Source organism: Hemicordylus capensis, chromosome 4 (assembly GCF_027244095.1).
Source record: "Hemicordylus capensis ecotype Gifberg chromosome 4, rHemCap1.1.pri, whole genome shotgun sequence".
Lineage (NCBI taxonomy): Eukaryota > Metazoa > Chordata > Lepidosauria > Squamata > Cordylidae > Hemicordylus > Hemicordylus capensis.
Window position 1 is genome coordinate 192159264 of NC_069660.1, and position 288358 is coordinate 192447621.

The window sequence follows — 288358 nt, forward strand, 5'->3', positions numbered from 1 at the left end:
GTTGGCAATCCGCCCCACACACAATTAGAGAAGCCCCAGCCATGTCTCCCTGAGCCACAACTCCTCTAGGGAAATGATTAGCTCCTCATCTTGCCAAATGTGTGCCTTAGGGTGTTCACCAATAAACTGACCTAGGTATCCACAGAACCACACTGCACCTGCTAATTGTGACTGGAGACCTAACTAAGAGAAGAAGTGTCAGGTAGGCAAAGAAAGACCTGCAACACAGCCAATTCATTGAGAGCCAAGAAATTCCTACCTTGCACCGAATAGGATGACCAGCAAAGCCCACTTTGTGCTTCAGTGAGGGGGAAGGACACTGTTTACAAAACAAAAAGTGATCTGGGCAGACACAAGCAACAAGCTCACCTCACCCACCCTAGGACCCATAAGAACAGCCCTGCTGGATCAGGCCCCAGGCCCATCTAGTCCAGCATCTTGTTTCACACAGTGACCCATCAGATGCCCACAACCATCAAAACTCCCCTCCCCAGCCTTTCTTCAACAAGCTAAGTGGGACAAACATGCTGTGGGATAAACATGCTCCACATGGATCTGTGGTGATATTTTGTATAGCACTTTGAATATCTCTTCTTCATATTTGCCACCAAATTTTGTTTAACGTGATGTAATTTTGAGGCAAATGTGAAAGCTCCACCTGGATGAAACATCTGAGGAATGTTGAGGGAAGATAAGCATCAATAACCCTCGCCACAGTTCTGCAGAGGGAATTGTACACTTGTAAGTGGAACCTATGAAACAACCTTATCCTGTGTCAGACCATTGGTTCATCTAGCTTGGTATTGCATATTCTGAGTCTCCAAGGTCTCAGGCAAGGGACTTTCCTAGCCCTGTTTTATGAGATAACTTTTCAGGAAAAGATGGATTCTAAAAGCCTAGCCATGCTCATCTGTCTCAAAAGGAACAAAGAGCCCTATGTCACTTTAAATGGCTAAGATTTATTGTGGCACATACTGGAGTGCAAGGATGTGTTGGCTGGCTTCTTTCAAAGAAGAGGCACCCAATGAAATCTTTTTTGAATTCATCCTTTACACATGCTCTTCACAAAAGCCAGACACATAGAGAATATATATACTAGAGGTATGCACAGAACAGAACAGGTTTTGAGTGTTCTAGCCATAGGGAACAATGGGGAACTCAAACACCCCATTTCCCCCCTTGGGTGGCTCCTAGGGACACCGAAGTGGGTTGTGTGGTAGGGCATGATGGGTGCTGCCTACCACCCAATGCAGAAAGGAAGTGGGCAAGTGGGCAATTTTTTTTAACTCCCCGCCGAACCCTCTCCACCAGGGCTCCCATATAACTCACCTCCCCCCGTAGAAATAAGATTGCTACTGCTTCTTTTGGTAAGTTCCCCATGCCTCCTAGAATTTCTGCAGGCGGGATTCCTACTGATATTCATACTGATAATTTCTGCTGCTAACAAAAATAGTGGTGGAAATGGACGAAGCAGATTTTGATGACTATGTAGGGATTCTAGCAAAATCTACACAAAAGTGTTTATATCCCAGTGTTTTCAGTAGGACAGTTAAGCTAAATCTCTCCCAGGGATAGCAATAAGGCTTTATGGGTGTTGGCTTAATCAAGCCCTTAGATTGTAAACTACTTGAGGTGTGGACCTGGTTTTGACTTGGATTACTCTGCAGAAGGCTGATGGAACTACAGTATGTAGATGATAGAAATTATAACTACTGCTATAATACTGTTGCTGCTGCTGCTGCTGCTGCTGCTACTACTACTACTACTACTAAAGCAACAAGAAGCTCCCATAAACACAAGGCATTGATAAATCAGAGCATGGGGTTAACATTTCCACCTATGCATGGGTACTTTTGCAGTATCAAGGCATGATGTAAATTTGCTTTGGAACATTCATAGAATAGAATAAGCCACATTTTGCCCTATTTTAACCAAAGACCAATCCATCAGATGTCACAGTTATGTGTCTTCCTACTGCCTATGGGGCATGGCATATTCTATGAACTGCTGTCTCATTGAGACTCAAAATGGAAATTCACTGGACCCTTACAAAAGCTGGACTCCTGTAGTTGTTTCTTCTCCTTCCCAAATGGATGGACTACTGAGAAAAGTGTCTTTTAACTGTTCTGTTTTTCTGTCAGAGAAGGATTTGCTCTAATTGCTGCTCCCTTCTTATATTCCCTTCCTCCTCTACTTTCTCTCTTACACATACTTAGGAACATAGGAACACAGGAAGCTGACATATACTGAGTCAGACCATTGGTCTATCTAGCTCAGTATTGTCTTCACAGACTGGCAGCGGCTTCTCTAAGGTTGCAGGCAGAAATCTCTCTCAGCCCTATTTTGGAGAAGCCAGGGAGGGAAATTGGAACCTAGATGCTATTCCCAGAATGGCTCCAACCCCTAGGGGAATATCTTACAGTGCTCACACATGTAGTCTCCCATTCATATGCAACCAGGGTGGACCCTGCTTAGCTAAGGGGACAAGTCATGCTTGCTACCACAAGACCACCTCTCCTCTCGTAAGAAACTTCACGAAAGCCAAGAAAAAAACAGGGTTCCAACTTGTCAAAGGGAGGAAAGGAATTGCCCATTGGGAGCAAAAGAATGCTCCCTCTGCAAGCAGTGTTGCAGGTACAGAGAGCTTGACAGTATAGCTACATGGCAAAGTTATAACAAGTTTATATCATGTGCATGGTAACTCTTCTCTTAAAATACTGTTAGTAATTTGGCAAGGATGCTACTGCTAAAAAACAAATGTTAAAGGTCCCTTCATATGTGTACCTTTAATATTTAAGGGTCAGTTTTCATTTTAGAGAATCAGATGGATGGAACCTACTTCCAAACTCATGAATTAAAAAGCAGAAGAGATTAGAGCTAGTCACATGACTGGGAGGGCAGGCAGAAGGACGTGCGTGGCGGGGGAGTCAGGGATGAACCTACCTTCCTCCAGACAACTGTAGTTCCATTCTTTAGTGCATCACTGCACACCTACATGATCAGTGCTGATCCTGGCAGCATGGATCTCCAGAGGCTGGAACAATGCATCCGGGCCTCCAGATATCCCACAATGCACCGTGTGATAATACCCCCGAGTTGGGCACTCTAGGCAGCCTGAGCACACACAGGACTCCGGTGCCAGGGTTAAGGGAGTGTTCACCTTCTTAAATCACGGCTAAAGGCCAGAGTAAAAAGTAGGGTTAGGCAGCAGGGCAGCTGCATATGAGAGAATATTCCCACAGATGTGAGAAGAGGCTTATTGTTTTCATGTTGAAGAAATGCTACAGAATGCTATTACTAACAAAAAGATATCCTTCCTACACATAAGAGCTATTTGCTATTGTGTTCTTCTTTAAGAACTTTCTTTTTTCACATCTGATTATTCAGGTGCTTTCCTGCAAAAAAAAAAAAAAAAAATCATGCTACAGGGGCATGGACCAAGATTAATAGCATTCTGTAATTTTAATGAATTTGCAGGACATAGCTGAAAAGCTATGGAAGATTTCCGCACAATGGACCCTGACTAAAAAAAAACACTGGACTTCTATAGCAGTCAAACACCTCAGAGTACTTTTCAGAGAGCCAACTTTTCTTTAAACTCCAATGAATGCACAAAAACTTCATTTAATCACATGTCTTGCCCACAACTCTTTCTAATAATGGTCTTTTACATGGTCTTTAACTGATCACCTTCTGAACTATGCACCTACCTAGTGGATACGTGTGTGTGTATGTCTGTCTGTCTGGTAGGTACTAGGGATGTGCAGAACATTCCGAGTTGGACCTGACTGATGCCTACCTACCCTCCTTGAAGCTGTTTTGATCACCATCAAACCACTTTAGTGTGCACTTCTCATTTTCAATACTCCATCCATGGTCTTGTGGCTAGGAGAACAGAGGCTTGGACAACAGAGGCTTTCCTTGTGTCCCTTAGTTCCAGGTTCCACAAATAACATTTGCCCGCATTATTTTCTGTTGGATGACAGATATGCATGGCGATATAGCGCACTCTTCACCAACAGATACTGCTTGTTTCATCCATGTACCTTATGGCCCCAGGAAGGCATTTTGCGGGGCTTGCACCCCTAAATGCCCCAGCAGCTGCTCATAAGACTGGCACTTTTGGAAATGCCAGAACTAGTTTAACAACTCCAGATGGTCAAACCTTTTCTACCTTATTATGCAAGTTTTTTGACACAGGATTCAGAACTACAAGGAAGGCCCAGATGGAAGCAATGAGAAAGCCAGGGATCCAAGAATACAAGTGAAAGAATACAAGAAAGATCCTGTAGGAGTGCCAGCTCCTTTTATTCCAACACTTTTTGAACTCCAGTCTTTCTTCCTCAAAGGAGGCATTGCTTCACCAATCTAAAAGCAGTGCATAAAATCTGCCTTTTAGATTTGTGAAGCTATGTGTCCATTGAGAAAGCAAGAATTATGTTCGAAATGCTTAGGGAGTTAAAGATGCTTGGTGTACAATCTGCTATTGCTGCTGTTTTTAGCAGACTAGATAGAACCCTGTGGAATCTTGCCAGAAAAGATCCTTAGGCAGCCATAATTCATCTTTGCTCAAAAGCAGATATCCACAGCCTGCAGCCTGTCATTCCTGCTTGCTCCCTGATTTCTAGATGATGGCATTGGATCACTGGAAGCACATTTCTCTGCCTTTAACAACCAGAGCAGTCTTTGCACTTAATTTCAGGCTAAAATGGACAAGTACACCCCACTGGGTTTTGTTTGTCTCTGTGGTAATACAGTCCCTGCAGCCCTAATGGGATTTCTCTCATGGGTTTTGTTAGACACAATATGTTTTGAAAAGCCACCCTAATCTGCATGTTTACTTATAACCAATCTGCTATCAACAAGGGAGAACGTTCATCATCCTTTCGGAAATATCCTTGCATGTTACTTCAGCAGCAGAATCCTTGATGTGTGACTTGATGTGTGAGCACTGCAAGATATTCCCCTCAGGGGATGAAGCTGCTCTGGGAAGAACAGAAGGTTTCAAGTTCCCTCCCTGGCTTCTCCAAGATAGGGCTGAGAGAGATTCCTGCCTGCAACCTTGGAGAAGCTGCTGCCAGTCTGTGAAGACAATACTGAGCTAGACAGACCAATGGTCTGACTCAGTATATGGCAGCTTCCTATGTTCCTAGCATCCAGCATTATTTTTGTGAGCCACAAAGTCTTGCTAAGTAATATGTTTGGTGTTTGTAAAGGGATAAAGTGCCATATTTGAATGGAGAAACCATTGGTCAGGTAGAGGGATGATTGTTTTAAGGGGTTTACAGCACGTCTATTAAATAGTCCACTTCAAGCATCACTTTATAATCTTTTAAACCATCGGTTGTGGCTAGCAACTTTCCCCTAGAGGCCTTGATAAATAGGTTTCTATAGTGCTCTCATTCAGGCAAGATATATAATCCCTAGCTTTAGATTTACAGAGGTACATTTTATTAACAATCAGAGATCACCAGGGAACACTGTGATGAGTCAGTCTCTCTCTCTCTCTCTCTCTCTCTCTCTCTCTCTCTCTCTCTCTCTCTCTCACACACACACACAGAGCTGATGAAGTTATCTTTCATAAAGCTCAAACTCCCTGCCAATAAAGCTAATAAAGAATACAGAAACATGTGCAGCTGCTAACTTGACAATGTACTGATAACCAACATACTGCCATGTCCGTTCCTTCTCTATCTCCCACCACACTCCATTTTAATTGATTAACGGATGCTGCTCTGCTTGCAGATCTGTAATGCAGAAACATGTACCCCATTTGCAAATTGTATACTGTAGATGACTACCCACTGCAGTGCCAGGGCCCGAAGTGGCAAGTTTTAACTATGGCTGTATGCATGGTTCTTCCTGGTGCACAATATTGCTGCATTGGATCAGAACCACAGAAAACAAGTGAAGCAGCTGGGTTTTGATTGAAATTCTTTGAAGCATCCTTCCCTCAGGGACATCTTTTCATGAGGCAGAGTGGGCTTCAGAGGGAAGGGCAGATGGAGAAAAACCACCCCTCACCCACAGTGCCAGTGCTGTCTGGATGTCAGCATTTGTTTTCATTTTAGGGAAGTAATTTGTAGGCCACCCTGAATCCTGTATCATACCTTAGAGAGCGCCATCTTCGGTATGATCCCCATCGCTTGTTGAGGTCATCTGGAGAGGTCCGTCTCCAGTTGCCACCGGTATGTCTGGTAGCGACTCGGAACCAGGCCTTTTCTGCAGCTGCTCCTGGTCTATGGAATGCACCCCTGGCAGATATCCGCAGCTTAGGCTCGCTGTCGGCCTTTAAGAGAGCCCTAAAAACCTATTTATTTGACCTGGTCTTCCAAGGCTTATAAAGTGTTGTTCTTTAAAGTATTTTAATTGGTTTTAAATATTTTTAATCATTTTTGAATTGTTTTTATATTGTTTTAGCATTGTTTTAATTGTGGGGTTTTTAAAAAGTTATTGTACACCGCCCAGAGCCTCTGGATGGGGCGGTATATAAATGTAATAAATGAATGAATGAATGAATGAATGTAACAGGGACAGGGGTTAATAAAGCAGGGCGGGGGCTGCTCAATTTGCCAACGGCTATTTAAAGTGTGAGCTGCTAAAGATGAGGAGGCAGGTAGGGAGAGCTCAGGACTCAGCAGAAACACCAAAGCCAGCCACCTTGATCCCTCATAGCCTGGAGGACTCAGACTCGGGTGATATCTAACTCCCTCCCCTCTGAACTCTGAGACCTTGCAGCAAAGACCTGCCTTGCAACAAAAGCTGGACGGGACTCCGTCGTGACAATGACATTGAACACTAGAAAAATTTAAGCTCCATTTTAGAGGCCATAAAAGTGTGCCTTGGTGACTTTAGCTGGGAACCTGCTAGCTACCTACTGTCACTTTCTCTACCGAGCCATCACAGGGTGTTTCTCAGAGTAAGATACGATGCACTACCATCAGCAGTTCTGTCTGGAAGGTTTCTGAAAATTCCTTTGGCCAGTCAGATATGCCCTTTTGGCTCAGGTGAGGTCGAATCAGTCCACCATGTGCTGTTGTTTTGCTCTTTTTATAATGATAGCCCGTGTAATCTTATATCTCCCCTGCTATCACACTTTCCCAGCCGAACTGCTGGATTTTATGCTACACTCCTTCTTGCAGATAATTAACCTTCTATCACCTACACTGTTGCCAAATTTTGTGCAGCTGCTGTTAAGATCCACCAATAGCTAACTTCCAGCTTTACTTCCTTGATGCCGCTATGCTTCTATGTTGGTGTCCTCTGTATACTGAATTCTTATCTGAATGTAGTATTATTTGTTTGTATGTGCATCTGATCAATGATCATAAAAAAACAAATCATTCATTCACATTACACTGTGTAAATTCATGTGATTCCTTCTTCCCTGCTCTAGCCAGCATTCTAAATATATCATATTTCAGCACATAGGAGGAGGAAGGGCCATAGGTCATAACCAGAGAGTAGAATGTAGGTCAGTTCCTGTTTATCAAGGGATAGTTAGCTCATTATGTTATTGGTAAAGTTCAACTCTCCATAACATTGAGTTGCCCTCAGTTATGTGGTACCAAGAGATACCCGCATTCCTAAGCTACTAAATCTAAAACAAATAGCTTTCATAATAGCTTTCTACTGCACAGCTTCCCCACTTACTTTTCCCCCAAGAAATGAGCATGCAATGTTTTAACATTTCTATGGGTGGATTTACATGGTCAATGTAATAACGACTCCATGGGAATCTAGAGATTCATACAGCATGCATGCTCCTATAGAGCAATTGTGCAAACCCAGACGTTTTCTACAATCACCGGTTGGGAACATAAAGCCAACATTGTCAACCTGAGTTCAAATCTAAGATTTTAGATCTTGGCTTTATGTTGGGTTGGCATATTGCCTGCTGAAGACTGAGGAACATTTCTGTGTTTACATGGTCGCTCTACAGAAGTTCCACACACACTGTAGGCACCTCTAGTTTCCTGTGGAGCCAACATTAGATCAATTGCATGAACTCACCCTATATAGTGCTTTTCCTGAGTGCTGCACTTATATTTATCTCCCTAATCTTTACAACAATCTTTTAAGAGATGCTATTATTATCCCTTTTATTATTACCCTAACCCTAACCCTCGAGCTGGGCCCAGTTCAGTTCAAATTAGAACCAGTTTGGGTCCAGTTTGAGGATGATGGCAAACATTAAAATTTAGATTAAAAATAATTGACTTACTTCACAAACAAATGGCCACCACATGCACAAACAGGGCCAAAATGGCCCTGAAATGGACCAACTCGGGGAGACAACAGGAGACTGGCAAGGGGAGGAGAGACACTGGAGACAACCCACCGCCCCCCCCCAGCCACTGCAGCACCTCCAAGGCTGCCATAGCCTAAGTCAATCATTTTAAAATTAAATTATAACATACCCCTCCACCCTTGAACTGGGCCCCACCCTCAAACCTCGAGCCCCAAAACTGAAACAGTTTGAGTATGAACCGGCTGAATTTTGAGCTGGTTCACACATCCCTATTTAATACGTGAAATTATATTCTGGAGGGTTGAGTGACCCTCAGGTACGTATCTGCAGGTTTTAAAGAGCATTTTCAAGGGAAAGAGAGATCAGCTAACATTGTACCCCAGTGCCACCCCTGCATTGGGACTCTAGATTATTAATGCTGTGGAGGAACTTTGTATGCAGCACTCCAGCACACTTAGTGAGGATTTCAGCCAGTGAGTTCATGGCTGAGGTAAGGTTCAAACCAGGAATATCACCCCTTGTTATTTCAACGACAATGCTGCCTTGTGTTATATGAATACAATCTGGGTTTAACTGGGTCTAGTTTTAACTTTTATTCACTTTATAATTTTTTAAAAAAAATTGTTGTGAGGGACCCAAACAGTATTGCTCTGGAGGAGTGAATATACTCCTCTATATTTTAAATGAATAAAAAATAACAATAGAATTATGAATGATCACCGTCATTGCCACAGTTTGGTCCATTCAGGGATGGATGTCTTGTAGCCACACCATGAGCCGGGTCTCATGATCTGTGAGATCCGGTTTCTTCAGGTGAGTGGGGAGGGAGCCGTGGGCGACCGGATTGGCAACCCACATGATTACTGGCGGGGGCTGGGGAGCTTGGGGGCTGCGTGGCCCCCAGAAGCCCCAGTATACCCTGCGAGAGCACGCAGGGCATACTGGGGAGACCCCCGGAGCTGGGAGGTGGCTTTTCACCTCCCCTCCGGGGGTCTACTCATGAGTAGGCACAGTGAGAAGCCGCGCCATGGCTACTCATGATCCAGAAAACCAGGTTTGCGGACCACTCGCTCCGCAAACCTGGTTTTGGGGCAGGGGTTCTTGAGCGGGTTACTCGAGCCCAGTGGTTCTGACGATTGGGGAAAATCAGGCTAGGCTTTCCTAGCCTGATTTTCCCTGATCGTCAGAATAGATTTCCCCCGATCATCAGAATAGATCATCAGAATAGATCGTCAGAATACCCGATCGTTAGAATAGCCCCCCATGTTTGTAGTTTGGAACCTGTGATGTTATTACCCTCTAGTTTCCTGTTTTCCTCCTTTAAACACTGGCCATTGGATCCCTGAGAAAGAGTGACTTGCTTGTGATCAGGTGTATGGGGATTTGAACCCATGTCCTCCTGGTCCTAGGCCAGCACTCTAACTGGACACTACACTAGAGGCTGGTTCACACAACTATCATACTTTGTGTAGGAGGCAGGCTACCCTGATTTGCATGATTGTCAGAACTCACACGTTTCCTTCCAGACCAAGTTGCTTCTGGGAGGGCTACACAGCTTTTGTACCCAGATTTTAATCGAGGAGAGGAGAGCTCTCCTACCCTAATCCTGTAATCATCAGAATTCTTGCATCTCTTTGACCAAGCCACTAGCACCCAGCACATCCTCACCCACACAGAAACCATAGAGAGCTGTGGCTACATTGTCAATGGATGTGGTAGCTTGGAAAACATAGACAATGCTCCTAAGGTGGGAACAGCTTTGGCAGGGCTGCATCTGCCTCCTGCTCCTACATAATCAATGGTAAGGCAGCCCACTGATGTCACCGATCATGTGAATGAGCCTTGGTTCTCTTTAAGACATATGTCTCAATATATGTTCAGGATCTCTGTTGAAATATTATGTTGAAGCTACAGAGTTCATTTCCTACTTCTTGCTTTGAAGAATACATTTTAGAAACTCCCAACTTTCCTCTTTCATAGCTAATTAAAAGACTGTCAGAAATCTCCTGTTGTTTCCAGTAAGCCTGGAATTAAGTGTAATTCCAAGGTGCAATTAAAAGCATGATTGCTTGGGGGTTTCATTTTTTCATTTTTTTTTATTTTCGCAGATTTTCAGTTCTCAGTTAGTAACACGGCACAAATCGGCTTGGTTTCAGGAAGCTGTCACGATCTGTGGACAAAACACTCTTTCCTGCAGATATTGCTTTGTTCCTTGTAGACGAGTACATTTCTACTTTGAAACGTTCAATTTCGTAAGCAGAAATTTAGCTTGTGACTACTTAATAATTAAGACCTGAAATACAGCTGTATTCATTAAAAAGTCATTTATAGGAATAACAAGACTATCCACTGTGATAATAGAGCGGATTAAATAAAACTAAGAGTATTGGATGAGATATGACAAATTCACAATGGAGAAGACATCTGAGTCTAAGCTGAAATTAACACTAAGCAGAAGGTTTCTCTGAGGGCACATTGTTGCATAACTATCTGCAGTATAGTTCTTGTAACCTTTCCTCTGACAGTCATTACTGTTAGGGCCTCCTAGCTACACATCACAGGAGACATGTGGCTGCCACTGATTTCTTCCTCCCGATGTCTCCCCAGCAATGCTTAATAAGAGAAACACGTGATGTGATGTTATGTTGTCATATTCAGTATTTCATCACCTCTGCCCCATCTATTGGCTGCCATTTGCAAACAGATGACATTGCACCTCATATCTTTTCAGGTGCTGATTCAGGGACAATGAATGGCGATTGTAGGCCTCACAGCAGCAGACTCTGAACCAAACCTATGTGTATTCGGTAGACCATCTGAAAAGAAAGCCCAGTGTGTAGAGGGCTTGCTCCACATGGTCAGGTACCATGCTTTTTTTCAACATTGGGTGCTTGGGTTCAGCATGGCCAGCATGCGTGCACCATGTAAGAAATGGACTGTGGGTAATCCCAGCTCATTGCTGTTGGTCTCCAAATAATAGACCAGGTGTTAAAGGCATCACTGTGGATGACCCAGTCCATGCCAGAAGCTGTTGCACAATTTAATTTTAATTTTAATTTATTTTACATTTGTATCTTGCTCTTCCTCCAAGGAGCCCAGAGTGGTGTACTACCTACTTAGGTTTCTCCTCACAACAACCCTGTGAAGTAGGTTAGGCTGAAAGAGAAGTGACTGGCCCAGAGTCACCCAGCTAGTATCATGGCTGAATGGGGATTTGAACTTGGGTCTCCCCAGTCCTAGTCCAGCACTCTAACCACTACACCACACAAGCTCCCACTTCTGCATTTAGAGCAATAGCATTAAGTCAAGCTTTGGGGAAATTGCTGTCTGAATGTACCTCCTCTGCCAGCAAATAAGTGGTGAGCTAAAGGAAGAACTAGCTATGGATCTATTAATCTACCCAGGGTGTAATTTGTGGCAACTCCCACCAGAGTGCATCACTAACACAGCTGTTGTTGTCATTGTCAAAGGTCAACCCTGGAGCTGATGAAGTCAGATCAGATGAAAGCATCTCTGAGCAGGTGTAGAATGCATTTCCCACACCACTGTGTAACAGTGGAGAGTCCCCGCATATCTGGAGTGGGCAGAAATCAGAAAGTGTTACAAGAAAGTTTCCAAATCAGAAAGTGTTATCTCCAGACAGCCATGAGGCCAGAATCTCTTTCTCTACAAAAGAAATGAAACTCTGAAATTAAAATTGCTAGTACAGCTTCTCAGACAGCAGGCCAGCACAACTTATGATCCATTAAGCCAAATGCAGCAGGCGCGTAACAATGATCGGGCAAGGGGAGACAGTTGTCTGGGGGCCCCACTGCCTGGAGGAGCCCCCCAGAGGCACCTCACATGACTCCCCATTGCCCCCTGCCCAGCCCCAAGGCCCCTCAGCCACTTGCCCTGTTCGCCGTCTCTCCTGCTTGTTCTCCTGGCCGGCAATGGAAGCAGCAGACAAGCTGCAAAGAGCTCCTTTTCTCCCGCCTCTCAGCTGATCGGCGGGTGGGCGGGGCTTCCACGGAGGTCTGGTGTAGGCCTCTGTGAAGCCTGAACTCGAGTAGGGCCCAAGCCAGCCAGGAAGGAGGAGGCAGCCAGAGTGGCCACCACTGTTCTCTGCAGCAGAAGATCCCTTGCTGCCAGGTAGAGTGTGAACTCCTTTTTGTGGTTACCTTCCCCACCCCCACCCCCACCCGGATATATAGGGATCTGCTTGCCATAGGGCTTTGATATGGGGGGGGAGGGACTGAGAAGTCTCTGAATATTTATTTTTAAACAGCTTGGAAAATTTGCTGGCTTAAAAAAAAACTATCTAAAAAGGCCTATAAGTGGCTTGTTTCATGGCAGAAAATTACAAAAACTTCTGGAAGAAACAGTGTTATATTTATTTTATTCATTCATTCATTTATAAATGCACTTATGTTCAAGTTGTTTTGCAACCCAGAAGGTCTGAGTGAGAACTGTGAAGCATGGCTTGTGCTTTTATTTTATTTTATTTTATTTTTCTTGTGTGTGAACTGCTCCCCAATAACTTGCAGGGACTTCAGGGTAAATCTGGCCAACATGTGAATGCAGCACCTCCATTCCAGTGGAGAGGTGTGTTAAAGGGCTTTAAAAGCCTCCTGTGAAAAACCTCCTGGAATCGAACTTGACTGAATTTGTTCAGAATTCTGAGAAAACAAACATAGGCTCACCCTGCATGGTTGAAAGTCTCCTTTGCTAATCTGCAGCGAGGGATCCATTTTAATCATTCATCTTTCTAGTGTGTTCAAGGCATTAAAAGTAAAACAAATGTATAGTACTCAATGTATATCACTATATATTGTGACGTGTGCGTGTGTGTATTCAGTGAAATGTATTTGCAGGCAGCATACTTATTTTGGAATATCAGACTTAAATCCTTGGGGGCCTGGGGTGTGCGGAGGCCCTGGACTTTGAGTGGGGGGGGGCCATTTTAAAATCTTGTCTCTGGGCCCATTCCAACCTTGCTACGCCCCTGAAATGCAGCCCACCCCTCACCACCTGAAATATGGTGGGGAGCAGGTTCTTCCTCTTGACTATTTTTTTGAGTTCTGTGCTGATATCTTGTTTCAGTTTGTTGACTGTCATTTTAATTTGGTAATTTGTCCCATATGTTATTTTATTATTGGATTGGCTCACATTATCCGCCCTGTGCAGCCTGTTGGCCCTTAAGGGGATATCAATATTTTAAAGACATTTAAAAATAATAATAAAGCACGCACGGCAGTTACAATTAAACTCAGACTGCAAGGACAGGTGGACAGCAAGCACCTGGCAGGTGGCTCTGTATGGCTGGCATGGGTTGCATTTGGTTTGATGATGAGTAGACCTACATTAGAACCAGCCTTCAGAGTTCCTGGGCTGGAGGAGAATGAATAATTAGAAGACTGAATTAAATGTTCTCCCAGTACTATTGTGCAGATGTAGCTATATTTGTTTATTTGAAAGATTGATACCCCTCCTTTCCATATAAAAGATGCCAAGGCAGCTTACAATAACTTACACAATATAATAAAAGCAATACTGATGGAATAGGTAAGAGCGATGTTCTAAATCAGGGGTTACCTTCAGGCACTGTAGCTTGAGGTGATGAAAGTTGTAATCCAAAAACAAGATTGGGAGCCCCTGCCATCCCCTTTGCTAAACAGGATCCACCCTGGTTTACATTTGAATGGGAGACTACATGTGAGTGCTGTCAGATCTTCCCCTTAGGGGATGGGGCCTCTCTGGGAAGAGCACCTGCATGCTTGCATGCAGAAGGTTCCAAGTTCACTTCCGGGCATCTCCGGATAAGGCTGGGAGAGACTGCTGCCTGCAACCTTGGAGAAACCACTGCCGGTCTGTGTAGACAATACTGAGGTAGATGGACCAATGGTCTGACTCAGCATATGCCAGCTTCCTATGTCTGTAGCAAGCAGAGAAAGAAGCCCCACTCCAGGATCTGGGCGGGGAGTGCTCCTCTATTTAAACACAAAAGAATTTTTAAATTGTTTTGTATTGTATTTTGTATTTTCTCCCCCCACACACACACACACCTTGGTCAGTTATGATTTAATGTGTTATGTGTTTTTATTGTAGGTTTTAATGCTGTGTTGTGAGCCTCCAGGAGAACATTTTTAATGGGGTGGCTAACAAATTTATATATATATAATTATTATTTCTTGTTTACACAGTCAGACAGGTGTTATTGACTGGTTTGTTTTATCCAGACATCGAGTCCTTCCCAAGGACCTGGGATGGCTGAATTTTATCATCAAGATTGTTGCTGTTATTATAGATATTGTTGCAGAATATAGGCTGTTCCGAGTAAAGTTGCTTTTTATTTGTAATTGGCTGATGGTGATTTCTGTGGCCCCTATGGTGTTGAGGTGCTCTTCAAGGTATTTTGGAACTACACCTAGGGTGACATTTACCACTAGGATTACTTTGGTCTTTTTCTGCCACAGCCTTTCAATTTCAATTTCAATTTGTAGATCTTTGTATTGTGTGATTTTTTCTATTTCTTTTTCTTCTATTCTGCTATCCACTGGTACTGCTATGTTGATTATTTTGACTTGTTTTTCTTTCTTCTCGACTACAGTTATATCTGGTGTATTGTGTGGCAGATGTTTGTCTGTTTGTAGTCGGAAGTCCCATAATATTTTTAAATCTTCATTTTCTACCACTTTTTCAGTTTAATTTCCCACCCATTTTTGGCTACAGGTAGCTTGTCTTTTTTGCAGATGTTCCAGGGATGATTCACTGGAACATCTGCAAAAAAGACAAGATCAGTCTGTGCGATCTTTTTACAACAGCTGATTAGGTGGTCAGGTGTTTCATCTGCTTCTTTACAAAGGCGGTACTTGCTGTTTGTTGTGGATTTTTCCACTTTTGCTCTTATTGCCTTTGTTCTTAGTACCTGTTCTTGTGCAGCCACTATTAACCCTCTGTTTCTTTCTTCAAGTTGCCATTCTTAAGCCATTGCCAGGTCTTGGTTATGTCTGATTTTCCATTTATATTGTGCAAATATTGACCATGCAGTGGCTTATTTTTCCATTGTTCTGCTCGGTTCTTGACTTGTTCTTTCTTGTAGGCCTGCTTTCTTTCATTGGTGTTGAATAGTTTCTCGTTATTGACCATTTTAAGTGCATCTTCTTCACTGTCCCTTATATATTCTTCAAGGCCTCTTTTCTCCTCCTCTACTGTTTGATGGACTTGCAGCATTCCTCTTCCACCTGAGTCGTGAGGGAGGTATAGCCTATCTACATCACTGTGGGGGTGCAGAGCATGATTGATGGTCATTATTTTCCTGGTCTTACGACCCAGCGTCTCTAGCTCTGCCTGGGTCCAGTCTATTATTCCTGCAGTGTATCTGACAACAGGTATAGCCCAGGTGCTTATGGTGTGTATGGTATTCCCGCCATTGAGTTTGGACTTGAGGATTTTTCTAACTCTCCTGATGTATTCACTTCCCATTTTTCTTTTTAACTTCAGTGTGTGCAATGTTATCAGCCTGGAGAATGCCCAAGTATTTGTAATGTACTCTCTTCCAGGTTCTTGATGTTGCTTCCACTGGGCAATTCTATTCCTTCTGTTTTTGTTGTTTTTTTCTCTGTTCATTATTAATGCAGGACACTTGTCTAGTCCAAACTCCATTGCTATATCGCTACCGAATATACGGACAGTGTTTAGCAGTGATTCGATTTCTGACTGGGACTTTCCATACAACTTCAGATCGTCCATGTACAGCAGATGGTTGATTTGACTTGATGTTTTAGATTTTTTGTATCCGAGGCCTGTTTTGTTTAGTATTTGTGAAAGTGGGGTCATGGCAATTACAAACAACAGAAGGGATAGTGAGTCCCATTGGAAAATGCCTCTTCTAATGCTAACCTGTCCAAGTGCCTCGCCATTGATTGTTAACGGTGTACTCCACATGCTCATTGCTTTTTAAATAAATATCTGAATGTTTTTGCTGACACCAGTTGTTTCTAAACATTTTAGTATCCATGTGTGAGGCAATGAGTAAAAGGCTTTCTTGTAGTCAATCCATGCAATACTTAGATTTGTTTTTCTTCTCTTGCAATTTTCTAAAATCATTTTGTCAATCAGCAGCTGGTCTTTTGTGCCTCTGGTGTTCAAGCAAATTTCTTTCTGTTCAACTGGAAGCTGTTTGTTAGTTAATAAGTGTTGCATTACTTCATCTGCTATTATCCTAGTTAATAATTTCTTCATGGTTGGCAGGCAGATTATCGGTCTATAATTACACGGAACTGCACCTTTTGCTGGGTCTTTCATTATGAGATGAGTTTTCCCAGTTGTTAGCCATTGTTCAATATCACCTCCTTGCAAAATGTGATTGAAATCTTTTGATAGTTGTTTATGAAGGCTTGTTAGGTGTTTAAGCCAAAAGCCATGCAGTTCATCGTAGCCTGGGACAGTCCAATTTTTAATTTTCTTTGCTCTTTCACTGATTAATTCTGGTGTTATTATTAGATCTTGCATTTGTTGGTTACATTTTTCAACCTCTTTCACCCAGCCTGCTTTTTTATTATAATCTATTGGATTGTCCCATAATTTCCCCCAGAATTGCACTGTTTCTTCTTTATTTGGTGTTTCTACGTTTCTTGCAGTTTCTCCTTCTATGCTTTGGTAGAGACGTCTCTGATTCGACTGGAATTGGAGATTCTGCCTGTGTTGTTATTTGCTGCTTTATTATTTCCAGGACTTCTCTAATTTTCCTTGAATCTAGATAGTATTTTTGGATCAGATACTGTTTGTTGTTTTCATTCTTCAGCTTCTTGTCTTTCATATCTTTCAGTTTACTAGCATCTGATCTAAGCCTGGAGATTTTATTTTCTAATCTAATCTTCCATTTATGTGATGTATTACTTTCTTTTTTTACAGGTCCACTGATCTTATATCCGAGCTCTTGTGTTGTTATTGTTGCTGCACTGTACATTAGTTGGTTTGTTTCCTGCAAATTATTGGTTTTTATTTCTGCAAGTGCAGCATTTATATCTTTTAATGCCTGAGCGAGTTGTTTTTTGGCAACTGTTTTTAGAGCTGGAAGTCAAACCCTGGTGGTTGTTTGGTTCATGTGCTCAGTTATTTTTTGCTTTAGTTCTTGTTGCTTTTCTGTTAAAGGGCATTTGGGGGAGTTTGCCTGGTTTTGATTTTGAAACAGTTCAGCAACGGTGGCACCCTCTGTTTCCCTTACCTCCTCCTGCACCTGAGCAACTGCTTCAGTTGTTGGTAATTCTTCTTCCATATCTTGAGCCTGTGTTGCTCTTTGCAGTTCTTCCAGCTCAATGTCTCTGAATACTTTATTTCTTATTATGAATCTTCTCTGGTCTGATAGCCTTTGTTCTGTTATTTCTTTATCTTGAGGCTTCTCTTTCCAAATTTGGTACATTCTTTTTAAATAACCTCTTCTAGTTGGACTAGAGCTGTAATAGCAGATCATTATTTCCTTGTTGGTGTTTTTCATATATTTTTTCCGGTTAAGCAACATTTCTCCCAGTAACCTTGCAGTCTCCAGCCCTGGTTGCTCAACTGAAGATCCTGAGTCCTGTAGCCCACTTGCCACCAGATGTCCAGGGACTCCAGTACCTGGCATGGTCCTTGTTGCCCTGGGCCATGACTGATCCGGTATAGATTCATTAAAGTTATGTCTCACCATATTGTTGATGGGAGAGGCACTCTTTGTCTGGCTCCTCTGGTGAGACCTGTCCAGTATGGTTGGACCTCTGGCATAGCTCTCACCTTCCTCAGAGCATGCAAGGCCCACAACCGTGCCAAGGTAGTGCCTCACTGGGGGGGGGGTATTATTATTATTATTATTATTATTATTATTATTATTATTATTATCATCCATGTTGACTAACATTGCCAGCCCTCCAGATTTGGGATGGGGTTTCTAGGAATCAGCATCAACCTCCAGGTAACTATTGAAAGCAATCCTTTATGTTTTAATGGCTTGGTACTGTGAAAAATATTGGAAAAAGAAATGCTGGGGAATAAAATATTATTATTATTATTACATTTATATCCCGCTCTTCCTCCAAGGAGCCGAGAGCGGTGTACTACATACTTGAGTTTCTCCCAGCTAGTATCATGGCTGAATGGGGATTTGAACTTGGGTCTCCCCGGTCCTAGTCCAGCACTCTAACCACTACACCACGCTGGCTCCAGGATATCAGGGGATAGCTGAAGTCAGAATTGGTAGCCCTCGTGTTGTCTCTCCTCCTCCACTTTGTGTGTTGTTTTTCCTTAATATATACCTGTTGAATATGACATTAAAATGGGAATGATTATAAATGAGTCAATCATAACATTTCTCTCTAGATTAAAAAAATTCATTTAGAAGTCTTGGTTAAAAAAACCACAAAAACATCCCTGAATACATTTCCATACTGATACAACACTTTACTTATATCAATGGGGGAGATGTTGAAGGTATCCTTAATGAATGACTTTCAAATTAATTTATGTCACGAACCTCTCTGCTCCCAGTCGCAGAGGAGTAACCGCAGGAGAGAGGGCATGCCCTCGACTCCTGCCTGTAGGCTTCCAGACGCATCTGGTGGGCCACTGTGTGAAACAGGATGCTGGAATAGATCAGCCTTGGGTCTGATCCAGCAGGGCTGTTCTTATGTTCCCCTCCACCCCATGAAAATTAAATCTAAAACCTTTGTGGCCTAAAATATCAATGGGAAGATTAGACGATCTTATACAGTAGATATATGATATATGATATGCGAAATATATGATATGAGAAATATATAATAGTAACCTTAACCAATACTTGGCAAAAATTAATGCAAAAGCCACAGTTCCATTCATACTTACAGTAGCTAATGAGCAACTTAGTTCATTGAAAACAATGATCAAGTTTAATTTCTAACAAAAACGCCCCCCCGCCCCAAGCATTCTAATTCAATGGCCATATGCTGCACAATGCTATGCTGGCGTTTCTGACCCACTGAAGATGCTGCACATGTGAAAGTGGTGCTGCACAAGAGCACAGTTGCACAACTATTTAAAATAGGATGTGGGTACTTGTGCAGTGCTACTTCTGTTGTTTCAAATGGAACACATGGGCACATGTGCAAGTGCCCGCATGTTGTCCCAATGGTTAACTACTGTTTGTAGAAGGAGCATTATAAAAGTGGCCTATGCGCTTTCTCAAGGGGAGGAGGCAGCTTATGTGTACCCACTTTCAAAGGCATATATTTCAAAGGCCCTTCTTAGTGTCCCAGGCCCTGGTGTAGTGCGTGGTGCCTGGGAGCACCGTAGGAGGGCCTTCTCTGTGACTGCCCCTCTTCTATGGAACACTCTTTCCCACCAGATTTGTTCAGCCTGCTCTCTGGCTGCTTTTAAAGCCCTTATTAAGACCCACGTGTTTTGCCAGGCGTTTGCCATTATTATTATTGTTGCTGCTGTTGTTTACACTATCAGACAGGTGTTATTAACTGGTTTGTTTTATCCAGACAACGAGTCCTTCCCAAGGACCTGGGGTGGCTGAATTTTATTGTCAATATTGTTGTTATTATTATAAATATTGTCACAAAATATAGGTTGTTCCCAGTAAAGTTGCTTCTTCCTTCTGCCTTTCACTCCCTTGACCTTTCCCATCCCTAGGCAAGATGGATGAGAAGAGGGACAGGGAAGGGTCCAACATAATGTGAGAGAAATGTTGAAATCAAACATGGAATTGAATGATTTCGATTCGATTTTGAAATGTTGAATTCATTCTGATCAGACTGTGACACTTTGCAGGGTGGGGAGAGATGTTAGCCCTCCCGGGAAATTCTCTATTGGGTTAAATTAGAATCAACTCAACCTTTTTCATAGTGCACATGCCTAGTGGATGGATTGTGTGAATGGGAGGTTATTTATTTATTTAATCAAATTTGTATACCACCCCAAACTTTCATCTACGGGCAATAGCATAAAACCAATTAAAAACATATACAAAAAGTTAAAACAATTTAAAAACTTTAAAATATGCCAGAGATTTAAACCCCAAAATATTAGGAAGCTGAGAAAGCTTGGGCGAAAAATGAGTTTTCAGGTGTTTTTTTGAAAATTGCCAGAGATGGGGAGGATCGTATCTCAGCAGGGAGCGCATTCCACAATCTCAGGGCAGCGACCGAGAAGGCCCGTCTCTGTGTAGCTATCAAACGAGTTGGTGGTAATGGGAGACAGACCTCCTCAGATGATCTCAATGGGCAGTGGGGCTCGTAGTGAAGAAGACGCTCTCTTAGATACCCAAGGCCTAAGCCGTTTAGGGCTTTATAAGTTATAACTAGCACTTTGTATTTTGTCCAGAAACCTATTGGAAGCCAGTGTAGCTCCATCAGTAAAGGAGTAACATGATTTCTCCAAGATGACTGAGAGACCAACCTGGCTGCCGCGTTCTGAACCAACTGAAGTTTCCAGACTATGTACAAAGGCAGCCCCACATAGAGCGCATTACAGAAGTCAAGTCTGGAGGTTACAACAAATGTACCACTGTTTTGAGGTCATTGATCTCGATAAACGGGCGCAGCTGGCATATCAGCCAGAGCTGATAGAAAGCACCTCTGGCCACCGCCTCAACCTGAGAAACCAGGGAGAGGTGTGAATCCAGAAGTACTCCCAAACTGCGAACCTGTTCCTTTGCGGGAAGTGTGACCCCATCTAGAACAGGTAGATAAAAATCGTCTCTAGAGTTCTGACCCTGCACAATAAGTACCGCCGTCTTATCTGGATTCAGTTTCAGTTTATTCTCCCTCATCCAGCCCATTACTGCTTCTGGGCAGGCATTTAGGGAGGATATGCCAGCTCCTGAAGAAGTTGACAAGGAGAAGTTCATCTGGGTGTCATCAGCATACTGGTAACATCCAGCTCCAAATTCCCAGTGGTTTCATGTAGATGTTAAAAAGCACTGGAGAAAGTACAGCGCCTTGAGGGACACCATACTTAAGCTCAGATTTTGAAGAGCAACAATCGACACCATCTGGAATCTATCTGAGAGGTAGGAGCGGAACCACTGTAAAACAGTGCCTCCCACCCCCAACACCCTCAGATATTTCAGAAGGATACTATGTTCGATAGTATCGAAAGCCATTGAGAGATCCAAAAGGACCAAAAGAGTCACACTTCCTCTGTCGATTCCTAATTGGAGATCATCCATCAGGCTGACCAAGGCAGTCTCCACCCTGCAGCCCGCCCGAAAACCAGTTTGAAATGGGTCAAGATAATCAGTTTCCTCCAAGACTGCCTGGAGCTGAGAGGCCACCACCCTCTCAATTACCTTGTCCAGCCATCCAGCCATGGGAGATTGGAAACTGGCCAATAATTGCTCAACTCCAAGGGATCTAATGCAGGCTTCTTTAGAAGGGGTCTAATGATTGCCTCCTTAAGACAAGGAGGCATCCTGCCCTCCCTCAGAGAAGCATTTATGATTTCTACCAGGCCTCAACAACCTCCCTGATAAATCGAACAAGCCATGTTGGACAAGGATCAAGAGAACAAATGGTAGGTCTCACCGCTCCAAGCAGCTTGTCCACATCCTCAGGAGTCACAAACTGAAACCGATCCAGTAGATGCATGTAGGGCTGTATTCACATATGTTCAATCACACATCATGATCTACACATGAGGAGTATATTTGCAGAGCTGTCCTTAGAGAGTTTTGGCAGGGTGTGAGGCCTGTGGCAAATCAGCCAGTGCAGGGCCCCCTTCCAGTTAATTCTAATGGGTGTTAAAAGAGCGGGGCCTGGGGCAGTCGCCCTGCTTGCCATGTCCTAAGGACAGCCCTGTGTATGCATGAACTTCAGGCTGCTTTCATTCTCCACAGGAAAATACTGCATCCTGGGATCAGAGGTTTTAAGGAGCCTCCAAGTGAGTGAAGAGGACATAACATCTATTTTTATCAACAATATAACAAATTTGCCATCAGTTCATTCATATCAAACATCAATCTGCTATTTGAATGCATCCTTCAAGTTCCCCTAAAATGGAAACCAAATCGGTTCTTTACTGTTTTCCATTGAATTCTGCTCAGGATTTTAAAGTGGTCTCTTGGCCTTGTTGCTTTTGTGTTCCCAGAGGATTGATTGATTTACTTGGCTGGTTTTCTTTTTATTAAAGTAATGTCCTTCCATTCTTGGAGGATTATTTGCTTTCTTTTATTACTGTGTACAGAAGAGATCTTCCCTCTAGCATCTTTTCAAATAAGTGCATTGTGGTTTACTGTGAGAGTGAAATGGACTTCATGATGCCTAGAGGCTCCATCTTCCAAACCATTATTCATACAAATAGCCCTACTGGTTTCTACCAGATGCAGGCTACGGAGTGATATCACTCAGCAACTGGCAAGCAAACTTGTATTGAACATTTCCACGTCTGCAAAAGACTAAAAGAATTGATCAACATTACCTAACTCAGCACATATCTCACATTTCATTGGACTTCTTTGTTTTGTTTTGTTTTTTTAATCTCCTATAATAATGTTCAGGATGTGAGCACACAGTCTGTCTATCTACTTTTCTCCCCTGGAACGGCTTCACCAGCACAGGCAGAAGGGATAGCATCGGGAAGCTGAGATAAACTGGAAACAACCTACTGTTTGGGGAAATAGTGACCTTTCAGGCTGGTTCTCACAATCTTTTAAATGTAAGGAGGAGTGGAATCTCGGGCTTCCAAAGCCACATGCTCTCCCATTTTGTGGCCTGAGAACTCAGAAAAGATTGCTGCTTGGTCGGCAATGTAACAGCCCAAGCTCCTTCTCTGACATCAGATCTAAGATTACTGATGGGAAGTGTTTGTGGAGCAATAAGAGGTATTGCCTCACCCAAGCACTGTGGCTGCCTGTTGCATTCCTTGGTGCCTTGAAAGTGGAACATTTTGGTGGTAAATAGGAGAGTTGAGATGCAGAGGATAGGAGCTGAGGATCAAAGGAGATGTGTGACCATCCTCTGCAATCTCCTTTGCGATGCTAGTGCAGTAGAAATTCATGCTGCATCAAAAACTCAAGCTGTTTTCTATTCTGTTTCTTTTACTACTTTTAGTAATGTTTCATTCTTCATCCCCCTCCAACCTACAGGAAATGTTGCAGGACCAAGAATCAAAGGGATCTGATTGTCCTGTTATGTCTGCAATGCACAGCACTTGACAAAAAGCTTGCTAGTATTGTCTCCTATTAGTCTGCTGAGGAAGTCTATCAATAAAGCAAGCATATTAAAAATAAATTGAATCTATAGCTAGTTAGTGCATCTGTGTATGCAGAGAAGGGCCATCTTTCCCTAGCAATGAACGCTTTTGCAGCTGAAGAATTGTGGTAATTTATGATGCTGGTTACACATCAGGAGAAGGATAATGATGCAGTTGTCAAGGCTGATCTCAGTAGTTTAAAAGGAAGCATCTGCTCTTAATGCAATGTTGTCTAGCACTCTTTATGTTTTTGGCAGACACTGAGGTTATTGACACAAGCAAAAACTGAATCCTATCCAGGCTTGTGTGTACTTCCAATTTTTGGTTCTGTGGGTGCAAACAACTAGGTTGGAGGAGGAAGAGGTGATAATATGGAGGCAAAGTAGGAGGAAAAGCGACCCAGCTTTTCCTCCTACCTTGTTCCACACAATCACATTTATCCAGGTTTTCCCCTTACCTTGCTTCTACACAACTGAAAATTGGGAGTGCAGACAACTCCCAAACCTGGGTAGAACACAGTTTTTGATTGTGTGAATGACCTCAGTGAATCAGTCACAGAGGGGACAGCAGACTTGTAAACTTTAGCAAAGTGTCCCTTTTCGAGTGAATGACTTCACTATATACACATAAGCATATTGGGTTTTGATGGTTATTGGGTTTGCTACATAGCTTGCAGGTCATTTCTGTGCCAAATTGTCACATATTTCAAGAGCCATCACTTCAGTCCCTTCCTTTCAGAGTCTTTTTTAAAAAAAAGCTTTATCCACTCTTGACCCTTGTTTGATTGCTTCCTTTAAAGGGGTTCTGTCTCTCTGCACACAGCCCTTATTGACACCATTTACACTAAGAATAATTGTAATGACAGTCCACAAGTAATTTTAGATCTCTATAGACAGTAAGAATTGCTCCTTTTAAATGACACAGAATACCTTTTCAGGTTTCAGTGGTATTGCAGATGAAGTCATTATGAGATCAACACAATAATTTCCAACCAAAATACTTGTATAATTGGGACACTCCAAAACAGATGAAAACAATTTGTGCATACCTCCAGCAATTATCCTGTGTGTCAGGATTGTTCGGATTTGCTATAGACATGCATGGAGAACATTTGCTGGTCACGCAAATGGCCTCTGTGTGCCACTGCTGGTAAGAGTTTTCAAGTGTGGCAGTATGGGACGTAAGCACCTACTAATTAAGACTGAAAGGGTCCTCCACCGCCCCACCCCCTGGCAGTGTCTGCACCAGCCGCCACTGATTTGAATGTGTCTGAGGCTTGGGGGATAGCATCATCAGATGGCAACTTTTAGCCCAGATTCCCAACTATTTTGAACACCCTCCAACTATTTATGTGTTGGAAGGGATGTCCAAGAGTCCATGGCCAACTGCATTGCATGGCCAGCACAGCAGCCATTTCTATTTTCCCAGTCATGGATGGTGACTCACGGCAGCAGCAACAGTTGGCCGCACCGGCTGCCAGCCAATCAGAGGCTCTCATATGCATGCAGGGAGCCCTGTTCCTCCCCCAGTGCCAGCAGTTCAGTGGTACGCTTGCTGAGTGTGTCATGCACACCACACATGCTGAGAGCTGCAGCCAACCAGCGAGCGCCAGCCAGTATGTGGCAGCCTGCCCTGGCCACAACCAGAAGTGCTCCCGCCACCCGGTGGATGGTGGTGCTGCAAGTCTGTCGATCGTGGACGATGGTAGAAGGAAGCAAGCAGCACCACCGAGGGAAGCTTCTGAGCCAGGAGGAAGAGTGGCAATTTGGCAGCCGGCCAGCCAGTTTCTCAGCCTGAGCCTGCAGAGCTGAGATCTGGAATCAAATGTGTACACCCTCCCCGCAAAATAAGATTGTCAACACAGAAGCAGCAAACATAGCAGACCAGTATTACCCCATCCTAAAATCGATTCAAGGTTGGTGAACAATACTCCCCCCCCCCCCGCCCTGCAAGTCATATGCAACATTCTCTAAGATTGGGCTGCTGCCTACTGGACTGTGTTTTCCTTGTCACAGCATCATTTTGTGAAGCATTAAAGCGAGCGCCATGCTGTGTGGAGAAAAGGTATAATAAAAATATGATTATCAGAGAACAGTTTGTTATTGGGCAGCTAACAAATAAAGATGATGATGATGATGATGATGATGATAATTAATGATCTGAAAAAACTGAACTATGGGCATTTTGTAAATGAAATCATGTCGTTTCAAACCATAATGGGCATATTTTTGCCAATTAGCATATGCAAATTTTATGCATTTTTTTAATGCAACCTGGAGACTTTTTAGAGACTTTTAGTGAATAACACCAATTATTTCCACTTTTTTTGGTTAAGGATTTTGATTGGTTTCACCATCTGGACCTGGCAACCCTACTTGGGGAGGGGGGAGTGGAGCCACTGTGTTTGTCTGTCTCCTCCTCACTTGCTGACTTAAATTCAAACTGATTGTTTCGTTCTCTCTCTGCATGAGACTCAGGGGCGTAACTATCATAGGGCAAGGGGAGCCAGTTGTCTGGGGGCCCACTGCCTTGGGGGGCCCTCCAGAGGCAAGTCACATGACTGACTCCCGCAGCCGCTCACCCGCCCGGGCTTCCTTCAGTTGTATTCATCCTCCAAAACTGATGGGAGTATTAAGACCTGGAGAAACCAGAACAGCATGTCTTTCTCTAGTACCATTAGATGACTTGCATTGTCCACAATTTACAAAACCTTTTAAAACATAATTTAGGATGAAATTCTATTGTGGCACATATCTGTGTTATATTACTATGCTTTTTGTTACCACTATTCAGCCTCATTTAAGATTTCTTTACTTCAGGAGCTAAGCTTCAGTTGGGGGGGGGCATTTTAAAATCTTGTCTCTGGGCCCAGTTCAACCTTGCTGCGCCCCTGATGAGACTGTTAGCCTGTTTATTGCTTTCTTAGCCTATGTTTAGTTAGTAATAAATATCAAACTCTTATTTCTCAGTTAAAGTTGGCTTCTTGTTCAATTACATATAGAGGATAAGTAATTACTCTGCAACAAAGACAGATACGGTGAAGGCAGGTTTCAATTTATAACAGAAGTTAAAGTTATCAATTTAATCTTTGTCTATCTTTTTGGCCTCACATAGCTGTTGTGTCAGTTTCTCAAGCTGTTGTGATCTCTCCCAATTGTCCCTAAGAGCATAAGAACAGCCCAGCTGGCTCACACCCAAGGCCTATATAGAAGAGCATCCTTTCCCCAAAAATGGCCCACCAGGTGCCTCTGAGAAAGCCACAGGGAAGAGGTGAGGGCATGCCCTCTCTCCTGCTGTTGTTCCCCTGCAACTGGTATTTAGAGGCATCATGCCTTGGAGGCTGGAGGTAGCCTATAACCACCAATTAGTAGCCATTTCTATGGCTGATGCCTCTTGTCTGATGCCACTGAGACATTCATTTATTTTCATAAAGACACAATCATGGCGTCATCACATGTTATGTTTGGTCAGCTATCCCTCACAGCCTGTATTGGACACCCTCCATAAACTAAATCTGGACATGCTTACCCCTGTGGCCAGGATCAGAGCCTATTGCAAATGAGGTCACAAAGTTCATGTCTTAAACAAGAAAGTCTGCTTTTGCCTGGTGCGGTTGATATGATCTTAGCTGGAGATGCTGAGGATATTCACGATGTCCAGATTTTTATTTTTTTATTATTTTAAACAATGTATATCCTGCTTTCCCCTTCCAATCTGGAGGAGTTCAAAGCCCCTAACATAGTACAAGGATCAAAACAGAATAACAACACAATTTAAAAAACAGATTGTGATGTGAATGACATATATCTGATTTTGCAATAAGCTGTCTCAGAATATTATACTGCAGATGTGCAGGTGCTCTTGTGTTCATTGATGTAACAGTGCAAGAAAGCCATCTTTATATGTCTGCACATCCATTTGTATCAGGATTCTGTTTCTGTGTTGTCTTATCAATGTGCAGAAGCGCATTTGCATATCAATAAAACACCACACAAGAAAGAGTTTATGTCTGATTATACCAATATTGCTTTTTTGCACTGTTTTATTATTGCAGACACATACTTTGGTAATGCAGGAAAGCAATAGAAATGAACAGAAGGAACTGAAAGTTATAGTGAACTGCATATGCTCCAGTTCTGAAATTAATCTGAGAAATTCTCCTAAATATAAGAGAATTCGGGAAAAGGAATGCAGGGCAGAATATGCAAGAGGAACAAGCGTGGAGTGGGGTGGGGGGAGGCCTCTCATCAGTACAAATAGTACCTGCTGCTTTCAGTTCTTACAGGAGGTTTATTAAGGCAGCACACCCCTCTGGCTTTCAAAACCTCCCACTAAGAATTCCCCCAAACTCCTCCTTTTGGGTTTTGTGTCCCCAGTCTCTGAGATTCTAGTTCCCTGCTGGCAACTGAAACTCCTGCCACAAGAGAGAATTTCTGTGACACTTTTAATTGCCAGAAGTACTCCTGCTTCTTGCTGTGTGAGGTTTTCATGTGGAAGGGTTAAGCTTTTCATGTTTTCTTTAACCAATATTAAAGGCAAACTCTCTCTCTCTCTCTCCTTAAACTTCTTTTTTAATGCCTATGTGTTGCTCAGTACCAGAGATGTCAAAAGAGCCATGCCATCACTACAAAAATTAGGATTTCATTGTATAAAAGGGAGGGGACAATCTCTTGTATTCAGTCCTTTTCATTTTATCCCACTCCTAATGTTGCTGAAAGCATCACTTCACTAGGGAGGGAAATGAAAATAACCCAGCATTTTTTATCCTTAATCACACCATTTCCAGATAGCCATATGCAAGAGAAAAATGTCTTGTCAGATAAGCCTAAAACTTATTTAAAAGATTACAATCTTTAGCGGTGTAGTGTATGTTAAATGCCAAGCATGTTTGAATAGTTGTTATGAGCAAAAAGTAATATGAAGCTAATGTGATAAGATAAAATAAACCAAAACATTTTTTCACTTTGCATTCAAAGAAATGTGATGTTGCATTTATATGTAGGTGTCAGTAGCATCACAAGGATGAGGGAAAGAGGGTACCTGCCCAAGATGCAAACTGCATAGGAGCACAAATTGTTCAGCAATGTTCACAATGTAGCAACATTTTATCTCTACTAGCTGGGTAAAGAAGCACAAGCTGACATACTTCACAAAAGTATGCCAGCCCACTAACACTGCATGCACTGTGCAAACTGTGCAGATGCATAAAATTGGTTGGTTCATTGGTTGTTCTTTAAAGCATTTGTATGCTTGCATTAGTACTTCCAAGCACTGCATAGGTTCTGTGCATAAGAGTATGCACACCATGTTTTGAGGGGTGTGGGGATGTTTTCTTGTGGTGCCCCAGCTTTAGCTCTGGATTTTCCCTCAGACTTTTATTTTTTAAAAATAAAAATAATAATAATATAATTTTTAATATAAATTTTATAGAGTATTTGCACAAATATACCTTTGTACAAGCTAGCAAATCTACTTCAGTTGCTCAACATTCCACCATCTACAGCCCTTCCTCCAGACACACCCCTCACACCCCAGGACATGCTTCTGCAGTCTTTTTTCCTGTGCCACACCATCTACTTCCAGCCTACTTCCTAGCTAGCTTGATAGGTGGAAAGGCTGGCTTAAAATGTGTGCCAGATGAAAGTGGGAAATGGTGTAAAATGCCTGCCATGTGAAGGTCAGACATGGTGGGCATATGATTGCTGCTGCATTGCCCTCCTAATGCTGTAGAGCAGGGGTTCCCAACCTATGGTACTCCAGATGTTGCTGAACTACAACTCCCATCATCCCCAGCCACAATAAATTATAGCTGATGTGTTGGGAAACCCTGCTGCAGAGAAAACAGTAACCATGCAGATACCAAAACAGCACATAGAGCAGCACAGCCCCAACAACATGCAGCCCCCTTCCAATGTCCTGAATCACACCCAAAGCTAAAAATCTACCAAAGAAACTCTCACCTACACCCCAAGAAAATAGCCCAGCGATGTTACAGTTATAGATGGTGAAATACTGAGCACTGAAGTGAGTTTGCGGGCTTATTCAAAGGTGTACTGGTGCAAATATTCGATTAAAATATATTTTAAAAGAGGGGAACAAACTATACCAACCCCACCCCCCTAGTCCAGCCCCCCAATCAAAAATCCACCTCAAACCCCACCCCCACCCCAATCCACCCTACCCCAATCCAGCCACAGATGTTATGGCTGGTGGGTCTGCAAAAATGTTGATAAAAACTGCACTCTTATTTTAAAAAATTCGATTTCTTTGCATACCTACAGCAATGCTTCAAACCACTGGATAGCATCTGCTGCAATCTGCTGTAGCTAGACATTCAGGCAGCCCAAATCAGCAAAGCAAAAAAAAAAAAACCCCAAAACAAAACATAACAAAAAAGAAAAAAGGCAAAGCAGAATCAACTCCCCCAAACCAAGCATCTACAGTTATAGCGTGCTTTCCCAGACAAATAAAAGTATGCATGATGTGTACCAATACTCCACTAAATTTTTTTTTTTTAAAAAAACAAACAAACACAGGCAAGAGTGGAGCAGAAACCCAGCAAAGTACCTAGGTTACAGGAAGTGAGGTGTGTGCCATGGGAAGAGGAGTCCAGAGATGTGCCCAGGTGAGGAAGCTTCCTACTTCAGCCCCCAAACCACAGCTTGTGGTTAATCTTTCCACACATACTCCTGCAATATTCCACACTGCTGTTTTCAGGACACTTCAAAAGTACTAGTGCTTTTTAAAAGTACTAGTTTTAAAGACCTTCATGCATTGAAGGGCTAATTCTCATGAAAACAGCTGAGAAAGCTGTTAGCCATCTGAACATCTCCCAACTGTGACCATAGTCAAGCTGCTATAAATCACTGTCTGGAAAACTCCTCTGAAGAAAGTGTAATGCCCCAATTTGCTATGTTGTGCAAACATAACTTCTGGCATGCTTCTCCTAAGTATATGTTTATCTTGAATCAAGCTTGGCTATGTTTAGATGCATGTGATTTCCATTTAAATCTATGGGAAGTGTGTTTTTGTGACTTTGCTCAGGACTGCTGCCAATTATAGCTTTCTTAGCTGGCTCATGTTCCCATTCACCTTTCTTTCCTGCAGATGAGTGATATGTATCCGGTGCCTGATGATCCTCATCCCCCATCCCTTCTCAAGACAGAAACATGATTAAGAACACATCAGGTAGATGGAATCCTCTTCATTGCCTAGTCTCTTCTAATCTGGAGGAGTTGATTTATAGAAGAAGAGCTGCCCCTTGGGTTGGAAAGGTTATTCACAATTAATTACCGTCCAATTCAATGAGGGAAAACAGAACCAACAACTTATTGTGAAGTGACTTGACTGCAAGAAGTAACCAGATCATTCCTTGTACCTGTCACAAGGAATAGATGTCATGATGTTCCACATGTTGTACTGTTTTAGGATAGAATTATCCCTTGCTTCCCACTTATCAGGACTAGCTCTAGAATAGAGACTTTTCTTTTTTCATTTTTCCTTTACATTTTTATTGATTTTAACAATATCTTAAACATCTCATTACACACAAAAATTGACTTCCAGCTCACCAATCAGCGCGAATCACTAACTATAGAATTAATCCTTGCTATAATAATTCAAAACATATATGCTATATCTTAACAAACTCAATTTTAGTCTACTCAACAGAATAGAGACTTTTCAACTGTTTCAGCAGAGACAACCAGACCCACCTGGAGACATGTTACTAATCTTATCCAAAGACTTTTGAAATCCCTAGACATTTTCCCTACAGATGTTTCAGAACAACCTCACACAGTACATTTTCTGGTGCATATTTTATTGGACCCCCAGCACCAATGAAGACAGGACATGCTTCATTGGAGTAAAATAGGGCCACTGTATTAATGTACAGTGGAATAAGACTTGCAACAAGGTACCTAACTAACCAGAGTGTGGGTACTCCTCCCATGTGGGACCATCTCCTAGGGAGGGCCGTCCCACACCAGGTCAAAGGGCCAGGTACTGATTCAGTCAGGCGCCAGGTCTTGACTTCCTTTCACAATGAGGCTTTCCCCCACTGAGCGGGGGGGGGGCAACCCGGCCCATCCCCAACTCAAGCTGCCAAACTCTGAGTTGGTGAGTCGAGCCACCCCCTGAGTGGGGGCCATTCCCAGCCCCTTGGGCCACAAAAACCCTGAAGGGTTGTTCCTTGGCCCCCCTCACCCCAAATGGCCCTCCAGCCGAATACCATTAATCAATCTACCTACCCAACACCCGCACTCTCCTGCCAAGTGACTTGTTACCTTCAGTGCCTACCTATGACCCAAACCCCAAGGACTCAGTGAGAAGTTGGAGGGAAAAGGCCGCACCTAGTGCCAATCCAGTGCAACCCAAAAAATTCTTACTTGGCCCCACAGGCAGCCGGATATCTCCCACTGAGTACATGGTGGGTGGATGGGTGCCAAGCTGCAGAGCAACTGAACAGAATGGAAGCGGCCGGGACCCAATCGGCCTGCCTCCTTCCCTCATTGGCTGACACAAACCATGTGGAGGGGGAGGCAAGATGGTGGCCTGTGCCTGCCTCATATGTTGGAGGCACAACCCTGCCCTCCCCCATCGTGCTGGCGTGGCGGTGGGGACCGGCATTTTATTTAAAAGATTGTATATGCTGTCATATTCTGCACATGATGAATTCATGATGTCTTACAACATAATTTTAATTCCTGAGATGTTTTACATGTACACCTACAAATGGAAACTGTGAATGTGACAGGTTTGCAAACATACACATCATATAGGTGTGATCATTAGGGAGACGTGTGTTACTGCAGGTTCCCACTGAGGGTACAAATGTACTTTTTGTAATATGTGAAATGGCCCCCAAATTAGTAAAATACAAGTAGTATGAGCAAGTGAGCTATAGTACACACTGTCATCACTAGCCAATATCCTAGTCCCAAATATGTCAACTGTTCATATTTCAGTTCAGGCAACCCTTTCCCTTCTTTAGGAACTCTTCTATTCCGACTGTCCCCATAGACTCAGCCAGATGCAGGAAGTAGCACCTGACTGGCATGTGCACAAATATAGGTGCTGCTTCTCATCAGCAGCAGTGTATGAGTGTGATATTCCACTTTTCAGACACTTCATTCCTGTGGATCTCCTATGGGAAGTGGCATCTGTTTGGGGTTTGGTTTGTTTGTTTGTTTGTTTGTTTGTTTGTTTGTTTGTTTGGAATATCAGTTCAGATGTGTTCCATGGGGAGGAGTGTCAAATGTGTACCAGAAAGGTGGGAAAGAAATGTTATACAGGCTCAGGTCGTGTTTTTGTTGCCAGCGGGTATCACTTCAGACAACAGGGATTAGGGATGTTCACGATTTGTGATTCAGTTAGTGATTTGAGGCCCAGTCTTGGCACCTTTAAAAGGAAGGAGAACAAGTCTGTAGCTGCTCCTCCACCACTTGCTGCGGCTTCCTACTGCTGCAATGCACCCTCCAGCTGCCCTCACAGGCCAGTGGTGCTCCTCCCAGCTGCCTTCGCATGGTATGCACATGGCCTCCGTGCATGTGTGGTGGACAGACCTGCTCTCCTCCTGTTTAAAGATGCCCAGGCTGTGCTTCAAATTAGTGATCGAATCACAATTTGTGCACATGGAATACATGAAGGTGGTATGAAATGACTGGTCGTCACATAGCCCTCTCTTAATTGTCAATCTTAATTGTCAATGCCCTTTTCATTGGCCTGCTTTGATGTTATTATTACTCTGAATATAAATTGACTTGTATCAACCCACAAATGTAATAACTTCTATTCATACAAGAAGGGAGAGGGAATTTTCTGTCGCCCCTGTTCCCCTTGTTGGGAGATTTTCTGGAACAGGATACACAGAACAGTGTGTGATTGCCAAAAATCCACCCCCAAAACACACACACACACACATACACACACACATGCACACACAGAGACCATCATCCTTACTTTATAACCCCCTCCCACAGGCAGCAGAGAGCCTGCCATCACCACCTACTTGCTCCTCTAGGATGCACTTCTCCCTTTCCTTTTCTTTCCCCATAGTCAGTGTACCTCTATTTATTTTCCCCGTCACTGAATGGGTTTTGTTCTTTTGTACATCCCGTCGTTTAGTCCCCTGGTGGTCAGAGGATTGTAAATTGGCTGTCCAAGCACGGAATCGTGCATTTAGGAAAGCTAAATGTACTATGTCTGGGGCTGATCTGCTTGTCTACAAGCGCTTGAGGGCAAAGGTGAAGTTGGTTGTTTGGTCGGCGAAGAGGAAGAGCTGGAGGTCCTATTGTGACAGGTTGTCAGTAGATGTTCCTGTTGGGAACGTCTTTAGGCAGATTCGGAAGATGAATGGGGTTTATCCAAAGATGAGAGGTGTCCCTGCTTTGGTGTTGGCAGATGGTTCTGTTTCTGTTTCGGATGTGGAAAAGGCTGAAACGCTTGCTGATTTGTTTCAACAAGGTGGTAGCTCGGTAAATAGGCCGGCTTCCTTTGAGCGACGTCAGGCTGCCTTCTTGGAAAGCAAAAGGACAGTTTTCGGCGTGTCTGCTCCTTATTTGGAATGTGAGCTTGATGCGTTCTTTTCTCATTGGGAGCTTCGTAGGGCTATATGTCTAGGGAGGCGGTCCGCTCCCGGTGAGGATGGCATCAGTTATGAAATCCTTCGACACTTGCCTGAGGACTCAGTTCAGCTTTTGTTACAGTTATATAACCTGATTTGGGAGGCGGGTGTTGTTCCACTATCCTGGAAAGATGCCATCGTGGTTCCTGTGAGCAAACCGGGCAAGAATTTGTCGGAACCAACGTCCTATCGCCCCATAGCTTTGCTTTCTTGTTTTTGTAAACTCATGGAATGGATGATTAATGATCGCCTGATGTCGTATCTTGAGAAGAATAAGTTGCTTACAGACTTTCAGAGCGGCTTTCGGAGGGGTCGTGGCACTTTAGACCAGGTGATCCGATTGGAAACTGATGTACATAAGACCTTTCATTTGAAGGGGTTTTTGGTTGTGGCATTTCTGGACCTTGAGAAAGCATACTATATGGTTTGGAGGGAGGGCTTGCTGTACAAGATGCATTGTTGTGGTGTAAAAGGAAGGCTCTTTCGGTGGCTATTGTCCTTTTTTGAGGGCAGACGTATTAAAGTCCAAGTCCGGGACTCGGTTTCTGAGCCCCGTGAAATTCAAAATGGGATCCCCCAAGGCAGCGTTTTGAGCCCTACTCTGTTTAATGTGATGGTGAATGACCTGCCTTTGGTTTTGCCACAAGGCGTGGCCTGCAGTATATATGCAGATGATTGTGCGATCTGGTATAGGAGTAAAAATTTGGGTAGCGCTGTGGAAAAAATAAATAAGGCTCTCCTTGCTTTGGAGGCTTGGGGGAACAAGTGGGGCTTCATGTTTTCACCTTCGAAGTCGAAGGGGATGATTTTTACACGTCGTTCAGTATCGGTGGCTCCCAGCTTGTTTTTGTACGGCTCTCGTATTGAACTTGTTGCTGAATTTCGGTTTTGGGGAGTAGTTTTTGACTCCAAGCTGACGTGAATCCCCCGTGTTCGTTCCCTTGAAGATCATTGTAGGCCGCGTCTCAATTTACTGCAAAGTATTTCTGGTAACTCTTGGGGTGCGGACCGGGGGTCTCTTCTGTTGGTGTATCGTGCCATGGTTCACTCGGTGATGGACTATGGATGTCAGGCCTTCTCATCTGCTTCCAAATCTACTTTGCACAGGTTGGATGTAATTCAGTCTACGGCCCTCCGGACTGTTTGTGGGGCTTTCCCTACTACTCCTTGTAGTGTTCTCCGGGGGGTGATTGGCGAGATGCCTAGGGCATTGCGTCGGGAATACCTGGATATTCTGCTATGGCACCGGCTCTGGGATTTTTCATTTGGGAATTGGGGCTCCATGTATGAACAATGCTGGGAGTTTAGCGATCCTGGAAAGTTTGATGGAGGTCGCTGCCCTCATGCAGTAAGATTGTTCAGATGGTTTAAGTTGGATCTCACTGAGGGGCTACGGCAGGTGCGGAATGTGCCTTTGATCTATCCAATTTGGCTGTATAGTCCCCCTGAGGTTCTGCTGGATGGTTCGGGGGGAGGCCCTTTTAGGGAGTCCGACGCTGTGTTAAAATCTCTGGCTTTGGAACAGTTATCAGCGGATTCTGGTTTTTGCAGGATCTATACAGACGGTTCCAGGACCGTCCAGGGAGATAGGGTGTCTGCGGCGTTTGTTGTTCCCAGTTCGGGCGTGAGAAGGGGATATAGGTTGACTGGGGGTGTCATTGCAGAATCCCATTTAATGGTATGGAGGTTAGATCTTGGGTATGGTCGGAATTGCGGAAGGTTTGGCAGGCGGATTGGGATGTGGACTCCACGGGTCGAAGGGTTTATGCTTTCTGCCCGAAGTTGGGTGATTTCAGCTTGTTCGGTGTTTTGGGTAGGTCCCAGCAAGTCTCTTTGTACAGGGTGCTGTCGGGTCACTGCTCGACTAGGGATAGGTTGCTCCTTCTTAGAAAATCGGGGGATGATTTGTGCCAGTTCTGTGGAGTTTCTGAAACTGTGGACCATCTTTTGTGGGATTGTATCCGTTTCAGTGACGATTGTGTTGGTTTTCTTCTCTCTCTTCAATCCACTGGTTTTAGCGGTAGGTCTATTCGGAAGTTGTTTCTGGATCAACGAGGTTGGAAACTGGCAATCTCGCTTTTATGGAGTTTCCTCAAGTCGTCTCATTTATTTGAACGTTTGTAGATCTATATTAGTTTAAACGCTTGAGCTCTTTATCAGTCTTCCAGTAGGTGGCATTAGTGGGACCACACGGTCCTGGTACGCCATTACCATCCACAGGAAGAAGAAGAAGAAGAAGGAGGAGGAGGAGGAGGAGGAGGAGGAGGAGGAGGAGGAGGAGGAGGAGGAGGAGGAGGAGGAGGTTTTGTTCTGGGTGGCAGGATCAAGGCAGTATGTGCACATATGCATTCAGAATGGGCCTTCCTGATTCAACCTGAGCAGGATCGAAATTAACTGAGCGGACATCAAAAAACTTGTCTATGCGCACACATGCACATACCGTAGAGGGAGCACTGCCCACAGCCCACACCACTGATGCTGCTGCAACCAACCCACTCCCCAATTGTTTCTTCCAGAAGAAGAAGGAGGAGATCATGTGGAAGCCAGTTGGTTGCATCAGCTGTAGTGGTGGTGTGTGAGGCATGAAGAAAGAAAGGGGGAAGGAAAGGTGCATTGTCTTGTCATGGTCAGATGTGATTGCTGCAACAAGTGACCATGTTTGGCCCTGCATGACAGAGAGAGATAGAAATCTTTGCAATGTGCCAGATGTTTTGTTCTTTGGGGCTTTGATTCAAGAGTTCTGAAAATGCTTCATAGGAACATAGGAAGCTGTCATATACTGAGTCAGACCATAAGTCCGTCTTAGTCAGTATTGTCTACACAGACTGGCAGTGGCTTCTCCAAGGTTGCAGGCAGGAATCTCTCTCAGCCCTATCTTGGAGATGCCAAGGAGGAAACTTGGAACCTCGATGCTCTTCCCAGAGCGGCTCCATCCCCTAAGGGGAATATCTTACAGTCCTCACACATCAAGTCTCCCATTCATATGCAACCAGGGTGGACTCTGATTAGCGAAGAGGACAAGTCATGCTTGCTACCACCAGACCAGCTCTCCTCTCTTTTCTGCATCTCCAGTGCACCTCCACACCTCCATTTATATTTTTCCTCAACCCCTTCACCCTGCCCACTGAAATGAGCATTGGTGAAAAAAGAACCATGTCCAGTGAAGCAGAGGAGAGATGGGAGGAAAGGTGGCTTTGGGGAAAGCAGATTGTTTTGGAACGGCCAACAAAGCAGGAGAGAGTGAAGGGCCACGGCAGCTTCCTTCCTTCTGTCTCCAGGTGAATGCTTCCTTTCAGGTTGCAGTGAAGTGTCTGAGGCAGCAGCAGTGGATGCTCCCAGTTTGTCCTGCACAGTTGGATGTTTTTGATCAGATGAACGAAGTGGGCTGCATAATTCCTCCCTCCCTCCCCCTAATTAGGGTTGTCAACTGTCACTGAAGCTGTTCTTAGAGGTTCCCCACTCCCAATATTTTCCTCACTATGTTTCACAATTGATTGATTGATTATGTGCTGTCAAGTCAGTGTCAACTCTTTTTATTTATTTATTTATTTATTTATTTATTTAACATATTTTTATACCACTCAAAACTTACATCTCTGGGCTGTAAGTTACGTCTCTTAGCAACCACATAGATAGTTTCTCTTATGTCTCTTAGCGACCATATAGATAGATTCTCTCCAGGATGATCATTTAAGTTCTCTCAGTGGTGCATTCATTGCTGTCATAATCGAGTCCCCACACCTTGCTGCTGATCATCCTCTTCTTCTCTTTCCTTCAACTTTCCCCAGCATTATAGATTTCTCAAGGAGCTGGGTCTTCGCATAATGTGTCCGAAGTATGATAGTTTGAACCTGGTCATTTGTGCCTCAAGTGAAAATTCTGGATTGAATTGTTCTATGATCCTTTTTTTTATTTTTATTTTTTTGGCTATCTATGGTATCCTCAAAAGTCTTCTCCAGCACCAACATTCAAAAGCATCAATTTCACAATTTCACATTAACATCTCCAGAAGTCCTTTTCAATCGTTCTTGGAGACTGATGCCAATTCCTGCATGTTTAACTGGGAGGAGGAGAAATAAACACCGGGTGGCCAGGCAGCACAGAAGAACTGTAAATTGGAAAAAATAGCAAAGGACTCTTTCCAAGCAGCAGTGCTTGCCAGTAGCTTTGGGCGGGGGCCCAATCCACACACAATGTAATAGGCCCAGAAAATCCTTTGGCACTGCTGATACAACCCTTAAAATCCATTCATGCCCAAAATAAACATGTCTGGGCAAAGGATAGTCTAGAACTGCACTTAGAATTGCTAGCTTTCTATGTGCAAGTATCCTCTTATCCTTTATACATGCACTCCCCACATCTGCAGTCCACTTACAGATGTTAAGTACTAATTGCAGCACTCATAGTTTCCTGTTAGCAATGAAAGGAAAATTTATCTACTGGATTCCCTGAAGAGAAAAATGCCTTAATTTTATCTTCAAAACTTTGGAACAAAAAAGATTTGGGCTACATATAGAGATGTCTCCTGTATAATTAAATAGTAGTCACTGCTGGATTGAAGTGTACCATCTATAGCTGTAGCGGGTTAAAAATACCACACTTTAGGCTTACCCGCTCATAAGGAATTATTATGCCTTTGAATATACATACCTGCAACTATAAATTACTTGACATAATGATACACCTACAGACTATGTTAATAAATAGATATCCACTAAGAAAATGGCACAAGTTCATTGCTTACATGATTGCGTGGCTTATGAGTCAAACTGGCAGGAGCAAAAAATAATTTACAATAAGTTTCTGTCAACTTTTCTGTACACTTTTGGAACTCTGCGTTGGTGATATGGTTGTCAAATTGCTGGTATTTTACTACTCTGACCAACAATACTGTTTTATAGAAGTGACCCAGCACTGGGATCTGAAAAGCTCTATGTCAGCTCCCGACCTAGTTTTTAAGGATTGGATCCCCAAAATTGGGGTATGTGGGGGGGAAACAGCAACCCTTCAGGAAGCTCCCAATGGGCCATTAGGTGCTTTCTGGGTGGTTTCTTTTGCCCCCACCACTCAATTTCAGGGGGTGAGTCCATAAATACCAGCCCTGAGCCAGCTTGGAGAAAAAGTGTCTCCAAGCAATGGGGCTGATTTCCCTCTCCCAATTTTACTATCAGAAGTGGAAGGATTTATGATAGAATAGCAGGGATTTTTGTTGGAATTCTGACTATTGGGGCTCTCTGCTGTCCTATAATAAATATTTCCAAAAATGCACAATAGTGGTCATATCTATCTGATTTCCCTGTCAGACCAATATGATTGCACAACCCTATCAGATGGCTCTCAAGCCTTGAAGTTTGCCTTGAAAAGTAAGCAAAACCGAGACTGTGAACCTCCCAAAGAAATTTTGCTACGCTTATACAAATTCAATGTCAGATTCAATTTTTCTAAGAACAATTCTCCAACTTTGTCTTGAAATTTCACTTTAGATAAGATTTGACCCTTTACATCTCATATTTTATCATACTTGCTCAGTATATGGAGTGTTTCTGCACCAGCCTAGACCTTTCAACTGGGCATCCTATGTTGGCGAGAGGTAAATGACACCATGATGGAGCCTAGCAATCTGTATTAATGTTTTCTGTGGGTCTCAAGTAGGGGTTTGTAGATAGCTCCTCAGAATTGTTGCCAGTCTCATTGAAACCCTTTAAAAATGTTCTTGACATTCTTTTGATATTGTACCTGAACAAGAACCTCCAAATTCACCTCCAAATTTTGTAATCAAAATACTCAAACAATTTCTTAAAATATTTATGTATTTATTTAAGAGCATTAGCATGACCTTGTTCCAGAAACTTGTTATGAACAGGATTTAAACTCTATTTTCCAGCATTAGGTTTCTTGACTGTGTTATTTGAGGAGACTATGTGGGCTTCCTCCTTTAGCAGTGTCAAGCTATACTACCTGTTTTGTGGGATTTTTAAAAAACCCCACAAGAATTCAAGCCTTAACCTGCTCCTTATCTTCTTATGAAATTATCTCAGTAAGATAAATCCATTGCACTAAGGCGGGTATGACATTTCTGTGTAAGCATGTGAACACTTTTCATTTTCTCCTTTGTCTCTGTCTTATGTAGGGCAAAGGTCATGCTTATGAGTCCAGGAAAGTGCTCATTTTTAGTTCTGTAGTTAGAAACTAGGGTACGAGCTGGCCAAGAACCTTTGTGGTTTTCACCCAGTCACATTGTGTTTAAGCTTCATTTTAATCAAATAGTCTCCCTCTCATTATTATAGAATAAATAAATAAATACATAAATAATTCATACACCCATTATAGAGATAGGCCGCAAGCCAACCTTTCAGCCTGCCATAGACACAGTGGCCACATTTGCACGTAACTTGGAGCTGGAGTTTTAGGGGGCAGATGTTATCTCACCATGTTGTCTGAATGCATGTAACTCTGGTTCTGCAAAGTGACCCACCTAAAGTTTGGGTTTTCAAACTGCAGTTTGAACCCTTTGGTTGTTGTGAGTTAGCTTGCCCCAAGCCAAGGTTCCAGGCAGCCGTCATGTCATCCGAATTTGGAAATGCAGGCCGTGTTCAGTGTGACCAGAGTTGAGCAAGGAAGCTCCTCCCTCTCTCCAGCCATGATTGGTTGTGCAGCTGGCCTTCATGTCAGAAGGAAACCCTCACAGCCAGTTCTTCCTCCTCTCTGCAGTCTCACTGACTGACTGCTCTCTGTGGTATCTGAATTTGGACAGGAGAGCAGGAGGAGTAAGGAGGGGTTCTGCATTATTTGCAAATGCAGCCAGTAGCTTATATTAATATGACCATACTTAACCAAGGTTTAATGATGTAGGACCCTGAAAGGGCCAGGGAGATGGAAAGTAATAGGTTCATTCCATTTTTTCTGCCTCTCAGAAGCACCTTCAAATAATTAGACTATTTTTAGGAATGCTTTCGATTTGCCAGTGGCCTTGCTTTATAGGACACTTGCACACCTTGTGACCCACAAAGTTTAACACAATTCACCAACCATATCTGCTACTCCTGACGTTGCCTGCCAGGAGATTGACGACCCTTCTTTTTACATTCTCAGGCAGGCAGCAAAAAGTTGAAAAGGGTTGAAATGAATACTTCTAGAAGACTGCCAGAAGTGGCTGATGGGCAATATTTAGCTGAGTGTGCAGATTCAGTCCAAGCCCTACTGGCACCTAAGGTGGCGTGGTGAGCTATCATCCTAACCCACACCTGAGCATGTAAAATATACCTTACACCATTTTCTTCCACTCCCAATCTCTTCACTCCACAACAACCCCTGCCCAAATCTCTTCATCTCCACCTGTGGCTCACTCATTTCTTGCTGATAATCCTGCTAGGTCCCCATCCCTGCAACAATCCTTACTGACAGTTTCTCCCCTGGTCATCTCCCACCCACGCACAACTTGACACACCCCAAATTGCAGTAGACTAACAGGTAAGAGAAAGTCCACATGAAATTTCTCAGGTGAGTTTCACTCAACTCCAGATAGAGCACATACACATAAAATTACAAGAAAACACACACTCACAAAGTACCACACTAACAATTCTGTCTTTGGTGCCTCAAAGCAAAAGACACAATCAATTTCCTTTGGGAAAATAGAACAAAACAAACATATTTTAGAGTCGCCTAATAACTGGCAATTGCAGACAAGGTGTGCCTGTTGCTGAGTCTAGGGATGGTAAATTAAATTTCCTCCCTTGCATTCTGTGATAGGTATTTTTAACAGCAATTCTGCACAGCAAAGACAATGACTTGATCAATAATTATTATGTCACTTTCTCATAAGAAACAAAACCCTCAATGTAATTTAGGCACCATGTAATTACCACTTGAAAGAATGAAGCTGCTGCAGCAACAAGCATATGCCAATAATTGAGTCTTTACCAGAGTATTATTAGAAGTTACTCGATGCTTGGGTGGTAGATGTAGGTGTCCTTAAAGACACCTTTGGAAAACAAAATACTGGAATAAGGATGTTCATAGATGCTGCTTACACTTCTCTACCTCAGGGGTTCTCAAACTTTGCTCAGCAGATGTTGTTGGACTACAACTCTCATCATCCCCAGCCACAATAACCAGTAGCCAGGGATGATGGGAGTTGTAAGCCAACAACATCTGCAGACCCAAGTTGTAGAACCCCTGTTTCATCTCATGGCTCTATATAAAGATGCTGAGCAACCTATTGTTGATTGTAGACTCCAGCTTGTGAAGTGAAATATGAGTTTGCAGCCAACTTGCAAGTCAAAAGTGCTAAACTGACCAGCTTGCAGCTAGTGCTGCCAAGTCAGGGTGAGGAAGATGGGAGAGGAGAAAGAGTCACACCCAACCTCCTCTGTCATATACAGTATTCATGATTAAATTTTGTTGGGATTAGATTTTTCTACCTTATATAAGTGCTTCTGAATAATTATCACATGTGGACTGAAATATACACATGTTCCCTGCCTTCCCTGAATAGTTCTCCTGCATGCAGGCCTAATCTGCTGCATTCAGTGACATGTGTTCCTCTGTAAATTTGCACAAGACTGTGTTTTATAGCTGCTTCCCTCATAAATACAAAGGTTGCATTTGCACGTAACAAGGAACCAGAGTTAAAAGGGCAAGAGGTTGTCCTGCTGTTACATCTGAATGCGTGCAACTTTGGTTCTGCAATGCTAGCTACCTGAGGTTTCCTCCCTGAAATTCCAAGTTGAACCTTCAGGTTGTAGTGAATGTTGTCACCCCGACCCGAGGTTCAACACAGCTTGTGTTGCATCCAAATTTGGAACCATGGGCTGTGTCCCCTTCAACCAGAGTTGAGGGAGGAAGCTCCTCCCTGTCTCTGGCTATGATTGGCTGTGCAGGCTGTCCTTCATCCAAGAAGGAAGCCCGCACAGCCAGTTTCCTCGCCTCTCTGAAGTCTTGCTGACTGCAGAAAGAGTGCTCTCTCTTATGTCTGAATTCGGACAGGAGAGCGGGCTGTGGATGGAGAGTGAAACCATGGGTCCATTGGACCCGCAGTTCCGCATTATGTGTGAATGCAGACAAAGTAATATTATGTAGATTTAACTAAAGGTTTATTTGTATTTATCCTTCTCCTTTCCCTTCTTTTCTCCTTCCAACTCCATGCCCCCCCCACCACAGGATCCCCACTGGGACAAATATCTCAACAATAAATCATAAAAGATTACTAGACAGAATCAAAAAGAAAAGATATGTTGCTGTTATCTTTGATATAAATTATTCAGATTTACTACATTGAGAATTATTACTATATTGAGCAACTAAGCCAAAGTACAAAGGGACAAATGTTCCTGGACCATGAGGGTGGATCTGGGGGCCACAAGAACATCCCTTGACACCCATGGCACCCTCTTGTATCTGTACCCCAACACCCAGCTGGTGAACAAAGTGCTTGCCAGCTGTGAGAGGGAGCCAGTAGGTGCTTCTGGGCCCAATGCCAGCCATGCCCCCATATCTGTCTGATGCATGTCAGTGCAAGAGGCGTTTCTGGCATTGGGTCCAGATACACCACCAGTCAGTGTCTTCTAGCCAGCAAGTTGAGCACTTTGTTTGCCAGTTGGGTACTCTTTTCTCTCCCTTGCTAAGAGGCCCAACATCAATGGTGCAGGGGATGTGGCCAGCGCAGGGGCCACACAAAGCCTGGTGATGTGAGGGTCCTCTGCTAGCCTTCCTATGCCCCTGGTGTCAAGTGCACATACATTACTTCATATTGCAGGGAGGATGCAGAGACTTGCCTAATGCCATTTCAAAGGTTCGTAACTGAGATGAAATTTGAACCACGAACATCACAGCTCACACTCTTAGCTGCTATACAATACCTGGTTTCAAACAAATAAACACATTTTGCCATGGGCTATGGATTCTCTTTAGAATTCTGAGAACATTTATTTTTCTTTTCATAAACAGATTTATGGCCTAGTAATATTAGTAGAAAAAAATGCAAGGGATATACATTAGAAATGTTCACTCATTGGAAGAGAAAAAAGAATGCCAAATTCATTGTGTTTACAAATCACATTATTCTAAGGAAACGTCTCACAATGTTAATGTTTATGGGGTACCAGGGTTATTTGTTAAGCTAACTAAGCTAAAAAACCTCAGCTGATTATAAAGTTAAGAAGCAACATGCAGATTATGGTGATTTACCATCTGCTGCTGGTAATTTCCAACATCTGGTAGCAGTCAGATGTTACACTGCCTACTAAAATCAAGCCTGTGTCTTTGGCTTTCATGACGGTTGGCCTCACCATAAGCTAAAATGATTTTTAAAAATTGTCTAGGAAAGGACTTGCTGGTCAACATCCTACATCCACAGCACAACATTTTAGAGGAGCAAGCAGCAGAAGCAGCCGCATGCACAGAAGTCTCTCTGTAACTATAGTGCCACAGTGGACCGGAAAGGGCTTGGAGGACGGGCAGGTAGGATCTGCCTGCCTCCTCTTAAGAGAACCCCGTGCCCCATGCTGAAACATTTTGGCGTCAGGGAGCCAAAGTGTTTCGGTGCCTCTCCAAAGAGGCACCAGAATGCTTTGGGCTCATCCCTAATAACCAGCACTTTGTATTTTGCCCAGAAACATATTGGCAGCCCGTGCAACTTTTCAAAACAGGCATAATATGGTCTCTCTGGATTGCCCCAAAGACCAACTTGGTTGCTGCATTTTGAACTAAACGAACTTTCCGAACTACGTACAAAGGCAGCCCCACGTAGACCACATTGCAATAGTCAAGCCTGGAGGTTACCAGCTGATGCACCACTGTTTTGAGGTTGTCCTCTTCAATAGTAGTACTGTGATCAGACAATGAGGGCCAACGAACAGCGGAGGAAAGGACTGAATGTTAACACATTGATTTGGCTACAGGCGCCTAGTCATTCTGTAGCACAATGCAAGCAATTATTTTGCTTGATCCATCAAATTGCCTTGCAGTTGTTCACAAAGCAGGTTTCCTAATGGTCACATAGAAGGTATGCCTTTTACCACATTCATTCACAGCATCTCTCTCATGGTGTGATAAGGCACATAGTGAAACCAGCAGGACATTCAAAAACCAAAATGTGATATTGTCCAGTTTTGGAGGGTTGTTTTTTTAAAAAAACTGAATCTCTGATTGCTATGTCAGTTCTGCAGGCATTTGTGCTCATTTTTTTTGAGCTGCCATTAAAGCCTGGGTTAAGGCTGTAATAAGCCATCTGCACCTTCTGGTCCTCCTGGAAATAATCTAATGGTAATGTGCTTTATTTTACACTGCTAGTGGAACTATATTTGATATCAAAGCAACCATCATAGAAATAGAATTTTCAATTGTAGGGCAATGCTTCAAAGTGTTGTAAATTATGGAAGGTGACAAAGAGTGATAAATACATCTTAGGGTGTATCCAGACAATAATTTATCATATTTTAGTTCCGTTCAGTTTTTTCCTTACTCTCCTACAATACATCTTCATATATATCCTGAGCACAGGTATGTCCTCGTCCCTGAATTGTGGATTCAGTCATCTTAATTCTTTTAAAATGATGTTCTTAAAATGTGGTGATCAGGGGCGTAGCAAGGTTGGAGTGGGCCCAGAGACAAGATTTTAAAATGCCCCCCCCCCAAAGTCCAGGGCCTCCGCACACCCCAGGCCCCCAAGGATTTAAGTCTGATATTCCAAAATAAGTATGCTGCCTGCAAATACATTTCACTGAACACACACACACACGTCACAATATATAGTGATATACATTGAGTACTATACATTTGTATTACTTTTAATGCCTAGAACACACTAGAAAGATGAATGATTAAAATGGGCCCCTCGCTGCAGATTAGCAAAGGAGACTTTCAACCATGCAGGGTGAACCTATGTTTGTTTTCTCAGAATTCTGAACAAATTCAGTCAAGTTTGATTGCAGGAGGTTTTTCACAGGAGGCTTTTAAAGCCCTTTAAGACACATCTCCTCTGGAATGGAGGTGCTGCATTCACATGTTGGCCAGATTTACCCTGAAGTCCCTGCAAGTTATTGGGGAGCAGTTCACACACAAGAAAAATAAAATAAAAGCACCACACATGCTTCACAGTTCTCACTCAGACCTTCTGGGTTGCAAAACAACTTGAACATAAGTGCATTTATAAATGAATGAATGAATAAATAAAATTAATAAAATACTGTTCCAGAAGTTTTTGCAATTTTCTGCCATGAAACAAGCCACTTATAGGACTTTTTAGATAGTTTTTTTTAAGTCAGCAAATTTCCCAAGCTGTTTCAAAATAAATATTCAGAGACTTCTCGGTCCCTCCCCCCCCCCCATATCCAAGCCCTATGGCAAGCAGATCCCTATATAATGGGGCGGGGGGCGGGAAAGGTAACCACAAAAAGGAGTTCACACTCTACCTGGCAAATGCTGGTCTGGGTTAAGCAGGGCAGCAAGGGGTCTTCTGCTGCAGAGAACACTCTGGCTGCCTCCTCCTTCCTGGCTTGCTTGGGCCCTAATCGAGTTCAGGCTTCACTGCGGCCTACACGGAAGCCTCCGTGGAAGCCCCGCCCACCCGCCGATCAGCTGAGAGGCGGGAGAAAAGGAGCTCTTTGCAGCTTGTCTGCTGCTTCCATTGCGGGCCAGCAGAACAAGCAGGAGATACGGCGAAGAGGGCAAGTGGCTGAGAGGCTATGGGGCTGGGCAGGGGACAATGGGGAGTCACATGAGGTGCCTCTGGGGTGCCCCTCCAGGCAGTGGGGCCCCCAGACAACTGTCTCCCCTTGCCCTATCATTGTTACGCACCTGGTGGTGATGGCACCACTCTTCTAGATTGCTGTCCACCAGATCCAATCCCTTCCTCCAATTCTTTATGTTGTGAGGATAACAGCAGATACTGAAGTCCAAGGCAAACTGTGTAGTTCACAAGACCCTTTAATACATGGTGAAGTCAACACAGATTTAGCTTTCATTGGAGTTTATTTTGTGATTTTAAAATATTCAGGATCAATCCAGTGTTCTGCATCTATTGAGGCACAGAGTCAGTTTGGATTATACTTTGTCTGACCATCCGATCCCACATGATAAACACATGGGTATAATATGAGAGAAGACACTCCCCACCTCGAGTGCACTGTTCCTTAATCTCATGGAGTTGTACATGTGGTCTAAATACTCCTTTAAAGTATTTAGACCTCTACACAAGGGCCTCCCATGCAAATAACAAATGGTGCGCTGTGGGAGGGAATATGTGCAAACTCATGATACACCCACAGGGAAGGCCAGTTGAACAAAACATTTTCCAAACAGGCTCTCTGTGTAAATATGGATACTCTGGTCTATGATCGTAATAAAGATTGGATTGGATTGTAAATATGGAAGTGGCTAGATATGCAGATATTTTATATTTAATTTAAAATATCTCTAACCCAACTTTCCTTTTGTGAAAATCAATATACAACATAATTTTTTTTAAAAAAAATCTCAATAAAAATACAATTGAAATGTGTACTATAATTACAAAAGCAGCCAAAGAAGAATGAGTAGCATTGCCAACTAACTCCTGCTCATCAGGGAATCCTTTCAGATTTTCTTGGTTGGGGAGAGTAACTCATAGCAATGTCCAAAGCTTAGAATGATGTCTATGGGATTCCTCAGTCCGCCGCCCCCCATTCAGGAACTGGATGTTATAGATTCCATGTAGCTTTCCTATTATTATTATTATTATTATTATTATTATTATTATTATTATTATTTCTTGTTTACACAGTCAGACAGGTGTTATTGACTGGTTTGTTTTATCCAGACATCGAGTCCTTCCCAAGGACCTGGGATGGCTGAATTTTATTGTCAGTTGTTATAGATATCGTCGCAGAATATAGGCTGTTCACAGTAAAGCTGCTTTTTGTAATTTGCTGATGGTGATTTCTGTGGCCCCTATGGTGTTGAGGTGCTCTTCAAGGTCTTTTGGAACTGCACCCAGGGCGCCAATTACCACTGGGATTATTTTGGTCTTTTTCTGCCACAGCCTTTCAATTTCAATTTGTAGAACTTTGTATTTGGTGGTTTTTTCTATTTCTTTTTCTTCTATTCTGCTATCCCCTGGTATTGCTATGTCGATTATTTTGACTTGTTTTTCTTTCTTCTCCACTACAGTTATATCTGGTGTATTGTGTGGCAGATGTTTGTCTGTTTGTAGTTGGAAGTCCCATAATATTTTTACATCTTCATTTTCTTCAACTTTTTCAATTTTATGGTCCCACCAATTTTTGGCTACAGGTAGCTTGTATTTTTTGCAGATGTTCCAGTGTATCATCCCTGCTACCTTGTCATGCCTTTGTTTGTAGTCAGTCTGTGCGATCTTCTTACAACAGCTGATCAGGTGGTCCACTGTTTCATCTGCTTCTTTACAAAGGCGGCACTTGCTGTTTGTTGTGGATTTTTCGACTTTTGCTCTTATTGCATTTGTTCTTAGTGCCTGTTCTTGTGCAGCCAGTATTAAACCCCCTGTTTCTTTCTTCAAGTTGCCATTCTTAAGCCATTGCCAGGTCTTGGTGATGTCTGATTTTCCACTTATATTGTGCAAATATTGACCATGAGGGGGCTTATTTCTCCATTTTTCTGCTCGGTTCTTGACTTGTTTTTTCTTGTAGGCCTGCTTTGTTTCATTGGTGTTGAATAGTTTCTCATTCTTGACCATTTGAAGTGCATCTTCTTCACTGTCCTTGATATATTCTTCAAGGCCTTTTTTCTCCTCCTCTACTGTTTGATGGACTTGCAGCATTCCTCTTCCACCTGAGCTGCGAGGGAGGTATAGCCTATCGACATCACTGTGGGGGTGCAGAGCATGATTGATGGTCATGATTTTCCTGGTCTTACGATCTAGCATCTCTAGCTCTGCCTGGGTTCAGTCTATTATTCCTGCAGTGTATCTGATAACAGGTATAGCCCAGGTGTTTATGGCTTGTATGGTGTTCCCTCCATTGAGTTTGGACTTGAGGATTTTTCTAACTCTCCTGATTTATTCACTTCCAATTTTTCTTTTAACTTCAGTGTGTGCAATGTTATCAGCCTGGAGAATGCCCAAGTATTTGTAACGTTCTTTCTCTTCCAGGTTCTTGATGTTGCTTCCATTGGGCAGTTCTGTTTTTGCTGACACCAGTTGTTTCTAAACATTTTTGTATCCATGTGTGAGGCAATGAATCGAAGGCTTTCTACCAGGGGTAGTCCTCCCCCCCACCCACAGCTGCACTCTCACTCACAGACCAATGCAGGGCCTGTGTAGAGACACTTTCCCCAGTGTCTCAACGAACCCCTCCCTGTGCATCTGAGCATGCTCATAAGCATTGCAGCATGCTCAGTATGGTCAAATGAAACTCCACAGGGCAAAAGTCTCTTCAAGGTATGGGCAAATAGTGGCTACAAACAGAGCGACTGAGCATAAGCAAATGACACAGAGGTTTATCAGGAAAGAAAGACGAAGTAGTGAAATCTGATGTGGTAGGTAGGGGAGAATAAAGCTAGTGTGAGTGTCGCTACACTGGGGCCAAACAACAGGCTCTGCATCACTATGGGAGTGAGAGTGCCACTTCGGGGGGGGGGGTGGAGAGGAGAAGGACTACTCCTGGCTCACTCTCCCAGCAGCGACCCCTCAGCCACGCGGCGGCAGAAATTTAAAGAAAACGCATGAGGATGGGATGGGGTGACTCCTCTCAAAGCCTGCAGCCTCTCTCTCTCTCTCTCTCTCCCCAAGTCTCCTGCCCCATTCTTTCCTTGCTCTCAATTCTCTCTCTCTTTCTCAAGCCAAGCCTCCTGCCCCATTTGCTCCCCCCTCTTTCTTGCCAAGCCTCTTGGCCCATCCATTCCCTCTTTCTTTCCCCCACTCCCTTCTTATCCAAAATTATGACAAAAGCTTCTCTAATTTTTCCCCTTACAAGTGCTCCATGTTAGTAGGGATGTGCACAAAACTGGTTTGCCCAGTTCGCTTCGAATTTGAACCGGGTTTGAACCGGGAGGGGGAGGTTCAGTTTTGGTTTTACTTGAAAGCCCAGGTTCGGTTCAAATTTGAATCGAATTGAACCAGTTCAAACTAGTTTGAACTTGTTTGGACCTCCAAAAGTGGGTGGGGTGGTAGCTGGCACCCATGGGTACCTACCACCCAATCCCCAAAGCAATCGGACACTCGTATGATTTTTTTAAAATGAATTTTGGGGAAAATTTTTTTTTTCTCAAAGGGTATTATGGGACTCAAACCAGCCCATTATCCCCTATTGTGGAGCACCTAGGGGCACAAAAGTGGGGTGGGTGGTAGACACCTATGTTGGGGGGAAAGGGGTGGCCTAGAGTGGAGTTTGGTGGGTGGTAGTTCCCAAGGGTGGCAAGTAAGCTACCAGAATTATTTGAAAGGAATTGGACAAAGGGCTGATTTTTAAGTGATTTTTTTTAAGGTTTACGCATCTTTAAGGGTTTTCTCCATAGAAAAGAATGGAGGTTTCAGCAAATGTATCGCTTCACGTCTGGGGGAAAGGGGTGGCCTAGAGTGGAGTGTGGTGGGTGGTATTGCCCAAGGGGGGCAAGGAAGGTGGCAACCACCCCCAGGGTTGCTAACCCACGGGGTACTGGGTTTTGTTGTTTCTGAGGTGTTCTGAGTGTAGATTCTCTGGTAGCAAATAAGAGTGGATTCATGGTTTGTCATAGAAAATCTCATATGCTACCAGAAAATCTATTTATTTTGTTTTATTTATTACACTTGTATACCGCCCCAAACTCGCGTCTCTGGGTGGTTCACAATGATAAAACAGTTAAAAACATATATAAAAACATATAATAACAATTAGAAACTAACAATTTAAAAATCAATCACAGAATTAACAACCTATACATTATCAAGAAGTGGAAAAAGCCTGAGTAAAAAGATGGGTTTTTAAAATATTTTTTAAGAGTTGTCGGAGATGGGGAGGACTGTATCTCAATAGAGAGAGCATTCCATAGTCCCAGGGTAGCAACCGAGAAGGCCCGTCTCTGTGTGACCAACAGATGAACTGGCAGAAACTGGGGACGGACCTCCACAGACGACCGCAATGGATGGTGGGGTTCATAATGAAGAAGACGTTATCTCAGCTACCCAGGGCCTAAGCCATTTAGGGCTTTATAAGTTATAACTAGGACTTTGTATTTTGCCCGGAAACCTATAGGCAGCCAGTGTAACTCCATCAGCAAAGATGCAATGTGGTCTCTTTGAGATGTTCCAGAGACCAGCCTGGCTGCCACATTCTGAACCAACTGAAGTTTCCTGACTATGTACAAAGGTAGCCCCACGTAAAGTGCATTACAGAAGTCAAGTCTGGAGGTTACCAAAAATGTACCACTGTTTTGAGGTCATTGATCTCAAGAAATGGGTGCAACTGGCATATCAGCCAAAGCTGATAGAAAGCACCCGGTCACTGCATCAACCTGAGAAACCAGGGAGAAGTGTGAATCCAGAAGTACTCCCAGACTGCGAACCTGTTCCTTTTGGGGAAGTATGACCCCATCTAGAACAGGTAGATCAAAGTTGTCTCCGGAGTTCTGACCCCGCACAATAATTACCTCCATCTCATCTGGATTAAGTTTCAGTTTATTTTCCCTCATCCAGCCCATTACTGCTTACAGGCAGGCATTTAGTGAGAATAACACATGTACCTTACATAACATAAGGATTAACCATTTGTTTCCTAATATTACAAGCAGTGGTGCAAAATGTGGCCACACAGTAGATAATCTTGGCATCGGAGACAGAAAGGAGGAGATTTACATAAAAGTCATCTAGCCTGCCTGGAATGGACTAGTCAAATTTCGCAAGAAATTTCAAAAATACATTGCTACCATTTAGGGGGGAAAGTTGAATTTATCCATTTGCCCAAAATTAATTAAACACTAGGGATGTGTGAAATGTTTCGGGTACAGAATGATCTGTACCCGAAACATCCAATTTTGGGTGATTCAGATCCAAACTGAATCACCCTTCCAGCCATCCGAAATTTTTCGGAGCCAAACCGAATCACCCCCGTTTTGTATCCGAAATATCTGTTGTTTCGGCCCTCCATTTTGTGGCCAATAAATGCCTTCTTCTTCCCCCTCCATTTTGAGCAATGACGTCTATTTGAATTTCCTGCCTTTTTGCCTCCCATTGACTTCAATGCAAAAAGGTCTGGATTTTTAGAATTAGAGAGGATCTCATTTGCTATCATAGAATCTACACTCAGAATACCTCAGAAACAACAGAACCCTGTACCCCATGGGTTAGAAACCCATGGGGGTGGTTGGCACCCTATGTGAACTACACCATCACTCGCTCTGGGCCACCCCAGCACCCCCCAAGTGCACTTATGGGGCTGCTGAAAGCTCCATTATACCTTATGAGGAAAAACCTTAAGGACGCGTAAACTTCAACAATTCACCAAAAATCATCCCTCTGCCCAAATCCTTTGAAAAAATTCAGGTAGCTTCCTTGCCCCTACCTGGCACTACCACCAACCCCACACTGCTCTAGTCCACCCCTTTCCCCCCGAAGAGATACACCCTCCATTATACCTAATAGGGGAAAATCTTAAAGACGCGTAAACTTCAGAAATTCACCAAAACTCAGCCCTCTGCCCAATCCTTCTGCAATTGGGGTGGTACCCTCCACCCATTAGGCACTACCATCCCACCCCACTATTTTGGCCCAGATCCCACGTTATGCCCCCAATCTGCCCCAAAGACACTAAAATTTCAAAAATTCACCAAAAATCAGCCCTTTGCCCAATCCCTCTGCAATTGGGGTGGTAGCTTCCACCTATTAGGTAATACCACCCCACCCCACTCTTTTGGCCCCAGGACCCATTTTTAATCCAAATCGATTCAGATTCGGATTTGGATTAATTCGGATCCGAATCGAATCGGGGTGATTGGGATGGGCCATATTCGGATACAAAACAGAATGGGGGTGTTTCGGTTCGGATCTGAATCGAAACACTGAAAATCCAAATTTCACACCCTTATTAAACACTTTCAGTGCCGAAGTCAGGTTTGAATTATACATTTTTAAATGAGCTCCAGTACAGAATCTGTGCAGAATCCTTTGAAGTGCTCTGCTAGTGAAGAACTACTCGAGAGCAGACTATAAGCCTCTTAAGCTTGCAAAGCCTTCAGCATGAGGCTTCTAATTTGCTAGACCAGGTGTTCAGTGTTTTCCCTGTCACTATGGATAGTTTATTTCTCAAAGAATTGTACCATTGAGACATCTTGCTATATCAATAGAGATTGAGTCTTCTCATTAATCGGACACCAATAAGTTTTTTACTACCATATTTCCTGTTTTTAAAAAAATCTGTATATTAGTTCAGATCAGAAGTGCCTTTGGCAAATGCTAGCTTAATGAGCTAAGAGACCGCAAACAAACAAACAAACAAACAAACACAAAACAATTAATGAGCTAAACCTTAATTTCCTCCTATGGCTGTGCAGTTTATTAAAACAACACAGTGAAATAAAACAAAGATATTGATATTGTCTGAACATAAGTGTATGCTGGCATTCAGTCCTGTTGGACAGAGAAGGTGGAGTTCAATAGTTGGGAATGAGTCATTCACCAGTGTCGGTGATGTTTTTCTTCTCACTTCACAGCAGCTGTTTGTGATGAAGGGAAAACTCACACCATGATGATGTCATATCACATTTTCATAGATATGAGTTGGGTGAGGGGAGAAAGAAATAAGAGGGAAAGACATGCAGCTGCTACTGTTGGTGTCAGACATGCAGCAATTGTAATATCTAGTGTTGTACCTAAAAGGGGGACGAAACAGGCACATTCATGTCCATGATCACAGGAACAATTGGACCCAAACTGACCCATGAGTTTCTCAGACAGAGGGAAAGGTGTGCAATTGTGGAACCAACCATACCCCAATAAAGCATGCAAACTGGACTTCTGTCTTATACCAGAGTGTGTGTTTGGCAAGAAATCAGCAAAATTTATAATTGACTAAGATTTTTCCCCCATTGGTACGTAGGAACATTGGCTTTATACCAAGACAGACCATCTAGCTTATTGGCTATACTGACTGGCAGTCATTCTGCAAGATTTCAGGCAGGAATCTTTCTCAGCCCTACCTGGAGATGCCAGGGATTAAACCTGGGACCTTCTTCATGCAAAGCAGATGTTCTACTACTTAACTGTGGCCCCATCTATATTGTATAATGCTTTAAAGAGAATTGTATATGTGGATTGTGTAATGCTTTATGCATGCTTGAACATCCTTTGATACTGCAAGTGTGCCCAACATAATCACCATAATCTGCAAGGATGACCCAAGTACGGTTTGCTTTTCAACACATACATCCCTTTTAACAAAAGGGTACTGCAGGATGCATGTGTGTGTATGTGTGCATGGGTGTGATGCTTTTGTGCTGTGCATTTTCGTAGAGCACCACTGGATGGCCACAATCCCATGTGGCAAGCATGGATAAAGCGCTTTAAATCTGTTTCGAAGCTATACATATTATGAAATGTAGAGCATGAATTTCAATATGAAAAGTTTGTTTAAAGAAGTCTGGCTGTCCTTTCTGTTTTGGCATTCCAAATGAGCATCCCGTTGAGTTTATAAATAGTTCTCCTTTTATTTATGTGTGCCATGTAGACTTATAACTGATGGCAATAAATTTAAATTTGATGAGCTGCTGGAATATCCATACTTGCAGAAGACCAGTCCTTCATCAGGGGTGAATTAACTGAGCATCCACTCTCCGTACATCCAGGCCAGCAACACTTAATGCTCTTTCATGTGTATTGCTCTGATTTAAATAGGTTGTATATTTGCAAGTATATTTGTGATTAATTAATTTGCTGGTTGATTTCATTGATTAATTGGTTACCACTTTCAGCCTGGATGGAAATAAATAGTACTGACAGAGAACCTAAATGAGTTTCCAAAATTTACAAAGTAGTCCTCAACTGCCACCGCTCAGCTTGTGAGGAGGAGCAAGTTGCTGAGGGTAGAGAGAAGGGGTTCTTAATTGTGCTTCATGGCAATGAGGCTTTGGGCCTCTCTCATTCAAAATCTCACAAGTCCTAAGGTTTGGCCAAAAGGCTCACGAGAGTTGGGGTGAGAGGTAGAAACTAAGGCTGGGCTGAAAACCCACCCCAACCCCCACCAATCATTGGGATGATTTTTCAGACAGGATGCCAAATTTTCTAGGGTAAGGGGATGAAATGCATTGGTGTTCCTCCCAGTCAGCAACCATCATTTTTTCCATATTGCCCCAAAAGCATCATTTTAGGGGGAAATGGTCCCCCTCCCTGAGATGTGCAATTTCTTGTGACCATTTGCAAATTGTTCACTAGAATACCATGCAGAAGCACTATAAGGATGTTTATGGGTGCAAGTTGCTTCATACAAATACGAAGAATATTTATATACCACTTTTCAATGAACAACAAATATTTATATACTGCTTTTCAACAAAAGTTTCCAAAGTGGTTTACATAGAGAAACAAACAAATAGATAAACAAACAAACAAACAAATAAGATGGATCCCTGTCCCCAAAGGGCTCACAATCTAAAAGGAAACATAAGATAGATACCAGCAACAGTCACTGGAGGTAATGTGCCAGGGGTGGATAGGGCCAGTTACTCTCTCCCTGCTAAATAAAGAGAATCTCAGCATCTCAGGCCCTGCTCATGGCCCTGCCACTAACAGAGATCCAGCAGTTGGGGGCTAGAGACAGGGCCTTTTCGGTTGTGGCCCCCTTAGCCTTGGATTGCCCTCCCAGAAGAGCTTTGCCATGTTCCCTCCCTCAGTGTTTTTAAGAAAAAATTGAAGACAAATCCTTTTAGAGAGGCTTTTAAATACTTTCTCTCTTGTTATACCTGCTAGGTTTCTTAGTTTTTAGCATTTGATTTAGTACTTTGAATTTGGAACTTTAAAAAAATCATAACTTTAAATGTGGTTTCAGTTTGGTCTTTTAACTTTTTGATTTTGCTTAATGTATTGTTTTATATTGTATCTATTTTATTAATGTTGTAAGCTGCTTCAAGCAGTGGTGTGCTGGTGGGGTGGGGTATAAATATTTTAAATACATAATAAATAAATATAGCATTCTGGGGCAATGGTGGTCACTATTTTCTTTAACTGAAATGTTATTCCTTTTAGTCCTGTTCATGGAAAAAGGTAGGACATACATATATCAGGGCTCACCCTCTGGCTCTCCTGTGCCCACCGTAGCTGTTCAGGGGTGACCACTGCCTTAGATGGCTTCAATAGCAATTAGTTATGAGAGCTAAATGAAATCTCCATGTTCAGAGCAGTACACCTATGATTATGTGGAGAAATGGGGTATGGCTGTTACCTTCATCCCCTGCTTCTGAGTTTCCCATTGGAATCTGGCTGGTCATTGTTACAAAAAGATGTTAGACCAGGTTGTCTAATCCAACAGAGGAGTTTTTATGGTATTCTGTCTCCTCCCACTTTCAAAATGCAGATTATAACCTGGAGCAGCAGGCAGGCAGGCAGGGGTTTCCTTTTTTTTTTGGCCTATGTTATTTTTGAAGTCCCATATACACTGATGGCACATGGGGTGTGCACAAAACCACCTGGCCCAGTTAGGTACGAGTTTGAACCAACTTCTTTTTCTTTTTCTTTAACTTAAACCCTCTGGGGGGCTTCTCCAAGGTGGTGGTGGGTCTGTGGAGGTTCCCCCTCCCCCCACCAGCCTTCCTGTATGCAAAAATTACCTGGTTTGGGCAATCTTCGGCACTTTCTGGGCCTGTTTTGGAGGCTGCCACACATTCGCAGTGGGATCCTGCATGGCTGGGTCAGGCCATGCAGTGTCCCAGTGTGCATGCGCAGTGGCCTCCAAAATGGCTGCTTTGCCAGGGAATAGGCATGGAAAGGGCTGAAGACCACCTGAATTGGATGATTTTTGCATAAAGGAAGGCTGGCAGGGGGAAAGAGAACCTCTGTGGACCCCCCCCATCACATCGCAGAAGCCCCCCAGAGCGGGTAAGTTAAAAATAATGTTTTTTTTAAAAATGGCTCAAGCAACCCCCAAACAGGGTGTTGCCGGAGGTGACATTTGGTTCAGTCCAGGGTCGAGATGAACTGGGGGTGGTTTAGCTCAACCCCGAACCTTCAAACCAAACCAGTTTGATATCAAACCGGTTCCGATACAAACCCTCGATGGCACTCAAATAAGCATTGTATGTTCTTGCTTAATGTTTATATATTAGTAATGGCTGTTTGTATCCCAGATGAACTAAGGGATAGGGGTGTGCATTTTGGAATTTTCTTGTTTTGATTTGTATCCAAATCGAAACATCCCCATTTTGTTTTGTACCCAAATTTTCTGAATCCGAATAAGCCCTGTTTTGTTTTGTAGCCAATTTTTCTGAATCCGAATCAATTTGGATTTTTAAAAAGGGTTCCAGGGCAAAAAGAGTGGGTGGTGGTAGTAGTGTCCAATGGGTGGAAGCTAGCAGCCAAATTTCAAAGGAATTAGGCAAAGGGCTGATATTTTTTGTGAATTTTTTTAAAGTTTACACATCTTTAAGAATTTTCCCATAGGGAATAATGGGGATTCCAGCAAATGTATTGCTTCAAATCAAGGGGAAAGGGATGACCCAGAGCAGAGTGTGGTGGGTGGTAGTGCCCAATGGGGGCAAGGAAACTTCCAGAATTATTTCAAAGGAATTGGGCAAAGGGCTGATCTTTTGTGATTTGTTGAAGTTTACGTGTCTTTAAGATTTTTCCCATGGGGAATAATGGAGGTTTCAGCAGCCCCATAATTCCACTTGGGGGGCACTGGGGTTGCCCAGAGTGAAGGGTTGTATAGTGCACATAGGGTGCCAACCACCCCCACACCCACAAGCCTGTGGGGTACTGAGTTTTGTTGTTTCTGAGGTGTTCATTGCAGAGTCTCTGGTAGCATATGAGATTTTCAGTGAAAAACAAGAATCCACTCTCAAAGCTACCAGAGAATCTACACTCAGAACACCACAGAAACAGCAGAACCCAGCACCCCATAGGTTAGCAACCCTTCCCCTGGCCAATGTGGGGTCAGTAAAGAGTGGGAAGAAGCAAAAGAGCCAATGGGGAACAAGGAGGGAATTGTCAGCAGGTCAGCCCATGATTTAGGTCACTGATCAGAAGGCTGGAAGGGTGGGAAATTCAAAGAGATGCCAAACACAAAATGGACACTGACTTAGAGATCACCACAAAATGGAGGTCCGAAACAAAAAAACATTTTGTAGCCAAAACAGGGACGTTTTGTTTTGTATACAGAACTTTTGGATCTGGAAAATGGGTGTTTTGTCTACAAAACACCCGAAACAGGCTGTTTGGGGTACAAAACGTTTCACACATCCCTACTAAGGGAGGGCTCACTTCCTGCACAATAGCAGAAAGCTGATGGGTCTTTGGGGACGTTTTCTGAATGTAGGGTCTTAGTGGGGTTTGGACTTGAGGCCAAGGGAATTGACACTGCTGTACAAATAGTATCTGTTTATTCAGTAGTCTGGGCAGTTTTTGGTTCTATCATTTCATCCTTCCTGTCATGTCAAAATGATCTCTGAAGATTTATGCCTTCCTTCTGATTCAGCTCTCAGTGAAGGGACTGTGAATCAATGATTTAGAGATCTGTAATGCAAATGCATCTAAATAGCAATTACATTAGCCTACACCACTCGCCTGGCCAACTAATTACTGCGTTATGAAGAGAAATGGAACCTGTGTTCCTTAGCTTAATTGAGAAAACTTAGACACTACAGCTGAAATGCACCACCACATAAATCTGTTGTTTGCTTTGCTATCAGCTGAGGAAAGCACAATCCATTTTTTGTTTTGTTTTCAAATTTACCTCCCTAATACTAATCAGCAACTTTACTCTTTAGAGAGATGGATTTGCTTGTTAGATGCCACCAGTGGAGATTAAGCACTTTGGCTGCCAATGCCTCCAAATGCCCCTAAAATTTAATTGCACAGAGCAATCAATGCTAATGGATGGTGGCAGCAATGAAAATAGCACAACATCTAGATGTTGTTGAGAAAATAAACCAGTGGACCATTTGTGAATGCAGATCTTGAAGTGGGAGTAACAGTCAGGTTTAGGCACAGCAGTGCCAATAGGATGGGAAACTATCAGTGTAGTTTTTCTTTTCCTTTTTCATTAAGACTGCCAAGGCAGCCAATTGTTTTAGATATATAATTAACACTTAAAAATTACCCAGTCTTTAAATTGGCTCTGTTGTAGGAGAGTCACAATTGTGATGTAGCTGATGTTCACACACAGCCATGAGATGATGTAGGTTATACGTGTAGTGGGGCACATAATGAGTTCTGGGTGCCCTGCATCACAGTATGTAGAACTTAAATGTGACCTGAGGCCTACATGCATCAGCTCATACATGAGTAGGCTCCATTTGCACAAGCAATCTGCCTCCCCCCCCCAAAAAAAGTGGTTGAGATCCAGCGAATGGGGTCCCATAAACATTTATGCATGCAGGCCTAACTTTACACTGAGCCCTTTCTCATGATCAGTGAGAAAGGGCTTGAGGGTGCACGGGGAGGAAGGCTTGAAAAGCTTACTAGGGATGCACGAAACATTTCAAATCTGCGTGTTTTGGGTGATTTGTGCACAAAACAAATCGCCCAACTGCAAGTCCCAAAAGATTTGGCTCCAAAACAAATTACCTGAATTTCTGAGCCTAAGGTTTTGTTATTTCAGGCCTCCATTTTGTGGCAATCTCCATGTAGTTTCCATTTTGTGTTTGACGTCTATTTGAATTTCCCGCCCTTCCAAGCTTCAGATCAGTGAACAAAAGAATGGGCTGATCTGTTGACGATTCCCTCCTGCGTCCAGATTGGCTCTTTTGGCTTTTGCCACTCCTGACTGACTCCACATTGGCCAGGGGAAGGGTTGAAGAAGAGGCAAGGGGGGGAGTTCAAGGAGGGATTTTCAATTAGATTTAAAGAGGCAACAGCCACCATTCTGCCTTTCTGCCTCATGGGAGAAGAGAGAGAAAGAGAGAGCTTTGCTTTGCTTTGCTTTGCCTTGCCATGCCATGCCTATTGCCTTCTATCTTGCAAGCCTGAGCACAGCCTGCCTGCCCCTGCTGCTGCATGCCAGCCTGGGAATGGGTTATATCTGCTGCATTGCTTGTTTTTTGTTCCTGAGAAGAAGATAATTCTTGTTTCACCCCCTTCTTGCTGGTGGGACAATCACTCCCTGCTTGTGCCAGCTGTGTCTGTGCCAGCCACCAGCCCCAGCTCCTGTGGCCACTAGCCACCAAACAAGCCACCCCCTTTCCCCCCAGATTTTCCAGGATTTTGCCCCAGCCCCCCAGCCCCAAATCTGAAGACTGAAGAAGGAGAAGGAGACAGAAGAAGAAAGAGTAGACTCAGAGACCAGACCACAAAAGTGGACAACTGGACACAATGTGGGTGAAGCCCTAGACTGAGTGAGCGCCCATTTTCTCACACACACACACACACACACACACACACACACACACACACACCCCTCTGGAATTGTGTATTCCTGGGGTGTTTTTTTTTTCCTGTTTGGAGAGAGGTTTCGGGTTGTAATTGTATCTAAGAAGTTGTGTGTTGTATAGTTTAGAAGAAGTTTAACCAGGGGTTATGTGTGGGAAGGATCCCCATTACCTACTACTAGTAGGTGGTTGGAAGGTTAGCGTAGCCTCGTGGTTTTAAAAAACAATTCTGTCTTTTTCCCCATTCCATAGATTTTGTATTTTTGCATTTTTAAAGAACAGAAGCCTGTCCTCCAGCCCTCTGTGCCCATAATATATCAGTATTAATATTCTCTGCCCAGCAGTCTACAAGCTCTGAGTAGGCAGGAAGGCGCAGACTCTAGCCTCCTCCCTGTATCCATTTATCCCCAGCCCTCACCCTCAACTTCAGCATTCTGAGGCCATGGCAAAAATTAAACCTAAACCCACTAACTCTTTCGCAGAGTACCACGCACAGGTATACTATGCTTCTCCCCCTACATAATCTCAAGTCTAGCAGTATATATGTACACAAACACACACTGCACAGGACAGGTTCTCTCTCTGTGTCTCTCTCTCTCTCTCTCTCTGGACTTCTTTGCAAAGAAGATTGGGTCATATTGTGATTTCCAGCATCATAATCATTTTTATTCACACTAAATTGCTTGCATCTACAATAGGTTGTGCTGGTGCCACAGGTTCCAATCTGTTGCAGAAATGTCAAAAAAATGTGCCAAAAAATTGTGTGCCATTGTTGTCATCATCACTCTTTTACTTGGGGGGGGGGGGGAACCCACTGGAAGAATGTTGTTTTTGCACTCTTCCTTACTTAACCAGCTTTTATGGACGGGTGCCACAGATGTAGCAGTGTCTGTAGCTTGTGGATGAAAAATGCTTGGGGGAGGGAGGACAGGGCACATTTCATGCTGTTCTTGGCCCTAGTCTGCTGCCCTAGTCTGCTGCATCTGTGATATCACACTTGCTTGCTTGTTGCTGGCTACTGCTGTTACCCTTCATTGGGAGGGGGCACATGGGGCAGTGCATTTCATTGTTGTTGTTTCACACTGTTGTGTGTAGATCAATTGCATTTCTGTTGGGGGGGATGGTGAGACACAGTGGATGTGGTGAGTGACACTGTGGATGTGAATGATATTGGGAAACCTTGTTCTTTGCAAAGCTCTGCGGCTGCGGCTGCTGCGGCTGCTGCTGCTGTTGTGTGCTGCATCTACCCTATGGGACAATGGGGACCATTTCTGCCTGTGGGTGCCTCCTAGGAGTGCCACAGTGGGTTGGGTGGTAGTGCCCCAATGGGTGCCTGCTACTACCCAGATTCCAAAGGCTGGTTTTTAAAGTATTTCTGAAGGTTGTGCATCTTTGGGGCAGAAAAGGGGCTTCGGGGGCAGAAGAGTGGGTTGGGTGGTAGTGCCCCAATGGGTGACTCCTACCACACAGATTCCAAAGGAATTGGGCAAAGGGCTGATTTTTAAAGAATTTGTGAAGTTTGTGCGTCTTTAAGCTTTCCCCCCATAGGGAATAATGGGGGTTTCAGCAGCCCCATAACTGCACTTGGGGGGCACCGGGGGGGCCCAGAGGGAGTGGTGGTGTAATGCACATAGGGTGCCAACCACCCCCATAACCACAAGCCCATGGGGTACTGAGTTTTGTTGTTTCTGAGGTGTTCTGAGTATAGATTATCTGGTAGCAAATGAGAGTGGATTCATTGTTTGTCATTGAAAGCAACGCCGCCGCCCCCCCAAGTGGAGTCATCCCAGCCCCTGGAACACCCACATTTCACTGTACAAATGCATGGTGCTTTAAGGGGATTCCCCCAGCAATGGGTGGCCACCCGTCCATGTTGCAGCCAAGGCTAAAAGAAGCCAGTGCTGCAAACGACTGAAAAAACAGGGCTAGGGAAACACTTGCTCCCCTAATTTCATTTAGGAAGAGGACCTATTTGGCAAGTTTGCTGCCAAGGCACTGCTGGGATTGGGCCAAATCCTGGCAGTTCTTATGAGCTGGCAAGACCAGGCTTAATGTCCTTAGCCGAGTTCTGACTGCACATGAGAACAACCTCATTATTTATTTATAATTTTTTTGGCATTTATATGCCACTTTTTAAGCAAGCTTCCCAAAGTAGTTTACATGGAAGCATCAGTAAAGGACCATACAAAAAGCAACATATATATATATATGTTGCTTTTTGTATGGTCCTTTACTGATGCTTCCATGTAAACTACTTTGGTATGATATATAATCTAATTTCCTTTTTTCTTTTAGTGAATGGAAAAGATTGTTGTGGAGAGTCTATATTCTACATTACACTATTTTCATGATGCAGGGAGATCGCTTCTCCATCACTACAAGGGAGTAGGGATGTGCACAAAATGTATATTGCATTCCGTTTCGAGCTTGGAACAGAACACAAAATGTGTAAAATTCTGTCAGAACAACCCCATTCCATCAGAACAGACCAACCCAAGCACCATTTTGGATTCCAAAATGGTGCTTGGAACAGGGTCAGAACATTCTACTTTGGAGTAGGCCGTTCCATTCGAAGCTTGAAACAGGCCACCTTTTAATGGCAGAGCTCAGACCCCTCGAAATGGCCCATTTTGAGGCAGAACATTCTGACCTTGGAACATTCTGCACACCCTAAAAGAGAGTGTCAGGCAACCATCTATCTCATGAAAATGAGCATTCCATGGTAATTTCTTCTGAGCATATTTTTGTGACCTTGTAAGTGATCTTCCTAATCTAAGGATAATCTTATTTGGTGAATAAAATACCTCAGGGTGAATTGTACTTCATGTGAACATATTTGGAAACTGAGAATAATTTCTAATTAACTTTCTACATAACTTTGTGGATAAAAATGATGTTGGTTGATTTATTATGCACACTATATATTTTCCTATTTATACCCTGACAGATGTAATTTATATTAGTTTAGTTATTACTCCTTTCCCCACCCCTCAAAGCTTCTTTTTTTCTTGTATTGTGTCTATGTATATTCAGCACATGGATTTCATAAATAAGACTACGATTCATTATGTCTGTCTCTCACAGAGGGAAAGAGAGATGTGAGCGAAGGAGAGTGTATGTAACAGCGATTCAGCACTCTGCATGTGTCATTCAATTATAATGGCTTTAAAAAGGTAAACAAAATTACACAGAAAACAGAATAAACAATCCAGCTTTTCTACTTATTAAAGGAAGCCTAACCAAGTACTATCCATCGCTTCCACAATTCGTTTCAGTAGTTTGTCTGCTTCAATTTAAAATGAGAATTAATTCTGTTCAGCAATTGATCCTTGGATATGAATCTTTCTGCATGTGTGATGTGTGTCTGTTTGAAGAATGAGACCATGCTCACTGGGCCTCCTGACCGCCACATATTCTTCAAAAATTGTTAAAGGAGCCCCTATGCATGCATGGATTCTCTGCACATTCTCTGCTCAGATCACAGCTTTGGATGAACGCAGAAAGGCCATGGGTGGGGCCAGCAGCTATGACTCCACACTCTTCTTTCATACCTTTGTATCCATAGACATATTGCATAAATTGTGATTCTTTTTAAACATTGCTCTGAGACTAATCCTCTGCTTTTGCTTTTGCTTTTGCTTTTGCCACCAGCTTCCACTAGCATGGATGACCTAGCCAAATGGTGTTTCCATGATTATGATTATGTAGGCCAGTACAATATCTCAGCCTAAACATCAGATCTCATGCCCTTATGGCATTAACATCAAGGGCCATTGAATTTACTCACTTTTTGGAGACCAGCTGGAGCTGCCACATGCACAACTATCCCTATAAACCAAATGTGTTTGCCTTTAATTGAATTTGTTGAATGCAGCAGCTCCTCCACTGCAAAGTGGCCAGCTGGATCTGGGGACCTTTGAGGAAAAAATATTGGCTGGTGAGAGAAAGAGGAGGACTTGGTTGCCAAAGGACACCCCTCCAAGAGCTGGAGGGGAATGAGGAGGAGTTGCCATTACCATGTGCCCAGTGAGGGTAGCTGCATGCCCTAGGGGATCTCAGTAGGATCCTGGTGAAATATTACAGAATTTGGTCCTGAAGATCTGAAGGAAGATTCCAAGAACCATTTTCAGACTCTGGAAACCTATAATTCTCTAGGCTTTGTTAGGAGCACGGAACAATAACTTTTAAAAGCCCATATCTGCTCACTAGGTCTCATCCTGAGCTAGCAATGGAGAGCCCAATCCAGAAATAATCTTGACATAATAGATCATTGACATCCTTGGATATTCTAGCAAAATAATTCAGTTGGCTTGAACTATTTCTGGCTGGGAACTGAACTGATGAGATTTGTCCATGTCTACCTATGCTCCAAACCTCTGTGGGACTTCAACTCTACATGAAGATTCTCTGGGGTCTGGGAAAGTTCTGTGATGATATGTACACTGACATTCCCCTTACATTGAAGTGAATGGGTAAGTCTTTGCTTATGTAGTATTGCCTGTATGCAGTTTGTATGAGTTACGTCTCAGTAATTAGGACTGTGTACTTTTCCACATTGGAAAAGCTCAGGAAGAACTTTATCTCCCAGGCATCCCTGCAGTTCCCAGCCACCCTGGCAAAAGTGACAAAAAGGAAGTGAGAGAAGCGAGAGAGAGAGGAAGCTTCTTTTTTGTCACTCCCACCCCAGACGCTCCCAAGGAATGCTGCAGCTGCCCAGCTTTCCCTGTGCCAGTGTAGAGTGGTTTTTGAAGAACCACCACCACCTTTCTACCTGGGACATTTGCCCCGTGAGCGGCTGCCTCCTTGAGATGGGGGCTGGGAATTCCAAAATGGAATTCCAAATTTTACTGAAGTGCACAGTTCTACTAGTAATATTATATCAGATCCTCTCTCAGGATTCTGGAATATATATATTTTGCTTTTATCTCAAGATGGACTGGTAGCATTCTGTTCAGCCTTTTTTGAAGAAAGTATTTTCCTAGTATGGCTTAACCTTCACAGATAATGAAGTGCTACTGAACCTACCATTTAAGTAAATATGTTAACTACAATGGTTTTGCAATTTCAGGTGCATTTTCTGCTCATGTTTGTTTCTTTGCCTTTAGACAAGCCTGTTTTTAGCAGCAAAATGTAAGCCCCAGGGAGGCATTCTAGATTTGTCTTCCATAGTGTAAATCAATAAACTGATACTAGAACAGCAGATTCAGACTTAATCCTATCACACAAGGGAGTCCAGCTAATTTGACTCTGGTATAAAGCAGGGCCTTTTGCTAAATCAAGAAGAAACATTGCCAAAGGGTATGGGTAGTCTGATTAACACTTTTAGAGACATGAGCTGGAAGTTGTCTTTTAAAATAACGTACTTTGTTTCACCCAACATCAATAAATGCTATGAATACATTTACTCCTATATACTCATATATAGAGAAGACCTGACAACTTAGGAATTAAAAAACCCTACCTAATTGTGACCTGTATTTCTGAGTTGTATACAGGTGAACCTCACCATTCGTAGATCCAATATCCACTGTTTCATTTATCTGCAGGAATAGGCACCTGACCTCAACATATGCCGGGGGGGGAGGTGGATAAAGGGTTAATTTTGCATATCTGTGGTTTGGGGGTGTCTGGAAATGACCTCCAAGATCATTTACAGCCACCATTTTGAAGAGAGGAGCCATTTTGTGGCTCATGGTTTTTTTTAAAAAAAAACAAACCTGTGATTTTTTAGTGTGAAAACACCAAATTTGGGACATTTGGGGGTCACTGCTGGACACCTGGAGATCTGAGGAGCACAGTGAACCATTTGTAGGGCTATTTCCCTCTCTTTTCAGAACCTCCATGAACCTAACCCCCTGAGTCCCATTGATTCGATGACTTGGTATCCGTGGTTCCGTTATCTGCAGTAGTAGTGGAGAATGGAACACCCACATCTCTATTTCTCAGTATTCAAATATACTAGCTGGCCCTGAGCAGAACATCTGTACCCTAGTTCTCCATCTCTCACACCTCCCTGGACAGTCCAGCTCCCTGCCCTGCCTCCCACCTCTGCTTAAGCTGCCCCCTGCCATCTGCCCCCTGCCATGTGGCAAAACCTTCCCCACTCTCACCCCACAACTCTCTCTTTCTCTCCCCCCCAACTCTCTCTTGCTGCCCCCACAACTCTCTCTTGCTTGCTTCACCCACAACTCTCTCTCTCTCCCTCTCCCTCCACAACTTGCTCTCGCTTTCCAAAACTTGCACTTGCTCTCCCTCAGCTCTCTCTCACTCTCAGTCTCCGCCACAGCTTGCACTCGCTCTCGCTCGCTCGCCACAACTCACGCTCACTCTCACTCTGCCCCCATAACATTAGAAGCCCAGCACAGAGGGAAAGGGAGAGTCCATCCATCTCCCACCCAGTGCTGCCTGGAGTGAGAGACCAGGTGGGTGCTGGGGATCCTTCTGCTGTTGCTTTCCTGCTTTTGCTTCCCCTGTGGGGCTGCAGCCTCAGGTTAACATCTGTGGGAAGTGGGGGCAGGATTGGGACCATCCCCTGAGTGACTCAGCTGTTTCTGGGGTCACCTGCTCAGTTTTGGGCTTTAAAGGAAGGCTCCTTGTGGTGGCGGGCTCACCACCGAAGGGGTGACACCAAAGGGGGTCGCTCCTTTAGGGGAGCCACTTCGGGGGAGAACGAGGGTGAGGGCTAGAGGGTTTCTGTTTAATTAGTTTTAAGCTGTTTTAGACTTGGGTTGAAGTTGCTGTAATGTGTTTGGGTTCGTCTGAAGATGGGGGGACAGGGGGCACCTTCATTGACTATAGGGTAGCTATCCCGGTGGTGGTGGGGAATAGAAGAAGAAATGTTGGCAGGTCAGTGGGCCATTCCAAGGGAAGGGTAGTCGGAAATTTAATAGCCGTCTCCCCTTCCGGCTGTCCTGCCAGCTCTTTGACCTCGGGGAGCACTGCCAACAACCCACATAGCTTTCCCCTGCTCCTCTGTAATGACAGGTCGGTCCAAAATAAATCAGAACTCATCCATGATTTGATCATGGATGAATGGGCCGACCTGGTATGTATTACCGAGACTTGGTTGGGAGAGGCTAGTGGTCCAGTTTGGTCCCAGCTTCTCCCTCGAGGATATTCTGTAGAGGAGCAGCTGAGGGGATGTGGGTGGGGAGGTGGGGTGGCTGTGTTCTATAACATCTCCCTCACCAGGGTCCCTGTCAGGGTATCGGACCATACTGAATGTGTGTACTTGAGTTTGGGGACCAGGGATAGATTGGGACTTCTGTTGGTGTACCGATTGCCCCGCTGCCCAGCGGAATCCCTTACTGAGCTCACGGACTTGGTCGCGGAACTTGCGTTGGAGTCTCCCAGACTCTTGGTGCTGTGGGACTTCAATGTTCATTTCAGGACCAATCTATCCGGGGTAGCTCAGGAGTTCATAGCAGCCATGACAACTATGGGCCTATCCCAAGTGGTCTCTGGACCGACGCATATTGCAGGTCACATCCTTGATTTGGTATTCTATTCTGATCAGGGTGGTGTTCCATGGGTGGGGACGCCTGTGATTTCCCCATTGTCATGGATGGACCACCATCTGGTTAAGGTTGGACTTACGACCACTTCCCACCTCCACAGGGGCGAGGGGCCCATTAGAATGGTCTGCCTGAAGAGGTTATTAGATCTGGTAGGATTCCAAGAAGCCTTGGAGGATTTAATGTTGGCTTTGCCGGTGATCCTGTTGATGCCCTGGTTGAGAATTGGAACAACTTGCTCACCAGGGTAGTAGACACGATTGCCCCCAAGTGTCCTCTCCAACCCGCTTCAAATTTGGCCCCTTGGTATATGGAAGATCTACGGGGGCTGAAGCAGCAAGGTAGGCAACTGGAATGCAAGTGGAGGAAGACTCGACTTGAATCTGACAGATTGCGACATAGAGCACATTTAAAGATCTATGCTCAGGCAATGCGTGCAGCAAAGAGGCAGTTCTTTTCTGTCTGTATTGCCTATGCGAATTCACCTCCAGCGGAGTTGTTCAGGTTTGTGAGGCGATTAGTATCTGCCCCCCCTCCCTTGAACCAGAATTTGGAGTCATCAGTTACTCGCTGCAATGTGTTTAAAGAATTTTTCGCAGATAAAATCTCTTGGATTCAGGCTGACCTAGATGGAGACTCCACAATTAATTTGATGTCTGAGCTGGAGGTGCCCAACGACTCCTCTTATGTGATTCGACTGGATCGGTTTCAGTTTGTGACTCTTGAGGATGTGGACAAGCTGCTTGGAGCAGTGAGGCCTACCACTTGTCCAACATGGCTTATTCAATCTAGCAGGGAGGTTGTTGTAAACAGCCTGGTGGAAATCATAAATGCTTCTCTGAAGGAGGGCAGGATGCCTCCTTGTCATTAGACCTCTTCTAAAGAAGCCTGCATTAGATCCCTCAGACCTGAGCAACTATAGGCCTGTTTCCAACCAACCATGGCTGGGCAAGGTAATTGAGAGAATGGTGGCCTCGCAGCTCCAGGCAGTATTGGAGGAAATTGATTATCTAGACCCATTTCAAACTGGTTTTCGGGCAGGCTATGGGGTGGAAACTGCCTTGGTCAGCCGGATGGATGATCTCCAATTGGGAACTGACAGAGGAAGTGTGACTCTGTTGGTCCTTTTGGATCTCTTGGCGGCTTTCAATACTATTGACCATAGTATCCTTCCGGAACGTCTGAGGGGGCTGGGGATGGGAGGAACTGTTTTACAGTGGTTCCGCTCCTACCTCTCAGATAGATTCCAGATGGTGTCAATTGGAGACTGTTGCTCTTCAAAATCGGGCCTTCTCAGTTGCTACCCAGAGATTGTGGAATGCGCTCTCTGCTGAGATACGATCCTCCCCATCTTTGGCAATTTTCAAAAAACACCTGAAAACCCATCTTTTCACCCAAGCTTTCTCAGCTTCCTACATTTGGGGGTTTTTAATATCTGGTTTATTTTAAAATTAAAAACCCGATTTTGGGATTTTAATCACTCTAATTGTTTAATTGTTGTTTTAAAATGTTTTTTAATTGTGAATTGTTATATTATTTTTAATTTGTTTTAGCTCTTTACTGTTTTAGTGGTTTGTTTTAATTGTAAACCGCCCTGAGCCATTTTGGAAGGGCGGTATACAAATCAAATCAAATCAAATCAAATCAATCCATCCATCAATTGATCAATCAATCAATCAATAACTTGCTCTCTCACCTCTCCCCAACTCTCTCTCTCTTTTGCTCTCCCCCTGCAACTCTCTCTCGCTCTCCCCCACAACTCTCTCTCGCTCTCCCCCACAACTCTACCTCCCAAAACTCTCACTCTCCCCCATCCCTCAGCCACCCCTATCCCTCCCCTTCCTAGGGAGAGTGGCATCACATCGGCCAAGGTCGGCTTCTACCACTGGCCTCTGTCGCATTGCCCTGCCAAATCTCCTTACAAGGAGGATGGCCAATTTGGGTAGGAGAGCACATCAAGGGCCAGCCTCGATCCTGCCAAGTCACCTCGTGAGGAGAATAGCTGAGCAAGGGCTTCCCTTCTGGCCTGCATGGATATCCCTCGGTGTGCTCTTCTGCCCCGGATGTCCTCGAGAGGAGTCTGAGCGGGGCGACAGAGGCCGCTGCTCAATATCTCTTCTTCTTTCTTCCTTGTTGCCACAGTGCCACCTCCTCCTTGGCCCTCCTCCCTCCTCCTCCTCCTCAGCAGCTGCCCTTTCATCCGCCACTCAGCCCTACTCCATGCCTTCTCTCTCCTTTGGACAACTCACGCGAGATGTGTCACGTACCACAGGATGTGTGACATACGTCCTAAGGTTTTTTAATATATAGAAGTGATCAGTTCAAGTCTTCCAAACTCTCCTTTCCTTCTATTCACTCACAAAGTACACATACAAAGTGTACTTTCCCTCATAAAGTACAACAAAGCTTGGAAATCCATAATGATTATGAACTAGGAGGAAGTTAGTTTCATTGATAACATTTTAAAAGATTTTCAAGATAAGAGCATATGATACTTGGCTCATTTAGATCAGTAGTACTAAGTTTAACAAATTAAATTGCAACACAGTTTAATTTTCAGATTAAACTGTTTGGCGCTACCCATTTCAACATTCAAGAAAATATTCTGTCAGTATTTCTCTTGTTCTTTCCATCCTTCGTTTAAATATGAAAGATACTGCTTTGGGGTAACTTTCTTTCTATAGAAACATTTCCCTACTTACAGTAAATATTTCAACAAGCTAAATCATATGAAATCAGAAGGCATTTTACCAATGGGACTTATGACCAGATTCAACCAGCCATGAGGTATTAAGTTCACAGTTAGTGCTGGTCCATTGGTTTTGCCGAGAAAAGTTTTTTAAGTGGAATAACATGGAGTTTGTCAGAACATTTGTTCAGCATTTTTCTGTCTAGTCCAGTCAGCCTGGGTTACAGCTTTGCACCAACTAAAAACATGAAGCAGTGCCTTTATCACGAAGGACAGTGAAGGTTCTTTGTGGTTCCATAAGAGATTTTGAGATGTGAAATGAACACACAGGCCTGGTCCATGGTGAAACCAATCATACCTTTGTGGATACTTAAAAATCCCTTGTATTGGAAGTGGAGAAAGCTCAAGACAACTCAGTGACTGATACAGAACATTCAAACAGCATCACAGACACATGGAGCCTAATGCCTGCACAGTCATCGTTTAATTGAATGGAAGCTGTGCAAGAGCTCTGTCAAAATAATTTTGGGGCTTTGTAAAGTCAAGCAGTCTTTCACACGTCTCCAACATTCATTTCTAAGCTTGGCTTGGGAGAATGTTACTGCCATCCTGCCTTGCATGAAGCTGAGTTACCCAGTACGTAGCCACAGAATCTTTTTCAAAATCTGGTTCAAGGTTCATGAAGTGTGAACCTTATATTGAAGGCGAGTTGCCTTGGGCATGTAAGGAGTATTGTCACAATGAGTAGCTCATAACCTGGCTTGGGAACAGGTCACATCCACACTCCTCCTATTCGAAGCACTCCTGTCAATAAATGCAACCAAATGCCTTCACTCTTCATCCTACACATATTAATGTTGGCCAGGCTTCTGCTACTCAAAAGCTCTGCTTATCTAAATATACTGGGTGCCTAGTCCCTCTTCCCACTTCTACATTTCAGATAATCCAACAGTTTTCGATACCTGACAATCCCAGGCCTCTTGAAGAACAGAGATAAAAATGTACTCCTCTTTGGGTTTAATGACTGTTTTAAGTATTGCTTAATTCTTGTAGGGTTGCCACCTTATTTCCTGGCCTAGCTCCTATTAGGAGTGTGCAATCCAGCTTGACTTGAAAGGTTCGGGTCATGCTGAACCTGGCCTGGTTTGGCCAGAGTTCAGACTGAACCGGGCCTGGTTCGAACTGAGCCAGCTTGGATTCCCCTTTGCCATTCAAGTGTGCGCAGAGGTCTTCCGTAAAAGTAGAGTGGATGGGAGGGGAGTAAAAAGGTACCTTAGAAGTGCTGCCACTGGCAGCTGCAGCAGTGGTGGCCTGAGGGGGTGGCAGACCCCCCCCCACAGCCTCCCCATATGTAGTCCGGGTTGGTTCAGACCTGTTCATACCAGGCTTGGGCCTCTGCACAGGCATGGAGGTCACTAAAATGGCCTCCACACATGCGCAGAGGCTATTTGCATGACCATGCAACTGGCACAGTTGGGTTCTGTGCACACTCAAACCAGACTCAGTTCGAGTTCGAACTGAGCCAGTTCAAAAGGATTGGAGGTCTACTGGTCAAGGGGAATGTGGTAAGGATAAGTGATGAGTAAATCTTCACCTGTTGAATGTCTGCATCTTAAAGTAAATGTAAAGTTGTGCCGTTGCGTTGGTGTCGACTCCTGGCAACCACAGAGTCCTGTGGTTCTCTTTGGGAGAATACAGGAAGTGTGGTTTACCATTGCCATCTCCCATGCAGTATGAGATTATGCCTTTCAGCACCTTCCTATATCTCTGCTGCCCGATATAGGTGTTTCCCATAGACTGGGAAACATACCAGCAGGGATTCGAACCAGCAACCTCTTGCTCCCTAGGCAAATTGCTTCCCCACTGCACCATTAGGTGGCTTATGTCAGCATCTTAGGCTGCTCTTAAAGTCAGGGCCCGTTAAACAGTTGACAACCCTGCCTGCTTGTGTCTCGTGCCCACCATTGGGTCCTGAGACTACTCCCATACATGTATGGATTTAAAAAATGGCAGTTTCTGTTCTGTGTCTCAAGGTTGGATGTGTTTACATGGTAACCATGCCAACTCATCTGAGGCAGGCTGGAGATTCTGATTCTGCTCTTTGAGTTTCTGGCCTCAGCCATTGACAGAAGTGCATTTTGGCCTCTCCTCCTTCTAGTCTTTCCAGCTTCTTTGCATTTTTATTTATGTATTTATTTATTTTGGCCATGACTAAGCTTACTATCATGGCAGCAAAAGAGAAGTTCAGAGTAAATATTAATCACCCTTTCCCAATCAAGTTTCTGGGGAAAATAGACCACTGAGGATTGGATTTTAGTAAGAGAATTCTAGTCTTTGGGATGACACTGATGGGCACTAACCCATCCAATCTACCTCTCCCTCTTGTATGGATTTCTACCCTCCTTTACTGTATGTAGAATAGATATGTCCATTACTCTGCTGTTCAGGCAGCCATAAAGATGGTATTCCTGATGTTCCTATGTGATGTGATAGGATTATTAGTATTGGTTATTAGATGACACTGTCAAGAATAATGGCACTTTAAAGGGTTTCAGAAAAGACAGGTTCCCGCCAACAAGGATCTACCAGTTTACCAGTTAAATTCAGAATGTGATGACAAAAAGGGGGAAAGTAAACAAAAGGCAAAGCAGTAGGATAGGAAGGGATCAATGTGCACAAATGCAGTTACTCTGACCTCAGATTGGCTAAGGAGTTACTAAACCGGCATTGTTCTTTGTATGCATTTCTGTTCTTATTGTATCTTCTTTCTCTGTTCAATGTCTCGAAGTGACAGAGGTGGCTTCTGAAGAAGCTACTGAAAGCAGCTACTGAAGAAGAGTCTTCCTCTGCAGAGATAAAGAATGAACATTCAGTCTTTTACATGGTAGGAGTGTGGTGTGTGTGTGTGTGTGTGTGTGCCGTGTTTCCCAATAATAGTCCGAATGTTGCACTGATCCAGTTTTAGATACTGCAGGATAGGAGGAATTTTGGTTGGTGGGATGGATTGAAATTCAGGGCTCAGCTACAAATTACGCTTGCACCTGGAGAAGCTCCTCATGAAAGGTGGGCAGGGATGGGTGATTTTAATGATTTTAATCCATTAAATCAGTAAATTATTATTTTAATTGATTAAAATTTCTGTGTGACCTGAGTCCCTGATGAAAAATCCTGGTTTCCCCATTGTTGTATGAGTTTGTAATATATTTATATGACTGTTGGTCTCTTAAGTGTACTCATATTGTAGATTCCCCTAATAGTCTCTGTCCACTAGATTCTTGGAGCAGGAGCAACCAGGACACCAGCTGGCAGCAAAGGGCTTCATTACTGAACACAAAGCACAGGATAATTCTGTGGACACTCACAAGACCAAGATAGACCCTGTTCAGATGTAACAGGGAACCGTGGGTCCAATGGATCCTCAGTTCCGCATGCCCCTCCCCTGCTCTCCCATCCTCATTCAGATGTTCGGGTGAGCTGGCTCTCTGTAGTCAGCAAGTCTGCAGAGCAGCAAAGGAACTGGCTGTGTGGGTTTCCTTCTTTCCTGAAAGACAGCCCAAACAGCCAATTGGGCCAGAGTGAGGGAGGAGCTTCCTCCCTCACCTCCGGTTTCGTGGGCCCCAAACTGCGGTGAAAGCATTCAGATGTAATGCTTGCACTGCAGAAATTGAGTCTGTGGTGGCAAAACTCTACTCTGACCAGAGTGGACTTTAGCAAGGGAAACTGGGGGTTATTTCCCCCTGCGAACTCCATTTCTATGAATTCAGATGTTCTATGAATTCAGGATAGGAAATCTAAGGTGACGGCACCTCCAGTTTCCTGTTACATCTGAACCTGGCCAATGAAGAGAAACCTGGGCAAACTCCACCCACAGAGTTCTGGAGGGAAACCAGCAGGGTCACATACATTCTTAAAGGGGCAGTACCCATATGCCACACAGTCTAGTGTGCTAGGGCAGAACAAGGGGGAGGGGACCTGAAGAAAGAAGTCTAGCAAAGTCTTCTTAGTCTAGTTCCTTAGTACACTGAGAGCCTAATTTGTGAACAGAGAACAATTTGTTTGGGGGCAGCTAACAAATAACATTATTTTCATTTGTTTGTTACTTTTCCTTTTGGGCTCCTCTTCTCAGGAAAGGTTTCATGTAAAGATTTCAACCAGCTGCTGAGCCTGCCAGCAATTTTCAGCCAGTCACATGAATCCTGTGAGCCTTGTGTGGGCCAGCGCCCTCCACTGGATATCTTCACTTCCCCCTTATTGACTGACTTGCCCTATCAGGGCTGGATCATATGCATAGGAACCAATTTCCATATTGGGAAGACTTTCCACATGCCTCTTGCTGTTTCCAGTCACAACGCAAGAGGCCTAGTTGGTGTAATTCAAGGTTAGCTCGGCAGGGTAGGCCTTTATGTTCAAATTTACAGCTAGGTTTCATCTCTGCCTTCAAGGTGCTGTGAGTGGTGGCAGACATTTTCCCCTCCCCTCTTTTATCCAGTAGTGGCTTTCCCTAACAAGCCAGAGGGGGCCAAACGAGGCATAGCTGCCTTTTGTTCCTGGCAGCTTCTGTTGTGCCTCTCTCCCCTATCTTGCTACACCCCACCCTGCATTAATGCTGAGAGAGAGGCGTAACAGAAGCTGTTAGGAACGAGAGGCAGATACATCTTGTGTTGTGCCTTTCTGGCTTGTTAGGGCAAGCCGCTACTGTTATCCTCACACTAACCTTGTGGTCAAGCTGTGATATACTTAGGCTTGCACAGTCCTAGCCATGTAGGACTGCTAATGTGGAGGGCTGGGATCAGTCCCAACCCCCGCACTCTGCATCCAGTCTAATAATGAGGTAGAAGGGCACGAATGAACCCTTCCAAGAGCCCAAGCATTCACAAAGCTAGGCAGCAAGAGCACCTGGCAGTGGGGGAATCCCACAAAACACCATGTTCCTAGGGCGGTGCATTGTGGGATGCTGGAGGACCTCCTCCTCTGGCTCCTGGCTCTGCCATTTACCGCAACACTGCTTGTGTGCCACACAAGCAGCAGAGCTGTAAGGAGAAGGGAGATCATATGTAGGGAGGCAGGTAGAAGCCGGACTCCACGCCAACCCTCCACAGGAGGGTCAGGTGAATGACTTTACTGACTGGCCCAAGATCACCCCATGAGCTCATGTTTGGATAGTAATTTGAATCTGACTCTCCTCCAGTGTCATCCAAGGCACCTAGTGCCCATCCCTGCCTTCAGGGAGCTCCGAATGTCCGACATTTTCCTCTCCCCCCTTTTATCCAGTAGTGGCTTGCCCTAACAAGCCAAGGGGTGCCAAATGAAGCACAGATGCCTCTTGTTCCTGGCAGCTCCTGTTTAGGCAGGTTAAACTGAGAGATAGCGACAGCCCCAGGTCACCCAGGCAACTAGCTACAGGGTTTTTTATTTATTTATTGTTAAATGTATATACCGCCTTTCATTAAAACAATCCCAAGGCGCTTTACAGCAAAATTTAAAAACAAGATTGTAAAAAAGACACAATTAAAATAGTAACCTAAAAATATAAAACAAATCTGATTAAAAATCTGAGATCTGAAGGGTTTAATATTAAAACAATTCTTGATTAAATTTTTTAAAAGCATCAATATTCTTAAGCTGAGGATAAGTACCAGATCTAGTGTGATGAGGCAAGAAGTGACTGTATTGTTTGTAATTTGCTAGAGGAGTGGCAGATCAAGGCTTTTGAAAAATTACATTCCAGGGAGAAGTGCCAGTGAAGGCCTTTTGTTTGGCAGCATACAATGGTTATCCAGAAATGTGTGTGCATGTGCATGCATGTGCACGCGCGCGCGCACACACACACACACACAAAAACAATCTACTTGCGTGTTGTAGTGGTGTACAAAGTAAATTAAAATGGACCCAACGATTCCAAACCTCACCAGCCACATGGACACATGTAAAAGTCTCACTGAGAAGCAGTCGGAAGGATTTGCAGCTGATAAGTGCTTTCATGATCCACTTTCCTTTTCCAAATATGCTGCTCTGTGGAGTCCCAGATCTATATTTTTCCCATCAGACATACATCTGGAACCCCACAACCTGAGATTTAGATATAGTGTTCTTTACACAAAAACAGCCAATTGTGGAATAGGAATTCCATACCTACCTGTCTATTATGAGGCTTTTCACTTCCAAAACATCTTACGGATGCTGAGCGATGTTCAAATTTATTCCTGGATTAAGATGGAAGTTTTTGATCGATACTCTTATAGAGTTAAAAGTTTGCCTTTAAAGCCAGATTGGATTATTAAATTTAAAGCCGCAGACAATCCTTTTTCTGAGTGCCACTTTTAAGAGTTGAAAGAAAATAAAAATATAAGGGGAGAGTGGTGCTGATGAAAATGCAAAGAAAAGAGTTACCACCCAATAGAACAAATGTACAAATGATAGAAACTTCTTGAAACACTTCATTAATGTAAATCACCTGTTATGCACAAATCACTTAAATCACTTATTGTAGTAAACGCTGAATATATATAAATCACTTTACATAAATCACTCAACAAGGTTTTGCGATAAGTCCTTGTTTCTCAAACAAACTTCCTCAAAAGTGAAATTGTATTAGTTCCAAACGTGATAAACTTCCTGATGTGTAGAATCTTCAAAGCGTCCTTCAAAAATATTTCTTCACTCCTCCAAAAGGAGTGTAGATTATATCAACATTCAAAGGTCTCTCCCATAGAGTTAGACAAAATTCTTCTAAATACAAAACACAAACCATATATAAAAGAAAACACTTGCAGACAATTGTTTAGTGCCCCCATATTCCCCTTTCATTCCAATTTTTTGCCACCCTAAATTTGATGGTTTGTTTACATCTCCTCAACTGATGGAAGCTGCTGATCTGGAAATTGCCAGATAAAGTAACTTTTACCAGTGGGACATCCTATTGAGCTAGAGGCTATAGGGGAAATTTTGGGTCCTTTGCACTGTACATGGATACATCTCTTACAGAGCAGATCCTTTATATCCACCCCAGAAATAACAGCACAAGCTAACCGACAACTAATAAAATTTGAAGTACTGGTCTTGGAAGCCCCAGACACTCTCAAAGGTGTGGTTTCAAAATTATATGTTTTGATTATAAAACACACATTTAACCCACTGCCTAACCTTAAAGCATCTTGGTAAAATGACTTCAAACAGTAAATCAAAGATTAGGAGTGGATGAACATATAGAAATGGAAGCCAGTTACTTCCTCTTCAGCCCAAAATAAGGAGAACTTTCTCAAAGTTTTCCATAGATGGTACCTGACCCCAGTAAAATAGTATAAATCCAAAAAGATTCCTCTCTGCTTTGCTGAAGTGGTTGCGTGATGAAGGGAACGTATTTTCATCTTTGGTGGACCTGTACTAGGGTCTTATCTTTTTGGACAGAGGTATTCATAGAGATGTGTAGGATTACAAACCAGAAAATAGGATTATGCCCCCAGCTGCTGTTAGTAAATGTATTTTCTGGGGTCAATACAGATGTCACATCCAAAAAATTAATTGTGTTTATGGTAACTGCTGCCAGGTTAGCTAAAGCCAAACATTGGAAAAATCAAACCTTGTCGATGGACATCTGGTACAAGAACCTATGGCATATCGCAATCTCAGAAAAGCTAACCCATTTGGTCCCATGCAAACCAGACTACAAATAATTCTTTTTATGTAATTAGGTCAGATTTTATTCATTACACTAATCGGGAAAATTGTGGTTGTTTTCCTACCACAGACAATATTAGAGTGTGGTTGGATTGATAAATTGTGGTTTGTTGTATTATGTTTTGTTGTTTGTGTTTGGATCAATATTGTTTAACATTGTAAATTTGTTTTAATAAAGAATGTAACAACTATTCACCATGAGCTCTGGAACCCCCAAACCTCTGAAAACTACCTGATGCTGGTAGCCTTAGATCATTTATAAATAAATTAAAATACACTGATCAGAAGGTCCAAGGCTGCAAAGACAAACCCCCTCAGCTGGATCAGGGATGTGCAGGCAGGTTGAGATGGTTGTTGTCCATTATCATCTCTTTTCTCTCATGGAGGAGCAGTTCCCTCCTGGGAGCAGTCAGACAGAGTGGATCACACCACTGCTTTTACCTTCATCTTATTTTTGGTATATCCATAACTTCCGCCTGACCCACTTGGTTGTGTTTGACATCTCTTGCAAGCCTCAGCTGAGGCTCACCATTCTGTGTCTTAGCTTTCCTGACACCTTTCTTACAGGCTTGGGCCATTCTTTTGTTCTCTTTCTTGCTTTATCTTGCCTCATCAATAATTTTGCAGTTTTTTGAGAGTGTCAATAGGCATATGGATAAAGGCGATCCAGTTGACAAAGTATACTTGGACTTTCAAAAAGCTTTCAACAAAATTCCTCATCAAAGACTCTTGAGAAAACTTAGTACTCATGGGATAAGGGGACAGGTTCATGTGTGGATTGGTCAGTGATCGAAGGACAGGAAACAGAGGGTAGGTATAAATGGACAGTTCTCTAAATGGAGGAAAGTAAGAAATGGGGTCCCCCAGGGATCCCTGATCCAGCTGAGGAAGTTTGTCTTTGTAGCCTCAGACCTTCTGAAGACAAGCCTGCTTGCAGGTTGATTGCTCTCCTGTTCCACCTGTATCTTCTACCTGAGTGCCTGACTGATTCCACCTGTTCCTGAGGACCAGAGCTCTCTTGTAAGAGGGAAGATTTCTGGAGCCCTTGGGAGCATAAATTAGAAGAAGGCACACCATAGGCACAGCTGATGGTGTAGTTGGCAGACCACCTGCAAGCAGCCACCAAAGCCAACCACCAAAGACAGCAAGCCCTTGGTGTCAGGCCCTCAGTGTGGGACTCGAGTCTGGAGAAAGTTATATTAAGGTGGGGTTGGAGGTCTGGGTTGAAAGTTCTCCTTTTATTGGGTTGTGCCAGGCCTTTTGTTATAATGTGTTTGGATTATCTTAGGCAGGGTGAGGCAGGGGATGTGTCTGGCAGCTATTACTGTTGTGGTGGGGAATAGAAGAACTGGTGTTGGCAGAGCAACTGGCTGTTACATGGGAAGGGAAACTATAATTTAGTAACTGTTTCCACTTCTGGCTGCCCTGTAGGCTCTCTGGCCTTGGGGAGCAGTTCCAACTACCCACAGAACATAGCCTTGCTCCTCTGCAATGTCAGGTCGGTTCAGAATAAGACTGAAATCATCCATGACTTGATCATGGAAGAGGGAGCTGCCTTGGCTTGTATAACTGAGACCTGGATGGGTTTGGGCCCAGCTTTTCCTACCAGGCTACTCTGTTATGGAGCAGGCTAGGGGATGTGGGTGGGGGGTGGAGTGGCTGTGCTCTGTAAGGATAACATTTTCCCTTACCAGGGCCCCTGTGCGACAGTTGACTTATACTGAGTGTGTCTTTCTGAGGCTGGGAACTAGGGATAGATTAGGGAGTCTGTTAGTGTACCGTCCACCCCACTGCCCAACTGACTCCCTAGCTGAGCTGATGGAGTTGGTCTCAGTTTGTGTTAGAGTCACCCAGACCTTTAGTGCTGGGGGACTTCAATATCCATTTTGAGGCTGACTTGTATGGTGTGGCTCAGGCGGTCAGGACAGCCATGACAACTATGAGCTTATCCCAGTTAGTTTCAGGATGCACACTTGGTCTTTTGTTTGGATCGGGGGCGGTGTTCCATGGGTGGGGGATCCTGTGGTTTCCCCATTGTCATAAATGGACCACTACCTTGTTAAGGTTGGTTTCACAGCCACAACCCAGCCCTGCAGGGGTGGAGGACCTATTAAGATGGTTTGCCCGAGATGGCTGCTGGACCCTGTAGGATTCCAAAAAGCTTTAGAGGGTTTTAATATTGTTCCTGCCAGTGATTCTGTTGATGCCCTGGTGGGAACCTGGAATAGGCAACTCACTAGGGCAGTAGACATGATCACTACTAACCATCCCTTCCAACCTGCTAAAGTGGCCCCTTGTTATACAGAGGAGTTGTGGGGTCTGAAGCAGCAAGTTAGGTGACTAGAGCACAAGTGGAGGAAAACTCTGCTTGAAATTAACAGGACACAGCATAAAGCCCATGTGAAGGTTTATGAAGAAGTGGTGTGTGCGGCAAAAAAGCAATTCTGGTTTGTCCGCATTGCTTCTGTAGGTTCACGTTCAACAGAGCTGCCCTGGGTTGTGAGGAGTTTGATTCAGTTTGGAAGGCTCTTTCCATTTCAAAGCAGTCCCTGGAGTCTTTGTTCTGCTGCAATGCTTTTAATGGGTTCTTTGTGGACAAAACTTCTTGCATTCGGGCCAACTCGGACTCCACGGTTTTTGCAGAGTCTATTACAGTAGTGTCCAGCAGTCCCTCTTGCAGTATTAGATTGGATCAGTTTTAATCTGTGATGCCCAAGGATGTGGACAAGCTGCCGAGGATGGTGAGGCCTATTTCTTGTTCTATGGATCCTTGTCTGGCTTGTCTGCTTCTATCTATTAGGGAGATTGTTGGAGATGGCCTAGTTAATATCATTAACCCACTGTTGAGGGAGGGTAGGATGCCTCCTTGTTTGAAGGAGGCAATGATTAGACAACTTCTTAAGAAGCCTTCCCTAGATCCCTCAGTGATGGATAGTAATAGGCCAGTCTCCAATCTCCCATGGTTGAGCAAGGTGATTGAGAGAATGGTGGCTAACCAGCTCCAGGAAGTTTTGGTGGAAACTGATTATCTAGACCCATTTCAAACTGGCTTTAGAGCAGGCTGTGGGATTGACATGGCCTTGGTCGGCCTGATTCCCTTTACCAGGGAATCAACAGAGGGAGTTTGACTTATGTTGGTTCTTTTGGATCTCTCGGCGGTGTTCAATACCATCAACCATGTTATCCTTCTGGATCACCTGGGGGAGTTGGGGATAGGGGGCACTGCTTTGCAGTTATTGCACTTCTATCTTTCAGGCTGATTCCAAATGGTGGAGCTTGGTGATGGTTGCTCTCCTTATCATCATCATCATCATCATCATCATCATCATCAGGAAATGGCATTCATCCCTAAATGCCTGTGTATGGGCAGTAAAGTGCTGGATGAGGGATAACAAATTGAAGCTGAATCCAAGCAAGAAAGAGCTGCTCATTGTGGGGTATCAGAATTTGAGGGATGAGTTAGATCTTCCTGTGCTGGATGGGGTTACACTTCCCCAGAATGAACAGGTAAGCAGCTTGGGAGTGTTCTTGGAGCCATTGTGTGCAGGGCTGTCCTTAGGGCATGGCAAGCAGGGTGACCGCCCCGGGCCCTGCTCTTTTAACCCCCATTAGAATTAACCTCAAGGGGGCTCCGCACTGGCTGATTTGCCCTGGGCCCCACACCCTGCCAAGACCTTCTAAGGGCAGCCCTGACTGTATGAAACAGGATGCTGGACTAGATGGGCCTTGTGCCTAATCCAGCAGGGCTGTTCTTATGTTCTTAAGCTGGGGTGGTCTTCATGGAACAGCCTCTTGGAACTTTGAGGCCTATCAGATATCTAGGAATTGATTCCCTTTTGGGGATTTGCTTATCTTGCCCACTCAGAGCTATGAGGCTTGAAGGAGGGGGATGCAGGCAGTCAATGGAGTACTGAGTGGCTCGAAGAGCTGGCGGCAGACAGATGACAGCTGCTGTTCTTTGGCTTGGTTTGCTCACAATTTGTAGGCAGTTTCTGCCTCAGCCATAGAATTGTACCCACATTCTAGGTTAATTGATGTTGCAGATATAAATTAAAGTTTGATTAATAAAACTGTGTTCCTAGTCTCAGTCCACACAATGGCTCCTTGTCTCTTTGGGGAGATCTGAGTGCAACATGTTAAGAAATAAATGCTAACTCGAATGTGTCCCCCCCGCCCCTGTGTTTTATGTAACCTCCACACATCCAGTTCTTTAAGGGCTGGAAACCTAAGATGTTTTAAGCATGTCACTAGGGGGCCCAAAAGGAAAGTAGGAGTTAAAGTTGTGTCAACCAATAATGATATAATAAGAACCAACCTTTAATTTCTTTACCACTGACTTTAACAAAACTCTTGGAAAATAAGCACAAAATTGTGTACCATGTAGACACATCTTAATGTTCCCCCCCGCTATCACATCTAAACTCTAGTCAATGAAATATATCGGGGGACTAATTGCAACACTTTTTTTTTTTTAAAGAAGTCTTTCTTGCCATAAGTATTTCCTTATCATAGCTCTCAATTATCTATATAATTTGAATAAAAGTAGAAGGAAGGCAACAATGAATCCCTGGTATGTAACTATTATCATATTTTCCTACTGAATAGGACAAATTATGCAAAAAATGGAGTTCCCTAAGAGTCTATGAGAGGTGGAAGGAAAATACTGTGATTGGAGGGGGGATTTTCAATGGCACATTCAACCTGCTAACCTTCCCAAAGCTTGTTCTTTTTAAACAATATTTTCAATATGAATTGTAGGATTCTTACTGTTTAAATTAAAGATATTCTATAATTCTCCTGAAAGATGCATTATCTTCTGAATCTGATGAAAGAGCCTCTTGCCTGTGAAATGAGATCTAGTTGTTGGTGTCAGATTTTGAATACCTGGAGCACTTTCTTTTCTGAACTAAGGCATTACAAGGCCACTAAAAATACTGAAAGAATAGAATGACATGGTGCTCAGTTTTGCAGTCAAATGAACATTGACATCTCTGAGAATGGCAAGACATGTCTTGCACCAATCCAGGGAGGTACGGGCTTACCAAGTATAGTATACTGTTTTGATGTATGCAAACTTCAGATGTTGATGCAACGGGTGGATGGAGTATCTCTATAGAAGGAAATGGTACAGCAATATTTTTCCATTCCTGTTAAATATATGCTATGGACCTCATTCTCAACTAGTTCAAGAAATAGAACTAGGATTTTATCTCTATATTAACAGCTTGGGAAAATGTAAAAACCTACTGAGCTCTGAGTGCTTCTGTATTCAACTTATATGCTGAACATATACTGAGAGAAGCTGGACTGGAAGAAGATGAGTGGGGTTTTAAAGCTGCAGGAAGAAACATCAATAACTTGCACTACGCTGATGAAACCACTCTGATAGCAGAGAATGCAGATGATCTCCAAGCTCTAGTAATGAACGTCAAGGAGCACAGTGAAAAACATGGGACTACGACTAAATGTAAAGAAGACCAAACTAATGACAACGGGTACAGCAACCAGCCTCAGAATTGATAATGAAGACAATGAAGTAGTGGATAGCTTCTGCCTTTTAGGATCAAGCATCAACAGTAAAGAATCCAGCATTCAAGAAGTATGCCACAGACTAGCACTTGGTAGGGTTGCAATGAAGTCTTTGGAAAGGATATTTAGATGTTGTGACGTATCTATACCTACAAAGATTAGAATCGTTTGGACAAAGGTTTTTCCTGTGACCTCTATAGATGCGAAAGCTGGACTTTGAAGAAGCAAGATAGAAAAAGTATTGACGCCTTTTAATTTTGGTGCTGGAGGAGACTTTTGAGGATACATGGACAGCCAGGAAAAGAAACAAATGGATCATACAAGAAATCAATCCAACATTTTCACGAGGCACAAATGACCAGGCTCATACTATCATACTTCAGACCCATTATGCGAAAACCCAGCTCCCTTGAGAAGTCCATAATGCTGGGGAAGGTTGAAGGAAAGAGAAGAAGAAGACCACCAGCAGCAAGGTGGATGGACTCGATTATGACAGCAATGACTGCACCACTGAGATAACTTAAAGGCCAAGTTGAAGACAGGAAAGAATCTATCTATGTGGTCTCTAAGAGTCGACACCGACTTGACGGCACTTTATCAATCAATGAAATGGGGAGTTTTGAGAAAAGGAAGAAACTCTAAATAGTGATCTAAGGATGTTCTTATTAAAGACCATTTTGTATAATGATTTACTACTTGGAGATGAGGCCATATCTCACTGGTAGACCATCTGTTTTGCATGCAGAAAGTCCCATTTTCAATCCCTGCATCTCCAGGAGAGCTGTTGTCAGTCAGTGTTGGCAATACTGAGCTACAGTAGATGGATCAAGGATCTGACTCAGTGTAACACAGCTTCTTTACCTTCTTCCTATGCTGGCTAGACTGGTAATAAAAGTATAGTGTGCCATCGAGTCGATGTTGATTCCTGGAGACCACAGAGTCCTGTGGTTGTCTTTGGTAGAATACAGGAGGGGTTTGTCATTGCCATCTCTTGTGCAGTATGAGATGATGCCTTTCAGCATCTTCCTATATTGCTTTTGCCCGATATAGGTATTTCCCTTGGTCTGGGAAACATGCCAGTGGGGATTCGAACCAGCAACCTCTGGCTTGCTAGTCAAGTCATTTCCCCACTGCACCACTAGGTGGCTTATAGACTGTAATAGACTTGATCTTTTTAGTTCTTTCTGTAGGGTTGTTTCTAAATTTCTCTCTTGACAAAATTTGCAAGGGATACATGTTATCTCTCTCACTTCCCAGCAAGGGATACATGATCCCTCTCCCATTTCCCAGCAGAACAGATGTTATGAGACAAATAGGCATTTAAAAGTGTACTTCAGTGTATTATTGCACTAGAGGTTTGTGTAGGGTATATTTTAAAATACATGAAGAAATAGGGATTTAGGTAAGGATCTTTTTTAGTGAGGGGCTAAAAAGATCCCAGGGATTGTTAGCAGAACAGAAATAAAAGGAAATTATTTGAGGAAATGTAAACAAAAAAAATCTGTCCATCCTTGTTTTCAGCTAACAGTATATTACACATACATGTCAAAAGTGTGTACTCCTTTGAGAAATAGATTTTTTGAAATCAAGAATTATAAAGGAAAGGACATGATATTGTTAGATATGAAGTGAAAGCGACCTATTATGTTAGACAATGGGAGAATATCCGTTGATGAACAATGGCACTTGATTTGCATACAGGTGCGTTTGCATTACCTCAACCCATTTCAGATCTGCCACTGCCGTCGCCAAAGCACTCACTCCTACAGCTCTGAAAGTGGGTAGGAAGTCCCGCCCCAAAGCTGTCACTCACCCCCCCCCCTCCAGTTTCTCATGGTTAAAGTGGTTGTCATCTGCAGAAGGACCCACTGTGACTGAGAGAGAAGGCACTTCCGTGATTGGCAGTCCAGGGAGATCACTGTTATAGCTCTGCTGGCTGCTGCTGTAGCTGCCATTGGCCGGAGAGAGGGGGTGACTGATAGCTCCAGTGTGGGACTTGCTACCCACTTTCGGGTCAGTAAGCATGAGTGCTTGGGGGGAGGGAAAATGTCCGAATGGGGCTCTTGTGAGAAGCATATTTGTGTATTTCAGGACGGAACAATACTCTTTTAATTACTGGATTAGGACAGGGCTTTTGTTTGAAAGCATGCAGACTCTTAGGGTGTGCATATTGATTGATTGATCGATCGATCAATTTTTACACCATCTTTCATAATGAATTTCAGGGCGGTGTACAAAAGTCAACTTACAATAAAATTCCAGAAAGGTTACTTCTAAAGCCTTAAAATCAGTGAAACAGTAAAAATAATAAAATATCAAAAACAAAAACACCATTAAAAAGACAAACAGGAAAGCTGAGAGACCCAGCAGCCCCTAAGGGGTAAAAGCCTGAACAAATAAAAGAGAAGGTGTCACTGCAGGAAATGCCACTGTTCCTGCTTTCCATGTAAAGGATTGAGGATGGGGAGTGGGGTGTTTGAAGGGTATGGCTGGCAGGGAAGTATAGCCAAAGGATAAGTTAGGACTAGGGAGAATACGCAAACCTAGAACTGACTGAGAAAGTGTTTGATTTTTGCCCTGATTTGGGCGGTGGTGGTAGTGGTGGAATTCAGATGCTTTGCAAGTTGCTCACGGGCAAGTGGATGACAGTTCAACCACATCTAGCATCTTGTATTTTCTGGACATTGCTTACACATTATTATTATTATTATTAATAAAGGGCCCAATTTCACTATTAATATATACTGTTTTCTCATGCAGTCCCCCCAAATACTGGGAAGCAGCCACTTTGCAACCTTGGGATAGTCCAATTAATATTGCTAGTTGTTATCCTGCCCTCCCTTTTGTGCAGTCAATGCTTAGGGATAGGCAGTGCTGCACCTAAGGCCTTTGGACCCCCTTCCCCTGCAAGTTAAGCATCACCCCGCCCCCCCCCCACAAGTATATTTATGCCAATATGCATCAGCAGAAAACATTTCAACATGCAACTTAACATATTCCCACCCCCACATACTTCTTTCCTCACTCCCCCCTCTGTCTCTAAAGCAGGCCTGCTCAACTTAGGCCCCCCAGCTGTTTTTGGACTACAACTCCCATAATCCCCAGCCAGTCACCAATAGCCCAACCAGAGTGGTCAGTAGTCAGGGATTATGGGAGTTGTAGGCCAACATCTGCAGGAGGGCTGACACTGAGCAGCCCTGCTCTAAAGGATCCAATATTTAAGCAACTGAATTTGCAAGAATATAAAAAAATCATGGTGATTTTGTGTGGGGGGGGAGGCCTTGGGATTTTTGTTTGTTTGTTTGTTTGTTTTTTAATGTAACTTGGGGGTTGGGTGGGAAAGAGGACCCACCATTCAGAAAAGCGGGCAAAAGGTTGGAACTGCTTTGCTTTTCTCTTGCAGTGTTGCAATTATTTATTTATCCAATTTTTATACCACCCTTCCAAAATGGCTCAGGGTGGTTTACAGTTAAAACAAAACCATTGAAATCAATTAACAGTTAAAACAGAGATTATAAAACACCATAAAACAACAATTAAACAATCAGAACTGTTTAAAAACCCTGAAAAACCAGGTTACAACATTAAACCATTTACAACAATTTAAAAACCCTGGAAGGCCAGGCCAAACAGGGCTTTGAGGGCTCTCCTGAAAGCCAATAAAGAATTCAAATTATGGATTTCTGCAGGGAATGCATTCCACAGCCCAGGAGCGGCTCCAGAGAAGGATTCTTTGAGTCGCCACCACACATACTGGTGATAGCTGGAGATGGACCTCCTCAGATTACCTTAGCATGCAGTGAGGATCATGCAGAAGAAGGAGCTCTCTAAAGTAACCTGGACCTAAGCTTTTCAGGGCTTTAAAGGTAATGACCAGCACTTTGTATTTTGCCTTGAAATATATCGGCAGCCGGTACAGCTGTTTCAAAACAGGCATAATATGGTCTCTCAAGGTTGCCCCAGCAACCAATCTGGTTGCCACATTTTGAACTAACTGAAGTTTCTGAAGTACGTACAAAGGCAGCCCCACATAGAGCGCATTGCAGTAGTCAAGCCTGGAGATGACTGAACAAAAGATAGTTTTTAAAGAGAAAGTTATGAAGAAAATACAAATATAAATATTTGTTGTTGTTGTTGTACCTGTACTTCCCACACACCTGCACATACCATATTTTGCATTGAGAGTCCTGGCACATAAACTAGCTGAATGCACTTGTAGCAGATTAAAGCCTTTGTTTCAGAGCAAGCTTATGTGAGGGAAATAAATGCTGAATCATCTCTGCTGAGCTGCTTGGCTAGGCTTCTCATAAAATATCCTGTATTATTGATAGGTTCAAAAGGCTGCCATCACCACCCATTTTATCAACAGAGATTGAACCTCCTTTGGCTTGGGTTGGAATCCCAAGGAAAACTCTCTTTACTAGCCAACCCCTCACAGAGCATCTGTGCGGCACTTTGGGGCCGGCTGTTTTCCCCTCCCTCTTCCTCCTGCCCCATCTCTCCTCTCTTTCCCCTTCCCTCTGGCCCCGTGCTCTCCAGCCCTCCTCCCCTCCCGTTCCTCACCCCACACAGAGCCATGGTGGGCGGCCAAGAAAGGCCCCGCCGCTGCCTTTCTCTCCTCCCCACCCGCTGCCCACCGCCGCCTTTGTCTCCCCCCCCCCCGCCCACAGCCTGCCGCCGCCTTTATGTCCCCCCTCCACCGCCAGCCAGCCGGCCAGCCACCACCAGCACTTTCTTCCCCCTCTCCTCCTCAGTCCTCACTTCGGAACTCTTGCAGCATGTCACGAGAGTTCCGCCGCCAAATCCTGGGAACGCATGTCCCAAGAGAATTAAATATATAGATTTTGCTATTGGATAAGTACAAAAACCTTCCACGTGCAAGCCTACATGTGGTGAGTAAACTGATAACTTCTGACCATTTGAGGACGTCATTGCACCAGAAAAGTCCCCCTTTGCCCCACCTTTCCTTGAGTTAAGAACCAACTCGGAGAGGCTTGTTTTTTGTTTTTTTAAAGACCTAAATACAATTTTATTCAAGTACTGCAGACTGCTTCTGTCTGAGGCTTTCTAGCTTTTTTAGATACAGTTAAGAACACTTAGTAGATAAAAAAAATAGGTTGTCTTAGGCATGTTTAAATATTTATAGAGTCTTTTGCAATGCCCTAGGTAGGATGGGAGTAGGCTAGTGTTTCTTGTTTCAATTATGTTGCAGGTACTTTTTATAATAAAACAGTATCAAGCATATGCAAAACATGCACACACCAAAGAAATCTAAATTCTAATGCAAAGTCTGACTAAACAAAATTTTCCCTAGACTAAACTTCCCTTTTCCCTTGAACTCACCAAACTCCATTTGAGAATTGAAATGTCCTGCCCTCCTGTCTTTCAAGGATCTGCAGAGTCATTCTTTTGCAGCCATCCTCCATGGCCACATGTCCTTATCTCCCTATCAAAGAACTGCCCTTCTTGTTCCCAGAATTCCCTGCAACTGCTCTCTTGGTCCCACTCACCTGGTGCACTGATTGGCTGCCCTGGAGTTCACCAGCGTGTCAATCAAGAAAAGGGTTCACTCCCTGTTAACTCTTTAGGGGGAGCGATGGCTGATCACTACTCCTACCTCTGATAAGGTGAACATCTTAAAAGTGCTCACATGTAGTCTCCCATCCAAATGAAAACCAAGGTGGAGCAAAGGGGACAATTCATGCTTGCTATGACTAACTCTCCTCCCTGGGATGAACAAAAAATTACTGACCAGAATTTACTGAAACCAAAAGCACACACAAATCACTCCTCTATTTCTACTATTCTTTGTAATGAACAGAAACACTTATTCTGTTCAGCTAGCTTGCCTAACAAGAGGTAGTAATGATTCCATATAGGGGTGTATCAACACCAAAATGTTAATTAAAAAGTTTAGCATTAAAAAGGAGGAGGAGAGTTGGGGAGAAAAGAAAGAGGGAGCCACAGTCTCTGCTCAGCTGCAAACACATACTGTACAGACACACACATTAAAAACAATGATAATCACCTTGCAAACTTGGTTGATGGGAAACTTGAACAGGTTTGCACAAATGTGCAATAACAGCAAAGTCTAGCCTTGGAGAAGACAGAAACAGCATCAACCTCCTCCTGCCCTGCCTCCAAACAAACAAAAACAAAAAACAAAAGCTGAGTGGGGGGTGCAGGAAGGAAACTTAAATTACAGTTTTGCAAGAGGATTGGAGAATGAAAAGGCTTAAAAACTTCCTCTCTCTCTCTCTATCTTTCTCCTCGTCCCCAATTTGCTTTGTCTTTTCTCTCTTTCACTGTTGCTTCTTCACAATTATGTATTTTCTCTCCTTTGTTTCGGTGTAACTTTGCTCTCTCTCTCTCTCTCTCTCTCTCAGTGCGTTCGTTTCTCCATTTTCACCCATCTTGGTTTTACTCACATGGGCATTCCCTTTTTTCCCCTCTTTGATTTTTAAACTTGGCTTTCTGGTGAGCAGCTGTGAAATGTCCAAAGTAGAAAGGTAGGAGTGGAGCACATGATACAACAAATGCTGGGTAGCCAATGGGCTTAGAGTGCTGGACTAGGACTGGGGAGACCCGAGTTCAAATCCCCATTCAGCGATGAAACTAGCTGGGTGACTCTGGGCCAGTCACTTCTCTCTCAGCCTAACCTACTTCACAGGGTTGTTGTGAAAGAGAAACTCAAGTATGTAGTACACCGCTCTGGGCTCCTTGGAGGAAGAGCGGGATATAAATGTAACAACAACAATAACAATAATAATAATAATAATAATAATAATTATTATTATTATTTATTACAAGAAAGAACAAGTCAAGAACCGAGCAGAAAAATAAGCCCCTGAATGGTCAATATTTGCACAATATAAGTGGAAAATCAGACATCACCAAGACCTGGCAATGGCTTAAGAATGGCAACTTGAAGAAAGAAACAGAGGATTTAATACTGGCTGTGCAAGAACAGGCACTAAGAACAAATGCAATAAGAGCCAAAGTCGAAAAGTCAACACCAAACAGCAAGTGCTGCCTTTGTAAAGAAGCAGATGAAACAGTGGACCACCTAATCAGTTGTTGTAAAAAGATTGCACAGACTGACTACAAACAAAGGCATGACAAGGTAGCAGGGATGATACACTGGAACATCTGCAAAAAAGACAAGCTACCTCTAGCCAAAAATTGGTGGGACCATCAAATTGAAAAAGTGGAAGAAAATGAAGATGTAAAAATATTATGGGACTTCCGACTACAAACAGACGAACATCTGCCACACAATACACCAGATATAACTGTAGTCGAGAAGAAAGAAAAACAAGTCAAAATAATCGAAATAGCAGTACCAAGGGATAGCAGAATAGAAGAAAAAGAAATAGAAAAAATCACCAAATACAAAGATCTACCAATTGAAATTGAAAGGCTGTGGCAGAAAAAGACCAAAATAATCCCAGTGGTAATTGGCGCCCTGGGTGCAGTTCCAAAAGACCTTGAAGAGCACCTCAACACCATAGGGGCCACAGAAATCACCATCAGCCAATTACAAAAAGCAGCTTTACTGGGAACAGCCTATATTCTGCGACGATATCTATAACAGACAATAAAATTCAGCCATCCCAGGTCCTTGGGAAGGACTCATTGAAAGGTTTGTTTTATCCAGACATCAACACCTGTCTGACTGTGTAAACAAGAAATAATAATAAAAAATTAGAAGGCAGCTCCTGAAGCAGGAAAGCTAAGCCTTGATTAGTTGAGATGCTCTCCATTTCCTCACATTTGCAACACTCAGGCAGCAGGCGTGGTGGTGGCAGCCAGGAAGAGAGATGGAGTGGGTGATTTGTAGGGATGTGCACAAAACCGGTTCGCCCGGTTCGGTTCAGATCCGAACCGGGTCCGAACCAGGAGGGGGTGGTTCGGTTTTGGTTTTGTCCGAACCACCCCCTGGTTCGGTTCGCATCCGAACCGGTTCAGATCCGAACCGAACTGGTTCGGATCTTGAAAAGTAGCTAGGATGGTAGCTGGCACCCAGGGGTACCTGTCAGCCAAACCCCAAAGCAATCGGACACTCGCACAATTTTTTATGAATTTTTGGAAATTATTTTTATTTTTTTCTCATAGGATATAATGGGATTCGAATGAGACCATTATTCCTTATTGTGTAGCACCCATGGGTGCCAACAACCATGCAAACCCTGAAGCAACCAGACACCAGTATGATATTTTATGAATATTTGAAATATTTTTAATTATTTTTCTCATAGAGTATAATGGGACCTGAACCAGTCCATATCCCCTATTGTGGAGCACCTAGGGGCACAAAAGTGGGGTTGGTGGTAGACAGATATGGGTGCCTACCACCCAAAAAATCCCAAGGCAATTGGACACTCCTCTGATTATTGGTGAATTGTTAAAGTATTTTTGAATTCATCATAGAGAATAATGAGGATTGCAGCAAATGTATAGCTTCACGTCGGGGGGAAAGGGGTGTCATAGAGTGCAGTGTGGTGGCTGGTAGTTCCTAGGGTGGGCAAGGAAGCTACCTGAATTATTTGAAAGGAATTGGGCAAAGGGGTAATTTTTAAGTGATTTTTGAAGTTTACGTGTCTTTAAGGTTTTCCCCATTAGATATAATGAAGGGTGTATCGCTTCACGTCGGGGGGGGGGGGGAGGAGTGGCCTAGAGTGCTGTGGGGTTGGTGGTAGTGCCGGTTAGGGGCAGGGAAGCTACCTGAATTTTTTCAAAGGATTTGGGCAGAGAGCTGATTTTTGGTTAATTGTTGAAGTTTATGCGTCTTTAAGGTTTTTCCTCATAAGAAGTTATAATGGAGCTTTCAGCAGCCCCATAAGTGCACTTGGGGGGTGCTGGGGTGGCCCAGAGCGAGTGGTGGTGTAGTGCACATAGGGTGCCAACCACCCCCATGGGTTTCTAACCCACGGAGTACAGGGTTCTCTTGTTTCTGAGGTATTGAGTGTGGATTCTATGATAGCATATTAGTGTGGATTCATGGTGTCATTGAAAATCTCATTTGCTATCATAGAATCCACACTCAATACCTCAGAAACAAGAGAACCCTGTACCCCATGGGTTAGAAACCCATGGGGGTGGTTGGCACCCTATGTGCACTACACCACCACTCGCTCTGGGCCACCCCAGCACCCCCCAAGTGCAGTTATGGGGCTGCTGAAAGCTCCATGTATGCCCTATGAGGAAAAACCTTAAAGACCCATAAACTTTAACAACTGCTTTGGGGTTTGGGTGACAGGTACCCCTGGGTGCCAGCTACCATCCTACCAATTTTCAGGGTCCTAACCGGTTTGAAACAAACCACCCCCGGTTCAGTTCGGATCCGAACTGAACCGGGGGTGGTTTGGTTTGGATCCGAACTGCTGAACCGGAACCAGTTCAGATCCGAACCAGTTTGCACATTCCTAGTGATTTGGAGCCTTCCCCACAACTACACACACACCCCACAAGACAGCGGGAGCTGTGAGGCAACAGACTTGATCCTCAATGTCCAGGGGAAAGAAAAATGCCCCTGCCATATAGGATTGTGGTTTCTGAGCAATGATTATACTTCCTCCACCCTGCCAGCATGAGCAGGATCAGAGAATCTCAGTATGTTTTTGTGCTCTTCCTTTGGATGCTGCTGCTGTTTACAGAATGGCTGAGAAGAGAGTGGTTATATTGTTATAAGCTCTGGCAGTTTATGGCAATGAATAGATGCGGCGGGCTGACTAGATTATGTCTGATATCTTTTTCAGTTCCTTTACTAGAATGTGTTATTTTTTCACATTTTCCCCTACAAATCTTTTTTTCAGGAATGAGAAGATAGCAATAGAATTCTGTTTCTCAAAGTGGTGCTCTGTGAGGGAGAGAAGAATGAAGGTTAAGGAGGAAGTTTTTAAAACACTAAACTAAGTCAGACAATCAAATGAAGTATAGCTGGATTTTCTGATAGAGCTTTTTGTTGAGATTAAAATTGAGCAAGCTGCCACTCTGGGCCCCAATATAAAATAATCTACTATCTGCATGCAACCATACTGTTGGAAATATTAAAAAGCTTAAGTGATTCGTTTCAGCAATATTGGAATACAGATGGCTAAGACAACGGCCAAAATCACATATGCATTTTCAAGTGCTGTAATCGTCACTCTGGAATTTTCACGGCTTCCGTTTATTTACATTACCACCATTAAGTTATGTTTTGTCTGCTGCAGATGGCACCACACCCCCTTCAGCAAATGCTAGAGAAGACTTTGCCTCCTGCCTGTCCCCAAGGCACAGGTGCACCTAGGTAACTCTGGAGCCTGGACGTAAAGGCCTGTGGAGCCCACCGACCCCCGACTGCAAGTTAAGCAGCATCCCCCTACATACACACATACACTGTGACACACACAGTATTTTTTAACATATGGGTTCTTGAGGGAACAAACAGCAACCGAACTCACAATAATGTAAGAATATAAAACAGGTGTATTTATGCAAATATACGTTAGCAGAAACATTTCAACATGCAACATAACATATTCCCATCCCACATATTTCTGTCCCCTCTTCCCCCGCCCCGCCCGGCATAGGTCACGGTCACACTCAGCTGTGTGGTGCGGTGGTACGGTGCGGCAGCCACACCAACCAGGACAGGATTTGGGGAGGCAGTGGGTGGGGAGGCTGTGGAATTTGGCCCAGAAGTCCAGTGGTAAGAGTGCCTTTGCCCCAAGACCAGCCCACACGCCCTAGAATCAGGCAAATGAACCACTGAAAACTGGGTTCAGATAGTTCCTGATTCATCAGTATTTTAAAACTCTCTAGTTCAGCTCCAGTTCAGGTACTGTCTTACATTATGCACAATCATAATTGAGACCCAGCGTGGTGTAGTGGTTAGAGTGGTTAGAGTGCTGGACTGGGACCAGGGAGACCCGAGTTCAAATCCCCATTCAGCCATGATACTAGCTGGGTGACTCTGTCTGGGCAGTCACTTCTCTCTCAGCCTAACCTACTTCACAGGATTGTTGTGAGGAGAGACTCAAGTATGTAGTACACCGCTCTGTGCTCCTTGGAGGAAAAGCGAGATATAAATGTAAAACTAATAACATCACATCTCCATAATGCTCTGCCCCAGGGCTGCCATGGACTCATATGGAGTCCCCAACACTGTTCAGAGCCAGCCATTGTGCAAGGCAAGCAGCACTACCACAGTGTTCCCCATTGCAACAAATGGGGGAAACTGCAATAGTGCCCCTTGCCCAACCACGTGTTCTGAACAGCATCAGGGCTACTTACAAGCCAGCTGCAGCCCCGAGGTGGAGTGTTGGGGAGACGTAATGCTGTGCATCATGTAAGCCACCAGCTTTGAAAAATAGTTTGGTAACTAGTTTAGAGACACTTTGAGCTGGCTCTGAACCTCTAAGGCAGGGAGAGTAGCTCTGGGCCACACTGCCCAATGCAGTGTGGGCTCATCTCCCTTCCAAACGGGGCTGCGCGGCCCTGTTTGGGAGGGAGACCACGCCCCTGCATCTGATGTCAGAGGCGGGGACATGGCTAGCCAGACCCCTGCATCTGACGTCAGATGCAGGGGCCGGGGCCATGTGGCCGCAGCAGTGGCACATGGGCCACCGCCAGCCTCCCTACGCTCCTGTATCATTATAAAAAGAGCAAAACAACAGCAGATTGTCAAGGTCTGGCCAGCCGCTAAGGAAGTTCACAAAGCAAGCAGAGCTGCTGAACTCGGATACGGCTTGGCTGAACGCTGTCGGCAAGGATGATTTACGAACATTGATTCTCAGCAATGAGTAGGAGGCTGGAGATGTTATTTATAGAGCACACCGAGAGCTCCCAGCTGGTAGGAATTCATGGCTTATCAGCCTTCAGCAAAAGGCGTTTGCTCCTCTTAACAGCCTCTAATTGCGTTCTGCGTCTCATGATTCTGCGCTGTTGGAGAGTCATTGGTGTTTCACTAGATAGCTCTCCTTCGCATTGGTCCCCCACGCCTTCTGCTGACTCAGGTTGCAGTGCCTGCTCTAAATCATTAGTTGGATCTACCACAGCCGTCTCATGAACACTGACAGCCAGGCTCTACCCCTCAGACATTCCTGAATCGGCTGGGAAGTTGACAGCTTCCCCTTCCTCCTCGTTGTTGGAGCTCGAGGGCATGACACAGATGGTGGACAGATTCAACCTCACCTGAGCCACAAGGGCAAATCCGACTGGCCAAAGGAGTTTTCAAAAACCTTCCAGATAGAACTGCTGATGATATGGCATCGTATCTTGCTCTGAGAAACACCCTGTGAAGGTTCGGTAGAGAAAGTGACATTAGGTAGCTAGCAGGTCCCTGGCTAAAGTCACCTAGGTGCCCTCTTATGGTCTCCGAAATGGAGCTTAAATCATTCTGGTGTTCAGTGTCCAAGATCCTCTGTATGAGGATCTCCTTGGCTGGATTGTAATCTAATAATGACAAATATTCAGTAGAAAAGCCAAATGATGGCAATTTGCCCTATAGTACTTGTGTCCAGGTGGACTGAAATCTATCAGCCTGCACAAGGGGGATGAATTGCTAACATATTGAACTATATTAAATTCAGACAAAGTAAATAACCATTGCATCATGAAAATGCAAACCTAATAGATAAAATGTAGTGATCTTATTCTGGGAAGACAGGCTCTTCAGCTAGAAGCCAGAGGGGAAAGCCTTAAGCCCAGCCACCCAGGGAGGTGTTCAGCAAAGTAGCAAAGGGATTATGTTATGCATCAAAGTTTAAACTGCAAATGCCCCTTGCACATGCATGCGTGTATGCACACACACGCACACACTTTCAAACTGAGCTTCCTTTCCTCTCCTACTCAATCTCAAAGCCTTCCTTCCTTTTTTTAAATATCGTCTCCCTTACTCCAACTCCTCGGGGTTCTATATTTTATTTCAAGTAGCTGGATTTTTTGGCAAAGAAAAAGAAAAGAAAAAGAAAAGTACTTGCCCTGTAGCTGAATGGCAGCAAGGAAAGAGTGAAGTGCCAAAGGAACACACAAAGCTTCCAGCCTCAGTTTAACTCTCATCTGGAGTCATGATTCTTGACACATGAGTAGGACTTCCTGCTCCTGAGTTACATTGGAAGCCTCTCAACTTTTTCAGGCCACTAAACCAACAATCACTGAATATTTCACTCCAGGGGAGTGCAGCGGTAACCGCCACATCCCAAGCCTAGTGCCCTGTGCCATGCACGTTACTGAGAATGTAAGCTGTTAGCAAAGAAAAATGAACATTTCAAACAGCACACTAATGAGAATCCATACTTCAGCATCTCAGTTCTCAGCATTTCATCTGAAAGGACACACTGTGACTGACCTAAAGGCCATCTGGAAGCTTGTCAAGTGCATTCTACTGGTTGGTCATCCACAATCATAACATCTTTTGCTTGGTTTCTTGTCAGCTGTCCCGGGCACAAACTTCCTGGGTACAAACAATACCAATGTTTTCTGTCCATCCAAACCAAACACAGATGACAGTGCTTCCCTTTGTGAATGTGGTTGCATATCTGGGGGTATGTCTGGCTTGTTGTGTCTCATAGTGCCTACACAGGACAGTCCTTTGCTCAGGAGAGCCTCTGTCAAACTGGAAAAAATGTTTTCCCTCACCAAAAATCTCTGAGGGCAGTTCCAGATGAACATTGTCCTGTGCACGCGAGAACATCAGGTCTGTGGCATGAACACACCCACCCTGATGTCACTGGTGGATGTACCAATGCACTCTTGGTACATCATTTAATTGTGGGTGAGGGATGTTTCAACAAGGTTTTGGAGTGCATGAGGAGGGGCAGTTCACTGGAAGCATTGTTCCAAGTATTGTTCCATGACTGCACACATTGCTGCACAAGTGGCAGGGGCCTACCTGTCTGTGTTGCAGTCCTCCAACTTGCTTTCCAAGGTAAATGTTCCCTGTCAGTGAGTAGGATGTTTTTGCATCACAGCACCACCATATTTTCAAACCATACTTCTTTGGCTTGCTTGGCATGTTTTGCCAGAAGGTACAGCACTTTGGAAACCTAACAGCTGCTCATCAACTGCTGGTCAGATCCAGCAATGTAGCTGTGCTGTAGCTTCTGCACAAACAAGGTTCAAATTATCTAATGGTTGCCAGCTTGTCAATCACTCCTCTCTCCTGTCATGTGGCTTCGTCATTGAATCTTAAATTACTTGAGATGTTCTCAAATCATCTCTGCTGCACTGTAGCACAAAAATAAGAAGGCCACAAATATACTGCCCACAGACTCAACTGTGCTTCATGATTGGTATGCCAGGACTAGCAGGCCAAGATATGCTTTCAGTTCTGTTAGGTCAAGGTGCATCCATTGGAACACAGGAAGAGGCTGGCTACTGAGTCAGACCATTGGTCCATCTAGAGCTACATTGCCTACTTTGGCTGGCAGTGGCTTTCCAGGTGTTCAGGCAGTATTTTGATTCCTCCCTCAGGGTTCATGATTGTAGGGGAGGACGTTGCTTCAATCACTGCCTCCTCCTGCTGCACTCTTGGTCTGGCCTCTCACCAGAGGATCCAGACCCCACCTCAGCACTGTGCAGTGGGCAAGTGATAGACTGGTTGTAGACCACCTTTTGCCATTTTTGCTTGTTGTATAACCCATATCTAGCATTGCCTTAGACTGGCTTGGGGACACTATCATCAGGCGAAACAAAATTGAAGTTTCAAAAAAGAAACAGGGTGTTTTCCCCCATTCTAAATGGCTTAACATGGGAATGGGATAGAAACCACTCCACCATAGAAAGCCTATTCATTTCTGGAGTGTTTTTTCTCCCAATTGACTCATAATGGGAATGGGATAGAAACCACCCCACCATAGAAAGCCCGTTCAATTGGGGGTAATTTTCTACCCGGTATCATATTTTATTAATAACATAAATATCATAAATGGTGAAGAGCCGTATTTGTGGATATATTGTGTACTAGAGGGCAGGTGAATGTTTGTCAACAAGGGCCTAGCAGGGAGTGCAGTGGTTTACTTGTTTATGCAGCTGTGGGTGGAAAACTACCCCCAAATCTGGATGAGGGTTAAGAACCCAGCAAGACTTTGTTGCTGAACAGCAGCCTGTGAGTATGAGTGAACAGCCTCTTACTGAGCACCAGGAGAAGAGGCTACCAGATCTAGACCCTGCTTAACTATTTATTTTGCTCCATCTCCCCTTCCTTTCAAATGACTTGCTGGGGAAGGCTGTTTCTCCATAAACAATGAGTAGAAGAAAGCCCTCAGGACCCCTCAAAAGAATCTCCTGAATGCTTGCTTGCTTGCTTGCTTGATCATTGAACTAGCTACTACTTTTTGTTTTTAGCAGTTTAGTTCGGGTTTGTATTTAAGGCAACCAAGATATTTGGCTTCATTGAAAAATCTCTCTCTGAATCTGTGTTTGGATCTGGGTGGAGTTCATCTGCCTGCCTGGAGCTAGTCTAGGATGCAAACTCATGAGAATATAGTAGGTGAGAGTCTTCAAACATCAGCCCCAATACCTGTGGACTAGTATGTTACCTTAACTACATTTAAAATATCCTAAGAATGTCCATGAACCAGTATTATATGGAACATAGGAACATAGGAAGCCACTATATACTGGTCCATCTAGCTCAATATTGTCTACCCAGACTGGCCAGTATTGTCTAACCAGACTGGCAGTAGTTTTTCCAAGGTTGCAGGAAGGAATCTCTCTCAGTCCTATTTTCTGCTCTTCCTAGAGTGGCTCCATCCCCCAAGGGAAATATTGTACATTGCTCACATATCAAGTCTCTCATTCATATGCAACCAGGGTGGACCCTGCTTAGCAAAGGGGACAAGCTCTCCTCTGTGTTGTCATCTCCTATGTGTTGACATCTACTAGGGTACTAGGATGTACCCTATGATGTACCCTAGTGGTAACCTTGTATGCAGGTCCCATGTTCCCAATTCTTAATGTACTCATACTGACAAAACACAAAGTAACTGAATGCATAAGAGGCTGACAGTATGTGATGTGCAAACATAGCCATGGAACCTTCTTCTTTTAAAGGAAAGTGTCTTGGGTGTCACGGAAGCATGAGGGGCAATGGGACATAATTAAGGTCGTTCTTAGGACCAGGTGGGCAAGGCAGTGGGTGGGGCAGGGAGAAGGCTTACTTTACTCACCTTCCCTCCAGACAACCAAGTTCTGCTGTTGGGAGCGCAAACCGCACTCCCAAATGAGCAGCACATCATTCCTGCCAAGATGAGCTTTGGAGGCTGGGACGATGTGTCCTGGCTAGGGGTGTGCACAAAACTGGGTTGTCCAGTTAGGTTCAAGTCTGGACCAGACTCAAACCGGACTGGGCATGTTTGGTTTCATGCACCCCAACCCACACCCCCCATTTGGTTCAGGTCTGGAGGTTTCGCAATTTTAAAAACTTTTTTAAAAAGAAAAAGAACTGACTGCCACTGCTCCGGGGGCTTCTCCCAGGCTGCAGGGAGGTCCCCCCCCCAGCCTCTGTTTATAGCCAAATTGCCCAGTTTAGATGGTCTTTGGCCCGTTCTGGGCCTGCCTTCCATCATGGTAGCCTCTTTGGAGGCTGCCACCCATGCCCAGTGGGCCTCTGTGTGTCCCGGCTATTCAGAGGCCCATTTGGCATGCATGGTGGCCTCCAAAATAGCCACCCCCATGGAGGACAGGCCTGGAATGGGCCGAAGGCCAGCCAAACTGGGTGATTTGGCTATTAACAGAGGGCAATGGGGGGAGGGGGAACCTCCGGAGACCCCCCTGCAATGGGGGTCACCCATCAGTGCTTCAGTGCTGGCTGCAAGCAGCCGGCTCTGACACACGATAGAGTAAATGAAGCTAAGAACACTCACTCCTTTACATTTTAGAGGCGGGCTGGCTCCCTCAGTGGTTTTTCTGCCAAGGCACTGCCGGGCGCCGGTCAGCAACCAGGGGTTCCTACAAGCAACGTAGCCTGGGCTTTGCTGCCCTAACCTGGCCTTGGCTGCTCATGAGAACAGCCTCATACAGTTTTAATCCATTAAGGTGTGAGCAGCTGGGGAGTGACTTGAAGTAGAAAAACTGTGGGTGGTCCCTTCCCTCCTGCTGCCTCTCCACGTCAAACTCCACCTTCCTCAAGCTACTTTTCTATAAGAAGAAAGCTGTCAGAGCTATTTGTGCATTATGCACACCACATTTGTACATCATGTGCCATTAGTCCCTAAAGATACAAGGAAATCCTCAGACATCGTAGTGTTGTAATGAATGTCTATATTAAAGCCAGTTAAATCCTCTGAATTCTTTACCTATCCCTGCACTATTTTAAAGAATAACTGTTCTTTTGATAGCCACATTAACATATGGCTCTGTTGTTGTTTTTTAAAGTGGGTTTTTTTAAAAAAAATACAGCAGCTTAGTATTGGAGATTGATCTTTAAAGGGAATAAAAGTGAAGATCTGAAATGTAGGGAGGTCCCGTCCCTCCCACCCACTCCTGCCGCTGCTGCCCACCCGCATCTTTACTTGTAATCCGGTGTTAATCCATTTTGTATTTACTGTAGTTTTGAATTTGAATTTGAAACTCACAAAACGGTGGAGGAGAGAGAAATATTTGATAAGCAAATGAAAAATCCCCTGTATTTAAAGCCCCAGAGCTGTCTCTTGAAAGAATTTTGCAATCTGCAAAAGAAAGGATCAGCTCCAGGAGCTAATCTCTTCCTGCCTGGATTCTGTCATGACCTTGATTCTCTCCCACATCTTCCCCTTCTCTATTTTGAACTTGCTGCTTTTCTGCATCCCACTCCCATCTCAAGGCAAGCCTCTTCAACATCAACCTGCGCTTTTGATAAATCCCACGCTGAGATCACTCAGGCAAAGAAGGGGTTTTACTTGGCTATCAGCAAGATGCACCAAGATGACAACTCAATTGATTTGTGTGTGTGTGCGTGTTCTTGCACACATTATGAAACCATAATGATTTTAGTCATCACATACTGTTACTATACATGTAATGTGGGGCATTATTTAAGCTGATAACAGATCAGAAGCGGGTACTGACCTGGCTGGTTTGCAATAGCAGCTAACATTCAAGGTTTTACCGGGGGGTGGGGGGAGAGATCACTCAAAATAATATTTTGCCTCATAGCACCTTTGACAAAGGCTGTTTAGATAGAGTTCAGTTAGAGGCAAAAAATCTATTTTTTACTTTGGCAGTACAAATTTTGGTTGGTGAAATGTGTTTTTAAAAAAACAATGCTAAAAGAGGCACTAGATGTGGTCAGATCCCTTCCAACCAGCATGTTAAACTGGAACAGTTATGCTCGACCAAGGGTACCTCAGCTAACTATCAGATAGCCTGTTATGCCTTTGAACGTTGGCTGAACATTTTCTTCCCAGCTGAAATGTCAGCATTTGCCTTTTATAACTCTGTGAAACCATTAGATATCATAGCACCTTCAAACCGATTTAATCCTCACAACAATCCTGAGAGATAGGTGAGGCTGGTGACTGGCCCAAGGTTACCACCTGAGCAAGGCCCATGTCTGGCTGAAAGTTGAAACTGGGAGGTCATTCACACTATCAAAAACTGTGTTCTGCACAGCTGTGCTCTAAAAGCTGTGTGTGCTCCCAATGACTGGTTGTCTGGAAGCAAGGCAGGAGGAAAACCTGGGTAGAAGTGATCGTGTGGAAGCAAGGTAGGAGGACCCCTTACCTTGCTTCCACACAATCACTTATACCCAGGTTTTCCTCTTAACTTGCTTCCACACAACCAAACATTGGGCGCACACAGCTCCCAAACCCAGGTAGAACACAGTTTTTGATTGTGTGAATGACCACCAAGTGTATCAAGTCTGCAATCAACAAAACTCTATAAACAAGAACTAGGAATGGCTGGATGCAGTTCAGAAAATTATAGAGAATAACCTGCCTGGTCATGGTGGGCCAAACATATTTGGCACTTTTGCCAAATTATCAGCCGTTCTGGGGTGTTCGATGGCATCAGAAACCCCATTACTTTTGTGGAAGGACCAACAAAAGTTTTACAAATTTTGGGGTGGGCGGGTATGTTGGAAGTTCAGGACTTTGCGCTGTCTCTTGTCTCAAAGACAGTGGAGGACAGACTAGTGAGTCAGAGGGCTAGAGGGTCAAGACATTGGTCATCTCTTCTCTACTGCTCTGATACGATCCCTTTGGAATGTAGATTGCTACTCTTAGGGACTAACTTCCTTCCTCCCTTCTCTTCCTGTCCCTTCTACCTTGCAACATGCAAGCAAGCTCCTCTCCCTGCACCATGTGTGCAGAGAAGATGCAGAATCCATCTGCATCCAGCTAACTAGCTAGATTAGAGATCCTAACTCCTATCTAGAATGGAGTTCTCTAATAAATGCCTTATATATTGATTTGAAACTGTGAACTGGCTCCAAGTTACTTTACTCTCAGCACACATGCATGCCTAACTAAATTCCGCTGTGTTGTGCCTCTGTGCACTCTGCTATAATGAAAAAGGGTTTCTCTTACCACAGAGAATTCCCAACAGGGTAGGGGTTACTGAAACTGGCAGCGGCAATTCCATAGGCAGCACTTTTCTTCCTTAAGAATGAAAAGGCTGCCAGCTTTAAGGGCAGCACTAGAAGAGCCACTGGGTTTCCCTACAGCTCACTCTATTTCCCTTTATGAAATGCAGCAGGAAATGTTGCAGCAGCAGAAGCAGCAGCATAATTCCCCATTGCATATCTGTGGGGAATACTGTCATCCCTGTGTATTTGCACGGGTGGCTGCCATTATTTCCCCCCAAGAATGTATCAGGGAATTACACAGCATTATGACATGGCATCATTGCTCAGGTATTCCATACTTGTATTCCATAAAAGCAAAAGTCCCCACTCCCCCTCCTCAAAGGCTAGAATGCATCAAGGCATCACGTGATTGTTAGGCAGAAGTCTGTAGCAATCCTAACTTCTACTTGGTATAATGTTAAAGCATTACAAACCAATTCTCAGCTATATAGACTAGTATTTTTATTCTAATATATGGAAGCAAAAAGACCTTTTAAAACATGTGATATGCCACCAAAGTAAATTAAAAACATAGAACATAATATACCCTATTCAGTGACAGCAGATAGGGAGGCTATTCCCATGAGCAGCAAAAATCGGGCTAGGAGAGCCTAGCCCGATTTTTGCTGCTAGTGTAAACCACCAAGCTCACAGGCGAGCCCAGTAGCTTACAAGTGGCTAGCCCACTTAGGTAGCCCGCCCCTTAAACTGGGTTTGCGGAGTGAGCGCTCCGCAAACCCGGTTTTGAAAATCGTGAGTAGCGGCGGCGCAGCTCTGTGCTGTGGCTACTCACGAGTAGACGCCCGACTGGGAGGCTGAAAAGCAGCCTCCCAGTTCGGGGGTCTCTCCAGCATGACCTGCGCGCTTGCGCAGGACATGCTGGAGCTTCCGGGGGCCACGTGGCCCCCGAACTCCCCAGCCCTGGCCAGCTCAGTGATGGAGCCGGCAGTCGTGTAGGTGGCCACTACGGCTGCCCAGAGCAGACTGTCTGCTTGTCTGTGGGGAGAGTGGGCTAAGCCCGCTCTCCCCACAAACCCCCTAGTGAAGAGCCTATATATATATATATATATATATATATATATATATATATATATACACACACACACACACACACACACACACACACACACACACACACATTATTACAGCACAACAACTCAATTTGATATATCACGTGACTGTATTTTTCACCTTCCCTGGCCTCCTTGAAACCATAAAATTGAGTTCTCTATAGGAATACCACATATCTTTCTGATATCTCAGTTTTCAAGGAAACCACTAACATACAGATCATGCCAAACAGGTGAGCTAAACCAAGTTAAGCCACCCAACCAATAAACATGTTTTATGTGTTTGTACATAAATTACAAAAGCAATAATATATTTTCACATATATACCCCATGGGTTATACAGGTTTTTTTGTTTTTTTGTTTCCCTGGGTATGGGAGTGCAGAGATCTAAGTAGGTAAGGGCTATTCATTTCCCCCCACAGCCTTGTTTGCTCAGTCCTTCATCCAGTCTCTAATCCTAACCCTGCACCTTCCTCCACCTCCTGAGTGAGCCATGGTGCTTTGGAAAGTTGTTCCATTCCACTCAGTTCTGGGTTTTACACAGATGCTGTCCAGTGTGATTTAAACACAGGGTTAAATCAAGAGAGTGTATCTTCCTAGAGAGGCATCCAGGAGGACTGTATTATGGAAGGCAATCCCTTTGTTCACACTCACACCTTTGAGGGACACTTGCCTTTGATCAGCAGCTCTCTCTGGGATCTAGGGAGTCCCATCCAAAATGGGAAGACAAGTCTACACTGGAGGGTTGGTGGAAAAAGCAAAGCATTGAAGGGCTAAGTGGGTGGAAAGAAGCCCCCAGATAGAGAGAGGTCCAGTGTGCAGAATACACAGGTGTGGGAGATATATATATATCTCCATTTTGTGTGGGTAATACTAGCTTGCAGATTATATCCATATCTGGGGTATCTACGTGAAAATGTGGTAATACAAATCCAACAACTGCCCAATATATCCCTGCTACCTGAGCAAAGACTAGAGGCACTTTTTCAAGTGGTGACTCTTTTATGTTTAGCAGGGGGAGAGCAACTGCCCCACTGTGATGCAGCAAAGCATATCTCTAGTGCCTGTTTGCTGGTGCCGCTCTTGTGTTTCCTTTTAAATTGTAAGCTCTGTTGAGGCAGGAAGGCAGCCATCTTTTCATTTCATTGAATCAGTTAAGGGAGCCATTTTTTTTTCATTTTATTTCATTTCATTTGCTGTGTAAACTGCTTTGAGAACATTTTGTTGAAAAGCATTATTATTTTAATAATTAATTTCTTATTTGATATCAACTGGATTTGCACAAGGAAAGCCTACTAGTAATTAAAAATAAACAGTATTTATTTATTGGTTTCAGAAGTAGTGATGATTTCCAAATTCTGGAAGAAAAAAGTCAAACTCATCTCATTTCGGAGTTCATATACTTTCCCCCAGCTAAACACTATAGGCTGTATGTTTCTAAATGTGGTCCATTTAGAGTGATGTCCTTTCCACTGTTGTTGGAGTTCTTGAATATCGCTGCGGAAAGCCACACATCCAAGTAAAGGTGGCTTGCCTTTGTATGGCTTCTGTTCTTCATTTCTTCTCTCAACATTTTTATTAAAACAATGACTTCACATAAAGGAGAGACAAATAGGCATTTGAACAGATGGGTTTAATAACGATTCTCTAATATATCTGCCACAAACAGTTATGCATTGGCAGTAAAATGGCACCAGGATATGACTTAGAATAAAGAACTTCCAAATGGTTTGTGCTCTTGGTGAAGAAGTGCTAGATTAAAAGATAACTGTTATAATGCTGATCTGTATGTGCAACATAGATCAATAGAATTCAAACAGCAGAGCTTCCCTAGTACATATCAGAAAAAGCCTACTTTCCTTCTAGACTGAAATGCAGATAGTGCCGTTTATTTATATTTTAAAAGCAAAATACACATAGTGCAGAGTTTTTGATATAATTATACTCCCAGTTGTGGCAGAATATATCTTGCTCTATCTTCCACAACACACTTTTAAAGATATGATCTTTGTCAAAGCTTGCCAAAAGAGTGATTGATGTATTTCATTTTCATAGGTGATTAAACATGTTAGGGAGGATGGTAGCTACAAATAGGGGCATTGTTAAAGGTAAAGTGTGCCATCGAGTTGGTGTCGACTCCTGGCGCCCACAGAGCCCTGTGGTTGTCTTTGGAGGAATATAGGAGGGGTTTACCATTGCCATCTCCAGCGCAGTATGAGATGATGCCTTTCAGCATCTTCCTATATCGCTGCTGCCTGATATAGGTGTTTCCCATAGTTTGGGAAACATATGAGTGGGGATTCAAACCGGAAACCTCTGGCTTGCTAGTCAAGTTATTTCCCCACTGCACCATTAGGGGCATTGTTAGGTACTTATCAAATCAGGGCCCAGGTCCACAGGGCCTGGTTCAGGTCCACAGTCCCCCCGCCCACCCGCATTTTGATGATTTAGCTCCATCATGGTCCCCTGAGTAATAATTAGGGTTTTTTTTAAAGTAAGTTCATTAACCATTTTAATAAACAATATTAACCAAAAATCACCTGATATCCATCCTTTTATGGATAAAAGATCATGTTTATTATATTCTATGGCCACCTTAGCACATAACAGCACACCACAGTTTGATGAACCTGAGGTCAAATCCTGGCTTGTATAACAGAGACCTGGCTGGGGGAGGCTAGTGGTCCTATGTGGGTCCAACCTCTTCCCTCAGGGTACTCTGTTGCTGAGCAGGTTAGAGGAAGTGGGCAGGGAGGGGTGAAGTGGCTGTGGTCCATAAGAGATGTGGTCCATCTCCCTTACCAAGATCCCTGTGAGAGAATTGACTTATATTGAGTGTCCTTAGGTTGGGGACTCAGGATAGATTGGGGATTCTGTTAATGTACCGTCCATTCGGCTGCCTTACAGAATCCCTAATTGAGCTGATGGAGCTGGTCTCTGAGTTGGTATTGGAGTCATCCAGGCTTTTGTTGCTGGGTGATTTCAATGTTCACTTTGGGGCTGGCTTGTCTGATGCTGCTCAGTAGTTCATAGCAGCCATGACAACTATGGCCTATCCCAATTAGTTCTAGGACTTATGCATGTTGCTGGATTTGGTCTTTTTTTCAGATCAGGGAGTGTTCCGTGGGTGAGATCTCCTGTAGTCGCTCCATTGTCATGGATGGACCACTTCATAGTTAAGGTTATTTTCAAAGTCATGTATTACCCCTGCAGGAGTGGAGAACCTATTAGAATGGTCCACCCAAGAAGGCTGTTGGATCCAGCAGGATTCCAAAGGGCCTTGATTCTGTCGGTGAGTCTGTCGATGCCCTGGTAGATACATGGAACAAGGAATATACCAGGGCAGTAGACACGATCTCTCCTAAGAGTCCTTTCTGACCCACTTCAAAATTAACTCCATGATATACGGAAGGGCTACAGGAGTTGAAGCAGAAAGGTAGGTGACTGGAGTGCAATTGGAGGAAGATTCATCTTGGATTTGATAAGACACATCATAGAACCTATTTGAAGGCCTATGCTGCAGCAATACATGCAGCAAGGAAGCAATTTTATTTTGTACGTATTGCGCCTGCAAGTTCTGGTTCAGCAGACTGACTTTAGGGCGGGCTATGGGGCTGAAACAGTTTTGGTCAGCCTGATAGATGACCTTTGCCAGGGATTGACAGAGGGAGTGTGACTCTGCTGGTTCTTTTGGCTCTTGCAGTGGCTTTCAGTACCATCGACCATGGTATCCTTCTGGATTGCCTGAGGGATTTGGGGAGAGGAGCCACTGTTTTACAGTGGTTCTGCTCCTATATCCCAGTTAGATTTCAGATGATGGCACTTGGTGACAGTTTCTCTTCTAAATGGGAGCTACTGTATGAAGTCCTCAGGGCTCCATTCTGTCACCAATGTTTTTTAACATCTACATGAAACAACAGGGTGAAGTCATCAGGGGATATGATGCTGGGTGTTATCAATATGCTGATGACACTCAAATCTATTTCTCTTTGTCATCAATCTTGTGTTTTTTTAAGAATGTGAGCCCTTTGGGGACAGGGAGCCATCTTATTTATTTATTATTTCTCTGTGTAAACCACCCTGAGCCTTTTTTGGAAGGGCAGTATCAAAATTGAATTAATAATAATAATAATAATAATAATAATAATAATAATAATAAACATAAGGAAATGGAGTTAGCCCCTTAAATGCCTGCCTACAGGCAGTAATAGGCAGGATGAGGGATAGTAATTGGAAGCTGAATCCAAGCAAGATGGAGGTACTCATTGTTGGGGGCTGTAATCTGCAAGACGGGATAGTGTTCTGGACAAGGCTACACTCCCCTAGAAAGAACAGATTCATAGCTTGCTAGTGCTCTTGGACCCAGGTCTCCCCATGGTGCCTCAGGCTGAGGCTGTGACCAGGAGTGCTTTTTACCAGTTGTGATTGATTCAACAACTCTGCCCATTCTTTGAGGAGAATTATCAGTGGTACACCAGTTGGTAGCCTCCAGGTTGGACTACTGCAATGTGCTGTACAGGTATGTAGGGCTGCCTTCGTACATAGTTCAGATATTTCAATTAGTTCAAAATGTGGCAGCCAGATTAGTCTCTGTGGTATCCTGAAGAGACCACATTATGCCTGTTTTCAAAGAGTTGCACTAGTTGTTGACATGTTTCCGGGCAAAGTATAAAGTGATGGTTATGGCCTTTTGAGCCCTGAATGGCTTAGGTCCAGGTTACATGAGAGAGTGTCTTTCTCTAGAAGATCCCCACCGCTCATTAAGATCATCAGGAGAGGTCCATCTTTGGGTGCTACCAGTTCATCTGATGGCGAACTGTGGTTGGGCCTTCTCAGTTGTCACCCCTTGTGCAACATGTTCCCGGTGGATATGAGCAAATTATCTTAGGAACATAGGGAACATAGGAAGCTGCCATATACTGAGTCAGACCATTGGTCTATCGAGCTCAGTATTGTCTTCACAGACTGGCAGCAGCTTCTCCAAAGTTGCAGGCAGGAATCTCCCTCAGCCCGATCTTGGAGATGCCAGGAAGGGAACTTGGAACCTAGATGCTCTTCCCAGATTGGCTCCATCCCATAAGGGGAATATCTTACAGAGCTCACACTTCTAGTCTCCCTTTCATACACAATCAAGGTAGACCCTGCTTAGCTAAGGGGACAAGTCATACCTGCTACCTCAAGACCAGATTTCCTCTTCCTTCGAGGCCTTCCAGTGAGACTTAAAGACCCATCTTTTTATCCTGGCTTTTAATGGCATTGTGTTTTAACTTTAATTTTAATCTGGTTTAAATGTTGTTGTTGTTTTGTTTTATTATGTGTTTTTGGTTTTACTATAAGCTGGGTGGTATATAAATTGGGTGGTATATAAATTGGGTGGGTGGTATATAAATTGAATGAATGAATGAATGAAGTCCTAAAACCAGGAATCGTCCCACAGACAATCTTCCAATCCAGGGTGAGCGACCTCTGATTCAGGGTAGAGTAGCCTCTCCCTCTCCCTGCTCCACTGAGGCCGCATTCCAGCATGCTACATAGTGCTTGCATTGCCACACTGCTGCCATACTTCTCAATTGTAAATTGTAAATTGCACCACAGATGTTTGTTCTACTGTGGCCCACCAACCTCCAGTTCCACTAGAGGGGAACCCCTCCCTGCTGCTGATCCCAGCAAGCTCAATAGCCAGACCTCAGGCAAAGTCACAATCTCAAATGGAGTGTGCCAAGTGTGATCATGATTTTCAGAATGCTCTGCCAGCCCTTGGCATGAAAAGGGCATTTAAATCCCTGTAAATGCCATGCCATGCCATGGCAGCACTTCTTCTGACACCAATGGCACTGCCGCCCTCCAAAGAGCCATGCACCCAAACAGTCTCATGCAAGCGTGATTGGTTTGTGTGTGTGTGTGGGGGGGGGGCACTATTTCCCTGTAAATCAGGAAAGGGAAGGAAACATGAAGGCTTCCTAGGAGTATATGAGGGAGAGCAGAGAATACTGGAGGTGTCTGTCCCGCCATAACCTAGGATGCTATTGCAATGGATCACCCCATCAAAGCAGTCCATGCAGACCAAACCACACTCCTTCTCTGAAGAAGCAGGTTGTGACCTTGCCATATTGTCTCCCTGGTGTAGGCCAGCCAATGGGAAATGGATACTGGCTAGCTCTGTAAGGCCTGCCTCCTTAGGCAGTTCGGTTCGCTTAGCATCCACCTGGCATGCACCAGTCACCATTTGTTCCTGTCACCAACTGACACCATTATGCTTAAATGGCTTAAATGGCTGAAGTGAACTGGATAATTGTGATTGTACCAATTAAAAAGGTAGTCCACGGAGGGCTATATCACATGCTTTTTCTGAACATATAAATTGACTCTGAATTCAGTTTTGAATATTTAAATCTCTCAAGAATATCTGGACATTACTTGAAAAAATGTAGAGAATATTTAATACTCGCTGACCTGGTGCAGAGCATCTGTGCCCCTAGTTCTCCCTGTCTCTCCTCCCTCCCTTCAGCCCCAGTCTGTTCTCCCCCTCCCAGTCTGCTTTCCCTTCCCTCCCCACCCGGGGTACTACCTTTTTTGGCCTGGTGCTTTTATTCTTCGCCCACAGGCCTGGTGGAAGCTTTCCCTCTCTGGCAGCCGGTCCAGCAGCTGCGCTGCTTTCCCTCGCCACCTGCCCACCTGGTGGTGGCCCAGTAACCACTTTCCCTTGCTGCCGGCCAGCCAGCGGGCAGTTTCCCTCACTGCTGGCCAGCCCTGTGGCAGCGCTGCTTTCTCTCACCACCCACTTTCCCTCTCTGCCAGCTGGCCCAGTGATGGCACTGCTTTCCCTTGCCATCCACCCGCCCAGCGATGGCATTGCTTTCCCTCGCCACCCTCAGCCAGTGGTGGCAGGCCCGTGGCAATCTGTCAGCTGCTCGGTTGCAAGAGCTGCCACACATGGGTTTTGCCATGGGTATGCCTTAGATAATTATCTTTAAACTAAAATCAATGCCTATTGATGCAACTATGTTACTGTGATGTAACATATGTTATTGATTGATTGATTGCATTTTATATCCCATTCTTCCTCCAAGGAGCCCAGAGCCCATACTTAGGTTTCTCCTCAACAACCCTGTGAAGTAGGTTAGGCTGAGAGAGAAGTGACTGGCCCAGAGTCACCCAGCTAGTATCATGGCTGAATGGGGATTTGAACTCAGGTCTCCCCGGTCCTAGTCCAGCACTCTAACCACTACACCACACTGCCTCTGATTACACTGATCACACTACACTTAATGATTACACTGATGATTATATGTACAATATTTGCAGTTGAGTTCTGGAAATGGACCCCGATTCCCCCCCCCCGTCCCATCTGAATTCAGATGTTCAGGAAAGCTGTCCCTCTGCAATCAATAAATGAGACAGCAGTGAGATGGGGGAGCTGGCTGTGCCAGTTTCCTTCTTTATTGAAGGACAGCCCACACAGCCAATCATGCTAGAATTGAGGGAGGAGCTTCCTCCCTTAATACTGGTTCCAGGGCCAGCAGCTTGCAGTTCCAAATTTGGATGTACCACAGGCTGCCTGAAACCTCGGGTTGTGATGACCAAACTCACAATAACCCGAGGGTTCATATTTCAGTCCTGAGCCCTCCATTTTGTTGAAACACCTAACTGTGGTTCCCTGCATTTGGTTGTAACGTCCATGGAACTACAGGCCTATTCAACTGTGGTTCCACATTACGTGCAAATACAGCCACTCTTTTTGAAAAGAATTGAAAATAATGTTTTTTGGGGTGACAAATATTCATTTATAAGGATTCACTTATCTAGCAGGTGGACATTAATTTCTCCCCCTATCTGGTTACATCAAAAGATAACTAGAAATATCAGATTCTTTTTTTTAAGGGTTACAGTATACCCAGCTGATGTATAATATCATAAGGTAAGAATTATTCAAAGAGACAAACGATCATATAGATGGTATACACAAAGAGCCCATAGCACATATGTGTGCATGTTCAAATGTTCATGTTCCACCACAATACATACAAAGGGCACATTCCATTAAGTGTGTAAACCAGCCCTAAGTGGCCCAGCTAAAACTGATTTGTCAGTTGAGATACCTGTCTGCTTATTAATGGATTCATATCCAAAGGAATTATCCCTTTTATTGCTGCACAGTACAAAACTCAACATCAGCCAGTTTTCTAGTCTGTGTAAAGAAGCCCTAACCCATGCAGGTTTTGTTCCTGTGTGTTTAATGTAATCCCCTAAGCGATCTATTATGCAGTCTACCTCTGATTTTATTCATTCTGTAGGTTTCTGGCCTTTAGTCATTGTGTTCTACCTATCAGCATCAGCCAACAATGATCAGGAAATTTTGCATGTTGGAAAAACCCATGATTAGTCTCTCAAAACTAAAATATCTCATTTCCATCTTAGAAATACCAAATGTTTCACCACCTCAGTTAAAATGGTTTGATCACTAAGATATGGAAGTGTTGTAGCACCAGGATGAGATATGAATGGGAATAGAGCCCAGAAAATGTAAATTAAGGCTGTATGGAATTAATGGAAGCCCACCTAGTTATTTCCAGCTCCCCAGCAGCTTTACTGCAATGTGGCAGGGAGCCAATATATTCTGTTAAGGGACTGAGGATTCAGCATGCAAAATTTGACAATGTACATTAAGAATCCAACAGCTCATCTGGTTGCCATGATTCTCCTTTGAGACTTTTTTTTTAAAAAAATGCACTGTGGTGCAAGAAACAATGCAATGAAAGATATTTTCATTCTTGGTCTGCTTAATATTCCAGAGCAACAACAAAGCATGCTGTTTCAGGCAATGAAGAAAAAAGTCCAAAAGCATCTAGCTTCAGAGGCTCTTGGATGCACACCGAGGTGCCACACAGAGCTCTGCATGAGCAAGACCTTCCTCATACTCTTCTGTCATTAGGAAACACTCATGTGAGCTCACAAGGATGAGCTTTGTATGGAACATTCCTCAATACTGATGTCAGTGATGTATCTTCTGCTCCTTTAGGAGTGTCCCTAGTCCTGTAACCCTGACAGGACAATACTGACCCAATCAGCACAATACTAACTAAGATGCACCTTTTTGAAGTGATTATTCTCTTTATTGAGCAGGGGGAGATCAACTGGCCCTATCTAGCCCCAGAACAATATCTCTCCAGTGGATGTCACTGGTATGTATCCTATGTTTCCTTTTAGGAAACATAGACCTTTATGGACAGGGAACCATGGACAGGGAACCATGGACAGGCAGGCCCAGCCAGAGGTGATCCCTGCAGGGATTTTCCCCAAATGCAGGGAATTCTAGCTTCAAAAATCAGGGAAAAGGGAAAAAGGGAATCCCACCTAAAAAGTGGTGAAATGCAGGAAAATGCAGGGGAAAATTCAGGTGATGCAGGGAATTTTAGATAAAGTTTCTTTTCCTGTTATTCCTTTATCTGACTAGAGGAGATACATTTTCTCCTTTTGAGCAACTACATCTAGATGCAATATTGTTGCAGACTACTTTCACTTTGATTTCTAAACTTGTGAGGTGTGAGTAGGCATCATATGATTGCATGTTCATATTTACACTTGCTGCAGTACTTGCAATGTGAAAAAAGAACACTTAGACTCGCATGAACAAAAGTACATGTAAGCTAAAATTTCTTAGGATTATGTCCAGGAATGTGAAATTTTGTTGTGTATTCCTAAAATGCATACATATACTACTTTTTAAATAAACACATCTTATTATTTGAAATCGAGTGTATATTATTCTGCTAGTATGTGTGAGTATTTCCTATCTATTACATATATAATTTTTAATTCCTGCAGGGAATTTCAAAGGCAAATAGGGAATTTCTGGGCCTCTGGTAGGGAATTTCGGCTTCTGGTACGGAACAACACTGGCCCCAGCCAGGGATTATCAAGCAACCAAGTTCTATTTTTTACACATAAAGTTTGGGGAAGGGAGGCCCAGCCCCTTCCCCTTGGGAGTTTTCAGTCTATAGACTTAAACATGAGCAGGGCCAGTTGCCAGCATCAGCATTGCTCCAGTAAAGGAGCAATTCCTCATATGATATGAGGATGGATGCTGTCCCACAGCGGACCACGCTCACTTAGGAGAGTGCCAGTCTATGGGGACACCCCCTCACACTCATTTGAAGAATCATCAGAGGGGAGAGAGTTGCTGAGCAGAATCGCTAATAATGTGTGATGATAAAACAACCCTTTCTCCCATGGACCACTCTCTCACAAGAATATCAGGCCATTAGGGTTCTATATGGGTAGGATGCCTCCTTGTCTTAAGGAGGCAATTATTAGACCACTTCTGAAGAAGCCTACCTTGGATCCCTCAGAGCTGAGTAACTACAGGCCTGTCTCCAACCTTCCGTGGCTGGGCAAGGTAATTGAGAGGGTGGTGGCCTCCCAGCTCCAGACAGTCTTGGAGGAAACTCATTATCTAGACCCATTTCAAACTGGCTTCCAAGCTGGCTATGAGGGGAGACTGCCTTGGTCGGCATGATGGATGATCTTCAACTGGGAATTGACAGAGGAAGTATGACTCTGTTGGTCCTTTTGGACCTCTTGGCGACTTTCGATACTATCGACCATAGTATCCTTCTGGAGCATCTGAGGGGGTTGGGGGTGAGAGGTACTGCTCTGCAGTGGTTACGCTCCTATCTCTCGGGCAGGTTCTAGATGGTGTCCCTTGGAGACGGTTGTTCTTCAAAATCTGAACTTTTGTATGGTGTCCCTCAGGGCTCCGTATTGTTCCCGAAGTTGTTTAACATCATGTTCTGAATGGTGTCACACTTCCCCGGAAGGAACAGGTACACAGTCTAGGGGCTTCTGGATCCACGTCTCTCCCTGGTGTCCCAGGTTGAGGCAGTGGCTAGAGGTGCCTTCTATCAGTTTCGGCTGATATGCCAGCTGCTTCCGTTTCTTGAGATAGATGACCTCAAAATAGTGGTACATCTGCTGGTAACCTCCAGACTGGATTACTGTAATGTGCTCTATGTGGGGCTGTCCTTGTATGTAGTCCAGAAGCTACAGTTGGTTCAGAATGTTGGTTCAGAATGTGGCAGCCAGGCTGTTCTCTGGATCATCTAGGACCATATTACTCCTGTATTGGAGGAGTTACACTGGCTGCCAATATGTTTACAAGCAAAATTACAAGGTGTTAGTTATAACCTATAAAGCCCTAAACAGCTTGGGCCCTGGGTATTTAAGAGAACGTCTTCTTTGTTATGAACCCCACCGCCCAGTGAGATCATCAGGAGAGGTCCGGCTGCATTTGCCACCGGCTCGTCTGGTGGCTACTCAGGGATGGGCCTTCTCTGTTGCTGCCCTGAGGCTTTGGAATGCACTCCCTAGTGAAATAAGAGCCTCTTCATCTCTGACAGTTTTTTAAAAGTCTTTAAAGACACATCTCTTCACCCAGGCTTTTAACTGATACTGTTTTGATTGTTTTTAATGTTGTTTTAGAGCATTGTTTAAAAAAAATTAATTGTTGTGTTTTAAATTTTTTGTTTTGTTTTTAACTGTTTTAATGTTGTTTTTATCTGTTGTAGACCACCCAGAGACGTAAGTTTTGGGCAGTATAAAAATATGTAAAATCAGTCAATCAATCAATCAATCAAGCCAGGCTGCTCTATGGAGGAAAGCCACGGGGACGGGTACCCCGGTGGCTGCTCTCCCTATCTTGACAACTGCCACCACGTATCTGTCAAAGCATGCCCCCTGCCAGCCTGTCCACCCATATGGGCACGGTATCTTTTACCAGAGAGTGTGGGCCCCATTTGTTGGGTAAGCTCAACCCATGAGCATGCAGTCCAATGGGAGACCTAGTGCTTTAAACCCCATGGTCCTCCCAGTAGACTGGCCCTCTCATGAGAGTGCAAGCTCACTGGCAGCAAGCTGCTAATGGAGCAGGAGTGTAGTTTGGTCTGCATGGACTGCTTTGACGGGGCGAGCCCTCGCAACAGCATCCTAAGTCATGGCTAGACAGAATCCCCAGGATCTGTTGCCCTCCCTCATATACCTATCCCCTCCTAGGAAGTCTTCATGTCTACTTCACTTTCCTGAGTAACAGGGAAATAGTTCACCCCCAAGACACCCTACTTGCCCCCGCTCCCGCCTATCAAGCTTGTGTGGGACTATTTTGTTGCAGGGCTCTTTGTGGGGTTGTGGAGTCATCACTGTCTGAAGAAGTGCTGGGATGGTATGGCATTTACTGTGATTAAAATGCCTTTTCCATGCTGAGGACAGGCAGACCACTCTGAAAATGCACACTCACACTTGGCATGCCTCCTTCCAGATCATGGCCAATCATGGCTGCTCCACTGACATGCTGATGCTTTGGCCACAGTTGTGGAGCTTTGGCCACAGGCCATGGAACTTGCTGGGATCAGCCTCAGCAGCAGAGGAGCTGGGAGGTGCTCCCCTCTTCTGGAACCAGAGGTTGCCAGACCACAGTTGGACAAAGTGCGATTAATAATTTAAAATTGGAGCCACAGGTTCACCAACCTCTGGTTTCATGTTACATCTGAATATGTCCAGTGTGTGCATGTGTCCCAATTAGAGCTGTGACATTTAAACGATTGGTCATTAAATTATTGGTCATTTAATTAATTAAATAACTCATGATTGACTAAAAAGCCAGTTAAGAAAAATCAAGGAATATGCTTTTTAGCCTACTTTTTGTAAGGAAAGTAAGCTTATGAGATCACCCGGCAGTGTGTGTATCCCCCCCACCCCGCAGTCAACATCAAAGTGCCCAGACCAATAAGAACCTAATTGGTTACAGTTGTAGGGACACACAGGGACACATCAACAGCATAGTTTGTGATGATGTCATCCACCCTGATTTAAGATGGGGGACGTGTGAATGTTTGAGGCGCAAGTGGGCTAAGTTGTGGACCGCCTAACCAATTTGAACCAAATTTGCTACAGCTGTAGGTCACATAGGGATGCCTCAGTGGCATAGTTTGTAATGTTGTCATCCACACTGGTTCAAGATGGCAGATGCATTAATATTTGAAGTGCAAGTGGGCTAATTTGTGAACCGCCTAACTGATTTGAACCAAATTTGCAACAGCTGTAGGGACACATAGGGACACCTCAGTGGCATAGTCATCCACCCCAATTCAAAATGGCAGACGTGTGATTATATAAGGCTGAAGTGGGCTAACATGTGAGAATCGTAATTATCAATTAAGATGATAGTGAAAGGAAAGTAGGCAGATTAGTTCTTAGCAGAGCAATTTCTTCACATTATCTATTTTTAAAATAAAGTGTGCTGTCAAGTCGATTTAGACTCCTGGCACCCACAGAGCCCCGTGGTTTTCTTTGGTAGAATACAGGAGGGGGTTACCATTGCCTCCTCTCACACAGTACAAGATGATGCCTTTCAGCATCTTCCTATATCGCTGCTGCCCGATATAGGTCAGGTGTCTTTCCATAGTCTGGGAAACATACCAACAGGGATTCAAACCGGCAACCTTCTGCTTGTTAGTCAATAATTTCCCCACTGCGCCACTTAAGGTGGCTATTTTAAATATAGTTGCATATAAAAACTGTAGATGGTGGTCATCATCTTAGAACAATAGAAATCGTATATAGAAATAGAAATTAATAATAATAATAATAATAATAATAATAATAATAATAATAATAATAACAAGCATTTCTTCTTCACTCTCATACAGGAGCTAATGCTTCTTCTCTAATGGTGCTTACTACAATATATATGTACATTATCTAATAACAACATACACCTTTTTCTTCAAAACTATTGTTTTATTCATATGCAAATGTGTGCACATTTGCTAGCTTAATTAATAAATCAATTACACCTTATTAAATTAACTGACAAAGATTTCCTTAACTGAATGACTACCCTAGTTCTCCACCTATCCTACTGTATACTTTTCAGACAGCTGCCTGCATCATACAAAACTTTGCCTTTAAGTTGGCTCTCCTGTAATTGTTTGAATAGGTTAACACATTAGCTAGACAATGATGTGTCACATCCTTTCAGGTCCTCACAAATAGCTCTTACTTTGTCTTGTTAGCTTTTAGAAACAAGATATGAATCCTCTTCTTTGGCCTCCAAGACCTTGAGTTTCATTATCTCAAACAAGAAGAGGGAAATGGCATTAAGCTAATGAAGTATTTATTGACCTCGCACCATTAATCTCTACCACCTTGTGTGAAAGGACTAGAGCATGTGCGGCTAAGTAGGGCATTTACTAAACTATTGATTGCTTTAGAGAGCTTATTTTGGTGCGCCAGACCTGAAGACATTGGTTTTCAAAGTAGTGTAAAAAGCGCTTCACTTTATTTCAAGGGATGGATACACAAATGAACATTAGAGAATTCACATTCTTTGAAAAGAACAGAGGATTATTTTGAGGAGTTGAAAAATGTAAAGAGACATTTTTATTGAATATATGATGGTTGGAACAGAGTCTCTCTGTTTGCAAGCTTTTCAGTTCCTTGATGTTAACAATGAAATGTAGCTACCAGGAATCAAGCATTGAACTTTCATCTTTAATAGAAACTTCACATCACCATACAGGTATTATTTGTATATGTCCTGTTGAGATGGCAGATGCATGCATAGGCAATGTACATGAAAGTGTTAGCCATCAGCAAACAGATATCAGAAATTGCTGATACTCACTGGAGCGTGCAAAATCTGTATTGAATACTTACTCGAACATCACAAAAGAAATGAAAGAATCAAGATACGGAACCTAAAGATGAAAGGCTTGTTCCTCATGTTACTCCATTTGAAAGTCATTAAAGCAGTCATTTCAGAAGGTCACTGACAGTTGTAAAAACTGCAATGAGCACATATGATGAATGAATGAATGAATATGACCAATAAAATGTGCAATTGAGCAGTGTTGTACTGTTGATCAAAAGTTACAGAATTTTCATCCTGTGTGTGATGATGAAACGTTATAGTATTTTTCATACTTTAGTCACACCCAGTTGATCAGGGAACTGGAAAAGGTAATTTTTGAGAAGATCTAATCTGCCTACTTTCTTTTCACTATCCCGATAACTGGACTAAATTTGGTCCAAATCAGTTAGGCAGTTCACAAGTTGGCCCACATGTGCCTCAAACATTCTCACATCTGCCATCTTGAACTGAGGTGGATGACAGCATTACAGGTGATGCCTTTGAGATGTCTCTATGTATCCCTACAACTATAACAAATTTGGTCCAAGTCCGTTCCCACATGCTTTTCAAATGTTCATGTGTCTGACATCTTGAATAGGGATGGATGACATCATCACAAACCATATTGAATTGGGGTGGATGACCATTTGCGTGGTGATGTAAATGACCGCTGTGCATGCATGGAGGCCCGAAATGGACAACAGTCGGCCCAGGCTGCTCTTTGGGAAGCCGGAAGGGGATTTGGAGGAGCCCCTACTACCACCACCACTGTATCCACTGCTACCACCTCCACTGTCCCCCTCTGGAAAAATTAAGGTACTAAGTACACTTTCTGTCACCCCCTACCTTACCATGCCCTTATAATTGTAAAGGGGAATCCTTGCTGGAACCCCCTCTACAAGTATATCCATGAACTGACCCACAAACCAGTGTGGCCTGGTTCAATAGCCAAACTGGACTGGACCCAATTCGGCCAGACTGGGCTGAGTCACTTCAAATCCAGTCTCGATTAAAACCAAATGAGCAAACCGGTTCTGTACACACCCCTACTAAATTCCAGATGAAGGTCAGTTTCACAGGTGCATTTACCTTTCTGTCCCAACCTTACATGTCATGCATGTGTGAAGTTCTTGTTCACATGATTGTTCAAAATGAATTGCGGGCTTCTTAGGAGAAATGTCTGAAAAGATGTTGAGGGAAATCAAGAAGGTTTCAAGAAGGCTAACAAACTTTGGCTGCATTCTCATGTAACACGGAACTGTGGGTCCAATGGACCCATGGTTCTACTCTCCCCTCCCCCCGCTCTCTGGTCCAAATTCAGACATAATTGAGAGCTCCCTCTCTACAGTCAGCAAGACTGCAGAAAGGAGGGGGGACTGGCTATTTGGGCTTCCTTCTTGACTGAAGGACAACCCCAGCAGCCAATAATAGCTGGAATGAGGGAGAACCTTTCTCCCTCAGCTCTGCAGAACAGCCAGACTGTGATGCCACATTTGGACATAATGCTGGCACTGCTAAACCGGAGGTCCAGGTGCAAAATTCACTACAAACTGAAGGTACAAATCAGAGTCTGAGGAGGGAAACTGTGGGTCCATTTCTGGTGAGAACGGCAGTTGCCCATATTTGTACGTACACAAATTGTAACCAGAGGCCCTTAAAATCCAGTTTCGTGTTACGTGTGAATGTGGCCTTTTCCAGGAGTGCACCCTAGATTTCCTGGACTGCAAGTATTCTAAGCTTTTATCTGTTTTCCCTGGTTTGTGAAACATTTTAGAAAACTGAAACTAATATTTTGATTTGTGAACCTTTGCAGAACCTGCCATTTAAATTCATAATGCCTTTCTTGTGTTCCGTGGGCATTTGCCAAAGCTTAAAATGTCTAGTCAAGGAAATTATTTTTAAACCAATACTCTACTCTTCTCTCTTTCTTTTTCTTTTGTTTTCTGTACTTACACCTTTCTATGAAGATTAGCTTCCTGGGCTGCATTCCAGGACAGAGGGGAATCTGCCAGCCAAATGGCACTTGCTGAATCAGAGGGTAATTAAAGGAAATGAGGTGTTGGAAAAGTGGAATAAAAGAGTTAAAAAGTGGGTTGCAAGGAATTCAGGTAGCTGATACCAGTTGGTCACAGGTGAATATAAGCAAAGATTAAGGTGATGATAACAATGCCCTTTCTGAAAGTGACCATAAGTTCTCATAAAAAATAAACACATTTAGAAAATACTTTGTAGTTTAGCTTTTTAAATAAACAGAGATGCTCCCCCTACTTTTGGTGTCATGTAATATAATCTCAGGTTCATGAATAACTGAGTTAATAGGTGAATTCCACAAGATGGACAGGCTAGTGTACATGTATGTCCTATGAAGCAGAGGGATTGTTCTGTCCTAATTACCTGATAGACCAGAACTTTTGAATTGGTTTTGATTGATAGTCCTCTCTTTCTTAAATGGCTTTCAGGGGTTTTGTTAACACTTTGAGTGAAATATTTAGAAAAATTCCAGAAATGTTTGTCTACATTTTATTAAAATGCATGTTAGCAATCTGCATCATGATTATTGTGGGAATGATTCATTCTATCATCTGCAAAGTGGAATAATACTGATGGCGAAAATAATGTCACATCAGATCACCCCCTTCTTCCCTTTGCCAGGGCCACCAGTGCCTACGGCTAGCAATTTTGGCATAAGAAGGAACAGTGTACTTCATCTAATTGTTCCCACATCACTTTGGTAATGTAGAACTCACAGGAGGTGCCTTAAGAAAACAGATATAATTATTGGTAGGACTGTCAATGAAATGAAGAGTTTTAGTTGAACAGTAACCGCCTAAAAGAAGTTTAAGATGCTTCTGCTATGCTTTAGTTTACTGATCTATATAGATTGCTTTGATTATTCTGTTCTATGGTTTAATTCATTCATACCCTTCAAAGCTCTGTTTTATTAAATGTAAGTTGCTTTGAGTGTCATAAACAAAAAAGCAACTTATACATTTAATAATGGAACCAATTAATATTTTATTTTCAATATCACCATAGTTTTAAAATAGGTTCCTTCCTGAGAGATTTTAGAAAGCAAAATATAGTTTTGGGCAAGATCCACTCACATCCTAGATACACTATCCACTCTTGGAGAATGCTGGTCCGGTCCCTTGAAAGTACATGCATGGCCACATGCACAGGCAGCACGCAATGAGACATTAGGGAGAATCGGAGTCTCTGGCTGCATTCACATGTAATGGGGAACTGGAGCTGCAGGGACCAGAGATTTCCCTACTGTTACACCCAAACATGTGCTACTCCATTCCCATTCCTTCCGTGACCTGAGGTTTCGTTCCGAAGAGTCCAATTTGAACCCTCAGTTTGTAGTGTACCTGCTCAAAACCGGGGTTCCATGGGGCCTCTGTTACATCTGAATGCAACACCGGAGTCTGCATTTGGCTGGACTGGAGTTGAGGGAGGAAGCTCCTCCCTCTCTCCCTAATTGAATGGCTGCATGGGCTGTCCTTCAAGCAAGAAGGAAGCCCACACTGCCAGTTCTGTATACAGAAATATATACAGCTGGATATTTTTCATTCATGTTATTCATATTAACAGAAATTTTGATATGCAAAGCTACTGCAATCATCTACATGGGCAGCACCTCAGGAAAAAGATACACCCTGATACAAATGAGTAAGTATCAGTGATAGTCTTATCTAAACATTTTAGTGAATTGATGATGACTGAATATGGCAAAGGCTCTCAGTGACAAAAATCCAACTTGGCAGTGACCTTGGCAGAATGTTAGCATAAGACTTGAACAGAGATAAGATTGTCTTGAATGTGATAAACAGTAGAAGTAGCAGCCAATTCGCACATGACACTTTTGATGACATCGGAATCTCATATAGGTACACATATGTACCATGATCTACAAATGTGATCCATGTGGGGAAATGGATTTCTTAACACAGATTCTCTATCAGGTTGTTGCATGTAAAATAAACAAAGCAACCAAATATCTAGACTTCTCTTTAGAAAGGCATGACCACCACATGCAGGTGCATAGTTAATAACAGAACTGCAATCAGCTGTCTCAAAGACGGTCTCTTAACATATATTGAAGTCCACCATTTGCTCTTCCTAGAGCTGAAGAGCTCTTCCTAGAACTCTTGCTAGAGCTCCGTTGCTGCATTTGCACATAATGTGGAACTGCGGGTCCAATGGACCCACAGTCCTGCTCCCCACTCTTCTCTCCTGTCCACATTCAGACAAAATGAACAAGAGGCTCTCCAAAGTCAGGGGAACTGCAGAGAGTAGGGAGAACTGGCTGTGTGGGCTTCCTTTTTTCATGAAGGACAGCCCACCCAGCCAATCACAGCCAGAGGAGCTTCCTCCTTCAACTCCAGTTTCAGCCAGCCCAGCCTGCAGTTCCACATTCAGATGTACTGTGGGCAGCTGCAAACTTTGAGTATGAGAAGCGAAACTCACTACAACCCAAGATTTCCAACTGAAGTTTGGTGAGCAAAACCTCATGTCACCATCTGTATGGGACCGGAGTTCCACACATTTGGATGTTAGGTTTGGAACCTTTGGCCCCTTCAACTCTGGTTTCCCATTACATGTGCATGGGGCCAGAGCAACAATGAATTAAAAGCACAGCGATATGCCAGTGATAGGCTACTATGAGGGGAGAAGATGGAAGACACAGCTGCTACAGGGACAATTTACTAAAAAAAGATGCCAGCAGTATCATACCTAGTAGAAATCATGAAGTCTGAACCTTGAAAAACAGAGCAGAACCTGTCCAATCAATCAATCAGAAATATACCTAGCCATATTCTAGAGAGATATGTTTCTTTCTGGCTCATTTGTGAAGGCTTAGGATATCTCTCTGAAGCCTTCATCTAAATACAGATTTGTACACATGAGAGGGTCATACTCTAGAAACTATCCCCCGTCCCTTATTTTTCACCATGTTTTGTAGCAATGAATATTTTAGAACTATTTTTGCCCCAAGGATATTATGATTTCTAGTTTATTATGTAATCAACATTGTTATTGATTCCCCCCCCCCCAAATTTACTTTCAGTTCTTTAAATGTGTTCTTGTTTTGTTCTTTATGTTTCTAAATGAATTTATTGATTTGTATGCAAGCTATAAACATAGGATCAAAATACGTGTGGCACTTGAAACATAATTAGTCCTTTTATCTTGTTTAAAAAGCAAAATAGCATCTGCGTGGGGCTGATCAGCATCAAGACTACTATAGTGTGCAAGAAGGGGACATTTAACAAAAATAACCCCTTAACAAAAACTGGTTTGTGGTACCAATTGTAGTTTCCCACCCAAGACATCAGGACAAGGGCAATCTTTATTGGGACTGCAGCCCTGGAGGCAAGAATTAAGCACTTCATCCCCACATTCTGCAGTCCTGATGCATATCAATCTCCTCCCCACAGCTGCTATTTTGCTCTTTTTTAAAAAATGAAGGAAGAACTACTGACGCTTCTTGTGTCTTGTCCACTTTGACCTTTATACAGATTTTTTAAAAAGCTAATTTCTGGGGTTTGGATATTATGAGTTTGCTGAGAATTCACATATACATGAATACTTTCCACAACACATATTTTTCTCTGCATATAAACTTGGGATGAACTTTTCTATTTTAAAAAAATCAAAATGATGTTGCTGATTAACAATCATGCATACATTTGTGTTTGTCTGTATGTTTTCTTACATAAACACATTTGGATTTTCAAAATTCCTTCTAGATGAGTTGTGGTTGAAGGTAGGGATGTGCTGAAATGTGATTTGGCTTCTGAAACATGATTTGGCTTCCAAATTGTGGCACAATCTCTTTAAAATTGAGGGCTTACCCAGCCCTTTAATGCAGAGGAGAGCAGGTCCATCCCTGCTCCTCTTCTGCTCACTGCTACTTCCTTACTGGCAGTGATCCCCCCAGGTATCAGTGTGCACCACCAGCACTCTCTCCCAGCAGCTTGCATGTGATGCTGGCATGCACATGGCCTCTGCATATGCCCAGCGGCCATTTGCGTGGTCAGCAACCATGTACAAAGTGCACATTTGCAAAGGTCTGTGCATGTGCGAAGGCCATGTGTGTGCCAGCATCACATGCAAGCTGCTGGGAGAGAGCATCGCCAGTGCACTAATAGCTGGAGGGCGTGCCGCCAGTACAGAAATGGTGGTGAGCAGAGGAGGAGCAGGGATGGACCTGCTTTCCTCAGCATTAAATGGGTTGTGTAAGCCCTCAATTTTAAAGGGAGTGTGCCGTGATTTGGAAACTGATTCCTGTTTCAAGCACTTCCCTAGTTGAAAGTGTGGGGGGGGGGGGCGGGGAGAGAGAATCCACTTGGCCTTACTAAGTCGTTTGACAATTCCCTAACATTTTCTTCTGCTGTAGCAATACCAAAAGATCATTAGTCCCTGTTTTCCATGTGAAAACTGAGCTTGGATTTGCTTATGCTACAAGGTCAAGGCTGGGCTATGTCTATGGATTATTCCTCCAATTATCTATTTGTTGAGTCCTTAGAGAGAACTGTGGTTCCTCAGCTCATTCAAAGGATTAAAGTCATTGAAGCCTGATATAGGAATCAGTGTATCTTGGTCATACATTATTGATACAAACCCTCAGTTTAGCAGAGCTGAACTTGCAGACTTTGTAGATCTATATGGATTTGTATGCATATAACCTTAAATCCAAGTTATCCATCATCCGATGGGCTTGATGAAGTTGGTGGTGTACAAATTTTTCATTAACAAGCACACCACTAGTTAGTGACAACAGATGATACACTTAATTTAGTTCACCAGAACACAGATGTCCAAGTTCTGGAGGAAAGGTCAGTCTTCTGGATAACTGTTATTTCACCAGACCATTTCAAATAATGATCAGTATTTAAGTACACAATGCAAATGAGTCTCAAGGCATTTGCTTGCTGCATATCCTTGAAACAAATGGATGTTGACTTCACTGAAATGAATTCACTGAGGTTCAAGGGCAGTGCATTTGGAAGGAAGAATTAGCAAATTCTTGTGAATATGAAACAGCTGTTTGAAAGTACATGCATCATACAGTTGCACTGTCAGAGATGGGATTGGCTGCAGCACCCTCATTGGCAAATCTGGATTAAGGATGTGTGAACAGGCTCAATGTCGAACAGGTTTGATGTTGAGCCGGTTCGGTTTGACTGCTCAGCATCGAACTGAACTACCCCGTGTTTGGTCCGGCCCCGGACCAAACGCCAGGGAGGGGGTTGTTATTTTTTTTTTTAAAGTTTTAAAAATATTAACCCTAACCCTTTTTCCCTGAAGGGGAAGGTCCTTGAGGTGGCGGGGTTGTTGGTTTGTTTGTGTTTTTTTGCAAAGTTCCCCCTCCCCCTACTGGCCTCCGTTCTCACCCCCTCCAGCCCACTAGGCCGTTTTTTTGGCCCATTTGAGCCTCCGTATTTCAGTGTGGTGGCCATTTTGGATGCTACCGTGCATGAACAAATGGCCTCTGCAAGGCCTGGCATGACCCAGGGCCTCACAGAGGCCATTTGCACATGTGCTGCAGTGTCAAAAATGGCTGCCACGCCAAAATACGGAGCCCTGAACGGGCCAAAAAATTGGCTGAATGGGCCACAGGAGGTGAGAATGGAGGATGGCGGTGGGAGGGGGAACCTTTGCAGACCCCCCACGTCAACTTGAGGACATTCCCCTTCAGGGGAAGAAGTAAAACAAAATATTTTAAAAACTTTAAACAACAAAGTTGTGAACCCACCCCAGACCAAACCGAAATGGGTGTGTGTGTGAGTTCGAGGGGGTGCCGAACTGAACTGGTCTGGACTCGAACCGAACCAGGCCAGCCGGTTCCGTGCACATCTCTAATCTGGATTTGTTACTGTAGAACAAATCCAGTATGAAATTACATTAGAGGAGAGCAAAATTCTCATAAAAGACTGAAGCTTTTTTTTTTTTGCAAAGTCAGTTTTATTAACTTTTAACAATAATAACCATAACAATCATAATAAACACAAATGGACTTCCCACGCACCTCTCTTCGTGAAATTACAACTATAAAGTTTACCCTTATTATGGTAGTAATAAAAAACACAAATTTAAACCTTTAAAGTTAAAAGAAAAGAAAAGGGGGGGGGGGGGAACCATTAATCTACCCAGCCTGCATTTCAGATCAAATCCTGCTGTAAGAACAAGATCAATAATAGGAAACATTCTGGCCACCGTGGATACGTACATGAAGAAAGTCAAGTCAAGTCATATGTAGAAATTACTCCTTGTGTTGTTCCCAGCAGGAAGGCTTCTGGCTTCTTGAGAAAAATCACTTTCTTCAATTCATTATATATCATGCCCCAATAGGCCTTAGCCTTCCCATAGATCCACCATATATAAACACATATACACACACACACACACACACACACACACACACACACATACATATACATATATATACATATACATACATATACATACACATACACACACATAAAAAGAAACCTTCAGTATACCCACACTTCAAACATTTGTTTAAAACATTTTTAAATCACTCTTCCAAAACTTTCCCCAGGCTGCCCTTTCTATATTATATCCAACATCTATACTAAAACCAGTCTCTAACCAAATTTTATATTCTAGTTAAGCTTTTTAACTTACAATCCTTTCCATAAGAATACAACAAATCTCTGTCTCTGTAAATACCCCCAACACATCTACATATTTACTTCTTTACACAACAGAGCTTCAATCAGGGATACCCATAACAGAATTTTTGATTCCAACCAATCTTTACCTAATGGTTCAAAAAATCTTTATATATTTTACTTTTTTCATACCCTAAATAGACATGCCATCCAAACCTTCTATCAAGACCCTCCAAATCAAAAACTCTGGAGTTTCTCAATGTTGTCCATTCCTTTAACCATATCTAACAAACAGCATCAAGATACAACCCTAAATCTGGCAAGGTAAAACCACATCTTTAAAATTTATTCTTAATCTTTTCCCCTGCCAAATAAACTTAATTATATCCTTCTGCCATCGCCTAAAACAAGTCATATAAACAGTTCTGCAGCGTGGGTTTTGTATCTAATCACTAGCAGTTAAAATTTTCTCACGGTGGTGTGAAACATCTATTGCTTCCATTGGTTGAGAAGAATGATAGACAGAGTCCATAGCAAATGGGAAACAACAAGACGTCTCTTCTTTAAACTTAATGAATAGCAATCCCCACTAAAAAAAATCTTTTCCAGATGTTAAAAAATTTTTAATCCACAATTTAAGTCTTAAGATTTGGCATTTAGCAAACAAGGAAAAAGAAAGAATTCCTTTCTTCAATTATAATCCAGAGAGAAACTTACAGCCTTATCTGTAGCGTCTTTCCCAGAAACGCATGAGGAATTTCATCAATTTGTCATCATCATTCACAAAGGAGGTGAGCTTCTTGAACTTCAAACATTACTTCTTGAACTTCAAACATTAATTATATCCATGCCGTAGAGATTGTCTGCCGGGCAGCTTCGGTCATAGAGATTTCCTGAGGAGGAGACGAGCAAAGATGGAATCCTTATTCCTGCCGATCAACTTGAGACAAAAACCGCGCTCTTCAGCCCAATCCCTGTATCCGGTGACCAGTATATGGGAATCGTGGTTTATCTTGAGTCAATCCTTTAATCCAGGATGACGTGGGAGGGTTTTGAAGCCTCAAAAACCCTCTATTTTCTCCTTCTCGGTCTCCCCTTTGCAGAGGAGCAGCCAGCTGCTCCGGCAGTCCAACCGGAAGTCCAACGACTGAAGCTTTCGACACATCTAGCTGGGTAGCTACCCAGCCATTGTTTCAGGAACCACCACATGATCACAACACAAGCAACAGTCTTGAACAGTACAAGAAGTATCCTTCAATGGGAAGGCAACACTAGTAGAAACTTTAATCACATAATTGTCCCTCCCATGCTTATCCCCCACCCAGGGACACTCTTACCCCTGAACTTCTGGGCCAAAGACCAGGGCCTCCACAGCCCCTGGGAGCCCCTGGGAGCCCCCCAATTCTCTGTAGTCTGTCCCAGGTAGTGTGGTCACCTGGCTGAGCATGATGATGCTTAATTTGCAGGAGAGCGGGGTCTCCAAAGGCCTCTTGGTCCAGGCTCCAAAATTACCTAGGTGTACCCTTGCCCCCACCCCACACACATATACTGTAAATAGCATGTGAAGGGGGGGGTCCAGATCAGGATGATTAGCTTACCCTCTACCACAGTCTTGATCTGGAGCAGGGGCCACTCTTATGTGGTATCTTCCCAGGCCATATAGCACATGCAAAGGGGGCAATCCAGACTGGAAAAGTGGCACAGGTTAGGACTAGTGTTCCTCTACCCTCCGCCATGTTTCTGATTGTGAGGGATCCCCGGGAACGGAGGTGGAAGGAAGGAGGAGCGCTTGGCCATCGGGGGTGAAGGGGACTCCCAAGGGCAGCCACTTACCCCAGTCTCAGGCTGCGATTGCAGCACTCCCGCCTATGGCCTCGTTAGCTGGACTAAATGAGGGATGAGGAACACCATCGCAACTCCTGGCAAGGTCTTGCTGGATCATCCAAGGGTCTCACAAGAGCTTGGAGGGATCTTGCAATCCTTCAGGTCAAGATCCCGGCCAAGGCTGAGGTTTCACGAGGATTGCCCCAATTGTCAGGGGCTTTATAAGTATCGGCTGGCCTGTGATGAATGTCCAGACAAGGAGGAGGGCTTGGAGCTGACAGAGCCCTATGATTCCTGTTGGAGCTGGTGGACAGTACATGGCTGAATGGGGGACTTGGGACATAACAAGTCGTGGCCAAAAAGGGCAGAGCCAGCTGCCAACATCCCTCTGAGGCTAGTCTGTGACTGGGTCCATTGGAGAAGTATGACACTGATCCAGGCCAAGTCTGCTTTCCTGCTATTTATGGTGGTGGTGGGGGGGAGCAATTATCCCAGGGCTAATTACTTTATGGACTTTCTCCTCATGAATCTTAATGCTAGCCCCTCCCACCACCCCCACTGTATTCCAGGTACATAACATCTGTCCAAGGCTTAAGATCATCTAAAAGCTCGGAATGATAACCTGTTAATACCTTTTAGTCATGTTGCCAAAACCACAGACTGGGTAAAGATTAGCAAAAGGATAGAATTTTCCACTTCTACATATGCTTATGGATGTGCTTCTATTATTCAAATGTGTACTCCACCTAATTACATAAAAATCTCAGCAGCAGTATATAAAATAAATACATATAAAATATTTAAAGACAACAAAACAGTTCATAAAAACAATGCAGCAATGGATGAAGTAATAGTCTAAAGGTCAGGAAAATTGAACCAGGAGATAGTTGTCATTCCAGACGTAATGAACTAATATTGAGTACATTAATGTTGAATTGGTTTGTGGATGGACTGCATTTTTTAACCTTATTGGAGCCCTCCTGGACAGTAACCTAGCCAGAGAGTGGGGGAAACCGAAATGGAGGTTTCTTGTATGAAACAACATTAATATAACAGAAGCCAAGAGAGTATCCAATATAATAATAATATGTGGATCTTCAGGTTTCATACTGAAAATGGTTTGGAGCTAAGAAGGCAAAACCAAATGGGCAACGAGAAAATTTATGAGGATAATATTGTTAGAGCTGCTGAGTAATTTGTGTCGTTCATGCACTGAAAATGTCATTAAGCAATGTTTTCATCTCCACCTTCATACTTAGACTAATATAACCTAAAACACTAAAAGAAAACAGCAGGAGCTATGATTTAATTAAACCATAAAACACAACAGACCATGCAGTAATACTGATTAAAGTTACTTCAGACACACAAAAGCCTCAGGAGAGGCCAAGTGCCTTTAAGCACCCAAGTAGTGCATTAATCAGCTCCACAACACACTAAGCCACCCCTTAATTGCAATTACAAAATGGCTCTTTTTAAACTTAGGACAATAGAACCCCTTTATATTCCATCTTTCAAATGTTAGCAAATGTGGTTTACAGCTCAGACGACATGGCCGTGCCATCGCTGCATGAAAAACTTCCAGCTCTCTGAGTTTCTGGGGGCCTCTTTGCTCTATGACAGTGCTCTTTGCTATTGGACAAAAAACCAAAAAACAAAGCAAAAACAAACCAAAGAGAGTCCGGTCAAACCCTAATGCCATGCAAGATGGCACTGGGGGTCAAAAGGCTTCTGTATCTCATAAAAGAGCCCCACCAGTGTTGGGTGGAGCATAGCTCTACTCAGGGGGAATGGTTGTTTCCATGTTGTGCCAAGGGGGCTGCACTGAGTATTCTGTGTCACAGCTAGTTGGGGAGCCACCACTTGCTCCTGGGCCTTGCAATGAAGAACACTACACTAGAACATACTGTTGATAACCTTGTGGTTACTCCAGCAGCTCATCCAGGCAGGTCCTTTCTTGAGAGATGACAGTGGCCATTTCTAAAAATAAAACAACCTTTTTATCGAAAAAAGGTGATAAAGAGACACAAGGCTGCTTTCAGAAGCTCTGACTCAAACTGTGTTTTGGTGGACCCTGGTGTTCTTGGAAGCTTATTAAGAGTTTTTCAAGAGTTTCTTATTGAAAATAGTGAACAAGCTGGCCTGTCACTACTAATTTTCTTTCAAAATGCACAACTCCAGAGTTTGTTGGGTCAGGGGCATAGATAGGTTGAAGTGGGCCCAGGGACAAGAAGTGAAGATGGGCCCCTGGGCCCCCTGCAGCCTTTTTCTCTAACCCAATATATTTGCTGTATAAGAACTATGTGGACATGGTGAAAAACAAAAACATTATTGTAACACCTCCCCCCTCCCCCCGCACCCACTCCTATGTAAATAACATCACAGACTCTGATCAGGAGCCAGAAGCTTGCCACTGAGTCAGGGAAGTGAGAGCAGAGTGTAAAGAGTAGGCTGTTTTTCAGCCAGTGGGCTTCCCTTCTCTCATGGGTCCATGGACATTTATCCCTGCCTTCTTCAATGATAGCTATGCCCCTGTGTTTAGACTAGGAATGTGCATGAATTGAATATTCAGATTTGATTTGAATTTGAATTGAAGCTTACTGATTCAGTTCAAATTGAATTGGCTCAAAACAGGCTGATTCAGTTTAAATTTATTTGATTCAAATTCAAATTGATTTGACCTGTTTTGGTGTCATTTTTTTACCACTCAGGGTGCCTGAATGGTTTAAAAAAGGTGCCAAAATGTAACTAAACTGTCCTTGAATAGATTCAAATAGATTCAAATCTGGCCGATCAAAATTCAAATTGAATTACCCTCCTTAGGGGTGATTGATTTGAATTTGAATCATTCAAATGAGCCAGATTTGAGCTGAATTGATTCAAATTCGAATTGATTTGCACATCCCTAGTTAGGCTTGCCAATTTCTCAACTGGTCTTTGAAGCAATTCCTAACAGCAACTTGATTTTCACATATTAGCAGAGGACACTACTTTTCTCCATGCACTGAAAAGTTTTGTTTGCTGATGTCTGAACATGAAGCTGCTATTAAGTAAATCATCACTTCGTCCTTTTAGACAGCAAGTGAAGAAGACCTTTCTGTTCACTCAGGCCTTTTTAAATGTTTTTTTAAAAAATTATTTTGTATATTTTTTTGAATTGCTTTTGTTTTGTGTTTTGATTGTATATTTTATTCTGTTGTCTTTCTCTTGTGCGTTGCCCAAAGAACAAATTATTATGGGGCAGTTAAGAATGTTATTGGTTTCTTGTTGTTACTGGCACAAGAGCAGGCTAGATGGAGTTTTCTGATTAGTTGGCAACTCTAGTGAGTTGTCTTCCAGGACACATTTTCATTTTATGCAGTGTGCCAGGAAAAACCAAAAAGGTCTGGCTAGAAAATCATAAGAACAAGGGATGTGTTGTTGTACTTAAAGAATCATTTTCCTACTATGGATCTTACAGCAGGATTTGAAATTTAGGGGGAAAATGCAGGTTGGGTAGACTAATTGTCTTTTTAAGGGTTTAAATTTGTGTTTTGTATTATTATTATAGCAAGGGTAAATCTTACAGTTGATGTTTCATGAAGAGAGGTGCGCGGGAAGTTCATTTTTGTCTATTATGTTTGTTATGGATACTATTGTTAAAATTAATAAAAATTGAATTTGGGAAAAGAAAGAAAAAGAACAAGGGATGTGCACAAAATGCTTCGTGCATATCCCTGGGGGCAGGGGTGGGGGGTATCCTTAAAAGGAGACAGACAGGTCATACCTGCTCCTCCGCTGAGCTGCTGCTGCCGCTCACCCCACCATGACACTATCATTCTTTAAATTAAACTTGAAAGCGCAGATGTGCTGCTGTCCCCTTAAAACTGCCACACCACACGGAGGGGATGCTGCTCCCAATAGCCCTCACACACCGTCAGGACACAAATGGCTGGGAGCAGCATCCCCTCCGTGTGGTGTGGCAGTTTTAAGGAGACAGCAGCACAGCTGCTCTTGCAAGTTAGATTTAAAGAATGACAGTGCCACAATGGGGCATGTGATGCAAGGCAGCAGCAGCTCAATGGAAGAGCAGGTACAACCTGCCTGTCTCCGTTTCAAGATACCCCTCTCCACCCCCTGGGATATCCATGAAGCATTTAGTGCACATCCCTAGTTCTTATGAATGGCAGTGCCACAATGGGGTGCAGGGCAGCAGCAGCTCAACGGAGGAGCAGGTATGATCTGCCTGCTTCCTTTTAAAGTGACCCCCTCACCAAAACGTTTCAGATGCAGGAGGCCAAACTGTTTCAGCACCTCTCCTAAGAGACACCAAAATGATTCGAACACGTCCCTAAGAAGAACCAAGTGTACATTCTGGAATAATCCCCGGAATCCTTTGCAATGCACAGGAATTCATGGAAAACATACAAGGGTGTCCTAACAGGACAAAGTTATGCAAATGGTTCTTGGAAGGTAGAAAGCTTGAAAATGATTGTTCTTGAGCAATACCTTCTCACATCAGGTCCTTGGCCCCTTCTCTGGGTTCCCTAGGGCCCATCTTCCCCCTCAGTCCTGTTGTGCCCCACATCTGGTTGTGTAGAGAGTCTGTTCACACAAACGTATCTGCCTTTGGCTGTGTTTGAAAACACACAACACAGAGACACACACTCCAGCTTTCCGTACTGCCTGGCCTTGCTGCAGAGATGGTCAATGTCTGTCTACTTCATGGCCACTCTGTTCCCCAGGAAATGACCTGGGGGATGGAAATGGTATTTTGCTTTAAAAATTACGCTGCTCGCTGCTCAAATGAGCAGCGCAGCGCTCTTGCCTGGCCCCCTTTGAGAAGCATGAGGCTTCTCTTGACCTGATTGGTCAGGGGGCCCGTGCAGGGGGCGGGGCTTCAGCTCCGCGTCCTGCTCCGGGCCCAGGAGAGCTCAGTTCGCTCTCGACAGGCATCGGAGCAGGACGCCTTTTAAGGCTCCTGCTTAGTCGGCCCGGCGCGAGATCGGGAGCGGGTTTTCGCCACTTGGAGCGGTGGCAGCGGCAATGGGGGGTGGCTTTTTAAGGCCTCCCCCGAGGTTTGGAGTGTTTCTGGGGGCGGGTTGCCCTCTTTGTGTACTGGGCCCCGGCGGTGCTCCTTCTGGGCAGCGGGCCCTGGCGGCAGCGGAGGCCTGGGCTTCTCTCCCCCCCCACTACTTGAGCGGGCCTTTGGCGCCCCCCCCCGGTGACGCTTTGCGGCTTTGGGAGGGACACTTTCAGCTCCCCCCCACTGCTGGAGCAAGATTGCGGCGGCGCTCCCCCCCCCTCGGCGTTTCTCGGCCCGTGGAGGGCCGCTTTCACAGTGGTTGGGCTAGTCCTGGGCAACGTGGTGGGTTGTTGAACGGCCTGCTAGGTGGCCTAGGCCAGTTTCCGGTCAGTTTAGCAGCAGCCTGGGTTTGCATTGGCCGGTTTCTCCCTTTCTGGGTTCAGTGGGTTGGTTTGGGAGCATCCCTGGTTCCAGACTTTGTTTGGAGCTTTGTTGTTCGCTCACTTCAATTGCCTGTGCCATGGGTCCAAAGAAGGCCAAGGCTAAGTCTGGCGGGAAGCAGGTCCGTCCTCCCCCACGCCCTGCGCCGGTTTCTGATTCTTCTGATGAGGATTGTGACATGGGGACCGTGCGGGCACTTATAGCACGCTTGGAAGCACTCGAAAAGAAAAAGCAGGGTGGGGCAGCAGCGGCAGAAAAGGGCGGTCTCTCTGGTATTCCAGCTAGTTCCCGAAGCATTACTAGGGGGGCAAAACGTGCTAAACTCATACAGTCCCTTTCATCCAGACTTGACGCTTTGGAATCGCGTGAACCATGCCCTACAGCGCCAGCAGTGGACCTGACCTCGGATGGGGATGGTGCCCAGGCCACCTCTGAAACGTGCAGCAGAGACACGCATCCTTCGGCTCCGCTTGGCCCTGGTGAGTCCTCGCACCACACCTGGCCCTGGGGGTTTTCCCCCTGGGCTCAGCCATTTCACATGTATGGGTGGCACCCAGCCGCCGTTGCCTCCCCACCTCCTTACGGGGCATGCACACAGGTTTGGCAGGGAGCAGCACCTGCTGTGGGTACCATGTCGCCCGCTGCCTCGGGTGCTGTGTTAGATGCTTCGGGGACACAGATTCCTTACCCGCCATGCGACACCTCTCTGCCGCTGGGTGATCACCTGTTGCCCACGGTTAAAGAGCGCATTTGGCGCGGAGAATTTGTAGATATCTTTCACCTGCTCTTTTGAGAGCCTGAGCCGGCCCAAAAGGAGGGAGAGCACAAGAAGGATGAAGGGAAGTCCAAACGCAAGCCTGTGGAACATAACTGGGCTAACTGGTTGTCGGGTTACACGGTCTATATGGGGGTCGTGCTTCAGGTGCACACATCCAGAGGACCTGCCATGGTTATGTACATGGACATCATCCATAGGGGGTACATGGATTTTATGGGCAACGCCTGGGAGCACTATGATCGCTCTTTTCGTTTGCGGGCCTCCCTTAACCCGGCTATTCCGTGGGACAGGCAGCACCAGGAACTCTGGCTCCTAATTATGACCCCCTCGAGGCCCATTCTGGGCGAACGGGCTGACAGTGGTCATCTGATTTCTAGAACTCCAGCAGCGCAGTCCTCAGGGCCTGCAGCTGCGCAGGGTGTTCAAAGTACCCTGCCGTGCTGGGCTTTCAATACTAGTGGCAGCTGCAACAGGTCCCCTTGTAGGTTTAAGCATGAGTGCGGTTTCTGCGGTGGAAAACACGCCAGCATTCATTGTCAGCGAGTCAGGCCCCCCCGGGCGGGTCCGAGGGAGCAGCAAAGCAGTAGCAGAAGGGGTGGAGGCACTGTACAAGGTGCCACCCCTGGAAAAGGGCCCTAGCCCGGTGAAGCTTCCGGTCTTAGAACGGCTCCTGCGGGACTACCCGCTTAGAGAGCAAGGACAGTATTTGAGCCAGGGGTTTACTTTTGGTTTTCGCATTCCCTACATTGGTTCGAGAGTTCACAGTATGTCCCCTAACCTTAAGTCCATGGAAAGGATGGAAGCGGTGGTGCTCCGCAAGATTAACAAGGAGGTAGCTTTGGGGCGGGTTCTAGGCCCTTTCCGGGACTTGCCCCTACCAGATCTGCGCATTTCGCCATTGGGGGTGGTGCCCAAGAAGGCACCAGGCGAATACCGCCTTATTCACCACCTCTCCTTCCCACATGGTTCCTCTGTTAATGATGGGATCCCAGACAGCCTGTGCTCTGTGAAGTACACGTCCTTTGACCAGGCTATCAGAGTAGTTCGTTCTTGTGGGAAGGGTGCCCTCCTTGCAAAATGCGACATTGAGTCTGCTTTCCGCCTCCTCCCGGTTCATCCTGGGGATTTTAATCTCTTAGGTTTCGCCTTTCAGGGGCAGTATTATATTGATCGGGCTTTGCCCATGGGCTGCTCGATTTCTTGTGCAGCCTTTGAGGCTTTTAGCTCCTTTCTTGAATGGGCCCTTCGGCGGGAGGCGGGTCTTGTTACCACGTCTCATTATTAGACGATTTTCTCATGGTTGGCCGGCCTAGAACCAACCAATGCAGGCATCTGTTAGAGGTTTTTCAGCACCTTTGCGCAGACCTAGGTGTCCCATTGGCTCAGGAGAAGACCGAGGGTCCTTCAGCTATTCTCACCTTTTTGGGCATTGAACTTGATACCATTGTGGGCTGTTCCAGACTCCCCCAGACTAAGTTGGACACTTTGCGGGCCTTGTTGGCATTTTGCATCCAGGCACGCAAGGTCACCCTTAAGCAGCTTCAACAGATTATCGGGCATTTAAATTTTGCATGCCGGGTGGTGGTGCCCGGCCGGCCTTTCCTGCGCCGCCTATGCGACGCCGTTAAAGGGGTCAGGTGCGGTCATCATAGGATATGGGTCACTGCCCCCATGCGGGCTGACCTCCGTCTGTGGGCATCCTTTTTGGAATCATACAATGGGGTTTCTTTCTGGCGCGATTCACTCCTCTTGGAAGCAGATCTACAAGTTCAGTCCGACGCTGCTGGAGGTTCAGGCTTTGGCGTTTATTTCCGTGGCCGCTGGTGCGCCGAGCGGTGGCCAGCCGCTTGGGTAGCTAGTGGGGCCACCAGGGACTTGACATTCCTGGAATTTTTCCCCATAGTCGTGGCTATACATCTATGGGCAGATCTCTTTAGGAACCATACGGTGCGCTTTTGGTGTGACAACCAAGCCACTGTAGAGGTGATCAATAGTCAGACTTCCAGGTCCCCCAGGGTGATGTCCCTAGTCAGAGCATTTGTCTTGGCCTGCCTGTCTAATAACATCCTTTTTCTGGCTTGCCATGTACCTGGCGTGCAGAACGGCCTGGCGGACGCGCTGTCTCGTTTTCAGGTTCAGTGCTTTCGCCAGCTGGCGCCAGAGGCGGAGAGCTTGCCCGACCAGATGCCGGCGTGGCTTTGGAGCCTTGGCGCCTAGAAGCCCAGAGGGTGGTCTGGGCCTCCTTGGCCCCCAGCACATGGGCAGCTTACTCTAGGCAGTGCAGGGCCTTTCAGGATTTTAGGACTCAGGTAGGATTGGGCCAGGACTGGCCCCCCCCTGCGGAGCAGCTGATGCAGTTTTTGGTCCACCTTAAGGGTAAGGGTTTGTCTCCTGGGGCCATGGCGGGTTATTTAGCAGCTCTGGCTTTCCACGCTAAGGCACAGGGAATGTCCGATACAACCGGGGATTTCAGGGTAAGGAGGATGCTGGAAGGTTGGACACGGGAACACCCGGTCCCACTTGACAGTCGACAGCCCCTTCTTCCCGCTGCCATACAGGGCGCGGTCAGGCAGTTCTCAGCGATCTGCCGGTCTCCATATGAGGCCTCTCTTTTTCACGCAGTCACTCTTGTTCTGTTCTTTGGTGCCTTTAGAGCCGGTGAATTGCTCCCCAGGGGTCATCACAGCCCCGTACTCAAGGTGGTACAGTTTGGGGATGTCAGCTTGGGGCCGGATATAGCACAGCTGTATCTTAGGTTTTCCAAGACCGACCAACGGGGCAGGGGACAGTGGGTGTCATTACACAGAGCCGACAATGCGCTCCTCTGCCCGGTACGTGCTTTGGGTAGTTACATGACCCGGCGGGGATCCGCTCCCGGATGCCTATTCGTACACGAAGACGAGCGCCCCCTTTCCCAGTACCAGTTCTGGACGGTGGCACGGCGCGCACTGAGTGCGGCCGGGGCAGATACTGCGCGGCTGTCTCTACACTCATTTCGCATTGGAGCTGCTTCAGCTGCCTCCCGGTTGGGTCTTTCGGGTGAGACCATTCAGTGCATTGGGCGTTGGCGGTCTGCCACATACAAAAGATACGTGCGATAGAGCATTGGTGACGGCACTGACAGTTTTTTCTCTTTACAGGCCCTGAGCGACGGGCGGCGAGGGCTCGTGTACTCATTTTGGGCCACTCCATTGTTTTCTGGGCGCATAAGGCGGCTCGAGTGGCGCAGCCTGGAACGCAGCTGGGACTGGGTCAATGGGCAGACATCTCCTGGATTGGTCTCAGGGGCATGGTCATCGCCCAGTTTTTACCCATGCTGCAGGAATTTCTGGAGGTGAATCCGCCGCCTGACATTTTGGTTCTTCACCTGGGGGAGAACGATTTGGGGTCCAAGTCAGGCTTGTCCATTTTCCATAGCTTGCGCAAGGACATTTTACTAGTCCTGGAATGGTGCCCGGGGATTCTCATTCTATGGCCGGCCATGCTCCAACGCAGAGTTTGGAGAGGCGCGAGGGACACTTACAGGGTGGAAAGGGCTAGGAGGAAGGTTAACGCACAGATGGCACGTTTCGTAGCGGCCATCGGAGGGGGACCTATAGACCATCCCAGTATTCTTTTTTCTGAGCCTAGTTTGTTTAGGGGGGACGGTGTCCACCTTTCACCCAGTGGCACCAGTTCATTTTTACGTGAGCTAGAGCAGGGATTGGCTGTTTATCTGCGCTCTTGGTGGGGTGGCTTGGGTTAAGCTAGGCTAACCCGTGCTGTGGCAGGTGCAGTGCGGTTGGAAAATGATTTTAGGCTGGTGAACACCTTCGGGTAAGCGTTTGGCTATGGGTTGAGAAGGGCATCTCCCTAGAGACTGCACGGCTCAGGGAGATCTGCCCTTGTTAACCTACCCTGGCAGGCTAAGCCCTTAGGAATCGCTGTACGGCTACCTTGGGGTGATGCTAGCCAAGGGCCTGGCACTAGGCTGGCTAGGATAGGCAGCCCTGGATTTGGGAACATTTAGGGTTGCCTGGAGCCAAGGTGTATCGCCCTATACCATAGGTTAGGCATGCCCTGGGGGCGCATGCCTATAGTTACACACTGCCAAGAGGGAAGCCATCCCTGCTCTTCAAGTTCTTGTTAAAGTTAAATAAATTGTGGCCCAATTTTATACCAAAACCTTGTGTCTCGTGTCTTCTTGGGTGTCGGGCAATTACGCTGCTCGCTGCTCAAATGAGCAGCGCAGCGCTCTTGCCTGGCCCCCTTTGAGAAGCACGAGGCTTCTCTTGACCTGATTGGTCAGGGGGCCCGTGCAGGGGGTGGGGCTTCAGCTCCGCGTCCTGCTCCGGGCCCGGGAGAGCTCAGTTCGCTCTCGACAGGCACCCACCCTCCCTTCCCTAGGTACAGTCTGGGTTTTTTGCTGGTCGCCATTTGGGGCCGAGCAGGAATTTTTTGGGCGTCCGCTTGATTGGCCGGGAGTGTGCACCTTTTTTCGCCTGCTCCGGACTGTACTACCCCTTAGCTAGTCACTTACTTTTGGTCACAATTTGGCAGGTGCAGTGCGGTTGGAAAATGATTTTAGGCTGGTGAACACCTTCGGGTAAGCGTTTGGCTATGGGTTGAGAAGGGCATCTCCCTAGAGACTGCACGGCTCAGGGAGATCTGCCCTTGTTAACCTACCCTGGCAGGCTAAGCCCTTAGGAATCGCTGTACGGCTACCTTGGGGTGATGCTAGCCAAGGGCCCGGCACTAGGCTGGCTAGGATAGGCAGCCCTGGATTTGGGAACATTTAGGGTTGCCTGGAGCCAAGGTATATCGCCCTATACCATAGGTTAGGCATGCCCTGGGGGCGCATGCCTATAGTTACGCACTGCCAAGAGGGAAGCCATCCCTGCTCTTCAAGTTCTTGTTAAAGTTAAATAAATTGTGGCCCAATTTTATACCAAAACCTTGTGTCTCGTGTCTTCTTGGGTGTCGGGCAACAAATGCTTTCATAAGGCAGTGGAGAGAGGCTCTATCTATAATATCACCCTGTCATCAAAATTTAATAATTATAGCAAACAAGCCCTCAAGCACACCCAAAAGATTACAGATTAAAATCTTACCTATAAAGACATAAAATTATAGTGTGGCAGATCTCTTGTGTTTAAGTCAGAATTTCTGAAAACAACTTTATTTTCCTCCCAAAAGAAACTGTCAACAAACTAAAGGACGCACACTTTGATAAATTGTCAAGTGGCAATTAAATGACTCTAAGGACCACATCTGGCTGTGTGAGGAGTCCCACAGTGTCCCCTCTCCCCTCCCCAGGGCACCCCCTTTTCCTCCTGCTCCCGCACCCAGCCACCTGGGAGCATGAGGTGCAGCCCCTGACCTGCTTCTTCTCAGTAGGCAAACGAAGCACAGTCTAGCTGCTGTCTTTCTATTCCTCTGTTGAAGCGAAGGAGGGAAAGAAAGCACCCAGCCAGCCCTTCACTTGCCAGTTGGGAAGGAAAAAGAGAGGTGCCACACAATCCTCTTCTAGGTGCTGGCCACCCCCCCCCCTGCATTGGCATGATCACTCTCACACAAGGGGTATGGCCAGCATCTGGAAGGGGGGGCATGCAACCCTTTCCTGGTGCTGGCTGCCCATTCCCCCTGCGTCTACTGTCAGATGCAGGGAACAGGTGTGGAGCAGGACAGCCGGCGGCCTGTGTGTGGTTGCGGTGGCTGCCCCGCTGACCCTACCCCCCATGTCGGATGTCAGATGTGGGGTAGCCATGTCCCCTCATCTAATGCCAGACACAGGGTGTGTGGTCTGGCTCCCGAAAGGAGTCTTGAGGCTCCATTCAGGAGTTGACATTCAACGCCCGAAGGGGCCGCACGTTGGTTCTTCCCTTTGGCTAAGGCAGGGAAGAACCATTCCTGGCTGCACTGCAAACGCAGTGCCAGCATTTTAACTCCTGAAGGAGCCATGCGGCCATGCTGGCTCTACGTTCGCAGCACAGCCAGGAGCAGCTCTTCCCTGCCTTAGCAGGGAAGAGCCGCTCCTGGCTGGTGCTGTGAATGCAGCACCAGCCTTAGTTTAGCTCCTGAAGGGGCTGCATGGCCCCCACTCAGGAGCTAAACTAGCACCCCTGTGTCTGACATCAGATGCGGGGGGCATGTCAGGGCAGCGAGACGCAGCCCCTGATTGGGCGCAGCCCGGGTTCTTTGAACCTGTTGGCCCAATGGTGGCTCCGCACGCCCCTGGCAGGGAGGGTGATTGGTGCACGTAGCAGTAGGATGAGGAAGGGTTGCCAGTTGGAGCTCGTCCCTATGCCCTGGAGGGAGCAGACCAATGGCTAGGGTTGCCAACTCTCCAGGACTGGCTTGGAGTCTCCAGGAATCAGCATCAATTTCCAGGTGACTGTGAAAGTACCTTTCACATTTTAAGGGCTTGATCTTGAAAAATATTGAGGAAGACAATTCTCCAGGAATAGTTCCAGTCAGTGCTGGCAATTCTAGCAAAATAGTCAAAAACAGCCAGAAAATTTGTACTAAGGGAGAAGGGAATAATAGCAAAATTGATAGATTGATTATGTGCCGTCAAGTCGGTGTCAACTCTTAGTGACAACATTGATAGATTCTCTCCAGGATAAAATAGCAAAACACACACACACACACACACACACACACACACACACACACACACACACGTCCTCTAATATTAGAGGACCTGCAAATTGTAATTGTATTTGTTCTTATTGTTTTTATTTCATAGAATACTGATTGGCCACTCACTTTTTGTTAGTAAACTTTCCTTAAGGAAAGTAAGCTGGTGAGATCACCCAGCATCCTGTGTCTGTGTCCATGTGTCTGTGTGCCCATGTGCATATGTGTCCCCCACCACCACCACTATCAACTTCACAATGCCTGGACCAATATGAACCACATTAGGCACAGTTGTAGGGACACATAGGGAAACCTAAACAGCATAGTTTGTAATGATGTCAGCCAACCCTATTCAAGATGGTGGACACGTGAATGTTTGAGGCACAAGAGGGCTAAGTTGTGAACCGCCAAACTGATTTGAACCAAATTTGCTACAGCTATTGGGACAGAGGGACACCTCAACACTTAGTCTGGAATGATATCATCCACCCTAATTCAAGATGGTGGATGTGTGAACATTTGAGGTGCAAGTCAGCTAACCAATTTGAACCAAATGTACTACAGCTATAGGGACACATAGGGACACCTCAGTGGTGTAGTTCATAATGATGCCATCCGCCCTTATTCAAGATGGTGGATGCATGAATGTCTAAGTCTGAAGTGGGCTAACTTGTAAGGATAACAAGATTATAGTGAAAGGAAGTTGGCATATTAGTTCTTAACAGAACAAATATTTCTACAAAAAAAAAGAGCTAGGAGCTGCCCCCCCCCCCAAAGTGGACATTTAGGCAGGAAAGCTGGAAATGGAAACCTGGACATTCAGGCAGAGGCCTGCAATATTCCTGAGGAAGCCAGGCTTCTGCTTGGACCCCTTGTGGCCATAGTGTTTGAGATAATGTTGAGAGCATTTTTAGCCTATTTTCCAGTAGGTTTATGAATCATGAATTATGAATGTGTGTGTGTGTGTCCTTCTGGGCGTCTGTGTGTGTCCCTCCACCATCAACTTCACAATGCCAGGACCAATATGAACCAAATTTGGTACAGTTGTACGGACACATAGGGACATCTCAACGGCATAGTTTGTGATGATCTCATCCACCCCAATCCAAGAGGGCGGACATGTTAACTTTTGAGGCACAAGTGAACTGCCTAACCAATCTGAAACAAATTTGCTACAGCTATAGGGAGACATAGGGATGCCCTAATGGTGTGGTGTGCAATGATGTCATCCATTCCACTCCAATTGAAAATGGAGGCCATGTGAACATCTGAGGCACAAGTGGGCTAATTTGTGGACTGTCTAACCCATTTGAACCAAACTGGGTACTGTTGCAGTGAGTGACACACAGGGACACCTCAATGGCATAGTTTGTGATGATGTCATCCACACCAATTCAAGATGGTGGATGCGTAAACATTGGAGGCGCATGTGCACTAACTTGTGGACAGTCTAACTGATTTGAACCAAATTTGCTACGGCTGTATGGACACATAGGGATGCCCCAATGGTATAGTTTGTGATGATGACATCCACCCCAATCTAAGAACTTCTGAGGCGCAAGTGCACTAACTTGAGAACTGTCTAACTGATTTGAACCAAATTTGGTACAGTTGTAGTAACTGACACACAGGGACACCTCAATGGTGTAGTTTGTAATGATGTCATCCACCCCAATCCAAGATGGCAGATGCATGAACATTTGTGGTGCAAGAGATCTAACTTGTGGATATTGATCTGAATCAAATTTAGTCCAGTTGTAGAGACAGTGAAAGGAAAGTAGGCTGATTTGTTCTTACTAGTTCTTTTATGTCCCTGTTCCCTTTGGAAGAGACATTTGATGCATAGGTAAGATTTCCCTCAGCACATTAATTCAGGAATGTATCTGACCAACATCGGTGCTCATCAGATTATTTGTCAGATTATTTGCATCTCATCAGCGTGGCTGTTCACACATTTAAAAACAGATATAAAATTGAGCTACTAAAATAAAAATAATAAAACCTAATATAATCCCTGTAGTAAGTGGCTTCAGAGGTGATCACAGGGCCCCCAACCCCCTTCAGAGATTTCTTGTGGAAGCACCTCTCAGGCCATTTTTTCATATATAAAGAAACACCCAAGCTCAAAGCATCTGCTGAATTTCTGCCTCACAGACAGTTATTTGAGGTGCTGGAGTCTTTCCTGAAAACAATGTGATGGTAGCATTGTTTTATCATTAGGGACTATAACAGTTCTTAGCACTGCCGACCTTTTGAGTGTCATTGTTCTGGCAGGGCCATGTATCCCTTCAGGAATTATCTTGCATCTTGTGAAGGGCCAAGGAGTCTGTGGGCTACAGCTGCCTAGTCCCATCAGTTATCATATTCCATCTTTGTCCCTCTGCAGAGACAAAGGCGAGCTCCTGCTGTTCCTGTCCCTCTCCTTGCCTCTTTTCTCTGCTGAGAGAATGGCTAGGTTAGGAGGAGTTGTACACAGGCAACCCTATTGTCTAGGCCCTTCTGGCCATGCCATGTTTACACTTGCCTTGAAGGATCAGGTCATGAATTTTCTGGAGAGCCCCAAGCAGCTCCAAAAGCAAACCATTACTTCTAAACACTGGCCCTATCTTGAACATTGGCAGCTTTCTAGGGGGGGAAAGCTTTTTTTTTTTGGCAGCCAATTCAGTTACTGAAAATGCCTTGCTATATGCTTTTGCATATTTTAATTTGGCATACCAAAAGTAAACTCAAGGAGGGTGGATTCATCAGGCAGTAGTTGGGTGTCCGTGTTCAGTTTTTGTAATGTACTGGGATATGGATCCAGCCTGTGAGATTAAGATAAGAGTTGCCATGCCCCTTGAAATACCAGGCTTTACCCAGATTTTAAGCATCTCACCCAGATTGCTTAGCCTACTCAGAATTCAACCAGATTTCAGCTTCTATTTTTTTAAAAAAGCTAAGCTCTCACCCATTTAGAAGCAGAGTTATGGAGCAAAACGTGCAGTCACTATTCTGCTCAAAAATTATTTTCGAGCCAATTTACATAATATGCAAATTAGGCACCCGGATTTGGAAAGCCAGAATATGGCAACCCTAGATTAAGAGTGGGATTCAGATGCTGGATGAGTTAGTTTCCATATCACTGCCCAGGCATTTTCAGCAGACTACTGAGAGGACATTTTACAGAGAGACTTTTACAGCAGACTGCAGAGAGGACATTTGCTTCTATTCAGGAATGCTGTGAATTCATCATCTTATCAAGCCAGTTTTCAGTGGAGTGTGTATGTAAATGATGCTTGGCCATAGGAAGTTGGTTAGCTGAATAAAAGCTGTGGCTGTGTATTGCAAAAGGTTAGTTCCTGCAGCTTCCCATACTCAGTGAGATCCTAGCTTAGTCAGGTCCTTGAAAATAATAAATTTTAATGGCCTGTTCTGGTAAAACTAAATTTCTTGTCTCCTGCATTTGGGGGCAAAGGTGGGGAGCAGAGTAATATCCAGGTAATATTTCATTAGCTTTTATTGTATGCACCAAACACTCACACAAATGACAGCCTAATACATTTTAATGAATGTCAAATTCATCCTTTTGCACTGTGGTTAATATTTTAGACAGTGGCACCAGAGAATAGGAGTCCATTGAAATATGATTATTATTTAAGACGTAGCTTAGAGATTTGCATTTAGATTTGCTGTGGTGGTATTATAGTGGGGTTTGTTCTGCTTTCAGGTGCACTGATCTTATCTCAGCCTTTGAGCTGTCCCACCAATGAAGATCTTTCACAAAAAGGTCCCAGGATGATTTATCCCTTCATGCTTATTCCAGCGCATACAGTTGGGGGGGGGGGGGGTCAGCTGTCATTGGTGCTAATGAGCTAACATTGCTTTTCATCTTCTGAACACACAGCTCTGCTTGTCAAAGGAATGCCTTCTTCCACATAAAGTTCCCTGGCACACAATTGCTAACCAATCAGGTCTAAAATGGATTTCAAAAACTGGAACATTCAGTGAATATCAAGGGATATGATTCTCAAAATGGATACCGAAGAATTCCTGGAGGAATTGCATGAAGTCTAATGAAATTCTTCAGGGATGTTTTGACCATTTGTATAATAGATCCAAATTTATTTATAATTATGGTGGAGGGTGAAAGCATGGCTGCCTTCTTTGGTAGCATTTCTCAGGCCATATTTTAATAAGAGAAGAAACATCACAGCTTAAAACATCTGTTGTATATCCAAGGCGTCTTGAGTCATTTTAAAAAACATGATCTTAACACCCTTTTTATCTCTGCCAAGCACTTCATCACTCACTCCTCCAAAATCTAGTGAGAATATGTGCTTTGGTTTAAGACTTAGTGTAATAGCATCAATAAGGAATAATCAAACTGAAAGAGCACTATGAGAACACCTGCAAAGAACAAGGATCCTTCTCAGCCCTGAACCTGAAAAGTGCATTTCTTTCCATAATTAATGGGATCAGAGAGCACCAGGAAATGTAGGATTAGGGACATAAGCTAAACTTCTGTACATGTCGGAGCAAAACACACATGCACAATGATATCTGATGTTCTATTTTAATTAAGGAAATGGACGCAATACCGGAAAGAGAATTCTAAGGAATGTTGATACTAAGGTGGGATTTTCTGCTGAATTTCTTAGGAACTAGGCATGAAATTCTCCAGGAAGGTTAGCTGGAGAAAGAAATTGCAATTCGTTCCTCAAAAAGGTCCAGCACATCCCTTTTACAGCATTAAGATCTTCAAACGAGGCCTTGCTCCAGGTTACTCCTTTATGAAATGTAATCTATTTATTCTGTATCCCATTTTGTTATTTGCAAAAAAACCCCAAAGCAACTTATTTGGTTGTTAAAACAAGGCAACAAATAAGCAATAAAAACTATTAAATCAACAATGTAATAGCAACCATATAAAATCCCATCCTCAAACCAACACATTGCATTGATTGAACTTGAATATCTAGACCCTTCTCATCTTTGTAATCATATCTAGTAATGCTGCTGACTCACTCACTGGCCACTTCCACAAGTAATGCGAAACCAGAGTTAAATGGGGCACAGGTTGAAACTCTGTAACATCCAAATATGTACAACCATGGTTTTGCAGCAAAAGCAACCTCGGGTGAACTGGTCTGGCAAATGTAAGGCACAGCTGGGTGGTGGCAGTGAGAAAGTTAATAAGCTCCTTAACTGGCTGGCATGGCTGCCAGAGCTGCTGCTCAATCTGCCCCCCCCCCCCGGTGTGGCACCTAGCATGCTCCTCTCTCCTTTATGACGCTGCCAGCTCAGCAGCAGCTTGGTTTTGGCCTCTGCACATGTGTTTAGAGAGTGAGAGAGAAGTGTGCTTGGGGCTACACCAGGGAGGGTGTGCAGTGGCACCAACAACAACACTGGTCAGGTAAGGAGCTTATTACCTTTCTTGCCATCCCACATGGCTGCCCCTGACTCTTAGAAGGGTCCCCAACCTCCTGTATGTGTAAAGGGGAATCCTGTGAGGATTTACAAGTATATTGGCTTCCCTATTTATTTATTTATTTATTTATTTATTATTAGAACTTTTATTCCGCCCTTCCAAAAGGCTCAGGGCGGTTTACATTAAAACACCATTAAACTCGGTTAATAATTAATTATAAAGGCATTAAAACAATGATTCACAATTAAAAACATCATAAAACAACAATTAAATAGTCAGAACAATTTAAAAACAAGTTTTAAAAAACTGAGAAAGCCTGGTTGAAGAGATGTGTTTTCAGAAGTTTTTTTAAAACTTGCCAGAGATGGGGAGGCTCGTATCCCAGCAGGGAGCGCATTCCACAGTCTCGGGGCAGCAGCCAAGAAGGCCCGTCTCTGTGTAGCCACCAAACGAATTGGCGGCAACTGGAGACGGACCTCCTCAAATGACCTCAATGGGTGGTGGGGTTCATAGCGAAGAAGACGCTCTCTTAAATACCCAGGGCCAGGGGCGTAGCTATAATTGAGTGAAAGGGTTCAAAGAACACGGGCCCCCAGCTCCTAAGGGCCCTCCAGTTCCATCCCTCCCTATTTTCTTCATTGTCTCCCTCATTCTGAGGGGCCGCCAGAGAGAGGGATGAACACGGGCCCCCTCTCCCCTAGCTACGGCCCTGCCCAGGGCCTAAGCCTTTACAAGTTTATACCCCTTTACAAGTATATTGGCTTCCCAAACTGCTGAACCAGTTCAATCAAATGGACCAGACCAGCCAGTCGGTTCGCTCAAACTTATTTGGAGCAATGCAATTTGGTTCAAATTGATTTGAATTGGAACTGAACCATGCTTTTTGGTTCAGTGTGCACTCCTACATGCTGCACATAAACCCCACTCTTAACCTGGAGTTCTCAAACATGACTTTCTGGGGGATGCTGTCCAAGACCTTCCTGACACTCCCAACCAAATGCCTTCCATTGAGCTTGACATTTGACTTCTATTTTATCTTTGCTGGAATTAAGTCACACATGTTGCCAAACAGCCTGATGTGAGGGTAGCCCAGAGAGCACCCACTATCTATATTGCTTTGGAAGGCTATACAGCCTGATACTACAGGGTCGTAGTCCAAATGGTAAACTCTTCACCTTCCTGGGTTTGGCAAGACTCACTGTTGGTCGCTCTGCATGAGCAAAGTGTGGGGCAACTTGCCCCAAGGTCAGAATAGCAAAACTGAATGGGGCGCACCCAACCCTCTCTTTCACAAGAGAAGGCAGTAGCTGGCAAGCAGAGTCCATTTCAAAAGGTGTATCAATCACCGAAGGAATCCTCCCTTCCACAAGAGATAATGGTGAAGCTCTCCTCAGGAATCATGCAGATAAGCAGCACATTCCCTAACCTGTTTTGAATCAACAACTTAGTTGCACAGTTCCCAGAGAAATGAGCACATCAAAACTGGAGTTGTGTAATCTTGTACACCTGGATAGCATCCTGTTCTTAAGATAGTCAGTCCAACAGCTCTATTCAACACATACAACACATCTACATAACTTTACTTTTGCCTTTGATAGACAATTTTACACTCAAAGTGACTAATGCTATGAAGCAAAGAACTTATTTGTTGTACATAGAATCTGCCACCTTCAAGGTGGGTAAAATGACTTGGAAACTGCTTCATGGCACGTTTCAAAGTATATCTACCTCTGGCCAAAGCACGTGGCCTCGGATTCTACTTGGATCACTATCCTTTGGACTCTCATATTGGTAGTGGTAGCCCTTCGCTCCTCGCCTCTCTTCTCCATCTTTCTGCCTGTCTCCTGCAAGAAGACATCTGCCAATGTGCAACGAACACACCAACTTAACCGGGAAGGATAGGTAAACTATCCTCTTGCCCTTCTAAGCCTCCTCGCGCTTTCTCTCTTTTCAGTCTCCCTGCTTTCAAACACTTTCCAGGGCAAGCCTTAAGCCAGACTCTGATCTAAGAACTTTAGCCAAGCTGATTGATCTCTAATTAGGACTTCAGCTAAACTACAGTGGTCCCTCGACTTACGAAGATAATCCGATCTGAACGCACGTTTGTAGGTTGGAATTTTCGTAAGTCGAAAAGCGCATCCACGGAGGTCCGGAACACTCGTAAGTCGAGGAAACCGCATCTAAAAATTCGTAGGTCGAGGAAGCCGCATCTAAACCGGCAACGACTTCCGGTATTTTTTGTCGTTCGTATGTCAAAACATTCGGATGTCGAGTGCTTCGTAAGTCGAGGGACCACTGTATTGACAGTTATATTCTTGCTTAGAATATGTTAAGATTTATTGCCTTGCCTAACTAAATGTTTGCTTTTTGACTCCCAATTTTACCCTTAATAAAACTTTTGAACTATATCTACGTCTCCTCATCTATCCAAGACCTCAGACTTGCTCAAATTTGAAACTAGAACCAAACTGCTCCCTCTAGCCAAGCTAATTCCCCACTCTAAGCCTAAAGCACAGTCAGGGCATCTAGCCAGTGCTCTGGGGCAGTTCTGGTAACACACAGCCCTTAAGGACATGTTTTTTGTGGCACAGGACATTTATAAAGAAAGCAGATGGCAGAGAAAATTGTTGCCCCACCTTCCATACTATCATACTCAGGGAGTCTTCTGCAGCATGGGCACATATTCCCAGCACATTGTTGCTTCCTTAGTTAGGATGTCAACCAATATACATGGCTTACATGATGCACAGTTGCATGGAATTGTAAGGTTCTGTCCAGGGGCTGCTGTAGATTAGGAAACAAGCCCCAACACTGTTCAAAGCAGTAGTTTTGCAATAAATATTACTGCATTTATTCTAACAGTCACAAATGGAGAACACGGCAGTAATTCTGCTTACGAAACCACTGCCTCTGCACAGCATCAGGGCTTGCTTCTGGGTCCAAGCCTTACAGCTATTTAGAGTGCTGTGACTGTGCATCATGTCAGCATGCATGTTTGTTTTGTTTAATTAGCATCCTGCATTTGCCCCAGTGCTTGCATTAGCAAAACTTATAATGCTAATGTAAAAGGTCATAAGAGAGCCCCAAACATATCTGAATTATAACACAAGGGCTTCACTTTCTCATATTGCTTGATTCTGCCTTTCATCATAATCTTGCATCAGGCCTATCAACCGTGATTGAAGTTTGTTTGTTTGTTTGTTTGTTTATTTGTTCGATTTTTAGACCGCCCTTACAAAATAGCTCAGGGCGGTTCACAAACATCAAAGGGTGTGATTCATATACTTTTCAGGCATTAACCCAACTCCCACTGGCAGAGACTAGTCAAGTACGCATTTCCCTCCTTGCATCTAATGTGAGATGTGATGTAAGCATATTATGTGAAGGCCTAGGCACTCATCTTGCCTACTTGCATTTTGAGGGTTTGCACAAATCAGGCCTCTGTGTTTTTGGCCCTCTTGTGGAGTTTCAATGCCTCAGCTTACAAAAAGAACATTAGGGGGAGATGCACCCACTCATTCACTGCTTGGTAAGCACAAGAGGCTGTATACAAATCAACATGAAATAAGACCTTCCATTGGAGCAGTGCTCAGAGTTCAACTAGAACTACCCAACTACAGTTTGTAGTAAGATAAAATAGTGCACTTTACACTATCTTTAACCTACTTTCCTTACGGACTGTAAGCTTATGAGATTACCCAGCAGTATGTGAGTGCATGTGCATGTACTGTATGTCCATGTGTGTGTGTCCCTCACTAACAACTGCACAATGCCTGCACCAATATGAACCAAATTGGGTATAGCTGTAGGGACACCTCAACAGCATAGTTTGTGATATATCATACACCCCAATTCACAGCAGTGATATAGGAAGATACTGAAAGGTATCATCTCATATTGCACGGGAGATGGCAATGGTAAACCCCTCCTGTATTCTACCAAATACAACCACAGGGCTCTGTGGTCACCAGGAGTTGACACCAACTCAACAGCACACTTTACTTTTCTTTAATTCAAGATGGAGCATGTGTAAACATTTCAGGCACAAGTGGGCTAACTTGTGAATTGCCTAACTACTAATACAACTACTGCAACACATATTTTATATACAGCTTTTCAACAAAAGTCCCCAAAGCGGTTTACATAGAGAAATCAATCAATCAATCAATCAAAGTGGATCCCTGTCCCAAAGGGCTCACAAACTAAAAAGAAAGATGAGACACCAGCAACAGCCACTGGAGGGATGCTGTGCTGCAGTTGGATAGGACTAGTTGCTCTCCCCCTGCTCGATAAAGAAAACCACCAATCTAAAAGATGCCTCTTTGCTCAGCTAGCAGGGGAATGACAAAATAACCAATTGCCCAGTACCCAAGAAGAGACGAGACACAAAGGTATTGGTGTAAATAAGGGCCACATTTAATTTTATTTATTTATTTATTTAAAATTTCTTAAAAGACCACATTGTTAAAGAGCAGGGATTGGCTTTCCACCCATACGGTGCGGTATCTATAGGCATGCGCCACCAGGGCATGCCTGGCCTATGGCATAGGGCCACACACCTTGGCTCCAGGCAGCCCCAATGCTCTAAAGCAGTGTTTCTCAACAGCTGGTCCGCGGACCGCTGCCGGTCCGCGGAGGCTTGAGTGCTGGTCCGCGACTAGGAAGGCAGGGCTCCCCGAAGAATAGGCTTGTTTTTCAATCCACAGTAAAAGCTTGCACTAAACATGCTGCCATCCCAGTCGGGTCTGGGTTGCCATCGCCCCCCTTACTCAACATTGTTGAGTAACACAGTTTCCAAGGCTCCTGGAACGTCAGTGGCCAATAGGGGTGGAGCAGGGGCGGGGCTTGTGCTGAGGCGGGAAGATGGCCCAGTGAGTGAGTGGAGGAATCGGGTGGTTGCTGGTCGCTTGAAGGTGCTCTGTGTGAGATCTTTTATGAGGTGAGCTGCTTAAACTTACTGGCTTAAAATTAAGTGAGGTGCTGAGGCGGGAAGATGGCGGTTGTTGGTGCAGTCCGTGTATGCTTCGACCAACTGCGGTTCGGCACTGGGTGGGGGGTATATTTAAGAGGGGCTCTGGTGCCCGTAATTCGTAGTGTAATTGGGGCGGCAGGATATCTCCCTGCCGCCCCTTCCCCGCTGCTCCTCGTGGGCTTTAATTTAAGAGGCTACATGTTTACTTAACATTTTCCGATTCTTTTCATCGTGTGTGCATCATCACTTATCGGGGGGAAATCCCAGGCGCCTGATATTGTGCGTGCGTGGAATCTTAAGACTTTCCCCTTCTTTCTCTGTAAAGGTGTCTGCTTGTTTTGCTGGGATGGGAAGGTTACACTGAAGAGGCGATTGCACATGCAAGGGCTGGCTCACTGTGGCGGCCCCAAGCCAGAGGAAGCGCTAAGGGGGCGGGACTCAGCAGAAATGTCCACTCCCGTCCCTGCTGCTGTAGTAGCTGCGGCTAAGAAGCTCCCTGGAGGAGGAGAGAGGGGAGGCGGTGGGCGTGTGTGGCGCTGTATAAAAGCGAGCCGGCAGCTGCGCGCACCTGGCAGTGCTGCCCCTTTGCTCGCATCAGGCGCCGCTTCTTAAAAGGCACCCTTTCTCTCCCTTTGCAAGCTGGACAAAATGCAGGTTCCTGCCACACACCACCTCCCTGAGCTCTTCTGCCAGGAGGAGAGGGGAGCACCTTTCCCCGCCTTTTCTTAAGCCTCAAAGTCTCCGTATTAAAGGCAAACAAGCCTGGCTCCCCTCCTCGTCTCTTAGCAATAGCCATCCATCCCGCCTTCTCCCGCTCTCCAGCCCCGCCTCAGCCGCAGCTACTACAGCAGCAGGGACAGGAGTGGACATTTCTGCTGAGTCCCGCCCCCTTCGCGCTTCCTCTGGCTTGGGGCCGCCACAGCGAGCCAGCCCTTGCATGTGCGATCGCCTCTTCAGTGTAACCTTCCCGTCCCAGCGAAACAAGCAAACACCTTTACAGAGAAAGAAGGGGAAGTCTTAAGATTCTGCGCACGCACAACAATATCGGGCGCCTGGGATTTCCCCCCGATAAGTGATGATGCACACACGATGAAAAGAATCGGAAAAGGCTAAGTAAACATGTAGCATGTAAACATGTAGTTTTAAAATTTTAATGTTCACATTAACTTAATTTCTTGTGTGCATTTTGATGAGTATGTAAATAGTATGTAAATAAAATACAGTTTATTGTTTAACAAATTTTATTTTATGATATTATTTTAATTGCAATGTTAGATGTTATATCTGTTAGATATATAACATAAAATTAAACTTGAAACCCCTTTACTAACTGCTGGTCTGGGAAACTGCACACAAAGAATGTAGCGGTCCTTGACACTCTGCACAAATGATTTAGTGGTCCTTGAGTCCAAAAAGGTTGAGAAACACTGCTCTAAAGCAGGGGCTGCCCATCCTAGCCGGCCTAGTGCCAGGCCTCTGCCATAGCAGCACCCCCCGGTAGCCATTCAGCAATTTCAGGGAGCTTAGCCTGACAGAGTAGATCGATCCAGGGCAGTTCTCCCTGAGCCATGCAGTCTCTAGAGAGTTGCCCTGTCTGATCTATAGCCAAACGCTTACCTAAAAGTGCTACTAGCTTCTGATGTTATTCCCAACTTTACTGCACCTGCCAAAATGTTGACCAAGAAAGGTGAAACCTTGCTAGCTAACTAAAAGCTGGTACAGTCAGGAGCAGGCGAAAAAAGGACGCACATCACTGGCCAATCAGATGAGTGCCCAAAAAATTCCTGCCCGGCCCCAAACGGCGACCAGCTAGAGCCCAGACTGTACCTTAGGGAGGGAGGGAGCCTTCACAGAGCGGACTGAGGCTGTCGGCATCAGCCCGAGCAGCATGGCCTGAAGCTCCGCCCCCACACGGGCCGATCAGCCAATGAGGCTGTATCATGCCTCGCGCTTCTTGCAGTGGGCTGGGGCAAGCTAGTCGCGCCGCTCATTTGAGCGGTGAGCAGCATGATTTTAACCAAATTTGCTATAACTGTAGGGTCACATAGGGACACACAGTGGCATAGTTTGTAATGATGTTGCTCTCACCCCAATTCAAGATGGCCCACATGTGAACATATGAGGTGCAAGTGGGCTAACTTGTGAAATGCCTAACTGATTTGAAGCAAATTTGCTACAGTTGTATTGAATGACACAGAGGTACACATCAATGGCATAGTTTGTGATGATGTTATTCTTCCCGATTCAAGATAGTGGATATGTGAATGTTTAAGGCTGAAATGGGCTAACTTGTGAGGATGGTAATTATCAATTAAGATTATCGTGAAAGGAAGGTAGGCAGATTAGTTCTTACCAGAACAACTTGTTATTGTATGGGACTGATAAGGCTTTAATACATGACTAATACCAATTAGCATATTGTAAGCATATTTTAAAAGTTCAGAAGCAATACCATAGGAAACCATTTCAGAGTTTCATAAGAAAAATGCTTGTTCTCATGAAACCTCCCTTTCTCCCTTTTTATTTTTATTTGTTTAATTTTATTAGCAATTATGAGTCAAGTGAAATGAACTTCAGAAACACAATCTAATTTAATGTCAAATAGCAACAATAACTGAAATACTTCACCCTCGCCTTCTATTTTGGTTTGTGATGTGTAATAAAATATGTGTTTAAATGAGCACTTAGGAAATGGTCCAAATGATCCTGTAACTTTTTGAATACTGTGAAACTGCTAATTATTAAAGTGAATGCTGAAAAATGGAAGTAATTGAATCACACAAATATGTATACAACAAGTGAAGTCTGTACTCAATGGGCTGTAATTGGTTTTTCTAATAAAGGAGATTTATCAGAGCTAAGAGAAAGTGATACTTATGCTTTATTATGTAAATAATGTTAGCCACTTTTCCTGTTGGGAAAAAAGGGAGCCACAATTAAATATGATATCCAATATTTTATTTTAATTAAAGGATAAAATTCTATTGTAAAGCACAGGGTTGGCAACCAACTGCTTTGAATGGGATATTACTAGTTTCTAGTTGTTAAACCCCTTCTTTCAAGCACACAGCTGCCAGATTAGCCTGGATTTGGCTATTTCCCATGTAGGAGAAATGATAAGCACATTATGGTTGATAAACAATTTCTAGGCATTCTGTCTGTCTATCTATCTATCTATCTATCTATCTATCTATCTATCTATCTATCTATCTATCTATCAAACATAGGTATCCCACCACCGATTGGCGCAGCGGGGAAGTAACTTGCCTAGGGAGCAAGAGGTTGCTGGTTTGAATCCCTGCTGGTATGTTTTCCAGACTATGGGAAACACCTATATCAGGCAGCAGCTATATAGGAAGATGCTGAAAGGCATCATCTCATACCTGTGTGGGAGATGGCAATAGTAAACCCCTCCTGTATTATATCAAAGAAAACCACATGGCTCTGTGGTTGCCAGGAGTCGACACCGACTCAAGGGTACAACTTTACTTTTTTATCCCACCTGTGAAGCTAAAAGCTGCACAAGATGGTGTACAGAACTTCAAAATCAAAACACAACATTAAAGCCAGCATCAAATCATAAAAGCACAGAATAAAAGACTGACACTAAACGCTCCACCAATGACAACCAATACAAATCACACAGTCTTCAGACACTAATTAAAATTCTCACAGAATAGGTAGGTCTTTCGTGCCTGTTTAAAAGCAGAGATGGTTGATACCATAATTGAATTCATTTAAAACTTGGGAACAAAGTCTTGAAGTCTTTTAGGTGGTCTTCTGTCATACACAATTCTCCTAATTCTTGGTGTCTCTGGAGCTATTTGTGATTTTTTTTTTTCTGGTAAAGAGAATTGTCCATCACTTTCATCAGCCTCATCTGTAAAGTCAAAACTGGAGGCAAGAGTTCCTCTCCAGATCCAGTTCCTCTCTTGAGATCAGACTCCCTTCCCTTCTTTTCTCATAGCATGCATGATTGAAAGTCTCGACCTGTTCGATTTCTTTCCATCATCCAATATGACAGAATCTCCTCAGATTTCAGTTATATTGGGAACATCCCTTTCTCACTTTATAAGGCAGCTATACTCAATCCAAGTCCGCTCACCAGAAATGTTCACAGTTTTGCACCCTATTTCCAATATACATACAAATTATATTTTTGTTGCTTCTCCCTTACCTGATCACAAATCTCTGCATCCTCAGTGTGAGATGGCATGAAAGCCCTATCAGTTGTTGCCCTTGGGTAAGTTTGGTGCTAGCTTTGTGTCCTCTCAACAGTTCAAAAGGTGATTTTCCTGAAGTAAAATGAGGAGTAGTTTGATAAGCAAGTAGAGTTTCATGGATTGCCTCCTTCCAGGGATTTTGTTGTCTAGTAGTCAAATGTGAACCTTCTTTCACTAATCTTTTCATTATTTCCATGAAGCCAATCCTTCAGGAATGGTACAAGGAAATAGTCTTGTATCTTATCCCATGGTTATGCAAATATTGCTCTCTTTCAAATGAGGTAAGTGGTATCCCATTGTCAGTCACTAATTCTTTAGGAAAACCTCTCCCAAAAACTGGAAAAACTCCCATGAACTTGTTTGTAGTAATGTCAGCAAATGAAACTTCTGGCCATTTGGAATAGTAATCCACCATCACTATAAAATATATTTGTTGTGTGGGTTAGTTTTCAAAAGGCCTCATTATATCCAGAACAAGTTTTTCTCATTGGGATACTCTACTGGACCACTAGGATACTCTACTGGAGTCAAAGAGGTGGTAAAAGTCTTATGTGATTTGTCAGAACCAGCACAAGCCAATTTGTGTTTGTGTGTTTTCAACGTATTTGTCCATACTGGTCTCCAAAAACTTTCTCTAATTCACCTTTTTAGTCAAGCACATGCCCAGGTGACCTTCATGGGCAATTTTGATCACTTTTGCTTATAAGGAGGTTGGCATCACCAGTCCTCAGCACCAGCTGATTGAGAAGAGACAGCTCACTTGCTACATGCATGTATGTTTGAAGATGCTCAGGTACCCTGATTTTGCATGACCACAAATTAGTTATGTAAGGTTTAAGTTCAATAAGCACTTGATCAGCACTGAGGGCCACTTTCCACTCAGAAGATGTGATTACTCCATGAGTGGTTGAAGCTATTTGCACAATTACTACTCCTTCATCCTCTTCTTCTGTGATCTCCTCTTGGTCTGCATGTATAAATCGAGATAATCTCCGGTTGTCTTCCAAAGACCCGGCAAATTTTCCACCTGGAAATAAAAGTCCATAAGTCTGGTGATCCATTTGGCTATTCTTGGGGTTGCTCAACTTGATCCCCGAGTAATAAATAAAGAAGATAGGGATTTTTGATCTGACCATAAAGTGAATTTTCTGTCCCACAGGTAAGTTCTAAAATGCCTCACTGTCCCAAAACATGCTAGAATTTATTTTTCAATGACATAATACATCTGCTTGGATGCACTAAGCACTGTGGAATCAAAGGAAACTGTAACTTCCTTGTCCTCTTTTTGCTGGATCAAGACAGCCCCCATTCTGTGGCTCCAAAAAAAATAAAAAAATAAAAAAATAAAAAAAATCCCATGATTTTTTTGATAAAATTGGAGGATTTTTATTTTTTTTTTGGCAGGGTGGGGGGCATTGCTGGAGAGCTGGATACCTGGAGAGAAAGGCAGAGTACTTTATTTCACTAATTTATGCTCCCCCGATTTTTAGCTTTTGTGTGTGTGTAGGAACCTAACCCCTAGATTCCCCTAGGGCTAAGGTTTCATTATTAATGGTTTCTGTATTTGTGCCTATAGAGAACGGAATCCCTGGGAATAACAAGGGCCCACCTGTATCAGCAAAAACATCCAAGAAACCAGCAGTCATATCAGCATATGGATGCTCCATCATTTGTAATACAGCTTCTGAGATAATTGGGTCTAACACAATCCATAGATATTTCTGATGTTTCCAGTTGTGATACATACACTTTCCTTTCTGCAGTGCATCCTTTGTATTACAGGACAGAAGTGAAGTATTCTTTTACAGTAATGGGAGAGCCTCCATATCCCAATGAGTGGATGTATGAAGGCGGCAGGCACAGTTCTGATGTAGTAAGGAGTTTCTTGTGAAGTAGACAGGGAAATAATAGTGTACAGAGAAGCAGAATCAGCCATCACCCACACTTGAAGGCCTTTAGGTTTTATTTTAATTAATTAATTTAATGTAATTTAATTAATTTTAATTCTATTTGCATTTCTATACTGCCCAAAACTTGCGTCTCTGACAATGTGTCCATTTGACAATGTGGAGACCCAGGCTCTGAGTCTGCCACACTGAAAATGCTGTCAGGAAGTGGTTCATCTGCTTCATCCTTAACATATAGTGAATCAATAATGGAGTGGACAGTATTATTATTATTGTTGTTGTTGTTACATTTATATCCCGTTCTTCCTCCAAGGAGCCCAGAGCGGTATACTACATACTTAAGTTTCTCTTTCACAACAACCCTGTGAAGTAGGTCAGGCTGAGAAAGAATTGACTGGCCCAGAGTCACCCAGCTAGTTTCATGGCTGAATGGGGATTTGAACTCGGGTCTCCCCACTCCTAGTCCAACACTCTAACCACTACACCACGCTGGCTCTCATATTAGCCAGTAATATTTCTGGCTAATATGAAATATTTCAAAAATATCTCATATTTGCAAGTAGACTTGCAAACCTTAAAGTGTCCCCTTTTCTTGCAGTTCTTGCAAATGATCTTTTGTACAGGACAGTGAGCAAATTTGGCTTTATGGGCAGAATCTCCACATCGGTAGCATTTGTAGCTCCTCCTTTCTTGTGCTGCCATATGAGAAGAATGGGCTTGGAAGGATTTAGACTGAAATGCCTGGATTTCAGAAAGTTATTTTGGGGGTACCAAAGAGAGTGATTTGGTACAGGTAAGCACATTTTCCGCCCTCCTAGCTATCTCTTTAACTTTATCCAAGGTAAGTTTCCACTCCAGTAGCAGTTTTTCATGCAGTTTAGAGCAGATTGTTTCCATAACAATCCATAACAGAGTAAAGTTTGCAAACTCACAGGTTACACTTAAGGCATGCAGTGCTGTGTCATTTTGGTCGATAGATTCACCAGGCAGTTGAGATATAGAATAGAATGTATAATGTTCAGCAATCTTATTCAGAGTAGGGTTGAAATGATCATCTAAGGCTTGAAGAGCAGTTTCATAAAGGTTGGCATCCTCTTCTAAGTTTGTAAGAAACGACAAATGATTATATATTATTTGGCCTACAGTAGGGATGTGCAAACAGGTTCGATTCTGACCAGTTCAGTTTGATGGCTCGATAGCGAACTGACTATATATATATATATGAAATTTAAGAAAAATAACTCACTGCCCTCTGGAGGTTCCCCGTCACCCTGCCGGCCTTTGTTAATGGCCAAATTGCCTGGTTCAGACTGTTCTAGGCCTGCCCAACATGGCAGCAGGCATTTTGGAGACTGCCACGCTTGCACAATAGGCCTCTGCATGACCAGGTGCACAAAATCGAACATGTCCTGATCTGGTTCCAGTCCGATCTGGACTCGAACTACACCAGGCTACCCAGTTCTGTGCACACCCCTAGCCTTCAGGGCCCATGCAGTGAAGCAATGTGGACTTATGCTTTGTCGAACTAAAATCAGGGGTCTGTATATTGAGGATGTAATTGCAGAAATAGGACCTCCATTGCTTCCAGGGAAGGGTAGGTTCTCCTGGGGTGGAGAAGAAAAAAGGTCGTGATGGGATGCCCATGCTGCAGTGAGGTCATGGAGTCTTGTAAGCTTGAAATAGTTTAGGGCCTCAGCATGTCCACCCTGAACTATTCTGTAAGGGCGGTCTAGAAATTGAACAAACAAACAAATAATCTGGCCCTGTAGCTTCCCTTGTCTTCTCAAAAGGACTCACCTGTGCATTTCTAATTTGAGGGGGAAAGGACCACTAGGCCTGCCCTAGAGTTATCTCCCTTAGAAACTTGCAGTAAATCTAGCCAATTAGTAAAAGGGATTGGTGAGGGAGGGGGGATCTTCTTCTCTGACTTTCCTCTTCCTCTCAGAACTTGCCCCTGATTCTAATCTGATTTCTCCAGGGACGATGAAGCAGGCAGAGCACCTTCTTGACTGGTCTACTAAACGTTGCTTTTATATGGTTGTCACTAGTTATGCCAGCCACTAGTTAATTCTGAAGTTATGATTGGCTATTGTGACTCTTTTTTTGTTCTTTGTCTCTCTTAACAAGTTCAGGTTCAGTTTAGCACCTGGGGATTGAAGGGGACGCCTCCATCCAGCACATGTAAGCTTCTGCACTTCTTCTTAACCCTGAAAAATACATCTTCCTCAAGCTAGCTGCCCTCCTTCTTTTGAGAAGAACAGCAATTCAGAAGTAAATCCCAAATCAATAAAAATTGTATTTTTATACAGATTTATTAATTATATTCCCAAAAGACATATAATCCACCCTGGTTTAGTTTGTGAACATAGGTCTGTTGTGTGGCATATTATCTTCTGCATATACTTCATGCCCAAGATGGTTGTCTGGATAGAACAAGAGTCCTGTCCTGTCTGTCTTGTCCTGTCATATCTTTTAAAAGGTCCTTTTAACTGCCCTGCTTGAATTTACAACTAAATAAATAATGGATAGCTCAGGGCTAATGATTGATTAAGACACAAAAGAAGGACTAAAAGTTTCTCCCAGGAGCTTTCCAATTAGAATTTATTACCATATTAGTATGGGTTTCTCTTCCTCACCTTCAAAAGGTGTTCTTGCAAAAATTATTAAGGCAGCCATTAACAGTGAAAATTCCCCCCATGTTATCTGTACAGGCTAATAGTCAAGAGAAGGCATGCTCTTGACTTGTTATTTCAATATTACACTATTTTGCATAAATGAAAGGGGCATAATAGAAATAAGGGGTAATCGTGTGTGGAAGGCAAATTAACTGTGAACAACTTTAGTACAAAGCCTTTTTAAAAACATGGAAAAGGGTGGTTGAGTTAATGTGGAGGGATCTCTGGATCCTACAAAGGTCAGTAGTTTTATCCTCTTAGTCCCCAGCAATCAACCCAAACTGATGGGAAATAAGTCCCACTCCATCCCTGATACTGAAGAGCTGATTTAAGCCACCTGGAGATGAGGAAGTTCAGCTATCCTCAGGCAATTTAAAACCTAAGCCAGGCAGCTCAACAGCAAGGTTAGTCTGGGGAAAGACATTTTTGAGAAATAAACTGAGCAGCACTGGCTAACAGGACATGGTGATCTCACCCTGACTGCAGCTTGAAGATTTATACCACACATTTGGAAAACATTCTGCATTCATATATAGAATGGAGATCTACACAAAGGCATACAGTATGCCTTTTCTATTTTCCTCTAATCTAGGGGTGTTCACAAACCAGAAATTGTGGTCCAGCTCAAATTGAAGTTGAATCGCATGCTGTCAGACTGGTTCATTCAAACTGACCAGCCAGTTCAGTCCATTTGACCGAGCCAGTTTGGTGGTTCGGTGGCTAATACTTGTAAAGGTGAATCAGGTGAGGATTCTCCTTTACAAATACAGAAGGTGAGGGACTCATAGGAACATAGGAAGCTGCCATGTACCCCTGATAACTTGGCAAAGAGGCACCTTTTAACGTGGTGATTCTCCTTATTTAGCAGGGAGAGAGTAACTGGTCCTGTCCACCCCCAGCACAGCACCTCCAGTGCCTGTTGCTGGTGTCTATCATGTTTCTTTTAGATTGTGAGCTCTTTGGGAACAGGGATCCATCTTATTTATTTTTTATTTCTCTGTGTAAACTGCCCTGAGCAATTTTTGGAAGAGTGGGATAGAAATCAAATTAATAATAATAATATACTGAGTCAGACCATTGGTCTATCTAGCTTAGTATTGGCAGCGGCTTCTCCAAGGTTGCAGGCAGGAATCTCTCTCAGCCCTATCTTGGAGAAGCCAGGGAGGGAACGTGAAACCTTCCGCTCTTCCCAGAGTGGCTCCATCCCCTGAGGAGAATATCTTACAGTGCTCACGCTATAGTCTCCCATTCATATACAACCAGGGCAGACCATGCTTAGCTAAGGGGACAAGTCATGCTTGCTACCACAAGACCAGCTCTCCTCTCCTGTGAATGGGCAGTGGAAAGGGCAGCAAGAGAGGTAGTAAAATGGTCTCCTTACTGCCAAGGTCTCCTTACTGCATGTGCAGAGGCCAGTTGCAGCCAAGCAGGCAGCTTGCTAAATGAGGGAGAAGCGTTCCTGCTTTAGCTATGGGCTGCGCTGGGGGGGTGGGGCAGAGGCAGTGAGGGCAGTGTGCTTGGTGACCCTTTTACTACCCTCTCTCTAGTCCCCTAGCCGCTCATTCAGTGTCAAACCGGTCTATCCAAACCAGGCTTGGTTCAGTTCGATTGTGGACTGAACTGCCCCCAGTTCGGTCTGTGATCACACCTTTGAGGTGAACCAGTTACTAACTTGAACCAGTTACTAACAGCTGTTCCACCCGCAGCTCCACGGAGGGTGATCGGCTCACCCTCCCAGCCACCCCAGCCACACACATGGCAGCTAGAATTATTTTAATGATTGGTGTTTCGGCCTCATGGCGGCAGTGGGGTGGGTATGGGGTGGCAGCAGTACACAAGACAAAAACATAAGCAACATAGTCAGGCCCCAGGCCCCCTTCTGGACTACTGGGCCCTAGTAATTTGTACCAGCTACCCACCCCGCCATCGGCCCTGCATGTAGACTAAAAGCTAGGCATGGAGGCTCTCTCTCTATCAGAAGTATTTCCTAAATAAGCTACTTTACTTAGAACTTTAATTCCATGTCTCTAGACAAAATTAATTAGCTGTGCTCTTCTCACCTGTGCACTCCTTCCACTGCAGAAGGGGCAGATAAATAATCTAGCCCCTCCAAACTCCAACACATATGACTGCATATCATGTCTAGTTGGGCCCACTGAGTGAGTTTGCAACAGGAGCAGGGCTGGTTTCAAAATGAAGTAAACTGTGGCAGTAGGCTCAGACCACAGGCATCGCAGGCCTGATGTGGGCCCAGGGACAAAAAGTGAAGGTGGGCCCCTGCCTCCCCTTCTTTTTCAGAAAGATGTGAGGGGAAAAGCAAAGAGCAAGCTGTCATGTCCTCCCTCCTTCAGGGGCCTATGGATATTTGCTTCAATGGTAGCTAAGCCCCTTGTTCAATTATAGCTAAGCCCCTGGCTCAGATGGTAGCTTTTTAGATGGTGGTGGAGGGGTGTGACACGAGAGTGTCTGCCCTCCTCATGACCACCACCCAGCTCAGCAGCATAAGAGAGCCTGGCTGGATGCCCTGCTACTGTCTGACTCTAGAGTGTCATCCTACTACTCTAATCTCCTTCACTGACTTTTCTGCTTCGTTCCCCTCCTCCTTTCAAAAACTGAACAAGGTGGCATAAGCAGATGTGGGTTCTGTCATGTCAGCAAGCCAGGCAATGGTGGGGGTGGGTGACACGGGGGGGGGGGCGGGGAGGGCAGGCAGCATTTCACACTCTGCCTCATGTGCCCAAGGATCTTGTTCCACCTCTGGGCTAGAATCAATCTATGAGGCTCTTCTAACGATCGGTGAGAAGAGCCTGGATGGGATTTGCGGGGAGAGCCCACTCTCCCTACATGACTGCCGGCTCTGTTATGGAGCTGGTGGGGGCTGGGGAGATCGGGGGTCGCGTGACCCCCGGAAACTCCAGCACACCCTGTGCGAGCTGCTTTTAAGCCTCCCGGTTGGGAGTCTTCTTGTGAGTTGCTGCGGTGCAGAGCTGTGCCGCAGCAACTTACAATCAGAAAGCCCAGGTTAGTGGAACACTCACTCCGCTAACCTGGGCTTAGGGGAGGGTTGCTTAAGTGGGTGACCCGCTTTCATGGGACCGGGCTTGGCTGCAAGCCTAGCGGTTCTCATGGTTCTGCAAAATCAGGCTAGGCTCCCTTAGCCCAATTTTGCATGACCATGAGAATAGCCTCTATGTGGAACTAAGTAGCAGAGGTGGGGGCAGCAGACAGGGACAATAACTCAGTAACACAGGGGGAAGGCTCAGTGAGAGGGAACAGCTACTAGGAAGTGTTTGTGATTACAGGCTGAGGGAGCAGGAGGGACTCAGGAGGTTGCTGAAGCTGACTTCTCTAATAAAGGGCCTTTGTTATATAACCCCTGCTTGATTCATGAATGAAAGCTAGCCCCACTTCAAACAGGGCTGAGCCTGAGGTGAGCTTTGAACTAGAAATTTTCCAACTCACACTGTTAGTCACTTTCCTATGCCAGCTTGGACTGCACTGCCAGCTTCTTGTTGTTTATTTTGAAATTTGATACCGCCTCTTTTTCCAACTCCTGAAAATCCTGATTGTTCTGTTTAATGGCCTATTGATATTTTCTGAAAATATTCAAAGTCCTCAAGGACTGATTCAGGTTTTTGGCATGCTTAATCCTCTTGGTGCCCCTCCTTTTTGCTCCTTTGAATAACTGAAGGCTTCATATTTGTATCTTCAAAAATTTTGATTATTTTAAATTAGGGCCATTCTGTATCCTTGAATATTAAATGTGCGTATGGTATTCAAAAACCAATTAAATGATCAAAGATGAGTATTGGTAATAATACCAGGCATTATTATTTTTTTAGCATCATTCAGAAGTCTGGCCACAAGACTTGTTAATCTAAAGGCCAAATCCTATGACCTGCCTTTTTCAATTACACTGTATTATTTTGCACAGTTACTTTCCAATCATTATACTGGCGTTTTCTAGTGATCTTTAAGACAGCACCACAAAAGGATGATTAACAGTAGAAAAGCCTGCACTTTTTATTTATTTTTTACATTTGAATGCAGAAGAGAATTGGTCCATGTTATCATAGAGTTCAGTTGTGTATCTCATGTGTTTGCTCCATTGTGCTCCCTTGGTTGGCCTCTTTTGATGGCAGAACAGGAGACTGAAATTGATGCAATCTTGGGCAGCGATTGAAGCTGAACACGTGTAGCACACTGTGAAAAGTGGCAACAGAAGCAAGCAAATGGGTGTGAAGAGCAAAAATACCAAAAAGACAAGATGGGTAAACAAAGCAACCACTAGCCATCTCAAGAGAATAGAAATCAACAAATAGAAAATGTATCTCCCAAGAAATAAGAAGGCTAAACAAAATAGAAGCAACCACAAAGTAAGCAGTTCCAGCAAACTCATGGGAATAGAAATCAATCAGGGAAGAGACTGCATAATGTATAGTATTACTTAGGTATTTTTAGCTGTATTCTCTACTGTACATAAAATCCAGTGCCCTTTTCCTTATTCATATATTGATATTTAAAGTGTTTAAATACTAATTTTGCTCATATTGTTCCTTTTGTGAGCCACATTTCTGGGGCATTTACTCAAGGACTTGAATAATTTGTATGTCTGTGACATCTAATGTAGACCTGCAGAAACTGAAGCAGAATTCAGTTAATTCTTTCTGTCATGTATAACAGCAAGTTTCTAGCCTGTATGACATGGCGCAGTACCAGATAGATAGATGGATAAACTTTATTACAATCATAGATCAGACAGTACAACAACAAAAATTACATAAGACTAGAACATGTAATACAAACAATGTAGCAAAACCTAGCCACATTGAAAGTGATCTCTTTACAAAAGTTAGATAACAAAAACTGTAAATAAAATTCATCAGAGTGACCTGGAAACTTCCCCAAAAGAGGAGAAATTCGTTTTAAACGAGCATCACTATAAAATTTACAATATAAAATAACATGAGGGGTAGTTTCTATAGCACCTATTCCATAGGGGGCAAATCCTTAAATTAAATGGAATCCCTTTATATCTAGCATCCCTAACATCCGTTGGAAGGGCGTTTAGGCGGGCAAGAGTAAATGGATGCCTAAATGCTGCCGGTTTGGAATTAAAAAGTTGTCTCCCCAGATAGATACCACTCCTTAGACAGGCTGTATCCACTTGTAATTCTGTATCAGCAATATGCTGCTTAATAACCTGCCAGGCCTGATCATGTCCTAAGCTAAGAATTTCCTCATGGGAGAACCCAAATTGAAGAAGTGTATTTGCGCAGTACCAGATTATTGTCCAGGCCAGTTTACATTCTGGTCCAGTCATAAATTGGCTACTATTGACTATATGTGGATTTCCCGCAATATGATCCATTTCCTTACACACTTTGAAGTGGCGGTCAGACTGGAAAGTGACCACCTAGTGTTGATTTTTATTTTATTTATGTATTTATTTATTGTTAAATTTGTATACTGCCTTTCATTAAAACAATCCCAAGGCAGCTTACATATTTTCATCTGTAAGGCCCTGGCAAGCAATGTCAAGGCCACTTACAATCAACAATTGTAACAATTCCTTTAGAGGAAGCTGGGCCCAAGAGAATTAGGTGGTATGGACAAATTAGTGAGCAGGTAGTTAAATTTGGAGGAGGGTTCCTCACTGCATTTAGCAATGGTGAATGCTGAAGCAGACCCTCCTTCGGATTCTATCTTGGATCTCTATGAAATTCTTATTGAAAAATTGCAGATATTCATTTTGAGAAGTACATCTAAGTCACCGCAGAACAGATCCAGATCCAAAGGATAGTTTGACTGCAAAGTCAATGTTGCACTGCAAAGAGGGAGTTAATTAACATTAACATTATTCAACATATGAGGGATCCCTCATCTGAGTCTAACCAGATTACAAAGGAGGCAAAAAGACAGTATAAATCACTGCTGGGCAAGAAAAAAAGACTAGCTTTGGAGCAATCCTGGCAACAGCTGATAGAAGCAGCCAGACTTAAAAATTCTTCTTTATTCTAGCGAATTATTTCGGGTTGCTCCGGTCGGGATTTGACATCTCTGACTTGTTGCAATACAGCTACAGTATGGGAGGCACCTTTTAATGCACTTTTTGGTAATGCCAATCATCCCACTCCTGAGTCAGAGCTCTCACTCAAAAGTACTCAGAATTGGACCCCAGTATTCATTGCAGAGGTCAAACAACTTATTGATCAACTTAAGAGTGGCAAAACCCCTGGAAATGATTTTATCCTAGTTGAGATGATCAAGGCTAATCCTGAGTGGTGGGCACAAGTGTTGGCATCCTTATTTACCTATATAAACTCAGCCCACAAAGCAGAAGACTGGGGTCAGGCAATTGTGGTACTTATCTTTTTAAAAGATAATAGAAATGTTCCATCCAATTACAGACCCATAAGCCTACTTAATATTATTAGCAAAATGTACGCTAGGCTATCAAATCAAAAATTCATGGACTGGTTGGAGCAGGAGCAATTCCTAGAAGATGAGCAGGCAGTTTTTAGACAAGGGAGTTCTACGATTGACGACTGTCTGGTCGTACAACGTCTAGTTGAGAAATATACAAGATCCTCCATCTACCTTATTTGCCACATTTGTAGACTTTAAGGCAGCATTTAGTTCAATTTCAAGAGTACACCTATGATCCAGGCTCTGTAGCTCCTCAACTGATAAAAGGCTCTTGTTGCTGATGATCAAATTGTATGACAATACAAGTCTTACAGTGAGATGCAATCGACAGGGCCAGTTATCTAGGTTTATTAGGATATCTGGGGGGGGGGTCAAGCAGGGGTGCATTTTGGCCCCTTTGTTGTTCAATATCTTTGTAAATTCTTTACTCAAGTGCTTGCAGGGCTTAGATATACACACCCCAAAGTTAGCAGATAGGCAGCTTCCTATACTTTTATATGAGGATCATGCAGTCTTTTTGTCCCAGTCACAAGTGGGGATGAAAAGAGCTCTTAAGGCCTTAGCCCTCTATTACAAGGAAGAGCAACTGGATATTAATTATCAGAAAACCAAAATCTTGATCTTCTCCAACAGGAGGAAAAAATATAAATGGAGGATTGACAATCACAACATAGAGCAGGCGAAATGATTTAAGTATTTGGGGGTCGTATTTCAGGAATCAGGACGAAGACCACTCAAATCAGTTATGCTGCTGCTCAGACACAGAGAAGTGCATCAGCAATTCTCAGCTTCCACAGGTGGGAAGGAGGGATGTTCATTCTGGCTGCCATCAAGTTATTTAAGGCAACGTCGATGGCTCAAATGTTATATGGAGCTCAGCTGGGACCCTATGCTAACTATTCTTTCCTGGAGCGGGTCCAAGCCAGGTTCTTAAGAACATTATATCTGACCCCCAAATGTATCCCTAATGCCACTCTGAGGTTGGAATCAAGTGTTATCTCCATAGAAGCCAAAGCTTGGTATCTAATACTAATAAACTGGGCAAGAATAACCTTATTGCCCTCTGGCCTCTTTCCCTTGTTACTATAGGGCATGCACTGTTCAAGCTGGTGGGAGAACTGTATCAGGAAACTCCATACCTATGGTCTTTCACCTGAGGCAATCCTCTCTGTGGGTTTGGACAGGGCCAAAAAACTTATTAAATGAAGGATCTGGGATATTGAGTTTCATAAAACTTCCTTGGTCAGCCTGATGGATGATCATCAATTGGGAATTGACAGAGGAAGTGTGACTCTGTTGGTCCTTTTGGATCTCTCAGCAGCTTTCAATACTAGCAACCATAGTATCCTTCTGGAACATCTGAAAGTGTTGGGGGTGGGAGGCACTGTTTTACAGTGGTTCCACTCCTAGCTCTCGGACAGATTCCACATGGTGTCGATTGGAGATTGTTGCTCTTCAAAATCTGAGCTCAATATGGTGTCCCTCAAGGCTCCATACTCTCTCCAATGCTCATTAATATCTACATGAAACCGCTAGGAGAGATCATCAGGGGATTTGTAGTGGGGTGTTATCAGTATGCTGATGACACCAAGATCTACTTCTCCATGTCAACTTCTTCAGGAGATGGCATAACTTCCCTAAAGGCTTGCCTGGACGCAGTAATGGGCTGGATGAGGGAGAATAAACTGAGACTGAATCCAGATAAGACCGAGGTACTTATTGTGCGAGGTCAGAACTCCAGAGACATTTTTGATCTCCCTGTTCTGGATGGGGTCACACTTCCCCAAAAGGAACAGGTTCACAGTGTGGGAGTACTTCTGGATTCACACCTCTCCCTGGTTTCTCAAGTTGAGGAGGTGGCCAGAGGGGCTTTCTGTCAGCTTTGGCTGATACGCCAGCTGTGTCCATTTCTTGAGATGAACAACCTCAGAACAGTGGTACATATGTTGGTAACCTCCAGACTTGACTTTTGCAATGCACTCTATGTGGGGCTGCCTTTGTATGTAGCCCGGAAGCTTTAGTTGGTACAGAATGCGGCGTCCAGGTTGGTTTCTGGGTCACTTCGGAGAGACCATATCACTCCTTTGTTGATAGAGTTACACTGGGGGCCAGTAGGTTCCCGGACAAAATACAAAGTGCTGGTTATAACTTATAAAGCCCTAAATGGCTTAGCCCCTGGGTATCTAAGAGAATGTCTTCTTCATTATGAGCCCCACTGCCCATTGAGGTCATCCAGAGAGATCCATCTCCAGTTGCTGCCAGCTTGGCTGGTGGCCACACGGGGACAGGCTTTCTCGGTTGCTGCCCCAATACTGTGGAATGCGCTCCCTACTGAGATGATGATTATTATTATTATTACATTTATATCCCGCTCTTCCTCCAAGGAGCCCAGAGTGGTGTACTACATACTTGAGTTTCTCTTTCACAACAACCCTGTGAAGTAGGTTAGGCTGAGATAGAAGTGACTGGCCCAGAGTCACCCAGCTAGTATCATGGCTGAATGGGGCTTTGAACTCGGGTCTCCCCGGTCCTGGTCCAGCACTCTAACCACATTTTTTAAAAGCATTTGAAAACTCACCTCTTCACCTAAGCTTTTTCAGTTCTTTAAAATTTTAAGGTTTTTAGCTGATTTTTAAATTGTTAAATTGTTTTAAGTTTTTGAATATATTTTAACTTGCTTTATGCTTTTGTTAACCGCCCAGAGACTAATGTTTGGGGCAGTGTATAAATTTGATAGATAGATAGATACATACATACATACATACATACATACCTGTTGAGGACATCTAAGTCATTCCACTTAACCAGTGGTGGGATGAGAACTCGCCCAGCAGATTATCTATTTCTGCTTACTTTTCCCAAACATAGATGGGCCTTTTTGAGGGCTCGTATGAATGCTCTCCTTTCGGAATTTTTGGCTGGTAGATACAGTAGAATTCCAATTGAGCAGAGATATTGCCCCTGTAACTCTGATAAGATTGAGTCAGTTGCACATGTGCTCCTGCTGTGTGTCTTTTATATAGACCTTAGGTGAAGGTTAATTGACCCTCTTTTACATAATCTGCCAGGTCGATCAGATGAATTCTACATCAAATATCTATAAAGATTGAATTCATCTATCACACACACAGTCGCAAAATTCTGTTCTGCAATACGGGTTCATTGCAGTCTGCTAGCTAATGGTTAGATCCAATGTACAGTTATGTTACTAATATGGCTATATTTAAAATGTTATATTGTTTTAGATGTTGTGTTATTGGTCAAATACCATAATAAAGACTGACTGACTAGCCTGTATGACTGTAAAAACAACAAACAACAATAAACCAAGCCTGAAAAAACATATTCAGTGCTGAAAATTTGCTGGCATTCATATTTAGCTCTCATATGTTGAAAAATTGGACATTCACGTAGACTACTCATTCTATTGGGTTGACATTTCAGGACATTTCAGAAGGTAGAACTTCTTGCAGCTGTCTCTCATTTTTCCTAGCCTTTACTTCCTTGCTCCTCAGAAAATAAAGCTAAACTCTATACAGAAAAGCAAATGCTAATGGTACAGTTATGCCAATTTAAGACATCCCAGAGCTCATTTGAGGTTGGGCATTTCACACTTCTCTAGAAACTAGCAAAACATAAATTGTAGAAAATAATCTTATATATGTTTCTGAAAGAGCTGGAAACGTTAAGATCCTTATGGATGGAGAACTGGAGCACCTGCGGACAAGTGGGAGGTACTAGAAGACTTGGTATGACCCACAGGTACGTTGGGTTCACAAAGGTCGGAAGGGGGGAGAACCCTAAGGGGGCCAGTCACCCCAAACTTTACCATGTTTGTCAACAGGACAGAATATTTGTGAGCTCAGCCAGTTATCAGATGGGAACCCAGTGGCTAAGAGGTCTTCAGCAAAAAGAGCACAATAATGTTAAGCCTGAAGAGTACTCCCTCAAGAAAATTATCCCATTTGCTTCTGAGTGGGAAAAACTGTCTAATTGTCTCCGCAGAAGAAAGAGCTGAAGATATGTGAGCCCTTTCTCATGATCATGAAAAAAGGCTTGAAGGGGCAAGGGGAGGGAGTCTTTAAAAGCTTGTCTCCACTACAGATAAACCATTACTCTTTGCTGGGTGCACAGGTCATGCACCCAGACTGTTGCAGATTTACCAAGCCTTTGTCTTAGAGCAAGCCCAAGTGAGGGAAGAAAAATGCTGAATCATCTCCTCCATGCTTTCAGAACAAAGCATGGAGGGGATTTTTCCTTACTTTCCTGTATTCCTAGTAGTTTATACTCTGCCACCACACCCATTTATCAAAAGAGTTTAAACCACCACTACCACCACCCCTGGGCTTGGGGGAGGAATTCCAGGGCAACTATACTTCTCTTATTATTGGAAAAGTACAAAAACCTTCCACATGTAAGCTTACATGTGGTGAGAAAACTGGTAAGTTGCTGAACAGATGAGACGTGCTGCACCAGAGGAAAAAACCCCTTTCAGCCACCCCACTTTCCTGTGTTAAAAATCCACTCAAAGAGGCTTGTTAAAATTTCAAAGAACAAAACAGAAAATATAAACTTTATTCAAAATACTACAGACAGCTTCCGTCTGAGGCTCTCTCAGCTTTTAGCTACAGGTAAAAGAAATACCCAGTAGTTGCAAGAATATTTCAAAAAAACACCCCAGATGATACTGGGGTGGCAAACTTTAAATTGTGGTTACCCAATTACAAAGAACATGGATGTAAGAAGATACAAAAACACCTTTAAAAGCTTACAGATAAACCATCTTAGAACAAAACACACAAATGTACAAAACACACAAAAGAAATAAGTTTCTGACACAAAATTTGACTAACATACTGTCCCTATATTAAACCTCCAGAAGCCAAAAGCCCTGGCTTCCTTCTCCCTTGAACTCACCCCAAACTCCAGGAAAGAACTCAAGTTTCCTGCCCTTCATGCCTTTCCAGGAGTTGCAGATCTCCATGAGATAGATCTCTAAGCTAGCTTTTGACCTTAAGAAAGCTGTCACGCCCTCGATCTCCGACAGCAAAGAGGAAGGGGAAGCTGTCAACTTTCCAGGCAATGCAGGAGTGTCTGAGGGGCAGAGCCTGGCTGTCAGTGTTCATGAAACAGCTGTGGATAATGACCCTGAGCAGGCACAACAACCTGAGGCAGCAGAAACCGTGAAAGACCAATTGGAAGAAGAGCTATGCAACCAACCCCCGCTGACCCCCCAACAGTGGCATGTCACGAGACGCAGGGATCAATTGGAGACTATTAGGAAAAGCAAACGCCTCTTGCAGAGGGCTGATAAGCCTTAAATCCCTGCCAGCTGGGAGCAATCATGGCTTGCACTATAAATCACGTCGTCAGTCGGCTACTCCCTGCTGAAAAACAACATTCGTCAAACTATATGTCAACAGCGTGCATCCAAGTCCGGTCAAGACCTTGACAAAAGCAAAATTCCATTGCTCCTCCAAAAGCCTTCCTGCCTGTGCTTCTCCCAAACAAAGATTCCTTCTTCTTCCCAGAATTCCATGCAACGCCTCTCCAGGAACCACCCACCTGGTGTACTGATTGGCTGCCCTGGATTTCCCAGCATGTATGTCAAGCCAAGGGTTCACTCTCTGTTAACTCTTTAGGGGAAACAAGGGGCTCTTACAAGCTGATAGTTACACAGATGATCCTCTGCCATTGCCTACAGAAGGGAGGTTTGTGGGCTGGGAGGCCCTCAGAACTCTCATAATGCTCCGTGTAACTGTGTGGTGGATTATGGGGATTCCCCTGGTGCTGGCAGGGAGCCTGCAGTCTCCCAGCCCTGGCTGCAAGCAGCCAGGGCTGAAAGACAATTTAAAAAACAAGGTCAAGGGAGTGTAGTGGTGTGCCCGAACCGGTCCGGCGGCCATTCCAAAGAATGGCCGAACTGCCGGACCGGTCCAGCCCTGCCTGGTTCGGGTCCGGGTGGGGGGTATGCCTTTAAGGGCGGGAGGGCTTGCTTAGCCCTCCCGCCTCCTTGCCCCCGCCAGCGCCCGTATTTTCTAGTATAGGGGCGCTGGAAACCAGCCGCCCCCCCCGCCGCCGCGGCGAAAGAACTCCCAATGCCAGCCCTCCCTCCCTCCCTCCCAGCTAGCTGCCCACCCGCCCGCCCGCTCGCTCACCGCTCACCTGCTCACCGGATAGGAAACGAGAGGAGCTCCGGCACAGAGCTCCTCTCGTTTGGAAGGCCTCCGGCAGAATGGTGTTTTGCGCGCGCGCGCATGCGCGCGCCGCAAAGCACACCATTCGCCAGAGGCCCAGTCTACCCGCCGGGAAAGGGCCGGGTAGACTGGGCCTCCGATCGCTGGGTAGACCAGGCCTCAGGCGAATGGCGTGTTTTGTGGCGCGCGCATGTGCGCACGCAAAACACCATTCTGCCGGAGGCCTTCCAAACGAGAGGAGCTCTGTGCCGGAGCTCCTCTCGTTTCCTATCCGGTGAGCGGGTGAGCGGTGAGCGAGCGGGCGGGCGGGCGGGCAGCTAGCTGGGAGGGAGGGAGGGCTGGCATTGGGAGTTCTTTCGCCGCGGCGGCGGCGGGGGGGGGGGGGCGGCTGGTTTCCAGTGCCCCTATACTAGAAAATACGGGCGCTGGCGGGGGCAAGGAGGCGGGAGGGCTAAGCAAGCCCTCCCCGCCCTAAAAACAAGGCCCCCCTTCGGTGCCGGTCCGGACTTCTCCGGACCGTGCACATCACTAAGGGAGTGCTTCCCCTTTAGCCTTGTTTTGAAGGTGGGCTTCCTAAGCAGTTTTGCTGCCATGCTGTCAGTGGGAGCAAGCAGCTCCTGACCTGATAGTTCTCACATGCAGGCGAAACTGGGCTGGGCTTCCTTAGCATGGTTTTGCTAGGACATGAGAACAGCCTCTATGGCTCCCTCACAAATCACTTTTTTCTGTTTCTGAAGGGGAAGGAGTTTGACACAGTTAATCTCTTGGTGTTATGAAATACACCCTAGGTGCTGGTGAGCAAGTTTTGAGGGAATTTCCACACAGCTCCCCAACTTTATGGGAACATTCTGAAGATTCAGATAACCACAGTAAGATTTAACAGAAGAAATGTGTCTCAGCTTGCTCTGTAGCAGTTAAGGAGATAGCAATAGCAATAGCACTTACATTTATATACCGCTCTATAGCTGAAGCTCTCTAAGCAGTTTACAATGATTTAGCATATTGCCCCCAACATTCTGGGTACTCATTTTACTGACCTCGGAAGGATGGAAGGCTGAGTCAACCTTGAGCCCCTGATCAGGATCAAACTTGTAACCTTCTGGTTACAGGGCGGCAGTTTTACCACTGCGCCACCAGGAGATCCCTGCTTCTTAATATTAACTCTTGAAGCATTAAGGCTGGATTAAAAGGAGGTGGGGCTGAGCATCATTCCCACCCACCCACAAAAAACCCTCAAATAATACAGGGGCTGGGGAAACAATTTTCACATGAAGTAAGACTCAAGTTAGAGAAGGGATCTCTGTATTTGTTGCTAACTTTTGTTTTGTCACTATGGTCAGTCACAGTCTTAGGTAATCAAGGTAGAGATATAGTGCAACATTTGTTGCAGGTACATGCTTGTCCTTTCTAACAAGCTCGTGGACTTAATTTTCCCCCACTAGGGTTGTGCATTTTGTATCTTTTCTGTTTTGATTTGTACCAAATCTGAATCAACCCCATTTTGTATTTTGTCCAAAACTAAGCCTTCCGAATCACCCCAGTTTTGTTTTGTATCTGGTTTAATCTGAATCCGAATTAATTTGGATTAAAAAATGGGCCACATGGCCAAAATATTGTGTGGGGGCTGTAGTGCCCAATGAGTGGAAGCTACCACAAAAATTTCAAAGGAATTGGGCAAACGGCTGAATTTTGGTGAATTTTTGAAGTTTGCGGGTCTTTCAGGTTTTCCTCATAAGGTATAATGGAGGTTTCAGGGAAAGTATAGCTTCACGCGGTGGGGGTGGGGGAAGGGGTGGCTCATAGTGGAGTGTGGTTGGTGGTAGTGCCCAGTTGGTTCAAGGAAGCTACCACAATTTTTTCAGAGGAATTTGGCGAAGGGCTGATTTTAAAAGAATTAATGAAGTTACGCGTCTTTCAGATTTTCCTCATAGGGTATAATGGAGGTTTCAGCAGTCCCATAACTCCACTTGGGGGGTAATGGGGTGGCCCAGAGCAAGTGGCGGTGTAATGCACATAGGGTGCCAACCACCCACATGGGTTGCCAACCCATGAAGTACAGGGTTTTGTTGTTCTAGAGGTGTTCTGAGTGTAGATTCTCTGGTAGCATATGAGAGTGGATTCATGGTTTTTCATTAAAAATCTCATTTGCTACCAGAGAATCTAAACTCAACACCTCAGAAACAACAAAGCCCAGTACCCCAATGGGTTAGCAATCCAGGGGGGTGGTTGGCACCCTCTGTGCACTACATCACCACTCGCTTAGCACCACACCAGTGCCCCCCAAGTGCAGTTATGGGGCTGCTGAAACCTCCCTCTGCGGGAAAAGCTTAAAGACACTCAAACTTCCCCAAATCACAAAAAATCAGCCCTTTGCCCTATTCCATGGGAGTCTGGGTTGTGACAGGCACCCCTGGGGGCACTTCCACCCAAGCCACTGTTCTGCCCCAGCAGACCACTTTCTGCCCCAAATCTGCCCCAAAGACACTCCAACATTGACAATTCCTAAGAAAGCAACCCTTAGGCCAATTCCATGGGAGTCTGGGTTGTGGTAGGCACCCCTTGGGGCACTTCCACCCAACCCTCTGTTATTATTATCTATATATTTAATTCTCTTGGGACATGCGTGCCCAGGATTTGGCGGCGGAACTCCCGCGACAAGCTGCGAGAGTTCTGAAGTGAGGACTGAGGAGGAGAGGGGAAAGAAAGTGCCGGCAGTGGCCTTCAGCCAGCCAGCGGGTGGAGGAGGGGGGAGAGAAAGGTGACGGCGGGCAGCGAGCGGGGGAAGAGAAAGGCAGTGGCAGGCAGTGGGTGGGGGGAGAGAAAGGCGGCAGCAGACAGCAGGTGAGAAAGGCGGCAGTGGGCAGCGGGTGGGGGGAGAGAAATGCGGCAGCGGGCAGCGGGTGGGGGGAGAGAAAGGCGGTGGCAGGCAGCAGGTGGGGGAAGAGAAAGGTGCCAGTGGGGGGGGAGAGAAAGGCGGTGGTGGGCAGCAGGTGAGAAAGGCAGTGGGTGGGGGAGAGAATGGCATCGGCAGGCAGTGGGCGGGGGGAGAGAAAGGCAGTGGTGGGCAGTGGACGAGGGGAGAGAAAGGCGGAGGTGGGCAGTGGGAGGGGAGGCTGCGGCGGGCAGGGGAGAGAAAGGCGGTGGCAGGTGGGGGAGAGAAAGGCATTGGCGGGCAGCTGGCAAGGGGAGAGAAAGGTGGCAGCAGGCGGGGGAGAGAAAGGTGGTGGCGGGCAGTGGGTGAGGGGAGAGAAAGGCGGTGGCGGTGAGCGAGCGGGGAGAGAAAGGTGGCGGTGGGCAGACGGGAGGAAGAAAAAACAGCAGCGGCGGGGCCCTTCTTTGCCGCCCGCCACGTCTCTGTGGGGGGGGAGGAACGGGAGAGGAGGAGGGCTGGAGAGCGCGGGCGGGAGGGAAGGGGAAGAGACCGGGGGCAGAAGGAAGAGGGAGGGGAAAACAGCCGGCCCCAAAGCGCCTCACAGATGCTCTGTGCAGGGCTGGCTAGTTATTATTATTACATTTATATACCGCTCTTCCTCCAAGGAGCCCAGAGCGGTGTACTACATACTTAAGTTTCTTTTTTCACAACAACACTGTGAAGTAGGCTAGGCCGAGAGAGAAGTGACTGGCCCAGAGACACCCAGCTAGTATCATGGCTGAATGGGGATTTGAACTCGGGTCTCCCTGGTCCTAGTCCGGCACTCTAACCACTACACCACGCTGGCTCTCGCAGCAGACCCCTTTCTGCCCCAAATCTGCCCCAAAGACACTCCAGCTTTTACAATTCCCAAGAAAGCAGCCCTTAGACCAATTCCATGGGAGTCTGGGTTGTCGCAGGCACCCCTTGGGGCACTTCCACACAACCCACTGTTCTGCCCCAGCAGACCCCTTTCTGCCCCAAAGACACTCCACACTACACAGCGTGGTGTAGTGGTTAGAGTGCTGGACTAGGACCGGGGAGACCCGAGTTCAAATCCCTATTCAGTCATGAAACTAGCTGGGTGACTCTGGGCCAGTGACTTCTCTCTCAGCCTAACCTACTTCACAGGGTTGTTGTGAAAGAGAAACTCAAGTATGTAGTACACCACTCTGGGCTCCTTGGAGGAAGAGCGGGATATAAAATGTAAATAAATAAATAAAATTCCTAAGAAAGCAGCCAGTTCCATGGGAGTCTGAGTGGTGGCAGGCACCCCTTGGGGCACTTTCACCTAAGCCACTGTTCTGCCCCAGCAGACCCCTTTCTGCCCCAAATCTGTCCCAAGGACACTCCAACTTTCACAATTCCTAAGAAAGCTGCCCTTAGGCCAATTCCATGGGAGTCTGGGTGGTGGCAGGCAATTAGAGAATTTAGTTATGTGGAATTACATAGCAACTGGGCAGGAGCCAAAGTATGGAACTGATTGGGTCTTCAACCTAAATAAGAAGGTTTTTCAAGATATCTCCAGGAAATTGAGTGGAACACCCAAACTGACATTTCATATTACATATTATATTTGTAGGGCTGCCCCTTTGAGTCCATTGGCCTCGAACATCTGGTAGCCCCACTTGTAAGTGTTGAATCTGAATACCTGCTTGGAATTAAGCTCATCAGAGCTCAGAAATTAAAATATTACTGTGTGCACTCTGAGCTGGTCCAATTGTAAAAGAAGAGCTACTTCCCAGGGTGTTAATAATAACCCAGCAGCAAGTGTATGCTTTTTGCTTTAACCAAGCATAATAGCTTGTGCCTCCCATATACCTTGAAAGAGACTTGAAGAGCGGTGTCCTTGCTGGCATTTTGTTAATTTGTTTTGTTTTCTGCAAGGCCTTAGATATTTTAAATGCAAACAGGACAGGGCATGTGGAATCTTAATCATTACACACAAAATAATAAAAGGGGAGAAAATGGGGGGGCCCAGGAGGAAAGTCTTGCAATCTCAGCAGCCCAGACAGAGTTAACAATGGATTGGCTGCTCTCAACTCAACTTAATCATTTCATTCTCAGAACACAATTGCATCACAATACAGTGCATTTCTCTTAACTAAATCGCCCTAGGGAATGTCATTGTCTTCATTAGTCCCTTTTTGCATATCTTATCTTCTGCTATGCTAATCCTTCTGACAAACACTCAGTCAGTTGCTGCTGGAGAGACAGAAAGGACAATTTACAATGCAATTACAATGCTGAAATGGAGCTCCGAAGTGTTTTCCGAAGTAAACAAAATTCGGATCAGAGAGGAGGTCATTTCGGTTTGTAAACGAAAATTATCAAAGGTCTAATTCTGGTTTCAATTTGTAGACAAATCATCCGAAATTGCCATTTACAGGCACAAATCGATTTGTGCCCGAATCGAAATGCACAAGCCTACCCCCCACTCATTCTCTATCAAATGCTGTTTTTCCTGGAGTACAGAAATTGAGTCTGTCCTCCATTTAGCATATCATGAACTGAAGGACACTTCTTCAAGTCAGCACAGTTACATAGGTTTTATTTTATTTTGATGAAAGCAGAGTGATGCCAAATAATTTTGCATTAAAATCTAACGGTGGTTAACAGCTGGTATCCCCTGAGCTAAATCTGTCCTCTTGCTTTATTTCCCAGTTGCCAACCCAAGAGAATTTGTGTATCAGTGGCATCGATGGAATGGGTTTCAAGGTGGATCAATTGGGGCTTTGACCCCACTCTCATCTCAATATGGCCCTCTGGCAACTTATGTTGCTGAATGAATTACATGTTAAATAGCATAAATATCATTTAAAATAGGGGAGAACAACCCACTGGAATATAAGTAGGGATGTTTTAAAAGTGTTGAACTTTTGCAGTTTGTGAACCCTATACCTGGGATTCTGCTATAGCTTACTTTCCTTTATATACAACACTTGTACATACTAACGTGCACACCCATGCAACCTTCTGTCTAGACAGTTGAGTTCATTTGGGGAGAAACAGATTTTTAAACATGTACCTGTCAATGCAATGCTGAAAGATAAAACCATGGGGATCCCTGGGGGCTTCTCGTGCAAAAGCTTCACAGTTCTAACTAAAGTATTTTGTTTACTTCTTCTCAAAACCCATCTCTGTAGTTCTGAAGATGCCAGCCTGACAGCCTGACATGGTGCATTAATTTAAACTTCTGTTTGCTACTGAGAAGAGCACCGCACACTTCCTTAATTTTTTTTTAAACTGCCAATGCATTTCAACATATTCCTTGATAAATCTTACTGAAATAAGCAAATATTCCCTTCACATTTTTGAAGGCAAGAAAATCACACATATTTTAGTTGAATGAAATATTGAAAGTATATGGAGTAAGAAGTCTTACACTGTGTGTGCCTAAGAAATATATCAAACTTACATAAATATCTCATAGAACTAAGGAAATGTCACTCAGACTGAGGAATCATTACCTTGAGAACAGGTCTCTATAACAAATAAAAATCTATTTAAAAATGCTTAATTCTCATGGATCCCAACAAAGGATCTTGGGAACAGTAGTTCTATAAAGATGAAAGGGACATCTAACAGAATTTGCAGCCTGCTTCTAAACATCAGGCCGACATTCTGTACAGTCCAACCTTCCACACTTTCCTGAAAGTAAGCCCCATTGAACTTAGTGGGACTTCTGAGTAAATATGCATCTTTTCTCCTATTGAGAACACAATGGTCCGCTCCTCCCCAGCATGTCTGGGTGGGTGGGCTTTTTGCCCTGGCCTTTGAGAAGGCATGAGGCATGAGTTGGCCAGCCATTGGCTGGAGGGCCATCTGGGGGTGGGTTTCTGGCTGCCGATGCTGCTCCTGGGCTGCCCCAAACTCAGTCCTTTCTTAGGAAGTGATGAGAGGAGAGGATCATTCTTGTCACTTCCCTGGAGATTCTGAGGGCTGTGGCGGTGTCTAGCAGCATCAGAAGTGGCCTGGGAACATGGAGAGCGGCAACAGTGACTCTACCACTGAGAGAGGCGTTTTGGAGTCTGTGAGGGTGGGGGGTTGGAGTTCGGGCCCCTCTTCTGCCCACTTGTTGCCCATCAAGGACATGTGTTGGAGGGAAGTAGTCAGGGGTTGCGTTCAGGGTTGGTGGGAGGAATGCAGTGGCCTTCATGGGCACACCCTCCCCTGACTCGATTAAGTTCCAGGGCCTCAGTGGGGACTGCCTGTTACTACTATGAATGTTTATATAACACTCTTCAATGCAGCCTTGTTGGCTCACCAGCAAAGGGCAGCTGTGCACAGAGCTGAGGGTTTCTAGGTCTCGCCTGAGCAGCTCCTAACAGTGGACCAGCAAATATGGAGAGTCTGAGGCTCTATTCATGGCCAGGCAAGAGTCTGAGGCTTATAAATGAGGTCTGAGGGTGGTTTACAGAGGAGAATAGATGGTATGATGGTCCCCTGTCCCCAAAGGTCTCACATTCTTTAAATATGGGGCAGATACCAGCAACAGCCACTGGGGGGATGCTGTGCTGGGGTTGGGTAGAGTCAGGCACCCTCCCCTTGTTCAATATAAGAGAATCGCTTTAGGTGTGTTTGTTTGCTCAGTTTGAGTGACATTTGCTCGAATGGACACTTTAGAAGCACCTGTCTGAGAGCAAGTGGTGAGTGGTTAGAGTGTTGGACTAGGACTGAGAAGAACCGGGTTCAAGACCCCATTCAGCCATTATGCTTGCTGGGTGACTTTGGTTCAGTCATGTCTCTCTCAGCCTAACCTACCTCACAGAGTTGTTGTAACTTAGTTTTCTTAACAGAGTTAAGAAACTTAACTCTGGGCTCCCTGGAGGAAGAGCAGGATACATATATAAAATAAATAAAATAGAGTTAGCAGGGGATAATTGGGCACAATATTGATTTCTGGGCATGTTGGGTGGTCCTGTGTAGTCTGCGGGGGGGGGTATACTCCTTGTGCCTCTTGATGCAAGCAGGGCATTTAGTGGCTTCATTGAGGCTTTAGCTTTGTCTGCAGCATTGAGCCTGGTGTGTATGCCACTAAGACAGCCACAGGCGAGACAAGGGCAAGCCCATCAGGCGCAATAAGCCTTCTCCAGTCTTGTCATCTTCTCCTGAGGAGGAATTTGGCCCAGAAAGAGCTTTGATCGTGCACTTGCAGGCGTTAGAGAAAGCTAAGCAGCAGCAGCCTGTGAGTCCTGACCCCGGGGGCCCATATGGAGGGCCTGCTAGGACTCACAAGGAGATAGAAGCCACTACAGGTGCTAATCTATTACAATCTCTGTCTGATCGCCTAACAACTTGAAGGGGAGGAAGCTCCATTAGCCCTGGTGCCAGATGACCAACCTCAGGACCCTGGTACTTAGATGCCTGTGCCTACACCGGTTCCTGAAAGCCCACTTTCTGATATGGGATCAGGTGAGTAGCCCTTTGGGGATGTGGCCATGGCCTTCTGGGCAGTACGATCCTTACCTTCAGCATTTTCTTCAAGTCAGGTGGGTTTCCCTGCAGGGTCCTTGGTATGGTCCTTAGGCCTACTGGGTCAGCCATTGCTAGCGTGGGGGATATGTAACAGGTTTGGCAGGGTCCTAGTAGGTCAGTTCAGCCTGCATGGCCTAGTGCCAGCCTTGCCGGATCAGCCGTGCTGCTTAACATTTCCTCTGCGAATTATCTGGCCTTGTGGAGGTGGGGTCTACTTGCCTCTGGGGTGACCATCTGTTTCCAGCCGCAAAGGAGAAGATTTGGCATGGAGAATAGGCGGATGTATTTCAGCTTCTGTACAAGGAGTCTGGAAAGGTTGCTAAAGAGGGTGAGCGAGGGAGAGTTCAGGAAGAGGGTGAGAAGAAGGTTGTTGAGTGGAATTGGTCTGATTAGCTGCTCACTCTTACAAGCTATATAGGGCTGGTGTTATTGAAATGCTTTGATATCATTTACATGGGGATGTTGCAGGGGGTGGAGTGTTTGTCCACATCCAGTCTGCCAATTCATTATTTAATAAAGTTAAATATTTTTAATACCCTTTTAAATATAAAAATTCTGTGTTGTGTCATCCTTGAGGCTGGGCATGTGGGGGCAATATGGCTTTTTGTATTCTGGGCTTCTTGTTGCTCCATAAAAATATATCAGTAATTGATTGCCAGATCTTTAGCAGAGTGGTTGGAATATGACATGGAATAGCTTGAAACAGGAAGATAATTTTTGGGAGAGTATTCATTTTTATAAGCATCCATTTTTGAAGACATGATAAATTGAGTGTTTTCCTTCTTAGATATTCTAATTTGATAGAGCAGAATATATTATTTATATCCAAGGTTGGAGTTTCATCAATAGGGATCCCAATGCCCAGTGTTTTCCATTTTTTGAGAGCCCAACTGAAGGTAGTGAGTGATCACAGGTGAATTTTGATGTCTTCTAAAGTATTGTATGTTGTAGTGTCTGGTTTAGTAGGGTTAACTTTAAAGCGTGAGGCTTGTTCAAAGTTTGTAAGAGGTGAATCTAGTTCAGGTAGTGCAGTTATTTGGTTTGGTAAATATAGGGTAAGGTCATCAGCAAAAAGACTAATTTTGTGTTCAGTGGTATCCGTAGGGTAGCCATGAATTACAGGAGAGTTTTGAATTGCTTGTGCCAAAGGTTTGATTGAGAGGGCAAACAAAAGCGGTGAGAGAGAACATCCTTGTCTGGTACCACTTTGGACTGTGATTAGAAGGGAAGTTAGACCATTTATTTTGATGTGAGCTATTGGTGAGGCATACAATGCTTTGATAGCCAAGAGGAATTTAGGGCCAAAGTTGATTTTGCTGAGGAGCCGGAGTAAATATGTGGGTTTGAGGTGACCAAAGCGTATCTAGGGAAAATAGCACCTAGGGCAAGCACTGAAATTGTGCCCCCTGTCCAAACATCTGACACCCATCTTTCAGATAACTTTACTATAATATCAGCTGAAAAATATAAGTCAAGCTTATTAATCTTTTAAAATTTCAAAAACTATTTAGCAGTGGATGTAGCCAGACCAAAAAATGCTGGGAAACCACAAATTTCAGTATGCTGGGGCTCATGAAATACCCAAATACTATGTGGAGGTGTACTTGGAAAACTAAACAGACGTGCCTGTCTAATTCTCTACTATGCATTGTAGCATCACTATTACATAAGTTTTAAAAATAAATGGAGAATTTGGCTTTTCACAGATACTCTGAAAATAATTAAAGGATATGCAGAGTAAATTATGTCACTGCTTGGAATATATTCTAGTCTTTCAGAAAGACAGTTAAAATGAGAGAAAGAGAGCAAGAAACTCCCAGTGGGCCTTAATACTAAGGATTTCACACTGATTCAAAGACAAACTCACCATTAATAGCCATATTATTAAGACACCACATTTAACTCACTTATAAGAAGCAAAGTAAGAGCAAATGAATACAATCCTAGCTCATAAGCTTCAGGTCTGTATACACAAGCCCTGATTCTCTGTACATAGTGCCAAACTGAATATGTGTACAGTGACTTATATTATATTAAATTAAATTTTTTTACCTGTAGCCCCTTTGGGGCGCTTCCTATAGGCCGTGGGAGGGGGGCATCTGCAAAGGTTACCCCTCTCACCGCTGGCCTCTAGGGCCTCGCAGGGACCATTTGAGCATGTGCTGTGGCCATTTTTAAAAATAATTGTGTTTTTTTAATGGCTACTGAAAACAAAATGGCCCCCACACATGCTCAAATGGGCTCTGCAAGGCCTGGCATGGCCTAGGGCCTCACAGAGGCCATTTGAGCATGTGCAGTGGCCATTTTGTTTTTGGTGGACTTTTAAAAAAAAATTAATTTCAAGAATTTGCACCCCCTTCACATGGCGCCCAGGGCACGTGGCCTGCCTGCCCTACCCTAGATACGCCCCTGACCAAAGCCCTTTTCTGAATCTAATGAAAGGATTTTTAAGGCCATGTTAGTTCATCTGGCATGATGAATAATGTTAAGAGTTCTTCTAATGTTGCATATACAGGAAGAATTTGTTTAAATGTTAAAAATAATTTCCAATATCAGCAAGAACAGAAAAATGGTGTTGTGGAAGACCAATAAGAGAACAAAAAAAGAAAGAAAAAAAGAGGAGTCGAATAATCTCTACACAATGTTGAGGGGTGGGTGGGAATCCAGTGGTTTGGAAGCAGCAGGAAGAGCAGTTGCCAATAACTGGCAAAACTTTGCACTTCATGGAATGTCATTATAATGCAAGAATAATATATTGTCAGAACTCCTGGTATAAGACTCCACACTCCCTGCTGCCTCCAGTGGAAATCTATCTATCTATCTATAGAACAGGTCAGTGTGATTTGGCATTGATTCGATTTGAATCAAATCCAAATCAATTTGACTTGTACTATATGGGGGAAAAGGAGGGGAAGGAGAACCTCCTTTTAACCTTTAAAAAAAAAAAGAGGTGCCAGTATGCTGGAAAATTACATTAACTGTGTAAAGCCCACAGCTGGAGAGGGGAGGCGATGACCCAGCAGCCATCCCACTGTGACCAGCTGACTGCTGCTTTTAGAAACAAAAGACATAGAGGTGCATTTGAAGTACTCCTGGGTGGGGTAACGGCAGAGCTGGCAGTGGTGGGGAGGTGGTGTCCTGACCCGCCATCCTTCCCTGCAGCCCGCCAGGCTGGCTGCTCACACTGGACTAACCTATGAAATGGCATCTGCACGCACACAGGGAGGCCATTTAAAGAGATAGCCTGGTGTTCATTTATTTATTTAACATATTTTTATACCACTTATGTCTTTGGGCAGTTTACAACAAAAACAGAAAAGTTAAAACATTAGTTAAAACAGATAAATGACAGCAAAGAAAATAAAACATTGGTCAAAATAAATCTTATTTGTTTGTTTGTTTATTTATTTGATTTTTATCCTGCCCTTCCAAAATGGCTCAGGGAGGTTAAATTATAGCAAAAAGTTAAAACATTACAACAATTTAAAACATTAAAACAATATTTTAAAACAAAGTTAAAACTATTAAAATGTTATTTAATTAAAAGCCTGGGTGAACAAGTATGTCTTTAAAGATTCTTTAAAAATTGTAAAAGTTGGGGAGGCTCTTATTTCACTAGGGAGTGCATTCCAAAGCATCAGGGCAGCAACAGGCTCATCCCCGAGATGATCTCAATAGGTGGTGGGGTTCATGACAAAGAAGATGTTCTCTTAAATACCCAGGGCCCAGGCTGTTTAGGGCTTTATAGGTTATAACCAACATCTTGTATTTTGCCCAGAAACCTATCGGCAGCCAGTGTAGATCTTTTAATACAGGAGTAATATGGTCTCTCCGAGATGACCCGAAGACCAACCTTGCTGCCGCATTCTGAACCTGCTGTTGTTTCTGGACTACATACAAAGGCAGCCCCCCACATAGAGCGCATTACAGTAATCCACTGGAGGCTACCAGCATATGTACCACTGTCCTGAGGTAGTTTATCTCAAGAAATGGACGCAGCTGGCCTATCAGCCGAAGCTGATAAAGGGCACCTCTGGCCACCACCTCAACCTGGGATACCAGGGAGAGGCTCAGATCCAGAGGCACTCCCAGACAGAACATCTGTTCCTTTTGGGAAGTGTGATCCCATCCAGAACAGGCAGATTAAACTCATCTCCCAAGTTTCGACCCCATACAATGAGTACCTGTGTCTTATCTGGATTCGGTCTCAGTTTGTTATCCCTCATCCAGCCCATCACCACCTCCAGGCAGGCATTTAAGGAGGTTATACCCCCTCCCAATGAGGTTGACATGGAGGAGTAGAGTTGGGTGTCATCAGCATACTGATAGCACCCTGCACCAAATCTCCTGATGCTCTCTCCCAGCGCTTTCATGTAGATGTTAAACAACATGTGAGACAATACAGAGCCCTGAGGGACACCATACGAAAGTTCAGATTTTGAAGAACAACCGTCTCCAAGGGACACCATCTGGAACCTGCCCAAAAGGTAGGAGGGGAACCACAGCAAAGCAGTGCCCCCCCCACTCCTGACCCCCTTAGACTCTCCAGAAGGATGCTATGGTCGATGGTCTCGAAAGCCGCCGAGAAGTCCAAAAGGACCAACAGAGTCACACTTCCTCTGTCAATTTCTAATTGGAGATCATCCATCAGGCTGACCAAGGCATTCTCCACCCCATAGCTCACCTGAAAGCCAGTCTGAAACATGTCTAGATAATCGGTTTCCTCCAAGACTGTCTGGAGCTGGGAAGCCACGACCCTCTCAATTACCTTGCCAAACCACGGAAGGTTGGAGACAGGCCTGTAGTTACCCAGCTCTGAGGGTTCCAAGGCAGGCTTCTTCATAAGTAGTCTAATAATTGCCTCCTTAAGACAAGGAGGCATCCTTTTCTCCCTCAGAGAAGCATTTATTATATCTACCAGGCCTCCTACAACAATCCCCCTGCTAGATATCATAAGCCATGTCAGGCAAGGGTCAAGAGAACAAACAGATAGTAGGCCGCACCACTCCAAACAGCTTGTCCACAGCCTCAAGAGTCACAAACTGGAACTGATCCAACCTAACCACACAAGAGGAGTTGCTAGACACCTCTACATTTTCAGTTACACTGAAGTAATTGTGGAGACTGAGTCTAAGTCAGCCCAAATACGAGATATTTCCTCCACAAAGAATTCATTAATGTCACAGAAGGTAATCGATGGTTCCAGATTCTGATTCAAAGGAGGAGGGGCACATACTAGCCCTCTCACAACCCTGAACAACTCCTCTGGACGTGAACTTGCGGATGCAATATGGGCAGAAAAGAATCTCTTCTTTGCCACACGTATTTCCTGAGCATAGATCTTCAAATGTACTCTATGTTGCATCTGTCGGATTTGAGTCAGGTCTTTCTCCACTTGCGCTCCAGTCATCTACGTTGCCACTTCAGCCCCCGTAGTTCTTCCGTATACCTTGGGGCCAATTTTGCAGTGGGTTGGAGAGGACGCTTAGGAGCAATCATGTCTACTGCCCTGGTGAGTTATCTGTTACAGTTCTCCAACAGAGCATCAACAGGCTCTCCAGCAGAGCCAACACTAAATCCCTCCAAGGCTTATTGGAATCCTACTGAATTCAATAACCTTCTCGGGTGGACCATCCTAATAGGTCCTTCAGCCCTGCGAAGGTGGGGTGTAACTGTGAGTCCAACCTTTACCGGATGGTGGTCCGTCCATGACAATGGGGAAATCTCAGGTGTCCCCACCCACAGAACACTACCCTGATCAGAGTGAAAGACCAAATCAAGCATGTGACCAGCAATGTCACACCCTGCTAACTGGGCAAAGAGGCACCTTTTACCATGGTAATTCTCTTTATTTAGCAGGTGGAGAGTAACTGGCCCTATCCACCCCCAGCACAGTACTTCTAGTGACTGTTGCTGGTGTCTGTCTTATGTTTCTTTTTAGAATGTGAGCTCTTTGGGGACAAGGTTCCATCTTATTTGTTTGTTATTTCTCTGTGTAAACTGCCCTGAGCCATTTTGGAACAGCGGTATAGAAATTGAATTATTAATAATAATAATAATAATAATAATAATAATAATAATGTGCGTTGGTCCAGAGACCACCTGGGATAGGCCCATAGTCATCATGGCTGCTATGAACTCCTGAACCACCCCGGACAATTTGGTCCGGAAATGAACATTGAAGTTCCCTAGCACCACAAGCCCGGGGGACTCCAACACCAAGCCCAAGACCAAGTCCATCAGCTCAGTTAGGGACTCCGTTGAGCAGCGGGGCGATTGGTGCACCAACAAAATCTATCCTTGGTCCCCAAGCTTAGGTACACACATTTGATGTGGTCCGGCACCTCAACAGGGATCCTGGTAAGGGAGATGTTATTCTTATAGACCACAGCCACTCCACCTCTCCGCCCGTGTTCCCTCACCCGCTCCTCAACAAAGTACCTGGAGGAGGAAGCTGGGTTGGCCTCCCCCAACCAGGTCACCATAATACAAATCAGGTCTGCTCCTGAATCCAGAATCAAATCATGAACGGTTTCTGATTTGTTCTGGACCAACCTGGCATTACAAAGGAGCAAGGTGAAGTTCTGAGGGTGGTTGGCACTGCTCCCCGAGGTCAAAGAGCTGACAGGGTAGCCGGAATGGGTAGCAGCTATTAGATTTTTGATCCCCCTTCCTCTGTAATGACCCGCTGACCTGCCAACATTACATCTTCTGTTCCCCAGCACCACTGGAATTGTCGCCCCACAATTGGTGGATACGGGCCCTGTTTCCCAATCTTGTTCTTTTAGCTAGAACACCAGCGTTTTGCACAAAAACACTGGTGTTATAGCGAAAAAACACTAGGCTTTCCCCTCAAAATGCCTCCTGCGTATGCACAGAAGCCATTTCACGGGTTAGCCTGGTGTTTTTGCACAAGAACACCGGTGTTCTAGCTTTTAGGGGTGAGTCTATTTGAATGCATATTGCTTGAATTGGCCAGATCCGAGTCGCATCAGTTCAAATATGAATCGATTTGCACATTCCTGCTTAGCTGCACTCTACTTTGAAGGTAGGGGGGATGAGCCCATGGGAGCCAGCCCTCCTGTAAATCATAACCCACACAACAGCCACAGCTCTGCAGCTTGTGTGATGACAATCACCTTTTCCTCCTCCCAACATGTTTTGCCTTTTGAACTCATGTCAGGGGAAAAAGGACTAGTCAAAAATGAATAATTTTTCACAAACGGGAAGACCATATGAGGTAGAAACTTCCATGAGTGGCTTAATGTAATCTAGAAGCCACCTAGTCTGGAAACAACAAAGAAGATGTTCTCTTCCCTGCTTATGAGATCTGTACCACCTTCTATCACTCTCACCTCTCTCCCCATTCCTAGGATCTATGTTTCATCCACCAGCCCCACACTGAAGCAGTTTAGAAACATATTCTGCATTTGACAGATACATTGTAAAGTGCTTGAGGGAAAGCAGAAATGAAGGAGAAAAACTGAGGAGGCAACAGGTTTCTCATCAATGCCATCAGATTAGACATCTCATATCTGACCCTCAGCCTGGCCTTGACCATAATCATAATGTTCTTTGACCTGGAGACATCTTATACTCTAAATTTAGGGAAATTGATATATCATCTTAAAGTGGTATATGATCTTAAAGTCTTGAAGTCATGTAAAAAAGTCTGAAATAGCATGCCTGTTATTGCCCTAAAAGGGGCTAGTAAGGCCTGTGAGCCATATCTTCCCCATCCAGGCTTCTCCTTCAGCTCATGATGCTACTGGCTGATCTACAAGGAAAAAATGGGAGCTATTGTGGAGGAAAACTGTGCTGTGGACTTTAAATTTATTTCTGCATTAGACTAAAACCATCTGGAAAAGACAGATTTTCTTATTTGTCCAAAATTTATTTTAATTCATTCATGTGTGCAGCCCTAGTTCATCTTTTGTTTCTTCTTCATTTGCCAGCCTAAACTTTTCTAAAAAGCACTTCGCTATTTATTTTCTCTCTCCTTTAGACAAATTATCTCCTCGTCAAATATCCAGCTTTCCTCCTCTTCGGTATGCCACACTTCAATAACCTGGGCGTGCTTTTTAGCTGTCTCCCTTGGGGTATTTTAGTCTAATCAAAATAAATCTCAGGCAATCATTGAACCTCCTTGGTGCTTACTGCAGCCCTTCCACCCACAATCTAAAATTGCTCATCATTAAAAACATCCCACTTGTTCCAACTCCCCACTTCTCTGAATTTACTTAGAATGAAAACTGGGTGTAGGAGTTTTTTAAACTATTACTGAACAGCAAAATGGTAAAGAGTAAAATAAAATCCCATTGTCAAAAAGTACACACAGCACTATAAACCACCAAGTAAAACTAAAGTACAACATTGAGCATTAGTAAAGCAAGTATCATTTGCCTGAACATGGAAAAGTAAAAACAGACAACCATTTGCCAAGTGGCAACTTAGCAAGATGTGCATGTAACACACAAGTCAAACCTAAATAACCAATAAATAACACCCAGCCAGACCTAAATAACCAATGAGGCAGGACAAATGTCCTACACAGGTTTGGGAGCTGTGTGTGCTCCCAATTTTTGGATGTGTGGGAGCAAACAACTAGGTAGGAGGAAGAAGAAGTGATTGTGTAGGAGCTTTTCCTCCTGCCTTGGTAAAATGCTGGCAGTAGTGGCCAGTGAGGGCAGCATGGTGTGGGGCAGCGACATTAGGGCAGCACCTGCGAGCTGCCTCAAGCAGAGGCACTCTGCCCGGAATCCCAGGTGGAGATAACCAATTTATCTTTGAGAATGCTTTCCAGCAATTTGCTCAGCACAGACGTTAAGCTAATTGGCCTTTAATTTCTTGGATACTCCTGGATCAATTGATGTTACATTGGTTACTTCCCAGTCCTCTGGTACAGAGCCTGATTACAGGGTTAAGTTACATATTTTTGCAAGGAGGTCAGCATTTTCACATTTGGGTTCTTTAAGGACTCTGAGGTGGATACCATCTGGCCCTGGCAATTTGTTAATTGTTCCAGGCAGTTTAGAACATCATCTATATCTGACTCTGTTCTTTAGTCTCTGTCCCTGAGAAGCTTGTTTCAGGCACAGGTGTATGCTCAGTATCCTCTGCTGTGAAGACAGATGCAAATAACTAGTTTAGCTTTTCAGCTAAAAACTTTTAAGCTCCATAGCTAATAAACCCTTTCACTCCCTCGTCATTTAATGGTCCAACCACTTCGCTGGCAGGTTTCCTGCTTCCAATGTATTTAAAGAAGTTTTTGTTATTCCTCTTGGTGCTTTTAGATAAATGGTCCTCAAGCTCTCTTTTTGCCTCCCTGATTGTTTCCTTGCATTTCTTTTGCCAGAGTTTGTGTTCCTTTCTGTTCTCTTCATTTGTGCAGGCCTTCCAATTTCTGAAGGAAGTCTTCCTCCCCTTTATAACTTCCCTGACTTTACTTTAACCACACTGGCATCCTCCTGGACTTGGTGATACCTTTGCACCCATACCCAGTGAAGACACAAGACACGTATTTGGAGTCAAATTGGGCCACAACTTCATTAAATTAAACCAGGCTGGCAAATGTAAAGAGGATTGGCTCTCTCCACCCCCTACAGTGTGGTGATTAGTAACTCTCTGCCATGGGCTCAGGTTCCACCTAATTTCCTCGGGTGGCACTCCTGGGCTCCAGACAGCATCAGCCCTAAGTCAGATGCTCTCCATCTTTGCAACCTGCTTAAAGGAATGGCCTCCCTCAAGCCATATAGTGTTTAAGGTTGGCAACCCTCACCTCCCCCCCCCCCCGCCCTGTTAGAGTAAGTCTGATCCAGTGCTCCCTGAGCCATGAAGCATCTAGGGACTATCAAAGATCCCTCTTCATGCCAAACAAATGAATTAAAGTGCTCAATGATCCTACACTATCCCATATGCTGCACTATACCTGTCAAAGGGATGGGTCTGCCTTGCTTGGCACCTTCCACCACCCATCATCCCTTTAAAACATAGCCAAATCTCTGTGTAGATCAGCCAAGAAAATATCAGAGCCAGACTGTGACAAATGAATCCCATCACCCCAAAACAATTCTGGACGTGCATAGCACAATGGGGCTGAAACAAACCTGCCAAGATTACAATTGATCTTGGCACAGGCTCTGTGAACCTGCCCAGACCTAACAGCTCCACACTAAACTCTGCGTTGGAGCAAGGCTGACTGCAATCGCATAACATGCAGGATCCATTCCCTCAAAACCTCCAGATCCTGACACGCCCAGCAGTATATAGCCATCCCTGACTTACTACACAAGATATTCTTACCCAGATGCACCAAGAGAATGTCTGGAGGCTGATTCTGCTTCAGAAATTCCTGAACCACTGGAAATAGCTGATTGAATAGCATATCCCTCCTGCTGATCCATGACATGACAGCAAGATGGCCCAAGCCAAGCTGCATGCCCCAGCTGTATTCTTGTATCAGCTTAATGGCTAGGAACACAATCAAGTGCCCCATAATCAGCACCACGGCTCACCAAACTGGCAGACCAGGCCCTTCCAAGAAAGAAAACACAAGTTATGCACTAGGAATTACTTCCACACATAACACTTGTTCACCTTAGACCGCCAGCTCCCAATGTGCTTAATGCCGTTCTCTGAATACACAAGCCTCACTGCTGTTGATGCAGCCCCAATCCTGAAAGAATGGAGGGAAAAGGCACTGACAGGCAAACCCAAGTCCCTCAGTGCCAATTTCAGAACAGCCCCAAAACTGATATTGTGAAAGGGGGACCCGTCAAGATGACAAAAGAGGCACCCTTTTGATAATTCTCCCAGAGATATATGTTATATAATGCTTCAGGGCTCCAACCGGGGACCACACAGAGCAAAGAGCCCTCTGCAGCATGACCAGCTCCCCCTTACCCCGCTGATCAGTTTTGGAGAATTGCAGCAGTGAGGTATCATGTTGATCATAGAGCGACAGGTCCGCCCTTTGCACCACCATAGCGTGAGACCCATACACCAGAGGTGTATCTAGGGGAAATAGTGCCTAGGGCAAGCACTGAAATTGCGCCCCCTGTCCAAACATCTGACACCCATCTTTCAGATAACTTTACTATAATATCAGCTGAAAAATACAAGTCAAGCTTGTTAATCTTTTAATATTTCAAAAACTATTTAGCAGTGGATGTAGCCAGACCAAAAAATGCTGGGAAACCACAAATTTCAGTATGCTGGGGCTCATGAAATACCCCAAAACTCTGTGGAGGTGTACTTGGAAAACTAAACAGAAGTGCCTGTCTAATTCTCTGTTATGCATTGTAGCATTACTATTATATAAGTTTTAAAAATAAATGGAGAATTTGACTTTTCCCAGATACTCTGAAAATAATTAAAGGATATGCAGAGTAAACTGTGTCACTGCTTGGAATATATTCTAGTCTTTCAGAAAGACAGTTAAAATGAGAGAAAGAGAGCAAGAAACTCCCAGTGGGCCTTAATACTAAGGAAAGACAAACTCACCATTAATAGCCATATTATTAAGACATCACATTTAACTCACTTATCACAAGAAGCAAAGTAAGAGCAAACGAATACAATCCTAGCTCATACACTTTAGCTCAGTATTCACGAGCCCTGATTCTCTGTACTTAGTGCCAAACTAAATATGTGTACAGTGACATATTATATATTTTTAAAAGAAATTACCTGCATCCCCTTCAGGGTGTCTTCCTAAAGGCCATGTGTAGGGGGTCTGCAAAGTTCCCCCCTCCCCCTGATGGCCTCTAGGGCCTCGCAGGGACCATTTGATTATGTGCGGTGGCCGTTTAATTTTTTTTTTTTAAATGGCCACTAAAAACAAAATGGCCACTGCACCTGCTCAAATGGCCTCTGCAAGGCCTGGCATGGCCTAGGGCCTCACAGAGCCCATTTGAGCATGCATGGTGGCCATTTTGTTTTCAGCAGCCATTTTTTTAAAAAGAAAATAAATTCAATTTTTAAGAATGGTGCCCCCTTCAAGTGGCGCCCAGGGCACGTGCCCTGCCCGCCCCACCCTAGATACACCCCTGCATACCACCCTCTAGGGAATAGCTCCAACGCTTTAAAAAGTACCAAAAAAGGAAACCACCAAGGCTGCCTGAAACAGTGCTGCCTCAAAGAGAGAGTGGCACAATGAAGGGAGGAGTCGCATCACAGACACCAATATATCAGCTGTAAATAGGCATCTTGAATCTGGCTGGGGTGGGCACTCCCAGGACCAACCCTCCACTATTCTACATACCCAGAAATTCTGAGTGGAGTCAGAAGAGCCCAACATTTTACAATAAAAGGTGATAGCCAGCAAGTGGCAAGTGGCCACCAACCTGATGGCCGAAAGCCCTGTGGACCGTAACAAAACCAAGTACTGCATCAAGTGCTCTGTAGGGGTGTGCACAGAACCAGGAAGACTGGTTTGGTTCTAACTGAACCAGACTCAAACTGAACCAGACCCAGCTGGGCCTCAGTTTGAATGGGGCCGAATTGGTTCATGCCCAGCTTGAAGGTGGGGGGTTCTATAAGGTTGAAAAAAACATTTTGTGTTTTTTTAAAAACTTATGGCTGGGTCCAGCAGTCTCCGAGGGGTGCTTCCTTGGCTGTAGGGGGGTCTCCAAAGGTTTCCCCTCCCCCCCATTGGCCTCCCCCAGTCTTCTTCAGGATGGGGGGAGGCTGGCGGGATGAGAGAAAACCTTTGGATACTTCCCACAGCCAAGGAAGCACCCCCGGGAAGCCGCCGGTCCCCATGGTGGGAGAAGCACAATCCAGAGGCTGCCAGACCCAACTATAAATTAATTTTTTAAAAATAAAAAAATACTTATAGAGCCCCCGAGCTGGCCCAGGTGGTTCAGCTCAAAGTCAAACCAAATCAAAATTAACTGGGCGCTGTTTGGCTCAAGGGTCAGCCATTGAACAGGCCCGGTTTGATGGTGAAGCAACTTGACCTTGAGCTGGTTTGCACATCCCTAGTGCTCCTTAGGTGCCAGCCATGCATCAGCAAGTCCCCATGTCTCCCTAAATGACTGAAACACCCTGAATTTCTTAGTATACGCTGATATGGTACTTGGGGCCAGTGATGCCCACATCGCCCTGTGCATTTCTATGCGCCAAGGTTCCATAACCAAAGTGGCATTCTGTCTGGCTCCAGATGTGCCCCCAGGGTAGCTGTCAAAAATGCTTCTCCTGTAAATGAGAATTTGTATCCTCAATACTGTTCTGCAGACAGAACCTATAACCTATAACCCTCTCTGACTTGGAAGTCTGGGTATTAATAATGTGCACAGCAGCCAGGTTATCACACCAAAAATGCACTGTGAAATTCTTAAAAAATTCCACCCAAATGTTCACTGCTACCATGATAGGGAGACATTCCAAAAGGTAAGGTCTTTAGTTAGACCCTGCTCTGCCCAAATAACCATCATAGTGCTGCACACAAACTCATGCAGCTGCACCTGAAGGTCAGCTTTCAGCAGGTGTTCAGCACACCAAAAGGAAACCCCATTGTAAGCATCCAAAAAGGACACCCAAATTTCATGTGTGCAGAGATGCAGAGCTTGTGATGAGGTTCCTTAAGAACAGCAGTCACAACACAGAGATGCCAGAGAAATGCCCTACCAGGCACAACAACCTTGCAAGCAAATTTCAGATGCCCAAGCAGAGTCTGTAACTGCCTGAGTGTAACCGTAACCTTCTTGGCAAAAGGGAATGACTGAAGCAGATCCTTGGGAGCCACAAGTTTATCCACCAGCAGCCTGGAACATCCTGCCACTGTGTCTGGCTCTAAATCCAGAAACTATCCAGAATCTAGCAACTGGACCTTCAGTCTTGTTCCCAGAAAGAGGCACTCCCAGGTCCCAGCACAGATCCATAAACATGCTCAGTAAACATGTACACTGACCAGAACAGCTTGGCCCCACAAACAAAAAGTCATCGAACTATTGACAGTAGTGCTTTAGGAGAAGGTTATTCTGCAGGTTATTCTAGATGAGCTCATGGCTGAAGGAAGAGAGAGACTTAACAACATCTCTGGAAGAGACAAAATGAAGACACTAACTCTGTGAGAACAAAGAGGGGAGGAATCCAGAATTTTTCATCCATGACCCTACAGCCTCCCAGTGGTCACTATGAGACATTGCAGCTGAGAGGAGATGCTACTAGGGCTCCAGTTCCAACAGTGCCAATCCCAGTCCTGCACCTAACAGCCCACTCCAACATGATACTGAATGCTTTGAAGGCAGCACACAATATAGAGCAGCCAATTGGCAAAGCCCTGTCAATGGAATATGAATTTCCCATGGGCCTTCTTAGGCACTACGCCCAAAGGCGAAACCCCAAGATTGGGCAACAGTAAGGCTTCATAAGGCCCCAACACGTGACCCAATGACACTTCCTTCTGAATTTTGCAGAAGGCAACATGTACCACTGTACCCCTGTACTGACCACAACATGCAACCCTGTACTTACCACAAATTACCGGCCTCTGCATGAACCTGAGGAAATTCAAATGGAATCCTAAAGCCCTCACTCAAACCCCTTAGAAGGTACTCAGCTGCAACTCTGGAAAGATAATCCAAGAGCAACTCACACATCACTTGCATCTTTATAGAGGTGCAGAGGGGAAATGACTTGACTAGCAAGCCAGAGGTTGCCAGTTTGAATCCCCGCTGGTATGTTCCCCAGACTATGGAAAACACCTATATTGGGAGACCACGATATAGGAAGATGCTGAAAAGCAGCATCTCATACTGCATGTGAGATGGCAATGGTAAACCCCTCCTGTAGTCTACCAAAGACAACCACAGGGCTCTGTGGTCACCAGGAGTTGACACCAACTTGACAGCACACTTTACCTTTACCCTTTATCAGCAGGAAAGAGGTTGACCCCACATCTCCCCTTCTTTCTCTGACCAGTGTTGTCCCCCTGAAATCCATGCACCCTGGCACAATTGGTGCCTGCCTGAGTGCCTACCCCCACAGAAGCTGCAGTCATTGCAAAACTTGCAGGGGGAGCACATGCAGCACCTCCCACAATTAAATTCCCAGCACACCATTTGGGATTGAACCAGTTGGAAGGCACCCACCAGGGGGGCACTATCTGCAGCTGTCTCATGTTCCCTAAACAATAGCTGGAAGACATCAATGCCTAACCTACTTCACAGGGTTGTTGTGAAAGAGAAACTCAAGTATGTAGTACACCGCTCTGGGCTCCTTGGAGGAAGAGCGGGATATAAATGTAATAATAATAATAATAATAATAATAATAATAATAATGTACTCACATGTCCACATTCATTCCTTTGGAGACTGGAGGAAGTGATCACCCAATGGTAGGGATACCCCACCATAAGGGTAGTTCTTCAAATAAGAGGCACTAGGCAACTCCCCAACATTGTAGCCTGCTGATCTCACTCACAAGCCCTGGCCAGGTGGACCACACCTTCCATACTTGATTAAAAGCGCCCCATGGGGCAAAATGTTGCCCTGACAAGCCTGTAGGCCATCCTTGAAGTCCTGGATAAGAACCGGGCAGCCCCACTGGTAACCCTAGAAATGGTTTCTGGTAGTACCCAAACTGTCCCATGGGCCAAGGCAATATTCCTAAAGGTGCCTCCCCTGAACCAAGATCTGAGGCATTCCTCCCTCCGCAGGAGCAGGCGTCAGAGCCGACGGTACACCAGTCAGGTCCACTGGAGAACGGAAAGGAGCTGCACTATCCACCTCCAACCTGGCAAGGCATTCAAATAGAGTGCATTAGCTTAGCTCTCTTCGCCACCTTGGTGTTCCGCTTGGGATGGGATGGAACTCAAGAGGCCCCCTGCCCAGATTGAGACCCACTGGCAGATTCTTCATTGCCTTTTCCAAGGCCTCCAAATGAGCAGTGAGGGCCTGAAAAGTGCCAAGGTCATCCACATCTTCTAAAGAGAAAAGCTGAAGGGGAGGGGGGCCTTGTAGGCTTAACTGGCTTGCTCCCTCCCCCCCCCAGCCTAAACTAAATCCCCCCAAACACAAAACTCTGGCCCAACCCAGCAAGCCATACAACCCACACTGTGAATGGGGTGTATGTGGAGGGGCAAGGCTAACACCCCCAACACCCTATGTGGCATGTGAGGCCCTAGGCCAAATAGCTTTCTCAAGGCCCCTCCTGAAACACAGACCCACTAGCTTCCCCACGCAGTGTTGGGCTAGGGAGCCCTCATAGTTTGTTAATGCCACACAGCTGAGCCCCTGGGATGGGGGGGGGGGTGGCCCACACCACACTAACCTGCCAATGGCAGGGTTGGCCACTCAAATCCTACAAGAGGGGAGACTCCACCCCTGGGGGGATACCCCACCACTTGCCCGCTCTCCAGGCAAGCCAACCCCTGGGCCTGCTTCAATAGTCAAAGACCAGCCTGTAGGCAAACTCAGCCTTCTGGGCCAAGGCCCGGTGGAAAATTCCCCACTCCACCGCGAACTCTGTTGCTGAAAAGGCTTACTGCTTGAGCCCCAAATCAAACTGCTGATGGAACTCAATGCTGTTGCCACCACTTCACAGCCTCTGATCTCCTTATCAAGTCACAGAGAAGTGAGAGGACATATCCAACCTGCTCGCTTCTCCTTGTGTGTCTGAGGGAGGCCTGGGGCAGGCACTAAAACAGCCAAGTAGGCCCCACCCCTGCACTCCCAACAGCCAATCCTGGCTACCCCACTGCTTTGTGATTCATTCAATGAGGCTGGGGCAAAGAGCCCATGCCCCAGATGTGGCTGGGAATGAGTGGCCACATTCCTAGAATTGTGGTTTTGAGTAAACTCCATGCATTCTGGAGCAAAGTGACTCTCTTGATTTTCCCTTTCAGTTTTCTTTTCACCAAACTTCTCATTTTAGAGATTTTACTCTTCTGAAATTCCTAGTGTCTGTATTAGACTTCCTTGTTGATTCTCTCCTTGTACATATGATGAATTTGATCACACTATGGTCACTGTTCCATAAAGGTCCCATAACCCTGACATCTTGCACTAGCTCCCGTGCACCACTCAGGATTAAGTCTAAAGTTGCCTTCTCTCTCTCTAGTTGGTTCCATGACCAACTGTTCTAGGGCACAGTCATTTAGTGTGTCTAAAAATTGGGCTTCCTTATCATTACCTAAATGTGAATTCATGCAGTCTATGTGTAGGTAACTGAAGTCACCCATCATTATAGCTCTATCTCTCTTTGATGCCTGTCTGAAGTCAAACCAGACCATCCACCAAAGGGGGGGTTCAAAACCAAGTTCTAACTGGACCACCCTTCCCGATTCATGGAACTGCTTTGTGGCTGGCTCAGGGGGGATTAATGCTCAATTTTTATTTTTAATATGAAGACTTGCTAGCAGAGGGAGTGGCTGCTGCAGCAGCAGCAGCTGCTGTGACAGTAGTGACTTGTGAAGTGGAGGTGGAGGCTCCTCCAACTGCCCTGCTGTTCTCCCAAATGATAGTCCAGGCCAGCTGCAGCCCTGTTTGGGCCTCTGTGCACACCTCTGCACTTGCCACTTGGAACACTTAAAACGTTCCGACTTGGAATGGGATTGTTCCGTTCTGAGCTCGAAATGGGCCCTTCATTTGAAGCATGTTCTGTATTGAGCTGAAAACACTCGGAATGGCCCATTTCAAGTTAGAACGTTTCAAGCTCAAAACATTCTGCACATCCCTAATCTGGAGTACCACAGGCTGGGGACCCCTGTTCTAGAAGGCCAAGAAAGAATATAAGCCCCAGTATTTAGAGATGTGAAAGCTAGCTTGCATCAACCTGGCAGAGGCCTGAAAATGGCTGCAGCCAGCCTGGACTATCATTTGGGAGGGCGACGGGATGGTTAGAGAAGCCCCCGCAATCACCTCCCGAGTCTCCACACACACCCTGCCGCATGCTACCATAAGAATTAAGCATTTTGCCCGCTGGCTGGGAGTTTGAGGAGCCCCCTCTGTGGCCTCCCAAGTCTCTGTCATGCAGCGTCTGCTCTTGCTGCTAGTGGGGCTTCATTTAAAAGATAAAGATTAAGCATTTTGCCTTCCCACCCCCACCCCAACCCCACTTTTAAGTTAAAGAAAAGCCTTTTTAGGTTTGAAGTCCCCTTTACTTGTGAAGGGGAATTATAGCCAGATTCCCCTTTACAGGTATTACCCCCAACCCCCCAAGCCCAAGACACCCAGGGTGGATTGAATCCAGTTTGGATTCGAGCCAAACCAGGCTAATATCCAACTTGCACATCCCTACTAGTATTTATGTTTTTCACTTGCTTTATTTGATCATGCTGAGCTGAAATTTGGAATAAAAATATGTGATTGGCAACACAGCTGGGATGCAGAAGCAACATCTAGGGAGAACTTAAGGGCTGGGCCATCTCTGGTGTTTCAGACTACAGATAAGTTCATCAACCTCAGGAGCACTAATATCTCTGATTATCTGAAAAAAAGTGAGGACCGTAAACCGCTTTGGAAACTTTTGTTGAAATTATTGTTAATAATAAATTGTTGTTGCTGTTGTCTTTAGTTTAACTAGCCTATTCAGCATTTCATTTGCCTGAAAGGCTGTAATCTTCCACACTTATTTGCATTTATGGCAAAACTCTGCATTTCAAGTCCAACTAATAATAATAATAACAACAACAACAACAACAACAACAACAACATTTATATCCCGCTCTTCCTCCAAGGAGCCCAGAGCGGTGTACTACATACTTGAGTTTCTCCTTACAACAAGAGAAGTGACTGGCCCAGAGTCACCCAGCTAGTTTCATGGCTGAATGGGGCTTTGAACTCGGGTCTCCCCGGTCGTAGTCCAGCACTCTAACCACTACACCACACCCATTTTAAAAAGGGGGAAGAAGGAAGAAAACAATGCAATGTCTCTCTTATAGGCTGAGATGTTGAGAAGCTAGTGCACATTTTCAGGACAACATTCCATATTTCAATGATGAAACCCAGCCTTGACTCCATTCCAAGGGCGACAGGAAAAATGTCATGAGGCAATGCCATGAAGCATCTCTCTTGAGATGATGAGATGAATGTTGCTATGTACATTTTGATCACCAACCTACTACATTCCACGTTCAAACTCTAGCTTGACCCTGTGCCCATTTTCAAAAGTGGGGTAGAGAAAGATGTGAAATAGATCGTAATGCATTATCGGAAGCAAAGTCTCTTGGACACCATGCTTTACTATTTGTTATAAGACATAAAAAGTAACCACATAAATGTTTTTAAAGTACACTTTGCAACTCAATCTTGAATTCATTTTAGAGTAGACCTTTGAACTTTGCTGTGAATCTTACCACCATCATAACCTGCTATGAAGTGGAGTCCTTCTCCACCCCTTTCTTTTATACTCTGTTTATCTCTTTCTCCTGCACACAGTGGTGGATATATAGAAATATCTAATGCAGTGGCTTTCTAACTGTAGGGAACTCTGCAGTGTCTCAAATAGGGCTTCCTTAATGAGAATATGCGATGGCTTCTATGAAAGGCAACTTACCCAGCAGTACCAATCTTCCCTTGCCATGAGCCACAGCAGGATATGGGTATATTATCAGTTTAGTGTCTCTCAGCAACCACTCTGGCTTGTGTCCCATGTAAACTGAGCATGTAATCCTAGAACAGGCCACAGAATCTTCTGTACTGTATAAAGGCTTCTTGGTGACAATTTGGTATGGGAAAGTGATCTGCTAAGTAGCAAATTTGAAAACTACCACTCTAGGACTTTTGTTAATGCAATTCAGGGATCAGCCAAAAATCTTCTCTGATAGATTTCAGAAAGGTTGTATTTGCCCTTCTTCTAGATTGCAAAGGTTTACCCATTGTTTGAAGCCACTGCCCATTTTGCTTTTTGACTTAAGCAAAACTATGCAAGGAAAGTTGTACTTACCTATCTGCAACCCATTTCTCCTAAGTTGGTCAGTCTCATGTTTTAAAGCTGGTTCATTTCTCCATTTCCCTATGTCCTTAAATGTACTAGAACATTATACTTATTACTAATAGTGTTATTAGAGGCACTTCAAAGGGCTTTGGTTACCCAACTTTCAATCAGGTTGTGTTTCAAAAGGTCATTTGTAAGACAGATGCGCATAACTTGGAACACATATAGTTCCCAAAAGGGATGACTTGTTTCTATGTGCAAGTTGGCATTTGTAAGTTGGGGACTTCATGAAAGCATTATCCTATGGAGCTTTGTTTGTATGTATGAATGTTTGTAAGTCGGGTGTTTGTAACTTGGGGAGTGCCTATAATTTAGTAAAAGTGCCTGTGGTTCTTGTATCAGTTCTAGTGCCAGTATTTCCATGCATTTTTTCAAGTAATACAGCTGTTTGGTTATTCATATTTCTATTCTACCTTATCCTGGCAGGATAAAAATGCTACAGAGTATGGATCGAATATAGTCAGTAAAAATGTAGTGGCTGAGAAAGCGAGTCACACAATCCCAGTACAGTGCAAATCCCATTTTGACTATGAATTCTCTAGGTTTTCTCAATTTCTATTCATAATAGAGCCAGCACAGCATAGTTGTTAGAATGCTGCACTAGGACCAATGTTAGGGCCCACCAGCCAGAAAACTGGAGTGGGGGAGAAGTGGGCTGCTCTCGCCAGCAGCCGGCCGGCTAATGGGAGCAGGTAGCGGCGGGCTGGGCTGGCCACCGGGAATTGGCAGGCAGGCGGCTGGAAGGAGGTGGCGGTCTGGCTTTCCGGCCAGGCTGCCAGCCAGAAACCGTGGGCCGGCGGGGTGGGGAGAGAAGTGGGTCAGCAAAGGCAGAGATGCTCTGCACCTGGCCCAGCATATATACTGCCCGATGTTCTGTGCTGCAGAAAGCTGCTGTATGAGATCTACTGGGGTGGCTGTACAATGTGGCCAGCAGTTAGGCAATGATCTGTAACAGAGCGCAGACTCCTTCTTTGCACTTCGTCCATTGTTTCTAATGTAAATAGTGCTGCAAAAGTGCCCACCTGCTGTTTTAGGTCATTGCACAGCTTTCACCTTCTTCAACAGCAACAGGACTGCCTTTCACATTACTCAGCAGTCCCCGTGGGTCGCTAATGCTGGTGTTGCACAGCATGATATGTTGACCACTAAGTCGTATTGCCTGGCCGGGGGGGGCGGGGCGGTGGGCAGACATGGAGAATTTATATGGAGGGGAAAGCAATTAACACTGGAAGTAATTTGAAGCAGTTCTCCAAATTGTGGTATATCTGCTTATGGCAAAATATTCTCTAAGTTCACACTGCTGGTTTAATAATCTATTTCTATTTTCCCCATCTAATGAGGGAGAAGAGTCAGAAAATTAATCATTTCAAACCAAGAGTTAAGTTCTTCCCTTTTATTGTTCCTCGTGAATACTGCCCCCACTCTTTAAATTTCTGATTCCTTCTTTAGAATTCTTTTTTGTTTCCCTCTTTTTATAAATTTCAAAAGATCTCCTCCCATTATGCCTTGACTCATCCTTCACCAGACTGAACAATACTGAGAAGAGCAAAGGCTTCTGGGGAGGAGATAACAGGAGATGTTGCTTAGTCAGTGCTGGGTTGGGAGAGACGAGAAAGTAAGAAAAGTTGGAGGCTTTACAATCCCTGTCACAAATGTTAGAAGTGAGAATTCTAAGGAATTGCTTTTAGTATCGCATGCATCTTCTGGCCACTAGAGGCATGATGAGATGTCAGTAGGTTTCTCTTGGTCAGTTAGAGTAGGCTAGAATTGTTCAGTTGTTGGAAGCTAGGGCCTATTTGTGTATGTTGTTTAATAGCTCTCTCTTAGTATGTGATGTTTAGTTTCTTAATAAATCTTTATTTGTTTTTTTTAACTTAATCTAATGTCTCCAGGTAATCTCTTGAGTTAAACTTCTTTACCTCCAGAGCATACGCTGCCATTTGAGGATGTTAATGTTTCTCCTCACACCCTTCAACAACAATAAGGGTGGGCCTTTTTCTTTCAAGACTTGCTTAAATGGTGGAGTTTGGGTTCTTTTATATGTGAAAAAGGCAACTTTAGCATCAACATTTTTCTCCTAGTTTTTAACATTTTTCTTTCTTTTAAAAATTTCTTGTCAAATGTTGACTGCTTTTCTGTTAAATTCATGTCTCATTGAATAAACAGAGACATCTAGTAAGCTTCAGCAAATAATATAATAGTTGTCCAATAAGTCTAAGTTCTTTGTATCTCATTGAGGCAATTCACACAATCAAAAACTGTGTTCTACCCAGGTGATTGTGTGGAAGCAAGGTCAGAGGAAAAGCAAGGCAGGTTTTCCTCCTTCCTTGCTTCCAAACAATTATTTCTACCAAGGTTTTCCTCCTACTTTGTTTCCACACAACCCAAAACTGGAAACACACACAGCTCCCAAACCTGGGTAGAACACAGTTTTTGATTGTGTGAATGACCTCATTTAGTGTCAAATCTTTTCCCACCTGCTCACATATAATGAACACAGGCTTGAACACCGACCACACCATTGTGTGCTTGTAAGCACTGCCGATGGGCCTGTGCTGCTAGGCAGACCCACTTTGTTGAGTAGGCTCAGTGTATGCAGTTGTGTGACATGATGGCCATGATTCCCAGTGGGTTTCATGTCATGACACGCAACTGTATGCAGAGAGCTTTTTCAATGGAGCGGGACTGCTCCATTTTCAATGGAGCGGGACTGCTCTACAGCACTGCCCCATTAGGGGCGCTTGCAGGGACACAGGTGGTGCTCAAGCTGTCCACAATCCCTTTATGTTCCTGCAATTTCTTAATTGTCCTATCTCTTATTGTGGGACCTGTGTGAAGATCCAAACCTCCAGTTATTGTTTTATGGATTGATAGCACAGTTATGCCAATTTAATTGACTAGTTTTGCCTTGATGAAACTCTTCCACCTTGACTTATCCTATGAAGAACGTTTACATATTCTATATATGTTTTAGAAGATTCCAGGGAACTGGTTTAAACAGGGTAAAGAATACAACACTCCGCCTTGGCCTCATCATCAGCCTGCATGAACTAAGCATACATCCTAGTGTACACTTACTCCTTTGTTGTTGTTTCACACTATGGGAAAGATCAATTTTATGGGGCAAGCTGTATCCTAGGACCATTTGTCTACCATTACTGAATGTTTTTAATGAAGGAACCACTGATAGATTTCTGAGGAATCCTAAGGTTCTCCCAAACACAGTATTTTTAAAACACACAAACACTAAATGGACAATTATGGGTTTTGCTATATCTAGCCTGTTGAGAAAGTGGTGCATAAGCATTAATTTATACATCTTAATTGGCCAATTTATTTTGGCTCTTTAGCCCTCTGTCTCTGCATTTGGTAATTCTTGAACATGTGATAAAGTTGCTTTTATACTGTTCTAGGAACATAGGAAACAGCTTTATACCAAATCAGACCATTGGTTTATTATCTACACAGACTGTCAGTGGTTTCTCCAAGGTTACAAGCAGGAGTCTCTCTCAGCCCTATCTTGGAGAAGTCAGAGAGGGAATCTGAGATCTTCTGCATGCAAGCATGCAGACACTCTTCCCATAGTGTCCCCACCCCCTAAGGAGAATATCTTACAGTGTTCACGTGTAGTCTCCCATTCAAATGCAAACCAGGGTGAAACCTGCTTAGCAAAGAGGTCAATTCATGCTTGCTACCACAAGACCAGATCTCCTCCAGATAACTACATTGGAACTAGTCTAGAAACTGCCAGTTTCTACATATTATTAGTCAATTTAAATTGAATTGCTTGACATGTGTGTCCTAGACACTTCAGTTGTTATAGGCAATTTTTAAATAACTGAACTGAGAAGATGGAATAAAATCCAACATAATCTATCCTGGTTAAACAGAAGTGGTTTAACCAGAATTGCCCTGAAATTCTGCATTCTCACAATCAGCTCCACAGGGTTCATTAAATTTTAACCAGGATGCTTGTAATTGTATGAAGTCGGCCTTAGTAAAACTATCAGGGCCGTGCATGGCTGGCCCTGATTAACCCACACTGGTTTGGTAATACAGTGGAGAGGGAAAAGAGTAGAGGAGCTTGGAGCTTGCTCAACACCTGCTCTTCCTCTATTGCTGCAGCACCTTTCTGACTGTTTATTCTTATCTGATACTAATAGTTAATAAAGTATGATGTTGCACACAGTGACTGACATACTGTGGAAGGGTAACATAGCGTTTGTGTAATTTTTTGCTAAGTGTGTCTGTGTGTGATAGAAATTTTTATTAATGTGCTTGGAAAAAAAGTAAAAATAATTTTAAAATTGTAGGATTTCAACTTCAAACATTTTTCATTTTATTAAATGATTACCATACATAGCACATGTGAATAATAGTAAATTTGAAACTGAGAAAGATCTTCTGCTTCTCTTGGGCATGATGTCATTTTCAAATTATTGATCTGATTATTGTGTGTTAAAAATCGGTTGGGAACAATAACACTTAAAATATTTTCAGACTCCCAGAAGACAGGGTGGGCTCCTGGCCCTTCTTGAACTCCAGAATGTCTGGGTAAGCACTAAAAAAACAAAAACAAAGTCAGCCTCAGGAACAGCCTCAGGAACAGCCAAGGTGGCAGATCTGGAGAAGCTCAGAGAGACAGAGAGGCATGTGGACTAGATCTGCAGGGACATGGTAGAGGCATGAGCCAGAGTGCTGTAGTGGTTAGAGTGCTGGACTAGGACCGGAGAGACCCGAGTTCAAATCCCCATTCAGCTACGATACTAGCTGCATGAATCTGGGCCAGTCACTTCTCTCTCAGCCTAACCTACTTCACAGGGTTGTTGTGAGGAGAAACCTAAGTATGTAGTACACTGCTCTGGGCTCCTTGGAGGAAGAGCGGGATATAAAATGTAATCATCTCACTCCAAGGCTGATAGCTCCTCTGCAGTCAGGGAGAATCAAGGTCTCAGGAAAGGAGGACATCAGTCTGAGGGAGAGGGAATGCTCCCTTAGAAGGAACCCTTTCTGTGGATGATGAGCCCATATCCTTTCACATGGGGAATACTCCACCAGGGGGTGGGGACCTCCTGGTAGTGGGCATTTCAATCATTAGAGCAGGCGTGGGCCGTGAACGCACCTCTGGGGGGTGGTAGGTAGCTTCTTGAAGTGTAAATGGAGCTGGTGCTCCGTGCCGCCCAGCAGCCCCCGCAGTGGGGAATCGCTTCCGCCACTTACCTGAGCCCTTGCCAGCGGCCAGGTGAGTGGCTGAGGCGATTCCCCACCATGTGGGCTGCTGGGTGGCACAGAGCACCAGCTTAGTTTACACTTAAGAAGAGGCGTTCACAGCCCATGCCTGCATTAGAGGTATAGAGAGATGAGTTTATGACCCACCGTTGACCACATGGTGACTTGCCTGACTGGTATGAAGGTTGCAGACATCACACAGCATCTAGATAGGCTGCTAGGCAATGCTGGGGAGGAGGTGCATGTTGGCTGTCGTGGTGCATGTTGGCACCAACAATGTGGAGAAATATAGTCGGGAGGTCCTGGAAGCCATATTTAGGCTGATAGGTAGCATATTGAAGTCCAGTACCCTCAAGATAGCATTCTCAGAAATGCTACCTGTTCCATGTGCAGGTACAGTAAGACAGGCAAACCTGAGGGGGTCTCAATGCATGGATGAGACGTTATTGCCGGGAGGAGGGGTTTAGATTTGTTAGGCACATTTTGGGGCAAGCAAGGCCTGTACAAAAGGGACGGGCTGCACTTTAACCAAGATGGAAGCAGATGGCTGGTGCTTAAAATCAAAAAGGTTGCAGAGCAGCTTTTAAAATGATGCCTGGGGAATAGCCAACAAGAGCTAGGCAGTATCTGGTTCAGCGAATGCCATCCCTTAAGGTGTGAGGGTGTAAAAGATTCAGATAAAACAGAAGGGGACAGAGCAGAACTGCATAAAGAGCAGACAGGAGATCAAAGAGATCCATGAGCCAAAAGAAAGATAGCATACACCTGGTAAGAGATTCAGCATATAGGTGCTTATATCCCAATGCCAGAAGCTTCCAAGCCAAGATGGGCAAGCTGGAGTGCTTAGTTGCTAACGAAGGAATAGACCTAGTGGGCATAACAGAAACATGGTGGAACAGTGGGACATTGTTATCCCTGCATATAAACTCTATAGAAAGGACAGGGAGGGGCACATTGGAGGTGGAGTAGCACTGTAAGTTAAAGAAGGGATAGAATCTAACAAGCTAGAAAACCTAGGTGGACTGGAGTCCTCCACACAAACCCTGTGGGTGACAATACAAGGCCTGAAAGGAAATGTGCTACTTGGAACATTCTATCACCCTCCAGATCAAAATGCTGACAGTGACTGGGAGTTGCAGAAGGAAATCAGGGAGGCATCAATAAGAGGCATGGCAGTAATAATCGGTGATTTCAATTACCCACCATTGATGGGGTAAATTCAGTGAGGTAATGACAAAGAGGTCAAATTTCTAGATAAGCTGAATGACTGTGCCCTAGAACAGCTGGTCTTGGAACCAACCAGAGAGAAGGCGACCTTGGACTTAATCCTGAGTGGCACCCAGGACTTGGTGTGTGATGTCAGTGTCATGGAACCCTTAGGGAACAGTGACCATAGTGTGATCAAATTCAGCATACATGCATGGAAGTCTAACACAGACACTTTGAATTTCAGAAGAGGGACTTCTCCCAAATGAGGAGTATGGTGAAAAGAAAGCTGAAAGGGAAAATCAGGAGAGTCACTTCACTACAGAATGCATGGAGTTTACTCAAAACCACAATACTAGAAGCCCAGTTAGAATGTATACAAAAAAGGAGGAAAGGTACCACTAAGTCCAGGAGGATGCCAGCATGGCTAACAGGTAATGTCAAGGAAGCCATAAAGGAGAAGAAGACTTCCTTCCAATATTGGAAGGTCTCTCATATGAGGAGAACAGAAAGGAACATAGACTCTGACAAAAGAAATGCAAGGTGACAATAAGGGAGGCGAAAAGAGAGTTTGAGGAACATTCAGCTAAAAGTATCAAGGGGAATAACAAAAACTTCTTTAAACATATTAGAAGCAGGAAAACTGCCAGGGAGGTGGTTGGATCATTAGAAAACAGGGCAGTGAAAAGGATTAAGAAGGATATGGAGGTTGCAGAGAAGCTAAATGAGTTCTTTACATCTGTCTTCACGGCAGAGGATGCTGAGCATATATCTGTTCATGAACCAGGCTTTTTAGGGATGGAAGCTAAAGAACTGAGTCAGATAGAAGGTTAAAAAGTTGATGTTCTACACTGTCTGGGAAAATTGAAGACCAGAAAATCACCAGGGGCAGATGGCATCCATCCAAGATTCCTTAAAGAACTCAAATGTGAAATTGTCGACCTCCTTGGTAAAATATATAACTTATCCCTACAATCAGACTCTGTACCAGAAGACTGGAAAGTAGCAAATGTAACAATAATTTTCAGAAAGGGATCTGGGGCAATCCAGGAAATTACAGGCCGGTTAGCTTAACGTCCGTTCCAGGAAAATTGATGGAAAGTATCCTCAAGGATAAAATTGTAAAGCATGTAGAAGAACAGGTCCTGCTTTAGAGAGAACCAGCATGGCTTCTGCAAAGGGAAATCTTGCCTCACAAACCTTTTGGAGTTCTTTGAGAGTGTCAACAAGTGTGTGGATCAAGGTGATCCAGTTGACATAGTATACCTGGACTTCCAAAAAGCTTTCGACAAAGTTCCTCATCAAAGACTCTTGAGGAAACTTAGCAATCATTGGATAAGGGAACAAATACATGTGTGGACTGCTAACTGGTTGAAGAACAGGAAACAAAGGGTAGGTATAAATGGAGTTTTCACAATGGAAGGAAGTAAGAAATGGTGTCCCCCAGGGATCTGTACAGGAACCGGTGCTTTTTAATTTATTCATAAATGATCTAGAAGTAGGGGTAAGCAGTGAGGTGGCCAAATTTGCAGATGATACCAAACTCTTCCGGGTAGTAAAATCCAAAATGGATTGTGAGGAACTCCAAAAGGATTTCTCCAAACTGGGTGAGTGGGCGACAAAATGGCAAATTCAGTTCAATGTTGGCAAGTGTAAAGTGATGCACATTGGGACGAAAATCCCCAACTTTAAGTATGCACTGATGGGACCTGAGCTGTCCGAGACTGACCAGGAGATGGATCTTGGGGTTGTGGTGAACAGCTCGTTAAAAATGTCGACCCAATGTGTGGTAGCTGTGAAAAAGGCCAATTCCATGCTAGGGATCATTAGGAAGGGGATTGAAAATAAAACTGCTAGTATTTTAATGCCCTTATACAAAACTATGATGTGGCCACACAGGGACTACTGCATCCTGTTCTGGTCACATCTAAAGAAGGACATTTTAGAACTGGAAAAGGTGCAGAAGAGGGCAACTAAGATGATCAGCACCTTCCTTATGAGGCAAGGCTACAACACCTGGGCCTATTTAGTTTAGAAAAAGCACGACTTTGGGGAGACATGATAGAGGTCTATAAAATCATGCATGGTGTGGAGAAAGTGGATGGAGAGAAATTTTCCTCCTTCCCACATAACACTAGAACCAGGACTCATCCCATGAAATTGATTGTCAGGAAATTTAGGACCAACAATAGGAAGTACTTTTTCACACAATGCATAATCAACTTGTGGAATTCTCTGCCACGAGATGTGGTGACAGCCAACAACTGGGATGGCTTTAAGAGGGGTTTGGATAACTTCATGGAGGAGAGGTCTATCAAAGGCTATTAGCTGGAGGGCTATAGGTCATCTCCAGCCTCAGAGGCATGATGCCTCTGTAAAAAGTAGCACATTCAGCTTAATATAAGTGGCAGGATTGTGTGTGAAAAATTTGGTATCTGAAGATAATCAGGACTTATAACTTTATTTTCCCCAAGGTCTTCAAAATATATAATAGATACACATGTTCCTGTAAGAATCTATTGGTGTTGCTTTTTTAATTTCCTAATCATATTATAGCAATAGCACTTATTATTGTTCTACTATTATTGAACTTAGTGCTAGGAATATAATGTTTAATTGGATATAATAACTCTGCCCACTGTTAGAACATAAGGCAATCTCACTTCATTCTTATATATTTAAAAGTTCTTTAATCCTTCTAATGGTATCCTTTTCTTAATTGAAACTGGAACCTTATATGCAAGAACCTATTCATTCTTCACAATGTTTCCTTCCCCAGTGTATCTGTCGACATTATGTAGCAATGGATTTTTGTCTTTATGGCCAATGATTTTTATTGCCAGTGCAGGTGGTAATTTGATTGAGTCACAGGCAAAGCCAATTTCAGTTTTTATAGGTGCAATCCACATCCCATTGAAATCAATGTAATATCCCCCATTGATCTTAATGGATCAGTACCCAATTAGGTTTATTAAATTAGACACCGAAAGTTTAGAAACATTAAATGATTTTGCTATTGTTATTGTGAGAATTCTAAAAGGATTCTGGGAGCTTATTTCATGCTATTGTCAAATAAATAATGTTAGGTGTTTTAGCAGGTGATCACAGTATTGTTCTATATTAAATAAGAATGCTTCCATAGTCTATCAACCATAACAACTTTGTTTTGTTAAAACAATCCTATTAGTAGTGGTTAGCATAAAAACAATCCCAGATTAATTTGCAGATGACAGTGAGGAGCTCAGTGGTGACAGTGGGGACATGTTTTTGACTGTAGCCAACTGAATATCCTAGACCTGTCAATAGTACGAGTGAGGAGATCCACTTCAATTAGCAGGTGCTTGAGGTACCATTAAAGACAGAAAATCACGAATGATGTAGATGTGATGCTGTCTTATACTGAGTCAGATCCTGTCCATCAAATACAGTATTCCAGTCTGTGACTGGCAGCAGCTCATCCCAATCTAGATGTTGCACCTTTTAAGGGCCATGGTTTTAGCCATGACTAGTACTGGGAACTACAGTTCTTTGATTGATTGATTGATTGATTGATTGATTGTTAAATTTATATACCACTTTTCATTAAAACAATCCCAAGGTGGTTAACACAAAAATTAAAACAAGACTATAAAAATTATACAGTTAAAATATAAGCTCAAATATAAAAACATAGATCTGATTTTTTAAAAAATTGAAGTACAAGCATAAGATAACCATACAAAATACAAAGAAGCAGCGGTAGAGACAAGCATATAAAAGCCTGGGTAAAAAGGCAAGATTTTGAATGCTTTCTAAAAACTGTGAAGGAGACCAAGGAGCAAATAGCCACCAGGAAAGTATTCCAGAGTTGTATGCAGGGCACTGTAACTGTTCAGAAATCTATTCTAATCAGGAGATTTATTTATTTATTCGATTTCTATACCACCCTTCCAAAAATGGCTCTGGGCGGTTTACACAGAGAAATAATAAATAAATAAGATGGCTCCCTGTCCCCAAAGGGCTCACAATCTAAAAAGAAACATAAGAGAGACACCAGCAACGGTCACTGGAGGTACTGTGCTGGGGGTGGACAGGGCCATTTACTCTCCCTCTGCTAAATAAAGAGATTCACCATGAGATGAAGGAGGATGACAATAATATTCCAAACTAGATAGGATATGCAGTTGTATTTTCTGCAGTGTTTATTTAAAATCAAAAACATTTGCAGGCTTGAGAAACTGTGAGTTTGAGCAGAGAGATGGTGATTAAAAGGTCACCTTTATCCTTTATCCTCTCTCCTCTGACCATGTTCTTGTTCAAAGTCCCATACTCTTAAGCTGGTTTTCTACCCATAACATGCCATTATAATATTTACTCTATTTTTCAAATGGAACAGGGTTCTGTTTCAAATGGCCCAATTCAACCTGTTTAAACTCAAACTGAAGCAGCCTCAAAAAAAGGTGGCTGGTACGAGTTTGATTCAAACCAGGCCCAGTCCATAACAGACCAGTTCAACCTGGTTTGACAGTCTAAGAGGCTATGCTTGTAAAGGGGAATCTGGTGAGGAGTCCCCTTTCTAAGGAAAGGGATGGGGGAATTCTTCTAAGGGCGGCTGGGGGAGCGACGAGAGGGCACCTTACTGGCAGTGCCAGAATGGGCTCCTCTAAACTCTAGCACTTCCCCTGAGCAGCGTGGCCCACGCAGTGGTGACGACTCGTGGTGGCGATGTGGTTCCATTCTCCATGCATTCCTGCCCCGAGAACAACTTGTTATGGGGCTGCTAACCACTAAAGTTGTTTATTGTTATTATTTCCTCTCACAGCTCCCTGCCTGCCCTTAGAAGCCTTTTAAAGGATTCCACTTTGCTTGTAAAGGGAAATGCTCACCGGATAGCCCTTTGGACTGTCTAACATAGTCCCCTTCAAACTGGTTCGACTGAACAGACTGAACTGCTGGCCCGTTCATCCAAACCAGGTTGCAGTCTGGCAGTTTGGTTTGAATTCTATTCAACTGGACCGCTGAAAACAGTTCCATGCAGACCCCTACTTTACTTACTCTTGATTTACTTGTCTTCTCATTCAGTGTCTCTGAGGTGAGACAATAGATTATGATCCACAGGTTCATGTGTGGATCGGTAACTGGTTGAATGACAGGAAACAGAGAGTAGGAATAAATGGACAGTTTTCACAATGGAGCTAGGTAGGAAGTGGGGTCCCCCAGGGATCAGAACTGGGACCAGTGTTCTCTAACTTGTTCATAAATGATCTAGAAGTTGGGGTAAGCAGTGAAGTGGCCAAATTTGCAGATGGCATTAAGCTATTTAGGGTAGTTAAATCTACAACAGATCGTAAGGAGCTCCAAAAGGAGTTCTCCAAACTGGGTGAGTGGGCAACAAAATGGCAAATGCTATTCAATGTAAGCAAGTGTAAAGTGAGGCATACTGGTGCCAAAAAACCCAGTTTTACATATACACTTATGGGATCTGAGTTCTCAGTGACTGGTCAGGGGAGAGATCTTGGGGTTGTGGTGGACAGGTCATGTCTACTCTGTGAGTGCAGTTGTGAAAAAGGCAAATTCCATCCCAGGGATCGTTAGGAAGGGGACTGAAAATAATAATGCTGATATCATAATACCTTTATACAAATCTATGGTGTGGCCACATTTGGAGTGCTGTATACAGTTCTGATCACCTGATTACTGCATACAGTTCTGATCACTTAAGAAGGACATTATAGAACTGGAAAAGCTGCAGAATACGACAACCAAGATGATCAGGGGCCTGGAGTACCTTTCTTATGATGTAAAGCTACAGCATCTTGGGCTCTTTATCTTGGACAAGTGGCGACAAAGGCAAGCCATGATTGAAGTGTATGGAATTATGCATGAGTGGAGAGAGTGGACAGAGATAAAACTTTTGCCCCCTCTCACAACCCTAGAACCAGAGGTCATCCCATGAAACTGAAAGTCATAAAATTTAGGCCCGACATGAGGAAATACTCTTTCACACAGCACATAATTAATCTATGGAATTCCTTGCCATGGGATGTAGTGATGGCCTCCAGCTTGGATGGCTTTAAAAGGGGATTAGACAGATTCATGGTGGACAGTTCTATCAATGGCTACTAGTCTGGTGTCTGTGGGCCATCTCCAGCCTCAGAGGCATGATACCTCTCAATATGAGTTGCAGGGGAGCAACAGCAGGAGAAAGGGAATGTGCATACCTCTTGCCTGTGGGCTCCCTAGAGGCACATAATTAATCTATGGAATTCCTTGCCATGGGATGTAGTGATGGCCTCCAGCTTGGATGGCTTTAAAAGGGGATTAGACAGATTCATGGTGGACAGGTCTATCAATGGCTACTAGTCTGGTGTCTGTGGGCCATCTCCAGCCTCAGAGGCATGATACCTCTCAATATGAGTTGCAGGGGAGCAACAGCAGGAGAAAGGGAATGTGCATACCTCTTGCCTGTGGGCTCCCTAGAGGCATCTGGTGGGCCACTGTGTGAAACAGGATCAGGGGCATAGCTAGGGTAGAGGGTAGTGTAGAGGGGGCCCTTGTTCACACCTCTCTCTGGCAGCCCCCTCAAAGTGAGGGAGATAATGAAGAAAATCAGGAGGGGTAGAAATGGGGGGCCCTCAGGAGCCAGGGGCCCAGGTACTTTGAACCCATGAGGTCAATTATAGCTACACCCCTAAACAGGATGCTGGACTTGATGGGCCTTGTGCCTGATCCAGCAGGGCTGTTCTTATGTTTTTATGTTATGTTCTTATGATGATCCAAACAAAGGAGGGCAGGGACAAACAGTCAAGCATAGAGCCGCAGCGGGCGGCCAAGAAGGGCCCCGCCGCCGTCCCCACCCGTCCCCCACTCACCCCTGCCAGCACCACCAGGGCCAGTCTGTCCCACTGCGTCCCACCTCGCGCCTCCTCCCAGCCCAGACCACAGCGACGACAGTCGCAACCGCGGCCAGGCTAGGCCTGCGGCCGCCGCCACCTCCTAACAACAGCCAGGCTAATGAGCAGCCAGATTGGCTGGGTGACCGGAGCTCACACGTGGCTGGGGCTACCGCCACCCTCTCCACGTTGTGGCCACCGCCATTTCCCCCCTGCAGCAGCTCAACTCAATGGCCTCCTCCTGCGTGAGCTCCCACTGCCCAGCAATCTGGTGCCTCTACCACCCAGCCAATCCGTTGGGTTGCCGGGACGCATCCCTACAGAGGCACATCTATGAGGATTAATATAATAGATTTATCTTTTTTCATGGGTGGAAAAGTGAATGAATAAAAACATGTCCAGAGGCAAAAGGGTTAAGCAAGCCCTCCCATCCCATATCATTCCTGTTCCCAAACTTGCAGCTTCCCAAAGGTGCATTTGGTTATCAAAATGTCATGGGGATGATACATGCAACTGCATCACACAACTTTTGCTCCTAAAAATGGAGATTGGCACACATGTTGTGCCATTGTAGGAGATCGGAAGAAGGCTGCACCCTCACAGATACGTAGGCTGCAGTGTATCTACAGTGAAGACTTGTTCAGCAGCTGAGTGTGGGCAGAGGGGGATGGGAAAATAATTTTCATTTCTTTCCTCTCCCTCCAAAAGTCCTTTTTGCTTGCAGAAATATGTCAATGGAGGCTGTGCACTGCCTAGAGACATATTTCTGCAAGCAAAAATGACTTTTGGAGGGAGAAGAGCTAAGTGAAAATCATTTTCACATCTCCCACTCTTGGCTGGAACAAGCCTTCACTGTATGCTGCAGCCTCTCTGTGAGGGTGCAGCCCTACTTCCTCTTTTCTTTGGGTGTGCCATATTTTGGCCATTGTATTTATAGCTGGCTCTTCTGCACCACTGGAATGACAGACATGGGCCAACTGGTGAACCATCTGCAAGCCAGATCTAGCCCTTCTCCACAGCGGTTGTATGCCGCTTTTGAGTAATCAAAAGTTAGCATGAATGCTTATCTGCCTCTGCACCACTAGCTAATGGAAGCAATGTGTGACTACATTTGTTTACAGTTTATTTCCTCTTTTTACTTTTTTTCCTTTAAGTATTTTACTAAAGAGCTAGACTTGCAAGGCTAGCAAATGTTTAAATTTAGTTAGCTGTGATCTTGGAAAACTATTCACATTGGAAATGTAATTATCCAGTTGGGAAATAAAAATAGATCATGTGAGCTATGTTTTTAATCAAAAGCAATGAGGAGCTTAGATTTGGAATATCAACTTGTAATAAGAATTTGCTAGAATCATAGTAACTAACAAATGGATGCGTATATTGAAGATTGAGGACAAAACTGAGAGGCTCTTGAGTCAGACATTTGACATTTTGGAGCACAGGTGGCAATGTGGCAACTTAGATATAATAGATGTATCATCAGAAAATTTTCAGTGTCTTGAACATTTCATATGCCATTTGGCTCTAAGAACACAGCAGACATCAGCGAGTTACACTACCTAGACCTCTGTGTAAAGAATGGTGTAGTAAAGAGGTAGGCAACTTTGGCTCTCCAGCTGCTGTTGAAGTACAACTCCCATCATCCTCAGCCACAACAACAACCACTCAACAACTGCTAGAGACCTAAGGTTGCCCACCCTGGTGTAACAGAATCATGTCAACTGCCACCTTGTTGTGACTCCCTGCATCAGCATATTTGCCATGCTAATTAGCAAGCTTTATTTGGAAAAAACCTACCTGATCTAGTTTCCAGAAATGCCCAGTCCAGACAACTATGGATGAAACAACAGTAGGAGGTACTTACTATTCTGTGGAAAGCTGGGAAACCAGCTCCTGATTCAGTTCTTGTTGTCCTGCAGGTGCAAACAGGCTTGTGCTGTGCTCATGTGTATTTGTATAGAGAACGGTTTGACACACACAGGAATATGCCATGCAGACAAAATGCTGGGGGCAGAATGTGGGTAGAAGGCACCCATGCCTCTTATCTTGATGTTTGCATTCAGATGACTGCCCAGCGGTGGAGCCATCATTGAGCAACAGGGTTCAAAGAACCCGGGCCACCAATGAAAAAAGCTACTGGGGCCCCTGTTGTCTGTGAAGTCACACACAAAGAGGGCATGGCAGGATCACCAGAGGACCCGCCCCAATCCTCCCGATCTTATTTCCAGGCAGCAATTGCTGCCTGGATGCATGTATTTCTCTCTCTTGCTGGAGGGAGAGGAAGGGAAATAAATGCTGCCAGCCAGCCAGCGCTGGGTGGAAATGAGCTTGGCATTTCTGGAGCCCAGACATGCCCACATGTGTGTGATGTCATGCATATGGGACGTCATTGGTGGGGCCATCAGCAGGGCGAGACACGGGCTGCTGTTCGGCTGGCTCCACCAGTGTGACTGCCAATCAGGTGCATGCACAGAGCTCTCCTACCCTGGCTGGGCCCTCCTCTGACCATGCTTAGGGTTGTGTGAATGAGCCTAGGGCTTGAGTAAAATTCATATTGTAATATACGAGAGCCAGGCTCTTATATCTTGAGTACTTGGTCTCCAAGCAGGACTAAGTCGTACACCTCTTGCTTACAAATCAATAAGGAAATTTCTCAAAAGAAGCTGAATTGATCCAAAAGCCTAGATCAAGCTGGATACCTGCTTGCTGAAATCTTTTTTCATGAAGGTCTTTAAATGTAGGTCACCACTTCTATTTAATATAATTTGATGTCACCAGTTTACTTTTAACAACATGAAGAAAAGTTTTGCTTTCCCAGTTATAAAAAATTCTAGACATTTGTTTTATAAACTATATATTTAATTCTCTTAAACGTACCCGTCGCTAATGCCATGCTTGGCAGTTCTCGTGAGAGAGCTGTGGATTAGTGATGGGGACGGAAGGAGAAGTGGGTGCAGAGAAGCGGTGGCAGCCAGTTTGGCCGGCCGTGCAGGGGATGTGCCGGCTGCCACTAGGCAGACAGCCGGCTCAGGAGAAGCGGCCACCGCCAGGCCAGCAGATGGCCGGCCGAAGAGAAGCGGCAGCTGGCTGCTGAGGAAAAGCAGCCTGGCTGCCGAGGGAAGAAGGGCTGCGGGGTGGGGGTGGGGGGGAGAAATGGGGCTGGAGTTGGGGAGAAAGAAATGAAGATGGGGGAGGAGAGACACGGAGAACTAGGGGAGCAGATGCTCTGTGCAAGGTCAGCTAGTATATTAAATAAAATGTGAAGAAAAACCTAGCTAGCACATCCTCCTCTAAACACACTCTTACATTCAGTACTTAACTAATGGTTCCCCCTGCCCCTTGTATTGTTCTGCTTGCTTGGCTGTGTCTTAGTTGATGCCTACAAATGTGATTCACCCATGGCATAGAAAAGCTTACATGGACCAATAGTTTTGAAGTATTCAAAGAAATGTGGATGGTGGATCATTTACAGGTACATGATTATTATAAGTCTTGTACTTCTTGGAATGTGGAGGTGTTTCCTAATGATTTGCAGTTGAAATGCTAATTCCAAATTGCCATTTGTTTAATGTGGAATGACAATGTTCTGAAACTTCATATTTCACTGCTGTTTTAATTTTGCAAATTTCCTCAAAAGGTCAGTTGCTGTAGAGGGTAACTAGTACCTCCAGAAATAATAGCACATCTGCAAAGAGTTGGAATTTACTGAAGTGAACAACAGGCATATTTATTTAGAATTTTTTAATATTGCTTTTCAGCCATAGTGATTCTCAAAGCAATTCAGTTATTACCATAGGTTAATATTGCCCTGACAATTATGCATCTCATGAAGTACTTCTGAGCACTGGAGAAGATTTCTGAATATTGAGAGAATTCTTGAGGTATGAAATGAGTCTCTACTCTAAGCTGTCTTCTGTTAAATGTGGGTTGGTGCCTAACTGAGGATCACAGAGCTGATCTTGGTGTGATTCCAGTCCTACCCTGAGTGGATGTTCCAGAGGGCAGTGCTGGATATCAGTGGCATTGGCAGGCTGAAGGTGGCCTGCATGCAAACTCTGGCGCATCCTGCCTCCCTTTCACTCGTGGTTCCCCCATCATCTCCCTCCACACGCGTAACAACAAGGGGAGACAGTTGTCTAGGGGCCCCACTGCCTGGAGGGACCCCCCAGAGGCACCTCACGTGACTCCCCATTGCCCCCTGCCCAGCCCCATAGCCTCTCAGCCACTTGCCCTCTTCGCCGTCCCTCCTGCTTGTTCTGCTGGCCCGCAATCGAAGCAGCAGGCAAGCTGCAAAGAGCTCCTTTTCTCCCGCCTCTCAGCTGATCGGCGGGTGGGCGGGGCTTCCACAGAGGCCTCCGTGTAGGCCGCAGTGAAGCCTGAACTCGAGTAGGGCCCAAGCCAGCCAGGAAGGAGGAGGCAGCCAGAGTGTTCTCTGCAGCAGAAGACCCCTTGCTGCCCTGCCCAACCCAGCCCAGCATTTGCCAGGTAGAGTGTGAACTCCTTTTTGTGGTTACCTTTCCCACCCCCCCACCCCGGATATATAGGGATCTGCTTGCCATAGGGCTTTGATATGGGGGAAGGGACCGAGAAGTCTCTGAATATTTATTTTAAAACAGCTTGGAAAATTTGCTGGCTTAAAAAAAAAACTATCTAAAAAGTCCTATAAGTGGCTTGTTTCATGGCAGAAAATTACAAAAACTATTGGAACAAACCGTATTATATTTATTTTATTCATTCATTCATTCATTTATAAATACACTTATGCTGAAGTTGTTTTGCAACCCAGAAGGTCTGAGTGAGAACTGTGAAGCATGTGTGGTGCTTTTATTTTATTTTTCTTGTGTGTGAACTGCTCCCCAATAACTTGCAGGGACTTCAGGGTAAATCTGGCCAACATGTGAATGCAGCACCTCTATTCCAGAGGAGATGTGTCTTAAAGGGCTTTAAAAGCCTCCTGTGAAAAACCTCCTGGAATCAAACTGGACTGAATTTGTTCAGAATTTTGAGAAAACAAACATAGGCTCACCCTGCATGGTTGAAAGTCTCATTTGCTAATCTGCAGCGAGGGGGCCATTTTAATAATTTGTCTTTCTAATGTGTTCTAGGCATTAAAAGTAGCACAGATGTATAGTACTCAATGTATATCACTATATATTGTGACGTGAGCATGTGTTTTTCAGTGAAATGTATTTCCAGGCAGCATACTTATTTTGAAATATCAGACTTAAATCCTTGGGGACCTGGGGTGTGCAGAGGCCCTGGACTTTGAGTGGGGGGGGGCATTTTAAAATCTCGTCTCTGGGCCCACTCCAACCTTGCTACGCCCCTGTCTCCCTCCCACAAACACACCACTTTGCTCACCACTTTTTCTCCCCGATGCTGCTTTGCTTGCTGCTGCTTCTCCCCCATGCCCATGCTTCTTCCCCCACCCGCTCACTACTCACCAGGTTTTTGTTTGATTTCCTACTGTGATGCAGAGGTGGAGTAAGCACAGAGCTGTCAGCTGGCACAATGTTGGGACAAGAGTGGCAGTGGGGGTGAGCAATATAGAGGTCGGGAGAATTGGCAATGGGGGAGCTACCAAAGTCAGCCCTCCAGGACCCTGCAGTTAGTGTTCTTTGCATGCATGTGCAACCAATTGTGGCAACGCCCCTGCTGACTAAGTAATGCTTGGTTCCTTAACCATTTGTTTATGGGTTTATGTAGGTTTCAGCCTTATCTTCCATTCTATTTAAGATCTACATAAGAACATAAGAACAGCCCTGCTGGATTAGTTTTGTATAAGGGCATTATAATATTAGCAGTTTTATTTTCAATTCCCTTCCTAATGATCCCTAACATGGAACTGGCCTTTTTCACAGCTGCCGCACATTGAGTCGACACTTTCAACGAGCTGTCCACCACGACCCCAAGATCCCTCTCTTGGTCAGTCACCGACAGCTCGGATCCCAAGAGCATATACTTGAAGTTGGGGGTTTTCATTCCAATGTGCATCATTTAACATGTGCCAACATTGAACCTCATTGTTATTTTGTCACCCACTCACCCAGTTTGGAGAGATCCTTTTGGAGTGCCTCACAATCCGTTCTGGATTTCACTACCCGAAAGAGTTTGGTATCATCTGCAAATCTGGCCACCTTGCTGCTTACCCCTACTTCCAGATCATTTATGAATACATTAAAAAGCACCAGTCCCAGTACAGATCCCTGTGGGACCCCACTTCTCACTTCTCTCCATTGTGAAAACTCTCATTTATACCTACCCTATGTTTCCAGTCCTTCAACCAGTTAACAATCCACACATACAGTGTGGATTCCACTCAGTCATGTGAGCAGTCCACTCAGTCCTGTATTATGTACATGACTGAGGTTATCTGGAGATTTCGTCTAAAATTCTATCAGTATACTGATGACATGCAGCTCTATCTCACATGCACTCTATCTCACTTTGTCATCTGATTCCAGGGAGTTGGTAGAGGCTGTGAACTCTGCCAGCTCCAGAGCTTTGGAGGCCATTATGGGCATATGTGGGCTAAAAAGCTGAGTCCTAATCAGCTTGAGCAATAAGACATTGGCACTATTTGTTGGAATGGAATTTTATCTGGGTTTGTGTTATCACCCTGTTCTGGATGGGGTTGCATTCCCTCTGAAGGCAAAAATGTGCACAAAACAAATTTGTTTTGAATTCAAACTGGTCCAAAAATTCAATTGGAATCCAAATCAAATTCAAATTCATTTGACCCTGTTTTGGTGCCTTTTAGTAGTTGGCGCCCGCTCAGGGGGCATGAATTGTTTTTAAAAGGTGCCAAATGGCTCTTGAATTTGAATCAAATTTTGAAAATTTGATTCAAATTTGAATCGAATTGCCCTTTTAAGAGGTTATTCAATCTGAATTTGAATCATTCAAATTACCCAGATTTGAGTTAAATTGATTTAAATTCAAATCAATTTGCATATCCCTAGGAAAAGGTTCACAGATGGGTACAAAACATGGTCACCATAGACCCACAACACAACAGAAGCAATGATACAGTTAGAAAAAATCACATAAGAAATGAATATATTCAGTAAATGTAAAGTATATTGTAAATTATAAAGTTATATAAACATAGTGATAATGATGGATCATGAAATGCAGAAATGTTAGCAAACCATAAATACACTAAACAACAATTGATTAAAAAAAGCAGAACTATGTACTCCGTAATAGATCTTACAGTGACAGCACCCCAGTGAGAAATTGTTTTGTCAAGTGTCCGTATGAATTCATACTGTATTGTCTCCCATAAAATCAATCAAAACTTCATTGGAATTTCAAAGCCATGTTGAAGCAGACATTTGAAGATATGAAATGTTCTCTTATATTCTTTAATGCAAATCTTTAAAAGTGTGCTGGCCTGACCTACATAAAAAAAGACTATAGGGACAAACAATTGCAGTATGGAGAAATTTATCTGTTCTGAAATTAGTAGATTGTCATGTTGGGATTAATTTTTGATCCATATGGGTGAATATATGTATTACATAGGAAGTGTTGCATCATAGGAGAAGATTTGTGGTTCCTTATGAAGAAGATTTATTTCATATCTTCAAATGTCTGTTTCAACATGGCTTTGAAGTTTCAGTGAAGATTTGATTGATATTACGGGAGACAATATGAACTCGTATGGACACTTGACAAAGTAGTTTGAAAGAGCTTATCACCAGGGTGCTGGTGTTGTAATATCTATTACAGATTACATAGTTCTCCATTTTTTAATTAACTGTCGTTTAGTGTATTTTATATTTTGTTAGCATTTCTTCCTCACATAATCCATCATCACTATGTTTATAGGACTTTATAATTTACTAGTATTTGTAAGCCCATTTTAATAACGGGCTCTAGTGGGGCCAACCTACACAACATTACTTGGAGAGTAAGTCCCACTGAAGTCACTGTGATGGGGGGCTGCCTGGATGCAGTCTTTGGACCGGGAAGACCCAGCTCCAAATCTCTACCTGGGCAAGTCTGTCTGCCACTCTCACCAGGTGAGCCGAGCCTCTCAGAGGAAGTGGGCAATTCAAATATGACAAATTTACTTTTGAACGTGCTTCTCAAGAGGGCAGCTCAGCAAACGACGCTCATTGCGGGATGGATTTTTTCTCTCCTGCGACGCTACCCGCCCTGTGCCTGGCCTCCAAGGCCCAGGCCGGCCCCACTCCAGCTTAGCTTAGCTTAGTTTAGCCTTCCTTTCCCTTCCCTTCCTTAGAGGCCCCTCCGAAATAGCTCCTTCTCTTCGACGGCAGTTTTGCAGAAGAGATTTCTCTTCCAGGGAAAGCACAGGCCCTGACATCACTGGTGCACAGGGTGATGTGACGGGGACTGAGCGCGGCCACAGCTGCAGGAGGCGGAGGAACAGCAGCAGCAGTGGCGGGGCTGGCTGGGTAAGGCGAGGGGCCGGGCTTGGCTGGGCTCGGCTCAGCAGCCAGGCCAGGGGCCCAAAGTCTCCCACCCGCCCGGCTTCGGCGGCGCTGTTAGGCCTTGGCGGCGGCTTTGCCACCACCTCGGCCGGCTTTCCCCGCCGCCTCTTGCCCCCTCTTGCCCCGTGGGGCTCACCGCTTCCTCTGGCTCCTCCTCCTCCTCCATCCTCTTCCTCCTCCATCCCCGCTCCCCATGGCTCCGCCGCTTCTCTTGCTTTTTTTTTTTTTTCTGCATTGACTGCTTGTGTGTGTCTGGGCCCAGTTCAAGTGCTGGTGATAGCTTAGGCCCCTTAATAGATTAGACCTCAAGTATTCAAGTGATTGCCCACCACCTGAGATCAACGGAGGGGACTCTGCTCCATGTGCCAATACCAAGAGTGACTCAGGATCCAACAGGATCCATCTTGATTCAGGATCAGAGATTGATTGATTGATTCAGAAAGGATGGGGGAGCAACATCTGAAGAAGACTCTATTGCAGCCAGCAAACATTTGGAATGCTCTCTCCCAGAACCATCAGAGACTCTGTTTACTAGTACCACAGGGAAGCATACATTGCCACTTGACCCCCTCCTCACTACTCTCAGAACCAGTTATCCCAGAGTCACATCTGGAGCAAAGCCTGTCTCAACGCCCCCTAGCAAAAGGCCTCAACCTGTCCTTTAGCCCTCAGGAGAGGAGGCAGCATTAGACACAGGAAGTAGTCATGCTCTTCTTCTGAGCTGGACTTGATGATCAAGGGTTATCCTTCAGTAAGATGCCTTTAGAGGAGAGAATCTCTTCTAGAGTAGAGCCTCCTTAGGCAGGACAGGAAGGTCATGGCTCCCCCGGACTATAGAGGATTCCACATATCTGAGTCTGTGCTGATTTAGCAGCTAAGACTATTATTTAAAATGCCCTCCCTTGATCACTCCAACCTGCACAACCATAGACCTGTTTTTAACCTTCCCTTTCAGGGCAAGGTGACAGAGCATGTGGATGGCATCCTGGCTGTAGAGGGTCTTGGATGATATGGATTATCCAGATCCCTTTCAATCTGGCTTCCATTCTAAATATGGGACTAAATTTAGCAGAGGGTTAGTTGAGAGGCTGAGGTCTGCTCTTAATTTTTTTAAAAAATATTTTGTATTTTACAATATCTTTCCCAGTACCCCATCCCCATCCCACCCCACCTCTGAGCCCAGCCCTCCCTTCCTCTCTCAGCACTGGTTGGGGGGATATGAGAAAGGAAAGGAGAAAAGGAAAGAGAAAGAGGGAGAGAGAAAGCAGAAGGGGAGGGAGGGAAGAGGCGAAGGGTAGAAGTTCCCTTACCTTCTTGGGCTGGGAGGTTTGCAGAGCTGGCCCTCCCTCACTCTGGCCTTGAGTAGGAGAGTACCATCGCCTGCTGATCCTGTTGCTGCTACTACAGCCACAGTCCAAGTGCCCTGATGAGCTTCAGCTGTGTGGGGGCTGTTCCAGCTGCCAGGCGCCAGAAGCTCACGTGAGAGGTAGGGTCTAGGGGCTTTGGCTTAAATAGGGACCAGGGCTAGCTGGAGGTGCAGCCACTGGTGCAGGCCATCTTCAGGCAGCCATCAAAGCCAGCACCAAAGGGGCCCGGCCTTTGGTGGCAGCCTTCAGGGGTGGGACTGAGGGCTGAGGCCAACATTTTTGGATCATTGGAAAGAAGATCCCAAAGAGCTCACCTCATTGCTCTTTAGTTTTTAGTTAGGCATGATACAGCTACGTGTCTTGTGTTGAACAGAGCTGGGGAGGTGGGGAATGACCATGGGGCAGCTATACCAGTGGTGGTGGGTAATCAGTGAAGATATGGTATTGGTAGGCCAGCAAGTCATTATAGGGGAAGGAAATTTAGAAATTTAATTGCTATTGCCCCTTCCAGCAGGCCTTCTACCTCTTTGACCTTGGAGAGCAATGCCACTCACTCATAGAACCTCACCTTATTACTCTGTAATGCCTGGTCGGTCCACAATAAATCTGAAGTAATGCATGACTTGACCATGGATGAAGGAGCTGACTTTGTGTGTATTACTGAGACCTGGTTTGGAGAGGCTGGTGGTCTGGTTTGGTCCCAGCTTCTCCCAGAGGGTTACTCTATGGTAGAGCAGGTGAGAGAATGTGGATGGGGAGGTGGAGTAGCTGTGGTTTATAAGAATACCATCTCCCTTAGGATCCCTGTCAGTGATTTGGCCTATATTGAATCTATGTACCCAAGTCTAGGGACCAGGGATAAATTGGGACTTCTGCTGGTGTACCAATCACCCTGCTGCCCAGTGGAGTCCCTAATTGAGCTGGTTGCTGAGTTAGCATTGGAGTGGCTGTTGTTGTTGGTGGGGGACTTCAATGTTCATTTTGGGACTGGGTTGTCAGGAGCAGCCAAAGGGTTCATAGCAGCCATGACGACTGTGGGCCTATCCCAACTGGTCTCTGGAACAACACATGATGCTGGTCGCACGATCAGTTTAATCTTTTGCTCTGATGAGGGTGGTGTTCTGCAGGTGGGGACTCCTGTCATCTCTCCTTTGTCATGGACGGATCACCATCTGGTTAAGGTAGAACTTGCAGCCTCTGCCCACCTCTGCAGGGATGAAGGACCTATTAGGTTGGTCTGCCCAAGGAGGTTATTGAATCCAATAGGATTCCAAGGAGCCTTGGCAGGCTTTAGGGTTGGCTCTGCTAGTGATTCTGTTGACGCTCTGGTGCAAACATGGAATAATGAACTCACTAGAGCAGTAGACACAATTGCTCCTAACTGTCTCCTCCAACCTGCTTTAAAGACAGCCCTGTGGTATTCGGATGAATTACGGGAGCTGAAGCAGCAGTGTGGGAGGCAAAGAAACAGCTCTTGTTGTCCTCATTGCTTCTGCAAACTCACGTCCCACTGAATTGTCTAGGGTTGTGAGGGGGCTAGTATGTACCCCCTCCCCCTTGAATTTAAACTTGGAACCATCAGTTAATCACTGTGACATTTTAAACAACTTCTTTGTGGATAAAATTTCTCATATTAGGGCCGAGCTGGATTCCACGGTTATTGCAGAGTCTATTGTAGAGGTGTCCAGCAGCTCCTCTTATGGGATTAGATTGGATCATTTTCAGTTTGTGACTCCCGAGGAAGTGGAAAAACTGCTTCGGACTCTGCGCCCTACAACCTGTTCTCTTGACCCTTGGCCAACTTGGCTTATCTCATCTGATAATTATATTATCAGAGAGGGTCTGGTAAATATTATAAATGCTTCTCTGAGGGAGGGCAGGATGCCTCCTTGTCTTAAGGAGGCTATTATCAGACCACCTTTGAAGAAACCTGCACAGTTTTGGAGCTGGCTAATTACAGACCTGTTTCTAACCTTCCATTGTTGGGCAAGGTGATTGAGCGGGTGGTGGCCTCTCAGCTCCAGGCAGTTTTGGATGATGCAGATTATCTAGACCCTTTTCAAACTGGCCTTTATGTGGACTATGGGGTTGACACTGCCTTGGTCAGCCTGATGGATGATCTCCAATTGGCTGTCGACAGAGTGAGTGTAACTCTGCTGATCCTCTTGGATCTCTCCGTGGCTTTCGATACCATCAACCATGGTATCCTTCTGGATCGCCTGATGGGGTTGGAATTGGGTTGGACTGTTTTACAGTAGCTTCACTCCTACCTCTCTGGTAGATTCCAGATGGTGTCACTAGGAGACTGTTGTTCTGCAAAGCGAGAACTGAAGTATGGAGTTCCACAAAGCTCCATACTGTCTCCAATGCTCTTTAACATCTACATGAAACCGCTGGGAGAGATAATCAGGCGGTTTGATGCTGGATGTTATCAATATGCTGATGACACCCAGATTTACTTTTCCATGTCATCAGGAAATGGCATATCTTCCCTAAATGCCTGCTTGGAGGTGGTAGTGGGCTGGATGAGGGATAACAAACTGAAGCTGAATCCAAATAAGATGGAAGTACTGACTGTGAGGGGTTGGGACCTGGGAGATGGTTTAGAACTGCCTGTTCTGGATGGAGTTACATTTCCCCTGAAAGATCAGGTACGTAGCCTGCAAGTGTTCCTGGACCAAAAGCTTTCCCTGGTTTCTCAGGTTGAGGAGGTGGCTAGAAGTGCTTTTTATCAGCTTCGGCTGATACCTCAACTACGTCCATTTCTAGAGGTGAATGACCTTAAAACAGTGGTACATATGCTGGCAACCTCCAGACTTGACTATTGTAATGCCCTCTATGTGGGGCTGCCTTTGTATGTAGTCCAGAAACTACAATTGGTACAGAATGCTGCAGCCAGATTGGTCTCTGGGACAACATGAAGGGACCATGTAACACCAGTTTTGAAAGAACTGCACTGGTTGCTGAGATGTTTCCGGGTGAAATACAAAGTGTTGGTTATTACCTATAAAGCCCTTAACGGCTTGGGACTAGGCTATTTAAAAGAGCACCTCCTCTGTCATGCTCCCATCCACCTTTTGCAATCTTCTGGAGAGATCTGGTCGCTGTTGCCACCAGCTTGTCTGGTAGCGACTCAAGATTGGGCTTTCTCTGTGGCTGCCCCAGGGCTTTGAAATATGCTCCCTGCTGAACTAAGAACTTCTCCTTCTCTGGTTGTTTTCAGGAAGACCTTCAAGACTTTCCTGTTCTGCCAAGCTTTTAATTATAATTTTAATTATTCTAATAATTAGTTTTATATTGTTTTGATCGTGTTTTATGTATTTTAACCTGTGATTTTAATGTTGGGATTTGTACACCGCCTAGAGATGTATATATCAGGCAGTATAAAAATATGATAGATAGATAGATAGATAGATAGATAGATAGATAGATAGATAGATAGATAGGACTGCCTTGGTCGCTCTTGCATATTTAAGGACAAATTGTTATAGAAGAACAAGCCCTCAACTCTTGCCTGTGGGCTTCTCAGAGACACCTGGTGGGCCCCTGTGTGAAACAGGATGCTGGACTAGATAGGCCTTGGGCCTGATCCAGCACTGCTGTTCTTATGTTCTTAAGTGTGATCACTATGAGAAGACCATCAAACAGAGGAAGCTTAGGACCTCACTCGAGCAAGCAGGGATGGGGAAAGCTTCCTTTCCTCTCCTGTCTGCTTTCCCATCAGCAAGTGGATAGGAAGGGTTGTAAGAAAGAGTTATTTTTCCAAATCTTGGATTGGCTCAGAAAATAATCCAATTTCTTCTCATTCTCAGGGAGTGGGGGAAGAAATTAATTAATCCAAGGTAAGCAGAGGAATGTTCATCCATCTCTACTTCTTTTCTATCAGCAAATAATGCCCCAAACCTGCCCTGTAGTCCAACTGACAGTTGATCTTGAGATATCTGAGCTGGGCTTAGAAGAGCAGCAGAACAGACTGAGAAGTGTCACCTATGACATTCAGAAAATTTTTGTTGCTATGGTAAAAAGCATCTGCCTTCTTCTGTGTGTGCAGAGTTTGTTTAAAACTAGGAAAGTCTTCAAACTGAAACCAGATTTTTAAGCCACAGTCAAGGGCTACAATAGTTTCGCTTTCAGTAAAGCTTGCACGAAAATTATTTCCACATAATAAGTCCAATACAGCAGGCTGAGCACATATTCTATCCAGGAAGTTTTCACTACCATGTAATAAAAGCCCTTAAATTTTGATTAGTCGTATGAATAAGAAATATGTGCTCTTTTTAATAATACTTGAAAGATAGGTCTCATTATTAGGAGATGAACAACATGCCATCCATGCGTAGCTTTGACATTACTTGTCAGCACTAAAAAAAGAAGAAAATTTGCCCAGACACACAAACTGCAACAACATCCAGAACTTAAAATATCTGTGTACCTGAAAATATATATTAAAAATGGGATAAGAGCTCCACTTTCTTTTTCTAATGCAGTCAGCCATTGGAAGACTGTTGCCTAGAATTAAAGGCTGGCCACTTATTTGGTTGTTGATTGATATCTAAGCAGGCAGGAACATGAAGGTACAGATGTCTTCTTGGGGTCTTTTCTATTGTTTTGTTGGGGTGTGGGGCCAGCTGGAGATCTGTGGCTTTGCAGTAGAGGCTTGATATCTGAGCCAAGGTTGAAACCAGAATGGGCTTCAGGTCCTGAGTTGCAAGATGCATTCCTATTGACCCCACTCCACTCACTTGGTATGACACTGCCTGCGGTAGCCACCACTGGAAAGAGGATGATGGAGGTGGCTTCTCATTCACCAGGTTGTGATGCTGCTGCTATTGCTTCGCTTGCTATTGCCAGTTATCATTTCAGAACATTAAAGCTTTAGCTAGAGGTCTGCAACAAGCACAGATTTTGTTTTGCTGGAATATTTGTATTTGTTTGCATGCGCAGGTTAACACTTTAACTTCAGGATCCAAACAATGGCCAAAAAAGTGGCTTTGTTTTGGGGCTCCCAAAGCTGTACTGAGATGCTTAGGTTTTGGGTGCAGCATCCATTACTTTATCTGAAGTTGTCATGACCTTTACATGTGAAAACATGTCGAAAGCATAGACAGATTTGCCTTGTTTAAAATTAACACATATGTTCAATTTAGAATATAATTATTTGTGCCAATGTGAACTTTTTCAGGGATAAATAATATCATGATGGGGGAATAGTTAAAGTCTCCCACCACATCCCACCATAGTCGAAATTTGTGGGGGCCCTAATCTGCCTTCTATGGACTAAAAAACCCCTAAGCCCATTAGGACTGCTAATGTGAAGTCACATAGCTGGGCCAAGGGCATAATCAAAATGGTACTTATACATCAGCCAAGAGTGAGATTTGATTTACCTTAATCTAAGGTTTCTAGAAAATGCTATGCACCTCTCCTTCAAAATGGGCAGGAGGCAAGTGGGGAGAACCTTTCTGGAGACTGTAGCTGTTTTTGCACATAACACAGAACCATGGGTCCAATGGACCCACAGTTCCACTTCCCCACTCTCCCATACAAATTTGGACGTAAGAACATAAAAACAGCCCTGCTGGCTCAGGCCCAAGGCCCATCTAGTCCAGTATCCTGTTTTGCACAGTGGCCCACCAGATGCCGCTGGAAGCCACAGGCAGGAGTTGAGGGCATGCCCTCTCTCCTGCTGTTACTCCCCTGCAACTGGTACTCAGAGGCATCCTGCCTTGCAGGCTGGAGGTGGCCCACAGCCCTCCGACTAGTAGCCATTGATAGACCTCTCATCCATGAAGTTACCCAAAACCTTCTTAAAGCCATCCAGGTTGTTGGTTGTCACCACATCTTGTGGCAGAGAATTCCACAAGTGGATTATGCGTTGTGTGAAAAAGTACTTCCGTTTGTTGGTCCTAGATTTCCCAGCAATCAATTTCATGGGATGACCCCTAGTTGTAGTGTTATGGGAGAGGGAGAAGAATTTCTCTCTATCCACTTACTCCACACCATCCATGATTTTATCGACCTCTATCACGTAACAGAGAGTTCCCTCTCTGCTGTCAGCAAGACTGCAGAGAGGAAGGAGAACTGGCTGTGTGGGCTTCCTTCTCCCATGAAGGATAGCCCACACAGTCAATCACAGCTGGAGGTGAGGTAGTAGCTTCCTCCCTCAACTCTAGTTATGCATAGCCTGCAGTTATGTGCAGCCTGCGGTTGTGCATTCAGATGAAACACAGGCTGCATCCAATCTTGGGTTGCGGTGACAAAACTCACTACAACTCAAGGGTTCAGATTGGAGGCAGAAAATCCACACCTCAGATACATTGCTGTGTGAGACCTCTGTTGCACACATTCAGACGCTCATGGCACCTCTGCCCCCTTCAACTGAGGTTCTGCATTATGTGTGGATGTGGCCAGAGTGTACATGAACGCATTTCTTCTAATAAGTGGAGTGTGTCAGACTGTTTTACTTAAAGTACTGCTTTAATGTAAGACTTTGTTTTGCCAGGGTGCAAACTTACAGCTATTAGTAGGGTTGTCACATCCATTAGAGAGAATTCCTGAACACAACCATCAAAGGAAGGGGTGAATCTTTTTGACCAGGATAGGAAAGAGTGCTCTACAGTGGAACTTGACTACTGTTTTGCACATTTCCACCTATAGTTCTATTTACAAAGGAGAGAGTTAGGAACACTTCACTTCAATAAACTCTCGCCAACTCTAGAGATGATCCAGAAAGGAGGGGAAGGGGCTTACCAAGCCATATACAGAGAGCCAACATAGCTCGTCAGCAGCACTGGTACCAGAGAAAGGGTAAGACTATGGGGCTTTTAAACACTGACATCATGTAGCTACAATGCCTGGACAGAAGCACCAGAAAAATGGATAAAATAAGTTAAAGCAATCTTCCCATTCAAATTCCTGGACTTGTTGTATCCAACATACAACACTTGTCCTACATTCTGGACAAGACCTTCCATTCCTGGACTTTCCAGGCTAATTCTGGCCATGCGGCAATCCTGGCTATTACTGTTCTGCTGCTGCATCTTCGCTTGATATTCGGCCAAACTGGATATTCAAAATGCCATGTGTATGGACCATTCAAAACACTATAACATTGATCTAGCAATCAAAGTGTTCTAGAGAAAATGATTATTAGTGCCCTGTTATAGAGAGAAACACTCCATGAGCTTGTAACTATTTGCAATAGTATTTATGTTTAAAATAACAAATAACAATAATGTTGTTTTTTTAATGTGTTATGTGTTTTTATTGTATGTTTTAATCCACTATTGTGAGCCGCACAGAGAGCAATTTATTATGGGGTGGTTAACAAATAAAAATTAATTTATTGTTATTATTATTTCTTGTTCACACAGACAGGTGTTATTGACTGGTTTGTTTTATCCAGACATTGAGTCCTTCCCAAGGACCTGGATGGCTGAATTCTATTATCAATATTGTTGTTGTTGTTATAGATATTGTCACAAAATATAGGCTGTTCCCAGTAAAGTTGTTTTTTGTAATTGGCTGGTGGTGATTTTGGTGGCCCCTATGGTGTTGAGGTGCTCTTCAAGTTGTTTTGGAATTGCACCTAGGGTGCCAATTACTACTGGGATGATTTTGGTCTTCTTCTGCCACAGCCTTTCAATTTCAATTTGTAGATCTTTTTATTTTGTGATTTTTTTCTATTTCTTTTTCTTCTGTTCTACTATCACCTGGTATTGCTATGCTGATTATTTTGACTTGTTTTTCTTTCTTCTCGACTGCAGTTATATCTCATGTATTGTGTGGCAGATGCTTGTCTGTTTGTAGTTGAAAGTCCGATAGAGCACGCAAGCCCCACAGCCACACCAGGTTAATGCTTCGCTGGGGGTTGTTGTTGTTGTTGTTGTTGTTGTTATTATTATTTCACTACAGCATTATGAACCATCTATTTGCAGTGTTGAGAACTTCTCAGTTTTGTAACAAGGAGCATCTGTGGAGCTCTGGTCCAAACGAATATATTCAATGGCCTAATTCTGCTTGTCTCCCTAATGATAAAAATTACTCAAATCAGAGCCCTGGTCAAAGTATTTATTGAGGCAATTCTCACGATTGCCCAAAAGCGGGCTAAGGGAGCCTAGCCCACTTTCAGGCGATCGTGTGCTGCAACGGGAGCTGTGCGGCTCCCGGCAGCTAGCCTGCTTAAGTACCCCTCCCCTTAGCCCAGGTTAGCAGACCAAGCGCTCCGCTAACCCAGGCTTCTGAATCGTGTGACGCAATAGTGCGGATCCGTACCCCGGCAAAACACGAGTAGACCCCGGCTGGAGTAGACCCCCACCGGAGTGTCACCGGAGTAAACCCCCACCCTTGTCCCTTCTTTGACCCCTCCCCTAGCCAATGTGGGGTCAGTCACCACTGGCAACACAAGATTTGAATGAAAATGAGCCAATCTGGAACCAGGGGGGGATTGCCAGCCAATCATTGCACACTGTAAGTCACCAATCTGAAGCTTGGGAAGTCGGGATATTAAAAAAAATTTCCTGACACAGGTGTGAAATCTGGTGATTTGTTTTGAAATCTGGGTTATTTGTTTTGTGAAATCTGGGTGATTTGAACCCAATCTGGTCAGCTAGCACAGGGGCAATTTCTTTTGTCCACAACAAATCACCCCAAACAGGTAGATTTGGGTACAAATCATTTTGTACCCTAATTGACTTGCACTTCTCTAATTACAACAACACTGTTTTCACCAGATATGTAAAGATTGCTGGGGTGGGCACAGAGCATCTGCCCTCTAGTTAGCCATCGCCATCCCATCCACCCCACCTGCTGCTGCCATTTTTTCTCCTGTCCACCCACTGCCGCCGCCTTCTTCCTTCTTCGCCCGCCTACCCATACCAGCCACCTAATTTCTTCTTCCCTCCACCTGCCAGTACTGGCCGCCTTCTTCCTTCTGCCTGCCCACCTGAATCGGCCACCTTCTGCCTTCTTCCCCTGCCTGCCACCACTTGCTGCCACCTTCTTCCCCCCACCCATTCCCCTCCGTTCACCACCTTTTCTCCCTGCTTGCTCACCGTTTGGCCAGCCGCCACCACCATTATCTCCCCCACCCCACTAATCCCCATCGCTATCCAGCAGCTGCTCACAAACTCTCGCAAGAGCTGCCATGCATGAGATTAGTGACGGGTATGCCTTGGAGAAATATATATAAAGATTACCTAGGATAATGATAAATTGATTCTTTGTTCAGAATATGTATATATCAGATTACCAGAATCCATAGACGAACAAGGGATTATCATCATGGTTTTTACTTTTTCATGGTTTTACTTTTTTCATGGTTTTACTTTTTTGCTGGTTTGCTATTATTATTTTAGTATTTTGCCTTGCTTTTATATATGTATTATGTGACCCATGTTGAACACTTTGTTTCCAAAGCAGAAAGGTAGAATGCAAATATTTTGATAAATAAATAGCAAAGCAACAAAAAACAAATTCAGCCCCCCCCCACACACACACCCGCTTTCTCCATTAAGCACGCCATACCAGGCAACTATTTTTATTTACATTTTGTGGGCTCTCATAAGCTAACTTTCTGATATGGCATAGGTTGCTACTTCCAGACCTAAAATGAGCAGATTCTTCCCTTTACCATTCCAATTTTCTTCTTGACAAGATTTTTCATAACAATATATTCTAGCTGTGCCACATAATGTATCAAAGTATATTGCAATTAAAATGTAAAGATCTTTTGGTGCATTCATTATTTCTACTCTGCATTTGCATTGACTAGTGTTCAGCTTAATGTTTTATAAAGCAATTCTTTGCTTAATGGACAAATAGAACACAACATCAATTTTACTTTACTTTCTCCATAAATGCTTCTAAAAATTGTATCCACAGTGCTGGCGTGGTTTATAGATCAGAGAAAGTGAAACATTATTGAGGCAAGCTATTTTTGGGGGGGGGGGGACGACGACTAAAAAACAAAATAAAACTTAAGCCTGCTTGAGTTCATTGTTCAGCATATTCTGAGTAAATTCTTCTAGATCCGTAGCTTGGAGATTTTCCTTAATTCAGTGCTGCATCAAGTGTCAGTGGTAGCGGGAGGGGGGGGCATTTGACCAGCTCCTGCTAGTGTATCAGTTGCATCCATTTCTGTCTCAGTCAGATTTGGCCATTGTTATACATGCCCTCATTAAATCTTGATTTGTAATCCTGCAATGCATGTTATGTGGGCCTGCTCTTGACTCTTCAGAAACTTCAACTGATTCAGAATGCAGTGGTGAGGGCCTTGACCTGTATGAAATCCTCAAAGCATATTACACATGGGTCCTTCTTCAGCCCCACTGTTGATCAGTTTGTTTCTGGGCATGATTTAAAGTGCTGGTTTTATCCTATCAATTAATACATGACTTGGGACAGTTGTCAATGAACAACTATGTTTTCCATAGACATTCATAGTCACCCTGGCCTTGTCCACAAGCACAGCCATGGCAGCTACAGCACCCTGAATCGAGCAGCCCTGGTCTCTGGGCGCCTTTGCCTCCTTGAACCCAACGGTGTCCCTCACAGCCAGGTGGAGCGTGTGTGCCATGCAGCGGACTCTACTGCTGCAGTGAAGTTGGAGCCATTGTCTGTCACAATCAGTCCCCAGCTGAGGTGTGGCAACCCACCTATCCACTCCTCAGTTTGGTGGCTGATGATGGACGTCACCTCCTTCTGGGTGAGCTTGACATCCAAGGTCTCCATGTGCAAGAGGACCCACCTGAGCCAAAATGTGGTGTGGGATGCGCCAGAGGTCCCCTCTCTCGTGAGCAGTGAGGGCCAGGAAAACAGCATGCATTCTACTCATACTGTTCCACAGATCAATGGTGAAATGCATGCTGCACTCCTAGCTGCATAATGCTGCACACAGCAAGGCTGATATGAGCTCCCTGCACCATATGTACAGGGAGGGAACCACCGTCTGGCTGAAGGTGGTTTTTGAGGGGATTGCGTATCCGGGCACAAGTGTCTGGATAATCCGGCAGAAGCTGGGATTCTCAACACCTGAAAAGTTTGGTTGTCAGTGGCCATCATCTCCCCTATGACGTGAGTGAGGAGACGTCGGTCCACATGACCATGATGCATTTTGCCTGACGCCTGTGTCCACTGCTTGACTGGCAGCATGCCCTGCTTTAAGGAAGATGGTGCATGGCCCTTGTCAGCACTAGTTGCAGGCACACTAGGTGTTGCCAGCGGAGGCAAAGAGATCTGAGTGATGCTGCTGCATGTGTTGCCACATGGATGTCATCCCCAGATGCTTGGCATCCTTTCCCCGATTGACTTGTGCACTGCAGTGAACACAGCAAGTAGTGGTTGGGGCATTTTGAGGGACTTCAAAATGCCTCCAAACATTGCGATTTGCATCACCCACGACACTTTATTTATTTAACATATTTTTATACCGCCCAAAACTTACGTCTCTGGCCGGTTTACAAAGATTAAGGCATTTCCACCCTGTGTGCCAGAAGAAGTGTCCAGCTTAGTCTGAGTGGGCGCCTCTACGTCAGCAGCAGACTTTGCCTCCTCAGAGAGGGCCCTGGAGGACCCAGAACTGGACTCTGTCATGACTTGGGCATCATTGGGGGGGGGGCACTGAGTGGTGAGAGGAGTGGTGGGAGCACAAGAGAGAAGGACAGTCTGGCTGCACTCCCAGTCATTGAGCCCCTACCCTCCACAAATTCCACAGAAGCAATTTCCTGGAAGGAGAGCCCCCCACATTGCCAAGCTCTGCATGGTGCGGCAGCACTGGTGGTGCACACGGACCTCGACCTGGCTCAGTGGCAGCAGTCTTCTCCAAATAGGAGTGCCTTCACATCACCTCCTCTCCAGGGGTAAAGAATTTGCCAATGGGTACCTGTGGGACCCCATGCCATCTTCTCTGCCCCCCACCCCAGCCTCCCACACCACTAGGACACCCCTCCCTCCTCTGTATGCCCCCCTGCTCGAAGCCTTGCTCACAACATGATGCTCAGACATATTCCCAATCCGCAGGGACTTTTTTAAAAAATAGAAAAAGAAAAGAAAAAGTGCCTAAAATCCCTAACCAATAAAACCTTAATTAAACACACCTAGCTACACACCCACTCCACCCACAACAACAACACAATAAAATGGGGGCAACTAAAGGGAACTGTGAAAACAAGAAACAACCTGTTAAAAAGTTGCACAGAAAAATACCTCCCCCAAAGCCATCCAAGGAGGCCCTAATAAGTAGGGCCTAATTAATGAAAACTAAGGTCAAAGCGGGCAAGACAAAACAATCACTTACCCCCTCGTAGTCCTGAAGTCTTCTGCCCCAGATGCAGTACACACACACAGGCCAGGGGTGGGGTGGGGGAAACCTGGCCAGTGGCAGCAGCACAATCATCTGAGGCAGATGGGGGGCAGATGGGCAGCCTGTGAGCCACCCTCCCACCCAAATAAACAAATTAAAAGAAACACTGAATAAAATAAAATAAAACTAGCTGACCCGTGCGGCGGCGGCCGCCCTGCGGGGGCCGAGTGCGGCCGCCGCTGCCTCGCCTCCGCGGCCGGGCCCGGCCAGTCCCGCCGCCTCGCCTCCACGGCCCGGCCAGTCCCACCGCCTCGCTTCCGCGGCCGGGCCCGGCCAGGCCAGGCTACCTCTCTCTCTCCTCCCGCCCCCCGTCGGCGGGGCAGAGAGCGGCCGCCGCCGCCAGCGGGCCTGGCCGGCCCCAGAGTGCTGCCGCGGAGGCGAGGCAGCGGCCGGCCCCAGAGTGCCGCCATCAGGCCCGCCGCCTCGCCTCCGCGGCCGGGCCCGGCCCCGCCGCCTCGCTGGGCCCCGCCACCACGGCCTGGCCTGCCGCCATCGCACTGGGCCCGCCGCCTCGCCCCGCCTCACGGCCGGGGCCGCCGCCACCTTGCTGGGCCCACCGCCTCGCTGGGCTCCGCCGCTGCGGCCCTGGGCCCGCCGCCTTGCCTCCGCAGCCGCCCAGCAAGCGAATTCTCCTGGGTGTGCTGCCAGCCAATCAGGCGCCCCCTGCAGCCCAGCCAGTCAGCTGGGCTGCCGGGATGCATTTCTCCTGGGCACACCCAGGAGAATTATATATATAGATGCTGGGGGAAAGGGGTAACACTCCACTGAAATAAGGTTAGGAAAAGGGGGTGGGGGGAGTCTAATCCTGAAGGTAGGCAGCTGCTGCTGGAGTGAGCAGTGTACTTGAAAAATTAATAGTGAAGGTTAAAAGAAAAGCACCTGCTCCATAAACAGATACAGCCACGCATACAAAAACCAACTACCTCAAATGCAGAAATGGAATAAAGGAGGGCCTGACTGAGGCTGCTTGGGCACAGTCAAACCAGCCCAGAAATAAGGTGGTCAGTTGGCTAAAAAGAGGATGGGGTTAAAAAAATGGGGGGGGGGGCAGAACGGCCTCAGGCCAAAGGCCTGTGGGCCCCCTTCTGGCAGTGGCTAACTGGGCTAGAGCAGGAGGAGACACTCATTCACTGTAGACCCCCCCACCCCAAAGTTAAGGGACAGCATAGCAGCTACACACAGCCAGGAAAAATTACTTTGAAAAAAGAGAGGAGTGGGTCAGGGGAGCAAAAGAAAAGAAAAAAGCAGGGCACAGCCTCACCAGCACAGCAGCAGAGAGACCAGACCAGAAACCAGACCAGCACATCCACAGCCAAAAAAGCAGCAACAGGCAGCTCTCTCTCTAACCTCAAGCAGAGTGATTTTGCAAGGCAAGGAGCTGCCCTCAAGTACAAGTTTGTGTAAATTTTTAAAGAAGATTACACCCACTGCAACCACTAAGAAGGCCAAGTGACATGTTTCTGCTCTAAGGAGTGCTTCTGGAGTGTGGATAGGCTCCTATACATATTTACACCCTTGTGCAAGACCACTCAGTCTTTGCTACAAACCTGCAGCAACACATGGGTATTTATTTCTTTATTATTTCTTTATTATATTTATATACCACCCTTCCAATACAGCTCAGGGCAGTTCACAACATGATAAAAACAATTAAAAACAAATTAACAATTAAAATCAAACTATTAAAAACACATTAAAACCAATAAAACAGCTAAAAGCCCTGACAATCAGGGCAACAATTTAAAACAGTTTAAAACAATTAATCATTTAAAACTCTGGAAGGTCAGGCCAAATAAGTACGTTTTAAGGGCTCTCCTGAAGGACAGCAATGATCTCAGATTATGAATTTCTGCCAGGAGTGCATTCCATAGCCCAGGAGCAGCTACAGAGAAGGCCCGCCTCTGTGTCGCCACCAGGCGAACTGGTGGCAACTGGAGATGAACCTCCTCAGATGACCTTAACGTGCGGTGGGGATCATGTAAAAAGGGTATTACCGCTATTTGCATTAGGTTACTCTGGGTGTCGCCACTGAATGTAATTGAACAAATCTGTCTTCTCACTTCTAATTTTTGCCTTGCATAAAAAGTTAGTAAAAAATCTTAAACTCTTCACAAATACTCGGAAATGATTCATCTGCAGTATATTGCACTGGTTTGAAGTATAGAAATAGAACTGCCATTTATTAGAGGTGTCCTGGGTGATAACTGCTACAGTTAAAATGAATCTTACACCTAAAACTACTTTTCCGGTTTTTGGCAATTCCTATCATAATAGCTTCTTAAAACAGTGGCAGAATATTTTTTTTTAAATTAATGGAAGTAAAAAGTCTTGGAGAATGAATGAACACAATATAGCAGCATACTATGCTGCATTGCAATTATGTCAGTTAAGATGTAACAAAAAACAGACGCCCAGCAAGAACAGTATGACTTCTAGATTCTACTTACTGCATTAATGTGGCATAAACAACTGAATCATCCTGGAAGTATAGATCAGAATCTTATCATTAAAATTGTGCTTTTTTGGCTGCATAATAAAGTTATGTCCTGCATAATAAAGTTTAGTTTGACACTTCACCATTCTCTCTGCTTTTTATCTCTACATACCTGGTTATGTTTAGCATAGAGAAGAGAAGACTAAGGGCACATTCACAAGGTTGCCATGAACCATTGGCTCCTCACAAATGTGTTCTCCTTGCACAAGCTGCTACCTCGGCACCAGTTGTGTCATCCAAACCCAGAAATGTCCGTTTATCCTCAGCACTTGCCTGTGACAACCCCACATCTGGAAGCAACTTCAAATCTTGGTTACAGATGCCAGATCACCAGAAGGAAGTGCTGCAAACTAAGCCAACACTTCTGGGCCCCAATGACACAACTCGTGTGGCAGCAGAGACTCATGTCAAGAGCATACACTCATGGCGAATTGGCATTTTGTGGCAACTTTACTAGCCATGTTGTGTGAACTTACCGTATGGGATTATGTCATATAGGTTTTCAAATATCTGAAGGGGTATGGCATAGAACAAAGCTGAAGACCGATCGTCCTGGAGAGAATCTATCTATGTGGTTGCTAAGGGTCAACACTGATCTGACGGCACTTAATCAGTCAATGGCATAGAACAAGAAGTGGACTTGTTCCGCATTGCTCCTGATAGTAGGACTGTGCTTACATGTAGTCACCCATCCGAATACAAACCAAGGCAACCTTGCTTACCAATCAGGGCAATTCATTCTCACTTCCCCCAAGACCAGGGGCCCTTTCTCATGACTGGTGAGAAGGGCTGGGAGAGCACACAGGAAAGAAGGCTAGAGAAGCTTACCTCTCCACAGATGACCACTCTACCATTGCTGGGTGCGCGGATCATGCACCCAGGTGATCCTCCACTGCCCCAGTCGCTGCTGAGGGTCAAGGGCCAGGACACCTCATTCTGGTCTCCAGAAATCCCATAATGCACTGCACAAGTGCATTGTGGGTATCCCCCCAGCACTGGCCGGAAGTCTGATTCTGTGGCAGTGCCACACGGCACTGATACATGAGCATTTAGCCCACGTTGAGGGCGCCCTTGCACCATTGCACCCTTAACCCTGCGACATGGAGGACTCCCTAAGCAGGTTTGCTGCTGCACAGCCGCTCAGCTCCCAGCAGTTCTCATGTGCAGCCAAAACTAGGCTTGGCTGCCTTAGCGCAGTTTTTGTTGCACGTAAGAACAGCCTCCAGGTCTCCACCCAATGATTATTGTAATATCTGAAGACAAATGTTATGCAATATTTACCAATTCTATTAGAATCATGATTTAAATGACACTAATGGAAAATCATTACAAAATTTTATATAATCAGTATCTTGCTCCTCTGAAGTTTTGTAAGGTTAGCCCTTATATGGCTGATGCTTGCTGGCATTACAGCTCTCCATCTGCTAATGAACAGCTTATGTGGGAGACATTTTGGGTTGTTTTTGGAAAAAAATGGATAGAGGAATAATTACATACAATATACCGCTTATCACTGCATCATCAGTTAGGCTAGATGGAGGACTGATTGCATCTCAGTCACCAAGAGTTAATATATGGTTGGATTATTGATAAGCAAAAAGATGTAAGAGTCTAAATGGTTCTTGCTAAAATCACCATGACTTCAGCAGTGACTCATTAACACAGAGAGACATACGCACACACAAGCATTTTAACTTTTGGAAGGTTAAATCAATTCTTTCACAGTGACAGTATCAGCCGTATTAAAAGATACTGAAAAATTATATTTAAGGACAAAACATGCCATGTGGGCGAGAAGTGACAAAGGCTGGCATCCAGACTAACACTGCACTTGTACAATCATGTTGTGCTAATGCAAGGATGTTGTACTTGTAGGGGAAGAACAACAGTTCAATCCCCAAACAGCAAAGCAAAACCAGGTTGGTGAGAAAGCAGCAAAACAAGAGGTCTTGAGACAGTTCTTTAGTACTGAAGAACTATAAGGATTTATTTAAAGAAAAGGTTACAAACAAATGTGGAAGAGCCTGCAGCCTAATTTCAGCTGTAGCTCATGGTTGAAGAAAGAGACCAAAAACAAACAGCCATCTCTGGAGGAACAAAATGGAGACTAACAATGGAAAAACAAAGAGGGGAGGAGTCCAGCACTTTTATCCATGACCCTAAACACCCCCCAGTGGTCACTATGAGACTTTGCAGCTAAGAGCTGATGCTGCCAGGGTCCTAACTCCAACACAGTCCCAACTTCTCTCTCAAGGTTTTGAAATGATCCCTGAGCAATGGCTTAGTTAGCACATCTGCTACCATTTGTTCTATTGGACAAGGCATCAATTTTACAATCCCTTTTCTTGTGCATCACACACATCATAATATTTTCTTTCACTGTGTTTTGTTCTAAATTTAATTTTCTCCATTTGTGAGATCTGAATGCAGCTTTGATTATCCTTGAACATCTCAATGGGTTTTGGTTCATCTGTGTTGAAATCTGACATTAGCTTGTGCAGCCACACCACCTCTTGACATGCTTGAGTGGCTGATACATGTTCTGCTTCAGTAGATGAGAGAGCAGCTATTGACTGCTTGCAGCTACACCAACTGTTCCACCACCATACAGTAAAAGAATACATAGCCACTGGTTGACTTCCAGTCTGTTTGATCCTCAGCCCAGTCTGCATCCATATATTTTCTACTAATTTGGGTCCACTACTAGCAGGCAACTTTAATTTTAGATGGATTGTCCGTTTTAGGTACCTAGTCTCTTTACCACACTCCAGTCATCTTTGCTGGATGCGCTTACTTTCCTACTCAAGATTCCCATAGATGAAGCTATATCTCATCTTGTTATCATAGATACATATAAAGAATTTTCCAGTTGCTGTCCTGTACTCAGTGTTGTCTGGCAGAAGTTCACTCTCCTCCTTCTGTTTTAGGTAACCTTTTTCCATAGGTGTACTCATTTCTTTGGCCTCTGTAAGTCCCAAATACTCTAGTAAAACATTTATTTTCTGTTTTTGGTTTAGAAAATAGCTTCCATCCTCCTCTCTCTCTCTCTCTCATATTTTTATACCACCTGATATATACATCTCTAGGCAATGTGCAAAATTTAAAACAATATTTAAAAATCAGTGTAGATTAAATACATAAAACAAAACAGCATAAAACAGAAATAAAAACAGTAGAATAAAACAATTATTACAATGAATTATTAAAATTAATGCTAATTAAAAGCCTGTGAGGTGAGTCTTGAGGGTCTCCCTGAAAACAACAGAGATGGAGATGGTTTTATTTCAGCAGGGAGCATATTCCAAAGCCCTGGGGCAGCCACAGAGAAAGGCCAGTCCTGAGTTGCCACCAAACGAGCCGGTGGCAACCATAAATGGACCTCTCCAGAAGATTGTAACAGGCAGCAGGGTTCATGAAAAAGGAAGCACTCTTTTAAATACCTTGGACCCCAGCTATTAAGGGCTTTATAGGTAATAGCCAGCACTTTGTATTTCACCCAGAAACATATCAGCAGCCAGTACAGTTCCCTCAAAATTGGTGTTATGTAGTCCCTTCAAGTTGTCCCAGAGACCGATCTGGCTGCTGCATTCTGTACCAATTGTAGTTTCTGGACTACATACAAAGGACACCCCACGTAGAGCGCATTACAATAGTCAAGCCTGGAAGTTACCAGCATATAAAAATCAAATAAATAAATAATTAATAAATATGTACCACTCTCCAGAAATGGACATAGCTGTTTTATCAGCTGAAGCTGATAAAAAGCACTCCTGGCCACTGCCTCAGCCTGAGAAACTAGGTTACTCAGTTAATAGTAAATTAGGATACGCTATATGGTTTCCCCAGATAGTGTGAAACAGGCCCAAGTTCTTTTACTTCTATCTCACTTTTCAGGTGCTTTATTATTTCAAAGCTGTCCTCTCTATTTTCATAACAAATTATCAGATCATCAACAGAAGTAAGTACTGTATATAGGCCCATCTGTTGTCACTGAAGCTTGAGTACAGGAACGGGTCAGCCTTTCCTTGGGTAAATCCCTCATTGACTAGCAACTGGATTAATTTGACATCCCAGGCTCTTGCAGCCTGGTTTAGTCCATAAATACTTTCCTGCAGCTTATTTACATATTTTTCTTTACCAGGTTCTACAAATCCCAGAGGCTGCTCCATATAAATATCTTCTATGATGTCTCAATGAAGAAATGCAATTTTCATGTCTATGTGATCCACTTGCATTTTCTTTGCTGTTGCAGTGCTTACGAGTGTCCTTACTGAGATGTGTTCTACAACGGGAGCAAATTTCTCAGCATAATCTTCCCCATATATTTGCAATAATCCCTTTGCCACCAGTCTCGTTTTGTAATGCTGGACATCTCCTTCTGCATTTGCTTAATTTTAAAAATCCACTTGCACCCCAAAGTTTTTCTTCCCTCAGGTAGCTCTGTGAGTGTCCACGTGTTGTTTTTGTGCAATGATTTCTTCTTTCACAGTTTTCTTCAAGTTTTGTGCTTCAGTTGAAGATAAGTTATCAATTTCTTTCCACGTGCTTGGTTCTTGAGACCTTTCTCTCTTTGCAATGTAGGAAAATTTCTTAGGCAGAACTCCTTTATTTTATCACCTTGAACACCACACCCTTTGTTCATCATCAGCATCCTTTTCTGCTGAACCACTGCCAGCTTCAAAACTTACAGTAGATCCTTTCTTTTGGTCAAATTGCCTTGATTCTTTCTCCAACTGAAAATTGGGCTCTACATTTGGCAGTTCACTAGTGGTTGGTTTTTAATTTTCATGGAAGTGTGCTACATTGCATATTTTAATTGTTTCTGTGGCAAGATCTAAAATCCTATATCTTTTACATTCTATGGAATAGCCAACAAGTATTCCTTCCTCAGATCTACAGTTGAATTTGGTCCTTTTGGCTTTTGGTATATAGGTGTATGCTTTAGATCCAAACACTCTTATAATACTCAAAGTGGGCTTGTTGCCATGCCATAACTAATGTGGCATTGTTTCTGTGACCTTTGTTGGTAATCCGTTTTGCAAGTAAGTAGCAGTCATCACTGCCTCTCCCCAAAATTTAATAGCCAAACAAGCATCTACAAGCATGCATCTGGTCATTTCCATAAGAGAACGGTTCTTTCTTTCCTCCAGTCCATTTTGCTCCAGAGTATAACGAACAGTCTTTTGATGTTCAATGACTTCCTCCTTTAGGAATCTTATGACAGCATTCCCAGTGTACTCACCACCATTGTCACTCACACCATTGTCACTCACTCACCACAGTGCAGAGGATCTGCAGCTTTCTCCCAAACTTGTTGCTTGCTTTTGCAACATAATCTTTTAATTTTTGTAGAACTTGTCCCTTTTTGCTTAACAGGAATGTATATATCTATCTAGAACAGTCATCAATGAAAGTAAGAACATATTTATTCCCTCCTAATGTATTAACTTTCATAGGTCCACATATATCACTATGAATCAGATCCAAAGGATGCTGTGTTTTCCTTTCTTTGCATGCAAGAAAGCAGGTTGTGTTGCCTTTGCTTTTATACAGTATGTACACTTTGATTCAGTACTGCAGAAGGCTATTTTTAGACATTTTACCAAATCTAACTTTCAGCCCGACATATCATTTCGACATCTCTGTGGCCTAACCTTAAGTGCCACAAATTCAGACATCCTTTGTATGTGCATTCCTTCACAGTTTTGGCCGTTTCAGTCACACATTCTACTTCAAACAATCCATTCTCGTAAAACTGCTTTCATAAGCAATTCCTGTTTATGAGTAATGAAACAATTTTAAATTTTAAATTTTACTTCAAATTTTACTTCGTAGCCACTTTCTGTAGCATATTTTACAGAAATCAGACTTGTTTCTAGAGTAGGCACATACAAAGCTTCTTCCATTGTTAATCCAATTGTTTCTCCTTTCTCCAGTTTGCAGAGCAACTGTGCAGATCCTTTTCCTTTTCCACACATCAGTTTTCCATCTGCCAGATATATGGGGGTTTTACAGCTTGTATCTAGGTTTATAAATCTCTCTCTTTCTCTAACCAGGTTGCTTGTAGCACCTGAGTCAATTCAAATGCCACTGCTGCATTTCTCTGATTAGCTTCCAAAATTTAATCTGTTCTTACAAGGTGTATCCTTTGCTTATTAGCTGTAGTCCCTGATTGCTTGTAAGTTCTGTTCTCAGTGTTCCCAGGTGACTCACCCTCTTTGCAACTTTGTTTTGCTTGCCTTTTGTCTGCAAACTCTTTATTCTTGGGACACTTATTCTGCAAGTGTTTGAGGATTCCACAAAGAAAGCATTTCTTATTTCTTTGCAAGGTTCTAAGTGCATTATCTTCCCTTTCCTTTGGTTGCCTATCATCCCTTTATGGTTAATCACAAATTGTAAGTCTGCATCCTCCTTGACTTTCAAGGCACTAATCACACTATCAAAGTAATGTGGCAAACTATTCAACAGCAATCCTATCAAAACTGCATCTGGCATGATTACTTCTTGAGCCTGCAGTTGCCTAGATATTTCTAACATTTCATTTATGTGCTTGGACGAACTTTCTCCTTCGCTAAGTCTTTTATTGCTCAGTTTTCTTACTAGATGCACCTTGGAAACCACAAACCTTTTCTTTTAATATAATCCCTTCAGTGTTTCCCGCATATTCTTTGCATTTTCTTTGTCTCTTAGATGCACTAAGATTGGGTCACTCACCACCAAGCAAATAATTCCTGATGCCTTTTCATCTGCTCTATCCCAGTCTTTCTGCTCCTTTCCTGCATCTGCACAATGCTGGGTGTACAGAACACTGTCAAGTCCATGACTCTTGAGGAGCATCTCCATCTTAAAAGACCAGAGCTCATACTCAAGACCTTGCAACTTTTCTTTTTCTTTCTTTCTTTCTTTATTAAGAAAATAGAAAGAAATAACATGATTACATTATCACCTTTTGAACTTCCAGCGATTACATATGACATATTACATATGACAACCCAAACCCATTGTTGAATATCGATTGTCCTGTTTAAATTTTGCATCCACTTAACCATGCAGTCTTTAATCTATTCTGTTTCTGAATCATATTTCAACAGGAACTTGTATATCAATCCCAATAAATGATCAATGTTTTTTATTATTAATACTTCAAATTCCATTAAATCTCTGAGCTTACCACCTTGTTTTTGCATTTCTTTCTGTACTATAAAACTTATTTGTAAATATTGAAACCATGAAGGTTCCTCAGACCATTCCAAAGTAAGTGTTTGAATAGATTTAAATTTTGCTTTTCCAATAGTTAAACTTTGCATACTAGATGCCTTCTAGGACCTTGCAACTTTTCAATCATCTGGAATCCTTGTGCTGTCTCCATTTTCAAAGCTTTTTTCATAGCTTTGCTTTCTATTTAACTCTCTAAGCTTTTCTCTTTTATTTACTGGCTTCTGGGCCTCATAACCTTTTGTAGCGGAAGAATGGCAGTTCAATCCCCAAATAGAAAAGCACAACCAGTTTGGTGAGAAAGCAGCATAGCGAGAGGGTTTGCACAGTTCTTTAATATTGAAGAACTGCATTGATTTATTTAAAGAAATGGTTACAAATAAATGTGATAAAAGCCTGCAGTTTAATTTCATCTGTAGCTCATGGCTGACAAGAGAGACCAAATATTCCCGAAGGGGAATATCTTATGGTACAAACACTTCTAGTCTCCCTTTCATATGCAACCATGTTGGACCCTGCTTAGCTTAAGGGGACAAGTCATGCTTAAGAGGAAAAGTCATGCTTGCTACCACAAGACCAGCTTGCTACTACAAGACCTAGAATCTGATGACTTGAAAGCAATGCCAAGGGGATGGATCTCAGTGAGGAGGTCCTACAACACAGATCTGAATTTTAATGAGTGAGGGGAAGATCTGCACTACGGTATTATCTTTAAACACAGGGGAAGCAAGGACAATGCAAGGCTGACAAGAAAGACAACTTGCTGCAAGGGTCCAAGGTCTCCACAATTCCGCTGTATCTCTCACCGTTGGGGCAGCCAGGTGGAGTCAGGGTACTACATGCTAGTAGTTATGTAGGAGAGCATCAAGTTTCCAAGACACTTGGGAGTAGGGATTAGCTGACTGCAAGCCAATGTTTGGAATGGCCCAGCCTCCGTAATTACACTCAGAGCTGCAGTGACTTCAGCTAAGGGTGTCCAAGGCAGTCTTCTGCAGGGTGACTCACTAGCAAGCGCACATGAGGGGGCACACAGTGCAGTGATCTCAACTTACAATTTCAATGACTCTTACTCCGAGGAGAGGATACAGCTGGGGGCACTCTGAACTCTGGACTCCCGGGTGGAAGTCCAGGGCCTCCAAAGACCCCTGGGGCCCCCAAATCCTCTTTAGCCTCTTTCAGGTGGTGTGGTCACCACACCGCTGGGCCAGGTAGCTGAGTGTGACTGTGACCTGTGCTGGGCAGCCGAGCCTGATCTCTGCTTTAGAGACAGAGGGGTGGTGGTGGGGAAAGAAATATGTGGGATGGGAATATGTTACGTTGTGTGTTGAAATGTTTCTGCTAATGCATATTTGCACGATATTCCTTTATATTCTTACATTCTTGTGAGTTTAGTTGCTGTTTGTGCCATCAGGAACCCATACTCCATGTGTCATGGTGTGTGTGTGTGTATGTGTGTAGGGGGATGATGCCTAACTTGCAGTGGGGGGCGGCCTCCAAAGTCCTTTAGGTCCAGGCTCCAAAATTACCTAGGTGCCCTTCTGGATACAGCTTCTGCCTTCACATGAGCCTTTGAGAGGGGAAGGGGTTTGAGAGCAGGCAGAGGCTCTAAACTGGACTGAGTTCTAGAACACTAAGAGGGCAGATCTCATTATCCCCACATCTAAAAGGAGAGTACTACTCATGTCTAAAAGCAATGACTATTTATAGGCTTTGCAATCAGGGGCTTTCTAGGTTACATACAGGGGATATGAAAGTGGGGAAGAGGCTTCTTGAAAGGAACCTGAAGTTGAACGCTCCTCTCTCTTTATTGAAGAATCAGGGGAGATGAGGGTTGAAGAATTTCCAGAACAAAAAGGGTTCTAGTATATCAAATTTATTTAAATGACTCTCAAGTTGCCCTGATTGCATTTTAGAGTGCAATTTGCTGAGCTTCCAGAACATAGTTATTGTCCAGGACATAGTTATTCTCCTTGGCTTATGACACCACCTCCACCTCCTTCTCCATGCGGCTATTTATTTACATATATAATTGAACAGGAGCATTAAAAAACCAACATTATAGACAGCAAGAGTCAATAAGCAAATATCAAGGATTTCTGAAACAAAACCATTTCCCCCAAGCCTTTGGAAGGACAGAAAAGGGGGGCAATACGAAACTTATGTGTGCATACATGCATGTGTGTGTGTAGTAGTTTTATACATTTAATAGTTGCAAAATATCCCCATAATTCATGCGCTTTATTTGTACAACCAGAATTATTGCAAAAGGCTTGCTTCCTAGTTGCAAGTATACTTCAATCAGCTAGCCATTGTTCAAATTCTGGTGCTTCTGACATATTCCATTCCTACACCAGACACCTGGCCACTAAGAATGCTCAAGATGTCCAGGCCAACTGTCCAGCAGTCAATGTACAATCTTTTGGAAGGGGGAACACCAAGTTGTCATATGGATAAGATGTACCAATTATTATATAGCACTTTGATTGCTGTAGACTGAGGAGCAATCAGGAAGTCCTCCTTGGCCTGTTCCTACTAGCTTTTAAATGCCTCTTGAGAAGCACAACAGCAGCTCTCTGTCTCCTATGATCTCACAAGATATCTGAGCTTTGTTCATCAGGGAGACTTATTGTTTCCACTCTAGCAATGGCATCATGCTTCCAGACTGGTTGCTGTACATTCTCCTAAACTTTACTTAAAGTTAAGTTGTGTCGCCGAGTCAGTGTCGACTCCTGGTGACCACAGAGCCATGTGGTTTTCTTTGGAAGGAAACCCCTTAATGAAAGAAAAAGTGTGATTAGTCACTGCTTTTAGACATGTGCCAGGGCAACCACAATCACAGAAGCCTGCCTCCTCCCTGCCACTTTTACTACCTGCAAAGGTACAAGGAATCATTCAAAATGAAGCTCTAATAGGAACACTACTGTCTCCAGAAGAATGATTTATATCACTGACATGGGTCCAGAGTTCCCTCTAAGGCATGTGCATGTGCTCACATGTTTTCCGCACATAGATGAAAATGATTAGAGAGAACACTGCATGGCTTCATAATTTTTGGTTGCTTTCGGTCCCCAAACTCAAAAAATTGTGTTCACCTTCCCCACCCCTTCACTCTGGTAGCTGGGCAACCAAATCAGTCCAGCTTTCCTCCAAACCTTGGAGGTGAGGAAAGCACAAGGACTGCAGGTTGATCCCACCCACCCTTGCAGCTTCAAGACAGGGATGAAGGTTAGAATGCCCTCATCTCATTCATCAGAGGGTGGCATCCTCCACACCAGGGATTCTCAACGTTGGGTCCCCAGATGTTATTGGACTTCAACTCCCATAATTTCCAACCAAAGGCCAATGGGTCAGGGGATTATGGGAGTTGAAGTCCAATAACATCTGGAGACCCAATGCTGAGAAACCCTGCTCCACACCGTGGTGCAGGGGTAAGTGAAATGCAGAATTCTGATCACTGAAGAGTAGGACCTTCTCTGTGCTGACATCTTTTTTTGTGGAACTTCCTCCCTAGAGAGGATCATATGGTCAGTTGCCTGTTGTGTTTAGGAAGCAGATTAACATCTTATAAATCTAGTTAGGTCAGCTGGTAGCACTGCTGCTGTGACTTGTTATTGTTTGTAATTATACATTTTAATCTTTTAAACACTGTTAAATTTTTACCTCATTTTTTTCTCAAAAAAGTTAGTTTGTGATTTTAGTCTCTTTGAGAATTTTTAAGACTGTTATCACAAGCAGCCTAACCCAGGCTAGGGCAGCTCAGCCTGGGTTAGGCTGCTCGTGTGCAGCACTGGGATAAAGTTAGATCCTGGTACTGCAGCAGTGCCTAACCCACCTTTCTGGCCTGGCCTTTAGCCAAGCAATCAGGATTGTGTGTTTGCTCAAGCTGCTAGCTGGCAAAGAGATGGGTGCCTAGAGCGCCCATCTGATGGGGAAATTACCCAGTGCATCACACTCATTGTGCAGTGCATTGGGGGATTCCCGGAAGCCAGGATGCATAGTCCAGGACTCTAGAGAGCTGCATGGCTCCTGGGAGAGCTGCTCATGTGTGCGGCTGAGCCACACGGCCAGGAGGCAGTGGGGAGGGCAAGGAGATCATCTGGGGGGAAGGTGAGTTCAGCATAACCTTCCCCACTGTCCGTCTGCCCCGCCTCCGGTTGTGTGAATATAGCCTTTTTAGCTCACTGGAACGAATTACATTTTAGAATGAATGAATAAAACTGGGAAATCCCTTAATACCAGGACAGAGTAGATGCCTCAGTTTAGGTGGGGCATGCTGATTAGTTTATTTAGCATAATGGTTCTTTTAGCCCTGATTAGATTGTAAAGAATACAAGCTCCACAAGAAGCAGTGGACTAGTATTTTAAGGAATCCTTCCATAGCTCAAAAAGAACAGATGTGCTAGTCTCTTGATATCATCTTTCCTGAAGTGTTTATTAAAGTTATGCCAGAAACCTATTGAAGAGGGAGGCTCCTGTATTCTTGAGGCCAAAGGCCATCTGTGCACTATTATGGGCACACAATGGTGGCTGCTCCAATGCTGCTGATCTCTGCTTAACTATCACCAAGAGACAGGCTCTCAGCAACTCTGAAAAAACAACTGTGATTCTGAACATTATTATGATTCTGTAAGTACTTTATCTTTTTATTACATGGTTTAAAAATGAGGAAAGATAAGCCAGTCATTATGAAGTCTGAATTGAAGAGGGGTAAAAGAGGCGTTTTCTGCAGTGAGCATTTTCTGCAGTGACAAAATCATGTCCCCTTTTGTAGCTCTATTCCCATGTTATTACAGCACACACATACCATCTGTGTACAGTGAAATCCGTATGCACATACTGTAGATATTCAGATATTATGTTCAATCCATCCATGTATGGTAGTGCCCATCCTAGCTGTACCCCGCATTTGAGAAGGCCAGGTTCACATTTAAAATGAATGCAAATACAGTCATGCACACACAAATATGTACATGTGTACATACACCTGTAAATGTTTGAATAGGGCTAGTTGTTTTTGGAATTTGTACTGAAGCAGTAAACACAGTAGACACACGGTGCTGACTTACTTCACATTTTTTAGTGTTTTGTAAGCAAATCCCTTTGATTTTGCCAGGGGCGTAACTGGGGGGGGCAGGTAGGGCACGTGCCCTGGGCTCCACCTGCTGGAGGGCGCCAAAAATCTATTTTTTTTTAAACTTTTATCAATAGCTACCATAGGCAGCACTAGCAGCAGCAGCCGCAACCACACGGTGCCAGTGCGGCGCCTCTCCCCCCCAGCGAGTGCTAGCCTGGACGACGACGCCTGCCTAGAGACCAGCGGCGCTGACCACCAAATTTATCTTCTGAGCAGCTGCGGGGGCGCAGTGCCCTCCCAGCGAGGGCTCTGGCTGCCCGGCGGCGCCCTCACTGCCTGCCACAGACCTCCTCGTGCACTCCCCAGTCCCCACCCACCCCCACTCGCGCATGCGCGAGTTTATCTCCTGCTCTCGTCGCCTCGCCTCTGAGGTGATGACGAGAGAGCGAGAGCGTGCTGCTTGGGGCTCCCGCAACAGGACTTCAGGGCCCAAGAAGAAACCAGCAATACAAAAATATCAACAAACAGAGACATCATCTCCAAGGAAGGACCACTGTGCAATAAAGTGTGCAACAGAAGGACAAGGTGTGTGTGTGTTGTTGTTTTTTAAAAAATTATTATAATGTGTTTTTTTCATAAATTAAAATCTCCGGGCTGAGCGGCGGCGTGGTGGGCTAGGCTTGCAATGCTTACTGAACTGGCTGTGGATGGTGGCGCGCGGCTGGGGAGTGGGGGGCGGGCGGCAGCGGTTAGCGTGGCCTCCGACTCATGGCCCAGTTGGAAGAGGCAGCGCCGCGGCAGCAGCGGCATGGGTGGCCCATGCCGGGCAGGTTGGGGGGGCACGGGGGGGCGCAATTTCAGTGCTTGCCCTAGGCACCGTTTTCCCTAGTTACGCCTCTGGATTTTGCTACCCACTATGAAAGTCAGGGCCTATAAAGAGTCAATCCCTTTGCTTACAAAGTTTCTATGGTGCTATTATTTAAAAGCGCCACTCTGTTCAGGGTGATTAAATCTAAAGAGGCATTGTATATTAAAGCATGGTTGCCATTCATGGCAAATTGGTAGGGAGTGGGATGGTTGGGTTACCAAACGGATTGTTTGTGTGTTTTGCAGTGGTTTCGTTATTTCATGGTGAACACAATTAGATTGAATATTTCAACTTTGTAGTTTAGGGAAAAGGTTGACTGCAGTGTGAAAGAGATTGAATTAATGGTTCAGTTAGCATGATACATTCAAGCATTTATAGTGCTACTCAACAGAAAATAATAAGCTTGTCTTGCAGTACAAAGTCAAACTCATAAGGTTGGAAGGTTATAAACAGGCTTTATGGCCCCCAGAGTCCCAGCAGCATGCTAAAACCCATTCACGGTCCATTATCTCCAGATCTTTTAAAAATTTCATGAAATTTCACAAATACTTTGAAGAGGGGGAAATCCAAATGTCTCAGAACAGAGAAGTGGCTGGAAATATTGAGGATCCTCCTCCCACATATGCCAGAAAGGTGCATGACATCTGCCTGATTTAACTTTAGGCAGCATTTGGCAGCAACTCTACATGTCATAAAGAAACCTTGCTATTTGTTAGCAAAGCTCTTTCAAAAGCCTTTAAAAGCATCTGTACTCCATTCACATAGAAAATCCTTCTTGGATTTTAAAAGATGCAGCTTCCTTTTGCATTCAGTGATTAACATTACTTATTTAATTACTCATCCTGTTATATGTCTGCTGAATTTCCCCCATAGTCTATTAAAAATATTGAACAGGGGAAAGGTAATTCTTGTGGTCACACTTCACAAATGATTATAGCTTTATCTTTTTCACTGCTTGAAATCTCAGAACCCAAGTCAATCTAGTGCATGAGCACTATAATAGTAATCCCATGCCTCTGTAGCTCTGTCTGTGCAGGTTTTCCTCTTCTTCCTGAATAGCTTTCTGGGATGGGCAGGAGAGATATCAGCTAAAGGATGGAAATATAATAGAGAGAGTAAGTTGAAACCTTTCATATAGTTGAGATACCTCCCACTTAATGCCCCCTACTCCCAGGACCTGAATAGGAAAATATTACTGTTTAGGGAACCTTCAGTGCCTTGATAACATCTCTGATTATTACACCTACCCCCAGTCCTCATTTTAGACCTATTTGCACACCTAGCAAACAAGGATCAAAAACTGCAATGCTTAGCAATAGAGGTAAAGGGGCAAAATTAATGTGACCATACAAAAGTGAGAACAATTGGCACTCGCCCATTCAATTACACTTTCTACCCATCTTTATGGCCACATTTCCAGATACATTCCCATTTCCCACCATTTAGTTTATTATACTTTATTCCAGTTATAGATAATTTGGTGGCCATCACCCTAGTATTTCACACTTTCTATGCTGTTGCTATCTTTGTTTCTTCAGACTCCCTTTCCTTAATGTAAGCGTGTGGATTTATTGGCTGAGATTATGAAAAATGACTTCTGAGAAATATTATTGCTGAACAGAAATATCAGCTTCTGTTAAGCATTGTTGGCAGGTGCCAGATAAGTAAATCATGTACTTAATTCTCCATGTGCATGATATTTCTGTAGTCTCACATTTACAAAAAATAATGCAGTATGCTAGTATTATCATCTCTAGCATTTTACATTTTGAAATGAGAATGATTCCTAACCAAGGAAGTAATATGTATGCAGAGGCCAACACATGCAACTAGAATCTTGTTTTTGAACTGAACAGCAATTTGCCTCTTCAGCAAGCTCTAGTTGTGCACAGAGTTCAGTCTGGCCCATCCACATCGACATCTTGCCACTTGGTCATTGATCCTAGTTTTATGTTTGCTCTACAATGCAAAATTATATAGAGCCATGGCTTTCTGCAAGTAATCCTGGGAGTTGCAACTGGATGAGCTAATGAGTATTCTGTTAGAGAGCTTAACTCATATTCTAACAAGGACCTAACATTCCCAGGGTTCCCTGGAAGAATGAAATGACAGCTATAGATGTTTAAATTTGTAGCATAGGCATGCTATCTGTACTGGTTCACTGGTTGTTAATGAGGGAGCACACCTAATGAAGCACCTCTCTCTCCTGCTGCTGTAGTGGCCTCCAACAGCTGGTACAGGCAATATAGGTTAAAGAGCCCTCTTTATTCCCTCAGCTTGCTCCATGCTCCTACGAGGGGAGGTTGCTTGCTGAACACTCACCCTTGACTCAACAGCAGCTAGCCCTTTTCCTTGCCTGAAAGAACAAGGACATTGGGTACCAGCTGTTTTCTTCTTTCTGGAAGCAGCTGGCACTCTTGCCTGCAGATGGGAATGGGGAGAAGAAAAGAGCAACCACTACCAGGTAGGGAGAGAAGTAAAACCACTGCTTATTTCTGCGTTCTCTCTGGCAAGGCAAAGCTCGGTCATCCTGCAAGGGCAAGTGTGTGCTGTATTGGAGATTGTCTTTTCTCTGGGAGTAGAGTGAGCTCGAGAAGAAGAATTTCCTGCTGCATTATCTGCCTATATAGATGGCCCAAACTGCAAGCCACTTCATGGTCTGTGGGAGGAGAGCTGGTCTTGTGGTAGCAAGCATGAATTGCCCCCTTTGCTAAGCAGGGTCTACCTTGGTTGCATTTGAATGGGAGATTACATGTGAGTGCTGTAAGATATTCCCCTTAGAGCATCTGCATGCTTGCATGCAGGAGGGTCTAGGTTCCCTCCCTGGCATCTCCAAGACAGGGCTGAGAGAGACTTCTGCCTGAAACTCGAGAGAAGCCACTGCCAGTCTGTATAGACAATACTGAGCAAGATGGATCAATGGTCTGACTCAGTGTATGGCAGCTTCCTAAGTCCTTATGTTCCTATGTATCAGCCCTAGGGCATTTGCAGGGCATCTGAATGCCCTAAAAAGAGCATAGACATGTTAACTGTACTGGTTCACTGGTTGCTAATGAGGGAGCATACCTAATGAAGCACCCCTAAAAGCACATGTCTGCCTAATGAAGCATATGTCTGCCTGTTTTAGCATGCACCTTCACAAGACAGCAAAAGAAAAAAGAAAAAAAGATTTACTTGGCAACCTACATGGGGATTTGAGCCTAGGTCTAAACACAACACCCTGAGGTCATTCTCACTATCAACAAAATTGTGTTCTACCTGGGTTTGGAAGCTTTGTGTGCTCCCAATTTTTGGTTGTGTGGAAGCAAGGTAAAATGAAAACCTAGGTAGAGCTGATCATGTGGAAGCACAGTAGGAGGAAAAGCTACCCAGGTTTTCCTCCTACCTTGCTTCCACACAATCACTTCTACCCAGGTTTTCCTCTTACCTTGCTTCCATACAACTGAGAACTGGGAGCACACACAGCTCCCAAACCCAAGTAGAACACAGTTTTAGATTGTGTGAAGGACTTAACTGTTCATTGACTGGCCCAATAAATCTTACACTAGAGAAATGGACCTTATGTTTTGAGTTCATTCATAAGCGTTTTGTTCCAAGGTGTCATTCTTAGCATGTTTAAACAAGAGTTCTTTTGTTGGTAACCTCTTTTCCCTCTTTCTGTATGGTTAAAAAATGATGCAGAATTATTATTTTCTCATGTGCCTGCCCTCTCTGATCTGACTTTGAAATGTCAGACCAGTTTCTTTTTGATCATGCATATACTGTACATCATGACTCACTTATCTGGAGCTAAATCTGTCGGAGGTCTTTTCATGGTTCAAATTGAGTTTACTAATTATGTTATATCCATCCATTATTTAGCTTTTTCTTACACTAAAGGAGAAACTGGTTTAGCCAGTGTTAGCACATTTTCCTTCTGATGTCAAATAAAAGTGACACAGAAACAGGGAAAAAAATGCCGCTTTGAGCGCAAATATAATATACATTGCTACACTGATGTTTCAGCAGAACCAAACTGTATTGAAAAGATCAAAGAGACCACTTCCATATTTAGGTGATACCGAAGTCGTCATGTTGCAAAAAAACCCAGAGTGTTGAAAATTGTTCCTAGCTTGTAAAAATCAAATTTCATTGCCAAATGAACCCCCTTCCCTTTTTCTTATTCCTATTATAATCACGGTCTTATTTCCTTTCTCCTTTCAAATTTCCTCCCTTTTCTTCCATTTTCTGCTAGGAAGGAAAGAGGCAAAGCAGCATGCTGCCATCTTATCCTCCTTCAATCCTGCAGGCCATGTATGGTGGGTGGTACTGGGTTGGCTGTCATGCCACCTGTGAGAGCTGGCTCACAGCTTGCTACTTGAAGCATCCCACTTCACCCTGCTTCAAGATCTGCTACCTGAAGCAGCCTATTTCACCCTGCTTCGAGGTAAGGCTAGCCAGGGGTGGTAGAACGGCTGGACCAGGTTAGGGGGGCAGGGCCATTAAATGAGCATTGGCCAATCCAAGAAGCTCGCCTTCCATGGTAGGGCTGGCCAGAGGTGGCCACAGAGGGACAACTCTGTCAACTGAGAGAGATGCTTCACTGCTGCCCTCTCCATCTCTGAATGGCAGCTTTTCACAGAGGTTTCTTCAATGACACAAAAGCCTCTGAGGAAAGCTCCCATTTGTGGGTGAGGAATGTGGGAGGATCTGTTGTTGCCTTCTTCTAGGCACCTTTCCCTTCTGTCAATGGGATTCTTCCATTATTCCTGTGCAATAATGTCCCTAGTTGGAGCTTACCATAGCAGTGACCAAGAACACTTTGGTGGTTATTCTCGCAGATAAGAACATAAGAACAGCCCTGCTGGATCAGGCTCAAGGCCCATCTAGCCCAGCATCCTGTTTTGCACAGTGGCCCACCAGATGCCGCTGGAAGCCACAGGCAGGAGTTGAGGGCGTACCCTCTCTCCTGCCATTGCTCCCCTGCAACTGGTACTCAGAGGCAACTGGTACCCTTGAGGCTGGAGGTGGCCCACAGCCCTCTGACTAGTAGCCATTGATAGACCTCTCCTCCATGAAGTCATCCAAACCCGTCTTAAAGCCATCCAGGTTGTTGGCCGTCACCACATCCTGTGGCAGAGACTTCCACAAGTGGATCATGCATTGTGTGAAAAAGTACTTCCGTTTGTTGGTCCTAGACCTCCTGGCAATCAATTTCATGGAGTGACCCCTGATTCTAGTGTTGTGTGAGAGGGAAAAGAATCTCTCTCTCTCCACTTTCTCCACGCCATGCATGATTTTATAGACCTCTATCATGTCTCCTCGCAGTCGTCTTTTTTCTAAACTAAAAAGCCCCTGGTGTTTTAGTCTTGCCTCGTAAGAAAGGTGCTCTAGGCCCCTGATCATCTTGGTTGCCCTCTTCTGTACCTTCTCCAGTTCAACAATGTCCTTTTTAAGATGTGGTGACCAGAATTGTACGCAGTACTCCAAGTGTGGTCGCACCATAGTTTTGTATAAGGGCATTATAATGTTAGCCGTTTTATTTTCAATCCCCTTCCTAATGATCCCTAGCATGGAATTTGCCTTTTTCACAGCTGCCGCACATTGAATAGACACTTTCAACAAGCTGTCAACCACAACCCCAAGATCCCTTTCCTGGTCCGTCACCGACAGCTCAGATCCCATCAGCATATACTTGAAGTTGGGGTTTTTCGTCCCAATGTGCATCACTTTACACTTGCTAACATTGAACCGCATTTGCCATTTTGTCGCCCACTCCCCCAGTTTGGAGATATCCTTTTGGGGCTGCTCACAATCCATTTTGGATTTCACTACCCGGAAGAGTTTGGTATCATCTGCAAATTTGGCCACATTGCTGCTTACCCCTGCTTCTAGATCATTTATGAAAAAATTAAAAAGCACCGGTCCCAGTACAGATCCCTGGGGGACCCCACTTCTTACTTCCCTCCATTGTGAAAACTCTCCATTTATACCTACCCTCTGTTTTCTGTCTTTCAACCAGTTAGCAATCCACACATGTACTTGTCCCTTTATTCCATGACAGCTAAGTTTCCTCAGGAGTCTTTAATGAGGAACTTTGTCAAAAGCTTTTTGGAAGTCCAGGTAGACTATGTCAACTGGATCACCTTTATCCACATACTTGTTGACACTCTCAAAGAAGTCCAAAAGGTTGGTGAGGCAAGATTTACCTTTGCGGAAGCCATGCTGGCTCACTCCCAGCAGGGCCTGTTCTTCTAGGTGCTTTACAATTTTATCCTTGAGGATGCTTTCCATCAATTTGCCTGGAATGGACGTTAGGCTAACCGGCCTGTAATTTCCCGGATCGCCCCTGGATCCCTTTTTGAAAATGGGTGTTACATTTGCTACTCTCCAGTCCTCTGGTACAGAGCCCGATTTCAGGGATAAGTTAAATATTTTAGCAAGGAGGTCGGCAATTTCACATTTGAGTTCTTTGAGGACTCTTGGATGGATGCCATCCGGCCCTGGTGATTTGTTAGCTTTCAGTTTTTCCAGACAGTTTAGAACATCATCCCTTGTCACTTCTATCAGACTCAGCTCTCTAGCCTCCATGCCTAAAAAGCCTGGTTCAGGAACAGGTATATGCTCAGTATCCTCTGCCGTGAAGAAAGACGCAAATAACTCATTCAGTTTCTCTGCAACCTCCATATCCCCCTTAATAATCCCTTTCACTCCCTCATTGTCTAATGGCCCAACTGCCTCCCTGGCAGGTTTCCTGCTTCTGATGTACTTAAATAAGTTTTTGTTATTCCCCTTGATACTTTTGGCTAAATGTTCCTCAAACTCTCTTTTTGCCTCCCTTATTGTCACCTTGCATTTCTTTTGCCAGAGTTTGTGTTCCTTTCTGTTCTTTTCGTTTGGACAGGCCTTCCAATTTTGGAAGGAAGTCTTCTACCCTTTTATGGCTTCCTTGATGGTAACCGTTAGCCATGCTGGTTAGCCATGATGCCCTCTCTTTTAATTAAAATGCAATGTGCCTGTCAGGGTGGGCACATTGCATTGTTTTTCAGAAAAGCTTGTGTAAGCCCACTAGGACATGGGGAGTTCAGAAAGGCACTTGAACAAGCGTCTCCCAGAACCAGCTCTGGCCAATTGTCAATATCCTTCCTACGTATGAAATCTCCACACACACCTTTGACTTCTGTCCTTTTGGGATCCTGGCCTGTGAATATTTTGAGAGGAGATGTTGCTCAGAAATTCAAAACACACTTGCTTCAGAATGTCCATACTATGAAAAGCTTATTTAGTATGTGCAAGGTAAAGATGGCAAGCAAAGAGAATCCTCCTGGTCTTCTAAATGTAAGGACTCAGCTAGCTAAGGGTTTATGCTTTTTAAAAATTTTGTGTGCTTTTAATTTTACTGCCATAGGCAAGTTAAGTTTTGCTGCCTCACCAACCCTTTCATGTTGATGTCAACCCAGACCAGTTAAAATGGTGGATTTGGGTGTCGGTGGGGATTGTAGTGGGGGAGTGTGTGTGCTTTATATTCATGTGCATCATGTGTGCCATTTCCACACAACAATGAAGGTTTTTCTTGCACACTTTTGGATGCACCAGCCTCCTCCCAGTGAATAATCACAGACATCCCCACCCTATGTCGGGGATCATATGTACCCAATCATTAGCTACATTTGCATTACCTGGGATGTTGCAGGCAGGAAATTGCTTCTGAAACCTATGCAGAGTGCATGTCTCTGACTTCTGAATAACCAAGCCAGGTGCCCTTCACAGAGCCAGCGTGGTGTAGTGGTTAGAGTGCCGGACTAGGACCGGGGAGACCCAAGTTCAAATCCCCATTCAGCCATGATACTAGCTGGGTGACTCTGGGCCAGTCACTTCTCTCTCAGCCTAGCCTACTTCACAGGGTTGTTGTGAAAGAGAAACTTAAGTATGTAGTACACTGCTCTGGGCTCCTTGGATGAAGGGTGGGATATAAATGTAGTAGTAATAATAATAATAATAATAATAGATATGATCCCTGAAGTGTGCTTCAGGGATCATATCTATCAAACCAAAGAGTAGCATCCCTATACTGCTGTTAGGACTTGGTAGGTTCTTTACCATTCTTTAACTATAAGCTGAAGAGGGTGTTTAAATGGTCAATGCCTACAGCTAGTGCAAAAAAGGAACACATCTGAGGAACAGCAAAAAAAAGAACAAGGATAGTAAAACAATAACTTTGTTCGGATGGAAGTCCACAAAATGGTATGTGAGCAGAGAATTCTTTTTTCAGCCTGCATACAGAGGGAAATTGATGTATCTGGAAGAGGACACAGCATTTAGCCCAGTTGGTAGTCTTAAGATGGCAGCTAGAAAAAGATCTAATGAAACTGTTCTATTTTTATACAGCTTTCTGTCAGGGTGGCTCTCCAAAGCAGTTTATAAAAGTTATCAATAAATAACTTTATCTTAAAATCAGTGGGGGCTGCAGGATGCTGGGGTGGGGAGGGTGGAGCTGAAGGCAGACTATACCTTTAATGATCAATAAAAGCTCCCACCACTGCTGCCTGACATCCTGTGTGGCCAACCCACCATGTGCCCTGCTGCTCAGCTGGCTGATGTTCATGTGCAGTGGCACTTTGGGGGGTCAGCATGCCAAAAACTGTCCCCTCAAATAGTCACTGTGCGTGCACATTGGCCAGTTGAGGGGCAAAGCACAGGACGGGTTGGCCACATGGAATGCTGGGTGGCAGTGGAGAGAGCTTTTACCAGTCATTAAAGGTTTACTCCGCCTTTCACTCTGTCCCCTGTCCCAGTGTCCACCAGCCCTGACTGCATAAACTGATAAAAGTTAAGGCGTGCTAGGAAGTACATTAGGAGCATAAGCAATGCATGTCTACTTAAAAGTAAGTATTACTCCATTTGTTCATGTGTGGATTGGTAACTGGTTGAAGGACAGGAAACAGAGGGTAGGAATAAATGGACAGTTTTCACAATGGAGGGAAGAAAGGAGTGGGGCCACCCAAGGATCTGTACTGGGACCAATGCTTTTTAACTTTTTCATTTAATTTGTTCAGCACTGGGGCCAGTGCTCTTTAACTTATTCAAGTGCTTTTCCACACAGCACATAATTAATCTTGGGAATTTTCTGCCACTAGCATGGTGATGGCCACTAGCATGGATGATGGCCACTAGCATGGATGGCTTTAAAAGGGGCTTAGACACATTCTTGGAGGGCAGGTCTATCAATGGCTACAAGTCTGGTGGCTATGGACCGCCACCAGCCTCAGAGGCAAATTGCCTCTAAAAACCAGTTGCAGGGGAGCAACAGCAAGAGAGAGGGCATGCCCTCACCTCTTGTCTGTGGGCTTTTCAGAGGCAGCTGGTGGGCCACTGTGTGAAACAGGATGGATGGGCCTTGGGCCTGATCCAGTAGGGCTATTCTAGTTTCGAATACTTCTCGATAAGTGGTATAAGGATCTCATTTTGGAAACACAAAAATTCAGCAGTTAATGTTTTTAGTATCAATGTTTTTAGTTACACCAATAAAATGATTTATTTGAGTCCCCTTTTAATTTTCTTCTCCTTCCTTCTGGAATCTGAAAAAAAGACAGCATCCCTATGGGAAAAACAGCAAAACTTGTTCAGTGTCGGTTACTATGAGACTGAGGATAGACTTTCATTTCCCCCCTTTTTTCTTTGCTATGGGAGGCACAGCTAGCAATGGATGAACCTTTCCTAGTCTAGGATGTCAGCTGGAAAGAAAAGTAGCAAACCGAGATGCCTGAAAGAGAAACACAGGAGCTGGACTTCCTCCCTGTCCCATTGACTGTAAAATCCAAAGCAGCATCTAAATGTAGCCCTTTGCTCCTCCCCCATGCACATTGTCTTTGTCCCTAGGCCACAGTCTCAGGGTAAATCTGTATATGTAGTAGAATAATGCAACAGAATAGGCTTGGGGGCAAGGACATTGATCAGTTGCAGAGCATAGGACCCAGATTAAATCCATGGAATTCCTAGTTAAAAGGATATCCTGCCAAAGTATTGGGAAGAGCCAATTGCCAGTCAAAGAAGACCTTACTGGACCTTATTTCATATATTCATAATGGCCACATTCACACGTAATGCGGAACTGCGGCTCCAGTGGACCCACACTTCCCTCCTCTTGCTCTCCCATATAATTTGGGCATCACGAAGTGCAATCGAACTGCAGTAAGAGAGGAGGTGGAACTGACTGCTGGCTCCTTCTGGAATGAAGGACAGCCTGCACAACCAATCATGGCCACAGGGAGAGAGAAGTTTCCTCCCCGAACTCTGGCTACAGCAAATGCTGCCTATGGTTCAAAATTTGGACAACACACAGGCAGCATGGAACCTTGGGTTGGGGAGATGAAACTCACTACAACCTGTGGGAAGGTTCAAATTGGAGTTAAAGAATTGAAACTGAGGATCGATCAGCATGTGGAACCAGAGCTGCAAGTATTTGGACAACATGACGAGGAAAAGTCTGCCCCATAAATCTCCGGTTCCATGTTATATGAGACTACAGCCAATATTTCATATCCTGGATGATCCGAATTCCAAAAATGCATGAAGAAACCTGCCCCCATGTTCAGTGTTACTGCTTGAAAACAAATGTATGGCTGTTGGGGGCATGGCCAACATGCATATAAGCATCAAGACATGGGGCAAGCAAGCACACTCCCTTTGCCTTTATTTACTCTCTGGGAAGATTTGTCTGAAAGAATGACCACAAATGTTATATACCTCTTTTAGGCAAAAGTTCATAAAGCAGTTTACACACAAATTTAAATAAGACTATTCCCTGTTACCAAAGGGCTCACAGTTTCTAAAGGCTCAGTATCTTTATGTTTCCAAAAAGAAACATAAGTTAGTCCATGAACAGCAGCTACAGGCGATATGGTGTGCTGGGTTAGATACAGACAATAGCTCTCCCCAGGCTAAATATAAGAGATTCACCACTTTAAAAGGTGCCTCTTTGCTCAGTTAGTTCTACTGTGATGGCAAGTATGAATCATATTTTTGAATGTTCCCCTATGTTAAAATCTCTCTAATTAAAAATATCTAAGAAGGATGGGCTGGAACAATCATCCCTGGTATGCTATTTTTCTTGTTGCAGGGAGTTATCTTTTCAAACATGGCATCCACCACCTGTAATCTGAATGAGCCCTTTCTCACTGCAGGAGTCTATTACCTCATTCTGTTGCATATACAGACCAGGCTTTAGCTTGCTGTTCTGCTGCTATCACAAAATGAGATGCATAAATTTGAGATGAATCGGAAAGATTGGCTACAATCCCCAGCCTGTTCCCTGGACATGGAACAGAAGCAAAATGCCACCCATGTCTACAGGCTTATGTTGGTCTCCTGCTTCCTTGCCAGGTCCTGGCAGGAAGTTGGTGGATTTGGCTCACTTGGACATGAGTAATAGCCCACAGCTGTCAGGAATCTGGAAAGTAAGCTGGAGTTGGAGCTCCTGGCACTGCAGGCTCTAGGAGGCAGACATATAAGGAATGAACTCCAGTTCTTTCCTTTCTAGCCACTTACCTGCATGTAAGTGGCCTTACCTGACAATCTTCCATGCAGTTGTGCCACCCTAGGTAGTTACTAGGGCTGTAAAGTCAGATAGGGCATATTGACTTCAGACCAATGTCAGGCACTATCACAATGAATTTCCTCCTGTCATTTTAGAATTCTCTCAGAGTGTTGGCATGCCTGCTGGAATGCTCCCCACAACTGTCCTCTCCTTGTCTTCCTCCTTTCTCCTACTTCTCCCACCCCTTCTCTGCCCTCTCCCCATTCCCCTCCCTTACTTGGACCTGAGGGCTGCAGTGTGAAGTCCACCTCTGAAGGCTGGAATCAGCCATCTGACCTCTTGCCCCTTGTCTGTTTTAAAACACACATTTTCTGAAAAGGTCTTTTGTATCCTGGCTCCAGAAGAGGACATCACACTAGTCCTAAGGTCCAAGTAAGGAAGGGGTACAGAGTGAGGGTGAGAAAAGGCAGGAGAAGAGAGAGGGATAGAGAGAGGGCAATTGGGGAGGGGAAGAATCCAACATAATTTAATTACATGTTGGGTCCAGTGTTCCCTCTAATGTGTGTGCATGTGCACACACACACATTTTTTTTGATGCCTGCTCACTTAATTTTAGATCCTGCTCAGGTTGAAATAGGCAAAACCCACTCTGAATGCACATGCACACAGACTGCCTTGATACTGCCACCCAGAACAAAACTCATTCCATACACAGATGAAGGAGGAGGAGGAGGAGGAGGAGGAGGAGGAGGAGGAGGAGGAGGAGGAGGAGGAGGAGGAGGAGGAGGAGGAGGAACACTGGTCGGGTCCATTCTGATGTAACAGTTTTGGGGAGACCATGTGGGCTCTCCTGATGGGAATGGATCTGAAATTTTTCACTACACACAGGCCTGGCAGTGACATTTATCCATTTCCTGAATAACAGGAAAACAGTGCCCCCGAACAAGATTACCACCACCACCAGAGCCTGTGCTTTTGCAAGACAGTTTTGTTTCTAAACTCTAATAAGGGTGGTGGTGGTGCAAACACTGTCAGAAGACGGAAAGGAATGACTTGCCATGGCATGCCATGGCGTGGTATTTAAATTGATTTAAATGCCCTTTCACTGCCAAGTGCAGGCAGACCATTGCAAAAAGGCACGATCACACTTGGCACACTCCCTTGAAGATTGTGGCTAATGGCTGAGGCCCTGGAGACGTGCTAACGCCCTGCCCACAGTTTGGCAATGCGAACGCTGTGGAGCTTCCTAGGATGTGTTCTCAGCAGACCAGGAAGAGAAAGGAGCTTCCGTGCCCTGAAACTGGTGGTTATTGGACCATAGTTGGATGAATGTCTGTGCTGCGATTCATGGTTAGAAAAATTTACTGTGGGTCCGGCAACCTCTGGTTCCACGTTGCATGTGAATGCAGCCACATTTGCTGTGTATATTGGCTGACATCCTGGCTGAATTGCTAGTAGTACTGCTCAGGAGGTACTCTAAAGGACTACTAAATTTCAGTAAGGCTCCCTCTAGTAAATTTAGTCAGGATGGCAGCCATTGTCTTGAAAGAAAGGTTACCCAGAGTATTTCTTTATATGTGTGTCACATTGTAATTCAGAGGTTTTCTCAGTCATCACTTTGGTTCAGTAATTTCTTCAGTAATCAGATCAACCAAATTGTTTAGGAAGCACCTCAAAAGCTTGTTTGGGTTAGAATTGTAACCCAAAGAAATGACACAATGTCAGTTTAATTTCTCTTCTCAATAGCATGCTGTGTTTCGGGCGTACGTCAGCAATTGGATGAAATCAACTTGAATTTATTGTAATGTCTTGAGAGTAGCCTGGGAATCTGTTTGTTGTGTCAACTGCAATTAACTAGCATGCCATATACTTTTCAAAGGTTTACATCACTTTGGCTTTGCATCCTCTTCTATTCTCACTTCCCTACAGGTCTTTAAATGTTAATTCTGCTTAACAGTTAGTACACAAGCCCTGTGTAAAGGGCTAAACAGTTTATGTCTACTAGCTTAGATCCCATATGACAAAATGGCAAATGCAGTTCAATGTAAGCAAGTGTAAAGCGATGCATACTGGGGCAACCCCTCCCCCCGCACTTCACATATACGCTAATGGGATCTGAGCTATCGATGACTGATCAGGACAGAGATCTTGGGGTTGTGGTGGACAGCGCATTGCAAGTGTCAACTCAGTGGGCGGCAGCTATGAAAAAGACTAATTCCATGCTAGGGATCATTAGTAAGCGGGACTGAAAATAAAAATGCCAATATTATAATGCCCTTAGCCCTTATACAAAAATATGGTGCAGCCACATTTGGAGTAGGAGTGTGCAATTCGGATTTTCAGTGATTCGGTTCGGGACCCAAACTGAATCACACCTGTTCTGTTTTGTGCCCGAATATGGGCCACCCGAATCACCCTTGATTCGGTTCGGATTCGGATTTAATACGAATCTGAATCCGAATCGTTTCATGGGGGAAAGGGCCCAGGGGCAAAATTTTGGGGTGGGGTGGTAGTGCCCAATGGGTGGAGTCTACCACCCCAATTTCAGGGGGATTGGGCAAAGGGCTGATTTTTGGGGAATATTTGAAGTTTTAGTGACATTGGGGCAGTTCGGGGGCATAGCATAGGATCTGGGCAAAAAGAGTGGGGCAGCGTGGTAGTGCCTAATGGGTGCAGACTACCTCCCCAATTTCAGGGGGATTGGGTAAAGGGGTGATTTTTGGGAAATTTCTGAAGTTTTTGTGTCTTTGGGGCAGTTTGGGGGCAGAAAGTGTATCTGCCCCAAAAGGGTGGGGTGGAGTGGTAGTGCCTAATGGGTGGAGGCTAACACCCCAATTTCAGGGGGATTGGGCAGAGGGCTGATATTTTGGGGATTTTTGAAGTTTTGGTGTCTTTGGGGCAGATTGGGGGCAGAAAGTGGATCTGCCCCAAAAGAGTGGGGTGGGCTGGTAGATAGTGCCTAATGGGTGGAGGCTACCACCCATCCCCAATTTCAGAGTGATTGGCCAGAGGGCTGGATTTTGTTGATTTTCTGAGGTTTTTCTTCATAAAGTGCAGTGTGGTAGACTGATTCATTCAATATTCATAGTAAGTGAGAGTGTGAAAAAAGTGAAAGTGGGGTCATGAGAGTTCTTTACTTGAAAAAAATATCATTTGCTATCATTGAATGAGAATTCACACCTCAGAAGTTTTTCTAAAGGGATGTTATTCCCTTATTTTCTGAGGTGTGAATTCTCATTCAATGATAGCAAATGAGATTTTTTTCAATTCAATTTCACACTCGCATTTACTATGAATATGATGAATGAATCCCCCTGAAATTGGGGTGTTAGCTGCCACCCATTAGGCACTACCACTTCCCCCCACCCTTTGGGGGCAAATTCACTTTCTGCCCCCAAACTGCCCCAAAGACACAAAAACTTCAAAAATTCCAAAAAAAACCACCCCTTCATCCAATCCCCCTTAAATTGGGATGGTAGCCTCCACCCATTAGGCACTACCACTCCACCCCACTCTTCTGCCCCAGGCCCCACTTTCTGCCCCAAACTGCCCCAAAGACATGAAAACTTCAGAAATTCCCCCCAAATCACCCCTTTGCCCAATCCCCCTGAAATTGGGGTGGTAGCCTGCACCCATTAGGCACTACCACCCCACCCCACTCTTTTTGCCCAGATCCCATTCTATGCCCCCAAACTGCCCCAAAGTCACTAAAACTTCAAAAAAAAACCCCAAAATTGGCCATGAGCCGAATCACCTGAATTTTTCAGCCCCGAAATTCGGGTGATTTGGCTCGGCCCCGAAAAATATTGGGGGACATCGGGGGTGATTCAGTTCAGCCCCGAATCACCCGAAATTGCTCATTTCGGGCACAGATCGATCTGTGCCTGAAATTTTTTGCACATCCCTAATTTGGAGTACTGCATATAGTAGGGATGTGCAAAAAATTTCGGGCACAGAACGATCTGTGCCTGAAACGAAAAATTTTGGGTGATTCGGGGCTGAACTGAATCACCCCCAATGTCCCCCGATATTTTTCGGGCACGAGCCGAATCACCCGAATTTTGGGCACAAAAAATTCGGGGGATTCGGTTCACGGTTGATTTTTGGCGATTTTTTAAAGTTTTAGTGACTTTGGGGCAGTTCGGGGGCATAGCATGGGATCTGGGCAAAAGTAATGGGGTGGGATGGTAGTGCCTAATGGGTGCAGGCTACCACCCCAATTTCAGGGGGATTGGGCAAAGGGCTGATTTTTGGTAAATTTCTGAAAATTTCATGTCTTTGGGGCAGATTGGGGCATATTGGGGCAGAAAGTGGGGCCTGGGGCAGAATAGTGGGGTGGGGTGGTAGTGCCTAATGGGTGTAGGCTACCACCCCAATTTCAGGGGGTTTGGACAAAGGGGTGATTTTTTGAGAATTTTTGAATTTTTAGTGACTTTGGGGCAGTTTGGGGGCAGAAAGTGGATCTGCCCCAAAATAGTGGGGTGGGGTGGTAGTGCCTCATGGGTGGAGGCTACCACCCCCATTTCAGGGGGATTGGGCAGAGGGCTGATTTTTTGAGAATTTTTGAAGTTTGGGTGTCTTTGGGGCAGATTGGGGGCAGAAAGTGGATCTGCCCCAAAGGAGTGGGGTGGGCTGGTAGATAGTGCCTAATGGGTGGAGGCTACCACCCATCCCCAATTTAAGAGTGACTGGGCATAGGGGTGAATTATGGTGAATTTATTTGTATGAGGTTTGTCTTCATAAGGTGAAGTGTGCTAAATTGATTACTTCCTCATATTATTCATAGTAAAGGAAAGTGTGAAAAAGTGAAAGTGGGGTCATGAGAGTTGTTTAATTGAAAAAAATCTCATTTGCTATGATAGAATGAGAATTCACACCTCAGAAAAACTTCTGAGGTGTGAATTCTCATTCTATCATAGCAAATGAGATTTTTTTCAATTAAACAACTCTCATGACCCCACTTTCACTTTTTCACACTTTCCTTTACTATGAATAATATGAGGAAGTAATCAATTTAGCACACTTCACCTTATGAAGACAAACCTCATACAAATAAATTCACCATAATTCACCCCCTGCCCAATCACTCTTAAATTGGGGATGGGTGGTAGCCTCCACCCATTAGGCACTATCTACCAGCCCACCCCACTCCTTTGGGGCAGATCCACTTTCTGCCCCCAATCTGCCCCAAAGACACCCAAACTTCAAAAATTCTCAAAAAATCAGCCCTCTGCCCAATCCCCCTGAAATTGGGGTGGTAGCCTCCACCCATTAGGCACTACTACCCCACCCCACTATTTTGGGGCAGATCCACTTTCTGCCCCCAAACTGCCCCAAAGTCACCAAAACTTCAAAAATTCTCAAAAAATCAGCCCTTTGTCCAAACCCCCTGAAATTGGGGTGGTAGCCTACACCCATTAGGCACTACCACCCCACCCCACTATTCTGCCCCAGGCCCCACTTTCTGCCCCAATATGCCCCAATCTGCCCCAAAGACATGAAATTTTCAGAAATTTACCAAAAATCAGCCCTTTGCCCAATCCCCCTGAAATTGGCGTGGTAGCCTGCACCCATTAGGCACTACCACCCCACCCCACTACTTTTGCCCAGATCCCATGCTATGCCCCCAAAATGCCCCAAAGTCACTAAAACTTTAAAAATTCACCAAAAATCAGGATTTTGCCCAATCCCCCTGAAATTGGGGTGGTAGACTCTACCAATTGGTCTCTACCACCCCACCCCAAAATTTTGCCCCTGGTCCCCTTTTAACCCCCCGAATCGATTCAGATTCAGATTCAGATTAAATCAGAATCCAAACCGAATCAAGGGTGATTCGGGTTACCCAGATTCGGGCACAAAACAGAACAGGGGTGATTCGATTCGGGTCCGAGCCAAATCACCTGAAATCCTGAATTGCACACCCCTAGCATATAGTTCTGGCCACCTTATCTTAAGAAGGATATTGTAGAACTGGAAAAGGTACAGAAGATGGCAACCAAGAAGATCAGGGGCCTGGAGCACCTTCCTTATGAGGCAAGGCTACAGCATCTAAAACTCTTTAGTTTGGAAAAGAGGTGACTACAGGGAGACATGAGCAAGGAGTATAAAACTATGCGTGTAGTAGAGAGAGAGGACAGAGAGAATTTAATCTCTCTCACACACAATACTAGAACCAGGAGCCATTCCATGAAACTGAAGGTTGGGAAATTTAGGACCGACAAAATGAAGTACTGTTTCACACAGTGCATAGTTAATCAATGGAATTCTCTGCCACAAGATGTGGTGTTAGCCGCAAGCCCAGATGGCTTTAAAAGGGGCTTAGACAAATTCATGGAAGACAGGTCTATCAATGGCTACTAGTCTGTCTATGGGCTGCCTCCAGCCTCCGAGGCACAATGCCTCTGAATACCAATTGCAGGGGAGCAACAGAAGGAGAGAATGCCTGTCCTTGACTCTTGCTTGTAGACTTTCCAGAGGCATCTGGTGGGCCACTGTATGAAACAGTATGCTGGAATAGATAGGCTGTGGGCCTGATCCAGTTGTACTGTACTTATGTTCTTATGAGTGCCTGGAGCATCAAATGAGCTCCTGCATGCATGTAAGCATTGCTGATGGGGCTGTGCTGCAGCCTTCTATCATAAAGCTCCTTGCAAATAATTGCATGGTGCAACGTCCATTATTTCCAATGGGTGTCACAATGCACAACAGCATTCATGGAACTTTACCACAGCCCCATCGGAGGTGCTAACATGAGAAAAGGGGCACAGGAGGTGCTCCAGTCATCTGCATTCCCATGCACAGTATGCCATCCAGTCTCTTTAAGAAAATCCACTGAGTGAGCTAAATATTTTGCTAAACATTTAGATTTCCCCCTTTCCCTTTCCTTTAAGCAAAATCTAAAAATCAAAATATATTCCATACAATTTGCATATATTCTGCACATTCTGCACATTTTCCCTGATGCTCCCATGAATTATTTCTATATGTTATGAATCTCTTCCTGTTATTTTGAAACTTCTGGGGCCCAAAAGGGGCAAAATATTTGAAAACAGTAGTTCCAAACATTTCTACCCACTGAAAGAAAAATATGTTTGTAGGACTAATCCTTTAAATGTGTCCTAGTCAAACAACAATAACAATTGCAGGAAATCTTGCAGAGAATTTTTCACTCAAGCTCTGGGAGATTACTGCCTATGACACAAAACAAAATACAATAAAACAGAGTGGCCGCATTCACACATAAAACAAAACCGGAGGACCCTTCACTGCATGTCCGAATGCGGGCAACCGTAGTTTCAGCAAAAAAAAAAAAAGACCCGTGGTTTCCCTCCCCAAACAGAGAATTGTACCTTAAGTCTGAATAATGTTTTTTCACCTGTACCTCCAGTTTTGGAGTTCCAGCATTTCGTCCGAATTCTGGCACCTCAGTTTGCCTTCCCCCCAACTAGAGTTGTGGGAAGAAGCTCCTCCCTCGCTCCAGCTTCTATCGGCTATGCAGGTTGTCCTTCATGAAAGAAAGATTTCTGGACAGCCAGTTAGTTACCCCTCCTCTCTGCTGTCCACAAGTCTGCAGAGAAGGAGTTCTCTGCTTTGTGCAAATGCAGACATGAGAGTTTGGGGAGGGGGTGAGGAAATGCGGGTCCATTGGATCCACAGTTCTGCATTATGTCCAAAGGTGGCCATTATGTAGTCCCTGGAAAGTTGCCACAAAACCTACTATCATGGGCTTCACTTCATGGCATACTAAGAAGGAAGGAAACAGCACAGTGCCTGCGTGTATGAAAAGTAACATTAATTCCTTGTGTTAGGGGTCTGCAGAACTGGTTTAAATAGAATCAGGTTCAATTCGAACTGGTCCAGTTCTACTGATTAGAACTCAAATTTGACTCCCCCCCCCCCCAAAAAAGGGGGTGGTGATCCAAATTTGGGCCAAACCAGGATCATGTCAGATCAAATTGGTTTGGCCCAGTTTGACCTGGTCTGAAGGGTTATGCTTGTAAAGGGGAATCCAGTTATAATTCTTCTTTACAAGCATTTTTATTTTATTTTATTTATTTGTCATGTTTTTCTACCGCATGATATATACATCTCTAGGCGGTGTAAAAAATTTAAAATATTTAAAAGTCAAATCAGATTAAAATACATGACACAATAAAAACAAGATAAAACAATTATTAAAACAAATTGTTAAAATTATTTATAATAATGGGATTCCTACCTCTAAAGGGTAGAGGTAGGAGTGGGTGGGGAGTGGGCAAGAGAACACCTTAGTGGTGTTGGCATGATGGGGGCACCATGGAGAAGGTGGCAGCAGCTGCTCAGTGCTGGCCTCTCTAGGTCCCACCGGCACTCCCCCCTCCCCAGCAGTGAGGGCAAGTGGTGGCCCAGTTCTGGGATCCACTCATGCCATTACCGGGCTGTCCACACTGCTGAGTGGGGGAGCACCAGCAGGGCCTAGAGCGGCCGTTGCTATCACCAAGGAGCCACTGCATCCATGCTGCCACCATGCCACTTCCAGTGAATTGCTCACACTCTCCCCCCCACCCTTTGAACCCCTTTAGAGGTAGGAACCACCTTTGCTTATAAAGGGGAATCCTCACCAAATCGCCCTTTTTCAAATGTAGCCTCTTGGACCAGGTTAAACCAGGCCAAGGCAGTACAACCTGGTTCAACTGCAGAAACCAAACCACCAGCTGGTTATAATGAACCAGTTTGTGGACCAGCAGTTTGGTTCAAATTTTGTTTGAATTCCAGCTGAACTGCTGAGAATGGTTCCATGTAGACCCCTACAATGTGTTTCATTTGTTGAAAGCAGAGATGAAACAGACCTGATATTTTGACTACTATCCACTGTCTCCTCTGTTCATAGCACAGAATCTCCTCTTCAAATTATTGCAAAATAATGACAGATGAAAGCTTGGATCTAATATTATCAGCTTTTATCAGTGTTGAAATTGTGAGGACAAACAGAAACAAACCAAGATAAATGAAAGGGGAATAGAAGCAAACATAAAAAGCAGAATAATAGTAATGACTCCTTTGCAACAGCATTTATAGGCAGAGAAATACTTTGGATAAAAATTTAAACAATGTATTTCCCCCCCATTATAGATCTGGCATCCACTGTGAATCGAGACAAAGGCCATAAAATACTTGAGTCCAAGAAGGCCTATGGTTTCTCAAAAAGCTTCAGTGACGCAGGGAGAAGGGTTCAAGATGAAGTCAGTTGCAATGTAATTATATCCTGTAGTCTTTGTTTTTAATTGTTTTGTTGTCATTGTTCTACCTTGGGTTGGTTCAGATGATACTTTGTCCAGTGGCCCATGCACGCACACTGATTTGCATAAGCCATGATCATGCACATCCTTCCCCACCCCCAATGTGCCAGGGCACATGTCCCTTATCACATATGAACTCTCTTCTGAACTGCTCCTCTACACATGCTACAAATTGAACTACTATATTTATAGTGGAGGTAGCAGGGGCTTGGATGAAATCCCCCCTCCACTGAAAAATAGGGAAAGACACACCTATGTATCAGGAGACACAGTGCATGCATGTCCTTATCACATCTGCAAAGGCTTGTGGATGAAGTATCATCCTAGCCAGCACCTTTTCAAAAGTATTAAAATGTTGAGTCCACCTATGGATGATGACCTTGGCACAAATGAATATGGTTCTCATATTTCAAACTTTTCATTCAAAACCTTCTCCATTCTTGTTATTCTTTAAACAATAGGCACATATAAAAATACATATGAGCAGGGTATTTTAACCCTTGCTTATGTGGGACTGTATGTGAAACACTAGTATAAGAAATTTTTCCCCACAGTATATAAAACAACCCCCATGATGCCGTGCAATTTCAGGCAACACACACACAACTCAAAATATTTCCACACTCATAACAGTCCCTTCCATCCGGAAAAGGATATGTAACTATGTGAGTGTTGCATATGTGCCTGAGGGGCAGATAGTCATACATGCAAGCTGGAGTGCTTGGTTGCCAATGAAAACATGGATATAGTGGGCATAGCAGAAACATGGTGGAACAGTGAAAATCAGTGGGACACGGTTATTCCTGGATATAAACTCTATATAAACATAAACTCTATAAAAAGGACAGGGAGATATGAATTGGGGGTGGAATAGCATTATATATTAAAGAGGGGATAGAGAATCTCACAAGCGAGAAAAATTTAGAAAGTCCTTCGCAGAAACTCTGTGGATGACAGTAAAAGGCCTGAAAGGAAATGTGCTACTAGGGATGTGCTATCATCCTCCTGATCAAAATGCTGAGAGTGACTGGGAGTGCAGAAGGAAATCAGAGAGGCATCAAAGAGAGACAGAGCTGTAATAATAGGTGAGTTCAATTACCCACACATAGACTGGGTGAATTCACAACCAGGTAATGCAAAAGAGGCCACATTTCTAGACATGCTGAATGACTATGCCCTTGAATAGTTGGTCATGGAACCAATGAGAGAGAAGGCACCCTTGGATTTAATCCTTAGTGGACCTGGTGCAAGAAGTCAGTGTCATGGAACCCTTAGGGAACAGTGAACATAGTGTGATGAAATTCAGCATAAATGCGAGGAGAGAATTGACAAGGAAGCCTAACACAGACAGTTTGAATTTCAGAAGAGGAAACTTCTCTAGAATGAGAAATCTGATGAAAAGAAAACTGAAATGGAAAACCGGGAGAGTAATTTTGCTCCAGAATGCATGGAGTTTATTTAAAACCACAATAATAGAAGCCCAGTTAAAATGTATACCAAAAGGAGGAAATATACCACCTAGTCCAGGAGAATACCAGCATGGCTAACAAGTAAAGTCAAAGGGGAAGAAGATAAAGGGGAAGAAGATGTCCTTCAAAAATTGGAAGGCCTGCCCAAATGAAGAAAACAGAAAGGAAAACAAACTCTGGCAAAAGAAATGCAGAGACAATACGGGAAGCAAAAAGAAAGGTTGAGGAACATTTAGCTAAAAGCATCAAGGCAGCCATGGAGCCAGCCTCACAGTAGCCCCACAGCAGCCTGCGTCCGGCTCCGCTCGGCGGCCCCCTCCAGTTACACCTCGTGTGTGTGATGACATCACTCGCAAAGGGGTTGTGGCCCACGCTGCTGAGAGCCCAAGCGAGCTCTCAGCTTGTCATTTTAGGCAGTGCTGGAGGAAGAGAAAGGGGAAAATGTCCTATCAGACAGCCAACACTGCCTGACATAACAAGCAGAGAGTTTGCTTGGGCTTTTGGCAGCCCAGGCGTGGTAGGGGAGAGTTCACTCTGGGCTCCTCTGGAGCCCGAGCCACACATAACTGCGGGCTTCGGTGGCCCTTTTCATTGGCGATCTGAGTTCTTTGAACCCATTCGCACAATGGTGGTTATGCCCCTGCATCAAGGGGAATAACAAAAATGTCTTTAAATACAGCAGAATCAGGAAACCTGCCAGGGAAGCAGTTAGACCATCAGCAGATAAGGGAATGAAAGGGATTATTAAGGAGGATATGGAGACTGCAGAGAAGCTAAATGAGTTCTTTGCATCTCTGTTCATGGCAGAGGATACTAAGCATATACCTATGCCTGAACCAATCTTCCCATGGACAGAAGCTAAAGAACTGAGTCAGAAGAGTTGATGAGAGGCGATGTTCTAAACATTTTGAAAAAAGTAAAATCGCCAGGGCCAGATGGCATCCACCCAAGAGTCCTTAAAGAACTCAGTTATGAAACTGATGACCTTGTTGTGAGCAGGCTGCAACGCCCTCCCTGCAATTGAGAGAGGGAGCACACAGCCCCTCTCAACTTAGCCAACAGAGGCTATGCCTGGTTCGGTTCTGAAGTCATGAAGCAATCAGGAGAGGGGAGGAGAAGCCACGTCCCACACATGACTGTAGTTTTATAAGTTTTATTAAAGCAAATGATTACATCTGGGCAATTAAGCACACAAGCAAATCAATCAATTGGTTTTCTTCCCCAGAGTAGTGTAGTGTTTTCAATAACAGCTAAAATCATTTTCCCTCACTAGTAATGAACCCTGTGTGTATGTGTTATTTTGCAGCTGTTCTTCAGCTAAGACACAACATTTGACAGTTTTGATTTCAAGCAGAGAGATGGGGGAAAGAGAGCAGTCAAAGCGTGGGAAAGAGGGGGAAGGGAAAATGGGCGAAGAGGAGAAGGAAGGGAGAGGAGGGGGTGCCCCTTCTGGCTTCTGGAAGGCAGAGAGAAGGGGGGAAAGAGATCCATAGGACAAGAGGGAGAGGGGAGAAGGTGTGGCTGGGCAGAGATGTTAGTTTAGAAGATGCTGGGCTGAAAGCAAACGTCTGCAGATATAATTACCGGGTCCTTTAGGCCAGGGTCGGCTGTGAGATTCAGGGGTGAGGATCTTGGGTGTGCAGAGAGGCTTCCACCTGTCCAGGTGGCTTGGCAGGGTAATCAAATGTGCAGGAAGGGAAGCCCTTCTGATCTTTGAGAGAGGAGCAGCATCAGCAACCGATTAGGCACAGATTGTCCTCTCAGGATAGGGGTCACTTGCTACTCCTCCCATGGAGTGAGAGCATGCCTTCCCTTGCTGTGTGTGTGTGTGTGTGTGTGTGTGTGTGTGACCTCTTTATAGCTTCTTCCAGGCCTGTTATCCATATCTCATATCAGAAACAGTAATTCATCTCTCTGTGTGTCTCCAGTTTGATATAAACAACTCCGGTTCCCCTTCCAGGACTCTCTTACCATATTTGGTCCAGGAGTCTACTGTTCTTGGGGTGTGTATCTGGCACTTGTTTACTGACTCAGATGGAGCTGTTTCCCTTTTGGTGTTTTCAAAACATTCCTGTTTCTGTCCAGATTGACAGGCTTGTGGTCACCTTGGAGCAGGGTTGGCACCTTTCAGTCCAGAGAAATGGGTTAAGAGATAGCATGCAAAGAGGTTCAGCAGCTGTGTGAGTATACTGTACCCCTAAAATATGTAGGTACTGATATCTATGTGTTGCTTCCTAAGACCAAAATATGATTACTCAGAAAATGTCAAGCTGAGTCCCATGATTACCCTTTGCATAGCGCAATGCACAAACAAGCTTCAGAGAAGGGAGGGGCAAGTTTTCCCCTCTTGTCGGGCCTTGACTATAGAATAGACCATTTCATTCAGTGACTTTGGCTCAGCAGAGCCAAAGTTCACCCTCCAGTTTCTTGCAAAACAGCAATCCCAGATACAGGCCTAAGCTTAGCCCTTTTGGCTCTCAATGCTGGTCCCAATTCCACCAGCGTGTTCACCACAACCTCCTTGCCAAAATATATAGAGGTCATTCACACAATCATAAACTGTGTTCTACCTGGGTTTGGAAGCTGTGTGCATTCCCAGTTTTCAGTTGTCAAAAGTTGTCATCACAGGCTTGCGGCACTCTATTCTAACTGTGCAGGCACACCGTAGCACCTCACAGTTCTCAGAGGCTGCTGAGCTGGACAGTCAGGCTCAGTGGCTGCTCACTCCACCTGCTGCCGCCGCCATGGGGGGGAGGAGGCCTGCTTGCCTCACTCCTCACCCCCTGGCTGCACACATTGCATCTAGAATACCGGCGGTTCAGCCTCGCGGAGACAGGGAGAAGGACTCACGGCAGTGGGGGGCAGGTTTGCGGTAGGGAGGAGGGCCACTTGGCCTTTGGGGGCCCCCACAGGCCTTGGAGGCCACGGGCCAGTGCCCCATGGTCCAGGGGTAAGAGCGCCTCTGCTCCTTGGAGCCATTAATGCTACATCCAGGAACATCCTTTGGCCTCCTGGCCTATTTGCCAGTGTTCTGCCTCACAAAAGTATAGGCCCGCCAGCTGTTATAATCATAAGCTCAAATTCAATATACAATATTTTCATCTGTTGAACCTATATCCCACAAAACAAGTAGATTTAGCAAGCTTTACAAGTCTTGTAAATGGTCATCATGTCTTTGGCCAATCCACACTTTGAAGATTTTCCAGGAAACAATAAATTATGATCTTGGGGGTGGGGGGAGAACTCCAATATATGAAAGATTGTCATGCCAACAGGACTTCAGAATGTGCTGTCTTCCAGTAATAAAGGTCCTATACTCAGATCCTAGTAATTCTGGGATGAGACTGTGTTCCATGCCAAGTATGCAGTTGGTACAAAATAAGACTTGTCACACTTCCAAGGAGTTGTGTGGGTGCTCCTTTTTTGCTTGGAAGGATAAGCCTAGGATTCAGTTAAGCCTTCCTTCCTTTCCTTCCTTGACCCTTCTCATTGGCTGCCCTTGGTTTGCATGAATTACAGCATATTGACCACTGCTCAGACTAGGGGCATTTCTAGACAAATATTTCATTTGAAAAAGATGTTCCTTGCATTTATTAACTCTCTGTTCACATTATGTAGCTCGCTTTCATACAAGGTATTTGCATTTTTACAAGGCTGTTTACATTGCTTACTCCCTCCATGTGATATTGCTCAGCACCATCTGCTGGTCCCTTGCAGAAAATTAATGGTGAAAACTATAAACTGCTTTTAAAGTAGTCTCCAAAGTTGTGATTTTCTTCATGGATTACCTGCAAATGGCCAGCAACTGTGCAATAGCACATGGAGGAAATAAGTAATGTAAACAACCCACTGATAAATGCAAATACTCTGTGCAAAAGGGAGCTACATAATGTGGACAAATGCAAAGAGCTACCATTTTCAAACCGATTATTTCTGTCTAGAAATGCCCCAGGACTGCTTAATTTCCCATATCCAGTTATCAATTTTTTTTCCCTAGAAACAAGTTTTGCTAATCATTCATGTCTGAGGAAATGCAAGGGTGGGAAAGGGTTCCATATGGGAACTTTGACTGAGACCTAGGATGAGCTTTTCCATGTGTGAAGCTGAAGCTATGTGGGAATAGATCACATCCACAGTATCATGTAGGCTTCATTCATAAGGTAATTTGGGGAATATTCTTCTTTTTTTAGGAGGTCATTCTCACCAAGTCCACATGTTAAGATATTGGTTTGATATTTTAATAATCTCCCTCACCACCATGTTGGTGTATTGCTTTGTTAGCAGAAATATGGGGATGTTATAGCAAATGTTCAAAAATTTGTTTTCTAAAGGAAAGTGATTCTTTACCCAGTGGAGTGTGTGTGTACTTTTTTAATTGTAGATTCTGGATCAGTAGCTGTTTGCTTTAAGAATGGTGAAATTTTAATGCTTGTGCCATGAACCTTCTTCATAATGAATGCAATTTGAATTCCATTTTGGGCCTGTCATATGCAATATTAAAATATAATGAGTTGCACACGCAATATTTTTCATGCAGATTTAGTTTCAGGAAGACCGATAAACAATGTGAACCACAGATAGAAAAGCATGACTAACTTTAGAATAATGAGGCCGATTACAATTTTTTGCTAGCTATTTCTTGCTTACTGTGTCAGGGTTTTGTTACAGAACTGCCACCTATTAGAATGATAAGAATTCCTTCATGAAGTCATTGCAGAACCTGTCCTTCAGACTCTTACTGATAAGAATGATGCCTATGTATTAATCCTGCCAGCTAATTAAACAATTTTATACTGAGATATCTCAGGCCTTTAAAAAAACAAGACCTGTGTCACAGCGCTGTAGTGGGCTGGTCCTGTGCTTGAAAGCAAAGAGTTTCAACACCTGCAGCAGCATACTACCCTCCCCCCACCCCACCCCATTAAACAGTTGTCATTGGTTTCATTCCTTGGCAAAAATTGTTGCTGATTGTCATTGACCAATTTGACTCAATGAGTTGGTTTGGACAAATGCTGTCCAGCACATACAATAAGGCTTGGGACATGGCTGTAGTGTGCCTCCCTCTGGCATCACAGGAGGACATCCTGACACGTTATTGGAGCATATTTTAGTTGCATGAAAGAGGTGTTCATATGAATTACTCCTCTCTACATGAGCTCTAAAATGCTAGAGTTTTTGAGCACCTGTAGAAGGGCAATTCAGCTGAACATTCCTCTGACACAATTAAGGTATGTCCCAAGAGCCCATCAGGATGTCCTCCTGTGATGTCAGGGCAGGCATCAGCGTGCTCTCCACATTATTGCATGTTCCGAGTTACACTCATCCAAACTGGCCAAATAAGAATGCATCTCCACCATATTAGAGCATTTGGTTAGCCCAGCTGCACTTCAGCAAGCTTTCCCCTTCTTTCACAGTCCGTTAATCTCTCACTCCCTGTCTTCTGCTTCTTCCTTTTAATCACTTTCCCCCAATTGCCATGGACTAGGAGAAGCAAAGAGATCTAGTTAATAATTCAGTAATCCAAACACCTTCAGGGGCTTTCCCAGCTAAGTCATGATGGGAGAGGCATATACATATGTAATTCTGTCTCAGCTTGCTATAAGAGACTTATGTTTTCTTGTTTCCTTTGTGTTTCTTGAGTTCTGTCTCAACCTTGTATCTATACAGACCAGTTGATGCTTTGTTGAAACCTGAAGTAAAGAGGACGCCAGAACAATTGCAGTGGCAAACCTTTTCTCAGAAAAAGTTATTTGAGGATAAAGTTACACCATTAATGGCAAGAAAAGCTGCAAGGACACAGGGAATCCTAGGTTGAGGCATATTCTGGGGTCACACACCCTGACTCATTAAGCCCTCTCATCTGCCAACACTCCCATACAAAGAGAGTTGCTACCAAGCTCTCCTAAAGCAAAGGTCTGAGGCAACCTTTGGGATTTTACCTCAGGAAACATTTGTGGAATTTTGAGGGATGCAAAATGTGTTTCTATAAGGCTAGCAAAATGTCTTGGAATGAGTCCACACATCTTCAAGCTATCTATCACTTGAATTAGAATGTGTAGTGAACGTGGACGTTCCTGTTCTGTTCAACTTTCTATATATTTAATTCTCCTGGGAGAGCTTTGGAATGTGTCTCCTGGCACGCAGCTGATTGGCTGGGTGGCAGAGGCACCTAATTGGCTGAGGCGCACCCAGGAGAATTGGTTGCCGAGGCAGGCCCAGCCACAGTGGCGAGGCAGTGGGCCTGGCCTTGGAGGCGAGGCCAGGTGGCGGTAGGCCTGGCTGCGGAGGCGAGGCGGGCCCAGCTGTGGTGGCAAGGCAGTGGACCCAGCTGCAGAGGCGAGCCGGAGGCGGCGGCGGGCCCAGTCGCAGAGGTGAGGCGGCAGCGGGCCCGGCCCCAAGGGTGGCAATCAGCCCGGCTGCAGCGGCGGCACTCGGCATGGCAGCCTGGGCCTGGCACGGGCCGGCCGGAGACTGGGGCAGAAGGTAAGGGGGAAGAGGTAGCCGGCCCCAAAGAGCACACAGATGCTCTGTGTGGGGTTGGCTAGTCTTAGGAATTTCAAGTACACACAAATGAGTTTCAGTAAGACTACCAAAAGTTCTCATATGGCTTTTATGCATCCCTGCTTATAAAACTGGAGGGCATATGCACACATATGCGCACACACAATCAGAACACACACACATGCACACAACCATATGGATGCCCACACCCACATATGAGAATGGAGCCTCAATTTCTTTGTTCCACTTCATCCTGGACAGTACAAATCCCTCTTCGCAGCTGGATACAGAATCAAGTCTCAGAAGGGTGAATGGCATTTCCTCAGCCTAAGATCTTACACAATAGTGCCTCGTTCTAAGCTTAAAAGGTTTCTAGGTGATGCAGAAGTATCCTAGCAAATCTGATATCCTTGTCAGTATTAAACAGCAGAAAGAGATAATTTCAATCCAAGTCTGTATTTTATGTTAGGAACATGGAGGATAATCTCAACCTCTGCTACGTTATGCACAAGAGAACAAACAAGGCTTTTTATTTTTAAAAAATCTCTCAAATCAACAGGCGACTCAGCAAATGCCATCTGTGGCTCGAGCTCTGGGATTTCAAAACTCAGCTGTGCTGCTGGGGATAGCTTTCTAATCTGCTGACCATCTGTCACAGGTGCTGGAACCACAACACATATTATTATGAATTCTGTAGATTAAAACTTCACTCACATTGGCATGCTGGCTCATTACTAGGAAGTTGGGCCCTGTGTTCTTTGAACATTACTTCAACTCTCTGAGCCAGCCTTTAGTCTCTGACATCCAAAAATGAATTCTTAGATCTCAGTGGTATCCCTCTGAAGAAAGAAAAATGTTCCATTAGGTTTACATTGATTTACAAGGCAGATAGTTTTGCTGAACTCAGGAATGCCTTATTTTTGTAGCTTAGCAGCAAAGTCACCCCTATAAGTAGTTTTTATTGTGAATGGAAGTTGGTGGTCACCTCATCCCACATCTGGTAAAGAGAAGAGGATATGCTGTTTAACTCCCCCCCCCACCCCCATATCACATTGAGGAACACCCCCACCCCCACCAAAGTGATAGTCTTGTGGAAAGGAAGCATTTCATTAACCCCATCGACATGATTCTTCCATGCAGATATTACCAGAGATGTGGGACAACATGGATAACATGGATTCAGCTCCCATGCTTTTGATAGTTGTCTCTGGAGCCAGGATCTTTTCTGCCAGTAGTAGGAAGAATGATAGAAGCTATTTCAATACATCAGCATATATATCCAGTATCCTATGTCATTTCCTCCTCCTCCTCCTCCTCCTCCTCCTCCTCCTCCTCCTCCTCCACTATACTTGCACTATGATTATACCAATACATCCATCCAAACATTCCAGACCAGAGCTTGATAGAATAAATCTCCTCAAATTTTGTCACAAAATGGAGGCTGCATCCAAATAAAATTTCTAAAAGGACTGTTAGATAATAGAAGTGAAAAGAAGACAGAAATGGGGATAACACATCACAGAAATAAAAGGCATTGTTTCCATCTCTTTTCACCACAGAAAATGTAGCAGAGAGACTACCATCTTTCAGCTGAAAATGCTGTCTTTGAGATCATTGTTGTTTCCTTACTTTAGACAACCAGAGGCAAGGAGGAGAAACAAAGCCTCTCTTGCTATCATTGTGTTATCATGTCATGACATATTGCCATTCACATAATCAAAAACTGTGCTCTACCCAGGCTTGGGAGCTGTGTGTGCTCCCATTTTTTTGGTGGTGTGGAAGTAAGGTAGGAGGAAAACCTGGGTAGCTTTTCCTCCTACCTTGATTCCACACAATCACTACTACCCAGGTTTTCCTGTTATCTTGCTTCGACATAACTAAAACATTGGGAGAATACACAATTCCCAAATCTGGGTAGAACACAGTTTTTGATTGTGGGACAACCTCAATGCCATGTTAGGCAATGCCTAACTTGTCCTTTTAATTTCAATAGGATTACTTTGAGTAATTTTCCTCATGTCAGCCAGGGAAATTAAATCATAACTACGCACAGCGTACAAGCTGCCTTCTCCCAATATGGCTCAATTCATCATAGAGTTGAATTAAGCCAAAGCCTTTCTTCACTGGCTAGGCACACTCCATTGCTTTCCAACTGGTTTGCTAATCTATATGGGGTAGAGTCTGTCCTCTTTATAAACTGCATTCTGCCTATGCTGAGGACAGTTAGTGGCAAGGCTTGGGTGTGTGTTATGTTCTTTCTTAGTCACAACTGCACAACTTCAGCCCTCCAGCTACTGCTGGACTATGACTCCCACCATGCTTAGCCATGGTGGCCAATAGGCACAGATGATGGGAGTTGTAATGCAGTAAGAGCTGGAGGACTGAAGTTGTGCAAGCCTGTTCTTGGCTTTCCTTAACCATTTGAGACAGCCAGGAGAGGCTAGGAATAATTCCAGACAAGTCAAGAGGCAAGAACCAACAAGAACTCCACTAACTTCCTTTTTTGACTCCCATAGACTAAATATAGACTATTTAGTTTGGAAAAGAGGCAACTAAGGGGATAAATGATCGAGGAGTAGAGAGAGTGAATAGAGATAAATTTTTCTCCCTCTCTCACAACACTAAAACCAGGGATCATCCCGTGAAACTGAAGGTTGGGAAATTTAGGACTGACAAGAGGAAGTACTTTTTCACACAACTCATAATTGATCTATGCCATGGGATGTGGCGATGACCACTAGTTTGAATGGCTTTAAAAGGGTCTTAGACAAATTCATGGAGGACAGGTCTATTAATGCCTACTATAGGCCACCTCCAGCTTCAGATGCGTGATGCCTCTCAATAACAGTTGGAGGGTCTCAACAGCAAGAGAGAGGGCATGCCCCACACCTCTTGCTGGTGGGCTTCCCAGTGGCATCTGGTGGGCCACTGTGTGAAACAGGATGCTGGACTAGATAGGCTTTGGGCCTGATCCAGCAGGGCTGTCCTCGTGTTCAGTCTTTCCAGATGAGTTTTTCAAGCATGATCAGGTCATCCTGATGAATTTGAGATATAGGTCCAGTAGTGGACTACAAACTTTACTATCATAATGATTATTCAGTGTATAGCACCACTGAATTTTACCATGTCCCTTGCACATTGCCTGCCATCAACATAAAGATATGGGGTACAATTTATAGAAAGTCAAGTGTACTTAAGACCCATTTAAATCAATGTGGTCTGTACATGTTCAGTTGAACTGTGTGATATTTATTGGGATGAATTGTCTTCAAAATGTTTCTGAAGGAAATGAAGCTGCTGGCTTATTTTAATTAATATGTTTGAGCAATGAATAACAAACATATATACATAACTGAGGCTTATTCCTCTTAGAATCTCAAGTTATTTGAGATTGCCATCTGCTTGGTAATAAGGTTTGGAGAAAACAGAAACATTCTATGCATATGTTCACAAAATTGAAGTGGATGAACACAATGAAACTTCATTAGGAGTGAATAATCCCAATTGCTTTCAAATGATCTGTGCCACTAAGGAGCCCTTTGTACATTTAGCCTTTTTTTGTTTTTTGTTTTTCTCTAAATGATTTTGCTCCAAATTGTTAATAACTTCATAAGAGACACAGTTAAAACTTTCAATCATTGCATATGTAAATCAGCCTGGGAGCCTGCAATTATAAGTTATGGTAGGGTTTCAAAGGAGAGAATTTGAAATTGAAAACATTATTTCAGAGTATGCTCTTGGCAGTTACTCAGCACTATTTTACATTTGGTTTAAAAGGTATGAGTGTACCAAAGATAATCTAGGCTTAGACCCAACAACCTATAAGAGTAGTTTTATGTACCAAATATCATGATTCCAGCCCAGAGCCAGTCCTGAGCTGATGGCTTGAGAGATGTCAGGAAAGGATTTTGGTTGTTCACCACCACCCAGATCTAACCAAAGGAGAGAATTGTAGGCAGACTAGCCACTCCAGCTAAGGGAGTGTCCTTGCTCCAATGGGGATGTCTCCTAGTGTTGTGGGGTTTTTTTTTTTCTTCTCCTGGCCAAAGTAGTTGGTTTTAAAAACTGTTTAAAGATTCACATTTCTCTGGCAGAGCAAAACCACTCTCCCATTGGTTGAGATAATTATGACATCAGCACTGCTTAACTTCCCTGCAGCCTTCAGATTTGTGAGAACTGACTGACTTGTTTTGTGCTGATTACTGAAAATAACTGTAAAAGGATTTGTTAAAGGAAATTCAGGAAATCTGCCATCTGTAGATTCCTGCATGATCACAACTTTCTTCACTGGCAATGAAGATTACGCAGAAGTTAGGAGAGTTAAGACCACAAGGTTAGTATTAAAGTTGGTTCTGTACCTAAAAAAAGAACCTCCCCTCCCAAAAATATTGCCCTCTTACATGACATGTGAGGATAAGGGAAAATGTTTTCTTTTTTAAAAAAATTCTCCCCCTTAAAAGGGTGTGTGTGTGTGTGTGTGTGTGTGTGTGTGTGTGTGTGTGTGTGTGAAGAAAGGAGTGTGTGTCAAAAGTGCCCATCTCCTGCTTTTTGTCTTTCACTGTAGAAACAACAGAATAATTTTTGTCAGGACTAGTGAACTCTGCCCCTCTCCTCCAGGGAAGGTGAAATCTCTTTAAAATAAAGAGCAACTATTATTAAACTTGAGTGATTTAACTCAGGTCTCTGAAGTAGATTGGGTCTGTTCCCGCTATATCAGATAGGTCTCAACTGCTTATCAGTGGTAGAGTAGCTGCTGTTCTCTGACAGTGGCCTCTTCCTTCATTTTACCTCAGAACTGCTAGGCCTCAGAGCTCCTTCATATTTGGTTTTTCAATTCTCCAACCTTGTACTTCATAAGCAGAAGAGGCTGCTAAGTGCAGGGTTAGGGTCAAGAACCAAGCTATTATAGAACCAGCACTAATATAAACCTGGTTGCCTTCACTCCCCTCTTCTCTTCTCTTCTGAAAGTGTTCACCTCTCTTTTTCCACACAGTTGCTGCCTTTAAAAAAGGGAGGGTGGACAGTAAACATATGAATAAAAATACAATATTGGAGGATAATAAACATGCTATAATTTATTTGTACTAACGTTGAAATGATGCTGACACACAACAGGGATTTCTCTCTGAATAACCTTTCTCTTTTCATTGTGTCAACCCAAGCTTTTCACTGCTTCTTTTCTTAAGGTAAATGCACAAATACCTTTTCCAGTGTGCTTTTTGTTGTGCTCTTGCACAGTGGCACCGTGTATCTCTTGTACCTTCTGGATTTCTCAAAATCACTGTTGTTTTTGGTCAGATTACTGCAGGGAACTTCACTCTCCATACTTAGAATGACCAGGCCTCAAAGAAAGACAGCAGTGATTTTGCTATCCTCTATAGTAAAGTGCCTGGGTGTGCGCCCATGTCCTCCAGTGTCTGCGGCCGTGTCTCCCTCGGCCGTTCTGGGAATGCGCTCCGCGCATGCCCAGAATGGCCAAGGGAGACACTGCCGCAGGCACCAGGCAGCCATGTTGGCCGGATGGCTGGCCCGGCCACGGAAGGGCCAGAGGCGGCCACGGGGAGGGCAGAGGCACCAGAGGCGGGCCCAGCCTGGCCATGGGGAGAGGAGAGGTGGTGGGGTGGTGGCGGGTCCGGCCCGGCCGCAAGGAGAACAGAGGTGGTGGTGGGGTCCGGACCGGCCGTGGGGAGGGGAAAGACAGTGGGGGCGGGAGGCATTCTTGGCGGCGGCGGAACTCTCTG

The 288358-nt window shown here is 44.4% G+C and overlaps 1 protein-coding gene across 21 annotated transcripts; it reads left to right on the forward strand.

Moving 5' to 3' along the window:
- Nucleotides 1–12304: 12304 nt before the first annotated feature.
- Nucleotides 12305–140903, forward strand: LOC128324954 (uncharacterized). Of its 21 annotated transcripts, XM_053250192.1 has the most exons (7): nt 12305–12382; nt 29977–30065; nt 30548–30628; nt 73558–73653; nt 81702–81953; nt 87665–87841; nt 135518–140903. In XM_053250192.1, exon 7 carries the CDS (start codon nt 137187–137189, stop codon nt 138165–138167), a length of 981 nt encoding a protein of 326 aa, XP_053106167.1. In that variant the 5' UTR covers nt 12305–12382; nt 29977–30065; nt 30548–30628; nt 73558–73653; nt 81702–81953; nt 87665–87841; nt 135518–137186; the 3' UTR covers nt 138168–140903. The 21 variants fall into 21 exon arrangements, 16 of the variants coding, with proteins under 16 accessions (XP_053106167.1, XP_053106177.1, XP_053106169.1 ...); XR_008307182.1 differs by lacking the exons at nt 29977–30065; nt 135518–140903 and adding an exon at nt 113370–114322 and having other exon boundaries at nt 12311–12382; XM_053250194.1 differs by lacking the exons at nt 29977–30065; nt 81702–81953; nt 87665–87841 and adding exons at nt 63651–63739; nt 64218–65038 and having other exon boundaries at nt 12311–12382.
- The last annotated feature ends 147455 nt before the right edge of the window (nt 140904–288358 follow it).

Excerpts from the sequence above, each read along its gene's own strand:
- LOC128324954 (XM_053250192.1), top strand. The coding sequence starts at position 137,187 with ATGGGCCCTTCGGCGGGAGGCGGGTCTTGTTACCACGTCTCATTATTA.